Source organism: Dryobates pubescens, chromosome 15, assembly GCF_014839835.1.
Source record: "Dryobates pubescens isolate bDryPub1 chromosome 15, bDryPub1.pri, whole genome shotgun sequence".
Classification (NCBI taxonomy): Eukaryota; Metazoa; Chordata; class Aves; order Piciformes; family Picidae; genus Dryobates; species Dryobates pubescens.
In genome coordinates this window covers 7,885,272-8,150,324 of record NC_071626.1, presented here as the reverse complement: position 1 = coordinate 8,150,324, position 265,053 = coordinate 7,885,272, and the positions used below count along the sequence as shown (strand labels likewise).

At 47.4% G+C, this 265,053-nt stretch overlaps 3 protein-coding genes across 3 annotated transcripts; 2 read left to right on the top strand and 1 right to left on the bottom strand.

The window, feature by feature from the left end:
* The first annotated feature begins 12,512 nt into the window (after positions 1 to 12,512).
* ATF4 (activating transcription factor 4) lies at positions 12,513 to 15,584 on the top strand. Its single transcript, XM_054168096.1, has 3 exons — positions 12,513 to 12,716; positions 13,870 to 14,184; positions 14,659 to 15,584. Exons 2-3 carry the CDS (start codon positions 13,968 to 13,970, stop codon positions 15,501 to 15,503), a joined length of 1,062 nt encoding a protein of 353 aa, XP_054024071.1. The 5' UTR covers positions 12,513 to 12,716; positions 13,870 to 13,967; the 3' UTR covers positions 15,504 to 15,584.
* An 8,015-nt stretch (positions 15,585 to 23,599) lies between these two features.
* Positions 23,600 to 26,103, bottom strand: RPS19BP1 (ribosomal protein S19 binding protein 1). Its single transcript, XM_054168052.1, has 5 exons — positions 26,015 to 26,103; positions 25,856 to 25,959; positions 25,559 to 25,765; positions 25,188 to 25,285; positions 23,600 to 24,230 (listed from the first exon to the last, which is right to left on the bottom strand). Exons 1-5 carry the CDS (start codon positions 26,101 to 26,103, stop codon positions 24,096 to 24,098), a joined length of 633 nt encoding a protein of 210 aa, XP_054024027.1. The 3' UTR covers positions 23,600 to 24,095.
* Positions 26,104 to 60,611: 34,508 nt separating this feature from the next.
* On the top strand, positions 60,612 to 247,821 carry CACNA1I (calcium voltage-gated channel subunit alpha1 I). Its single transcript, XM_009902560.2, has 37 exons — positions 60,612 to 60,683; positions 73,839 to 74,140; positions 155,170 to 155,281; positions 157,745 to 157,878; positions 176,604 to 176,701; positions 191,518 to 191,677; positions 193,749 to 194,064; positions 194,722 to 194,814; positions 200,275 to 200,581; positions 201,849 to 202,255; positions 211,312 to 211,463; positions 212,350 to 212,535; positions 213,192 to 213,309; positions 213,805 to 213,960; positions 214,378 to 214,468; positions 217,026 to 217,228; positions 218,323 to 218,739; positions 219,700 to 219,800; positions 220,844 to 220,967; positions 221,766 to 221,834; positions 222,772 to 222,956; positions 223,263 to 223,389; positions 224,536 to 224,661; positions 225,125 to 225,214; positions 225,866 to 226,058; positions 227,210 to 227,361; positions 229,454 to 229,563; positions 230,165 to 230,298; positions 231,021 to 231,091; positions 234,645 to 234,723; positions 235,240 to 235,361; positions 236,091 to 236,420; positions 237,058 to 237,204; positions 242,448 to 242,561; positions 243,613 to 243,781; positions 244,284 to 244,480; positions 246,242 to 247,821. The coding sequence occupies exons 2-37, from the start codon at positions 73,860 to 73,862 to the stop codon at positions 246,941 to 246,943; spliced, it is 6,573 nt and encodes a 2,190-aa protein (XP_009900862.2). The 5' UTR covers positions 60,612 to 60,683; positions 73,839 to 73,859; the 3' UTR covers positions 246,944 to 247,821.
* The last annotated feature ends 17,232 nt before the right edge of the window (positions 247,822 to 265,053 follow it).

Sequence of the window (265,053 nt, the reverse complement as noted above, 5' to 3'; positions counted from 1 at the left end):
CTGGTAATGCAATTCTGCCCAGTCCTGTTTATGGCTGCATTCAGGCTGTTCTCCCTTGACTGCTCTCCCATCTGCTGCTGGACTGCAGAATGGGTTTTGTAGGGCAGCTGCTGCACTGTGTGTCTCCTAAAGCAGCCACACAGGCTCTGTGTACTCTGCATTAAGCCTTCTGGTCTCCTGTCTTCAAAAGGGAGGAGGGAGAGCATCTCTCTCAAGAGACCAGCACAGCTACTGTCACAGAAACATACTCACCTTTGCCCAGCTTCTGCACCATTTTCCCCCTTGCCTTCCAGCCTCCCTAGCCAATGGAGGGGGAACTACAGCAGCAGAGTTCGTAGGGAGCAAGAATCCTTTTTTTCTTCCCATTCTCTCCTCAGGACTTCCTCTGCCTTTGACAGGGAAGTTTCAAGGTGAATTTCTGGAGTGGAAGCACGGAGGGGAGTTTTTAGCCCTTGTTTTCTTTGTCGAAGCAGTGCTGGTGAGACGAGGGAGGGAGCATCTTTCTCAGACAATCCGTCCGTGTCAGGCAGTGTCTCAGACAGGATTCTGTGTACAGGAATAAGGCAACATTGCATTTTAAATTATTTAATCCTTAGGGTACTGGTATTTTCTAGACTGCCAGATGCATACTTTGAAGTTTGTGTGTGTATATAAAGTCTGTAGTCTCTCAGAGGTTAACAGGAACTCCATTTATATGATTTTGTGTTTTGTAAGTTTTGCAGCAGTGTTGGTCAGCTGTTGATTGCTCTTTGTTCTGCTTCCCAGATTTTTAAACACACACCCCCCACCCCCTTCCTTTCCCTGCTTTCCACTGCCTTTCTGATGTCAGCCTTCCAACCCTAATACCAGACAGGGGAGACTTGGAGCCTATAGGCTATTGGGGGAATTTCCCCTTTCTTTTAATTACTTGAAGGTCAACAAAAATATTAAAGTATCTGGGTTGTCAGGAGTTCCCCCATAAGTTCATTTCTTCAGTGTGATGTCACACCTTACTTGCTGCTGCTGACTCCAGTGGCATGGTCTTGACACAGAATTGAGCAGCAGCGTGGTCTGGAATGATCAACACTACAGGTACAAAAAAGGTGAGACATAAACAGGAGGAAGCCACTGCCTGAGCTGGCTTGAGAACAGTTGCCACGTACATATCTGTATATAGAATTTTTATGTGAATGCTTTTACTTCTTCCTGGCAACCTAACTCATTAATATTTTATGGCCATTTCTTGCTGCTATTGAGCTCATCAAATGGAGACTGAAGCTGCCTTTTTGTCTTTTCTGTAGACTTTGCTCCACTTCACTTGAATCACTTCCATCATTTTTCTCCCTTCAGATTTGCCCTCCTCTGAGCTAGCCACAAACCTGATCTCAGGAGGCAAATGTTCACTTTCTACAGGCAGCCACCACAGTGGGCAACAGCTGCCCTGGCAGTGGCAGCCTTGGCAAAGGCCAAAGATGTAATGGGTCACAGAGACATTGCAGCTAGGGAGTATTTCAAGAGCAGGGTCGGGGGCAACAGAGGCAGGGAAGAAGGAGCAGGGCAGGTATGCAGGAAACTTACACTATTGCTGTACCCAACCTGTGGGTCAAACAGACTTGCAGAGTGGCAAACAAACTGGCACTTTTCAGTATTAGATGCAGTACACATGTTGATGTACAGCTTAGAGGGCTGTCCTGCCTACAGGCAGGCTCCTTCCTAGTCCAAGCTGTAGCACAGAGCAGGAGGACCTAAAGCTGAATGTAAAAGGGCAGCTCCTGGCTACCTTCCTGGCAGAGCAGCTCAGAGACAAATTGATTGTAAGAGGCCCAGAGCGTGGGTTTGGTTGGTTGCTGCCTGGGCTCCAAGAATGCCTCAGTGTGTTCTGCTACAGCTTAGCTCTTGTGAGCTTCCCAGGAGATTGTTTTCTTGCTGCCTGTAACCACAGGGCGAGGACCAGCTTGCTCAGCTGTGGGGTTTCACTGCTGCTGAGCTCCACCGCTAATCCTTCAAGTCAGATGGTTCTGTTATCCTGTGTTTAAAAGTAAGTATGGAAACAAGAGGCTGTATTCTGCCTCCTGGTGAGCTGCCATCAGGCCCCTCACTCTTAGCACGTGGGTACTCACAGTGAGAAGTGAAGAGATGATGATGCCCCATCTCTCCCAGGCCTGGAGGCTGTGGATTTGCAAAGGGGAAAGTCTTATGTGCATGGTCTGTGACAGAGTGTATGAAATTATGAAATAAAAGGACTTTCCACAGTAACTTGGTTGATTCTGGTGTGTTTATAAACAAAAAGAGAGTCTCTCTGCTTTTGTCTTAGCATCACTTCTATGCTGGCATAATTCTGTGCCACACCAGTGCTTGGGGACTGACGTGCTCCTTGCTGCTTCATTTGCTTTCCCATGGCGGCTCTGGGCATTCAGTGCTCTGCAGCTCGTCTTGAGAGAGCAATCAGCTGGGGACTGCAGCCTGCTGTCTCCTGGCAGCCTTTGCACCAGTCACAAGATGATGTGTAACTGGTGCTGAGCCTCCCATCCTTTCTCTGGAGCCTGCATGCCCGGGCAGGCTCCTGCTTTTCATGCAGCTCCCCAGTCTGCACAGGCTTCCATGTCTCTTGAAATCAAACTTTCCTGTGCAGACACCCCTGCCCTTGCTCAGTCACATGTTGGTTTCTATGTGCCAATCCTCTCCCCTGCCAAATGCACTCCTCTCTTATCTAGGCATCAGCCTTGAGGCAGCAAGGAAGCCTTGGTGCCAGGGGCCTGTGTCTGGTGTACTGAATTTCTTTGCAGTAGGACCCAGTTCTGTGTGCCTGCTTGGGAAGAAGTGTTGGGTGTCGAGTAAAGCATGAAGTGGTGCCACTTTTGATCAGTCCCAGGCTGCTTCATCTGGGAAGACATGCTATGGTGACAACATTGTCCTGTGAGACTTGTTTTCATGAGGACTCAGCAATTAACATGTGACTGTTTCGGAGGACATATGATACTAAGGGAGCCTACATTCAATTTTTTTCCTGTGTTGTTTTCTTCTGTTTGTTTTGGTTTTTCCTTTAATCTCTTCTGTGGTAGAAACAGATCAGATGAGATCAAGTATGCTTCATGTCACACAGGGTCTTATGGGAACAGCTAAAAGGAGCTGCTTCAGAGAATCTGTGCCAGGTAGTGCCTTCTCAAGTTAATGCCCTTGGAAAGCCTGGAGCTTGCAGTAGATGTTTAATGTATCCAGTGGGTTGGACCTTTGCATGAAAGCTGTCTGGGCATGAATAAAGAGGAAAGATCAAATGATAGGGGTTGATTTAATGTAAAGCAGAAATAATTGAGGGGAGTCACAATAATCAGCTCAAGTGTGGAAAAGGCTGCTACAAAGGAGAGCATAAATGGTTCTCCAGGCTGCAAGGACTCAGCATTTTCTTTTGTCCTTAGCCTAAGGAACAATCAGCTTAGGAGGAAAGGGAATTTTTGGAAAGCAAAACCTTTTGTGTGCTTCGTTACATAACCACAGCACTGTCCTGGAAATGAACGGAGCCAAACTCACTTTGCAGCCAAGCTTTTACTTAATTATTTTTGCATCTTTTCATTTTCATACAATAAATTCCAGCCTGGTTAATCTTGGGCTGGTGGAGAGAGGGGGAATGCACTGCAAATGTGAGATTATCATGCTGACAGTGCTCAACTGTATGATGAATGGTTGCTTCTTTGGGGTTTTATTTTACCCTTAATCACCTCTGGGGTTTTTTTTAAGGAGCATTTTAATAATTCTAAACTGCAGGAGAGCCTGAAACAGCTGCTGCTTTTTAAATGCAGTCTTATGGGGGGAAAAAAAAGGGGGAAGGGGGGAAGGGGGAAGAGGAGCCTGTTCCAAGGGAGGAGTTTCTCTTCCAGGTGAGTTAAAACATCCTGCACTGGGTGTGATTTGGTGGCTGCAGCACGGCTCACTGAATCTGGGAGTGAATCTTGAAATGTTTGGCTTTACTCACAGTTCAGCAAGCAGAAAGTGGGAAATTCTCTGTCCTGACAGTGAAACCCAGTAGTGAAATCCAATGCTAGGACAACTGCCACAGTTTAGACAGTTGGGGAACCATCTGAGGTACACGGATTTTTATCTTCTTTATTCTTGTGAAGCAAATCTTGTTACGATCTGAGGGATGAAAGCAACGTTCTCTCCCTCCCTTTTTTCTCTCCCCCCCATCCCCCCCTTCTTTTTTTGCTTGTTAAGATTCAACACCTTAAAACAGCTCTCCTGCAACAGGTGTGTCCCCTGCACAGTGTAGAAGTTTGACTGGCATGCTGGCACGAGAAGGACAGCGTTATTCAAAAGTCAGAGTCAGAAACGTGGTGGTGAGCAGACTAACAACATCTTTATAGCGTGTGATCTTGTGGAATGATCTTGCAAATGGTGAGGCAAAAGAGGGTGGTGAGACCAGTGGGTAAGGCAGGGAACACCTAAAATCATTCTGTAGATAGAAAGTGTTCCTGTCATCTCACAAACAGCAGGAGAGTGGGAGACAGTTTGGCTCATGGAACACAAACTTTTGATGATTGTAAACTTTCCTAAGTACTCATGCAGAAGTCAGTTCTGAACAAAATCACTTCAAACATACTAAAAAACAAACTGGTTTTTGTTTTGCTGCCCTGGCTCAATTTCCCTGGCTCAATTTCCCTGACTCCAGTGGCTAAGTTGCTCTTTGATCTGTCTATTACCACTCAGTGCTAAGCTTCTCAGGGGATATATACATATCACTTCTAACCACAGTCTTCATGAAAGACTCCATACAAGTAATGGGCTAAAATTGCTTGAGTTTTTGCTCTTCTTCTGGATTGTCCTTTTTTAGGCAACAGGCCCCTCAGTTCAGGGCACACCCACCCCTTCCCCAGCCTCTCACTGTGGTAGAATGGTCACTGTTCCACAGAAACACAGGGCTCCTACAGCATCCCATCAGACATCTCACCACAATGACTCCAGTTCTGCAAGACTCTCTTGGCTCATTCTGCTCAGCATTGCAAAGGACAAGGACCTAGTAGGCAACAGACACAAGGGCATAGATGCCAGGTGATGGACTGTGTTGGGCTCTTTATCTGTCCCGTGACAGATGTTGCTTCAAAAGTCATCATGCCCTGGCAGGCTCCTTGCCTGCTTTGAAAGGCAAGAAGGGATCCTTCTGGGAAAAAGTATGGCAAAGAGACCTTTGTTGCCTTCAAATTCTGGCATTTATTTAGCACAGAGGATAGTTATGGCTTTGGACATAATAACTACAGTCACTTATCTAGATAATACCTGAATTATGTTCAACTCCTGGTTGTTTACAGCAGTGGTGAGCTGTGAGAAGGCCTGAGAAGTGCTGAAGCAAAGGTAGTATAAGATGCAGTAATCCCACAGGCCACAGAGCTGCAGCTCCCATGTTGCTTGTTAGAGAGCATGCTGGCAAAGGTCCCAGCTTCCTGCCATTCAAGGAGAGGTTGGGTTTTGCTGAGGCAAGCGTGTGACCGAGGCACAAACCTTCTCTTTTCCAAAATCACTGCCTGTGGCTGAGAGAGAGGCAGTAGAAAGCATCTAGCCCTGTGCCTTCTCTTGAACAATGGGGTAGTGATTTGGATAAGGAAACTTTCTCCTTTTTTCTTCCTTATGTGAGAAGGGAAAGTTGTTAAGGACAAGGTCTCAACAAAGTCTCACCCTCTGGGTGCTGAGAGAGCAGGCCAGCAGTACTTCCCCAACAGAGTAGGCTGGTCCTCAGACCTGGCTTTAGTCTCAAACCAGCTCTCTCAGCAGTGAAGCACAAACAACTCCTCCTGTTAAGAGAACTGCAAACCTCCCACACCAAGCACCACAGTAAGAGGGGCAGCAGATTGAGAAGCCACAGCACCTACTCAACTCAATACTTTGATGACAAATTCTTCTTTAAGAACTGTAATCCAGCTTGCCTGTGCCCAGTCGCCCTGTAACACATCTGAGGAAGCTCTGCTGAGGCCACCCAGAAGCCCATGCAAGAGAAAAGGGAGGAGAGCAGCCTCAAAGTCTTCTGAAAAAAGTCTCTCTGACATTGTTGGCCAAATGCCCTAGGAGGGAAAATGCCAGTCATGCAGGAAAAGGCTGTAAACTCAGTATCGCAACCACGTCACCGTCCGGCACGAATTCCTCTCCCCTCTGTAAGTAAGTATTTATTAAAGCAGAGCAAAGTCTGCTGGTAAACTCCAGCCACAAAGCAGCTGCTGCCTGCAAGGAGTGGAGAAATACTACTGAATAATGTCTGCAGCATTCCTCCTCAGGGAGCTGGGGAGCTACAGCACATCAGCAGTTGATTTATCCTCAAATGAGTTTCAGAGCTTCATCTGGACTCCCTGGTTTGTCAGTGTGCCTGCTGAAGCTGCCTGCCAGCATTAGGGATCTCTCTCACACATATGATGTCCCCAGGATTGTTTCATTAAGAGAGTATACCCTGTTACAGCCTCTCTTGCTGGCCTTGTCCAGACACTCTGAAGTTAATCATAGAATCAGAGAATGGTTTGGGTTGGAAGAGGCCTTTAAAGGTCATCTAGTCCAACTCCATGCAGTAAGCAAGGACATCCATCTTTAACTAGATGAGGTTGCTCAGAGCTCCACACAACCTACAGGGATGGGGAGCCTACCACCACTCTGGGCAGCCTGTGCCAGTGTTTCACCAGCCTCATTGTAAAAAAAACTTTCCTCATATCTAGTCTAAATCTCCCCTCTTTTGGTTTAAAACCATCACCCCTTGTACTATTGCCCTGCTAATAAGTTTGTCCCCATCTTTCTTATAGGCCCCCTTTCAAGTACTGAAAGGCTGCAATAAGGTCTCCCCAGAGCCTTCTCTTTTCCAGGATGAACAACCCCAACTCAGCCTTTCTTCACAGGAGAGGTGCTCCAGCCCTCTGATCATCTTTGTGGCCCTCATCTGCATCAGCTCTAACAGGTTTATGTCCTTCTTATATTGAGGACTCCAGAGCTGGACACAGTACTTCAGGTGAGGTCTCACCAGAGCAGAGTGGCAGAATCACCTCTCTCAATCTGCTGCCATGATTCTTTTGATGCAGCCTAGGACACAACTGGCCTGGGCTGTGAGTGCACACTGAAGGCTCATGTTGATCCTTTCATACACAGGACATAGTCTGGCATTATCAGCCTTACATTGTGCATCCCCCCTCACCGAATAACTCAATTGCCCTTTCTGCAATAACTCAATCTCAAAAGAGCTTTTCCACTTTCTTCTGACAAAGCTGCTAGTTCAGCTGCCATTTCAGGAGAGCACTGTAATTGCTGCTGGACTGGTAGAGCAAGGAGTTCTCACTCTGACAAGTTTAAATGGCATTGAGACAGTCAAAAAGAAATACACTGAAGTGGTGGCCAGATGTTACCTCACCCCCAGTGTCTGTGGCTGAGATCCTGCAGTCTCATAATCTGTACCTGTACCAGGCCACAGCTCTTGCTAGCTTTACACTGCTGGCAAAAGAAGGAATGCACATTGCCATTCCCATCTTCATCTTTTTGCACAGGAAGGCACGAGTGTGACTCCAGCAGATGCTGATAGTGCACAGATAGGAACAGAACACAGCCTGCAGTGGGATCCACCTTAACTACAGCTCCATGAGGACCAACAGTTGCCACAAGATCTGTATCTGTTCCTCTGTTGCTTGGACAGCTGGAAGGCTCTGTGTGCTAAACTGCTCCCACGTGTGCTAATACTCAAGTCTTTTTATCACCATAGAATCAGAGAGTCATTCTGGTTGGAAAAGACCTTTAGGATCATCATGTCCAACCAATCATAAAACAGGGCTGGATGATGAGAAAACAAATAAAAATCCCCTGGTGGCCTGAACAAAAGTCTGCACCACCACCGCCACCTCCCTTCACACATACTTTTTGCTAAACATAATTTTCAGCCAGTTGTAGCTTTGCTCAGAACATTCATGCTTGGGCAGGTTACAAGTTAAACCTCACCTCCCTCTTCCCAGATCTGCACAATGTTTTCAGCTGTGGCAGCTGGCCACAGCCTGCCTGATTCTGAGTAACTAAGCCCCCGGAGAGCCCTACGTTGTGAGCTGTCGGCGTGTGCTTGGCATGCCCGTGTTTGTTCGGTAAGAAAAACGTAGGTGGATGGCCAGGGTTGTTTCCTTATCTGTCTAAAACTGTAAGTTGCAAATGGAAATTTCAGATGTCATCTTTTGTTATTATTAATTTATTTTTTTAATAACTCTCATTTCAAATATCAGAGGTGTTTAGCTAACAGAATGGGAACAGAAAACAGTAAGAGGAGGGGTAAGCAGTGAATGATTTATTAGAGAAGCCATTTGGTGTAGTAGTCCAAAACAAATGAGGCAGAGCATATGGCTAACATTTTCTGTTTGTATGCAATAAAAGAGGGACACCAATACCTCCCAGCCTGATCTTTAATCACATCTATTTGCCTTTCAATCTAGTTTTAAGATTGAATGTCTGTAAAGGAATCCCTGAAGAGCTTATGATGAGAATCAGGCAGAGAAGATCTTTTGGATATCTGTTTGGGCCACGTGAGGAGAGAAGCAACTGAGAACTGTGAATTAGCCTGTGCCATAAAAGCTGTAGGTAATTCTCCCCCTAAATTGCTCACACTGTCTAGCTGCTTTGCCTCCTTCCTTTGTTGTGTTTCCCCTAGCCACTCTTGTCTGCAGGAAGAACACTTGCTGGTCTCTGGAAATGCTTTACTCATTGAAGTGCAGGGTAAGGCTTCCTGTCCTTTCTGATGGAAGGTTCAAAGGACAGAAATTAACACAAAAAAACCCTTGGGGTCTTGTCCTCACTCCTTTTGCAGAGCAGGCAATGCCTCTGCCACCCTAGGCTCCAGGGCTAGCCAAAAGTCCCTCTGCCTCTTCTCTGTGGTACTGAGGCTCAGCTGTGGCCCAAAGCCTGGTGCCCAGTGTCCTCCCAATGCACTGTCTGCCCACCCTTCTGCCTGGCTGCAGCTTTCCCAACACCCCAGGAAAGAATCTCCATCTCTGTTACTCTTCCTAGTCCCTTTCCTGGCCCCAGCAATCCATACTTCCCTACTCCTCCCTCCCCTACTCCTCAGTCCCCTGCTACAGAGGCCCACAGAGGGGTGTGTGCCCCCCTGCCATTGACAGTCGCTGAGAGCATCCTATACAGACAGTCTAGACTGTGGGAGGAGATGTTACTATGGAAACATTTGCATCCTCCCTGTCTTTTGTGTACTTAATAGCACAGCATTCAGTATGTTTATCTCCTTCAACCCGATGGTGGAAGAAGAAAACCTCTTTTCCTTTGCAATGTTAGCTTAAAAAAAACCCCAACCCCCAAAACAACAGCAAAAGAGAAATAAAGCTCATATACTGATCTTCCATCTTAATGACAGAGGAAGGTGAATGAAGCATTAGTTTTCCATCTCCCTGTGCTGCTGTTTGGCTGGAGGTGGCTTTCTGCAGTGCTGTATTTATCAGGGCAGCTCATCCCAGCGAGGTCACTTTGGCCTCTGTCCTGCAGCAAGCTCTGCAGGAGGTGCTCCTTTTGCCTGCAGCTGGTCCTTCACTTATGGATCAGGATGGATCTTGTCACAGGAGCTCTCTTTGCCTTGGTACGGTACCCAGGGCAGGCAAATAACATCCACGGCGCTGAAGCTGTTAATGTGTCAGCAGCAGTTCATTGTCCATGCACACCATTTAATCCTTGGAAGCCACATTTTGTGTGTGTGTGTGTGTGTGTGTGTGTGCTGCTTTCTTCAGAGCTGCCAGGCTTCTCTCAATCTCTGAGCCACAAATATATACAAAGGACTTATTTTTAGACCCTTTTGAGTCAGTAATTAGCTCTCTGCTTAGAAAATTCTAGTAAATTTTTGGTACAAAAAACCCCCAAGGAATTGTTCCTTCCTCAGTCAGGAACTCTAGCCACAAAAGAGAGACTTCTGACATAATCTGGACAAATTTAGACAGATGATTTACAAAGGGATTGAGGATGTAGCTCATGAAATTCTCTACCACCAGTGTTTCTGCAGTCCTTCAGGAAAAGGGAAAATATGCTGCTCACTAAATGGTTGCTTCCTGGTTTCCTGATTTCATTTTGTGGGCTGGGGCTTTTACAAAACATCTGTCTTGTGAGAGCCAAATTTCCACCTAAGATTACACACAAAATGGAAACCAGGCAGCTAGGAAGCAGGCAGATCGGGGTTAAGTTCCTCCTTGCATATTTCAGTTTTGCCTCCCCGATTCCTGCTCACACATACCCCGAGTCCTTTCAAAGAAATCTATAATTATCTCTTCAAGATGAAGGATTGGGTGTGTATAGCATTTCTGTTTATTTAGCTAGGATTAGGGCTGTACAATCACCCTTTTTGCTTAAAAGGAGGGGCAAGCAGGCACAGCAGGGGATGAGAGCGCTCTCCCTTAGCCAGTGAGCACATGGAGATGCTGTCCACCCAGCCAATCACCCACTTGGTGTCTTTAAATGCTGCTGCAACCTTCCAAATTTTGCTTTGAAGGAAGACCTGCCTGCTTTATGGTCTATGTATCAGAACAGCCATCTTAGATCTCCTGGTTGCTACTGCAGTGTTTTCAGGCGTTGGAGGACATTCTTCTCTGCCTCCTCCATTTTCAAATGAGTCACTCCAAAACCTGTGCTTGCTTCTAGAAGGAAAAACAACCAACCAACAAACAAAAAACCCCAAACAAGCCAACAAGCAAACACCCCCAAAAAAGCCCAACCCCCAAAACAAAACAACAACAAACTTAACTTGGCGTAAAAAAATGCCCTTTTCATTCAGCAGCTAATGTTCAGCCAACAGATGTGGAGTGACATACACTGCTTTGTAGTGACGATGGTAACATCAGACTGTTAAAAGCAGAAACTGGGTCATGCCTCTCCTTGCAAATGATCAGTCGTTTAGTGAATTTCAGGCAGTTACACCTGAGCAAACTCAGTGAAGGCTCTGGAGGCTTTACACAAACACTAACTGGAAAATGGTAGAGCCTCTAACAGAAGTAACCAAGAGCAATTTGACCTGCAGGATGCTGATGTTTGAACAAGCAAGGACTGACTGCAGCTCAGAGTTGATGGCATACTGTGACATTAGCTATATGGAAAACTGTTTGAAGCTGGATAACTCTGACACAGTGAGGAAGCACACAGGTACCGATCCTCCCAGCTCACCAGAGCTGGATGACACTTGTCTGACCTGAGCAGAATGATGAAGGGACTGAAAGCAGCAGCAAACTGTTGACCTCCTTGAATTTCCTGCTGGATTAGCTGACTGAGACGGACAGAGAGCTCACAGACCAACTGGTGGAACTGTAGAGCCAGGATCAGGATGGGGGAAGAAGGCTACTTTGTTTCCTAGCAGCAAGTTGATTTAGATCAAGCAAAATCCAACGTGAAACTGTAAATTTCCAAGGTGACACCGTCCTTTACAGCTGTGAGGCTATGTGTAGGTGATCTATTAATACTCACATCAATCTGAGTAATGCCTGCACAGCAAAGCAACTGTATTAGCATGAAACGTCATGGCTGAAGAGCCTGAGCTGGAGAAAAATCAACTTCGTGTTCAACTCCTGCATATGTTGAAGGCAGTAGTTAAGACTCGTGCTCTCGCAGGGTGAAGCTCTGCAAGAACCACTCCATGTCGATACTGCACCATGGCTGCTGCAAGGCAAACAGGCTCCAGCCAGTGACGCAGGCACCCTCGTGCATACGCACACAACCCATGCCCCATAGCAGCCATAATCTGAAGTCTCCACGTGTAGGGCAGTTAGAGGGGGGAAGGTGCCGCTGCCCTGGGCCGACACATTATCTGCGGGAGCAGGTGGCCACTGCAGCCAGCCGCCTCAGCGCTCCAGGGCAGGCGAGCCAGCGCCTCGCTCCCACCAGCAGCTGCGGGCTGTGCTTGACCTCAGCAGGGCTTTGCGCGGAGAACAAAAGGGGACGCTGAAAACCAAAGGGAAAGGCACACATACTGCTTCGAGATGTACAGGTGGGCGGCAGGAGCCGACTCCTGCCGTACCCCAACTCCATTTCCCCTCCCCGCTCTTCTCCTCGCCCCCTCCCCTGCCCTCCCCCGCCTCAGCATCGGTCCCCTCCGGGCCCTGGCCAATGGCAGCTCACAGGGCACGTGAACAGCAAGCCCCAAGCCAATGAGCGCCCCCCTCCCACGTGGCGAGCTGCGTGATGCTTCCTGTGCGCGCGCCTCGTCTTGAACACCCTTCCAACAGCGCGCGCCAGCACTCCCCACGGGAGGGGAGGGGGCAGCGTCCTCAGCTGCTCCGGTCACGTGATGCGGCCTCGCCGGACGGGGAGGCGGCCGCGGATGTAGACTATATAGTCCCCGCGGCTCCCGTCTTCCTGAAGCCGTATTTTTTGTCGACGGTTCCTGTGTTTACTCTGTAGCAGAATGGTAGGAGAGAAGCACAGAAAGAAGGCTACAATCCAGGGGCCACTGATGAGAGACAGGTGACGCTTAGCGGAAGGACACATCACAACCGGATCTTGTTTTGCTTGAGGCGGCTCGCATATAAAGGCGGCGCGGGGGTGGTGCCACCTCATTGTGTGTCCTTTCCCTAGACTCGTGTTAGTGTATGTGTGTGTGTGCGCGCGCAGCACTTTCCCGCGCAGCGCGGACCGGAGCAGCCTCCTCTCCCCTAGCCGCCATGGCTCTTTGAGGGCGGCAGGGCCAGCGGCGGCATCGGCCAGTGCAGCAGGCGCAGCAGCAGCGGCGGCGGCCTCAGCACACCCCCGGCATCTGCAACCATGGCGTGAGTATCGTGTGCGAAGGACGGGCATTGTCTCGCCTGTGTTTTGGTTCTGCCCTTTAAAGTGGGCTTTGGGGGCAAATTTATCATCTGGATGGCAATGGATAGTATTTCCTGGGGAAAAAAAAAGACTAGGTAATAAGATTGGGGGAGGGGGAACGGGGGGGGGGGGGTGGAAACCCGGGCGGGGGGGGCGGGAAAAGGGCATCCTCGCGGGGTTAAGCCTCCCTGGGGCGGCAGGTCCCCGCAGTAGCAGGAAATGCCATTTGTCAAGGAACTATGAGAAGTTTCTGGCTTTCATCGTGTAAACCCCCTGGATTCTCAAAAGTCTTTTAAGATTTGCTGGGATTTTGGTGCCAGTAGGAGCAGTACGCTTCTGGAGAGGGTTGGTTTGCAACGGGCGGGGGAGTGCGGTTGAGGCCGGGCTGCAGTGGGACGTTGAGGACGCCTGGGTTGGGAGAGCGTTCAGCACCATGCGGTGTATCGCCCGGAGCAGAAGCAGGGGGCTCGTTCATGAGCTGCCGCCAGGACCGTAGTCCTTCACTACCCTAGCGTTAAGCTTGCCCTGATACCGGTGGGGGTTTCGTAACTCGGGGAGCTCCAGGGAGAGGTGGTGTGTGTGACTCTAGGTTCAGTTCTTTATCGAACGCCTTGTTTTAAAGGCAGCACGAGGTCGGAGGGGCTTGTTGCCTTTCTCCACCTCGTCTTTTACCGCCGCACCGTGACGGCTTATCGCGGCTCGGCTCCCACGCCTGGGAGGCAGCCCGAGGCGCCCGGTGCTGGAGCCCCGGTGGAAACGTGGCAAGACACAAAATGGCGTCCGCCGGCGGGGTGGGGAGAGGGAGGCGGCAGGATCACGAAATGGCCGCGGCTGCTGGCGTGGGCGTGAGTCACGGCGGCGGGGAGGGGTGGGGCTGGCGGCAGCCGGGCCGCCCATACTTGGGCATGAGGAAGCCCTCGATGGGAGATGAGCACCTGGAGCCCGCACCCGGCTTTAGCAAGGAATGAAAGCAATGGTCGCAGGCGAGCAGCAGTCTGGAAAATGGAGAGGTCCTACGAATTCAAGAGTAACACTGTGCTTGCTGAAACGACGTTGCTTTTAGAAAGCTACTGTGCTGGTCGGACAAGTACTGATGAATTGCGGCTTTATTTGCAGGTTTTTCAAGGCACCGCACAGCAGCATTGCTGTAGTCGACAAAAAGACCCTCTACCTGCCTACATCCTTTGACATCAAAGCATTAAAAACCAACGACGATGAGCCTCTTGAACAACGAGATGCTGTTGGGGGATTCCTTATCCCCCTTCAGCCAGCCGTGTTCGGTGGCTGAGGAGAGTCTGGGACTCCTAGATGACTACCTGGAGGTGGCCGAGCCCCTCGGTTCGCATGGGTTCTCCAGCGACAAGGCTAAGGCAGTCTCCTCCAATTGGCTTGCTGTGGACAGTTTAGGCAACACCATAGATAGCAGCCAGGGTAAGGAATTAATTTAGTTCTATAGAGTACATCAATTATAGTGGCACCATCATATGTGCAGTAACATACCAGTTTGAAAACTAAGTTTGCTATATTTACATAAATATAATGGTAACTTCATACTTCTGCTTGGAACCACTCTGCTTACCCAAACCAGAATTGCTGGCTATGGTGAAGTGACACCTTGGTTGTCCTTTAATAACATGCCAGCAGTTACCATACTACTCCCTGGCAGAGGTCACAAGAAACAAGCATGGCTATATGTTTTAAATGGCCCTGAATTCTTCGGTCTTGGAGTAAGAGGGGTGGAATGTCAGAACAGCTGACTGCTGGGGAGATTTTTTTCTGATGATACTCTTCATTACCACTGTAAGAGGGGAGATGTTAAGAGATGAGTTTACAGATCATTTTCAGAAGCTTGAGTTGCACTGGTTGCTGGTTTACTGAAATAGTAGTTTTTTGTGTTTTGTGCAGAGGATGCCTTCTCTGGCATGGAGTGGATGGTGGAGAAGATGGATCTGAAGGAATTTGATTTTGATGCCCTGTTAGGTAATCTGGAAGCCACCGTCTCACCAGACGAGCTGATGGCCACGTTGGAAGACACGTGTGATCTCCTGTTTAACCCTACCATCCAGGAATTCCACAACAAAGACCCTCCACTAATAACCGACCTAATGACCCATCTCCCCGAATCTCCAATTGCAGCAGATCCAATGGCCCCATTGAATTCCCTCTGGTCTTTCCCCCTCTCCCCAGGGTCTCTGACTTGCACTCCAGACCATTCATTTAGTTTAGAGCTAGGTAGTGAAGTGGATGTTCTGGAAGGAGAAAGGAAACAGGAGGGCCCCACCTTTGTGGTAGTGATTACCAAGTCCGAGAAGGAGGAAGAAAACCATTCTGATGATAGTGGAATATGCATGAGCCCAGACTCCTATCTGGGAACACCCCAACACAGTCCTACCAATTCAGTTGGCTCCCACAATGACAACCAGTTCCCTACAGATGCCGGCTGTGGCTCTGTGCGGTCCAAACCTTATGATCATCCTGCAGAGAAGGTGGTGTCAGCAAAGTTGAAAGGAGAAAAGAAAATAGATAAGAAGCTGAAAAAGATGGAGCAGAACAAGACAGCTGCCACGCGTTACCGGCAGAAGAAGAGGGCAGAACAGGAGGCACTGTCTGGGGAGTGCAGAGAGTTGGAGCAGAAGAATCAGGCCCTGAAGGAGAAAGCAGACTCCCTTAGTAAGGAAATTCAGTACTTAAAAGATCTGATTGAAGAGGTCCGCAAGGCCAAGGGCAAAAGAGATAGAGTCCCCGAGTAGGGTAGTCAGCAGTGTTTAGTTATGTGCATGTATATAAGCTTGCTGCTAAAGCTGTGTATTGCTGTCTAATAAATTATTTTATAGTAACCCTGCAGTTTGCTGTGAGATCACTGGGCCCCTGTAAAACAGGTGTAGCTTGCACTCCACCTAGGTGTACACACAAACACGGTCATCTCTGGGAGGAAGGGGGTAATAAACACTAGGAGTGCCTCAGCCTGGTCTCACTGAGGTATTCAGTGAAAGCATAGTTCCCCATATGAAGAAAGCAAGTCTGAAGAGCGGTGGAGGACTGGTGGGAGGGTCTGGTTTGTTGGACTCATCCCTGAAGAAAGTGAACGGCTATGGGTACACAACATGGAAAAAATGGGTTGTGGGCATGGATTTAGTAAATTGGCACCTGGCTAGGAGACCAGGGCAAGTAATAGCATTGAAGTGCCAGAGTTTATTCTGACCCAAAGATGTCCAAAATGTGTGCTGGAGGTGTCTGTCCTGGCCTAAGCTGGTGGGGTTGTGCACCTGCCTTCATGCTTTGAGGACGTGAGCTGGGCCACATGGGTGGGCTTAGTCTTTACGGTCTTAAAGGTCACAGACATTGGTAGAAAGTGAAAGACCTGGAGGCTTCAGGAGGCGACTGGAGAATCAAGGTTTAAACGCAAACTTTGACTTTCTTCTAGCAAGGGAGTGGGAGTGGATGGGTTGGTTGGTCGACAAAGCTAGCTGGGCTTGACTCCCGAGTCAGCCGCGCAGCTGGTGCAGAGAAGGTGCTGTTGTGCTAGGGATATGGGTGGGGACTGTTGACAGCTGCGGCCTGGCCCCTGAGGTTTGTATTGCTCAGTGGTGCCGCGGTAGAGTCAACGCTCTGGTGCTGGAGCATGGCAACAAAGAAGATGCAACCGGGGGCGGGGGTGGAGGGGGGAAAACAGCCCTGCAGTGGTGGTGTCAATTACATGCTGCACAGAACTTGACAGACATGAGCCTGTGTAGCAGGGTGGGTTTTGCCTGTAGGTGATAATTAGTGCCCCTCTCTTAATGTGTGAGTTTAGACACTCAATGCAAGGAATTTTTTTTTGTGTGGTTGGTTCCTAGCTCCTAGGATCCTAGGTTCCTAGGTTCTGAATGCCAGCATGGCTGTACTCTGCTAATGGAAGCCTCAGGATTTGGGGCGTGCCAGTTTTCATGGGGTGGTGTGTTGGGTTGGTGTTTGTGGGTTTTTTTCCCCTTCTTTGTTTTGTTTGTTTGGTTTTTTCCTCACTGATAAACAAATTTAGCAACACCTAATCCCTGCTCAGCCTTCTGGAGCCAGCTTTGGTGTGTGGACATGCACATCCTTCCCTGAAGAGTTAAGATTCCTTCTTACTTGCACTGACATGACCCAGTAAGCTGCCCAGCTCATACCACATCCCAGCCTGGGTCTCAGTGCAATGGCTTCAGGACTGGCCTTAGCCAGTGCTGGGCTTCAGCCAGTGCTGGAGCAGGGAGGGAAAAGCTCCATTAGGGAATAGTATTAGAAAAATTGTCCAGTTGTAGCCTCGTGGTGTTACTGGCTTCTGCCACCCACCCTTTGCTGCTTGTGGAGTAGCTCTGGGACCTGCTTTTTGAAGGCTTCTCCAGCAGGCAGATCAAATAGGTAACTGCTGGCAACAGGCAGCTGCATGTAGGCAGGGAGGACTGAGCAGGCCAGGCCCTCAGTGGTGAATTGACCGGTCTAGGCTTACAAGCTGGTGCCTGAGTGACATGGATGCTACTTAAATTACAGCAAAAAGTCTCCCTGCCAGGAGTTAGGGCTATGCTGCTCTGCAAGTGGTGTGGGTAACTAAGATTCTCGCCTTTGGGTTCGTGAGACAGCAGGTTCCCTTTTGTTTGAGTAGTTTCAGACTGTCCTCCCCACCTTTGTGGGAGTATCTGCCCCATCTCTGTCATCCTGGGCAAACACTCTGACTTCTGTGCACTCTCCTAATAGGACACACTGCAAACCGGCAGGCACATCGAGGTCCTGCTTTAGGTGCTGCTTTGTTCTTCAGAACTTGCTGGTGACTGTATGCAGAGACAAGGAACTATTCTGTTCTGAGAGGCAGAGCAACCTAATAGGTTTCCTCTAGATCAGCTGGACCTACCAGGCTGGGGATGGGGATAATTAGAGGCAGCAAAGTCCAGTAAGCACGACTGGCTCTTGATGTGTCAAATCTGCACCTGTGGTGACAATATGCTTGGTCTCAGCTGAGCCACAGAAAACATGGTAACTGGTACGTGTGTATCAGCAAGTGACTTCTCTGTGCAGAGCAAAACACTCCTTTCCAAAACTATCCTCCTTTCCATCTATACTCCCATTAGAGTCACTGCAACTGAAGCTTAAATCTGTCAGAGGCTGGGCCGTGGGGTGTCCTTGTTGTTGTTGTTTTTGTTTACCAACCCCTCCCCACAGTGAGTGGTGTTTTGCAGCCCTTACTCAGATATCCCAAAGTCTGGAAAACTGTCAGCACGTTTGTCTCCCACTTCATGGCACAGCTGTCGGTGAGCTACCCCTGACTGCACTGCAGGCAGACGAAGCAGTGCCTGTGCTGGATTCTGGTTTCTACAGCCCTCCCGAGAGCGTGCAGCTCCACTTACTGAATCACACTCACTCCAGGGAAAGGAGATCAGAGCTGGAGTAGGAGAGGAGTAATGTGTGGTACACCCATGCTGCTTTGCTCTCTGCCCTGTATCCATGTGTGCATTTTATAGGACTCTGCAGGAGAACCAGAAACCTGCCCCTGCAGAGTGCTTGGTGTCGTCACTGTTGCTGAGGCTCTGAGCCTGCAGCTTTGCAGAGGCAGCCAATATGGCAAACCTTATGCAACGCTTGCTGAAATGACGCCGTGTTTCCATTCTTAGCAACTTAGTTAAGATTTTAGACAGGCTAGAGATTAGGGCCGACTCTTCCTGTGTGCTTTTCATTTAGAGTTTTTTTTTCCCCCCAGGCTTGTGTAAAGCACAACCAGCATGACATCAATTGGTTCTGCAGCCCAGCAGCTTGTCCAGCCCGCCAAAGGAACACAGAGGACACCATCATGTTACAATCCCTAGCCCATGGGAGAAAGAATCTGATAGCCTCCTGCCTGGTGACTGATTTTACATCTTGCAGACTGCAGGAGCTGCTTTTTGTCACAGCCTCTCAGGACCAATGTGTTTCAATTAAATCCTTGTGACTTGCATACAAGGCTGATATCGTATCCAGGTTTTGGTGCATGAAATGCAGGCTTTACCTACCCCTGCAGGAGCCCACTTCATCTACACACTTGGAAACAGCAGAATTCCTCCAATCCCTGCGACATAAAAGCTATTTGCAGTTGGCATGGCTGGTGGGATTTCTGCCTTGGTTATTTTTCCTCTGAATTAAGGGCAGTAAGATGGACTTCACAGGCACAGTGTGCATGACCCTCAGGCTGCTGATCCCTCAGCTGATCCTGTGCTCCATGGTAAACAGGAGTCCAATATTTGCATACATAACCCCTGGTGATTCACCGCTCACAGACCTGCTCTGACAGCATATGGCCCTTTCTCACAAGCTTGTTTCTGCTGTTATCACAGTATTTTTAACTACCTTCCTCTTCCCCCTGCTTTTAGAGAGGCTCTTTGCAAATGGCAAGAGGAAACCACCACTGCTGACAACTTCTTCGCACGCCTGTGTGAAGAGCCAGATGCACCTTTGCGGCACGCTCAATAAAAATAACTCCCCAGCTGCAGCTTTGGAGAGAGAAGAAAGGATGACGGTAAAAATTCTTCCAAATAGCTTTTGCCCTGGCAGAAAGCCCAGAAATAGCTGCAAGGACAGACTGTCCTTTGGGTGACGAATGCTCCCCCAGTGCTGCTGAGCTGGACTGGTAGAAAGAAAATGTGGGTTGTTCTGATCGAAAGCATTTCACACAGTGGTGGTCCAGTCACAGCTCCCTCTTTCCCAGCCCCAAAGCCATCTTTTCCCCAGAAAAAAGTCACTTGCCACTTGAAAATAAATTACATTCCTTGCCTTACTTGCCTTTCTCATTAGGTATCATCTCTCCTGTTATTTTAGGTATATTTCAGCTTCTTCTCTTGGAATATCCATGTCCTTTCTCTGTTGTGACATGTCCTTTGCTTTCTCAACCCTCACTGTTGTGTAGCCACCCCTTCTTGTCCACTTAGTAAATGTGTTTCCAATTCAGAAAGCCCTTATTTTGGGGTGGGAGAGATACACATTTTTTAGGGCAGAATAACAGCAGTTTCCTTTCTTTTTTTCTATAGGCCTGGGCCTTCAGAAACATCAGGATCTATAATTTCCTTTCAATGTACATAATTTCCATCTTATGCACACTCACTTTCAATTGATATGGCTCAAGTAGCTTCTGGAGGCAGCCTACCTTCTTCAGCCCTGCTGTGCAGTCCAGCACATATACTCCTGTTACACTTAATTTCCAATGCAAAGGCGGTCTTGGGGCTTTACCAGAAGTGTCCCTTGCTGGGACAAAAAACCCCAACTTGTCTTTGCTGGCTTTCCCATTGAAATGCTTCAGGCCCACAAGTTGGGACTTGTGAATTAACAGGCAAATTTGGTTCCCTGACCTAGGCAATACTCTTTTTTTTGGCTGCAGAGGTATCCTAGGAATGCTGTCTTTGCATTATTTCCAGTGCACTCATGCAGTGTCACAAGCCACTGAACAAAGCTAGCTCTACCCACAAGCTCCCATTTCCTTATTACCTAGGTGCCTGTTCTCCAAGCAATGGCTCACTGAGTCTCATTTCTCCTTCAGCTGCTCTTTTCCTCTTTTACACATGCACAACCTTCAAAGAAATTGGCAGGGAGCGAGTTCCAAGTGCAGCAAATGTGTCAGCTTGATTTACACAGGGCAAAGATTTTCCTAGTTCTTAGAGTCCTCTGCATCTCTGTTGCAGCACATGGACAGTTGGTGAGAGAGACTTAGTCTTTGCCTCCCATTAAAGGAGATAAATGATCTTGCTGGCACTCAAACAGTGCAGCTCAGGACAGACCATCTTGGCTACAATACTGATTGGCCCTGCCAACAGCTAATTCGTTCAGAAAAAGGTGCATGGAACTCTGTAGGCAGCTGCAGAGCAACCTTGAAGCTTTTTCTCTCCCTTGCAACCCCCACTTAGTGATTGGCACTGTTAATCCCATTTTATGTAACTATGGATAGCCATGAAAAACCTTTAATCCATCTCAAACCTACTAACCCTTCAGCCTGCCTTGGCTGGAGTTCCACATTTTGAGCTGGAAGCAGGCATGAGGCAGCCTGCCTTATTTTAGACTCCTCATTTTTAGTTGCATTGAAGGGTCTTTTTGTCTGAAAAGGAGAAACTTCCTTTTGCCCTAACAGAGTTCTCTGATTTATTCAGGGTCCCTCACGCAAGGTGCTCAGGAGCCCATCAGTGTGTTGTCAACAAGGCTGAAATGGAAGTCAGTCATGACAAAGAAACAAGAGGCCGAGATTCCCAAAGTATTTTGGGAGCCTTCTCTGCTGGCTTCCTCTCACAGCTTTTTCAGCATTTCAAGTCTTGCTTGGCTGAGCAACATTTGCAAAGTTGTACAGTCTGTCTTTGCTCCTTGTCAGCCAGACTTGATACTGCTTTGTTATTTCAGAGACAAGAAGTTGGTTAGTGTCCTGAGCAATCACAATTTCTTGGTTTACATTTGCAAGTGTCTCCCCCCTGCCCCCCCAAATGGACATATCAGGCTGTTGTTGCTTTCTATACCAAGGAAGTAAAAACTTGCTGAGACAGCAGAGGCTGCATCAGTTTTCATTAGGTTGTACCCATCCCAATAAATTTTCCTATGTGCTTTCCATTCACATAACAGAGGGAGCAATAGGTCATTAACAGGCTTGATGAATCTTGCTCACAACAAGCTAGCTCAACACTCAGCATCTGGGAAGTATTTTGCCTCCTCTGAACTGCTTCTCTGGAAAGGTTCTACCACATTACTAACACCCCAGAGCTTTTATTTGCATTTATATTAAAGCTGCTGCTGCCACTGCCTCCCATTCCAACTCCCAAGCTGCATGTGGGTGGGAATGCACTGTAAGATGGCACCCTCCTCCTTCTTCTCTACTAGCTCAGCTACCTCTGTCTTCTGCTGCAGGATGCTCAGCTGGTGTCGCAGAGCTGGGAAGAGAGCCAGCAGCCCGATGAGCTCAGCCAGCATGCAGCCCTTGCACCGCAGCAGCAGGATGCCTCCCTGTGCTGTTGCTCGTAGCTGTGCAGGAGAGAAATGCTGTCCAGCAGGTCTCAGGGTTGCAGGCTGCAATGTGTTAGCTTCCAGCATGGGAAGCAGAGGCTGGAGGCCAAGGAGGAATAGCAGATATGGCAGCTGCTCCTTCACTGACCCCCTGTTCTCTCTTACGTGGGGTAGAAAAGCTTAGCTGCAAGGAACAGAGATAGCAGAGGTTGCTCTGAGGTAGCCACCAGCTGGAGTCCCAGCATGGCTGAGGAGCTGACATGCTCTAGGAATGACTAGACCATAACATAGACAGTTGGGATTATGAGAAGGTGCTTAGCTTTAGCTTACCATCAGGCACATGCAACAGGCTGGTACCTATTCTCACCACTGTCTTGAAGACATTCCCCTCACAGGCTACCTCCTGGTCTTATCTACCCAGCATGCAGGTGGCACTGCAGTTCTCCTTACATAAGAGCTGCTGCTCTGCTATAGAGGGGGAAAATCAAGGCTAGAACAAGTCAGATCTTTGTCTTTGCAGAAGATGGTACATCTAGAGGCACATGTTTACTTCTGTTTGCTTTGTCTTCCTTCCACAACATCAAGTTTAATTCAAGGATACTGTTGGCTGTACAACCGAGTTTGACTTCAGATGGCAAAATCCAGCCTGTCAGGTAGCCACAAGAAGTATGCTGATTACCTGTGTTTGTCTTAATAATCTTTCCAGCCAGTAAAGAGAGATGAAAACTCCACAGATCTGTGTGCCATTGTGCTATTATCCTTGGGGAAAACTGCTCTGGGCCTCCCATTAAAGTTCCTCATTAACTCTGAAAGAGCAGCTTTCCTGTTTGCTTACGTTTGCAAGCAAACAAGCTGGGGTTTGTACAAAGAGAGTGAACCACATTACCCTAGTGCTCCAGATGCAGGCTGCAGATAGTTGAACTTGAGCCTATTACCAGCAATCTCCCCCCACCATGCTATTACACCATTTCCAGTACACACACTCCAGTAATGTTCACTACTTCCCCTGCCTTGTACATTTGGGTGACCTTCCCTCCTGTGCAGACAAGGGGGAAAGAACACAACAGACAAGGCAAACTTATGAGGCTGGCACCAGGAATTACAGAGTGCAGGGAAATTCCCACCAGTGCTGTCATCTAAGCAGCTGCTGCTCAGGTCAGCCAAGCCCCTTGTAACCAACTCCTGAGTCTAACAAAAGCTTGGCATTTGTGCTTCTCCTTACTGCTTTTTTCCAAAGGGAATATACACTCCGCACCTTCTTAGGTGCTGGGCAGGAAACGGCAATGTCAGGAGCTCCCCAGGACAGTTAGAGTGGTTTAGTGAGGAAGTGTCTGCAACTACATTCCCAGTCAGGAGCTCCCCAGGACATCTAGAATGGTTTAGCCAGGAAGTGTCTGGAACTACACTCCCACCTGCTGGGCCTTCCATTCGTTGCAGCCGGCAATTCAGCTGCCGCTATATTGTCCAATAGGAAAAAAAATCTTCCCTTCAACCCAGCCTCACAGCCTCTGGCTCAGAAGCTTTTAACTTCACGATGAGGCTAACATCTGGGTTACAAGCCCTCCTGGCTACAGGAGCAGAACCTCATCCTGGGAGGCTCAGGTGTATCCACCCAAAAGACTTTCTCCACCTAAGAGCTCTTCCTTGGAGAGGGGAGACTGTGATTAAGCAAAACAGAGGAGTCATCTCCAGTCCAGCCTGCACTTTTCACAGGCTTGAGAATGTCAGAGAGAAGATTAAGTACAACATGAATCAGAGAGGCCATTCACACAGCTGAGTCATTCTAAAGAGAAGGGTGCTTGGATTAGAACAGTGGCAGAGTTTGTTTTCATCAGTGGTAGCCTGGCATAATAATCACAATTACAAAGGCAAAGAGAGGCAGAGTCTGCAACAATTATTTAATCAAACAATATATAAAAACATTTTTGCAATTACTGACAAACCTGACAGAGGCTGTAATAAGAACCTGTAGGGCTACTCAGGTTTAACAATCTTTGAGGCATGCTTCCCTTCCAGTAATTCATTACTGCTAGTCCAAAACATTCCTCCATTCAGACGCAGTACTTTAAATGCTCCCAGCCAAGTAACACCAGCAGCAGAAGCCTTACAACCCGAGAATGGAGAACAAGGTCTATATGTGGTTTGGTTCACCCTTACACAGTAAGGATGCAAGATGTTGGCTGGAGGGAGGTACTCATAACACATCTCAGAGCCAAGAGAACCTCCATGGCTCTAGCCGGCCAGTAGCAAGTTCTGCACAGACATCGAGCTGCTCGCAAGTGGGATGTCAAAGCACCTGCTGACAGAGGCACATCTCCAAGGACACTAGGGAAATGGCCAGTCCAGCTGCACAAAGACTGGAGCTACAAGAATCCCTGTCACCTTGTTTATGGCCTCCCAAAGTATTCTCTCTCAAATTTACGGAAATCTTCCTCAGTAAAGACGGTGCCCTCAGGCTTCTTCTTTGCTGCCTTCTTTGGAGGCTGATCTTTGGACTTCCTGCCTCTGTTCTGGGCAAGAACCTTCAGATAATAAAAAGAGGAAAATAGAAAAAGTCATTGTTACTCAGGTCAAACCACAAAATGGTGATTTGCAGGCCCATCTGCAGCATCCCTGGTACTCTACTAGTACCCTGGTATATCCTGGAATGCCTCCAAAGAAATGTGAGTGACAATCACCCATGTTAACCACAGCAGGTCACTGGGACAACAGCAATAACCAACTTAGCATCTGGAGTCAAATATGAAAACTGCTCTGGTAACTGTCAGAGAGACAGAAACACTGGTTTCAAATCAGAGCTTTCTGAAATTATGACCTTCTTTTATTTAGTCTTTCCATGAGACAACCTGAAAACCCATCATAGTGGTGGAATTCCATTCTCTAATACACTGCCACCCCCCTTCACCATCTCCACCCTGAGAAACCCTGGTCTAAACCACTTGATTTGTTTGACTTAGCAGTCTAGATCTCATAAAAATAGCCCAAGATTCTAGCAGTGGCAGCCATTCTTCTCTTCAAATCTTGGCATGGGACTACCTTTTGGGGAAGACCAGTGGTTAAATTCCCAAGTTATGAGAAACAGCATTTAAGATGCTATGAAATTTCTACTACATAAGCACACCTGGTTCCTTACTCAACAGCCCCCAGGTACAGAGAAGGCCACCTTGCTCAACACTAAAGAGAAGGTCTGAATCAGGGTTCCATAGCTAAAACTATGAAATACCTTTGGTAATTAAGAAAAGCCATAAGGTGTCAGTATATTTTAACAAGCATCAGAGAACATCATAAGGGATGACAACAGGAGTTAGGCCTTAGTTATTTTGCCAGTCCACACAGAAATTTCTCAAGGGCACTTGCACAAAGAATTTTAACATGACTGTTTGACACAGGCTCTTTACTTCAGGATCTGGGGATGATTCCCATTCATCTGTGTTCTTCAGCAGAAGCTGACCCTCAGAGAAAAAAAATGACAGTCTTACTTGTTCTGTGATGGCTCTCTTTGCAACAATTCGTCCTTTTAACATGTACTTCAGGTTTTCTCTCATGTGATCCACAGCCTTCTTCTTATGATACTCCTCTAAGCCAAAGCAGAGGGAGACACATGTCAGCTGCTCATCAAGTCAGCACACAAAGAGACTCAGGAAGATCAGCAAGGCTGAGGGCCTGGGGTGCATACACATATCGGGCTGTATTTAAGCAAGACACACCAGAAGGGAATCCAGGAGAATGGGAAAGAATGGATACATACGACCGGGAGGGTGGTTGCGGATCACCACACGGGGACTGAATGAGAGGGCTATGGACAGCAGCAAAGTTACTTCTCTCCCTCTGGAGAAGGGCCAAGACTTACCTATCGCCGACTTCACGACTCTGCCCTTGATCGTGGCCTTGTTCCTCATGAGTTCCCGTCCCCTCTTCTTGCGCCTCGCAGTGCCCACCGCCCCGGGACCGTCCCGGTCCCGCTGGACTCCCGGCGCGGCCTCTCTCCGTCCTGAAGCGGGAAGATAGGCGGAGTTACTCAACACGTACACCGTATATAAACCTTTCCCCGCGCCCCCTGCCCCGGCTCCCTGCCATCTCACCTGGCGCCTCTAGCAGCTCCAGCCCCCGCCGCAACAGGGAGGCCGACATGGCCCCGACGCCCAACCACCGCTGCCGGCAGCCAACTTCCGGCTCCTCGCCACACTTCCTCCCGTGAGTGACGCGACTTCCGGCTCCGCGCGCGAGCGCGGCGGGGGGAGGCGGCGGACGCTGTGAGAGGGAAGCTGTGCAGCCATCATGTGCCGCCATCTTGTGCGGGCGTTACCTCGGACCCGTGTAGAGCTTGCGTGCCCCGCAGCGGGTGCCCTGGCTTGTGACCCTTCCTAATCGTGCCTCTGTTGCGCAGTCCGGCATCCGGCCCGCGTTTCGCTCTTGTGACCCGCTCTTGAGAGCCGAGGCTCTTTTGAGAGGCCCCCAGTATGACAATCATAAAAGGTCAGGGAGAAAGGAGCCTGCAGCAGGGTTGTCATGGCGAACCCCCAAATCCGGCTTTAATTCTGCCGGGCTCCTCAGGCACAAAGTTTTACTTGCCACGAATTTCATCTATTATTTAGCGTTACTTTATTTAAAACTGTCGCCCCCCGTTTTCACCTCTTTATCGAGACTTGACGCTAATCTCTGCTAAATTAAGTTATCATCTGAATAAAGCTTCCTCGATTATAGGCAGTGCTGGCAGTAGCAAGCTGACACTAGAGAAAAAAGAGGGAGGTTTATTCTCCCTCAGACACGTCCTGCAGGGAGAAAGATACAAGCGCCTCTCATTGTTTCTCACAGTAATGATCTCTAGCAAGGACTGATAACAGTTAAGCCTCGGCTCATTAAAAGGCATTTATTCTCGGGAAATTGTTTCCAGCCTCTGCAGATGTCACCTCGGTGCATGTCTTTTCTATTGCTCATTGTCTCCCGAACCCCTCCCTGGGTAGAGGCTGGCAGCCCGTGTCGGTGGCTGCTGCTCTGATGGTGCCACTGCGCCTTTCGGGACAGGGCTTGCGTGGTGCTCGTCCCTGGCTTCAGGGCTGGGGAGCGTTAACCGTTTGCTGCTTGTTCGGTGTGTCGCTTCTCACTCTTAATTTTCCTTTTACAGTAATCTGAACCTTTTTTTTTTTTTTTGGATTGATTTGGAGGGACAGTCGATGGGTGTGCAACCCAGAGCGCTTCTCCATTTGCTTGTGTTCTGTGGTAGCTAGTCGAAGACGGAGCTCGCCCAGCTCTTAGTTCCCTGCCGTGCTTATTCCACCAGTCATGTGAAAGCTAACGAAGTTACGAGGAGATTATCGTAGTTTTTAAAGGCTAAGCTGAAGAAGCAATGGGTTAATAACCTCCTGCTGAAATTGAAGGGAGCACTAGAGAGCATTCTAGTCGGTAGAAGGTTTCTTACTGCATGCTCCCAGGGATCTTACACAGGGAAAGTGCGTCCAAAAAAACCTCATCAGTCAAATGCTCTCTTTTAGCTCCTAAAATGCAAGTCTTTGTAAGCTATTTATGGTTACATATTGCATACTGTATCCAGGGTAGCTTATTCCACTACTTTTGCATAATTTAGCTTTATTAGGAACACCTAATATCTTGTTACAGACACTTAGTGTCAGGCTGCTGTAACCTTATAAATGCCTTATGAGGGCCGCTGATGCAAAAGAAAATCTTCATTACCAACACCATTAAACATATTGAACAAATTAGTGTGGTAGAAGCAGTACTGGTGTCTTACCCTGTTGATGGAAAATATGTGCCCTTTTCTACCTCAAAAGCAAACCATTACCCATACTCTTATTTCTGTTGTGCCAATTAACAAAGCTTTCAATTATGTTGGTCTCTCAGAAAAATCTGACTCCCTTCTTGTTAAACACCTTCAGTAGCAAGAAACCATAATGCAGGCAACGCCTCCTTTGACCAGCAAGGTTGAGTGCAGACTTGCTGTGATTTTAGTCAGCAATTACCTGCAGAATAAAACTTAATGAGCGCCCAGGGTCACTTTGCTGAAGAGGGAAGGCAAAGCACTTTCTTTAACGGCATTTGCAATCTCCTGCCTCAGAGTCTGGTCAGGCTCTTGGAGCTAGTTAGTGCACTAAGAAGTTAAATAGATGCCCTGCTTCGTGGTGTAATCCATTCCCCAGATTTGGATCTGTCACCAAAGATCAGGGTCCAACACGGGCCGTGGATTTTTAACACTTTATGAAATCATGTACCTATTAGTAATACATTATACTTTTTCAACGCCTTGTAACAGGACCTGGCAGCTTTTCTCAGGCCATGATTATTAATGTTTCTTCTAACTGCGTTCTGGCTTTAGCTGTGCTTGGTCTTGCCAGACGTGGTGATAATAGCGTCTGTCATATCTCTGGCTGGGTGACTTTGCTACAACTAATACCTGTCACGCTCCTGCAGACACAAGTGCAGAGTCTTCCCTTGCTCTTTGACTTTAATAGAGAATTATGCTTGCATCTTTTCCCTGCAGTGCTAAACAAGGTCAGTTTATTAACTTGCATTAGGAACCGGATGTTGCCTCTTGTATTATGTTACTTTAAGTCAGTATATATGTAGAATTGAGGCTTTTGGATCACATAATCTCTTCTCTGACGGGCCATAAACTGTAAAATATGCTCTGCTGACTTTAGATTAAGTCAACTAACCTGTCTGATAAATCTGCTTTATGCTGAGCACAGTATATAAAATGCTGTATTTCTCTTTGCAGGAGCTTGGCATGGCTCTATCACTCTTGCAGCCTCATTTCATCACGGTGTATACATTTAACTAGCACTTTCTTTTACCTGAGTCAGTGTTGGAAGCAGCTGAACAGATCCTATAAATGTTTTTTTCCAGACTAGTGTGTACTCTAAAAAAATTTAATACTGGGAGACTTTGTGTCTGTCAGTAAAAAAGAAAAGAAAGAATAATTTAAAAAAAAAAACCTGCCAGTATTTCATTGTACTCTTTTAAGACCTCTGCTCATATTAAACATTCAGCCAAGGAAACTTCATCACTTTGTAATCTCTCAAAAATCAGTGCAGCTAGCTCTTTGAAGCGCTCTGGGGACAGAATGAATGTCAAATGGTGTTCATTTAAATGTATAGCATCCAAATAAATTGCTGTCTTGGAGCATTAATAATCTGAGTTTGGATGGCAAAAAAACCACAGGCACTGCATTGCAGATTGAGAATGTCTTTGTTTCAGAGAGTTAAGCTGTCTTGGAAAGCTTTTTGAGGCTAATGTTCATGTTTTATAGCTTCTTTAAATCTCATGCCTCGCTGGGTGCCCATGAGCTAGCTGGCTTTTCAGTTACAAATACCCCAGCATACAGATCAGTTTCAGGTTTAAGTAACTTCCATATGTGAATATTATCAGCCTGCTTTCTGCTTGCTTTCTTATGGCATTGAAAAATGGCAATTTTCCCTCTTCCTCTCAGAGTGACTGCTCTGCTCCCTATTATTCTGGGCTTTGAAAGATGTCTAAGGTTATTGCACATTTGGCCTGTCCCACCTTATTATTCTGTACTACAGGCTAACAAAGATGTTATTGGTATTCATGGTTAATCACATTGCTGTCTGTCACAGTTCATAATAGCTGTTTGTTTGCTCTTACTTTATGTTCCAGCTTATGGATCCTGGGAGTTATGTAGGAGGTCTGAAGGAATATTGTGAAGAATGTTAGAAAACAGAAGCTGAGGACAGCCTTAGAAGTAAAATACAACAATCACAAGCATTGATTTAGGTTAAGGGCTTTTAAAAACAATCTTAAGGTTTGGGGAAATGGCATCCCGGTGTCTGAGCACTTGGTATTGTCCACGCTGTGTTTTCTCTGCCAGAATGAACCAGAGCAGTTTGCAAGGTCATTTATAACAGATTTCCTCTTTTGCATTTTCCTTGGTGTGTGGATTATGGAACGTGCTTTGCTTCAGACAGCTGTCTGCTTTCACCACATCCCACATTCTGTATTTTCCCTCAAACAGCAGCATTCAAAGCTGCTGCTGTTAATATTTAGCTGTGTTTGCCAACTTGAAGCAGTTTTTGTTGTGGTCACTGTTCCTAGAAAAAAAAACCATGGATCACTGCCTGCCCTGTACCTCAAGTACACAGGAACCTTTGTCCTTTAACTGTGTGACAGGCATTTGAAAAGCCATTTGACTTTCTGGCCTTCTGAATTTGAGCATGGGCTGGACAATGCTTTGATTCATACACTTGCATGCATAAGTGTCTAGCCTGACAGACCCTTTTTTTCTGATTTTGTTAATTGTGTGGGGGTTTTTTTTGTTTGTTTTTGTTTTTCTTCAGTCCAACGTGGATGCCTATTTCTACCATGTACTTCTCAGCCTCTTCCAGGTCACTGGGAAGCTGGCTCTTCTTCACATAACTTCTACAGATAATGTTGGTGCAAATTAAGATTAAATCTGTTCCCCAGGTGCAGTAAGAAATGAACTCTGCCTCTGAATGAGACAAGAGTTACTATCCTCCTATGCAGGTGAGATATGGGAGCACAAAGGTTAAGCAACCCTCAAAGTAGCTGGGGCAGGATGAATGCCTAAACTAGATCTTCTGAATGACAAAGTGGAGGCTCAGCCCAAAACATATCCTTGCCCTCCACGTGCTGTTTTTTGGCTCCAGATGGGAAGACAGCAAGCATCAGTAGCTTGCCTCAAGCTGTAAGAACCCACTTGGTAGAGAGAAGCTGTTACCTGCTGACTTTTTTTCCCCCCATTCCCTCTGGATTTCAGCCTATCTTTTCTTTCTCCTTTCCTGCTTCTAGAATTGGTCTTGCCCTTTATCAACTGCGTGCTGCCCTCCCTGGCATGACACTTGACCTTCTTTTCTTTCACCTTTGGCTTTCAACTTACTTTATTCCTCCTTTTCATTATTTGATTTGCTCTTTGTAGCTTTGTTTTGTGTTTGAGTCAGTAGTGCAGATACTCCTTTCCAGAACAAAAATATTCCCCCACTGAACAAACAGAAAGAAGACAGAAACTGAAACAAAGCTTTTGAGACGAGGTTCTGAAGAGAACATTCTTTAACTAGAGGCGTTTGTCAAAAGGCAGTGGTGGTTCTCAGTTCTGGAAATATTGTGGCCTTTGATGAAATAAAGTCTCATTTCTTCCAGTAAAGCTGTATTTTGTCCTGATGATGGTGGAAATAATGATTGCTCACATAAAGAGCATGGAGATACTCTGAGAAGAGGCTGCATTGGAGCCGAGAGCTTAAGTATCCTCATGCTGTGCACGTGATAAATTGGGGAATGTCAGTTGTTGACTGTGGTTGCTCTCAAAGGTTTGACAAAGAGATGGAAGGCTCTGTTTTGTTCTCAGCCTCTCTGCTCCAGGGCCTTTAAATGTTTACAAGCCCCAGAGCTGGCTCAGGATGCAGCAAAGTTTAGCTAGTTATGCTTGTCACCAGCCATTAAGGGCTTGGAGACAGACAGGAGAGGGGCTGGGGCTGTCACAGGCTTTTGCTGCCTTAGGCAGGCCTTGTTAGTGAATGCCTTTGCTGCTTGGTACTGAGCACAGCTGGTGGAGTTGGGGCCAGCGTTGCCTGCTGTTGCAGTTCCTGCCTACTCCATCTTTTGCTGGCACCAGTTAGGTCTTCAGGTAGCCACAGCACACACTTTGTGGTTTTCTAATTTGTTGGATTCCCCCCCCCCCCGATTGCTCAGTCACACAGAGTAGCATGTGAGGTTTGCCTGGATCAAGGAGATGCTCTATTCTGTGGCTGACACCCTGCATTTGTCAGTGTGGTGTCAGACCTCTCCCTGCACTCTTTTTGTAGTGTTTGCCCTCCCCTGTGTGTGTGGTTTTTTACTTTCCTTGCTTTGCTCTCTCTCTAATCACTGTATTTTGTCTGTCTTATTCCCTGTTTCCTTGGCTTCTCTCTTTGTAGCCCTTGGGTTTCCAACCAGGATCTGCAATTTCTGAGGCTGTGGGAGTGTGACAGTTCAACCTGACCTTTTACCATTTGTTTGTGACTCCGAGCAGCTGAATCCTTCTGAATTATGAATCTCACTCTCTCCTCTCTTCATTGCCTTTCTCTCCCTTTCCACCCAGCTCTCCTTAGCACAGTGAAGAAGCTGTTCTTTTAGAAAACACTGAAAATCCACCAACACGTGCTTGGGGGATCCCTACTCTCTTGGGGTGCAAGGGCAGCCCTGGAGGTGCTGTCTACCAGATACCCATATGCTCCTTGTGTGAGTGCCCCACAAGCCAGGCTGCCTTCTCTCCCAGGGCTGCATCTCCTGTCCTGTCTGGTTTTTTCTGAAGTCTGGGAAACAAGTGGGAGAGGAGGCCAGGCTGCCATTTCCAGTGCTGGTGTATAGCGCCACAAGGGCTCTCCTCACTAGATGTCACTGTGAGGCTGGGTTTTACCTGCCATGAGCACACCAGCCAGAAGACATGGGTGCTGGGATGAGTGCTGGGCTGTAGGAAGGCTCTGCCAGGAGTAGTGGGAGGGTGTGGAATTGTCCTGCCCGACAAGCATGGAGCTGTTGTAGGTTTTACCTAGCCCTGGCAAGTTTTGGACACAGAACCAGCAATGCACAGGAGGGTTTTCAGGTGCGACTCCATGCCACCACCTTTGATCACCTCAGCCTGTATCTGGTAGTCATCAGGGCCTTGACCACCATAAGTTGTCTGAGTGGTGCTCATCTCCTGCTAGTCCTGATACCAGTTTGGCACCATGTCCCTTGCTAGTGCTCAGCCCTGGATCACTCTTCACTGTCCCCATCTGCCATCACCCATCTGTAGCCCTGGCTGCAGCACACCTCCTTACGGTACGTGGGCATATTGCTGCTTCCCTGTCAGGGCTGTGGCAGAGAGGAGGCACCATGGTAGCCTCCAAAGCCGAGGTGGGAGCTGGGGAGCTGTGATGGGTGCTGTAGGGAAGGTTTGCCAAAGGCTGGCCTTTTCTCCCACCAAGGAAGTCAAGTGCAAGCCAGCCACATGGTTCCTGTTACTGAAGACGTGGGAGATGACTGCAGGGCGGGAGCCAGCAGACCCAAGTGCTTGGGAGGAGTCTGGCTCACATGAAGCTTCCCTGTGCAGTGAGCAAGGAGACCTTCTGTCCCACAGTGGGCATGCATGTTTCTCAACATGGTGGCAGATGCTTTTATAATTTCTTGCTTTGTTTTTTTTTTTCCTTTCCTTTTTTCATTTTTTCCCCTTTCCTTTCTTCACTCACTCTCTCTTTTGATAGCTGTCTGTTCACTTGTGTTTCCTATTTCCCTCTCTCCTTGCCCTCCTTCATCTCTTGACCTTGCTTCTCCAACCAGGCTCAGCAGTTTCTGGGAGGATAACAATTCACTCTGACCTTTCATCTCCTGATCCTGACTCCCAGTATTCCCATCCTTCTGAATCATAAGGTCAGATCTTTTCTTCTTTTTTCCTCTCTTACTCCACTTTTTGTTCCTGAAACTTTGTGTTGTGAACTGGACCCTTGTAGTCATCATGTCTCCATCCTTTGAGAAAGTCCCTGCTGTGCAAAACCTGTAAGCTGTATCCTAAGGGCAAGGAGCTGGCTACTAACTGCCCCATGAACCACCTTGTCTCTGGCATAGATAGTGTTTAGGAGAATTATGTAGTTAATCAGCTGCAAGCCAGCAACCAGGGAACAGGGGCTATGTGGAAAGCTGTCATTTCCAGGCAAGTGGTTTGGTTTGGTTGTGTGTGGATGTGCAGCCACCTCTCTTACTGGGTACACCATGATTTACATTGGTATAAGAACAGACCCTGCATACATGCCAGCATCTCTCTGAGCTTCTGCCTGGGTGCATGTAACACTAATGGAGGAAATGCTGTGGGGTGCACAGTATGCAACTGCCTGAAAGGTCATTGTAGAGAGGCTGGTGCTGGTCTCTTCTCACAGGTAATTAGTGAGAGAACAAGAGGGAATGGCTTCAAGTAGGGTAGGATTAGACTGGGCATTAGGGAAAAAAAATTTCCCAGCAAGAGTGCTCAGGCATTGGAGTGTGCTGCCCAGGGAGGTGGTTGAGTCACCAAGCCTGCATGTGTCTAACGGTGGTTTGGATGTAGTGCTTGGGGATATGGTTTAGGGGGTGAACTTTGTAGAGCAGGGTTACTGGTTGGACTTGGTGATCCTGAGGGTCTTTTTTTCAACCTGAATGTTTCTGTGGTTCTGTATGTGGGTTCCTTAGCTGCATCTGTGCTGATTCTGTAGAGCTGATTCACTGCGTGGGGTTTGGATGTCTCTAGGTAAACGTGTGTGTGTGCACACCCTGGATATGTGCATTGACACCTGCATATGCCTTAGTGCTAAAGAGAATGCGAAAGAGATTGGTTGCTGAACCCCTGGACGTGCAGCTTTTGGGGCTGGCCAAAGCACTGGTGAGTCCCAGAGACCTGTGCTGGCCTCACCTTGCTGTGCTCTTCCAGCTGCATGTGTGCTGGAGGCTGCCTGCAGCTCCACTCGCTCATGTGCTGAGGCACATTAACATTCGCTCCATCACATGGCAGCCCGATTAATATTTGATTCTGGCAAATGAAGGAGGGCAGGGAGATTAAGTGGGGTTGCCAGCTGGGGTGGTGGGAGTGGCAAAGGGGAGGCATGCTCTTTTCTTGTGCAGCCCAGAGGAGTAAGGCAAAGAGTTTCCCAGAGGATGAATCAAGATTTCTCCTCTGCAAGAAGTAGCTCTGAGCTGTGTGCCCTGCTGCTTGTTGGACATGAAACTCTGCTGAGACCAGACAGCTTTAGGGTTTCATCCCTGGGTTTCTGCTGACCTCTGGGCCTACTGCTGGATGTGATCATAGGGGAGGAGGAAGAGGTTGCCTCAAGCCTCTGATGCCTAATCACACAAGTCTAATGAGGTGGGCATGACTTGTTAGTCAGTGCTCACAGGAAGATGCAGCACTTGAAGGAGACCCCTTGGAAAGCTTTCTGCAGGAATAAAAGTGCAAATCCAGGCTGTGGAGGTCCTGAGGAGTAACGTCTAGATGTTGTTTACTCAGTGCATTGGCAGATAGCAGATTGGTTGGTGGATTCCTTGTCACTGCTGCTCAGCAGGACTCGTGGCTTTGCTTCCACATGCCAGACAGGTGGGCTGAGGCAGATGGGCTGAGGTGGATCCAGTGTCCTGCCCTTTGCAGAGCTGCTTGCAGTTCCCTGGAAGCTGGGAGACCCAGTGTGGTTCGGTGGGACTCTGGGAATCTGCTTTAAGCCTCTCCCAGATGTGATTGCCCCTTGCCCAAGTAGGCATCATATCACTTCCCAATTGAAAAGCCAAATGAGATTTCCAAGAGGTTTGCAGCTTTTATGATTAACTTGTTTGCTTTTCTCCCCTTCTCTTCCTTTTTTATTTTTAATACTTTTCCCCTCTCTCTCTTCTGTCTCTCTTCACTCCTGCCAGCTGCCTGCTTTGTGTTTAGTTTGTATCAAGGGCAGGAGAAATTAATTTTCTGCTTTCCCATTTGGTCAGAATGGGTTCTCCCCCCTCCATTTCTTTTGCCTGCCTGTTGCCAAAATAAAGGGAGATGTCTTGGAAACATTTTCTTTTCACAATCTCCTTCTGCCCTCTCATAACTACTTGGCCTCTCTGCTGACAGTGTGGGACAGGTGCTAACACAGTACTCCTCTCTTGATCCAAGAGCTGGAGAATAAACTTGTGGGCATATTGCAGATAAGTGAGCAAGAGCACATCTCACTACAAAGCTAGCCACAAAATAAAAGGGAAATAAATATTAGGACAGTTGGAGAGTGACAGGTTTTTCATCTCCAATGGGAAATCATCCCTGCTGCTGAGCCCCTGGGAGCTGCCAGCATACAGAGCAGGACCTAGGAGGGGAAGCATGGCATGACAGGATAGCAGCCAGGAGGTGATATGGTCAGTTTGCAGCAGATAAAAATGCATTGTTTTCATCTGGAAGTTGTGGTTTTGTGCTGTGGATGGAAAAACTCCCAATTGGGCATGGAGGAACTAGGAGCAACTTCCCAGCTGCCCCAGCCCAGTGCTGTGCAGGCTGTGTGTGTGCAGTGCTTGCTGGTGGGAGCGTATTTGTGAGCTGTGGCGTTGATGTTACCTTTTAGGGAGCAAGAATCGTTTATCTCAGCGTTCTAATTATGTTCCATTAAAATGCAAATGTGAGTTTGTGCATTGAAATTGTCAGTACCATTGCCATGGCAACTGGGGCTTGAGGGTGGGGAATTGGAATAGGTGGGACTATGCATCTCTCTCTGAATCCCTTTCAGATACCTCCAGGTGATTGAAATCACCATGCTCTTACCCAGGAATCGTGGCACTTCCCCACCAGTGAATTTTAGGCATCACTGAAGTTTTCCTTGGAGTTGTTCTAAGAGGGCAAGGCTACCGTGGTGTGTAGGTCATGGGGTAACTCCTTACAAACTGGTTAGGTTGGACATGCAGAAGCATTTTTTTCCCCTGAAAGGGTAGGCAGGCAGGATGCCCAGGGAGGTGTTGGAGTCACCATCCCCAGATGTGTTTAAAAGCCTTGTGGACGTGGTGCTTGGGGATATGGCTTAGTGGTGGACTTGGCAGAGTAGGCCAGTGGTTGGATCTTGAAGGTCTTTTTTCAAATGAAATGATTCTGTGAGTCTGTGCTTCTTTTGAGGTGTCTGGCTGGGAAAGATGAAGAGCAGAATCCCTAATTACTTCAGAAAGTCCCGCCTGGAAGCCCTTAGATGCTGCCACACTTACACTAAGTTCTGTCTGTGCCTCCAGTTAAACACCCAGGCAAGCTGTTTGCACTGGCAGTGCCCTGCAGCACTGAGTTCCTCTGGCCAGTCAGCCTTGGCACAGAATGAGCAGAGTCTTTCCCATACCACCTTCCATGGGCCCTGCTCCTTTCTCTGTTTGTTTTGCATGGCAAGATGGCATGACTTCTCCCTTTACCGAGCAGAGCTGTGACTCCTGGAGCTTATCTCCCTTCCGCTTAAGAATCAAGAGAAAGAATTTGAGGGCGCTGGGTGGAAGTGAATGCTGAGATGGATTTGGATATGGCTGAGTACATTTTGCCAGGGGAAAAATATGCCTCTCTGTTTTGGCTGTAGACTGATAAATAAAGCATGATGAGTTAATTCCCAAACCACACTGACAGCTGGGCAGGGAAGACAGGACTAAGTCTGTTTTCTGGTTGCCCACCCCCGTTAAGAGGTTCACAAAATTATCTGGTTCCTCATCCTGGTGTTGCCAGGGGATTGTTTTTTTTTCCTCTGCACTGGGAATATGATTTGCTGGTGGTAAAATTTTGATGCAATCTTATGGACCTAATCACCCAAACTGCAGTTTCCATTGAGTATAATTGACTTGGATAGCCTGAAGGCTTTTAACCATCCATTTATCAGGGAAATAAAGAAAAGAGGAAACATTCAAAGCAGGTTTTAATTCAGCCTTGGGATGTTCCAAGCAAGGAGAGGTAGAGCTAGGCAATGCCCCCTGCCACAGTACAAGACAGGGAGTGGCAAACTGTACTGAGTTTAGTGGAGGGCCATGAAGATGATCAGGGAACAGGAGCATGTAACATGAGGAGATGCTGAGGGCACTGGATTTGATTAGCCTGGAGGAGAGCAGTTTAAGTTGAGCCTGGAGAAGAGGAGGCTCGGGGGAGACCTTATTGCTCTCTACAACTACCTGAAGGGAGGTTGTAGCCAGGAGGGAGTTGGTCTCTTCTCCCAGGCAACCAGCACTGGAACAAGAGGACAGAGTCTCAAGCTGTGCCAAGGGAAGTTTAGGCTTGAGGTGAGGAGAAAGTTCTTCACAGAAAGAGTTGTTAGCATTTGGAATGTCCTGCCCAGGGAGGTGGTGGAGTCCCTGGAGGTGTTCAAAAAGGGATTGGATGTGGCACTTGGTGCCATGGTTTAGTAGTCATGAGGCTTAGTTAGTCATGAGGTGACAGGTTGGACTTGATGACCTCTGAGGTCTTTTCCAACCTTATTGATTCCATGATTTTATGATAAATCTGACTGGTAGGGTAATGTATGTGTGTGTGTGTGTGTGGAGTGTAGAGAAAAACTGAGCTACACTCTTCCCAGAGGTGTGCACCGAGGACAATAGCAGAGCCAAGCTGCAGTGAGGCAATTTCCAATTCCATTTGAAGAAAAAAATATAATCATGAGGGTGGATCAGATGGGAGATGGTAGCCCAGAGGTATTGTGGAGTCTGCATCCTTTGAGATACTCAGAACTTGAGCAGATGAGGCAATGAGCAACCTGCTCTGGCTTTGAAGTTGGCACTGCTTTGAGCAGGGGTTTGGACTGGGGCCCCCCCAGAGATACCTTTCAGCTCTGGTTATTCTGTGGGCTCCCACTGCGGGCAGGTTCTGTGACGCATGGCAAGATGGGGAGCCCACACTCTTCTCTCCACTAGGATGAATCACAGCACAAGTGATCTGTGGGCTTCTTTTGCTGGAAAATGCAGGACCATGAAATGGACCCTCAGCTTTTGCCTTGGGGGAGTTGCATCTGTGCTGAGAACAGGGGCTGGGCAGAGATCTAGATCCTATGAAGGATCGCTTGCTATGTCCACACTGGGCAAGCCACTAACTTGAGAAGATTGGGTCCCCCAGGACTGACATCTGACTGGGAATGAGGAATGGGACTAAAATAAACTATTTTACATCACAGGCTTTCTGAAGGAGCAGATTACAAATACATGATGGAGAATGTCCTTCCCTTGCAACTGGAGAAGGTGGTGGGGGATAAAAAAAGGTGGTATTTGACTTTGTGTTTGGTATGACAAGGAAAGCTGTGGAAGTGGCTGGTGCCTGAAAGCGTAGCAATGAAGAACTGGCTTGGGTGGAAAAGAAGCCATCTCACCATGTTCAATATTATCATCATTAAGATGATCAGCTTCACCAGCAAGGAAGATCCTGAGAATGAAGGAGCAAATGTTGTAAGGGGAGCAGAGGAACACACTTTCAAAATAGCTGTTCTGGAGAAAACTTGCCAGTAAGTGCTTACAGAGGGAGAGACAGAAGGCAAGACAGAGACCTGAAGATAAAGTGGAGAAGAGAAAATGACAGGGTGGAGGAGAGTGGGAGAAAGGAAAATTTCTATCATTTCCATAAATCTCTCCATCCTGCTCCCTTGCTGTTCCCTTGCACCTACAAATACCCTCCCTTCCCTCAGCTGCATGATGAGACATCAATTCCCCCTGCACCATCCTGGTGGCACTCTGTTTCTTCTGGGGATGAGCTGAGGGGGCTTCAGCCACATCCCTGCCTGCAGTTCCCAGTCCCCCCCTCCCCAGCCAAGCTCTGAAGCAGAGAACTCGTGCTACGTTTCCTTCTGTATGGCACACCTGGATGAGACAGAAGCTGAGGCTTTAAGAGATGAAACCCTGTGTCTGCTCACATGAAAGGGCTTTCTAGCTGAGCCACAGTCCCTTTTCACCCCAGGATTCTGTAGGGATCCCTGTGGTGCTGTGTGAAAACAGGCAGTGAGCCTTGTCCTTACCCAACAAGCTGACACTGCAAAATCTTGTGTGGGAGCCTGCCTTAACCAAGCAAGGTCCTCTGGTGGCAGCCAAAGCAGAGACACCAAAACCTCTAGCAGAGGTGTCAGAGCCAGGTGATGCTTTCCCCCCAGCATGGCATTTGCTCCATCCCTTCCCCTGCAAACGCAGGCTGCACCCATTCACACAGGTGGGGATGGCAACGTACTCGCCCTCCTCCCACAGCCATTCCCTCATCCTCCCTTCCCTCAGCCTGGCAGAAACAGATCCCCACAGGCTGCTTTTCTCTCACACCCTTGGCTGTTCTAACATACCCTCAGGGAAGGTGTAAGACTGGCTGGGGCGCTGAGATTGTGATCTTTTGCTTTCCTTTTTATTTATTTATTTATTTTTTAATTGACAGTGGAGTTTCCCTTGCCATTTTCAGCAGACCTAAAAAAAAACCACCCTCAAAACCTTCACTGAATATTCAGCATCCTCCTGGAGCGTGGTGGTAGCCAGCGGGGGCCGTGGGTATGTGCTTGCAGAGGGGATGACTCACGAGTCCTCTCTTCTTGGGCATTCAGGACTCCTCTGCTTCTCTCCTTGTGCTGGCAGCTTGTGCTGATGGGCTTGTGGCAGCCAATTCTGACAAAGCTCTGGTCTCAGCAGCAGCAGAGAGGAAGAGTGCAGGAGAGAGGTACCCTGCTCTTTGCAGGCTGCAGGGATGGGATGAGAAGGAAGGCTTTCACTGGAGTGTGCGGCTGATTGAAGGAGGCTTGCCTGGAGCTTTACAGGCAGTGCTGGAGATGGGCTGGGGGAGAAATCTGATTGGAAGTTCTGGTGATTTGAGATCCCCTGATTTGAAACCTCCTGTATGGATCCCCCTCAGCTGCCCCAGGCATCCTCTGGTCCTCTGGTCTCCTTGCACAGCTTTCGCTTCAAGCTCTTTCCTGCAGGAACCTGAGCCAGCGCTGCACTGGTTCAGTTTTGCACACCCTCCCCTGCTGCTTGGTCATTGACTAAATAGAATTTCACTTACTTTCTTCTTATTAAAAACATAGTGAAAACAGTGTTTTTTAATTAGCAGCAGTTACTTGGCCTGTTGCAGTGGGGATGGGTGTGTGCTTTGGTGAAGGGGAGGAGGTAGGGGAGTGCTGTGAGTCATGGATGGCACCTTTCCGTGGCTGAGAGTGAGGGCACAGAAGCAAGTTCTTGCCTGGGTGCCTCACCAGGAGGTATGGGGTGACCTGCTCTGCTCCTTCCCAAGAAGGAAGGCTAAAAATACCAACTGGTGGCCATTTGGGTTTTTACATCAGCTGTCAGTCCTGGGGAAGAGGGTTGTGCTGAAGTGTGGAAGTCTGAGGCACTTAGTGCCATGGTCTAGTTGATTAGTTAGGGTCGGGTGATTGGTTGGACTTGATGATCCTGCAGTTCTCTTCCAACCTGGTTGATTCTGTGATTCTTGTTCTGGAATCCACTATGGATCCCTTGTGGTTGGGCATGACTTGGTGTTGATACCCTTGTTCTGATGGGCTGCTGAGGGAATAGCTCACTTATTAGGAGACCTGGCACAGCTTGACTTCACCTCTCAGGGAAGTATGTCCTGCATTGCTCCTCAGTAAGTTGCCAGCTGAGGACAGACAGTGAATGTCTTCACTGGTGTATCTCCTGGTGGAGAAGTGTGTCTGCCTGAAGACACACACTTGTTTGGCTGCTCCTCTGGCCCTCATATGAGCAGGACAAGAGCTGTGCAGATAGTAAAGGTGTACTGCATCCCTTGGAAAACACCAGGAGTCCTGGCAAGAGTGTTGCTTCAGGCTTCTGGTTTCCACTGTTGCTCAGTTTTTCTTCCCCTACCCTCTGCTCCTCACAGCTCATCTCTGGGAAAGGCTGAGGTCAGCCATGCAGGCCAGGAGCACCTGGGGCCCCTTTTCTGCAGTGACATCTCCTGAGTGCATGCTGACAGGTAGTCAGGACTCGTTGTCTCTCAAAGAAGCCAGGAAAATAAGCTTGCATTTGAATCCCAGGTGCAGGGAGGATCTGCCTGTCACAGCCAATTCAGCTGCTGCTCTGCCTGGCTGTGTTATTCTCTGTTCACCTTACTCTCTTTTCCTTTTGCTTGCTTTCCTGTTCTCTCGCTCCCTTTCCCCCTCCTCCTTAAGCTGCCTCCTGGCAGGCCACAAGGTGTGCACAGGCATTGGGAACAAATGACAATGTCTGGGCGCTTGCCTCTGTTGCAGCAGTAGGGCAGCACAGAGCTCCATGAGCTGTGTTGTGCCCCAGGGGGTGTGTGTGTGCCCACAGAGTATGGGAACAATCCCTGTAGGAGGAACTTCTTCACTGTGAGGGTCACAGAGCACTGGAACAGGCTCCCCTGAGAGGCTATGGAGTCTCCTTCTCTGGAGACTTTCAAGACCCATCTGTGTGATCTGTGCTAGATTCTATGATCCTGCTCTGGCAGGGGGGTTGGACTCAATGATCTTTGGAGGTCCCTTCCAACCCCTAACATCCTGTGATCTGTGAAGTGTGATTGCCCTCAACTCTGTCATGAGCTGCCCCTTGTACCTTGCAAGCCAAGGTGTGAGTCTGTACTGCCTGAGCTGCCAACAGAGGGATGTGAGTTTCTTACTTGGTCCATGGGACCAACAGCCACCCTGTGTCAATGCGAGTTCTGTACAGACTGGTGGGAATAAAGATGCCTGGCTCCCACATGCAGTTGTTCAAGAGCCAGACTGAATCCATTCCCAGCATAAACACTCTGTGAGCAGCTCTGCTTTCCCCCTACCTGTGGCCAAAGTGTAAGTGCAGTTGCACTTCTGTCCTCTGGAATTAGAGGAGCAGTGGTTGGAAGGGCTGTAGGAGTGCTATGGCTGTGTCTGTCACAGCAATGAGGGCATGGAGGAGAGAAGGTTTAAAAGCACTGGAATTTGGGCAGCTTAGAGCAGCCCCTTTTGAAGAGAGAGAAGGATGAGAGTGAGGTCTTGGTGCAGCCTTCCCTCAAGAAGATTGTTTTACTTTCATGATGGCATTTTCTCAGGTGTCTGGATTGTGAAGGGTGTGTGCTGTCATCCTGTGCAGCAGGGCAATATGAGAGGAACAGAAGTCTGCACACTGGGCAAACGTGGGCATCATCCAGGAGAAAAAGGATTGGGGGTGGGGAAATCAGGTTATCAGAGGAACAGACTCAGATTTTATGCATTAAATTTTATCTGGAGGAAATTAAATGTCTTCCCTAAATAAGCACTAATGACTTGGTCATGGTTGTGTTTAGAGACTGTGTTGAGGTGGCCATGGCTGAGTTGGTTTCTCAGCATAGTGGTTTAGGGTGCTTGATAGTGGGAGAGCTGGGGAAAATGACATGACTGGCACTCAGGAATCCATACTGGTGGCAGGCAGAGCACTCATGGACCTGTGCAGGGGGCAGGATTAGCCAAGGAGGGATCATTCTTCATGCACTGAAGGATCAGCATCTGCTTGGTGTCTGTCTTTGTGATGGTTTCCCTCACAGACTGGTTCTTCCTCATCATGACTTGTTTGGCTTCCAGGGATTTGCCCAGGAGCGAGTTAAACTTCCTTATTAATAGCAGACAGGTAAAAAAAAAATCACTGGAAAAGATAAATGAAATGCTCCTCTGACACATCTGATGCAGTGGAGGAGGCAAATCCTCCAGACTGGAAAGCCATTGTCTCCCAGGGGTTTTCAGATATCACATCCTTGATGGAAGTGAATAGGACATGCCCAACTCCACGAGAACATCTGGTAATGTAGCATGGAGGGAAGGCACAGGGACAGATGGAGACCAATGCAGCTTTCTGATTTTATTTTGGGAGGGAATTTAGTGAGAGGTAAGCTCTGTATTAATCCCCAGACTGAAGAATGAAGTGCAGGGGGCAGAGACAAGACCCACCAGCTGCATGGCTTCTGTCAGGGAGACTCCTGCTGGTGATGACCAGTGCAAGGGAAAAGTGAATCAGCCCTGCAGGGAAGAGTGGTAGACCCAGGCTTTGGAGAGATCAGCAGTGCCCAGTGCCTGGATGTTCAGACTCGCCCTTTTATCATGGGCAGCACCTCCAGAGCCATATTGCACCATGACATAGCCTGCAGTATTAAAATGAAAATAACCCCCAATTTGTTGGGGAAGCATTTCAGATACCTCTTGCTGTTGTCAAGGCAGCCAGTGAGGACAGGGCAGCAAAGGCTGACTGGCTGCTGCCAGGCAGAACATCCCATCAGGAGATCACACAGAAGGGAGCAATGGGCCAGGGTTTGGAGCAGGGCCCCCTGCTACAGGCTCCTGAACGCTCACCTTTGCCAGTGGCAACTGGGCTGTCTACAGCAGCTCCCTTCCTTTTTTCCTATGCTTCTACTCTGAAACTGTTTGGAAATAAAATAAGAAGATGTTGAGGGAGGAAGGATGTGGAAAAACTGCCTTGGAAAGATAACTCTGCTTGCCTATTTGAAAAACTGTATCTTGTTTGGTTGGAACAGATGCAGTTTAGAAGAAGGAGCATTAAGGAACACTTTGGGGAAATCTTTAATCCAGTAGCAGCATCCAAGAGAAATAGTGTAGGAGAAAAAGACCTGAGGGAGATGAAGATGCAGAGATGAATTAGCAGAGAAATGGCATGTAGCAGGCTCTGGGCACTTCCCCATAACTGTGCCCTGGGAGGATCAGCTCAGCCTTCCTTTCAGCAACTGCAGTTCTCCAGTAGAGGAGGAGAGGGATGCTTGGCTCGTCTCCGCCTGTCCTCGGCTCAGCAGAAGCTTTCCCATGAGCTGGCATCTAATACCCAGAGCTTGTTCCTTTAAGCATTTACACCTCCAATCAGGCTGCCAGAACCACTGCCATGTGGAGCCATAAACAGGGATAAACAGTAATTAGTATGGTAAATAGCTTGGCCTTGTGTTTTCTGGTTACAGTATCATGGTAATTATTTCCGGCTCCCTGCCGGTGTGCTCCTGCTGCCTGATTTTGTGCTCTGTACATCCTTGCCAGCCTGATTATCACTGGATGCATTAAAACTGGCAATTGCTCTCTCCTGTCTCCAGTCCACCCCTTGGGGGAGAACTGACCTAGGCCCATTAGGCTGAGATGAGTTGGGATGATTGAGGGGTGATGCATAACATCAGACAGCTCTCCGTCTTCTCAGGGCTGTACCTTAATGGGCAGGGTGCAGGTTCTGTGCTGAGATAACACAGGGCAGCATTTTCAGGGAACCTGCTGCTGGTCACAAGGCCTTTGTAAAACATGGCAAGGGAAATGGCCAGATGAAACAGCTGGGCAGCTCCTACTTGTGCATCCCACTGCTGAGGCTTTTTTCTCCTCTTCCTTTTGGCTGCCTGGCTGCAGCAAACAGCTTTGTCTCTGACAAAGGTTCTGATTTCAGTCTGGATTTTGGCCCAGCAGGGATGGATGTGCACAGGCATACAGCATACATGTGGGGGCTCAAGGTCCTGCTCACTGGGGACAGACAGATAAAACAAGACTCATCTTGGTCTCTTGGCCAGCATCCCAAGCTCAGCCTTTCTCAAATGCAGTGTGGTTGCTTTGGCATCTGTACACACAGTCTGCAGCCAGTTGAGAGCCTGTGTGTTTGAGGGCCTCAGACCTTCCTACCAGCTGTGGAACCTGCTGCAACTTGTAAGCCAGGACTCTTTTCTTCCTAAACTCCCTCCAGTTAAAAGAATCTCTGTTTGGCAATGTGCTGTGCTTTTGTCTTGTCTCTGCTCTTCCCCAGAGCTCCTGACTCATTTTTCCCTTCTGAATATCCCTCTCCTCAGCCACCCATGTGCAGATGACAGCAGGTAAGCGTCTTGCTTTATTTGGATCCATCTCTTTCTGATATATATGTATGCATGTTGGAGGCACTGGAGGCAGCTTCTGGAGCTGGGGTGGTTGTGCATTCACTCCCTCTCTCCCAGCGGCCGGGGCATTAGCCTGAGCGATTTGTTAGAACCCTCTCTCAGGTCCTGTTTTATTCATGGTTTCACCTATGAAATACCACCAAAATGCTTGTGTTATCCTAGTTATACCTGAGCTTTCCCCTCCTCTCCCCATGGAGATACCACTGCCTTGTAACCCTGTGTGCCTGGTGGGTTGAATTTTGCAGCACTTTAGGGTTCATTGGCAGAACCTGCTCCTGATGTACCCAGGCGTGTGACTTAGCTGACCCAGTTTTTCCTTCTGCTGGAGATGTATGGGTGTTATTATTCACAAAGTGTTGCAAACACATGCTGGGCTCTGTGAGACTCTCAGGAAGACAAAATAAATGGGCATTGCTGGGGAAGGAATGGCCAGGGGAGAAACAGCTGCTGTTTCTCCCTGAAAAAAAACCCCACCACCAACACCAAACCATCACAATAGCAACGTTTGATTGCCACAGGCATTTGGGCTTAGGCACCCACAGAAGACAGGCTTGGAAAAGTCCTCAGGGTGTCACAGACTTCATATCCACCTCAGGGTGTCACTGAGTTCATATGCCTTTCAGGATGATCAGTGACTTTATATCCATCAGTGCATGCACTGTTCCAAACAGGTTCTGGCTGGCTTGGTGTTGAAGGCCTGAAGCTCAGGACATTCCCCTGCATCCTCAAGCAGTCTGTGCATTGTACACCTTGCTCTCCTTGGCACTAAATGTCTTGTGCTGCAGTATAAGCCTGTTGGAGCTGCTTCTGTCCTCTGTGGACACTAAAACCAGAGAACTCTTTTTCTTTTGTATCAAACTCGTGTGCATTTGAGAAGACTGTTGTTGTCTTCTCAATCTTCTGTCATCTAAATAGCTTCATTCTGCTCAGTACCTTCCTGGTAGGTCATGCTTGCTGCACCTCTGATTTTCCTAAGTATTTGGAGGGGTGCTGTGTTCTTTTCTCCCATCACACTTAAACTGATGGAAGAAAACCTTTCCATCACCCTGGAACTGTAAGTCACAGAATCAACCAGGTTGGAAGAGACCTCCAAGATCATCAAGTCCAACCTATCACCCAACCCTATTTGATCAACTAGACCATGGCACTAAGTGCCTCATCCAGGCTTTTCTTAAACACCTCCAGGGATGGTGACCCCACCCCCTCCCTGGGCAGCCCATTCCAATGGGCAATCTCTCTTGCTGGGAAGAGCTTCTTTCTAAGATGAAGCCTAAACTTCCCCCTGCACAGCTTGAGACTGTGTCCTCTTGTTCTGGTCCTAGTTGCCTGGGAGAAGAGACCAACCCCCACCTGGCTCCAATCAGCCCTCAGATATGACTTGAACTGCATGTCATTTTTGTAGACAGCTGAAGTCATTCATCAAATTTTCTTCACAAGACTTGGACTGGAGTGCATTGCTGTTCATCAAGGCAATCAATTCTAGCTGCATCTTGGCTTAGATGTGAGCCAAAAAGGTGTCTAAAGGCAAGCTGAGTATGTGTATGTGTCTCCTTTAGAAAGTGTTGCATTTAGAGAAGGGTAAATTTGGTAGGAGATGAACCCTCTCTGTTCTAGCTGCTCCTCAGAGATCAGAGGGGCTAGGGGGGGCTGGACAGATCCCTTAATAGATCTCATGGATACAAAAGGCCCAGCACCAAGTACCCAAACAGCTTGCCTGCTGTAGGTCTGGCCACGTTCCAAAGCAGCACTTGGGTGCAGGAATAGTGCAGTTTATTTACATGCAGCACACAGATTCTTTAAGGTTGCCAGCAATAAACACACCCTGTAGCTCTGAGCTACGGCTGCAGTCACACACTCGCTCTCCTGGGGAAGCATTCAGTGTAGCTGAGGTCACAAATCTTAACCAAAAGGTGTCTCCTGGGGAGGGGGTGAGGGGGACAAACTCATTGATCTGGCCCATCCCCCTGGTGTCCCAGCTCTTGATCCCCCTCCAAACAAGATAGGAAATTGGGGCAATATTTATACAGATTCTCAGTTGCATCAGGCTGGAAGGGACCCTCAAAGGGTCATCTTGTCCAACCCCTTTGCAGTGGGTAGGGACCCCCCCCCCCCCCCCCCCCCCCCCCCCCCCCAGATAGATTGGGTGACATCAAGTGTGATCTGGAAGGTCTCCAGGGGCAGGGCATCAACCACATCCCTGGGCAACCTCTTCCAGTATTTTACTACTCTCATAGTGAAGAATTCCCTCCTTGTGTCCAGCCTCAATCTGCCCTGCTTCACATTAAAACCATTGCTCCTTGTCCTGTTGCTACAAACCCTCCTGAACAGTCCTTCCCCAGCCTTCCTGTGGGCCCCCCCTCAGATACATAATGTAACTATAGGGTCTCCTTGGAATCTGCTCTTCTCCAGGCTGAATAGACCAAACTTTCTCCATAGGATTGGTGCTCCAGCCCTCTTTTGGACCTACTCCAGCAGGTCCATGTGTCTCTTGTGTCAGGGGCCTCAGAGGTGGACACAGTACTCCAGGTGAGGTCTCAGCAGAGCAGAGGGGCAGAATCACCTCTCTCAACCCACTGGCCATGCTTCTTTTGATGGCAGCCTAGGATGCAATCAGCCTTCTGGACTGCAGGTGCCCATTGCTGGCTCATGTCCAGCTTCTCATCCACCAGTACCCTCAAGTCCTTTCCTGCAGGGCTGCTCCCAATTTCACCAGCCCCTAGCCTGTGTTGCTACTGAGGATTGCTCTGGTTATCTACAATTGTGCAGACTGTGCACAGTTGATGGTGGCCTAGCAGTTGTTTCTTTATCAGTTGCACAAGAAATTTCATGGTCTTTTTTTGCTGTGACTCCTCTGGTCAGCAGTGTTGCAGGTGATAGGTGTAAGAATGGAACACTGGGCCTCTACCTTGCCCCTTCCATTCCCCCCAGTGCCATGGCAACACAGACCACTGGTTCTCCACAGTTCCTGTGCCTGCTCTGGTCACCAGGTGTTTATGAGCCATGCTGGACTTGGTATTTTCCATTATTTTATGCTTCAAACAGCAAGTCTTTGTAGTGTTGATCTAACAGGCAGGCAGGAGAACCTTACACTTCATTCCATGCAGTACCCATGCTGCTTGGAAAACCATCTCAGCAGTGGAAACCATCTCTGCTGCTTGGAGAGTTTTGCAGTCGTCAGGCAGGTGAGCTTCCTCTGGACCTTTAAAACCAACTTCTAGGGCCCCTCAGGGTTTTGATTTTGTTTCCTCCATCCCTGGGTGCAAAGCAGCACATGAAAATGATTTACTGAGATTCTGCCAGTCTCATCCTTCCCCAGTTTTTACCCTCTGCAGCTAGAAAATTGGAAAGTGTGTCTGCCATATGGGCTAGCAGAAGCTCCTCTGATTTCTTATTTGCTTCCATCATCTGTGACCTGGCCTTCACCTTTAACCTTTGGATCCCCTTTCTGCCCACTTACAGAATCATAGGATGGCTTGGGTTGGAAGGGACCTTAAAGAGCATCCAGTTCCAACCCCCTTTCCAGGTTACTCAAAGCCCCATCCAACCTGGCTTTGAACACTTCCAGGGATGGGGCATCCACAGCTTCTCTGGGCAGCCTGTTCCAGTGTCTCACCACCTCACAGTAAATAATTCCTTCCTTATATCTAATCTAAATCTACCTTCTTTCAGTGGGAAAATGCTACCCCTTGTCCTATCAATACACTCCCTGATAAAGAGTCCCTCCATCTTCCATGTGGGCACCCTGTAAGTACTGGAAGGCTGCTATAAGGGTCTCCTATAAGGTGTCCTGGAGCCTTCTCTTTTCCAGGCTGAAGAACCCCAGCACTCTGAGCCTGTCCTCATAGGACAGGTATTCTATTCCTTTGATCATCTTCATGGCCCTCCTCTGCACAAGCAGGTCCTCACCTTTCTTATGCTGAAGGCCCCAAAGCTGAGCACAGTACTGCAGCACGTCTGGCTGCAGGCTCTGCTGGTCTGCCTTATGCAACAGCTGAGAAGTTTCCTTAATGTATCTCTGCCTCAGCTCTGCTCTGGTCTCCTTAGCCTTTGTCTCCTTTCATCCTGGCTGTTGTAGCTCTCAATTCACCTTCTCTGCTTTAAAACTGTTTCCTTCCCTGCTGGCTTTTCCTTCTGCTGCTTTGCTTCCTTGCTATCTCACCACGCTGGCTTCAAGAGCCTTTGCTGGCACCCACGTTTTGGGAGCCATCTGCCTGCACCTCTTCACCTCTCCTGCTGAGCACAGCCTAAATGTCACCTGTCCTCTCCCCCTAGCCCCACATGCCCTCCTGTCCTCGTTTCCCTCTTCGCTGAAAGTTCAGCTCGTATGCGATGACGCATGCAGAAACCGAGCCTGTGCTTAAGACATATAATAAGCACTCGGCTCCTGCAGGCTGCTCTTCAGCCTTGGGCTCTAGCACACTTCAGCAAAAAGATGGAGATGTTGCCCTCTCTGTGTGGAGGGGGAAGATGACTCACACAGGGCTGCCCAGCCTGTCCGTGCCTGAACTGGGAGGAAAATACAGGCAGATGAATCACAGAGTCAGCCAGGTTGGAAGAGACCTCCAAGTCCAACCTATCACCCACCACCATCTAATCAGCTAGACCATGGCACTAAGTGCCTCATCCAGTCTTCTCTTAAACACCTCCAGGGATGGTGACCCCACCCCTTCCCTGGGCAGCCCATTCCAATGGGCAATCTCTCTTGCTGTGAAGAAGTTCCACACATCCACATGGAAGAGGCTGGATGGGGCACTTGGTGCCATGGCTTAGTTGATTAGATGGTGTTGGGTGATAGGTTGGACCCCATGATCTCAGAGGTCTTTTACAACCTGTTTTTTTCTATTCTAACTTCTTTCTAAGATTGAGCTTAAACCTCCCCTGGCACAGCTTGGGACTGTGTCCTCTTGTTCTGGTGCTGGTTGCCTGGGAGAAGAGACCAATTCCCGTCTGTCTAAAACCTCCCTTCAGGTAGCTGTAGAGAGCAATGATGTCTCCCCTGAGCCTCCTCTTCTCCAGGCTAAGCAACCCCAGCTCCCTCAGCCTCTCCTCACAGGGCTGTGCTCCAGACCCCTCCCCAGCTTTGTTGCCCTTCTCTGGACACCTTCCAGCAACTCAACATCTTTCTTGCATTGAGGGGCCCAGAACTGGACACAGGACTCAAGATGTGGCTTAACCAATGCTGAGTACAGGGGCAGAATGACCTCCCTGCTCCTGCTGGCCACACCATTCCTGATCCAGGCCAGGATGTCATTGGCCACCTGGGCACACTGCAGGCTCACATTCAGCCTGCTGTCAAACAGTACCCCCAGGTCCTGCCTGATGCTTCTGCTTGAGCAGACAGCCCTGCCTGTCTCTGGATGTGTTTGCCTGAGAAACATCCTGCCACTGAAGATGTAGGTGCATGTGAAGATGTGGATGTGTGGGCACAGACTGTCCTTGTTTTGGGTGTCAAGGTGTGTGTACAGGTATAGACAGATGTGTGAGCACTGGAGGGCATTCTGAGGCACAGACAGGACTCCTGGCCCTGGAGGCTTTCTGCCTGGATGCTTTTCACATTGCCAGGGAAAGTGCCTCCCTAGGCATTGCCTAGGGAGGGAGATGCAGAGGGTCACCACAGGTTGGGGCCAGCAAGAAGGCTAGGAGAGATTGGGAGGGAGAGGCTGTGCCTGCAGTGCTGCAGCAGTTCTCCAGCTAACAATGGCTCTGTCCCAGCTGAGTACTGGGCTCCTAGCAGCTCTGTGTTGGGCTTGGAGTGGCCCAGTTGGCTCAGATGGGGGCAAGGCTGAGAATCCCTCCCTGGCTCCCCCCTTCTCTTTCCCAATAGAGAGGCCAAAAAAAAAAAAAAAAAGGGAAGGAGCAAATCCACCAAGAAATAATTTGGAGTCAGCTTGGAAGTAGAGAAGTAAAGAATTTTCTAAGAGGTAGGGTTCACAAGGGGAAGGAACAAGGATGGATGGGAGAAAAAAATAAGACTACAAAACCAGCCTCTTTGAAGAGGTGTGGAGGCAGCAGGGAGAAGGATCAGGCCTGACCACATGGCAGAGAAGCAGGGAGCCACCAGCAGTCCTCACCTAAGCAAAGGCAGGGGCCAAGAGTGCTAATGGCTGCAGTATCCTCCTTTATATAGCCTTGCTGGGAAGGGAGGGGGAGTGGAACAGACCCTCCAGGGAGGGCGAAAGCTCTCACAAGCCCTCCCCCCCCTGCTTCCAGGATGGGTGTAGCCCACCACAGCCTGGGAAGCTGGTGCACCCCTGCTGATGGCCAGGTTGGTGGTATGATGCTGTGGGAAGAGGCAGGCACCTTGTGCTGCATTCCTGGCCTGACATGAAGTGACAGAGCAGAAAGAGTTGAGTGACAGGGAGGGGAGAAGGCAGGCTGGGAGTGATGGAGGAGCTGGGGGAGGGGAGTGGGAGACTAGTCTGTAGCCTGAAAGCAGAGCAGCAAACTGGCTTATTATTAACCATAACCCCTGTCCCTTCCTAACATTGCATCTGATAAACTCTTCTCTGATTTTTTTATTTGTGTGTGTGAGTGTTTTTTCTTTAATTCTCCCTCAGGCACTGCTGTAGCTCAAATTTAGTTTCCAATATTTACATCTTTCTGTCTCTTCTATTTTCTTTCTTGTTAGGAAAATATCCCCAAGAGGACTGTGGGACTTGGGAAGAGTTAGAAGCACAGGGGATGCCACATTGGATCAGTTAATCTAATCCAAGATCTTCCTTTCTGCTCCTACTCTGCAGAAAATTAAACTGCCCATCTGGGTGGAAAATGCAGCTGTGTGATGGGAGCTACTGTGAGGAATGCTTCCCTCACACCCCCTCCATGGCAGTGCACACCTTCTGTATTAGCTTTGGGTTCTGTCTGATGAAACTTGGTACCCAGGGCAACTCCCATCTGGGTGCTGGTACAGGATGACCCTCTGTGTGTGGATGTTGAGCTGGGGCTGGCTAAAGCTGGCTTTGCACCCGCTCTGGGAGGCTCTCTTGGGTGGATCATCTGCTTTGTCTGCGCCTCAGTTTCCTTGTGTCTAAGATGAGAGCTAATTAGATTTGTTCCCTTCTTCAAGAGCTTATATAACATCTCTACAGCTGAAAAATGCTGGAGGAGTTGCTTTGTTTTGTACCTCAACAAAAGGGAAAGTGCATCAGCTGCCTCTAGACCTAGAAAATTCCTCCCTGGTAGCATCAAGTACATGGAAGGGCATAGTCCCCACTACGAGGGGGGAAATCAGTGTGCACCACCCTTGAAAGAGTGCTGCAAGGAGATAATGTTGGGGAGATAATCACCCAATAGAAAAAGTTCCTCTCAGCTTCTATCCAGGGGATCTGACCTTGTTTCATCTTGCTGTGGAGCCCCCACTAAAGATCATTGGCTGAAAGCAATTCTGAGTTGTTGTAGAGGGTGGGTAAAGCTCGCCCCTTTCATGGTGTGCCAGTCTGTGCTTTTAATGGAGGGAAAGGCCTGGTCTCAGCCACCTCTGCTGCAATAAAAAGCACACTCTCCTTTTCATTCCTAGGTTGTCTGGTGCCTTTAGTCCATAGGCTTTTCCAGAAGAGGGCACAGTGTGATGGGAAAGGGCTGGATCCATCAGTATTTTAGGAGACCTCCATCATTCACACTCAGAACTTCCCTCCTGCTGCTCTCAGCAAAAGCAGTGTCAAAGTCCTGTCTTTTCCTGAGCTGTAGCACATGTGAATAGGTCTCACCTTTTTGTAGGTCCTACTTCATACTCCTGTCTCAGTCCATTTCCACTTCTGTTCTTGCTCCCTGCAAGTCAGCCAGCCTTGGCCCCAGGACTTTTTGGCCCAGACTGTGTTGTGCAAAGCCATCATGAGTTGGCACCACAAGTTTGCTTTTATAGTTACCTGGTTTTGTAAACCTTTCTCCATTTTTCTTACTAGTCCCAGCCATCCTCTTGCTTTTGGGCCCATTTCTGCTCTCTGCCTCTCAGCTGACTGCAGATTCTTGTCTGGTTTTCCTTGGAGTCCTGGGTCCAAAGCCAGGTGAGACCATGGGTCAGGGCCAGCTAGCATGAAACAACTGTGCAGAGCACGGCACAGAGACTCAAAGAATTAAGGCCAAAGTGATGCATGGGTGATGAGAAGAACCAGCTGTTGTTTGAGATGCAGGTTTGGCCTCTGTTTTAAGGATCAGTAACCATACCTGGGAGGAGAACCCAGTCCAGCCTGGGGTGCCTGTTGGCTCTTGCTGCAGACTTCTCTGCTCCCTGGAGTGGCTGCTGATAGCACGATGCATCTTGCTTGCTCAGCCTCTGCTCTGGCCTCCCTCTGGCTGTGTGAGGACAGACAAGGGGATGCCAGACAGAGCCAGGGACCACAGCTGTGCTGAGAGGGTAATGGATCTCTTGGGGGTTGTTGACCTCAGCCTAAGAAGAAGCTGTCCTTCTGTGACAGGCATCTTGCAAATGCTTACACACTCGAGGCTAGCTTGCTTGTGCTTTCTGCAAATGAAGTCCTTGTTGCACAGAGGATGATCAGGCTGCTGTATGCAGACTTTGTGTTGTCCTTTGGATGACCAGTGGAGGGAAGCAGGTCGGGATGGCTTAGCTTTGGTGCTTAACCCCAAGCTGGGGAAAAAAGCTCTCTAATGCTTTGAGTAGAGACAAGAAGGTTTTGGGCAAGCTGACAAATAGGTGCTGTGTGAGACAGTCCCTTAGAGACTACACCTCAGTCTGGATCTGAACCTAAGGGACATCTTGGGTAAGCTCAGGATCCCACAAACCTACATCTAGGGAAGATTCATCCAGGACTTTGGAAGACAATTCTCCTCTTCCCAGCAGCTGCTTAACGAACTGCAGTGGTGATCCTCCTTTCCTAGACTGAGCTGTTAGGTTAAATTGAATTACATCCCTTGGAGGCTTTTCCCCTCAAATGCACATCCCCTTATTATGCTTTTCCTCTCTGCTGTTGTTTTTCATAACAAACCACCTTTTCTTAAATGGTCTTTGTCTCCTGTCTAGAAACCTATCTGCCACCAAAGCTCTGAGCTGACCTTTGGGGGCAGGGATCCCTTTTTCTATTGCACAACCTTTGTTTCTCTCCTCAGCTGGAGGGGTTAGTTATTATTTTTCCTCTCACTTCTTTCTGAGCTATTCTCTTTTTCCATCTCCTTCTCCACTTGTCTCAGCCTGTTCCAGATGAGGAGGGATGAAGTGAAAGGGTATCACAGGTTGCAGATGTTACCAATCCATGGTAGCATTCAGTCTAGCAAGAAATGATCCTTGTGTGCTTGATCAGCTGTTCCAGCTCTGCTACACCCCTCTGGCACCATAAAAGAGAAGCCCAGGCAGGTTTGTGCATGTGGGCCTCTCTTCCCTGCAGCATTGTGTGCTGCTGCACTCATCTCAGCCCTTCTCCAACCTTAAACTTCATGAGGGGCTTCTTTTCCAGTGTGTAAAGTGATGCTGTGTTGATCAGGTGATGGTGAGGGATGGCAGCACTCAGGAGAGAGGAGGAGGGCAAGTGAGGGACCCGCCTCTCTGGGCCCTCAGACTCCTTGTGCAGCTGATGGGCAGGTTGCAGTCCACATCTGGAACATGACAGTTATCAAAGGGCAGAGTGACTATGGCACCCTCATGCCTTATTGAATCATAGAATCAATAAGGTTGGAGAAGACCTCAAAGATCATCAAGTCCAACCTGTCACCCAAGACCTCATGACTACTAAACCATGGCACCAACTGCCACATCCAATCCCCTCTTGAACACCTCCAGGGATGGTGACTCCACCGCCTCCCTGGGCAGCACATTCCAATGGCTATCAACTCCCTGTGAAGAACTTTCTCCTCACCTCCAGCCTAAACTTCCCCTGGTGCAGCTTGAGACTGTGTCCTCTTGTTCTGGTGCTGGTTGCCTGGGAGAAGAGACCAACCCCCTCCTGGCTACAAGAAGACAAAAAGAATTGTGGAGGTCTCATCCAAACACCTTTTGATGATGACAAAGTCCTTTTTTTTGACCACAGAAGTGGAGAACAGCTGGAGATGCCTGTCAGACCTTCCTCAGGAGGCCCCCAGTGCCCAGGTGGCACAGCTGGGGCCAGAGGCACGTTGGCAGAGTGGCATCATGGGTGTCGGGCTGAGGGAGGCAGGGACACTCACTGCAAACCTGGGCTATGCAGGTGGGCACTGGAGCAGAGCTGGGCACTAGAGCAGTGGGACAAGGGAGGGAGCCGATGTCCCCTCTGAGAGCAGTGTGATCACCAGCATCAGGAGGCAGCACAGGATCTGCCTGCCAGCGCTGTGGCTGGGAGCACTGGGCCAGGCCTGGGATGCATTGGCAGATCTGTGAGGAGCTGTGCTTAAGAGCCACAACACTGAATCATTTCCCAGAAATCCCTCCTCAGTCTCACCATAAACAGTGGGGAGAGTGGAAGGTGGGGAGATGTGTTCTGCAATTTCCTACAACAAAGCAAGCGTAAAGGGGATTAGGAATGCAATGCTGGGGGAAAAGAGAGAGAGATTTAGAAGGGAAGGGAACATTAAGATTGAGAGGGATAAAATGCAGATTGAAGTTGTTGGGCTCGAACAGGAGAACTTCTCAGTCTATATATTTAGCTCAGTGAGGTATATAAACAGAAACCTAGAGCCAGCTCAGCCACTTCTCCCCCAGTGGAGTGAGTCATCAGCTCTTGGATCTAAAGTTAGGTTCACGTCAGAGCTTTCTCTCTCTCTCTTTCTCTCTTTCCCTCTCTCTCTCTCTCATTTTATTTTTCTCTTTCTGTTTTGAAGGGTGTGGGAAAAGCTGAGCACTGTCTCCTGGAAGCAGCAACCATAAACTCACAACAGCAACAGATGCTGGACCTGAAGCCCTACCTGGGAGCATGGTGAAAAAAGCTTCTTTTGTGTCTGGCTGCTACTCTTCCCTGCTGTGTGCCTGGGGATGAGCTCAGCTGAAGCGTGCCTGTGGCTAATCTGGGCATCCTGTGGCCCCAGCTCTGAGGGGTCTGTGTGCTCTGCAGATGAGCCAGAGGCTGGACTGGGCTGCACAGTGGTTCCTGGGGGCAGGAGCAGCAGAAATTGCAGCAATGGTCAGTGTTTGGTTTCTGTGGGCTCCATGGGAGAGTGGGATCTGCCATCAGGGCTGGCAGGAGGTCTCAGGGCTGGGTCAGCCTGGCAGGATGAAGCTCATGAGGCTTAGCTAGAGGATTCCCTTAAATCCAGTGCAGGCTACTGCCTAGTGGGTTCAGCCCACAGCTACTGCAAACCTGCAGAGGACAGGACTGCATCTGCCAGAGCTGTTCCTACAGCCTCTCTACTTTGATATAGCTCTTGGTTTCCCACTTGCTCCCTATTGTCCAGTGCCCTCTCTGAAGCAGTGACTCCCATACTTTTCCCCACTAACCTGCCCCAGCCAGTGCTGCTGACTCAAGTGGTGATAGGGATGACATGGACCTCCCTGTTCCTCTCAAATCACAGAGAGGACAGGGAGGGACCCTTGGAAACGCCTGTGACATGTACCAGCAAGCCCACAGAAATCATCCACATCATGTGTGGTCTGGGAAAGGGTGTAGGAATGAGAGGTCTCTCTTCTGGAGCATGAGCTACCCTGGGCTTGCTCTTTCACAGGCTCCTCCTGTGAAGGGATGGCTCTCTTTCCCCATGCAGCCCCTTTCCTTCTCTCCTTCTAAGCCTGTTGCATGTTTTTATCATTTTGGAGGGCTTGTCTGAGTGAGAGTTCCAGATGTCTTTTTCCCCATGCTGTGAGTACACTGGAAAGCAAGCAGGCATGGTCCTGGGATGTGGACATCAGTGATGACCCATGGATTATCCTGGCTGTGTATTTGTGTATCTGTCCTCCTATGCCCCTCTCTGTTTACACTTCATCTTCCATTATCATTTCATTTCTTTTGCCTCTCCTTGCTGCCTTGTTTCTCCCTCCTGTCTCACCCTCTCCTTCTCTCTCCTGCCCTCCTCCTCATTCTCTTTTTCTCATTTGATATTCATGCATGAATAAATTCAATTGCATTTTTTTCCCTGTTCCCCCTGAAGGGGCTTGTTGGTGAATTGCAGGCATCTGAAATCATATAATGCTCAGATTCATCATCTAGGGGACAGAATTGAAGCCCTTCTTCTCAGGAAGGAATAACCTGCTTTCTATGGGGAGAAGGTGTGGTGGGTGTCTTGTGGCTGGTGAGGAGGAAGCTGAGGGCATTAACCTCGGCAGCCCAGGGTGGCCTGGCTAGTGTGAAGGGACTAAAAGGTCAGGCAGCCCCTCCAGTGAATGGTGGAATGGGGAAGGTGTAGGCAGGTGAGTATGTGCAGGAGGGAGAGAGCCTGTGGTTACCTGCATATTTGCTATGTGTGGTGCTCCTCTGTGCCTAGGGAAGAGTAACAGCTCTTAGGGGGCTGCCAAGAAAGGACTGAGGCAGGAGCTGTCTCAGTGGGTTGCCAGCAGCCTGGCACACCAGGATTCAGAGTGATTGTCTAGAGAATCATTTGCACATCCACCTCAGCTGACTGTTGGGGTGGTGATCACAGGATGTTAGGGGTTGGAAGGGACCTCTGGAGATCATTGAGTCCATCCCCAAACCAGAGCAGGATCATAGAATCTAGCACAGGTTGCACAGGAGTGCATCAAAGTCTCCAGAGAAGGAGACTCCACAACCTCTCTGGGCAGCCTGTTCCAGTGTGCTGTGACCCTCGCAGTAAAGAAGTTCCTCCTGATGTTGAGGTGAAACCTCCTTTCCTATAGTTTATATCCATTGCCCCTTGTCCTATCACAGGGTGCAACTGAGAAGGGGCTGTCCCCTAAATTCTTGACACCCAGCCCTCAGATATTTATAGACATTTATTAAATCCCCCTCTCAGTCTTCTTTTCTTCAGGCTAAACAGCCCCAGATCTCTCAGCCTCTCCTCACAGGGCAGTGCTCCAGTCCCTTCATCATCCCTGTAGCTGGTATTACTCTGAACTCTGCTGTGGGTCTGGGAATATGCCCAGCACCACATCCCCATTGCACTAAGAAGCTGAGGTCAGTGTGTCATGGAATTGTGTCCATCCTCATTTTGAGGGGCTTCCTGATATGGGTGGGCACTTGCTCTCTCTCTGCTCCTACATGGAAGCCCTCCAGCTCTCACAGCACAGTGGGCTTTGGGCAACCAGAACCATCTTTGGTACCAAAGGTGGCCAGAGGTGGTGGCCAGAGGTAGCTTTGGTACAAATAGGCACTGACCACTGATGTGGAGAGGTCTTACCACCCCAACTATTTGTTACCCTGGAATAAAATCTCTTTCTGCCTTGTGGAAGGTGCATGGCTTCACCATGCTGCCCTGGTCAGAAGCTGTGAGAAAAGCAAGGCTGGGCTAGCCTGGGGAAGGGCTGTTTTTCACAAGGGTTATTAATCACATAGCTTTTGATGCTCACAACATTGCTGTTGTTTATAACTCTGCTTCTTCTCCTTTTTTTTTTCCTTCCTAGCACTCCTGCTGCACCCTGAGGATCCTCTGAGGGCTGAGTTTGCCTTTCAGGAGAGGAAACAAGATTAGACACTTTATAAGACACGGAAGCGTCACGCTAAAAGTGGACGGTGGCTGTCATCTTTGCTTCAGAGACTTTTAAGGGCCTCATGAGAGAGAGTGGCAGAGCCAACTGCCTTGCTCAGGCTCCAGTGAGCTTGGTTTATGTGATGGAAATGGCCATGGGCTCCTTGGCTTCTGCCTGAGCCCTGCCACAGCAAAGTCAAGCCATGCAGAGGTGGATGGCAGAGGAAAGGTTATGTGCTGGGTGGTTTTCGTGTGAGCTACCTGGAGGTAAAACCAGAGGTGCTCTGGCCTTACCAGAAGGTGGGCTTACTCCCCACAGAGAGTTAATGTCCAAGAGTTAATGCCCAAGGACTTCACAATAGGATTAAAATGCTTGGTTTCCTTAGCCCTTTTTAGGTCAGATGTGTTAATTACCCTGACCCAGCTCTTCTAGCCACGCATGCAAAGTCTGCACTAGCTGGTGCAGATGTTGTCCTGGTGGGGAAGGGCTGGAGAAGGCTTTGTGTAATCCTGTGAGGAAGAGGAGAAGCTTCTGGGCTAGAGCACACTTTGTACCATGCCATAACTGAGTGCTGGGCATTTTCTGTCTGCTTCTTTACAATACATGCCTGTGGCAGAGCAAGAATATCTTTGTCTCTCATAACATCTGGGGGTTTATGAAGAGCCTTGAGGACTGTGATGGCTGCATGAGTGTCTCTTTCCCAGGGCTGGCTCGGGGATCCTCCACAGGAAAACTGAAGATTGATGCTGCAAGGATGAAGGCCCTGCACTGACGTTGGGCCAGGCTGCTCAGCCACAGGATGGAACCTGCTGGGGAGACAGCTGGGCTGGCCTCCCATGGGAGGGGGCTCAGCGTAGCTGTACTGTGTTCCAGCCCTGGGATGGTGGGATCCCTGGGTGTGATCCATCACTCTCATTTTCCCCCCAGCTTAATTAAACACAGTAGGAAACTAATTTGCAGCGAGTTGTTCCCACGCCCTGAGCTCCCATAACAGATTTGGGAGTAGGATGAAGGGAGAGGAGGGACTGGCTTTTGAGGGAGGTACTTTAGGGAGGGGTTGTTAGGTCGTGGGTTGTTTTTAACTCTTCCCAAGAGGTAATTCTCTAACCTGCTTAGTCTGTGACCTGTGGAGGGACACCAGCTCCTAAGTTCAGGGCAAAGCAAGGATGCTGAAGCCAATGGCCATGAGTCCTGGGAAGATGAGCAGGGTTGAAGGCAGGGGAACGCTGGCTGTGCGGAGCCCCTGCCGTGGATGTGTTTGTGCGACGATGTGCAAGGAGATTGCTTCCTTTCCTTTGGTGTTGCTAGAATTCCTGCTTCATGTGCCTCTAATTGTAGGTTTCCCCTAAAGACATTTGGTGTCACTGTAAGGACGGCGTTTCGCTCTCCTCTCTGCCTGTGCAGTTATTCTCTCTCTCTCTCTCTCTCTCACTGTGCAGTTTGCTCCATAAGCCGTTTGTGAACGTATACCATAAGACAGAGAGAGAGGGAGAGACAGACAGAAAGCACACACCAGCCTTTCCTCCTCACTTTTCCACCATGGAATAGCTAAACTTGCCCCCTCCCACACCTCCATCACCTCCCAGCACCCCATGATTATTTTGACCCTCCGGTCTTTTTGGAAGGAAGCTTCTGTCACTTCTTAACACAAACTGCCTGGAAAAACACACACACACACAGACAGACAAAGCCCCCCAAACCCTCTCACAAAGGGAGAGGTCCTTCTCCCACCTCCCCACCCCCCCACCCCCCATCTTTTCTTTGACTCCAGAGCTTCCTTCAGACTCCAGCTTGAGCAGCCACAATTTCTTACCATGTATCCTCCTTTTAAACCATCTCCTTCCTGCACACGCTCAGTCCTTGCAGCCACGGATCTAACACAACTCCCTGCTTCTTGCCTGCAGGTTCTTTGCTCCCCGTCACTCAGCTGATCCAGATCTGGTTTTTTTTTCCTCCTATTTTCCACCCCCCCCTCCCTGGGCACTGAGGTGTGTGTGTCTGTGTGTGAGTGTGCCTGTGTGCAAGGGGGGGAAGGTGAGGTTTGGGTTTTTTTTGTTTGTTGGGTGTTTTTTTTTATCTTCCTTCCTTGGTGGGGGGAATTTATTTTTTTCCCCCAAAGCATCTTCATTATTATTTTATTTTGCTTCTCTGACTTGGACACTTCTCCCTTGGAGATTTCTTTTCCATGCAAAGGTAGGTGAGACGCATGCACACCTGGCTAACCTTGTGTCTTGTCTTGTTTTGCTTGTTTTTGCTGTCTTTGTGATGGAAAACTTGTGCCCACCTGCCTCCTTCCTATTTTGTTTCATACCTGTTTCCTCCCTGGCAGAAGTAAAAGCTGAAGGTAGACATGTCTGTGGTGTTAATGATTCTGTCTTTCCAGAGAGGAAAGTTATTTCTCTCTGCATGTCCAGCCCTACCTGCATGCCCGTGTGTGGTGCCCATGCATGTGAGGCTGCCTCTGTTTACCCAACAAGTAGCAATAATTGATTTTGGTTCTGTGTTTTGGGCAGGGGAGGTGGGGGAAAGGGGACGACTGTGTGTCCAGCAGTTCATGCCCATGGGCGATTGCAGCAGGGAATGTTTCTCTCACAGACATTCAGCAGCTCTTCGTAGATGACTCTAAACGATACAAGGAAGGTGAATAACCTCAGGAATTTCAAATTTAGCCCTGCTTAGTTGGTACTGTTGTGTGTGTGGGGGGGGAAGGATGGTGGGAAAGAGGAAGGGTTACAAAATCTCCTGCCTGGAGAGGTAACTGTTTGAGACTTGTGTGTGTATATCTGTATCTACGTATGTATATGTAACTTTACTTAAAACCATCTCACTGTTTAGAGGTTTCTTAGGGTTTGGAGTATTGGTGTTTGGGTTTGTTGTATTTTTTTTTTTTTTTTGGTTGTTTTATTTTTTTTCCTCTGAAAAGCAAGAATTGGATCTTGGCTTTAGTTTCCATGAACTGTCTTGTTTTGTTTGTGATTATTATTGCATTTCGATTGCGTGTGCAACGTCTATAAAGTGTCTGAACAGGGGGCAGGGAATAGGATGTACTTTAATATAGCAAATGCATCATCTTCTGTGCCTCTGTGGAAGCTGTTGGCTGGAGTCAGGGTGGGGGGGGGGGGGGGGTGGAGAGAGAAAACAGAAGAATTAAAAAAGAAAAGGACTAGAAATAATGTCAGGCATTGCTGACTGGCAATTATCTGTCGTATTTTCTCCCAGTCCTGCTTTTCGTAACACTCTTGCTGGATACGGTTTTGGCTTCTTGGTAACAGCAGCTGTGAGAAAAGTACCAGGGGCTTTCAAAAAAAAAAAAAACACCCAACAACAAACCAACAAAAAAAGGCAGACACAGATAGGGAAAAATAAAAAGCAAGCCCAACATGCATCATTTCCCTGATAATTATTACAAAGAGAAAGGGCAGACATCAAAAAGCAGAACTTGCTCTGCATTTTCTCCCCGCTAATAGGAAGCGTTTCTCTCATTGATCTGGGGGTTGCTAGTGGTTCCCTATCTCTGTCGCTTAGAGGACCTCTGTGCTAATTGTCAGTTGTCTCTGTGTGCTGTTGCAGAGCTCGTGGTCTTAAATTTGGGCTGGTGATTAAGGATTTGTTATCTCAGTAGAAGGAAGGGAGCTGCTGACCCCCCTCATCCCTCGATGTTTTCACTCCAACATGTAAACTTCTCTGGTGGTGGAAGGAAATCCGCAAGCTCATTAGCGTCTCAACACCCTACCTGCAAAGAAACTTTTAATTCTAGGCACTGGGAAGGGAGTCAGAGATCCCTGTTAATGACCCTCTTCCCCTTTACATTTTAAGCACACCTTCTGAGCATCTGTCCCCCAGCCAGTCCTGCCCCATCCTTTGGGTCTGGGCAGGAGCCCAGCTGCCCACTGCCTGCAAAGGGCTCATGCTACCAGACTCGGAGCATTCATTGCTCTCTCCCTTAAATAACATAATCGTTTTGTGGCACCAGCTTTGGATGTGAGCTTCCTCAGAACACCAGCAGTGCATGTCTGTCAGTGGAGGTCTAGTGCCACAGACTTCTTCCAAGGGGAGCCAGGAGGCAGGCAGGGGTTGAATCTGGACACCTCACTGGATTGCCTACCCACTACCAGGGTGCTTGCACTAGGCTGGCTGGCAGAGGGTGCCATAGCTGTCTGGGAAGGCCTTGGCCCTGACTGTAAGGTGGCAGTAAGATGGGGAAAGGCAGTTTTCCTGCAGATACCACTGGGAAGCATGTGGCCAAGGACTGGCTACCTCAGTGCACCAGCAGGTGCACACGTGTCTTGCTAGGAGATCTGGTGGGCAACATCTCAGAGGAGTGTCAGAAGGACAATGAGAGAGGTTTGGTCTGCCACAGTGAAGGAGTTTGCCTTGTGAAGCATGGATCAGTCTGACAGTGCCTATCATAAAGGGAGGGGCTATGCCAACCTGCCTCATGTTTTCTCTCACAAAATCTCCCCTTGTTGCTGCCTCAGGAGTGGTTTTAGGCAGTAGTGGTTTTAGGAGCAGGGCCAGCATGACCACAGCTGTTAAAGGAGTGAGGGGAAGTGTCACAGGAGAAGAATGCTGATTTGTGAGGAGCTCACTGCTTGCTTGTGGGTGTTTCTGGGTATGCATGGTGGCCTTGGCGGAGATATGAGGAGACTGGTTGGACTGCTAAGGGTCAATCAGAGCACACCTTTGATATTGGGTGGCTTTCCTTTGTCCCCACCAAGAGCAGCACTTCTTGCTGGTCCAGCCCTGGGTATCCTCAAAGTGCCATTAGTGTGGCAGCTCTGCCCCAGGCTGCAGCTCTGGTTTCTCCTCTAGTCCTGGACTTGCTTGCTTGCTGCAGTACTACTGCCTGATCTGGTTTTGGAGAACCCATGTATCCGTGCCCAGTGCAATGCACTCCCAACCCACAGCCCTGCTTAGTATTACAGCCTTGTCCTGACCCATCCACAGCAAGGTACACCAGGAGGATATCCCAAACCAGGGTGGCTTAGGCTGAGTCCTGGCCACCTTGGATTTTGGGAAAAGCCTGCAATTCCAGGCTGTGCTGCAAAGAAGCCATATGCTTGGTCAGCATTTTTTTTTTCCTGGGCGGGGGGGGGAAGTGTTGAAAGCAATTCTTACTCATTTTGCTCAAAGAGAACAAGTATCTGCAGCTGGATACTCATGAAATGCACACACAGTGTTAGAAATCCTTAAAGGAGCTGGACACTGATTTAAAAATAAATGTGATCTTTTATTAAGTCAAAGTCCTAATCTTGCAAATTCAAGTCAGCAATTCAAACACTTCCACAGAACCTTGCTAAAACTGCTGGGTCCATGGGTGGGCTCAGAAGTCAAGTGGCACAGGTGGATCTGCAAGACAAGGAAGTACAATTTCTTAACCACTTCTTTCTTTAACTCTGGGAGGGCTGATTTCAGGAGTGTTCTAGATCTCCAAAGTCCAACCTGTGGTTGGAAGGTAAAGGTTTCTTCCCAGTTATGCAGAGGTGCATGGTTGTTTCTAATGACCCAATATAGCCAGCTTGCTTAGTTTCTTCAGCTGTGTCTGAATTGCATACCTTGAAGCTCTTCAGAATTCCATATTGGCTTGAAAAATGTCTTATACTGATACAAAATTCATTTAAGGCCTCTAATAATAACTCAGAGTGCATAAATCAACCTACTAACTTGGTAATAAACTCCTTGCTTTCCTGGTACTCATCAGGCCACTGTGTTTGAAGCACTGCGGTGTGCCCTGAAAAGCAATCAGTCCAGCACATCAGGGCCTAATTGCAATGAGGAGCTCTCAGAAAATGCCCTTTTCTTGCCTTGGACTGAAGGTGTGTGCTGCTGTGGTGGTGCAGGTGGGAAGTAGTCTCTTGGCTCAGTCTTCAGGGGCTTTGAAGGTCAGTGCCAGTACTTGCAGTCAGTGAGCAAGGATGTGCCATGGGCTCCTGGTATGAAATGCTGCTGGTTGGTGTTTTCTGCAGCAGCTTGTGTTCCTCGCACCCATAGGGTGCAGTACAGCAGCCTCATCTCTGGGTGACCAAGGCAGGATCAGAGGGATGGCTCTGAAACAAAATGCTGTCCATGCTTATCAAATGTCTATAACCCCCCACAAAGCAGGCAGCTGCTCTCTGCTTTTGACACAACCCAAGTCTGCAGTGCAGGCTCCGCATCCTGCTCCATTGCAAGTTGATGTAAAGCTTGACATGGGCGTCCCAGGAAGTGTTAGAGAGAGGCATTTTCATTGACAACCACTGGAGCTTGGAGTTATGGCCATGTGGTTGAATGGTGTGGAGAGGAGCTGCTGACCTGAGCTGTTGGTAGCTGAAGCAGCAAGTGCTGGGGATTCTGCTGCTGTGATGTGGATGCTCAAAGTATTTGTGGTGTGGTCATTGGCAGGGTGGATAGGAAGGTTTTGATTTCCTTACTCTGAAGTGTCAGGGGTTGGCCATGGGCAGAAGAGGAGCACTGTGTATAGAGTGCAGGTGGTGTTAGTGGCATTAAAGATTGAGTTAATGTCTCTTGCTGACAGGGTTGTTAAGGTTGCTTTCCAAGACAGAGGTTAGGAATGGATTTTCCTGCAGGTCAGACTGGCAGGGATGGGTGGGATCCTGTTTCTGCTGCTGCAGTGTACGCATGTGTGCAGTGTTTGCTTATGTGCAGTGTGCCTAGCATCATCTTGCCTATCCTCCCAGAGCAGGGACTTTTGGCAGTGGTGATGTCCTCCATTGCTTATCTTCCTTGAGCATTTTTCCCCTGTTTTGTGTTTGAGCTACTCTAAGTCTGCCAGTAGGGGTGGCAGGGGATAGGGCAACTATTTATGGACTCTTTTGGACTGATTGTCTGCTCAGGAGGGATTGGATCTGAACTACAGGAGCCCATTCTCATGTCTATGGTCAGATATGCTTGCATTGGTGTCTGTACTGCTTTTCAGTGATTTCTATTCAAGCAACTGCCCAAGCTTTGATTTGGTTTTTTTCCTGATGGAGGTTGTAGCAAGGTGGGGTTCAGTCTCTTCTCCCCGCTATGAAGTGATAGGACAAGAAGAAATAGCCTGAATTTGTGCTAGGTGAGGTTTGCATTGGACATCAGGAAAAATTTCTTCACTGAAAGAGTGGCCAAGCATTGGAAGAGGCTGCCCAGGGGAGTGGTCGAGTCATCATCCCTGGTGGTATTTAAAAGACTAGTAGAGGTGGTGCTTAGGGACATGGTTCAGTGGTAGACTTGGCAGTGTTAGGTAAGCTAAGTTGGACTTGGTGATCTTAGAGGCCTTTCCCAACCTAAATAGTTCTATGTTTCTGTGAGTCTATGAGAGAAAGGACTTTTCAGGCTTATGTAAACAAGTAGCAGTGTCAGCAGTCAAATTGTGTGGGATGCAAGGAGCCATTGCAGCATCCTGGTCTGTCTACTGACCTGAGATTGAACAGCCCATAGGCCTTTGCAGAACTACCAGCACCATCTCCTCTCTGCTTCTAGATGATTCCCATCTTCATTTCTCTCCCACATCCCCTCTCCTTTCTAGAGGCAGAGCCTGGGGCATCCTTGCACTCCAGATAGCTTCAACTCCTTTCCTGTTTTTCTTTTTGCCAGAGTTGGTTTGCTCCAAATGTGCATGTCTATTTATGCAGATAACTCCTTTGGAGGCAGGGGATTGGGAGGGAGGGTGGGGGTGGCAGTAATTTGTAGGGAGGGGAGAGGTGTCAGATACAACTCTTTATGCTGCCCATATCTCTTAGCTCTGTGTTCCCTTTAGATGTGCTCCTTCCTCTCTTGCTTCTCCCCACCTTCTTTTCTCCTCCTCCTCTCCAGATGTGAGTGATGATGTGGGCTGGGACAAAGGCTGGATGTGGGGTAAGGATGCAGGGAGGTGGAGAGGTGGGAGGTTGAATCAGGTGCTGTGCTGTCATAGAGAACAGAGGATCTTCTGGGGTCTCCCTGCTCCTCATATGCTGCTGTTTTCCTGCACCTGCTCACTGCAACAGGTCATAGAGGGACACTGGAGCAGGCACTGGGACAGGAACAAAAGGGGCAGAGGTTGATCCAGGAAGAATAGTGTGAAAGGGCAGAGATTTTGGCTGCTGGCTTAACCTGAATAGGAGTGACCAGCCTGGGCAAAGCCTCAGGCTGCCGTTTTCCACTCACTCCCAGTGCAGGTCCAACAGTGGCAGCTGCAGCAGCACTGGGCACCTTCTGTCCTCATGGTGGGCAGGAGCTGCAGCTGCATTCCCCCAACACGGGCTTCTTCAGGAGGCACAATCGAGGTATTTACATGTTTTGCCTCTCTTGCAAGCACTTTGTATTCTGGCTTAAGGGCTGAGGATGTGAGAACAGACCCAAAGATGTCGTTGCTGGAAGCCTGCAAGACCACTGTCTTCATCTTCATCATCCTCCTCAGACCCATCTTGGTAGACATCTTCAATGCTGATCTGGAGGAGGGAGTAAACAGCGTGTTAATGAGTTTCCTGGATGATAATAAAGCAGACTTTGCCTGCCAGTGGGGACACAGAAAAATAACACAGCGGTAACTAGCAAGGTCAGAAAGACAGGCACAAGGCAACGTACTGAGGTTTGTCTTAGGTGAAACGCCAAGGCAGGGGCAATCTGCTCTGAAACATGTGGGCTGAGAACGCAGCGAGGGTCAGGGAGGGGACAGCACACGCCACCAGATTGAGGTGTGACAGTAGATGGCATATCAGACGTGGGCTCGCAGCCTGGCCGGGCCAGCAACAGAGACATCAGGATGGCAGCCCCCCTCTGCGGCCGGCCAAGGCGCCAGCCCTGCGGGAAGGCGGCGCTTGGCACTTCATTATCGGCAGAGCCTCGGTAGGCGAGAAGCCGCTTTCAGCCTCGATCCGCACGGAGCCTCCACCGGGCTAGGAAGATTAATTTATGAGCGAGGATTAAGTGCTAAAGATGTGTAGCTTGACTAAGCATTGGTTTAAGAGAGAGGACATGACAGGAATCCGCTCATGTGAAAGGTGCCCGCCTGCCCGGGGAGGAGGCACCGCTGTGCGCAGCGCCGACCGGAGCGGGTCACGGGAGGCAGGCTGGCGAGGCAAAGCGCTGGCTCTGGGGCGGGGGGGAACCTCCTCACAGATGGGTCTGTTCGAACGGGGAGTCATCTGCACAAGAGCTTTGTGTGGCCTGTTTATTTGGGACATGAAAAATGTTTTGTTGAAAGCAAGTGTGCATGTTCTCTGGGGAGCGATGGGATGAGGCGGAGGCCTTCAGCAGCACTAACCTCTGGGTCTCCAACACCCCACACAGTTAAGGCCAGGTGATTATTTTCTACCAGGAAAATTCCCTGTACCTCCTCTGTGTTGCTCCTGTGCCTTTTTTTAATGTCATTGTTTATATTTCCCCCATCCTGCAGCAACACCTTTTCTGGTCTCCACATCTCCTTCAAGCTTGGCCAAAAGCTATTAGTGGTATAAGCAGATCTCTACTTTGCTGTGCAAGGCATGGGGACCAGAATCATGGCTGGCACAGGGCTATCCCAGGAGAAGTGATGTAGTGAACACCAGCTGTGAGAATGAGAAAGTCCAGGAGATCTGGGCTCACTCTTCCTACAGCTGCAGGGTGCCACCTGTGGTATGGCTTGAAGGCAGGGGATTGCCAAGGCTTCAGGACAGGTAGTTCACTTACCTTTATTTCACCTTGTACTGACCACACTGCTTCTTCCCCTGTTCAGTGGGATGGGGAAATTTCTTCTGCTCCATGTCCCAAGCAGGAGGAGGCATCCAAAATCATCAGGATGAGAGGTGGGGGGTGCTGTCAAGCTCCTGAGCAGATCTGACAGAAGGTAATATAACATGTAGAGATAAGACACAGCAATCACACAGCATGTAGTTGGAAGGCAGCAGGTCCTAGCATTTGGCCAGGCAGGGCAGTTGGGAGACCTCGGTTCTGGCAGGCCACAGCTGACAGACACATTGGCACCAGCGTGATGGATTTGGGTGCCATTTGAAACACATTCTGCTGGGTTCTGCCGCATCCATTGCATCAGAAGGCACTGAGATGATGGAGATGTAAAAGTTCCTCTTTCATATTGTCTGCTAGTGAAAGTGAGCCTGTTCCTTCCCAATATTCATCTCCCTCCATGCACACACAGGTGGATGAGAACAGGTGCTGCCTGCCACGAACAGGCAGAGAAACACACCAGTGCCAGATGCACACAAAGACAGAGGGAGCCACGTACCACTGATGACCTTGTACCACTGCAAAGGCTTGATCAAAATGTGAAACCTGGATGACTAACACATCCCCACAGCCAGACACATGCATCAAAGTTAACACAGAGCCGGCGCTGGCCGTTTCTAGCAGTGCACATGGCGGGCTCGCTGCCGCCTACGACAGACCACGCCAGGAGGCACAGGCACACACATGGCTACCCAGAGGGGTCACCCACACTCATCCAGAAATATGCTACCAGTCAGAGACAGCCCTGAATAAGTTCAGGCTTCTGTGATGCTGGCTGTAACTGTTTCCCTCAAGAGAGGCATCGACTTCTGGGTGGACATTTGGAGATGATAGATAAAGAAATTAGTGTGCTGCAGGTGCTGCTGTGATTGATGGGGCCAGCTTGCCCCCCACCTTGTGATGCCAGCTGAAGGTTGCCATTTTTTGCCCTTTTCTGTAAGGGTGTTGTGGGGTGTTAGTGGGACAGAACAGCTGCTGCACGTCCTGCTGCTTCCAAGTAACAGGTCAGCGATGGTGATGGATGGTCTGTAAAGGACTTGTGTTTCCTCAGGGTGGGAGGTGCTGTGTGCATTTCCTCTCAAAAGAAATATATTCTGCACTTCCACTTTGGCCATAGGCCCTGGTCTTGCCCATGCAAGCAGTGTGCAGGGAGGAGGGGGTGGTCCTGGGCTTGGTGAGTGATATAGGGTTGGCAATGGAGAAGGTGAACCCTGCAGATGCTCCCACTCACCAGCTGGGTGGGTTGCCTCCAGCACTGGGGGACTTCTCTCTGGTATTTCCAGGCTCTTCCTTGACAAGAAGCAACAGTCTCTTCTCTACACTGAACAAGTTTTCAGGAAAGGAATACATGAACATTGCAAGGGTCCCATCGGCCCTTCCTCATCTACAGTCCCTGACTACCCAAACACTTGCTGAGGAAGGGTGACAAGGAGCCAGGAGATTGCTTCAGCTGGGATATGATGCCTGAAGGACACCCCGAGCTGTCCTGCTCATGGCATTCTGGTCAGCTGTGGTGTGCCTGCCAGGTTGTGGCATTAAGAGCCCTGTATGCCAGTTGCAGATCTGGAGGGGAGTGTGTCTCAGCAGAGATGTCTCTGAGCAGCACATGCCAGGAGCTAACATCTGCCTTTCGGGACAGACCCCTCCAACCTGATCCATTTCCCCTGAATTGTGCTATCTCATTCTTTTTTTCACCCAAGCAATCTCCCCCACTCATTAAGTCCTCCACTTCCCTTGCTGTTTCCGCTTTTCTCCAGCAGAGTCCGGCAGGACCAAGTGCTTTCTCTGAAGTGGGGAAGGGCTGAGCCAGAGGCTGGCAGCTTCCTCCCATTCCTGCCAAATCAATGAGCTCGCTGCCAACACACGTGTTTGGGGCAGGTGTGCGAGCCGGATGAAGGACCAGCAGGGACTCGGCTCAGGATGATGATGCTTTTAAATGGCCCTTGGGAATGGACAGTGGGAGGAGGAGTGCAGCCTCGAGATCTGGCTTCAGGGAAGGCTATAGAGGGAGAGAAGCAGGAGGAGCTGCCAGCCCACAAATACTTTCCTTTCCCCTGGGAGCGGATGTAGCATTGCTCCTGCAGCGGTATGTGACTTCTGCAGGGAAATGCTTTTGTGCATTTAGGGAGCATTTGGACAGAAAATGAAAGTCAGGCACGGGCAGGATTTGATTTTCACTAATGGGTCTGGCCTGCCATTGCCAGCTGGGGATAGGCTTGCCTGAGCAAAAGGTTGAGTAGGAAGAACATTCATCTGGCCACCCCGTAACCATCCAATTGTCCTTTTGTGTTGCCCTTGTTGTAGTAAGGAGCACTTATACAAAAGGGAGTTTGGAGGCATCCCAAAGGCAAGTTCTGGAGCCTTATAATCCTGTCTGATGGTATTACAACTGTCTTTTTTCATCTCTCTGTTGATGCATGTTTTCCTGTGTATGCAGATGTGTGCCTGTGCCAAGCTCATTCCTCTTGGTCATTTTGAATTAAATCGGGCCCCTCCTGGGGTGAAATATTGTAGCAGGCTCACTCCCACTACGTTATGCAGCAATGCTACAGCAAGGGAAGGCCAGTAATTGCAACACCAGAGGAAAGAGCAGCATTGCATGGGTTACAGCTTAGCCAAAATAGTGGAAATAACTGATTCCAACCTCCATCTCTGAGCTGGTAATGGTGAGGACAATGGAACTGTTGCTGGCAGGAAAACCACTGCCTCTCTGAAGCTGAGACAGGAGGACTGATGCTGTGTGAAAAGCTCAGAAGCACACCACTGCTTGGATTTCCCCTCTTTTTCTTTTGGCACAGCGTATTAATCCTGCTTAATGTGGGAAATACACTGTGATCACAGCTTTGGGGCCGGTTTGGGTGGCAGAACAGGATTTAGCCTCAGGAAGAAAAGGGGCATTGCTTACACTTCCAGTGGGGCAGCTGTCCTTCAAGGACTGTATTTAGCTTCAGGACTTCTAAAGGGATTCAGCTGGCTCAGTGTCCATATGAGCTCTGATGAGTCACTCTGGGCTGTACAAATTGGAGCAGTAAAGTGCCTGTGATGCAGCTACTGCCCGGTTGTGCATGTGTGTTTTGACATGGGCAGAGCTGTAACTCAAAATCCCAGCTGCATCTGGCACTGGTGTGATGGAGAAGAGGCCCTGAATGTTTGCTTGGAGGGAAAGCAGGGAAATGCTGATGAGGTTGTTTCTCCCATTCCTTTGCTCAGTTGTATTGCTAATTACAAAGCTTTCTACATCGAAGTTTGGAATTGTCATGCCCTGAGCTCTGAGCACTGTAAATTCTTCCTGGCTGGCCCTGCTAACCTTTCTCCTCCCTGTTGTTCATGGGAAAGAAGCTGGGCTCAGCCACTGCATGTTAATAGCCTGGGACACCGTTGCCTGCTTAGAGCAGGCAATGGCAAGCTGGTGGGAATAGAATCATAGAATTGTTAGGCTTGGAAAAGACCTCAAGGATCATCTAGTTCCAACCCCCCTGCCATGGGCAGGGACCCCTTCGCACTAGATCAGGTTGCTCAGAACCACATGCAGCCTGGCCTTAAAAACCTCCAGGGATGAGGCTTCTACCACCTCCCTGTACAACCTGTTCCAGTGTCTCACCACCCTCATGGAGAAGAACTTCTTCCTAACATCCAATCTGAATCTACCATTTCTATTTTTGCTCCATTTCCCCTAGTCCTATCATTACCTGACACCCTAAAAAGTCCCTCGCCAGCTTTCTTGTAGGCCCCCTTAAGGTACTGGAAGGCCACAATAAGGTCACCTCGGAGCCTTCTCTTCTCCAGACTGAATAGCCCCAACTCCCTCAGTCTGTCCTCATAGGTGAGGTGCTCCAGCCCTCTGATCATCCTCGTGGCCCTTCTCTGGACACGCTCCAGCATGTGGAAGAGCTGGTACAAAGATCTGCTTGGATGCCCAGAGTTAAAAACCTGGTGAAAGTGAAAGCAGAGGTTCTGGTTGGTGGGAAGGATGTGCTGCCACTTTTGTCATAGGGGTTGAAAAAAATCGGGAACAGCATCCCAAAGCCAGTCAGGAGACACAATACCTGTTTCTTTCCAAATGCTGCAGGCCTTTGGGGTAATGAATTCCAAAGTCTCAGTGCTATCCCCTGAGGGACACTGTGTCTGCTTTCTAAACCTCTGCGTTTGCTGCTCTTTGTTCTGACAAATACCAAGCCTCGAAGAACAAGCAAAGCTTCGGATCAAAGTGCATGTTGGAAGCAGGGGGTTGAAAGAACAAAGAGGACAGGCAGAGCTTGCAGGGTCTTAACTGAGTGATAATGGGGACTGCAGCACAAGGTGCAAAGGTTGGCAGGACCTGACAGATGAATACTGAGGAAAGCACCGGAGATCATGGATGCAACAGCGTGGGCGCTAGAGGGGTGCTGGGCTGAAACATCAAGGGTGCAGGATGCCAAGGTAGAGCAGTGTCTGCTCTACGGGCTGTGTGCTCCTAAAGCAAAAGGGACAGAGTAAAGTGCCTGGGAGGGTAACCTACAGCCAGGATGTGAGGAGACAAGGTTTGTGCCCTGGATCTTGGTTACAGATACATCCTTTCCTGCTGCTGATTGGCCTTTCTTTTTTAATATTATAGTGGTGCTTCCAAGGGCTCTCATGTTGCTTTTAAGCCTATACTTGTATCACAGGCACTCCAAATGCTTGATCATGCCAATAGAGTGAAGGGAAGAAAGTGTCCGTCAGGCCACCATCAGACAGTCCTTAGGCAACCTCTCTTTCCTAAGGGTCTCACTATAACACTCCTACAAAGTCAGGCCTCGGAGTTTGTTTTGTTCCACTCACTTTGCCAGCCACTTTCAGTGTGCTGTTTAATGGCCAACATTTGGCTTTTTGTTTCCCCAGAACAAGGCCACTGTTAAGTGCACCCAGCCAGCAAAGTGATGTTCTTTAGCAAAAGCATGGTTCTCTGTAGCACTCAGGTGCCACCAAGCCTACAACCTATTCATCTCTTTCTGTGTGCACCTACACTTTGAGTATTCTGCTTAACTGAATAACTTTTGCAACCTGTCTTCACTGCCCTGACAAAAGGAGAGCTCCATAAGCTCCAGTATAGGGATGTTAAATATTTAATCCAGTCTAGTTTGCATCACAGCTCCCTGCTTAAATGAGTGACTGTGCTGTGTGGGTTTGAGGTGCATTTACCCATATCAGTCTGAAGGAGCCTGCTCCACAAGTGGCATGGCACAAGGTCAGCCCAGCACATCCCTGGAGGGGCAGCAAAGCTGAACTTGGGGTGGCAGGACAGCATAAGGGACTGTGAGGGAAGGGTGACTGTTGTGTCAGGACGGGCTCGTGCCATTCCAAAGCACAGTGCTCTGTAAAGGTGTTCAGGCTGTCTCCAGAAGCATTGGTACCACCATCTGAGGTGGTGCAGCACCGTGCCAGGGCGTCTCAGGAGCTGCAGGGGGGATTTAAATAGTGATGGAAACAACTAGTGAGAGGAGTCTTGGTGGAGAGAGGGACTGGCAGAAGAGTTTTGCTTACATTGATTGCTTCAGCACAAAGCATGACCGTGGTTTATCATTTGTCAGAGCCATCAGTCCTACAGTTCTCCTGTGCTCCAGACTTGCTGGGAGAGCATGGGTGTGCTGCACTCTTGCTGCTGATTCCTCATGTGGCTTTAATTTCTCCTTCTCCACTCCTTTCCAGGGGTTCTCGCTTCTGGCTGGCATGGCAGAATACATCCCCCAGCCTCCCTCCACTTGGCCCACAGGCCCACAGCCCCCTCACGCCTCTGCTGTCTGCCCACTGGAGCCCGTGGATCTGGGGGTCTCAGAGCAGCAAACACCACCGGAGCAGCCACCCTCCTCCCCAGAGCTGGGAGAAGATGAGGAAGTCACCTCTCCACCAGACCCTGATGTCCCTTATCCTGACTTGGCCCCTGTCGTCTTCTTCTGCTTAAAGCAGACCACCAGTCCACGGAACTGGTGCATCAAAATGGTGTGCAACCCATATCCTTTCTGAGCTGCCCCTTCTCCTTCCCTGCCTCTTGCTCCCTCCTGCCTCGTCTTTTCCTCTCCCTGTCCTCCTGGGCCTGCTGGCAGGTAAGCAATGACATATTTAATGACCTGCTTTGTTCCTTGCTTGCATTTAAACAGAACCTCAGCTGTTCTAGTGTGTGATCAAAAGAAGCTGATTATGAAAGAGAGGACTTCAGAGAGAGCTGCTGACAGGCTCAGCCACAGGAGGCTGGGGGAGGGGAGAGATGAGGGCAGGTATTTTAGAAAGTTGTGTACTCCTGCTTCCTAGCTCTCTTTTTGCCTCTGCTGTGGGATAGAGTGGGAACTGCTAGCCCAGGAGCTTGTTGGCAGGCTTGAATGGCAGAGGTGTCTCCTCTCTCTGTACAGGCTTTAGTGAGAGCTTGTCCTGCCCTTGGTGAAAGAGCCACCACTTCTGCTGCAAGAACACCTAGGTGACCCCTTGCCTTCCCACCAAGCACATATCACTGTCCTGTCTTGCTGAGCTGCCTAGGCGAGGATAAATGAGGATATCTGTTCAGAGCTTGATGCTGAGCCCCTGGGGAAGACCTCCAGGATGTGAGTACATCCTTCCTTCTCACGAGAAGTCAGAAAGGACACATGTGTGTCACTGATCACACTTAATGCCTTGATAACAGAGGCCCCTGCAGCCCATCAGTGCAAATGCTGACCACCTGCACAAATTACTAGCACTGAGGCTGCTAGGAAGCAATGGCTTCTGTGGCTCTCCAGCCTGATGCAATACAAAAACCAGGCAGAGGGCACTTGCTGCTTTTTGGACCGTGAGACACTTTAGATGGGGAGGAAGATTAATGACTAAGCAGAGAGGTGAGTGTAAAGTTTTACTTGAACCTTTTTCTGGACAGAAATCTTGAGTGATGGTGTTTTCTCCCTGGAAGTTTCTTAGTTCCTGGTTTAGTGGGTATTATCTATCAGGATGCTTGCTGTGGTTTTGATGCATTGGTTTCTAGATGAAATCTGAGTGTCTGAGCACACAGCACAAACTCACAAACTGTTTCTAAGAGTCTTTTGAGCTTCAGGAGCCAAACCATTGGTGAAGTCTTGAGGGTCTGTCAGCAGTCACAGGTGACCTTAGAGGACTGATGAAACTGGAGGCTTCTTTTAATTTCAAATGGAGTAAAAGTTTTGGGTTTCAGGTCTGAGCTCTTGTCCTAAGGTTCAGAAGGTCTTCAAAAGGTGTTGTAGTCTCGAGTGCTGGTTATGAGTGAGAACTTGTTAGAGGCTTAGGTTTCCTGCTTTCCTTTCAGCAGCTGCTCCTTAAAATTTTAAAACTTTGTATTAAATTATGGATTGCTTTTCAGTCACTGTGCATCTGCACTAGTTTTTATGTCCTGGGAATCTTGTCCCAGCATATGGTGAGCTCAGAGTAAAGCAGACAAGATTGATGTCTTGCTGGAAATCCAGGAAGGATGTTGACTTGCTGGAACATGTCCACAGAAGGGCAACAAAGTTGGTGAGGGGTTTGGAACACAAGCCTTAGGAGGAGAGGCTGAGGGAGCTGGGGTTGCTTAGCCTGGAGAAGAGGAGACTCAGAGGTGACCTTATTGCTGTCTACAACTACCTGAAGGGAGGTTGTAGACAGGCAGATGTTGTTCTCTTCTCCCAGGCAGCCAGCACCAGAACAAGAGGACACAGTCTCAGGCTGCACCAGGGGAGGTTTTGGCTGGATGTTAGGAAGAAGTTCTATACAGAGAGAGTGATTGCCCATTGGAATGGGCTGCCCAGGGAGGTGGTGGAGTCACCATCACTGGAGGTGTTCAGGAGGAGACTTGATGGGGTGCTTGGTGCCATGGGTTAGTTGTTTAGGTGGGTTGGATTGGTTGATGGGTTGGACATGATGATCTTGAAGGTCTCTTCCAACCTGGTTTATTCTATTCTAAATGCTGGATTCAGAAAATGAACTGCCTGGGGTTGGGATGAGGACTTGCTGTTGGACAGGGTAAGGAAGTTGTGGAGGAAGAAGTTCCTATAACACTTTCTTTTTTGTCTAAAAAGTTGGTCAAAACAGTCCTTCCAGTTTGGTACAGAGCAAGGAGCTTGTCCTAAAGCGTTGGAGCTGCGTTATTCAAGGAACTTGGCACCATGTGCCCGTTTCAATGTTTATTACTTTTGCTTTAACCCTCAGACATTCCTGGTGTTTGGCTCTGAAGAGAATTTTTCTTTTCATAATAGAAGCTATAGAAGGAAGTTAAACCTCCTGCAATCACCTGTGGAAGATAGTACGATGTGGGGTGAATGGCAGGGGTGGGGCTGCTGAGAACCTTTTGAAAGGGTTGTTTCAGAGCTGTGACTTCAGCTCAGCTGTGTGAAGTCAGGAGCTCATTTGAAAAGCAGGAACTGAAATGGAGAGGGTACAGCTTCTCTTTTCCTTCTCTCCCCACTTCTGTGGTCCTCATTTGGAATGAGTCAGTCAGTCAGTAACTATTTCATATACCTTTTTTTCCCCTTTTTTTTTCAAATAAGGGCTTGTTTCTGCACCCTGAAGGTTTATTGCAGGTTTTTGGCATCCTGCCCCCACCCCCCCTCCCTTCTTTTTGATAGCACCTTAGAAATGGTGCAATTCTGTGACCCGGGAAGCAGATAGCTCACCATGGCCTCATCCTTGGTTGGGATTGAGCCCCTTTGTCAAGGAATGCTTCTGTGAAAGTCAGATTGTGTCTTCTAAGAATTGATGTGCTTGCCTGCTTTTTTCCTTGTCTGCAGCTTTTAATCTCTGGATACATTTGGATGTTGGGTCTCCAGCGAGCTTGTGCCAAGCATTGGCAGGCTGAGTCACTGTCACAGGGCAGCACCTGTGTTTTCCTGAAGGTTCAGCAAAAAAGATGGGACATTAAGTGAGAGCCAGTGAATCTTCTAGGCCAGAGCTTGCTAATCACTGTTATGGAAGTACTGTCAAAGAGACTTAAAATGGAAGCTCTGATCGTTAAGGATTGTGGAGCAATTTTTGTAAGCACAAGGTCATTAACCACCAACTTTCAATTTAGGTAATTGCATTCAGCTTGCTTAAATCCCCCCTCCCCTGAAGATTATTTTTCCTTCCAGGAGCAGTCCTGCAGTTTTGTTATGTGCTATTAAACAACTGCCACATTCCTTTGCTGCAGTGCAGTAAGAGGAGAAAGAATCTCTTGTATCTGTACTTCAGCATTACTTCCAGTTGCTGTTATTGCAAAAACTGTAGATTCTAACTCCCTTTTAAGATGAAAACTATGTTCCATGTGAAACTTGTGGTGTTTGTCTCCCAAAGGAGGTATTTACTGTGCTTTTTGCTATTGTGCTTGTGGTGAAAAGGAGCTTCATGTTGTTTAGAAGTTAGGTGATCACACATTCCTGAGGTGGCTTTCCATACAGTGTGAATGAATACTCAAGCAGCCTTTAACATTATTCCTATTACTATTATTTTAAATCCCAATTAGCCTTCTCAGATACAGGCAGAGGCTGTGTCATCAGCTGGGCACACACTTGGAGCCTGGCAGAAGGGAGTCTGGAATCATGCAGCACATGAGCAACCCAATAAGCAGTCTGTTTACATTGATCTGAAGCTGGACATGAGCAGGCAGCGTGTGCTTGCAGCCCAGAAGGCCAATTGTATCCTGGGCTGCATCAAAAGAAGCGTGGCCACAGTCTCAGGCTCAGGCTGCGCCAGGGGAGGTTCAGGCTGGATGTTAGAAAAAAGTTCTATACAGAAAGAGTGATTGCCCATTGGAATGGGCTGCCTGGGGTGGTGGTGGAGTCGCCATCACTGGAGGTTTTTAGGAGAAGACTTGACGGGGTGCTTGGTGCCGTGGGTTAGTTGTTTAGGTGGTGTTGGATTGGTTGATGGGTTGGACGCGATGATCTTGAAGGTCTCTTCCAACCTGGTTTATTCTATGTATTCTATGTGGCCAGCAGATCCAGAGAGGTGATTCTGCCACTTTACTCTGCTCTGGTAAGATCTCACCTGGCATACTGTGGCCAGATCTGGAGCTCTCTGTACAGGAAGGACATGGACCTGATAGAGCAGGTCCAGAGGAGGTCCACAAAAATGATCAGGGGGCCGGAATACCTCTCCTACAACGACAGGCTGAGGGAGCTGGGGGTGTTCAGCCTGGAGAAAAGAAGGCTCCAGGGAGACCTAATTGTGACCTTCCAATACCTGAAGGGGGTCTACAAGATGGAGAGAGACTGTTCACAAAGACCTGCAGTGATGGGATGAGAGGCAATGGCATCAAACTAGAGAAGATGAGATTTAGGTTGGGTGTTAGGAACATGATCTTTCCCATGAGGGTAGTGGAACACTGGAACAGGTTGGTATCCCATCTCTGGAGGCATTCAAGGTGAGGCTCGACAGGGCTCTGGGCAACCTGAGCTAGTTGAGGATGCCTCTGCTTACTGCAGAGGGGGTTGGACTAGATGACCTTTGGAGATCCCTTCCAAACCAAACCATTCTATGATTCTAAGTTTTCTCTTTTGATGGACAGACAGAAGTTGGCTGCTCAGAGATGCAGGCCATGGGACTGGTGAAACTACCATGTTCATATAGTTAATATCTAAAGTATGGCTATGAGAGACACTTAAAGTTGCTGGGCTTGTTTTTTCCTTTTATAAAACTCCATGGCAGATAGGATTGCAAGTCAAGCTTGAAGGGGAAGTAGGGTGAAAAGTGGGGAAGCACCTTCCCAAACCAACTGTGTAGCATTCATCTTATGAATTTACACCGTGTTTGGGACTAAAGAAAGGGCAGGCCACATGGCACCTGACAAACAGGTGCTCATGCACTTTGCAAATCATGGAAAGATTCACAGAGATGCCTGGATATCTGTGTCACTGTTTGACTCCAGAAGGACTTTGCATTTCATCCATCCCTAGGGTCAAAAGCAATAGATTTGGGTTGTCCTCTGAGCCCTTTGTTAAAAGAAACTCTTTCCAGGAGGTGCAGACTTCCCTTTACTGTCATATCTATAATATTGATGTGACAGAGGAAGAGTGAAATGTGCCATTAAAAAAAAATCAATGCTAAAACTGTAGCAGGAATGAAACAGGCTCTGCAGTTCAGCACTGTCAGTTGCTTGCTTTTTGTCATACACCAGCCCCTTTTCCCTCATTTGTGAAGAGTGTTGACCATTTGGGCTTCTCTTTTGCACTCAGGCAGTAAAATCTTGCATTTCCAGTTGATTTTAGTGATTGCAGGAGCAGCAGGTTAGGTCCCAGTTGTGTTTATATATGCTCATAGTACCAGGAGCTGAGTTTTATAGGGTATAGAGCAGGGTGGTTTCTCAAAGCTATGTGTACTGAGGAGCTGCCTTGTAGGTCTTTAGCTTTAAGCCTCCTCCAAGCAGAACTTTGCCTTTGTACCTGTCCCTGAAAGTCCTATCATGCTTCAGGGGTTACCATTTCTGTAACTTGTACTGGCATCTGTATTGGCTTGGGCTGTGTGCTTGGTGCACAAGGAAACAGGACTGGTCATGGGCATGTTCAATCTGTTCAATGCCACAGACTTGGAGAAGAGTGGCTGGAAAGCTGCCTGGTGAAAAGGACCTGGAAATGTTGGTCAATAGGTGGCTAAATATGAGCCAGGAGCATGCCCAGGTGGCCCAGAAGGCTAACAGAATCCTGGTTTATATCAGAAATAGTGTGGCCAGCAGGACTAGGGCAGTAGCTCTGTACTCAGCACTGGTGAGGGCACATCTTGAATGCTGTGTTTAGTTTTGGACCCCTCACTACAAGAAGGACGTTGAGGGCCCGGAGTGTGTCCAAGAAGGACAATGAAGATGGTGAAGGATCAAGAGCACAAGTTTTATGGAGGGGTGGATGAAAGAAGTGAACTTGTTTAGCCTAGAGAAAAGGAGGCTGAAGGGAGACCTTACCACTTTTTACAACTACCTGAAAGGAGGTTGTAGCAAGGTGGGTATCAGACTCTTCTGAGTGACAAGCAATAGGACAAGAGGAAACGGTGTCAAGTTGTGCCAAGGGAGGGTTTGGTGGGATATTAAGGAAAAAAATATTGATGGAAAGGGTTGTAAAGGAGTGGAACAGAATGCCCAGGGATGTGGTGGAGTCACCATCCTAGGAAGTACTTAAAAAACGTGGGGATGTAGTGCTTAGAGACATGGTTTATGTGGTGACCTAGAAGTGCTGGGTTAATGGTTGGACTTGATGATCTTAAAGGCCTCTTTCAACCCAAAACTATTCTATTGCTCTATGTTGATGAGGACCTGAGAAAACTTACAGATTTATTCACCACCCTTTCCATGCCTGGTGCCACAGATGTCATTTATCTGTGAGTATAGGGTAGCTGTTGATGGCAGCAATGGTGTTTCATGCTGGCATTACCCTATGGGAGCAGAATGGAGAATCAGATACTGGAGGAGCAAAGACAATGGGGGTGTGTGTGTGTATTGGTAATTGATGCTGCTCCTGGTAAGACTGAGCAGGTGATGCCATGGGGCATGGGGACTCTGTGCTGCCAAACCCACATGGCCAAGGGGCCAACAAATCTTTTTCTCATTCTATTTGGAGCTAATAGGTGCCTTATGTATTGCACCCTGCTCCAATACCAGTTTGGGCAATTTGGGTTTGTGTGAGTGAAATTTCATGTGCAGATCTTGTAGTATATTGTAGTTGTCCCTGTTGTAAGCTGTTGCCTCATGTACTGTTAAACCCTGGATGCAGTTTTCATAGCAACTGGATGTAGTTAATTAATAAGCAAACACCAGCTGCAAATTTATTGCAAGTCTTGCAACAGTTGATGCCTGTCTTAAGGCCTGAGCTCCTGGAATCCCCTGGTGAGGTTTACTTTCCTTTTTACATGTATACATTTATTTCTATGTGTGTATAAATAATATTCACAAGAATGTTCCTACCTCTCTGGTAGGTAGAGGAAAGCTTGGAAATGTCACCAGAAGGTATAATAACACATAAAAAATTGAGTGACTTATGAATTTAAAGCAGCATTCATTGTTCTGGGGGATCTAGGGATCATGGTTTTCCACTCTTGGGGTCAGCAGTATCAGCTTCTGTGTGGGTATTTGGAAAACACTAAAATGCAGATGATGTTTGTGCTGCTCTGTTCTAAAGATGGATCTCTCCTGTCTCTCTCTGCTAATCTAGCTCAGAAGATGTGGAAGTGTCTGGCACTTATTTGAGGGCTTGTGATAGCTTTGTATCATTCTAGGTAATCAAGCTGCTGCTGTGCCCTTAGGAATGGATTGATTTCTGATGATTACACAGCGCTGTAGCCCTCCTTCCAGCCAACACAGCTCTGTACACCCAGGATCCAGCAAGTGCAAAATGATTTTTGTTCCTATATGTAAGAGATTATCTCACCTCTCTGGACTGCACAAAATGCTAAATCAACTTTACAGTCCCTCCTGTAGTGTGAGGAAACCGAGCTGATCTTGAGGATGTGTGGTGTCAGTGGTGTCAGTGTTCCCTTAGGCATATGCTGAGCTGAATGCTTTTCAAGCTTGAAAAGGGGGCAAGGCTGCTTTAGATCCTGCTGGGTTTTCTGTCAGTCTGCCAAGCTTCCTGCTGGTGTAACAGTTTGCTAGTAACAAATAAGAGTGACTTTTAATAAGCAAATTGTCCATAAACTTGATTTGTGTTTGAAGGCAAAGCATGAACCAGGCCAACATGACCATCTCCTCAGGACCAAACTCTTTTTTTCAACTACTTCTGTGTTAAAAATGTGCTTGAGAGCAGGCATTTCCTCCACTTGTGAACTGACCCTTAATTTCCCTGTTAATTCTGAGAATAAATCTGGCTGGGGTTCCTTCACCTCATCTAACTTTACCTGAAGCCCAAGTGTCCAGGCTCTCTTCATAGATATTTTACAGACTAAGATCAATAGGAGAAAATTCAGCACCCTTAACTTAACTTCTCTCTTCAGAGGGCAAAACTGTTCTCTAGAGGTGCCTATTTTCTTCTCTTTAGTAAAGAGATTGTTTCTGAATTGTTGGCTCGCATCCTGGGCTGCCTAGCTGAGCTGTTTTGCTCCCCAGGTGCTGCTGAAGGAAGCAAGGAGAAGGGCAGTGAGCAAGTTTAGTTTTGGAAATGGTGCATTCTGATCATTGCAGTAGTTCCATAATGAAATACTGAGCATTCTTGGTTCTGTGGGAGGAGGGGAAGGCCCACCTTTGCACTCTGGATTGGGGGAAAATTAGCTCTGTAAACTCCAGCTTCTTTCCTCAGCTAGAAGCCCTGTTCCCCACTTGTGCTTAGTAGGCAGAGGCAGATGGCAGGGACAGCAGGATAGTGCTCTGGACCTGCACGAGTAGCAGGGAGGAAGCTGACTCTGCAAAACCAGTGTGACAAAGGAGTGTCTCTAGTGTGGATTCACCTGATGTGCAAGTTTATGATGGAAGTTGAGAGGCATCATCTGTGTGGTCAAACGTGGTGAAAATGCAATTTAAACTTGTGCATTGGCTTCAGTGGCACACTCAGCATGGGTAGTTTGAAAGGGATTTGCATGCTTGTGTTCTGGGAGAGCTTGTCTGGAATTGTGTGATGTGAGATGCACACAGTTCCAGGCAAGTGGGCAGATCTAAAGGGATGAGGTCTAAATTTGGCTGCCTTGCAAACTGGCCCTCTGTATCTGAGCACAAATATTGAGATAGGATATCTGCCTCTCCCATCTCTTTAGCTGATTTTTTCTGGAGTTTTTCATACTGAGACATCAAAGACCATGGTTTAGAAACCAAGCCAGGTCAGCAGCACAAACCAAAAGAGAGTTCTGACTGTCTGAAGCTTGGATGTCCATAGGATCTATCAAAATGGGAAATAAAGGTGAAACTCCCCCCAATATCTTAGTGCATATCTATTGTCTTCATGCAAAGCTCTGACAATTTTATGTGTAAGGATAGATCCTAATATTGGAGGAAGGGATGACTGCAAAATACTGAGGGAAGACTTGTTTAGGAGAGGGGCATTGTTTTTGGCTGTGTGTATGTGATACTGCCCAGTTTCCCCAATATCTGCAATAAAAGACCTTTTAATGCTCCATGCTCCAGGAAAATGGGGCTAGGATTCTCACTGCAACAGCTTTGTATGAGGTTCTCAATAGGATTCCTGGATTTCTGGTCACTTAGTGTGGAAGGTGTGGGGAAGAAGGTAGGAGAAAGTAGAGGATATAAATCATGTTGTTATTCTGCTGTGCCCAGTGAAAACAGACCTATTTGCACCAGCTGATGCTCTCCTCAGGCTGTGTGGGGAATATTGGTCTAGTCTTGTCATTTAGTACAGTGCTATCCAGTGCAAAGTATGGTTCATGCCATCCTAGAGGGTACATGGTGCTGCCAGGCCAGGGGAGAGAGATGATGTGCTCAGCTGAAAGAGGGGATGGTAGCAGTGCCTTCTTTCTGGGAGCAGCCAATCCCTCTGCAAAGTGCATCGCTGAACAGAAGCAAATGCTGAAAAACCTTTCTGGAGCATATTGTGTTTATTCACTGGAATATATTTTGCCTGGGAGATAAGAAGCATTTACTCTCTGAAAAATGGTCAGTTTGCCTTTTTCAGCCTTGGTGAGCACTGGAGCAGGGCGTGTGAGGGAGCTGGAGGGGGCTCTTGGAGAAATAGAAAGGGCAATAAAAATACTCATTTTGAGTTTAAGACCTATGCAATACTCTGACCAGACCTCTAATTGCATGTTCTGTCATAACAATGTGAATTAAATAATGCAATCAACCACTAACAAATTGACCAGCTGCCTGTTTGAGGACTTCACTCTTCCCACCCCAGACTGTGGGGAAGAGCCTGAAGCCATCCGAGTTTGCTGTGTTGTAGTACTTGACAGGAGCTCTTTCAGGTGAGGAGAGGTTAACAGAGTTGCTGCAGGTCCCAGGAGGAAAGATTGTGAGAAAAACTTGCCCTCTTTCAGACCTATGCAAAGAACAGGAGCAAAGAATCTGCCAAGCTGTCAGTCTCTCAGATGGGAAGATCGTTATAGTCCTAGAAAGACAATAGCTTTGGAAGATGAAGGTGTGGGAAGGCTGCAGTGTGGTACAAGATAGAGCAGGCTTAAGATCACGTCTGCCTCTGTCCTGTGCTCTTTGTCCACTGGTCCTGGTTGGCCCAGGACACCCTGGCCAGCCACTTCTCCAAGTCCCTTGAACATCTCCCCACCACTGCCTCTCCTGTGCTCCACTGACTGCCATGGGGCAGGGTCAAAGGAAGTTGTTTGAAGTGTGCTTCTCTGAAATGGGGTTTGTAGCCTCTTGCTGGTAGGGGCAGTGGGAGGAGGGCTGAGCAGTGGTGGGGAGCACCACAAGGCTGTTAAAATGGATGGATGTGGTTGATGAACTGGGCTTGCTGTGCTCTTGGTTGTGCTGCTCCTTGAGCCGTGGGTTTGTACTGTGCTGCCTCATGTCAGTCATGCACCTCCATTGTGGAAGGGATGCTGCTGGCTCTGCTGCCCTACCTGTTTGCCTTCTCTGGAGGAAGCTATGAGCTCTACTTCTGAAATAAGCAGGGTTATCATTTCAGGGAAAGCTTTGGGGGTGGGGGACAGGCTAGCCCAGGAGGATGGTTTTTATTTGGTTGGAGAGGACAGCAGAGTTGTGACCAGCAGCTAGGCAAGGAGGCTGAGACAGTGGGGCTGAGGTATGCAAGGAAGTCAGCTGATAGTGCAGCTGAACTTGTAAAAGAAGAGATGAAGTGTGATTATGAAGACATAAGACAGAAACTGAGGGAGAGTGATAAGTGGAGGTTATCAGGGTTGGGAACATCTACTCTGGCACCACACTGCAAATTCCTGCTGAGCTTTGCAGGCATCTCAACAAATCTGTGTAATCAATGGTATCAAAGGAGGCCGATAGATCTTAGAGACTCAGCAGGAGTGCTTGATCTTTATTGACTGCCATCAAGGGCTGCTGGAGCGAGTAAGGAGGTGGTGTGACAGCAGCATAGCCTTCCTGCTAGAATACCTACATGGGTGGTTGGATGAGTTGGCTGGTCTGAGGTGCTGTGATTGGAACAACTATCACCAGCCCAGCCCTGACTGCAAGGTCAGCTCGTGGGGATTGAGATGGAGTGCTTAGCCTGCTTGCCTGCAGGATGCCCATCCCTGCCTTCCCTGTCTCCAGCTTTCTCCCTGCATGTTGCATCAGTGAAGATCAGAGGAGGGGAGCAATTCCCTCGGGCAGGACAGGGGATGCGAAGAGCTGTGATGGAGGTGACCATCTGTCCCCTGAGACAGTGGTGCCATTTACACTTAGGTAGCAGCTCATCCAGGAGAAAGAAGAAATCTGTCCTTGCTAATGATACACAGCCACACTCTGCTTATCCTTTCTTTCTTTAGTTTTGTCTCCCCTCATCATCGCCTACCGTGCTCAAGTCTATAAAAGCTGCTGTTGCTCCCCTAACTCAAGTGTGATTTGGAGCTGCCAAGTCCCCACAACTCCTCCAGCAGCCCCTCCTGTGACTAGCCACCCTGTCTCTCCCCTCTCCTTTCTCCATCTGTGGCAGTCTGTCATTTTTCCCTCTCCTTTTTTTTTTCTGTCTTCCCTTGCTGTCACTCCTGAGTTTCACTGCTAGCAGCCTCTCTGTGTTGATTGCTGCTGCCCTTGAATTGGCTCTTTCTGTAAAGTGCCCTTCTTAGCCAGTGTCATGAGCAACAGGCTTCCTGGGAGGAATGGTCAGGAGTTAAAGGGAAGGTCTGAAGGTAGGACTTAAACAGGGGACATAACTCATTGGCTAAGTTAGGAGACAAAAGGCCAAGGCTCTGCAGAGGTGCAAGAGCTTACCTGTGCAAACAGCAGATTTCCTCTGTGGAGGGGATTGCTACATGATGGGGATGGAATTGCTGCTAATTATTATCCACATCTAGAGAACTTTGTTCTCAGGTCAGCAGCTATCTTTCTGTGGCCTCCAAAATGCAGACATCCTGGTTGGAGTCTGTTATAGACCACCCAACCAGGAGGATGATGTCGATGAAGCATTCTATAGACAGCTTAAGGCTGTCTCAAGATCTCCTGACCTTGTCCTTATGGGCGACTTCAACCTGCCTGACATCTGCTGGGATCTCAACACAGCAGAGAGGAGGCAGTCTAGGAGGTTCTTAGACTGCATGGAGGACAGCTTCTTATCCCAGGTGCTGCATGAGCCTAAAAGGGGCAAGGCTTTGCTTGACCTCCTCTTCACCAACAGGGAAGGGCTGGTGGGTGATGTGGTGGTCGGAGGCTGTTTAGGGGCCAGTGACCATGAAATAATAGAATTTTCAGTATTCAGTCAAGCTAAGAGGGCCAGCAAGAAGACCTCCACTCTGGACTTCCGGAGGGCGGACTTCAGGTTGCTCAAGGAAACAATTCAGAGGGTTCCTTGGGAGAAAGCCCTTAAAAATAAAGGGGTCCAGGAGGGCTGGACCTGCTTCAAGAAAGAGCTGATGAAGGCTCAGGAGCAGGCTGTGCCAATGTGCTGGAAGAGGAGCCGCCGGGGCAGACGGCCAGCCTGGCTGGGTAATGAACTTTTAATTGAACTAAGGGAAAAAAAGAGGGTGTATCATCTTTGGAAGAAAGGTGAGGCAACCCATGGAATGTTTAAAGAGGTTGCTAGGGCATGTAGGAGGAAAATTAGGGAGGCAAAAGCATATTTGGAACTTAAACTGGCCTCTGATGTGAAGGACAACAAAAAGTCCTTCTATAAATATATTAATAGCAAGAGGAAGGGCAGGGACAACCTCCACTCCTTGGTTGACATAGAAGGAAATGTTGTAACACAGGATGAGGAAAAGGCAGAGGTACTTAACACCTTCTTTACCTCAGTTTTTACTACCTGGAAAGAACGTCTACCAGACAGCTGGCCTGCAGAACTGGCAGAGGGAGCCAGGGAGCTGCATGGTTTCCCTTTGTTCCATGAGCAAGTGATAGGAGCTCTCCTCAGCAGCTTGGACCCCCACAAGTCCATGGGACCAGATGGGATCCATCCTAGGGTGCTGAGAGAGCTGGCAGATGAGCTGGCCAAACCACTCTCCATTATTTTTCATCAGTCCTGGCTCACTGGAGAGATCCCAGCTGACTGGAAGCTGGCCAACGTGGTACCCATCCACAAGAAGGGCCGGTTGGATGAGCCAGGGAATTACAGGCCTGTCAGCCTGACCTCAGTGCCAGGAAAGATTATGGAGCAGGTCATCCTGAGTGCAATCACACAACACTTAGAGGATGGCCAAGGGATCAGGCCCAGCCAGCATGGGTTTAGGAAGGGCAGGTCCTGCCTGACCAACCTGATCTCCTTCTATGATCAGGTGACCCGCCTGGTGGATGTGGGGAGGCCTGTGGATGTAGTCTACCTGGACCTCAGCAAGGCCTTTGACACCGTTCCCCATAGCAAGCTCCTGGCCAAGCTGTCAGCCCATGGCTTGGATGGGACCACACTGCGATGGGTTAGGAACTGGCTGGAGGGCCGAGCCCAGAGAGTGGTAGTGAATGGTGCCACATCCAGCTGGCAGCCAGTCACCAGTGGTGTGCCCCAGGGATCAGTGCTGGGCCCCATGCTCTTTAACATCTTTATTGATGATCTGGACGAGGGCATCGAGTCCATCATCAGTAAATTTGCTGACGACACCAAGCTGGGCGCAGGAGTTGATCTGCTGGAGGGTAGAGAGGCTCTGCAGAGGGACCTCGACAGGCTGGGCAGTTGGGCAGAGTCCAACGGCATGAGATTTAACACATCCAAGTGCCGGGTTCTGCACATTGGCCACAGCAACCCCATGCAGAGCTACAGGCTGGGGTCAGAGTGGCTGGAGAGCAGTCAGGCTGAGAGGGACCTGGGGGTGCTGGTCGACGGTAGACTGAACATGAGCCTGCAGTGTGCCCAGGCAGCTAAGAGGGCCAATGGCATCCTGGCCTGCATCAGGAACAGTGTGGCCAGCAGGAGCAGGGAGGTCATTCTGCCCCTGTACACTGCACTGGTTAGGCCACACCTCGAGTACTGTGTCCAGTTCTGGGCCCCTCAGTTTAGGAAGGATGTTGACTTGCTGGAACGAGTCCAGAGAAGAGCAACAAAGTTGGTGAGGGGTTTGGAACATAAGCCCTACGAGGAGAGGCTGAGGGAGCTGGGGTTGCTTAGCCTGGAGAAGAGGAGACTCAGGGGTGACCTTATTACTCTCTACAACTACCTGAAGGGAGGTTGTAGACAGACGGATGTTGGTCTCTTCTCCCAGGCAAGCAGTACCAGAACAAGAGGACACAGTCTCAGGCTGCGCCAGGGGAGGTTCAGGCTGGATGTTAGAAAAAAGTTCTATACAGAAAGAGTGATTGCACATTGGAATGGGCTGCCTGGGGAGGTGGTGGAGTCGCCATCACTGGAGGTTTTTAGGAGAAGACTTGACAGGGTGCTTGGTGCTGTGGGTTAGTTGCTTGGGCGGTGTTGGATTGGTGATGGGTTGGACGCGATGATCTTGAAGGTCTCTTCCAACCTGGTTTATTCTATGTATGTATTCTATGTATGTATGTAAGTGGCACCCCTGACATCCCCATACCAAGCTGTCATATGCAGGAGCGTTGTGCTGATCACAGGACATCAGGGTCCAAGGGATGTCCGCCCTGGGTGCAGAAACAGGGTGCTAAGTAAACACTCCCTGGACCAGCTTGGGTGAGACAGGCTGCTGGAGGGGCTGCCCCTGGTCCTCCCTGAGATGTAGCTGTGTCTTTATAAATCCCTGCTTACCAGGGCTGGCTCTTGTGGACAGATGCAGACAGATGTGAGCTCAGCATGCTGGCTGTGAGCTGTGTGGCTGCGGTCTGCTGGCCTTGTGCCCCAGCTTGGATGCTGGGCAAGGTATTCAAGGATTTGCTTACCAAAGTTGAAACAACACTGCTGTCTCAGCCTTGTTCTTGCACCCTAAACCTTTGTGAGAGATGTTTCATCTTTAATAACTCGGTTTTGTTTGCTGCTGCCTCCCCAGAGTAGCATAAACGCTGAAGTACCACAAGGGCTTTTAGATTGCATGTAGCTTGGAGTAACTGGGTGTCTTGAGAGGCAGAGTGAATCAAATGTGCCTCTTGTGGGATTTCAGTTCTTATAGTCATGGTTGAAAAGGGCTAACATCAGTACAAATTCTTCCAGGAGAAAGCTGCTGAATCCAGTCCTTGTAATGCTAGCTATGAGATTTGCCTCAACAGGCAAGAAGGGGGGAAAGAGTGGAAAGAAAACACACGGTAAAATATCAACCTCTCTATTGAAATAGGCAGTTTGTAACAAACAGCAGCTGTTCTCTTTTGTGGCATGGAAGAGGCAGGAGCTCAATATTTGGAAGTGGAGAGATATTTTCTTCCATGCAGAGGTCGATAATCCCTCAAGCTGGAGATCCAAAATCTCCATTTGCCTTCCAAGCCCCGCTTCTTGTTTGGGAGGGCACTAAAACACCACGAGGAGGCTGTGCATGGCAAATCTGCCTTGCCCCATCCTTCACACACTCAAAAGGGTGCTTCCTGCCTACCTGAAGGGAGGTTGTAGCCAGGTGGGGGCTGGTCTGTTCTCCTAGGCAACCAGCACCAGAACAAGAGGACACAGTCTCAAGCTGTGCCAGGGGAGGTTTAGGCTGGATGTTAGGAAGAAATTCTTCACAGAAAGAGTGATTGGCCATTGGAATGTGCTGCCCAGGGAGGTGGTGGAGTCCCCATCACTGGAAGTGTTTAGGAAGAGACTGGATGGGGTGCTTGGTGCCATGGTTTAGTTGATTAGATGGTGTTGGGTGATAGGTTGGACTTGATGATCTCAAAGGTCTTTTCCAACCTGGTCTGCTCTGGTTGGGTCTATTCTATTCTATTCTATCCTGCATCTTGCTTCTCAGCCAAGAACTCTGCACTCTAGTGCAGCAATGAGTCTGCCCAAGAATGCAATGTCCTTGTTTTCTAGAGAATGTACTAGAGGCCATTTGCCAGCTAGCAGGTGTTGGTAAGAAGCATTGCTATCAACAGTTAAGCTAGAGTGTGCTTTGTGATGCATTACAATATTTATCTCTTTGGGTTTGTTCTCCTGTTTACCAACTCGTGATGTAGGTTGTGCTTTATTTATGGGTAGATCTGGCAGGCTCTGCCTTGTCCATGTGTGAAATTCAGGCCAGGCCTTGAAAGTGTTTGTGTCATAAGTGAGTTATATTAAAAAAGACACACTCATAGAAGTGCAACAGCAATAATATATTGCCTTTGGTACTGCCTGATGCTCAGTGCTGCTGGCCAGCAGAGATATTTCTTAGTGAAGGATGTTATTTTTTTCCCCTCAAGGCATTTATTTTTCTTGCCTTTTTTTTTTTTCTCCTTTCCATGTGGCTCCTCTCTGATGAGTTTCCTTGATGGAGTAGAATCCTTTCCTGCTTTGCAGTTTGCTCCTCTCTTCTCCATACTTGTTGACCCCATCTTTAAGAGTCTTTGTGCTGGCATCTGCTCTGGTTTTCCTAACTGGAGCCTTCTTTGGAAATGGAATTTTAGTGACTGGGGGAGGCTCTAGATATTAGGCCACTCCAAAGGCTTTGAGGGCAGCAGTCTTCTCATTGGTTTCCCTGTAAGCATTTTATTTGTCCCATGCTACAAGCCTCCTAGTTTCTATAGCTTAAAGGTTGACTCTGTTGTCTTTCCCTGCATGGGCAACCTCCTGATAATACATGTTTCCCTCCTTGTTGGATGCTGAGTAACATTTTTCCTTCATCCCTTGCCCAGCAGGATCTCTGAAGTCACATGGTTCATACAAGGGCCACACACACAGAAGCAAAGCTGCCCAGCACTTCCCATTGTATCACTCTCATTATCCCTTAATGGAAACTTAATTTGAGGGTGTGGAAGCAGGGACCAGGCAAAAAGCCTAGGAAAGATACTGGAATGGGAGTCTGAGAAGCCAAGAAGGAAAATAAATCCAGAGGCAGCCAGCAGGAAGCTAAAGTAGAAAGCTTACCCATCAGATGTTTGCCCACTGGTGAATGATAGCATGAGCAACCTGGAGTGGGAACTGGGTGGGCTGGGCAAGGTTGATGGGAGCAGGTAACCTGAGTGGGGAAGGTTAGGATCTGGATGGGAAGAAGCTGGGTAAGGAGGCAAAGTCTGGGACAGTGAGCTGAAGTGGAGGCAGGCTGGCAGGTCTGAAGCAAGAAGCTTTCCATGTGTGGATGGTGGGGTGAATCTATGTCCCTGCCCTGGAGCCTGCACGCTTTGTGTTGCTGCTTATTTCTGTTTCCCTGCTGCCAGCAAACCTCTGCAAGACCCATTGGCTAAATGGGCATCACATCCCTTCACTGAATGCCATCCTTCCCTGTGGGTGCAGGGGGGTGCCTGGGGGGAAAAAAACCCACATGAATGTGCAGTGAAAGATTGCATTGTAAAAGGCAGTGTGAAGAGGGAGAAACCAAGGTCCCATACTCATCCTTAATCCTGTCTTAATTTCTGTCTTAAGTCATATCAAAACACTCTCTCCTGATCATATTCAAAGCACAATTTATCTTCTTTGTTTGTTTGTTTTTTTCCCCCCATGGCAGATGCTAACTTATCTCTATTTGGATAGGTTGTTACCAAATGAGCACAAGAGGTCTCAGGCTACCTTGGTGCCCGTGTGAAAGCACCATTTCAGGGCATCCAGCAACAAGTGCTAGCCAAAAACATTCTCTAATGCTTCTGGACAGACAAAACATTTTCAGCTGTTGACATTCAGCTGAGTTTCAGTTTAAACAAACAAACAAACAAAAGGTAATTCCTGCTGTGGAAGTTTTAGCTTAAGCTGTCAGGTCAGGTGAAGCTCTAAGTAAATGAAACTGAGCGTTGTGAGGGAGAAGAGTTTGGGTGGGATTCATTAAAATCAGTATTATCAGTGTAGCTGCACACAGCCTTCTACCATGTAGTTCAGCTCTTGCTGAAGCCTCATTTTCCCTTGCAACACAACAATTAACTATTTAAAATAGATACTTAAGAAAAAACCCCTACACCAAACATCCTCCATAGCCTGATATATATATATATATCTTAGAATAGAATAAATCAGGTTGGAAGAGACCTTCAAGATCATCCTGTCCAACCCATCATCCAACACCATCTAACTAATGGAGGTGGTGGAGTCACCATCACTGGAGGTGTTTAGGAAGAGACTGGATGGGGTGCTTGGCGCCATGGTTTAGTTGATTAGATGGTGCTGGATGATAGGTTGGACTCCATGATCTCAGAGGTCTTTTCCAACCTGTTCTGTTCTGTTTTGTTCTACTAAACCATGGCACCAAGCACCCTATCAAGTCTCCTCCTAAACACCTCCAATGACGGTGACTCCACCACCTCCCTGGGCAGCACATGGGCAATCTCCCTGTGTAGAATTTCTTTCTAGCATAAATATATGTTAGTTTTTTTTTTCTCCAAAGCACAGAATTAATTGCATTCCTCCACATTCTCTTTGGAGTGTTGTTTTTCCTTGGGAATGCATTCCCAGCATATTGTGATATGTCACACATCCTTTAAATATCCAATAGCTTTTTAACTTAAAAAAAAAAGCATCTATTTTTTCACTCAGTGGCATGCCTGTGATGCAGGTTTTTTTTCTGGATTGTGTGGCAGATGTCTGGGGAAACTGTGTTTTCTCCCATATGGGGGTTATTTTACTGAAAAAATGAAAGGGGATTGGCACTTCATTTGATTTCCCTCAGCTGTCACATCAGGGATTCTCTGGCTGGCTATGAGGTGTGACTCCAGATCATGCGTAGATTGCAAAATGCAGAATGTGCTCCAATCCCTGGGTCAAGGGCAACTTCCCATGGAAGAATAGCCTCTGAAGGCTGCAAGGAGGCAGAACAGGCTGGGGAGGTCTGTTTGCTAGAACACCTGCATGGGTGGTTGGATGAGTTGGCTGGTCTGAGGTGCTGAAGTTCCCGTGCAGTGCTTGTGCTTGGAACAACTCTCACCAGCCCTGACTGCAAGGTCAGCTTGTGGGGATTGAGGTGGAGTCTGTTTAGGATATCCTGTTCCATGAGCATGTGATTCTTCCCCTTTACTCTGCTTTTTTGAGACCCCACCTTGAATACTGTGTCCAGATCTGGTGTCCCAATCATAAGACAGACACAGCTGCTGGAGCTCTGGATTGTTCCAGCCCGGGTGCAGAACCTTGTGCTTGCTCTTGTTGCAGCCAGGTGGGGGTTGGTCTCTTCTCCCAGGCAACTAGCAGCAGAACAAGAGGACACAGTCTCAAGCTGTGCAGGGGAAAGTATAGGCTTGACCTTAGAAAGAAGTTCTTCACTGAAAGAGAGATTGTCCATTAGAATGGGCTGCCCTGGGAGGTGGTGGGGTTGATGCCCCTGGAGGTGTCTAAGAAAAGACTGGATGAGGCACTTAGTTGATTAGATAGGGTTAGGTGATCAGCTGGACTTAATGATCTTGGAGGTCTCTTCACACAATCACAGAATGTCAGGGGCTGGAAGGGACCTCGTGAGATCATCTAGTCCAACCCCCCTGCCAAAGCAGGATCACCTATACCAGCTCACACAGGAACTCATCCAGGTGGGTCTTGAATATCTCCAGAGGTATCTCCAACCTGGTTGATTCTGTAATTCTGTGAACCTCATGAGGTTCACCTGGGCCCACCTCTCCAGCTTGTCCAGGTCCCTCTGGATGTATCCTGTCCCTCTGGTGTATCAACAGCACCACTCAGCTTGGTATCATCTGCAAACTTGCTGCTGGTGCCCTCGATCCCACTGTCTGTATCAATCACTTAGAACAGCCAAGTGACCCTCATTGCAACCAGTCAGCCCCCTTGGCCTTGTGCTATGATGAATTGTGTCCCTGTATTTTCTTTTTCCTGTTCCCCACAGACGGGGAGAGAGACTGAGCACTGTGCTGGGGACAACTCCCTTCTGTCCTCTCCTCTGCAATATCCGAGGGAGGGGCAGGGGAAGGAGGTAAAGCAGAGGAACTGCTGCAAGCTAGTGCCTGTGCCAACATCTCCCCTTTGCTGAGACAAACATAGTGGAGATAAATACCAGGTGTCTCTGGAAGAGTATTTAAATGCACTGACAGTCCCCTTTTTGTCGAGATTAGCTGAGTCTTTCTTCCAGTTTTACATTTCAAAAGCTTGCCTGTGGCATTTGGCCCACCCCTCTTCTCCTGCTCAACCTGGGAGGTATGTTCTGAATTTCTGGGCAATAAAAATGCCCAAGGCTCATTTGGCTGCGGTAGCAACCAGCATGTCCTCACTGCTGGTGTGTGCAGGCACAGGTGTACTGCTGTCGAGGCATTTCTGGGCAGAGTTTCCAAGAGATGGAAGAGCACAGTCCTGTGGGAAGATGTCAGCGAGGCCGTTGCAGCTTGGAATGCAGGAATGTGCTGGGTATCACTTGACAGAGATCTGAGCTGCTGTGAGGAGGTGGCTGAAAAACCTGGGGCACTGCTCTCAGGACAACAGGATGTCTGTGGTCCTATCAGTGGAAGCCAAGGTATCAGGATAGTCAGCTCTAGCAAGAGAGCACAAAGATGATTATTTCCTTCCCCGGCCACTTGACTTCTCTGGGTGCTTCTTGAGTGCAATTAAGCAGATTAGTGTCATGCACTTGAGACTTTGTCTTGTACCTATGGCATCTCCCATTCTTGTTTGCATGCATGAAGGATTTCCTCATCCATCGCTGTGACAACGCTTCCCGCCGGACGCAGGATTATTCTTTCCCGATGATTAACATTTTCATGGGTCTCAGGCAGCTTTTCAGGAACACAAAGAGAAATTCCCAGTAAAGAATCTGATGCAAAGCCTTTGCTCTGTGCATTTAATAATAGTTACACCTGGGATTATTTCATCCCACTGAATGACCTCTTCTGAGACCCTGCCACTTCCCCCAAAGAGCAGCGCTGCTTTTTATTTATAGCCTTATCTCTGCACCCTTTACCCCACCAACTGTGATGCTTCTGCTTGGTGCCCTCAGGCACTTAGCTACATGCTTGTGTTTGGAAATGGCAGGGAGGCCTCAAATGAACTGTCATGAGATTGTTACATCTTGATCTTCCTCCCCCTCCCCTGCTTGAATGCGCAGGCTCTCGTGGAGCCAGCGTGGCTCTCTGTTGAAACATGTGCAAGCAGCAGCCAGACCACTAAAATGCACTGAGAACTGGACAGAAGAGAGTGTAGGAACTGTCATTCAATTACTTTTTTTTTACTATTAACTCTTTGTGGATGGTACACAATAAATTTGACTAACAGTCATGCCATTACTGCATAATAGATAATCTGAAGTAGTTCTTTATTACTCTAATTTATATGCATCTTTATAAATCAGAGGTGTACTCACCATTCTCTTGCCACCCCTGAAAAATACAAGAGGATTAGAAGGCATTTGCATTGATGAGGCTTAGGTAAATATTTGACCTACTGATGAGCTCCTCTGCAATTATCCTTGGGAGAGACGTACTGTACCTTCCTCTCTGCATCTGGCTGGGTGATGCCAGAGGGGCACAGGGAGAAGGGAGCCTTTTCCACTGAGGTTTAAAGTCCTGAGGGGACCCAAAAGCTTTTGACCAGCAGGTGAGGATTTACATTTGATCATAGAACTGTTGAGGCTGGAAGAGACCTTTAAGATGGACCTCACAGTCCCACTACTACTGCTAAGCTAATGCCGCTAAACCATGTCCCTCAGCACCACATCCACGTCTTCTAAATACCACCAGGGATGGTGACTCCACCACTTCCCTGGGCAGCCTCTTCCAATGCCTAGTCATCCTTTCTGTGAAGAATTTCTGTTTCTAATATCCAACCTGAACCTCCCCTGGCACAACTTGAGGCTGTTTCCTCTCATCCTGTCACTTCTTGCATGTGAGAAGAGACCGACCCCCACCTTGCTCCAGCCTCTGTTGTGGTAATCATAGAGGGCAATGAAGTCTCCCCTCAGCCTCCTCATCTGAAGACTAAACAACCAGAGTTGCCTCAGCTGTTCCTCATAAGACTTGTGTTCAAAGGCCCTTCACCAGCTTGGCTGCTCTTCTTTGGACAGGCTGCAGCACCTCAATGGCATTCTTGTAGTCAGGTGCCCAAAACTGAATTGTGGCCCCACCAGTGCCAAGTGATATTGCTGTTCAAGGTGTAGGGGTAAGACTCTGGAGCTATGATGAGAGAATAGGTCACAGTGGAAGAAATCTAGTGGGCTGCTGGATTTTGAGTCAGCTGGAGGCTGCTGATGGGGAAGGTAGTGACTGAAATGCATTGGATGGCTAAAATTGGCGGGCTTCCAAATGTGGCTCAGGTGTGTTGGGATCCCAGTGCAAACTACAAGTGCAGGGAACTGTGGGAGGCCCTCCCAGTCCTTTGTGGGCACCGCTCTGTGGGCTGACATATCCAGGCAACCAGTGAGGGATGCAAGAGTTGTGATTTGGCTGGGAAAGGAGATGTGCTGCAGGGACTGGAGTTTATATGCAGGGAATGATCTGTGGGGTGGGCTGCAGAGGGGAACACCCTGTTGTGGCAGAGGTGAGCAGTAGTCTGCTGGCTACCCACAATGTGGACTGAGCCTCCAAAGGTGCTGGGCTGAGTGCAAGTACGTGCTGAAGCATCTGAGCCATATCTGCTGTGGCTAATAAATTGGCACCACTCCATTAACTTCCAGAGAGCTCTGCTTGTTAACCCCTCTTGGGTTTCTCAAACTGGAGTGTAAATCTTAGAAGAGGGAACAAGCTCTTTCTTGCAAGACTTTTGCCACCTTTCTTGTTAAGTTCAGGCTGAATATACTGTGAAGGGCAGCCTCTGTGTCTGTGCTGTTTTCATTCTTCAGTTTCGACCAGGTACTTGATGAAACAATGTGAAATCTGAGCTGGCAAGTTGAGTTTGAATTTCAGCTTCACTTGGTTTGTGCTTTGTTCAGATTGTTTCTCCTTCCCCCCAAATGCTTGTACCTCCCACCCTGTCCCTAAGACAGGGAGGCAGCTGTTGAGTTGTCATTTCTTTGCTTTCACAAAAACCCAGGGGGAAGAGGAGACGAAGCAGAACATCTTCTTCATTCTCCTCTGACTGTAAGGAAGGAGCTGAGCTCCCAGAGGACCCAGTGCTTAGCTGCTGTCTGTGAATTGTTGGGATGTCACTCTGGGGATGCTTGTGTGGCACGTGTTGCTGGAGGGAGAGAAAGGTCCAAGAGAAGAGATGATATCAAGTCCAAGCATTGTGGAGACTTCCAGTTTCAGTACTTCACTGGTCCTCTGTGTATCTGTTCAGCTGAAGGAGAGCTACCAGGAAAGTCTCCTGGGGTGACTGAACAGGTTGGAGCATGGAGGAGGCCTCAGAAATATGACCTGGGGAATAAGATGAGGCAGTGTTTCTCTGAGCTGGTATGTCTTTAAAGCTGGTCACAGAATGGTAGGGGTTGCAAGTAACCCCTGGAGGTCATCTAGTCCAACCTCCCTGCCAGACCAGGTCCACCTACAGAAGGTTGCACAGGATGGCATCCAGGCAGGCTTTGAGTGACTCCAGAGATGGAGACTCCTCCACCTTTCTGGGCAGGCTGGCAGGCTCCACCACCCCCAAAGCAAAGACATTCCTCCTTGTGTTTAGATGTAACTTCCTATGTTCAAGTTTGTGTCCATTACCTCTTGTTCTCTCACAGAGCACCACTGAAAAAAGATTGGCCCCATCCTTCTGACACCCACCCTTTAAGAGAAGATCTTACCAATGTTTATAAACACTTAGTCTTCTTCAGGCTAAAACATCCCAAGTCCCTCAGCCTTTCTTCATAAGACAGCTGTTCTAGTCCCCTAATTATCTTTGTAGCCCTTTGCTGCACCCTGTCAAGCAGTTCCCTGTCCTCCTTGAACTGGGGAGTCTTAGAGGTAGCAATGGTTAAGTGGTGTGGGATAGACTAAGGTGGAGGGGGAGGCTTTTCTGTCTAAGCACTCAGTTCCACCAGGATCCAGCAGCTCTTGCAAATTTTGCCAGAATCCAGTCATGCCCTTATAGAAAGCCATCAGGTCAGACAGATGTGACTTCCCTTTGGTGAATCCATGTTGGCTACTTCTGATTCCATTCTTTTCCTCCACATGTTTCAAGATGGCACCCAGAACAAGCTGCTCCATCATCCTTCCAGGGATGGAGGTGAGGCTGACTGGTCTGTAGTTTCCCAGGTCTTCCTTCTTGCCCTTTTAGAAGACTGGAGTTGACACTGTTTTTTCTCCAGTCCTCAGGTACCTTGCCTGCTCTCCAGGAGCTTTCAAAGATGTTGTGTTGCCATGGAGTGTAACTGGCAGTGAAGCTCCCTTGTTGGTTCTCTAATCCCATTTGTGCTAAGAAGAATGGCAAAGAGGTTAGAGACAATGCAGAGAGAATGCACTCTGTCCCCTCCTGCAGTGGGCTCTCTTTGGCCTCCACACCCTCCACCACCTGGGCATTTCTACAACTTGCTTCCCAACATAGGTTGGGTAAAACAGCTTCCCTGCTACACTAGGCAAACATGTTGCTTTCCCATGTTGTGGGAGTCTAGGAGACCATCAATCTCAGCTTCTGCATGAAAAACAAAGGAGGGAGGGAGAAGAGACTTTTCTGGGAAGTCAGGAGTGTGGGTGAAGGACTAGAGGCAGAACTAGTGACAATACTCTCACTAAGGTAAATGGGAGCAGAGCTGGGATAGTGAAGGTGGTGTATAATGTCTGTGACTGAAGAGAAAGCCAGTGGTCCTGCAATGGAAATTTCAAAAGATCCTTGCCCACAGGACATAAAGGTAGTATGACCTATAGAGATTAGTAGCAAGGAAAAGGACTTGAGATGAGACCTCAACCCCACTCATCTTGCTTAGTTTTGTGGCTCTTCTATAAACTGTTCTCACCACCATCCACCTCATTGCCTTGTGACTCATCCATCTCTGGACTGCCCACCTGCTGGTGCCTGTGCTGGCCCTGACTCAGCCCCTCAGCTGGGTAAGCCCTGCTCTCCCACATTTCAGAGTGCTGAGCACCAGCCTCAGCAGATTTCACAGACTTTCTCACCTTGTCCCTCAACTTCTTGCTCACCCTGGTCCTGGGGTATGTGTGGCCCATTGTATCTCCCTACTTCATTTTGTCTCTAACACCTGCAGTGATAGGGGAGTCCCGGTGCACTCAGGATGACCTTTACTCTGTGCCTCAAATAACCCCTTACTTCTATCTGCAAAATCACTTCCTTTCCTCACTCTTCTTGTTTGATGAGAAGACAGTTGAGCCATTATTCCCTCAGCACCTGATAAGGAGGAATAATCTCTAAGGAGGGAGTGAAGGGGACAATAGAGATAGAGGAAAAAGGAAGCTGCTGCTGCATGGGGTGGTGACCACCCTACGGTTCATGAGCAGTTCAGGTGAGGTCCTTTCAGCAGGATGGAGTAGATACAGAGGGTCCTGGGTAACCAAAGCCCTGCTCTAGAAGAGAGAAAATCCAAAGCAGTGAAGAAACAACCCTGTTGCTCAGAGTGGTTCAGCTTTTTCTCTCCTTGCTTTAACAAGCTGTTGCTTCTCCCTGAAGAAGTTCCTTGTTCCATCCTTTCCACAAGTCAGAAATGTTCCTGGTTTAGCTAGGGGCACTTTCAGTGAAAAGAAACCTTACAGTTTTGTGCTTGCAGGGCTCAAGGGAAACATCCTGCATTTGGGAAAACCAGGACTCCAGACTTGCTACAGGTGACTCGTCACAGTGGAGCCCTGCCACTTCTTGCTCCAGGCTGCCTTCCTCTTTGGTCACCTCTCCAGCTCTGCCAGGTCCCTGGGCCCCTGTGCAGTTTTGCCAAGGGGTCTGTCTCCTGTACAGCAGACTGCCAGCCTCTTTGTGCCTGTTCTTGATTACTGATGGATTAATGTGTGTCTGAACCCTGATTTCAGACAATGTCTCATGAAGAATGAAAATAAACCAGAAAATTAACAGAAGGGGAAATGAGGCTAAAGAAGAAGGAATCATGAGGAAGATGTGTGGAAACAAAGAAGGAATCCAGTCTGGGTCTTGCTTTATTTGGAGACAGTGGAGAAAAGGAAAATTTGGAGGTTTAATAGGGCAAGAGAAGACAGGTGAATTGTGAGGAGGGAGGGTCAAAGGTGCCCTTGCTTAGGATATTTGCCAAGGGTTATGGGCCTGCTGAGATTTTGGCAGGGCCAGGCTGAAGGACACAAGGATAGGTTTCTTTATCCTCTGAGGCTTCAGCTTGCTTTTGCTTTGCTTTTCCACTTTTCCTGATTCTCCAAACTGACAGCATCCATCAGACAGTAACCATTTTCAGCTGAGATGGGTTGCTCCCCTCTCCCTACTGCTGGGGAAGGATATAGGCTTGTCCCTTTTGGCGCAGATATGCCTCTCCCTCATCTTCCCTTTGCTGCAGCTGGGGACACCAGGTCGCTTCCTCAAGCCCTTTCCTTCTCCCCACCTGGTGCCTGTTCTCTTTGACTGCCTGCTTTTGGGAATGAGGTGACCTCAACTGTGCCCAGCAGAGTGAAGTATTGAGCTCTCTTTAGGTGATGCAGGGGCAGAATCTGGCTGTAGAAGTATCCATAAGGATTTTTCTGGCTTTATCCCACTTTGGCTGCCAGAGGCAAAGCTCTTGAAGTAATGGGTGTCACCTGATGCCTGGAGATCCAGGTGATGGCAAAGTCCAGGAGAAACCAGAAAGCTCAATTTTCTGTGCTCATGAGGTTTTGGACTAATGTCTACTGCACTCTGCCTAGACACAGACAGTGCACTTGTGTGATACCATCACCCTTTGCTAGACACAGACAGTGCACTTGTGTGATACCATCACCCTTTGCTTCTCCTCCTTCCCTTCCTTCTAGGCAAGCAGCAGGTAGATGTTACCTTCAGACTGGATGTACCTAAAAGCCATGACCTAATTTGAGAGCTCCATTTGGAAGAGGGGGAAAACTGTGTCATTAAGTTAACAAGCATGATAAATGTCTATGCTCATTCCCATCCCCCCTCCCTCCCCCCCCCCCCCCCAACCCAGCATTAAAGTCATTCAGCAATTCAAACAAGGCTTAGGTTGGGTTACAAATACAAATCATCTCAGCACCCATAGCAGTCTCTGGTTTTCAGTGTTGAAAACAATTCAGGCTTAATACTGAATCTTTCAGTTCTGGAGACCTCATTTAGGAGTAATAGGTATTATCTGGATATTGTGGTCTCCCTGTGCATGGTGTGTCCTGCCCATTATTTGCTGCTGCCCCCTCCCCATGAATCCTGCTTGATCTTTTCTAGGAGGGTGGAATTGTCTGTTCTTGTTGCCATAACTGATGTCAGCAAGTGGAGGCTGGGGCTGTTTTATGGTTGTTTTTGTTTGTTTGGAGGTGGAGTGGAAAGAGAGGATACAAAGTACATTTGATATGGTTCATATAACAAGTGAGCCTGGGTCATTGGTCTTCAGCTTTTCTTCAGCTGTTCACTGTGTGCTTGGCATCAGAAACCTCGGGAGACACAGCAGACAAATATTGCTGTATTTAAGGCAAAATGTGCTACAGGACTATACCAGCACGAGGTAATAAAAGCAAAGGAGTGAACAAAAAGTAAATGTTATCTCAGATGACAAAATAACAGGCTTTCATAATGAACTAGCATCCTGCTCGAGGATTGATAGCTTCCAATAAGCTCAGGTTGGGTGGTTTGGTACCCTTTGGAAATCACAGCCAGAAAAATGTTCAGAAAAATCTTCCCCCCCCCCCATTTTTTATAATAGGATCCCAGGCACTGAAATGCCTGGTTGAGACTATTGATAAAGCATCCACAGTACAAGACAGCAGCATATCACCCAATTTCTTCCAGGGATACGAGATGTGAATCTGCATTTGCGAGAGCGGTGTGGCAGTTCACATCTCAGCAGATGATGTATGGGAAGCCTCCGTGTTGATGCTGTCTCTCCATTATCCTCTATCAAGATTGATGCCAAGTATTGCTTTAGCTTTCCCCAAGTGGTGTTATTCTCTTTGGCTGCTCCCATTCCTCCCTCATTAGGAGGAATCCACCAAAAAGGGGGTGAAAAATATAGAAACCTGATTTGGCTCAAGAAACTCTGGAGCTGAGAGTGGTTGGCAGCTGGAAGAGTGCCTAAGGGAGGCTATTGTCTGTTCATGCCATTTCTACACACCTCCCTGGGCAGCTGTGTTGCAGGCCAGTCTGGACAGATGTTTAGTCTAACCTGAGCTGCTTATTTATTTATTTATGTTCCTATGATTGCTCCCTGACTTGTACAGGCTTTCTGAAAGTCTGTAAACAGTTCAGCTCACTTGCTTTGTTAACAGCTTTCCTGCCTAATTCTTGTTACTGTTTTTCCTCTTTGAGGTTTCTTGCCCTTTTGATGGATGTTCCCAGTCTGGGGGGCACTGAACCTCCAGCTCTGGAGGGAACAGCAGCTGCTCTAGTCTGCTCAACAGCTCTTGGTGGGGATTTCTTGCTCCTGATCAATGTCTGTGTGGTTGGGGGTGGAGAACCTTGTGGTGCCTATGCCCTATTTACGTGCTGACTAAAGCACAGGACAGTCCCTGCCCAGGCTCTGTGATGTCCTATCCTCCAGCTCTTCTGTTGAAAACACACCAGGGGAGAGGTGAATATGAGGTCTGACTCAACTCTGCTAGATGCAGCATGGAGATGAGCTGCTTGCTTGAAGAGAATGGGACCCTGCCAAGGGGGTGATTACCCCTCCCTTGGTTGTGGTGTCAGAGGATAGAGTTCAAAACTTTCAGGCTGAATAAGCTTATAATGAACTGGTCTGAAACCATCAGAGCAAAAATGGAAGGGTCTGAAGAAGAGAGGACAGGATGACCTCCAAGATTAAAATAATCGGAAACAAGGCATGATAATTAAGAGTATCCAAAGACAGTAAAATTCTGTCAACTTTTGTAAATAATGCCTTGCCATGACCTCTTTACATAAAGCAGAGACAAATCTGGACAGAGATCAACACACTGAGGTGCCACCTATGTGACCTGTGGTGATTCCAATACTAAACTCCACACCTCTAGGAGGAGACTTGGGATGTGAATGTAGGACCACCTTAGTCTAATGAATTAACTGATGAAGCATGTGTATAAAGATTCATGTGAAACAATACAACCAATCATGACTCTCTAGTTTTTGTTATTTGTATCAGGTGCTGCTGTTTGAGCTAACAGTGTGCTGGATTTGTGATTTATTTCCTAGTACCCAATTCTGCAGAGCCAAACCAAAGCAAATATCTGGACTGTGTGTTGACTGGCTTTGTGCACTGGGTAGAGGATGTCTTGTTTGGGATTATAGCTGGGCAGCTCAGCCAGGCTCTGATTAATCTAGACAAACTGGATTCTACTTCATGGTTTGATTCATGTTCATCTTCTCTCTCTCCTTGACTGTATATGAACCTTTCATCTAAACAATTTAATTACAGTGACCTTTTCCTTCTAGGCTGTGATATAGTCCCTGACTACAAAGAAAGATCTTGACCAACTTCCTAACTAATTGAAGGCTCAGCCATGTCTTGAAGTTCATTTGAGGAAAACCCTGTAGTACAGCGGTCATGTGCACAGGCAGTTCAGCAGCCTGAGGCTGCTGTAGGAAAGCACTAGCTGGGCAGAAGTTTTCTTTCCTTTGCACAAGCCTCCAGACCTGTTGCATTATGCTTGCATGTCCTCTTTGGAGCTTTGCACCAGATCTGCAGTGGTTTTTGTTCTCTGACAACAGCTGAGGAATTCTGATTTAGTCATGACAGCAGTATTTGTCAGCAAAAGATGTGGGTGATGCAAGGGCAACTGGTTTTGTTTCTGCTGTTTAATGGGCTTCACTTCTTATTTCTGACTTCGTTTTGGTCAAATTGTCTCAAATTTAGTGAAGTGTTATGTTCTACAAACTGCTCCTCCTGCCCTTCTAACCCAATGTTTCTCTTTTAGGTTTGGGTGATGTTCCCATGCCCTCTTCTTTAGACTCAGCACAGTATGTGGTTTTAAGGTCTACTAATCAGTTTTTAATTCCCAGGACTCCACCTAATAAAGTACTGCAAGAACTGAAGTAGTTTTGAGGGTTGGTGACCTGGAAGGTAGGAGTGAATGAACACAGACTTCGATGGGCATCCAAGAAACAACCTTGTAAAGGACTGGGGGTCATACAAGAGTGCTTGTTTCTTAATGAAAGGGGTCAGAAAACGCTGCTCACTGTTTGCTTGTGTATTGGCTGCTCTTAACCCCTGGGAGCTGCTGCATGTTCACAGGTGTTACAATGACAGTGACACATTCTAATGCTAATTGACACAAGGGAGACCAAGGCTTTGGAGGAGTGGATCATCAGTGAACCCACTCCACCTTCTTAACAAAAAACAGCCTATGCACCTAACTAGGTAGAAAGGGAAAATGGGGGAAAAAAAAGAAAAATAAATATATATATATAGAGATAGATACAGCTGATGTTAGCAGTTTTGGAGGGAATTTAGGGCAGGAGCAGGACAGATGTGAAAGGGAGGTATCAAATGGGATAAAGTGTATAATTTGACTAAAAGGTTGATTAAAAAAAATTGGCAGCTTGTGAAAACGATTCTCTCTAGTGCTGGGCTAAATTTCAGAGGGTGACAATGACTGCTCAGTAGGGCACAGGATGCTGTGAAGCCACAGGGAGTTTGAGAGAAGGTTCACTTGCTGGTTGGTGGTACAGCCTGATGGGCAGCAGGTTAGGGACACTGTGGATTAGTTCATTATCTTTATTTAGCAGCTGTCTGATCTCTCCCTTGTGGGTTATCCCTGTTTGAGGACAAGGCAAGATGAGCCAGTGTGATAGAGTGCTGGTCAGAAGAGGAGGAAGGATGAATATCATGTTCCTCAGAGGGAAGCTTGTAGGCAGAGCACTCAGGTGTGTATGCAGCACTGCCTTGAAGCCTCTCTTTTGTAGTATATAAACATATTTGCCCTCTCCCCAAAACACTCTTTTAATCTGTTTTATGTTGCAGGCACCTTGGTCCTTATCTAAAGTTTTATCACTTTGATGGCTCTTGCCTTATTAAGTATGTCTGCTTCTATCTCCCTAATCTCTTCACATCACCTCCCCGGGGTGCTCTCTCCTTTGTCTTGCTGTTCTCAGTGACTCCTTTGCCTGTTTGGTTTTTTCCACCTCTTACTGATGCATTGCAACCTCAGTTGACATTTCTGCTTTCCCTCGGAGCAGCAGTGAGGCAACACCATGTGGTGGATATGGGAAAGGGAAGCAGTGTATACAGACTGCCGCTGCGGAGCCCTGGGGAGATGGACATCTGGGGTACCCTGGGTTGGGAACTGACCCCTTCAAGCTTCCTGTATAACTTCAGTCAGCTCTGACCTTTGACATCAAACAAACCTGCCATGAAAGCCTCCAGTCTATGTTCATGCAGTGGAGGAATTTATGGAGGTCAGCAGCTGCCCACAGTGTAGGGAGTCCATTGCTCCTGCGCTGGCTTTCCCCAGGCATCCTGTCTCCTCCAGGTCCTGATGCACAAGGACAGCTTGAATGACAGCCAAGGGACAGGGAAACAGTGTGTGACATGAAGAGAAGGCTTGATGGCAAGATCAGAAGTTAAGTCAGCCTGGAATAAGCAGGAATTAAAGCTGTCAAGAGTCTGGGTACAGATCCATATTTCCAAAGTGGAGTGACAGGGCCAAAAGAGCGTGGAGCTGGCAGGAAGGCAGTGGCTATTGCTGCTCTGTAGGATGGTTCTTCATCTGCTTTCAACAATATTGGCCAGTCTGAGCAGCCAGCCTCACCAGAAAGGCAGAGAGCAGTCAGAGAGCCCCAGAAGCCTACAGCCTGTACAGAGCTGCAGGGTTCCCTCTGCACAGGTAACACCAAGAGAACAGCTAACAAGAGCTGCTTGTATAGAAAAGAGGTGGAGCACCTGCAGACTCAACAGCGTGGGTGTCCTCAGCACCTTGAGCTCAGGTGAATGCTATGCTGATAGACCCAAGTCACTTCAAGGAAAGTCTGTTCCCTTGGGAGTGGGTTTACTTGGCTGCAAGTAGATGTCTCAAATTCAGACAGGTCTGTCATGGAGGGGTGAGATGTGGAGGCGAGCTGTCTAAAAGACAAGTCTCTTCTCTAAGTGAGCTGTCTCACTGCTGATGTCCAAAGCAGGTGGGTTGGATGACCTGTGGAGGTAGGTGCCTGTCCCCCATCAATGACTAGAAGGGGAGTCTGATTTAGTAGCTTAAACTGCATCCCCACCATCCCAATGGGCTCCCTGCCTGATGGCTGAAGTGATGTGAGGGGAATGTGAATCAGGGTAGGCACGTGGGTGGTATCTGCCATTAGCTGTGCTGAACGTGTAGTGTTTGGTTGTCCTTCTCCTGCTTCACAGCAGGCAGCTCTGCTCTTGTGGACTGCTAATAGCCGTTCTGCACCAGCTCTCTGTGCACATTAGTAATGGCACCCTGTTCTCCTATGGTGCTCTCATCAGGGATGAGACTGGCATTCTGAGCCCTGGCAGTCAGGTGCTTTGTTCCCTGCTGCTGGGTGCCAGTAGGTGACAGGGCTGTCAGTGGAGCGCGGGGGGTGCGTGTGAACACGCAGCTGCTCCTCAGGCATAGGGACGCGGGGAGCTCTCTCTGACTTCTGAGCTCTTCCTGCCGCTGCCTTTTCTCTGCCTTCGCTCCCCAGATCCTCTCTATTCTTTGCCTTGGCAGGAAGAGGTGTCCCAGTGTGCTGGAGGCTTGGAAAAAACCGCAAGCAAAATTGGAAAGGTTTCAGCTTTTCTGTACGTGTTTCAATTTTTCCTTGCAGTTTACAGTGCGAGACGCACTGGATCTTATTACATAAAGATGTTGTTTCTTGTCATTAATCCAAGGCATGGTGGCTGTTCTTGGCACTTTCCTTCTAATTTGCTGCTCTCCTTGGTGAGTAGCTATCTCGTAGCACACACAGACTCCCTTTGCTTCAGCCCCATTGAGAGCATTTGGTCCTTAACCGTAGTGCCAAGTGAAGCATTCTCTCCTGGTTTTATTTCATTATCTTTTTCCCCCTTCTTAATTTGATTCTTGGTATAAAATACAACTCTGGATGAAGCAAGAGCCTGACTCCTTTTTCTGGGGAGTAAGGAAACTGTTCCAGACTTTACCCATTCATCTCGGGCAAACATTGCAGTGGTAAATTCTGGGGCCACTGGAATTGGGCATTGGACTTGTGGAGTCTTCATTTGTTTTGAAATGACACTTAATGTCCTGTGGGGATGGTTTTCCACAGCAAGAAAGCAACTACCAGTGCTGAGCTGTTCATTCTGTTATGAGGACACAGTCTCAAACTGCACCAGGGGAAGTTTAGGCTCGAGGTAAGGAGAGAGTTCTTCCCAGAGAGAGTTGTTAGCTGTTGGAATGGGCTGCCCAGGGAGGTGGTGGAGTCACCGTCCCTGGAGCTGTTCAAGAGGGGATTGGACGTGGCACTTGGTGCCATGGTTCACTAGTCATGAGGTCTGTGGTGACAGGTGGGACTTGATGATCTTTGAGCTCTTTTCCAACCTTATTGATTCTATGAATATTAATAGAATGTGGTAGTATCAATGTTTCAAATTCCTCCCTTTTTGCCTAAATCAGGATGCAGAAAGCATCATTGTTACATTTTGGTTTTTTCTATCCATGAGCTTGACCTTTCAGTCAGGGACCTGGCTAGTGGATGAGTTGTTCTGCAGCAAAAGTCAAAGGCTGAAGTCATCCAAATTCTCCCCTTATTTCCCTCTGAGGTCTCTTAAGTCTGTTGCTGGACTCCTCTTTACTTCTTGCTCATCTGAAAATGAGGATATCTGAAGGGGACCTACAAGAAGGCTGGGGAGGGACTTCTCAGGATATCAGGTAGTGATAGGACTAGGGGGAATGGAATGAAGCTGGAGGTGGGGAGATTCAGGCTGGATGTGAGGAGGAAGTTTTTCACCATGAGAGTGGTGAAGCCCTGGAATGGGTTGTCCAGGGAGGTGGTTGGGGCGCCGTCCCTGGAGGTGTTTAAGACGAGGCTGGATGAGGCTCTGGCCAGCCTGATCTAGTGTGGGGTGTCCCTGCCCATGGCAGGGGGGTTGGACCTAGATGATCCTTGTGGTCCCTTCCAACCCTGACTGATACTATGTTACTGTGATATTATGATACTATGACATTGTGACGGCTAATTAAGGCATCTGAGTAATTGAAGAAGCTGGGACAAAAGAGAGGATGGAAGCACAGGGAAGTGTTGCAAACCCGCGTGTTCCACCCTTCCACAGCGCAGAAATGAGCTGGTTGGTTGCATTTCTCCTTTTGTGTTGCAGACCTGATTTTTCCCCATCGCTCTCCTACCTCTGTCAGGTGCCTGAAGGACAGTGCTCACTTAATGAGCAGCTAGATTACACTTTGTTTTCCTGTGTGTGTTCAATACGTGGCTCTAGGCCTTATTGACAGCACACTGTTCAAGTCCTGCTCTGAAGATGGGGTTATTGATTTTTATTTTTTTTCCCTCTCATAGTCTTTTTTTTATCACAGTAGTATCTGAGTGCCCATCATTGTAGAACCCAAGTGCTTCACAAACACTAATTTGTCTTTACAACACCCCTAGGAGGAAAGGGCTGCTCTCGGCTCCCTGCTTAAACGGAGGGGATGGAAGTGGGCACAGGCTGAAATCAGAAGCACCCAGCAATTTTGAAATCCTCATTAAAGATGCCTGGGACTAGTATTTTTCAGACCCTGCAGTGTGTAGCACTTCCTGTGTTCAAAGTGTGAAGCCTTCAGATGCAGAAGGTAGGTCTCGGTTGTGCTGCAAGCTGGATCAGGGGCTTCAACCACCTCTGCTACGAGGACAGGCTGAGCGAGCTGGGGTTGTTCAGCCTGAAGAAGAGGAGGCTGTGGGGGGACCTGGGAGCAGCCTTCCAGTACCTGAGGGGGGCCAACAGAAAGTCTGTCCCCATCCTGTTTATAAGGGCCTGGGGTGACAGGACAAGGGGTGATGGTTTCACACTAGAGAAGGACAGATTTAGATTGGATAGCAGGAAGAATTTCTTCACTATGAGGATGGTGGAACACTGGAACAGGTTGCCCAAGGAGGTGGTTGAGGCCCCATCCCTGGAGATATTCAGGTTGAGGCTTGACAGAGCTGTGGCCAGAGTGGTCTAGTTGGGGATGCTCCTGCTGGCTGTGGGGAGGTTGGACTGGATGACCTTTGGAGGTCCCTTCTGGCTGGGACTATTCTATGATTCTAAGATTTGGGATTCGTCGTCTATAGTGTGTAAAGAAAATAACAGAACTTGTTACCACCTGTTTCAAGTGACTTATGTTGCTCAGAGATCAGAGCCTTGGGACAGATACTTTCTGTGCTCAGCCTTTTTCTGACTTCATGGTGACAGGAACAATCCCTGCAAGAAAGTCCCTGTGGGCCCCCACTGCAACGTCTGACCAGATGGTACAATCGCTCGGTGCTCTCACAGGAGATGATATGATGTGCTGGGTGACTAGTCCATGTGTGCTGGCACAGGGAGAGTGACCCTATGGGAAACTTCCTAATTGGATTTATTTGTCCATCAAAAATATAGAGAAGAGTAGAAAACTCCAAATATCTATGGTTCAGGCTTCTGGCAGAGGTGGCTTTTCCCTACAGCCCAAGCTGGAAGGCATTTCCAAGATTCTCTTCTCCTGGTAGAAAAATCTATCCCCAGGGGAGCAAGAACCAAGGAGTGTGTGAGGTTTGGATGCAGGTCCTGGTGCTTCACAGCACACTGGGGTCATGCTGATGCTTTTCTCTAGGTCACACCACAGGGGCTTTTCCCTTGGCTTGTGGTGGCATGACACCTGTGGCTGCATAGCTCTGGCTGAATTTCAGTGGGGCTGGCATCTTGCCTTGGCACCTGGTGGGAGCATCCATCACTTGTTTGTTTTGGAGCCTAACACTGATGAAACAGGGGAAAGCAGGGAACCCCTTTTTGGCCTATCAAAACAGAAGCTTTGAACTCCTGTCTTCGTGTTGAGTATTTCAGGTAATTATTAGTTATTTACTCTTCTGTACCTTTCTATTTTGGTATCTTTCAGAGAGCTTCTCGTCACAATTGTCTTTCAATAGAAGACTGTGGGGTTATTTTTCAATTTCATGGAGGCTTTGCCATGGAAAATGCCTCCTTTTCACACACAAGGATTATTTGGGGCAACAAGTGTAACGCTGCAGGCTCTGCGATGCTTGCTCTAAGCCCTGAGTAGCCAGGTTCTGCAATATGTTCTGGCTCATTATGAGGGAGCAGGTCAGCTGCAGGGTCTGACATCAGCCAGACACCTTTTCTCATGATGCATTCTGGCTGCCTGACTGTTGGCATTGCTCCTGATTGCCAAAATAACTGCCCTCCTTCACAAAAAAGTGTACAAACAGGGAGCCCGATGCAGAGAGAACGTTTTGGATGCTGAGCGAGTGGCTGGGAGCCCCATGGAGCTGTAATCTGGAATCAAAACAGTTCATCTTTTTTGTTTTTTAACTGTAATAAATATTTTGATTCAATGCCAAAAAGTACATTTATTTTTATTTTTTTTTTCCCCTCTAGGGAGGTGCTGTACATAATTGCAGGGCTAGCAGCTTTACTTTTTGACTTCCAGCTGCCATTGTTTGAGCTCAGCCACGCTGATTGATTGTCTCTGTGATGGGTTTATATGTCACAGTGAAAGTTTGGTTTATTTTGCCCCTCTTCCAGCTGTATTTGCAGCTCTGCTTGCATTTGGATAACTGATGTCTTGTGGGGAATAAAGCCCTTGTTTGTCTACTTGTTGGCATCAGTGATAGGAAGCCTAATCCTTCCACTGGTGTGTTTCTAGGATCCAGCAGAGAGAGATGTAGCTCTACACGGTCAATTTTAGCTTCTTTTTACACACACACATATTTGCTGTCCAATGGGACGCCTGGCTCTCTGTGTGTATCTTGATGAGGAGGTAAAAGGATGAAATTAGTGTGTTTTAGTGAAATCCTAAAATTTCCCAGCTGAGACTTGGACTCCTGCGTTTCTATTTGCAGCAAATGATCCAGTCTGCTGTCGAAGGCTTTTTTCCCTTGCAAAATGAAATCACTTTATTACCTGCCTCTTTCCAAGACGAGTGACTGCTATGCGTTTCAGCGAGTGCCTTTTCTTTCTAGGTGTTGCTAGAGCAATCTGTCTTGCTCCATTTAACAGAACATTCCCTACACTGGTTTCTTCCCTCTGTGGCCAATGCCATCCCAATCTGTTTCTGCTGCAAGCCATCTTTCTGGAACTGCTAATTGCAGCTTGTGCAAAATCAGGCGTCTTTGTCATTCAACTTGAAATGCTGTGCATTTGGATGTGGAGAGACAGCTGCTGTGCTTGGTTGGGGCAATCCTTGATACCAGCACAGGGTTGGGGGATGATGAGATTGAGAGCAGCCCTGCAGAAAAGGACTTGGGGGTACTGGTGGATGAGAAGCTGGACATGAGCCAGCGGTGTGCAATTGCAGCCCAGAAGGCTGATCGCATCCCAGGCTGCATTGAAAGAAGTGTGGCCAGCAGGTCAAAAGAGGTGATTCTGACACTCTGCTCTGGTGAGACCTCACTTGGTGTACTGTGTCCAGTTCTGAAGCCTTCAGCACAGGAAGGTCATGGGCCTGCTGGAGCAGATCTATGGGAGCACCACAAAGATGATCAGAGGGCTGGAACACCTCTTCTGTGAGGACAGGCTGAGAGAGTTGGAGCTGTTCAGCTTGGGGAAGGCTCTGGGGAGACCTTTCAGCAGCATTGTAATATCTGAAGGGCATCTAGAAGAAAGCTGGTGAGGGACTGTGCAGAAGAGCATGTAGAGATAGGATGAGGGGCAACAGTTTAAAAGTAGTGCAGGGTAGATATAGGTTGGACACCAGGAGGAAGCTCTTTACAATGAGGATAGTGAAATACTGGAACAGATTGCCTAAGGATGTGGTGGAGCCGCCCCCCCCCCCAATCCTTCAAGATCAGTTTTAATGAATGGGGCCCTGAGCAACCTGATCTAGTGGAGATGTCCTGCTCACTGTGTGTGGGGAAGTTGGACAAGATGACCTTCCAAGGGCCTCTTCCAACCCAATGCATTCTATGATTCTTAGGCTAGACCTGTGTCATTGTTCAGACTTAGGCATCGATTCTGTGTGCCTGCACTCTGAACTCACCCAGTTTGAGCGAAGTCAGAGCTGTGCAGTTGCTCATGCCACTGAAATAAAGCAATAAATCATGTTGAGGACACAGTGTTTTGCTGGGCTGATGTGATTGCAGCTTCCCACTGATTCTGAGCACAAGTGTGGCACGTACATTGCTTGCCAGACACTGCATGGACATCGCTTTTGCATGAAACTTCTCAGAGCTCAGCAAGAAGGTGGCCAGGACAGGTTTGTTGTCCTCCCAAAGCTGTGAAAATACACTTACACAAGTGCTGCCCACTGCAGGCAAAGCATCACGTGCTCATGTTGCTCCACACAGGGAACACTGCCTTAAAAACCCACCCTATGCTTGGGAGAGTGCAGTGCAATTCTTGTTCTTTGCTGCAAGGGTGCTGGCTTCCAGGACTTCTAACTGAAATTGCATGGAGGAGAAACTTGCTTTTAGGTAATAAGTTTTTCAATGAAAGTTGAGATGAAATGAGGTCTGTGGTGACAGGTTGGACTTGATGATCTTTGAGTTCTCTTTCCAGCCTTGGTGATTGTGTGTGTGAAAAGTGGAAGTCCAAGAACCACTGAGGAAAGCGGGAAGAGGCTGCCCAGAGTAACCTCTGTATTCTTCCTCTGCCTGTGAGAGGAGTTGGTCCTGTGTGACCTGCGCGTTCAGAGGGGCTGCTCTGAGCCGGTGCTGAGGTGGCTATAGGTGTGCTCGCTCCTTTCCTCCATTTGTATTCCACCTGCAAATAAAGGGCAATTTTTGCTTCCCCCGCCTCCTTGCACCACCACATAGTAATTTTTAGAAGTGCAAAGTGGATTTATTGAACTGCAGATGAAAAAAGCTCCATTATCTTTCCAGCTTCAGCGTCATATATTGTGGGCTAGGTGCTGCTCTGAAGCGCACTTTTAAGAGGAGCCTGCAGCCATCTGTTTGATATTTATGAGATTGTAATTTTATATCAGGGAATTTATTATTCTGTATTAAAAGAGAGGCGTAAAATAAACCCAGCCAAAGGGCATACAACCTCTCCAAAGTTTTTCAGACAGCTCCATCTTTTTCTCTCTCCTATGTAAGGCGGTGTTTGGAAGCAAGATAACATTGGATGTGGTTTCTGGTAGCTCTATGTAGAGATTGCAATCCAAGTGCAACTGGTTGCTGCTTTTGAGGGGGGAAAATGCCTTCTGTGTTCCTTTTTTGGGGGGGGGGGAAGCAACAGGAAACCCCTGAGATTGCAAGTGACTTATTTAAATCGCATGATAAAGTTGGCCTGGTGATTGATTGGCGTGTTTAATTGTTCCAGTACCTTTCTACACCCCCAAATCAGCTACTGGAGACAAGCCATGTTCCAGCACTTTCCTGAAGAGCTTTTCCTGCTCAACAGTAGATTTGCAATGCGTTTGGTCCAAGCTTTATCACATTTGCAAATCCTCTCAGATCCACTTCGGTGCTGGTATGGCTATTTTCTCCATAGCTTTCTTTGTTTGTTGTTCTTTTCCCTCCCCCCCCCCCCCCCCCCTTTTTCTTAAGCCACCTTCTTTCACTGCAATTCAAATTTCCCTTAAAAAAGGAGACAACCCAGAGCTCAGCTGTTGCTTGGCTCCTAGGTGGACACGGGTGAGGAATCCTCTGTGGTATCTGCCTGGATTTAATCAGGAGCTTCTGTGCAAGGTTGTCCTTAGCTGGGCTCCTGAAATGAAGATTAATTGTGATCTCTTTGCAGAGCTGAACTGTTTGCCCCACAGAGGAGAACACTAACAAAAGTTCATATCATTTTTTGAACCAAGGCACTGCTGGATCTTTACTCTTGGTGGATATGAAATGTATGCTGTAAAGCTTTGCATGTAAATATGTCCATTTGTATCAATTTCCTGTGCACTCAGTACCGAGAAATATGATTGAATAGAATTAACCAGATTGGAAAAGACCTTTGAGATCTTCAAGTCCAACCTATCATCCAACAGTATCTAATCAACTAAACCATGGCACCAAGCACCCCATCTTCCTAAACACCTCCAGTGATGGTGACTCCACCACCTCCCTGAGCAGCCCATTCCAATGGCTAATTACTCTTTCTTTGAAGTACTTCTTCCTAAGATCCAGCCTAAACCTCCCCTGGTGCAGCTTGAGACTGTGTCCTCTTGTTCTGGTGCTGGTTGCCTGGGAGAAGAGACCAACCTCCACCTGGCTACAACCTCCCTTCAGGTAGTTGTAGAAAGCAATAAGGTCTCCCCTGAGCCTCCTCTTCTCTAGGCTAAGCAACCCCAGCTCCCTCAGCCTCTCCTCATAGGGCTTGTGCTCCAAGCCCCTCACCAGCTTTGCTGTCCTTCTCTGGATACATTCCAGCAAGTCAACATCTTTCCTAAACTTAGGGGCCCAGATTGTTTCCATGCATATGCAATATACAATATATCATGTGGAAGGTGCATTTCTTCACCTTGTTTTTTTGTGTGGCTGAACACAGTTGTGACCAGCCCATAGCTTAAGGATTTTATATGTGAGTCACCTGAGCTGTACATAGTGCAAGATTTCAGTGCCTATTGCAGTACAGAAGTGTGGACATACAAGCATGTTGAGGCTCTTTGGATTTAACAAGATATGTGAATGTTGATTCTGTCTTTCCCCCAAATCCTTCCCACTGCTCCTTGCCCTGGCAAGTGAAGGTTCAACACTTCTTGGGACCAGTGAATTTCACCGCCTTGTAGTCTGAAGATAAATGGATAAGTGAGGTATGATAAGCCAAAGCCAGAGAGATTTCATGCTGTGGCAGAGCACTTTAAAGTCTGTGACCCTTATCTCAAAAGGTGGGGTTGAGTGATCTTAGAAATCAGCAGGAAACTTGTCTTGGGAGACCTGTGTTGTGTGCTGTTGAGTGGCTTGCTGAAAGCTGCTTCATCTCAGGAATCTCAGCTGTGGAGCACAGATGCTTTTCTCTGTTACAATTGTGCTTTTAATGCATTTACTGGCTTATGCAAGTATATTTGCAGCAAAGCTTCTCTGTAGGGTGCTCTTCCCCATTTGCCGTGTCACCTTACTCAACAGCAGAACCTCGCAAAAGTGGAATAACACAGGGGAGAGCTAGGCCCTGTTCTCTAATTGGTCCTTTAATGGATTACCCTAATTAGAAATGCATTATTTAATAATTAAAATGTGCTGTTTTGTAATTCTGTAATGATCTAAGTGGTTAGGCTTTGTGAGGTTTAAAACCAGGTAGAGAGCTTTTAGATGATGTCTGAACAACACGCACGCCATCGCTAATTTAAGTTTAACCCTTGCTTTTTGCTTGCATATCCATACATGATGTGATCTCCTGTGTCCTTTGCAAGCTTGGCTTTCCCTGCAGCACTGGGTTTTTTTCAGGCAACATTCCCATTTTATGGCTTTATGTGAATCCAATGGATCACTTGACAGCTCTGTACTTAACATGGCCTTTCAGTAACAGCCACAGACTCTGGTTTTGTTGGAAGCTTTGCTTTTTCTCCAGACTTTCTAGATTGTTACCATTCTTGCCTATTAGGAGAAGCTTAGGTTTTAGCTCTTGGACTGTAGGTGTCTGCACCATCCATCACTTGATCCCCTTGGTCCTCCTGCTTAAGGAGAAGAGGGCTTAAAGCACAAGCTGTTGCAAAAAGGCCATCTAGACTTAAGAGACCATACAAAGGCCTCTGCAGCAGAAGTATTGCTGTGTGCTCCCATCCTTTACCAGGGACTCCTCGTGGCTGTTCAGCCTTGGGACACTTGCATGGAAGGGAGACGATGCTCCCTGAAGAGCCCCTGCCTGTGTCTTGGGAGCCTGCCACTTTTCTGCACTAGTGTTTAGTCCTGCCAGTCCAGGGAAATCCTCACCTCCTTGGCAGCCTGTGCAGCTTGGAAGACGAATGTTTGACCACAATGGAGATGAGGGGTAAAAAAACGAGTTAGAGAATGCAGGAAACAAAGTTTTTATCTCCTGAAATGCGTCTGATAGCTGACCTCCAGTCTCAAGGTTCTTTCCACCTTCTCTTCCTCCTGCTTGGAGGTTATTTTTCTGTCCCATCTGAATGACTCAGCACTGATTACCCTCCATCTTAATGCAGCTCACGATGGGAGGGCGACTCTATAATAGAGGAGCCCTGTGTTTCTCTGCAGGGCCTTGGAGACAGCCATGCTGTACCAGAAGACACTTGCAGTTGATCTGCTCCTGTCTGGCAGGGAAGAGAGGCAGACTTACAGCTACAACACCTTTCTCTGCACAGACTGTATGGAAAGTTGTCACTAAGTGCTGCTGGAGTTTTTGTCTTTCTGAGCAGGATGGAAATATTTATTTGCCCTTGTATTTCAAGTCCTGAATAAGCAGCATGCCTTGCCTCTGATTTCTGTGCATTTTCCTTAGCTGTGCTATTTATTTTTAAGGATTAACACTGCCTGGAGTGCTGGGTGCCTGGCATGAAAAGATAGAGCTGTCTCTATTCAGCTGTAGCTGCAAACCTAAAGCAGTTTGTTCTATGGTCACCGAGTTACCAAAAGACATGGCTCATTGCCCCAGTGCTGCCTAAGCATGTGAGAGGCTTTGGCTATAGCTGTGATACAGCTTTGAAAAAGCATTTCTTGTGTGTAAGCACTGATGACATAATTGACCAAATGTGAAGTGTTTTCTGGCTTGTTTTCCTGTTTATGTAAGGCTTGGTACAGCTGCAGCGGAGCCCCTGGAAGATCTTTCATGGCCGTGATGGGGCATGGGGTCTGCCCATTGTCTTCTGGTCTGAAGCTCTGTGATTGCTGCTTTAGTTCTCTGCATCTCTCAGCTCTAGGGATTTCTTTGTGGGTGGTGGTGGTGGTTTTTGTTTTGGTTGGGTTTGGTGTGGTTTTATGGTTTTGTTGGGTTTTTTTTTGACTGCTGTTACCTGGAATAACTGCTTCTGCTCTCTCAAGCCTAAATTTGCATTTCACAGAACTTGAAAAATCTTTCTGGCTTGAGTTAAGGTTAAGTCAGCATCCCACACGAGTCTCTGACTTTCTTAGTCCTTTTGTATTGTGTGTCTGAGCCTAATTGTTTCACTAAAGAACCATATTTTCTCAGACTGACACATCTGAGCTTTAAGGCTGTCATATGCATCTACTGATTCTTCTTCTTATTGATGAAAAATAAAGGAGGAAGGTCCCATACTGGTAACTCTGCATGGAAGAGGCTTGTTGACTCAGCCTCCATTTGTGCCCTGTGCCTTGTTTACTGCCATCCTCCCCTTCATCTAAAAGCTCTGTGTGACTGTGACTCCGGGAAGCTGCTGCAAGGAGAAAATGCATTGCCTGCTTTTAGAGCCTGCAAAGGAAGAGCCACCTCTGTCCATTCTGATTTCATGTTGCTGTCTCAAATGCCATGGCTGCTGTGGTTCCCTTGGTGGTCTGTGGTGGAAGGAAGAAATGATCTTGTCTTTTTGCTTTGTCTGTGCAGCACCTGGCATATGGGTCCTGACCAGAGCAGGCTGTCTAAGCATTGCAGTTGTGCAAACAATTAGTATCACTAATTGCATGTGCTCAGGCAGCAGAGACGCGCTTCAGAGCTGGATGCTTGTGCAGAGGAAAGCCTTGCTTTGTGACGTGTCTAGAAACAGCCAGTCTGCCCTGGGTACTATTAGCACAGCTTTTTGTGGTGTTGGCAGCTTCCTATCAACCTTGTATGGGCTCCTGGCACTCGTCACCTGTGGCCTGGAGGGAGCTGGTTTGTTTTGGCCTGCCCACAGTCTTCCAGAACTGGTGCTCTCCTTTCCTTGCATCAGGATGTCCCCAAGTAGGGTCTGTACCTGTTGCTCCCTTAAGAGCAAGAAGGCAGCCCAGAGCTGCAGGGAGGTTGTTGGTCTCCATATTGAACAGGGTCTCCTCCAGCCCCACATCACTTCTGCCCAGATCTTGCCACAGGTCTTTTAGTGGCTGCAGATATCTCCATGCTGTCGCCTCCCATTGTAGCAGCTAAGGATATTCACGAGACCTGGAACACCTCGTGTGCAACTACCTCATCTTACCAGGTGGGATGCAAATGATATTTAAGGGGAAGCTGCCCAAATGAGGCAGAGCACAGGAAATAGTTCTCTGTATCTTAGTGAGGCATTTTGCTTTCCTACAGAAAACATGGACATGTCCTCTTCCCCCTCCTTTCTTTCTGCCACCTTTATTTTACTTCACATTTGTTGGAATTTTGTCCCGTTCAGGCTATCTCCTTCTTTGGAAAGGGGGTAAAAAAAAGGCCCTGTAAAACCTTTGCTCATAATTGACAGCTGCCTTGGCATCAGGGTACAGAGAATTAGCCTGATTGAAGGGAGTTAAAAAACAAATGGTGTTCCTGTTCATCTGGAAAACAAGAGAGTGATTTTCTCTTTTCCTTCATCTTTAATAATCTGTGTGTGAAATGGAAAGGGGAAAAGGCAAACCAGAAGAGTTTAAATTCTACACCAGGGAAGATCATGGTGTGTTCTAGTCCCTGCGCACGGTGTATAATTAAACCCAAAATAGAGCAGTGAACTGAGGGAGGGAGGTGGGCTACAGGACCAAGCAGGAGGGGGCAGGGTTACTCACTTCAGAAGCACTATCCAAAAATAAGTCCCTATTTCTTTCTTCTGCTTTGTTTGACAAATGGGCTTGGTCTCATTTAATCCCTTTTCTGGTTTTCTCTCTTCCTCTCTCCATCTGCCCCCGCTCTCTCTGCAGTCTTACCGTAACTATTTGTTGGAAGTGTATTGGGCCAGGATGTCTTCAGCTGAGGCTGAATCTGCTGTGCCAAACTTGCACCTGCAGTGAAGGAGACTGGTGGCTCTGGCCAGGGGGCAGTGGGCTGGAGGAATTCAGTCTGTGTTGACTGCTGCTTTATCTCTTCTAATTAGCTCTGTGGTTTGGATTTTTGTTGTTGTTTTTCTTTCTTTGTTTGGTTTTTTTCCCTGGACTGAATCTTTCTCTCTCAATCTGAATATATCCCCAATGTAATTTTTCTTCCCCCATACCTTTCACCAGCCTTACCTACCCCTTGAGCTTCTGTGTTTTACTTAGCTTTCATTTCTTCATTTTCTGTTCTTCTCTTTCTTTTGTTCTGTTTGCACACCATCCTGCTTCTTCTGTCTCGTTTTCTTCCCATTAATGCTCTCTGTTACTGTATTTATCTCTTACTGCATTGCTCTTCTCTCTGGGATTGCAGTGTCTGCTCTGGCAGGTGGCTACCGGCCCAAAGCTTTGGGCCCAAGTGTCTGGCTTCACAGGCATCTGCAGAACAGGAATTGCTCTCCTGACGTGTGAGAAGGTGAACTACTTATCCCATGGCTGAATTTACAGGCAGGCAGAGGGAAGGCATGAAACAAAAGGTTGTTTTAGCAAAATTCTATTAGGTAAGAAAATAATACCCCTGATAATTTCCTGCTTCCTTGTCTTTGTCTTATGCTGTTGTCTTGTACTGCTTTTTTCTTCCATAGCCCTGCTTTCCTCTCCTATTCAATTTTTCTAGGGCATCATACTTATAATATAGCCACAAGGTAAAGGCCAACGGGCTTGTGAAGGAAACTGCTTTGCAAGAAAGTGAGAAATTCAGGTTAATTGGATGCAATCAGGTCAAAATTTAGTTAATCTTTGAGTGGGTGGGTGTGTTAGCACAAGGCTGTGTATGCGTGCCTGGGCTGGGGGCTGATGGAGGCAGATTCAGTTCCAACTTTGTGTGAATATGCACATTCCCTTGGAGACTGGGAGAGTGATGTACATCTGGGGAAAATGACAGGAATACAAAAGTGACATCTCTTCATGCCACAGCAGAGAAAATTCCTCCCTCTCTGGAAAGAGGACAAGGCTGCCAAATCCTAGCATAAGGGTAGTGGTAAAACTGTCGCCTAATAAATGAGAGTGAAAGAGCAAATGGAGTATCAGTCCTTAGGAAAGGATGTTCTGTGTGGAGGGCAGAGGGATGTTGCCTGTGTGAAGGATGAAGGAAGGGAAGGTTACTTCAGATACCTGTATTGATTCTTTTTTTCCTTGTAATTAAGGAACAAGTTTGGTTTTTTTTAAAGCCACCTCCTTCAGTTACTGAGGTGTCCGCTGCACTTCAGTGCTTAGGTTGGGACTGGAAGTTGAGGAAATGGGTGCTAAGGTTTAAGGGGTGTGGGGGAAAAGTAATAAAATCTGAATATTGGACTGGAAGGGACCTCAGGAGGTCCTTCAGGAGTCCAGTCTCCTGTTCAAAGCCAAGTCAGCACTGAACTTGGGTGAGGCTGCTCAGGGCTTTGTTTAGGGGAAACCTCAAAGACTGGAGTCTGCACCGTCTTTCTGGGAAATGTCTGCTGCAGCTTCACTATCGACATAGGGAAAATGCTTTTGCTCCCCTGTCTTGTTTAATGAATATTGTTTCTTGTTTTCCTGCCATGTACTGCAGGAAAGAGCCTATCTCTGTCTCCTTTTATGTAGCAGATGGATTAGATACCTCAAATCCTTTCTCCAGGCTGAACAAGTCCCAGTCTCTCAGCCTCTACTTGAAGGGCAAGTTCCTAAGCACCCTGATCATCTTGGTGGCCAGTCACTGAATGTGATCTGGTTTATCAACTTCTCTCTTCTACTGGCAGATCCAAAGCTGAGCCAAGCATCCATATATGGTCTAGAAAGTACTGTATGAAGGGAAAGAATCATTTTCCTTTACCTACTGGCTACAGTCCTGTGAAGATAGCCACATATGCTGTTAACTGCCTGTGCTGCTGGGGCAGAGCATGGACTCCTGAACTTTTGATTTGCACTGTCTGATCTGGCTGGTTGTGGCACCTGAACCCCAATCACCTTGGCTGACCATTTTGGTCCTGAATGGACATGGCTCAGCAACTCTGCTGTGAATTTAGCATGTGGAAAAGGCATCCTCCTGGGGGGTGGTAAGGGAGGGTGGAGCTGTTGATATGATCATCAGCAAAAGAGGAGGATTTCATCGTGAGTGGAAGCTATTGTAAAGGGATCTGCTGCTTGTATAAGGGCAAGTTTGCCTCTTTTAGGGAAAAAGCCAAAAAATCCCCAAACAAAAAACCCAAACCCCTTCTTGTCATAATTCAGTTGGAAAGAGTGAAGGTTTGGCACCTATCATTTAGTGGCATTAAAGCAAACCTGTTGAAAACAAAGTACTTTGAGTTTCTATGGGTAGATATTCATATGGCTGAATGTGTGCTGCCAGGTACCACTAAAACACTGCAATCACATTTAGGTCTGCAAGGTAACTGTCACGTTGTCTGTCAATAGCTATCTAATTATGATATGTAATAGTTAGTTGAATAAGATTAGCATAATTTACAGATATTAAATTATAATTTAAAATCATTTCAGTCCTCTGTAAGTCTTGGGGCCTCTCTGAATAGGGCTAAAGGCAGCACACATGCCTGCAACCATGCTGCTGAAGCAATCTACTTGGACTCTCAATTCTAAATCCCACTGTGGTGAGACACCATTCACACAATGGAAGCTTGTCTTCACACAAGCAGATATTCTCTCCTGCATAACCACTGAGCTATGGGTTCATGGAAATACTACCTATAGTACACCTTCAGAAGTGGTTTTACTTTCAATGCTGATCTTACATGACTGTGTGCTTGTGGACCAGAATTATTCACTTGTACATCTTTAACTGTAAGTAGCTGAAGTATGATGATAATGAGCTACAGGGCATTTCCTAAGCAGTGTGAATATGCAGAAATGCAGTAGAAAGTCAGCAGAAGGAGTAAGAGCCAATTCCTAGCAATAAGCCATTCAGACTTGCAAGCTGAGTCCCTTTTCTTTTGAATCTGGTTATAAATCATTCATGATTAGGGTCTGTAGGAGGATAGTAGAAAATGGAGATGTAGGAAATTTCTAGGAAGCTGAGAGGTGTGCACTATGCTGATGTAACCTAAAATTAATGAAAACAGAATACAGAATTAACCAGGTTGGAAAAGACCTTCGACATCATCGAGTCCAACCTATCATCCAACACCATCTAATCAACTAAACCATGGTACTAAGTGCCTCATCCAGTCTCTTTTTAAACACTTCCAGTGATGGTGACTCTACCACCTCTCTGGGCAGCCCATTCCAAAGGCCAGTCTCTTTCTGTGAAGAATTTCTTCCCCACATCCAGCCTAAACCTCCCCTGGTGCAGCCTGAGACTGTGTCCTCTTGTTCTGTCACAGGTTGCCTGGGAGAAGAGACCAACCCCCACCTGGCTACAACCTCCCTTCAGGTAGTTGTAGGGTGGTTGCTTCAAACCTCAGAATTAGGACCTTGCTTCAAACCTCAGAGACAGGACTAGCTGAAGCTGTGCTCTGTCCACATTTGGGGGAATCTCTTACAAAATGAAGTCCTTAGCTCTGCTGGAGATTAAAAGAGAAGGCCCCACGAAAGAATTATCTAGGCCAACTGGTGACACATGAGCTGCATGAGTGTTAGCATTCTTCAAGAGATTTCCCATTTTGATTTTGTGTCACAGAGCAGGATTGAGTTGATGGGAGAGCTGCTGGATGAGTTTGGGCTTCAGGCTGGGTTAGGAGATAGATTGGAGTGAATTGGCCACTAACCTTCAGCAGCATGAAGCGTGTCGTGGCTCGTGGCTGTCTGATGTGGTTGGTTGGCTTAGGAGCTTGGAGTTTGTCCATCCCTGTCCTGCAAAGCAGTAACCCACCAGATACTTCAGGACTGTGATGGACTTTTCTTTAGAGTCTTCTACAGCTGGCTAAGCAGGTGATGGATTTCTGATTATTTGGAACTGTTTTGGTAGCACCTCCCAGATCAGAAGCCCCCAGTGGATGTCTGGAGAGGAAGATGTTGGAGGCAAGCAGAGAGTAATCAGCTGCAGCAGAAGGTAGAGGGAGAGGATGAGTGCTGAGGGTCTCCTGCTCCTTGGCCTATTGGAGGGACTCCCTTGATCCAGGAGTGAGATGAATGTGTCAAGGTGGGAGTGGAGCCCTAGTATTGTGATACTGATAATGCTCTGTCCTGGTTTCAGCTGGAATAAAGTTGATTTTTCTTTCTAGTAGCTGGTACAGTGCTGTGTTTTGGATTTAGGACAAGAATGATGTTGATAACCCACTGATGGTTTAGTTGTTGCTAAGCAGTCTTTGTATTAAGTCAAGAACTTTTCAGCTTCTCATACTGCTGTGCCAGCAGAGGCTGGGAGTGCACAAGGACCTGGGAAAGGACACAGCAAGGACAGCTGACCCAAGGGATATTCCATACCATATGATGTCATACCCAGTACACAAACTGGGGGAGAGCTGATGGGGGAATTCTGTGACGTGGGGACTGGCTGGGCATCAGTCAGTGGGTGGTGAGCAATGGTACTGTGCATCACTTGTTTTGTCTAGTCTGTTGTCACTGTTATTATTCTTTTCCCTTCCTTTTCTGTCCTTATTAAACATTCTTTATTGCAAAACACAATTTTTTCTCTCTCTCTCCCATCCCACTGAGGTGGGTGGAGGGGAAGTGAGCAAGTGGCTGAGTGGTGATTAGCTGCTGGCTGGGGTTAAACCATGACAGGCTCTCAAGCCCTCGAGGAGGGCGACCGAGCGTACAGCCAAACAGGTTGATGTGGTGCTGCCTCAGCAAGAGACTCTGTGTACCCTTTTCCCTGTAGCTATGTAAAGGCAGCTACAGGCCCCTGGCAGAAACGTTTCCAAACATCTTTATCCATGGCAGCCTAAATGCTCATGATTAGTTTTAATTCCAGCTATTTTCAGTGATTTAAAGCACCGCTTTCCTTGCATGGCCTCGTGCCTTTAATTAGCCAAAGCAAACCGATGTGCCTTCCTTCATCCAAACGGAGGAGACTTTGATCACTTCTGCTACAGCTTCTCTTTCTGAAACACAAAGCAGCATCCAGTAGCTGGCAACCCCCAGAGCTGCCAGGAGCCTGTGCTGCTGCAGGCTGTTTCCCTGGCATACAAAGAGAGGGACAGAGGACCCCTCTGCATGTGTCTGCTCTGCTTCTTGGCCAGTTTCACCTGGGACGATGGGGCCAGAGGATCTGCGATACACATTTGCTATCTCCCCTGGGCTGCTTGTTGTTGAGTGGCACATGCAGTGTCAAGAGGTAGTGCCAATCTCATTGCTTTTGTCCAGGTACATTTAAGGGCCCCCTACCTGCTTTCTGCAGGCATCCTCTCTCCTCCTTTCTCCTCCGCTGTAAGCACAGATTCTTCAGATAAGCGATACAATATCATCTTATTTGGTGTGCTGTCTGCCATGCTGGCTGTATTCTCCAAACACAATAGCACAAATTACTTTACATAACAGAAGTAGGCAATTCAATAACAGCAACAGCAGAGGGAAGGAGGAAATCAACCACTGGGAAAAAAAAAAAAGAGAGATGTTTCCAACTACGAGCTTTAATATTCGTGGGAGTTAAATCCAGTGCAAGAATGATTCTTCCAGGCCAGTCCTGAAAAAGCCTGAAACATCTTGTAGGGAGTGATATGTGGGGAAATCCAGTGGTGGCTGTTTTGCCTGAAATGCTGTGGACAAGGTATGGAGATGGGGAATGGCCTTAGGCCAGCTCGGTACTCCATCTAAATGAGCTGTCAGTCTATCTCTTCCTAAACTGTACAACGAGAACATGGTCATGGCTCTGTTTCATCCACCCTCCCCACTTCTATTTTTTTTCCCCCCCCTTCTTTGAGATGGTGACCATCACTGCACATAATAATATGGGCATGATCCCACCCCTGAATTATAGAGGGCTCAGCACAGTCTTTGTACTGCTTCATCCTATTTCTCCTGCGTTCTGATGCTGTGGTTGAGTTCTGTTGCCACAGCTGCACAGTAAGCTGAGCTCAGCATTCAGCTTTTCCTATTGCCATCCCGATTCTTGTCTTTGCTAAGACACTTATTATATTATTCACAGATCTTTCAAATGTATGAATGCTTCCCCCCCCCCTCCTTCCCCCCCCCCTTAGAGGTATTATTTGCATTTGCCAACACTGGATGTAACTTATTATCACACTGTCTATTTGCTTAGGTCTTACTCAGGTTCTTCTCTGTTTCTTTTGGTCCCCAGCTACCTCAAATAACTTCATGTTGTCTACAGTTTTGTCATTTATTGAGTGTTCTTGTTTCCAGATAACAGCTGTTTTTAAATAATGTGTGCCACAGCCTAGAGATGAATCTCTATCCATCACCAAAACAATTAATTCACTGCCATAGTAAAGATTTCAATCCTGCTGGAGCATCAGTGTTGACTAATTCAATTCACAGATGGATCCTATCAGGACCCAAGGACTAGTGCGTGGGCAAGCCCAGAGAGGGTGATGAGAGTAGTTTTGAGAGCAGCAGAACTATTATGCCTCATGTTTGTGTTTCACCCCCTGCAACCCTTTCTCTCTGAAGGGGGAAGGGGCATCCCCAGGAGCACTGGGGCAGAGACCTGTTCCCTGAGAAGAGGACTTTTGGTGGGCAAAGACACAAATCATAAGAGCTTCATAAATTGTGCAGTTCAGAGCACCTTGATCTTCATGTTATGTAGGAGGGTCAGAAACTGCTTGTGGTAAACCCTGTATAAATATAAGAAGAGAAGATGGACCCTGCTTTGAAGAGTTTGTTGTTTAGGTGCACAGCCAGACATCATACTGCAGACCTGGCATGTAGTACTCCTTTGGTCCTGTGGGACTGAGGTCATTACACATTGAGTACTCTTGAGATCTGGGAGGAGTGAAACAAGAAAAGTGAATGAGAGAACAAGGGAAATGCTGAAGGATGTGGAAGGATCAAGGGTTGTTTTTCAGTAGGAAAGATTAAAGTGCCATTATGGGTTGCTTGACTTAGCAAAAAGTCAAGGGGGAGTCTGGAAGGAATTTATCACACTAGGAAAAGTTTCTGTCCCAGGGATGGAGAGGATTCACTTTCAGATTGTAGAAATGCTGTATGGTTATGGAGGAAGAGAGGCACAAAACATTTTGAATATTCTAAACAGCTTTGTGCCTGTGAAGTTGTTAAGCTGATGAATGCCCCATGGCTTGTGACACTTGCAACTTGGCTCAAACACACTAGAAACCGTGTTGCTAGGGTCCTTTTAGTCAGAGCCTGGAGAAAAGGCCTGGCTGCTGCACGTGTCTCTGTCACTGCTGACTCCTATATTTCTAGGCAGAGAAGCTTCAGCTCCAGCAGGAAATGAAGAAGGAATACTATGACAGTTGCCAGTCAGCCAGACTGGAAGCTCTATCGTGGTGTCTTTGGCTATAGCCCCACATGCTCTAAGAGTGTCTTGGAGTTTACTGGATACGATAATCAGGAAAGGTAAAGGCTGGGAGCACCCCCATCCATCATGGCAGCAGTTCTGGGGTATTGCTGCAGTCCAGGAGGGACCACTTATGGTTTCCTTTTTAAAAGGGGATCAGAAGGCCATATCAGGCAAGAACATGTGTTGAGATAGCACAAGAGAAAAGGAGTTACCTACCAAAGGAGGGAGAGCAGCTGTATCACAAATGAAGAGAAGCCAGGAAGGAGCAAGAGTTGTCAAAGCTGAATTCCAGGAGGATGCAGCAGCTCAGCATTTAAGGTCAAAGAGAATGAGCCAAGAGAAAAGCTCATAGTTTGCAGAAGATGAGATCATTAGCTATCCCAGGCAGCTCCAGTGCTCTGGCTCTGCCAAAGCCTCGTCTAAAAACAGGCTGAGTTTATGCTGTCTATAAAAATGAGAGGTGGCATTTCCCCCCTGCCTGCTTCCCTGAGAAGGAGGGCTGAAAAGTGACAATATGTGAGGGCAAAGGTGGGAACGTACAGCGGTTGTAAGTAGTGCCATCTAGCTAAGTGGCAGGAGGGTAATGGAGGAGAAGAAATTTGGAATCATGACAGTGGGGCAGGGGAGCTGGGAGGGGGGGTTGGAAGAAGTGGAAGTCACTGCAACAGGAGAAAGATGTGAGGAATACCCTGAGGGATGTGAAAAGGAATAAACAATATTCTGGGTGCAGGGAAAAGCAGCAGCAGACAGGGAGTGACGTTCTTGAGCTTTAGACCAATCTTACACCGAAAGGAAGCAACATGTGCTCTAGCCACTCAACATGCATGCACGTGAGCTGCAATCCTGCATGCATGTGCTTTTTCAGTGATAAGGAAATGAGCAGCAAATTAATTAGGAGTTGGTAGCAGCGTTCAGCATGGCTGGCAATCCATAAAGAAAAGATGGTCAAGTGCCATGACCCATCTGGATGTGTTCCTGTGTGACCTGTGCTGGATTCTATAGCCCTGCTCTGGCAGGGGGATTGGACTTGATGATCTTCAAAGGTCCCTTCCAACCCCTAACATCCTATGATCCCATAACTGCAAAGTCTGAAAAGGAGCTTGGAGCTCAGAGAAGGCTTGGGCATTTGGCACTCGGGCTAAGTGAGCTAGATAAAACACTGCAAAAGATTTGGCTGGCAAAGCAAATCTATTTATCCTGGAATTGGCTTCTGTCACTGCAGCATGCCTAGTGTAAGACAGTCTTGTAGCTGTGTTTCCCTTGGACTCTGAGCTAAACAGGCAGAGGAATGCTTGCTTCGCTTACAGAAGAAACAGATGTGAAGAGGATAAGGATGTTGGACACTTCTAGTGCCAGGCTAAGTAGGAAATGTTGATGTGGCCTCTCTCTGACAGTGACTGGTGTGGAAAGTGACGGCTGTCTGAAAGGGGTCTCTACCTTCTGGGGTGATAACTAGCATGAATCGTAGCAACTTTTATTAATGCAAATGATTATTTTTATGAACTGAACATGAAGTGTCAAGCAGAATTTGCTTGGCTTGATCTGTGAAGATTTGACTCAAAATGATGAGAGTGAACTGATTGTGGAAGGGGTAAAAAAAACAACAAACAACCTGAAATGAGTGTTGCAACAGTTAATGCTGATACCCACCCCATCAGCTGTGACTCACAGCTGCCCTCCGTGCTGCCTTGCTCCGTGCTCCAGCTCAGAGACCTGTTGCTTGTCTGCCTACGATCCCTGTATGCTTAGACACTTAAAAAAACCAAGCAGTAAATGTGATTGCCTTGATTATAAATGTCATCCAGCTCAGAAGGAAGAAGAATGGCTGAGCTGGGGCTGGTCCAGTACATAGCTGCTGGTGATTAACCACAGCAGGGAGCACCTCTCAAGAAAGTGTCTAGATCTCATTGCTGGCAGATGCAGATTAATCACATGTGTACGGGTTAGAGACTGGTATAAGTGCTGGGGGGCTTTGAGGCTCTCTGCTGTTGACAACTCTGGGTATGGTTTTATTATCTTATGGATTGCTTGGTCCTGTGTTAACTGATGTTTGGATCCTGGTCTTGCCACCTTTCTGTGGCAGTGATTTTTGCTGTTTGATCGTACATTGAAGTGGAGGGGGAAAGCATTTCTCATCTGCAAGGTTTGGATTTGCCCTCTTCTAATGCCACTGCATATCCTCCTTGCCCTATGCTGAGAGCACAGAAGTCCTCCAGTTGCTGTTGTGGTTATTTTGTTATTTTATATACTTCTATCATTTTTCCTGTTCAGAGGAGCTTAGTACCAAATGAGTCCTGGAGTTGCCTTCCTTAGCACCCTGCAGTCATGAGCCATTGCACTGTTCAGTCCAGAATGAACTACTGAAAATGTCCCCTCATACATCAGAGGTAATGAAATAATTCTGTGTGCTCTGCAGTAGATGTAGAACCTATGCAACAGCAGATTGAAAATCTCAGACAACAGTACTGTGGTGACAGTCTTGGGAGGAAGCAAGGGTATTGCTAACCTAGCTGCTGCTTGTAGTGGGGAAGAGGAATTCCTTGGTAAAAGAGACTAGAAACTGGCCTGAATTTCCCCTCTCCTTGCAGAGGATGGTGTTCCTAGTGTGTCCATCAATTTCATCACAGCCTGAGGTGACCATTCCTGCTGCCTAGTACAGTATCTCTGGCTTTCATCCTCCCAGTCCTTTTGCAGCTGGACACCTTGCCTGGTGGTGGTGTGCTTGGGGGAAAAGCACTGAGCTGGGTATGGGGACCCCAGCTCCCTTGCACAGGTTGTTGGTGCTCAAAGTCCTGCAAGGTGATTTGGTGCAGCTTTAATGCAGGCTTTGTAAGATCATCACTTTGGTTCTATTGACACAGTGACACTCAGCATTGCATCGACCATCTGCCTTCCTTGGCTAAGTCTCACTTCAATACTCAAGAGTGCTCTCTGGTCTTGAGAGGCTGTTTTGACCTACCCAAAATAACATGCAGACTCTGTGATCCCACCAAGGCATCCCTTCCCACATAATTTATGCATGTTTCAGGCCAGCTCTGCAGCACTCACCTCCTTTATTCTGAACTAATGTCGTTCTGAATGACTCTCGTTGTGCTCTGAACACTTCCCTAAATCTAGTGTCACTCCTTTATCTCTTCATTCACTGCCTCCTCCTAGGACATTGTACATAATTACATTGTGAACCCTATCACTTCAGGGCTCAGATATTGTCACTTCTCAAATTAGTTCCTGCACGTTACTGAAAATGAAGTCAGGAATAGCTGCTTTTGCTTGAATTAACTGTTCCAAGCAGCAATTGTTTGAAGTGCTGAGGAGCTGTTGTGTCTTTTGTGCCAGCTTACACGTGAATCCCCCTGACTTCATTTGCTTTGAATTGTGCCACTGCTTCTTTCAAAACTGCACATCCAGTTTGGAATATATCTGTAACCCTGATGATAAATGTGCAACATGGGATTAGGAAGGTGTTGCTGCTCCTGGGGTTGTGAATGTGTGCAGAGTTTGCAGAATCATACAATGAGAGGAGTTGGAACGGACCTCGGAAGGTCATCCAGTCCAAATCCTCTGTCAGAACAGGACCACCTAGAGTAAGTCCCACAGGAATGCATCCTGGTGGGTTTTGAATGTCTTCAGGAAGGAAGATTCCACAAACTCTCTGGGCAGCCTGTTCCCCTGATCTGCCACCCTCACTGTGAAAAACGTTCTTGTGGAACCTCCTCTGTTCCCACTTGCACCCATTGCCCCTTGTCCTATCACCAGACATCACTGAGCAAAGCCTGGCTCTGTTCTCCTAACACTTGCCCTTCAGATCTTTACAAACATGAATGAGGTCACCCCTCAGTCTCCTCTTCTCCAAGCTAAGGAGCCCCAGCTCCCTCAGCCTTTCCTCACAAGGGAGATATTCCACTCCCTTATTCATCTTTGTGTCTCTGCACTGGACTCTTTCAAGCAGTGCCTTGTCTGTCTTGGACTGAGTGGCCCAGAACTAGACACAATACTCCAGATGTGGCCTCATCAGGGCAGAGTAGAGGGGGAGGAGTTGATGGTACTATTTCCTGAACTTCAGAATTTTAGGGTTTGAGTTAGCTCCACAGAGGTATTTAAAAGACTGCATTATTCCTCCAAGCATTTGGCTTGAACCCACTTTTCTCTCTAACTTGCAGCCAGCTATTGTAACATCCCATTTGCTTTATAGCATTCCACCAAGTTTCTGTCATTCATAGAGTATTAGTCATCATCCACTGCCAGGATTTCTAGTTTACCTTAAAATCAGCCCATTTTGAGACATTGAAAGCTAGACTTGAAGGGGAGGAGGGGAGCTTAAAAAAAATGCAGTAGTAGAAATGCTAATGTTGAATCTTCCTCCCTTATTTAAAAGTCTGTCTTTCTTGCTGCTGTCTCCTCTGAAACTCCATGAGTTGCTGAGGGAATGTGATTTCTAGGCTTGGATTTGCCAAATATAACTGTGCTATGTTTTTATCTGCTGCAACGAAAGCAAGCAAGTTTGAGTCAGATGAGGAAGGACCTTCAGCTGATCACCTTACTCCACCCTGCTGTGTAAACCTGATGGGTTTAAGGTGCTGATGGCTGTGGGGCTTTGCTCTAGGTCTCTGTTAGCATGCTATGTTGTGCTGGGAGCAGGGCTACCAACTCCAGGACATGGAAAAAGGAGGTGCAGTCTCCTACCCCAACCCACCATAGCTCCTCATGTCCTTTGGGCTGGACCAACCCTGAAGGAGGTGTTTGGCACTGCAAAGGGGCCAAGACAAGGGAGGGAAACAGGATTAGACATCTTGAGGAACTGGGATAGCGTTCTTCTGGAGGGGAGCCACACACCATAGGCTGTGAGATTATGCTGGTCCTTTACTGCAGAGCTCTGCAGGGAAGGGGCTGATGGGATCTCCCACAGGTTAATCTGGTTAAACCATTCTTCACAGAGCAGGTAATCTCCCTGTCAGCATCCCTGAGTTCAGACCCACTGACGAAAGCTCCTCTGCAGCCAGCTGGGAGCTGGATAAAATAGGGTAGATACTGCCTAACATAATGGCTTTCAGCACTCTGTGCAAACCTCCACAATCCAATAATAAAGCAGCACAGTGGAGAAACAGGGACCAAAGCTGGGTGTTCAAATCTATCCATAAGTGCATAGTGTCTTGGGTGCACACCAGGGACAGCACTGAGCTCCCAATGATGCTTCTGGAGAGCTCTGCCCTGGAACTGATTTCAGCTGGAAATTGCTGATTCAGTCAAATCAGCATCAATTTATTGTCATTCCTCCACCTCCTGGAAATAATGTGCATGTTTTGATCAGCTCAGAATGTTTCCTTTTGGCTTCCTGTGATAATGTAAAAGTCAACACAATAACAGGTGATAGTCAAGACCCTTAGGTCAAAACAATGTGCTTCAAACAAGTCAAAGCAAAATGTATTTTTGAATATATTGTTTGGGGCCACTGCAAATTAAGATGACACAGGCTTATGGCACACAGCATGACATTTAACTTCTGACAGCCTGTTAGGAATCCATGGCCTTAATGTCCAAACAAACACTTGATAAGGTTCAGCATATTTTCTCCTTTTTTTCTTTCAGTTGAGTTTTGATAAGGGCCGTGGGGCTGACAGCTCTGAAGAATGAGCCTTAATGCATTTCTGCAACTCACATCCTCACATCTTTAAAGCTTGATGTGTCCTGGCAACTCCTCCTCCATTTCTGAAGCTATCTTTTATTCTTTCTCCCCTCCTTTCAAAGCCTGTAATGTTTCATAGGTAGACATGAACTGCATCCATCAAAGTCCAAGTTTAGCTGCAAGGTGGATAGTGGGGTTTGCAATGCAGTCTGTGAGGTTTGCAATGCAGTCCATGGGGTTTCTCTCATGTTGTTGGCTCCAAGCCTACCCCTAGTTCAGGCTCAGAGGGTTTATACTGTTCTTGGGCTGCTTCTGACAGTTCATCCAGACTGCACAAATGAGGAGAGGCAGTGCATGACTGGGAATGCAGAGCCAGGGCTGACAGAGGAGCTTGTGGCCATTGATGCTTGCAGGAAGTGTAAGGATGAAGCCCAGGAGAGAGAGCAGCTTCTAGACCTGTGTTAACTCACCTGTCGAAGACATTTGCTATGCTTTGAGTTGATTTTTGGATGGGAGCCTGCTTGTTAGCTGTTGTGATTTACCCCAGCCAGCAACTAAGCACCACATGGCTGCTGTCCCACTCCCTTCCCCTGCCTTCCCTAGCTGGGATGGGGAGAGGAATCAAAACCAAATAAAACTCATCAGTTGAGGTAAGAGCATAACAACTGAAATAAAACCAACATATAATAACAATAGTAAAGAGAAGGAGGATAACAAAAAGAGAGAATAATAAAAGGGCAATTGATGTCCAATGCAATTGCTCACCACTTGCTGAGTGATACCTGAGGAGTGACCTGACCCTCTTGGCTAACTCCTCCCTATTTATATACTGGGCATGATGTCATATGGTATGGAATATTCCTTTGGCCAATTTGGGTCAGCTGTTCTGGTTGTATCCCATTCCATCTTCCAGTACCCCTCCAGCCTTCTTGCATGAGAAGGTAGGAAAAGCTGAAACATCCTTGATTGCCTGATAGTAACACTGCTTACCAACAATTAAACCATCAGTGTGTTATCAACATTATTCTCATACTAAATCCAAAAGAGCACTGCACCAGATACTAGGAAGAAAATTAACTCTATCCCAGTTGAAACCAGGACACAAGCTCACGTTGTCAGAATGGGGACAACTCTGTAGCAAACAAGGCAGGAATGAGTCCCCAGGAGAGGGCTTCCTGCTTGTCCTTCTGCCAGCCCTGCAAGAATGGAGAAGGCAGGCTCCTGAGTCACCTGCCAGGGACAAGCCTGAGCATATCCAAGTCCTTCTCACTCTTCTGTAGGCTGCTGTTTCTCAGAGAACAAGTGAACAAGGGCCTGTGTTTAGGAATCACACAGAACACAGGCTGCTGCCTTCCTCCTCCATCACAGCATGGAGGAAGGGATGAGAAATAGGACTATTCATGTCAAGGGTCCTCGTTGGGCATAAGCAAACACACATCTCACTGGAGATCTCATCAGCATGAGCTTATTCCTACAGAGCAATGCCCACACCATCCCTACTTCCACACCCTCCCCAGTGCCAGTGCCGTGTGCCAGGGCAAGTGGAGAGAAGCAGAGCACGAGCTCCTTTCCAGGGCTGGAGCACTGCAGGGAGAGGTACAAGTAATGGAAATTGAAATGCAAATTCTTCTTCTGAGTGGAGAAAAGGCCCCCATAAATCAGGAGTGACAGGAACACAAAGACACCATCAGGATGCATTTGCACAATCAAGGGATGTTTCATATATCAGAGAGAACCAAGGCACAACCTCCACTCCTGAAATAAACCAAATCCTTTTTTTTTCCACTTCTTGTCAGTGAAGCAGCCTCTGAAATTCTGTTTGAAGAGAAGCAGAAAACAGAAGGGAGGTATGAGTGAAATTTTACCCAGATGTGGCATCTTTTCTAATCTAGACTGAAAAACATTTGTTTTAAACAGCCAGTGAAACCCAAACCGCTCCTCCTGCCCTGCACACCCAGCAGCATGATAAGGCTCTGGGAGTTTGGTGTGTGGGTGGTTTTATTCTTTCATTATTATTTGAAATTATTTAGATATTACCTTTTTCAAATAAATGATACTGCTGCTGAGATCCTTCATAAGTGACCCTTCACAATAGGTGTCGTCTAGGAAGAGAGCAACCTCACGGCAAAGCAAGAGAGCAGAAGTGCTTGAACAGAGATCCAGCAAAAGGAGCCTGACAGCACAGAGAGCTTTTTCCTGGGCTTGAACCTACAGCCACAACTAAATGCTTCACTGTAGGGCTGGGCAAGCTGGAGGTGCTGCTCTAGTAAGAGGTGGAAGTTTTAGCCTGAAATGAGAAGTGACAGAGCTGAGTGATTTAATTTGGTCTTGCAAGCCCTGCCCTGGATTTTTTTGTTTCTCCCTTCATCGCGCTGTCACAAGCACCAAATCCATCCAGCTTTTCCTGTGGCAACTGATCAAACCCCTGTGTCTCACTGTCTTTCATGTTAGAGTTGAGAAAGGTCTTTCAGGCTTACCAACTAGCTTCCATACTAGGCAGTATGTGCTGGATGTTTCTCTACTTCCATTTAAATATTCCTAAGCAGCTCAGCTCCTGTGGGTGCAAAATCTTTATCCCAGACCTACTATGAGGTAGTTTTCTGCGCAGTTCTCTGTGTGTGTCTTAAAACCAGGTCAAGGATGTCCAACACTCTCTTAGCATTGCAAAAAACATGATTATGTATATGCAAGTGGTGTAAGAAATCAACCATAAAACATCTGAGCTCTGCTTTTGACTGCAGCTTTGTGGTCTCATCCCCCAGTAGCGTTAAGTTACAGTGGAAAGACTGAAGCAGTTGCCATCTTCTGTTCTTCACCCTATCCTCCTGCTGGAGATTCCCTCCCCAGCAAGAAGGGCTCAGCAGGATGTGGGTCTGCCCCTCTGCTGCAGCAGTTTGTATGACAGTGCATTGCAATGCTTACATTTGTGAAGAGTTCTACTGATGGATGGACTTCTGGGCTCCTTCTGCCCAGGTGCAAATGGAGGACCCTTCTGGAAAGCCATTGCCTGGTAAGCACTGAAGCTGTCCCAGTTTGTTTCCTCAAGCTGAGCCACCATCCTCTGCTGCATCAGCTGCAGAATGGGGATCAGGCAGACAGGTTTTATTGACATGATTTGGAGTGGATTAAACCTCACAATAGAGTTATGCAGGTTCTGCATTAATAAAACCTTTCCATCAACCACCACATGCTCTCAAGCACATTAGAAAGTGGCTGCACTATGAAGGGCTTGGGGAATTCACTTTTGTTCTCCTGCAGCTCTTTGTCTGTCCCTGCCATGGTCAGGTGTACAATGTACCATCAACCTTGCTCTGCTGGATGAAGATCCATCTCCCTTTCTAAAAGGTGATCCATGAGTGCTTCTCCAATGCTAAACTGCCTCTTTTTTTTCCACTATTTTGGAGCCATTTCACAACTAGAAGGGAAGGAGGAGCATTGCTAGAATTTGGGAGACTGCTTCCCATGGAAGGGTGATTTCCCCAGCTGTGTTTCTCTGACAACATTATGAGTTTTGTGGGTTCCTGCTCTCCTCTGCTCTGATTACTTTATCCCAGTTTTGTGCTGTCTCTTCAGCCTGCCAGTCAAACTGTTGGTGGGCAACAGTGCTCTGTGAGGAGAGATGAGAAGCAAACACCTGACCCAGAGTGGTCACAGTGACTGGTTGAAAAGGGAGTGCTATAGTGCCACTCATCCCCCTAAACAAGCAGACAGATATACACATGCATGCCCATACTGCTCCTTTCTTTATGTGTTATGGAACAACTTAAACACAGATCCCCAAATTTATGTGCTATTGAGATTGGAGGTTGTGGTGGCTAAGATTTGATGGAGTCTGGAAAGCAGAGCGGGAAACGGTTGGATCAGATGATCCTTGAGGTCCTTCCCAACCTGACATTCTGTGGTTGTCTAGCCCCACCTCAAATTGTCAAGGTCTCTGTGTTTGGACAAGTTCAGTCTCTGTGCTGTGAGCTGAAAGGAACCTTAGCCTGTGCAGTGTGTGGAGTTGGCTGGCTTCAGTGCCTTTGGTTTTGACCTTGATGGTGGCAGTTACAGGGGAAGGTGCTAAGTGATCACAAGAGTTTGTTCTGCAGAACACAGGGCTTTGGTGCAACGAGGACAGGGAATAATGATGTCTTTTATTGCTCTGTTTCTGTTAAATTAAGGTTAATTGGAAAAAGTAGGGGGATTTTCAAACATGGGAAGAAAAGGCCTCTGTGGCAGTTTTAGGCTGTGCTTAAGAAAATTTCCCACTGATTGAACAGGAAAAGTGGTAGAATGTAAATAAATTACTATTCAATGTAAAGGGAAAACAATAATAAGGTCTCAATCATTGCATTGGTCTGATTGCTAACATAAAGTTAGTTGTGTAAACTGACTTTCTCTTTTTGGTTTCTTTGCTCTAGCAGATACCATCTGGTGCTTTTGCTTGGCTGTTGTTGACCTTGTGTACATTTTTGTTGTGGCTGAGTAACAACAAGCTACTTTCTGCTCTTCTCTCTCTTTTACCTCGTGGGGGAAGGGAGCAGGTAGGGAAAACTGTTGGTAGCTCCCTGGTTTTGTCCAGGGGGGGTTCTTGTGCTGTTTATAAGTTGCAAATACCCCTCAGTTTAGGAAAGATGTTGACTTGCTGGAACATGTCCAGAGAAGGGCAACAAAGCTGGGGAGGGGTTTGAAGCACAAGCCCTATGAGGAGAGGCTGAGGGAGCTGAGGTTGCTTAGCCTGGAGAAGAGGAGGCTCAGAGGAGACCTTATTGGTGTCTACAACTACCTGAAGGGAGGTTGTAGCCAGGAGAGGGCTGGTCTCTTCTCCCAGGCAACCAGCACCAGAACAAGAGGACACAGTCTCAAGCTGCACCAGGGGAGGTTTAGGCTGGATCTTAGGAAGAAGTTCTTCACAGAAAGAGAGATTGGCCATTGGAATGTGCTGCCCAGGGAGGTGGTGGAGTCACCATCACTGGAGGTGTTTAGGAAGAGACTGATGGGGTGCTTGGTGCCATGGTTTAGTTGATTAGATGGTGTTGGATGATAGGTTGGAGTCGATGATCTCAAAGGTCTTTTCCAACCAGGTTAATTCTATTCCATTCTAATATTGTATATTTTGTACGTATTCACTGCACTCCATCTTTATGGAGTGCATGGATTGTAGTTTTGCGTGTAAATACAGCTTCATTGACTTCCTCTGAGCTAGTCTGGCAATGTATTTTGGGGGCTGGTTTCAACCTACCACAGCCTTCCTAAGAGAAAGTTCAAATTTCCAAACAGGTACGACTGGCTTAAAATAGAGGCCTCTGACCACTTGAAAACAACATGTGCATCAGATGTGCCACCAGGAAGGCTGGCTATGTTAGGTGAAGGAAGAAAATGCTAGACAAAACATCAAAACACGTGAATGTGTGCACCAGCTGGCTGTGCTCTGTCTGTGCCCTATATCCTGGTACGTGTTACACATGCCCAGGCACACTTCCCTTGAAAAGCTGCCGTGCAGCAGTAGCCTGTAACAGGGCCAATGCAAGTCTATCATTGCTTTCTTATACACCTTCGAATAAAAGCCTGCAAGGCAGCTGAAAGGAGTGAGAGAGACAAGTGTGACTGATAATGGAGGAGGAAAGGATCTGGGAGGCGGGGAGGCGAGGGTGTGCACGTGGGGAGCCTTCACAGCAATGGTTTTAAGGTATGGAGAATTAGGCAGGATCAGTGAAGAGCTTTGCACATGACAGTGCAGCCCGGTGTGACAATTGTCACTTAGACATTTTTGTCTTCTCTGTGAGGCTGGAAAGTATGTTTGAAGGGTTGCTAGAACTAATTACCCTGGAGAAATGAAGCTGGACTTGGACAAAAGCTTAAACAAAGATAATTATAATAAGGGTCACCGCTCACAAAATACTGGTGCACATTGATGATTATTTTTTTCTCTGTACCTTTCTCTCCAGCCTTGGTGGCAGATGGGTGGGAAGGTTGAAAAGAGAGAGAGAAAGGGAGAAAGCCTTATCAGCCTGGTGCAGTGTTCAGGGGTTCAAGTGTATGGCTGGCTCCAGACCTGACACACTGCAGATGCCCTGGCCCTTGGCTGCTACCTGGCAAGGGTCCCTTGCCCCGTGGGGCTGCAGGACCTCGGCCACCTGGCTGCTGGTTGGTGATTTGTCATTCTCCCTGATGGCAGAGGGGCTGGGAGTAGAGCTGGCTTTAGGGACAGACTGTTCTTTCTGGGAAAGTAATGGGAACTCTTTTGTGTTCTCTCTTTGAGATTTACTGCAGGTGTTCATTGGCTGGCTCCTCCAGGCATGCCAAGTCTGTCTTTACTATCCTGACCTATGCTCTGTTTTCTCTTTTCCTTCCCCTTGCTGTCATAAATAATGTGAAACCTCTTTACATGCAGCAAAGCTAAGTGAGTGCTCAAAGCATGCCTGAGAGGAGGCTGTGTTTTATATGCCATGGAGGTGCAGATGCCTCCTGCTTCAGTCACAGGAACACGTAGAGTAACTTCTTTCTCAGAAAACTAATGATGGAGAGGGGTTTTCCTGTCTTCTGAAGAGGTGTAATGACAGGAATGTCTCTTCTCTTCCTTGCTGATAAGTGGTGACTGCAGCTACCTGAGGGAAAATGTTTTGGTTTCTAACCTGACTTGGACCAAAATAGACATCTTTGCTGCACAGTGCCATATCCCATAGGAATGGCCATAAGAAACAATGCACATTCCGGCAGCAAACAGCATGGATGCTTGAGGCACAGGTCACAGCAATGGCTTCTTATCCCTCAGGCTTCTCCATGCCTCTTGATTCTTCAGGTAAATTATTCTTTTCTGCTGTTTTCTCATGTTCCTTGCCATCTCCTCCATCACTGAGTTGCTACGGGTAAGCCAAAGTGGGACAGGCCAAGGCCTGTGATCTATTTCTGCTTGGAGAAGCATGTGTATGTGTTCATCAGAGTATTAGACACATAATAAAGGAGGACTCTTTCTCTCTAACTCCTAAACTTCATCTCCAGAGCTCCTATCAATCTCTATAGCACCTTGCTGATGGTGCTGATGAAGCTGCATTTGGTGCTGTCAGTTTGCATCTATGTTGCTTTCCTGGTCAAGTGGCATTCTGGGTTAGAGAGAACAGGAGCATGGACAGCTTCTGCTTTGGGTTTGAGAGTAGCTACTTTGGCTGCATAAGCTGAGTGGATGGGGTGGAATTTGCAAACAGCTTGTGGGGAGAGGAGATAATTATCTTGTCTGCCATGCAGACAGGTGAATGTCTGACAGCCATGAGACCTGTAAGATGATTTGCCTACTGGATACAAATCCCACAAGATATGTGAGTATATTTGAGATAGCTGTGAAGGAACCTGTGGTCATGGTCCATTCTAGTATCAGGGAGGTGGTGGAGTCACCATCCCTGGAGGTGTTTAGGAAGAGACTGGATGGGGTGCTTGGTGCTATGGTTTAGTTGATTAGATAGTGTTGGGTGATAGGTTGGACTCGATGATCTCAAAGGTCTTTTCCAATCTGGTTTATTCTATTTCTATTCTATTGTAAAATGTCCAGCACACATCTAGGCATGTATGCAATATGATGTGTGAACAATTGGCTGGAGGGCTGGTCTCAAAGAGTTGCAGTAAACAGGATAACATTTGGTTTGTGGCCAGTCACTGGTGGTGTTCTCCACGGATCAACTTTATCTTCAATGTTTTTGTCAATGACCTGGACCCAGGAGTGGAATGTACAGCCAGCAAGTTTGTCAATTATACTAAACTAGAAAGACTTTTTGGCTCCTTCATAGTTAGAGGGGCCCTACAGAGAAACCTCAACAGATTAGAAGCACTGAGACAGGTTGGACTTGATGATCTCTGAGGTCTTTTCCAACCTTATTGATTCTATGATATGGGAATCTGTAGGAAAGAAGTCTTGAAATACAAGGGTAGATTATCAGCAAGAAGGCCTAAAGCTAAAGTAGTTGTTCCTAGTGCTCTGCTGGCTCCATGTCTGATTGTATCTGGACAGGAGGAATCCCTCTCAGATGAAAGAAAAGATTGTGTAGAGAAGATGTGGGCTTTGCTCAGTCATTGCTAAATCTGTTTGGAAAGGGATACACTTGAGTGTAAAGGGTAGGAGAATATATTTGCAGAAAGAGATGGATCTGCTAGCTGCAGGCATCCTGAGATAGTGGTAGGTGGTATGATTTCTTGGAATACAGCATATGAAGCTATTGCTCCTGATGAGACCTTGGTAGGACTGCACTGGGCATGAAGCAGCCATCCTCATCCACAAGAAATGAAGTTATCACATATATCTGGCCACCAGTTCTTACTATTGCCAATGTCTTGTCTTGCTGAGCTGGCCAGGTTACCAATAACTTGGTGCCTGTCTTTGACTTGGTGATTCAGATGGTTTCAGAGGTGAAATGTCTGTGTCATGATCCAGCCATCCTTGAGATGGATCTTTGCAGACTACCACGACCTCATCTGAGCCCTGTCCCCTGTGGTGGGAAGACGCTCTGCTCACCAATATTTTGTACTAGCTATCTCCCAGCTAAATGATCTTTATTCCATCCTTATGGTAAAGTCACTTTATTGCTATAAGCAAAAGGGAAATAGGCTGCTGGAAATGAGGTAGTTAAGTGGGCAGTATTTAAATACTGTGTGTCATGTGGAGAGAGAGGAGGAATCTGAGGGTAGCTGACTAGTGGAGAAGGCAATGAAACCTGCATAGGACAATGGAAATGCAAATGATCCTTTAGTGCTCAGTAATTAACATGATGGAAGATGGATGACTGTGAGACAGTGAAGAGTAATCCAATAAAAGACCAGCTCCTGCAGAGTCACACAGAACTGGGGATAGTTGTTAGAAATTGTAACAAATCAAAACCATCAAGCTCACAAGAAAGACTCTGAAAAGAGAAAGGGAAACACTTGGCATGGCCGGAAAGAACGGGGCAAGGAGCTAGGCTGCAACTGGTATGTCCAAAAATGAAATGAGATTAATGCTCATCCATAGTTTTCTGTATGGAAACTGTACAGGAGAGAAATAAGTTAGGCTGTAAGTAAGAGGAAGAGGCATGTATTTCCAGAGGCTGTCAGAAGCTCCAGAATTAATAGAGTGTGAAGTTGAATCTGTATGAAAGCAAATAGGTCACAGGAATACGAATGTGGTAATAGCAATGTCCTCCTAGTCCTAAATCTGAAGAGGGGTGATGAATACAACAGGCAGAAAGACATCAAAGAAGTAGCAGAGCTGTGCCATACTGCTGATGGAGGCTTTAGCTAGCCTGTGCTATTAGTAATTTGCCATTTTTTTTTGAGCTGGTTGTTCTGCAGTCGAACGTGTCAGTAATTTGCGCTTGCATGGTATGCTCTGGAGCACCTTTGGAAGGCAGCAAATTCTGTGGCAGATTGGAAAAAAGAAAGATGTGTGAATATTGGAGTGGACTTAGTGTTGTGCTGTCATAACTAGGGGCTGAATTTTATCCTGAGATGCCAGGCATCACAGAATCACCAAGGTTGGAAGAGACCTCAAAGATCATCAAGTCCAACCTGTCACCACAGACCTCATGACTAAACCATGGCACTAAGTGCCACATCCAGTCCCCTCTTGGACACCTCCAGGGATGGTTACTCCACCACCTCCCCGGGCAGCACATTCCAATGGTGAACGACTCTCTCAGTGAAGAACTTTCTCCTCACCTCGAGCCTAAACCTCCCCTGGCACAACTTGAGACTGTGTCCTCTTGTTCTGCTGCTGGTTGCCTGGGAGAAGAGACCAACATCCTCCTGGCTACAACCACCCTTCAGGTAGTTGTAGAGAGCAATAAGGTCTCCCCTGAGCCTCCTCTTCTCCAGGCTAAACGACCTCAGCCTCTCCTCATAGGGCTTGTGTTTGAGGCCTCTCCCCAGCCTTGTTGCCCTTCTCTGGACATGTTCAAGTGTCTCAATGTCCTCCTTAAACTGAGGGGCCCAGAACTGGACACAAGAGGTAGATCTTTTGGCTCCTGCCTATCTATCCACTGCACACCTAAACAGCTAGAGACCTCTCTGAATGGGTGCAGGTGGCCCTAGATATATGGTGATAATAATAAACCAGGTTGGAAGAAACCTTCAAGATCATCACGTCCAACCCCTCAACCAATCCAACCCACCTAAACAACTAAGCCATGGCACCAAGTACCCCATCAAGTCTCCTCCTGAACACCTCCAATGATGGTGACTCCACCTACATGCAGTACAAGATTTGCCTCTATAAAGTGGAACTTGGATGCTTTTCCCATTGTTCTGAGTAAAGATTTATTGGAGAACCGTTCTCCCTGTGGGCTGTCCTCATCAAATGCAGCTGCAGCTGAGACCGAGAATGATCTTAGGTCAGAGAGGCTGGAGAACAAATTGGGAGACTCTCGCTCAGTTCCCAGCTGTGCCCTTTGTCTCCTCTCTGCCTTTGGGTAAGTCCACTTGTGTCTGTGTGCTCTGGCTCCTCGTGTGCAAAGCAGAGATGGGAATGCCTGGTTAGCCTGTCCTGTTCAGTTAGATGCAAACCTCTCTGGAGCAGGCGGCGTGTGCTCCACCGCGTGTTTATGTAACGCTTTGCATAATTGGAGTTCGATCCCGGCGGCTGTCATCCAGGACACGTGGAGACACCTCATAAATAATACTAATAATATTTTAATATTGATAGTGCTTAGCACATTCACAGCTTTTAACACCAACACCCCCCAAACCCAGCACTCAATACTGCCAGGATCGTAGTGATTGAGGATGAGTCACGTTGGCTGCTCTCCCTGGCATGGTGCAGCTTGTCAGCTAGCCAGAGAGCTGAAGGGTTTGGTGAACATGTCCTGAGTGTCAGAAACACCTGAATTTTAATGCAGGCTCAGGCAGTGGCTTGCTGTGTGATCTCTGGATGATGTATTTTTTTTCTGGAGAGGACTCTGGTCTTTGGCCATCTGACTTTGAGGCAGTGGGAGCTAGAAGCTTGGAGCTCCACAGTTCTTGCTGGCTGTGTTTGAAATCACACACACCTGAAAACAAGGCTCTAAGAAGCTCATGCATCGGAGAACTCAGATCAGGGGCCACCTTGGAAAAATCTGCTCCTCTTCTGCTTGCTTTCTTATCAGTAATGAAAGGGAAGTATTTTATGTACTTTAAAAGTTAGTTGTGGAAATTAGTAGAAGTTTATGTAGTGTTTTGAAGGGAAGCACTGGATGGTTTAATCTCATTTTCACTGAGTGCTCTCAGCAGGATGCAAGGAGATGGAAGAAAGAGAAAGAGGACAGATGTACCACCACAGTACTGGCACATCTGCTCATCCACCACACAGTCCCTTCCTCTTCTTGAATGAGAAGCTTAACTAATGACCACCTCTCCTCACAGGAGGCCCTCACAGGTACCTCTGTCACACGTACGTGTCAGGAGCTTCCTTTTCAGGAGGCCATCTAGAGCCCACTTGTGTGCTCAAGTAGGTTCCGGCAGCTGCTGTGAGCCTGCAAGCTGGCTGGAGCTCCTGGCCTCCAGTCATCTTCTGAGACAGATTGCCTCAGTCATTTGCAATCATCCCTTCCTCCAGGCATGCGTCCTACAGGGCATTTGTGCCAGTTCATCCAGCACACCCTCTGGGAACCAGGAGACAGAGGCCAGCTACAAGCCTTCCAAAATCCAAAAACAGTGAAGGGAAAAATGTGCATTCAAAGTAGGGGGTGGGGGCATCCTGGGCCCCTGAAAATGGTGAGGTTTTGTTTAATTACAGCCAATAATGGAATGAGCAATGAGCTCATACCCAGCTCTTTTTGTTCTTGCCCTGCATTTTGCTTAGACTGTGTGCAATTTCTTCTGAGTGACCTTCCTGAGCACTCTCTATACTTCTGAATTAGTCTTTATTTACTTTGCTGCAAAGCTTCGTCACCACGTGACTTTCTTCGCTGTACTGAAGTGCTCGTCAGAAAAGCCTGCTAAGCTAAGAACCAAGCATGTGATTTACTGATGCTGTATCCACTGCAAGAACTGCCTAGATGGGAAAAGAGGAGAAATGCAAAGTGACTTTATCCTTTTTGCCTAATGCAGGCCTACTTTTGGAGTCAGAGTACCCTCTAAGACCAGTTAGCCTTGGGAATTGGTTGTCTGGTGGAACAAGGTGCTCACTCATCCTTCACTGAGTGATATGCACTAAGGGATACTGCCCTGGCACCAGCAGAAAGTAGAGCCCCTGTGCAGAGGAAAACATACACCTTTTAAAATGTGAGAAGGTCCAGAATATGTCCTCTGTGCTTTCATTGTTGTCTTCACATTTAGAATAGAACAGAATTAACCAGGTTGGAAAAGACCTTTGAGATCATCAAGTCCAACCTATAACCCAACACCATCTAATCAACTAAACCATGGCACCGAGTGCCTCATCCAGTCCCCTCTTATACACCTTCAGTGATGGTGATTCCACCACCTCCCTGGGCAGCACATTCTATTAATTCCAATGGCCAATCTCTTTTTCTGGGAAGAACTTCTTCCTAACATCCATCCTAAACCTCCCCTGGTGCAGCTTGAGACTGTGTCCTCTTGTTCTGGTGCTGGTTGCCTGGGAGAAAAGACCAACCCCCGCCTGGCTACAGTGAGATGGCCTTTGATCACAGGTGCCCTTCCCTCCCTTCAAATGTATTTGAGTTGTGTTCCTGTGAGCTCAGCTTGGACTCCTGTGACCTTTGCCAGAGATAGGTGGGAAGCTGCAGAGTGGCAGTCTGTAACATCTGAAAGCCAGGTAGGACTAGAAAGGCACTGGTGTTGAACAGAGAGACCAGTGCAAGAAAGAGAAGCAGTAACAGGAAGACAGTGAGTGTTTGGGCTTTAGACCTTCAGTGCTTGTGAGGTTTCTTGTACCTGTTTTTCTCTCCAGGGAAATAGCTTCTTGTTCAAAGACAAGTGTTTCCACCATGTTTTTGTATTTGCCATAATGTAGTAGGGGAGAAAAAAAAACCACCCTCAAAAGCAACACTCACATCTGTCTGTCCTCAACATGTTGAGACCTTCATTGAAATATTCTCCTCATACTCCACAGACTCTTTCCCATGGCACACTGAACCTAAAGCCTACAACAAGACGACAACCCCCAAACCTATGAAGCACCAGAAAGTAAGATAGGAAGACATCCCTTTAGTAGGAAGATGAAAGTTGTGCTGGAAATGGAAAGAGTCATCTGTGCTTCAGACTCTGCTTGGCACTTCACAGCCAACTTTCTGTGCTTTTTATGTGCCCTCCTGTCACCTGTTTGTCTTTGTGAGCTACCAGAGAGCTCATCTGGTAGGTTCAAGAGGAACAATGTGGTCTGCTCAAAAATCAAGAGGAGGCAGGGATCTGTATGCTTTAAAAGGTTCTGCAAAGTGTTCTTGTGCATCGTTAAGGGACATGTGTCTTCCAAAGCTGAGCCATTTGTTCCTGGTTCTTGAAGAAATATTTATTCTCCTCCTCATGCTGTTTTATTCGAAACATTTACGCTTTTCTTTCCACTAGAGTAAGGGAAGAAGAGCTCTGGAAAGCACAAGAGGAAGAGATCCATGCAGAAGAAAAAAGCCTAGATAAAACCAGAAAATATCAGAAGCAGCAGGGAAGGAGGAAAGCAAAACCTTCCACATTTTTTAACTCTCTTGTTTCCCCTGCCCTCCCAAATCCATCACCACTGGCTCTTTCCTTCTCCCAATCTTGGAGCAGAGTCACAAAGACACTGCTATTACAGTGCTATATTTGTGTTGTGTATTTGCCTAGTGGACTCACCTAAGATAAGGACTTAATTTAAAGTTGTCATGATATGGAGGGCAAAGAAGGGATTGCAGTACTGCCAAACATGGCAGAACTAGTACATCAGTTTGACAGGTGCTGGGGAAGACTTAAACAACTTTGGGTGGTATTTGTGAGAGGAAAGAGAGGGAACTACAGAAGCAAAGGGGAAGGATTTGGAGAAATTTTGGTTTCTCTTGTGAAGCACTTCATGATTTTATAAGGAGATTTCCACCAATGAAGCTTGATCATATCCAGATCACGTTGGATAAAAAGCCAATGAAAAAGATGCCCCTGCAGCTCAAACCCTGGTCATGGAGTGGTGATTCCACCATTCCATTCTCTGACTGTTCTTTTCACTTCCTGGGGTCATGTATGATGGAGGCCCTGTATCAAAGCACTCAGTTGCCCCATTCAAATTCAGATTTTGTTCCTCTAAAGCACACTGTTAATTTAAATCACTCTGGGCAAATGCCTTCCTGCCTTGGTCTGCCAAGTTCAGATCTTCTCTAGAGCGCAAATGCCAAGACTAACTCTTCTACGCTCCTTACTTTGCTGCTGATGTCAGTAGGGAATTGCCTCCACAAAGCTAGATACTTGCAAGCTATAAAAGCTATGCAGTTTGGATTCCAGTGCTGTGGTTCAGGAGGTTTCCTTTGGTGGTCCTTCCCTGGTGTCTGTTACCCCTGCAGCTCCATCTGCAGTAGGAAGCAGCTGCTGAACCTGCCACTTTGGAGATTTTCAGAGCAAAATTCCTTCAGCTGTCAGATAGCTTCATGGTGTTCCAAGCTTTACTCCTATTGCCTCATGCTGTGACCTTGTTGAAGCTCCTAATTGGAAGCCAGGTCAGGTTTTGGATGGTCATCTCCGAGGCAGAGCCAGAATGCTGTAGGGGGCACCATTTGGGAGTCAGCAGGAGGTGCAATTCCTCAAGTCAGCCCTAAACTGATCCCACAGCATGGTGGAGTGTTGCTTTGCTGGCAGGCAAACCATAGAGCCACAGTACCAGCCATTTAAGGACATTAAAAAGCTCTTTCTCCAGGAACAGTCATTATCTCTAATACCCTGGCCAAGTTCAAATAGGGGCAATTAGTTTCTTCTGACCCACAAAAAAGATTCTCATGTGGTTTTTTTAGATTTGGTTGGTTGGTTGGTTGTTTTTTTTCCCCCTAGATATGGTACTTTTTCCATGCTTCTTATAGTAAAGAGCTTTGTAGGAATGTTAGACACTGTTAGACAGATGCTGTATTGCACCCTGAAAGCTGGATGCCATTTGGAGGTGTGTCATTGTCAGTGGAGAAGCTCTAGGGCTCAGCAGCTACAGCCAAGAGGGCTGTGTAGGGCTGTGTAGCAGCGTGGATGAAGATGCATGGTATTTGTGAAGTATTTGAATCATTAGTGGTGGCATCTGCACCTCCTCCTCTGAAGAAAACACTGAGTTTCTTTACAAGACCAATACCTATCCCCCCAGGTGGTGTGAGAGCCAGCCAGAATTGTTGGCATAACTTCCACTGGCCTTAGGACCAGTGGGCTCCCCTTGTTGCTGTGGTGATGAGCGCTGTGTGAAGACCGTTGTAAAGAAGCTTTGCTTTCTCTCTTCAGCATCCTGTTTGATTAGGGCTCCTCTGTGGTCTGTCGTGGTCCTGCACTAGCCCAAAGCTCTCTTGTTGGCTTCCTACATCTGGAACATCTGAAGAGTTGTCCCATTGTGTTAATACCTCTGTCTATTTGCTCTTCAGATTCCTCGTTACACACTTAATCTCCATGGTACATTTTTCCTGCCAGAGGTTAAATTTCTTTCTATTAGGTTTGGTTTTGCTGGACTTAAGAGTTTAACAGATGCAGTAAATAATGGTGGAAAGAGTTTTAAGAAGTGAGAGATCTGTTTTGTTGTCTTTCTGTAATGGGGAAAAACAGCCAGCAGCAAAACCAACTTTCCAAAAACCGTCTTCAATGTTTGCCCAAGTCCATAGGGAAATATGATGTGGAATTTGAGATGAAACTGGCTTAGTTCTCCACAGCCTCTAAGTGAAATCTAAACTTCAGCTGTGCAGCCAAAAGCTTGTGTGGCCTGGCACGGGACAGGCTTCCTGAGCAGTCCTGGCAAGTTAGACTGATCAAGAGAGGCTGACCTGTGGCACTTGGTTTTGTTGGTGTTTGTCTGATTTAATATGGATGTGACTGAGTCTTTTCCTTCTCTAACAAATCTCCTCTGGGTGTAAAGTCTCTTCCAGAGAGAAACATGCAGAACAGGTCAGAACCATGCAACTGTTGCCAAGCATTTATAATCTCTCTGCTACCTCCCTCTTCTACAGTTTTTTTTATCCTGCCTTCCAGTAAGACCATCACAAATTTTGTAAGTCTTCCCTAGTGCCTCTCAAATCATTGTAACAGCCTTGCTGTGTTTGACAGTACTGCAGTCCTTTCCTTGGCACCAGTATTGGCAAAAGACTCGAAGACCGTGGTGATGCCTGTGTCCAAAGTTCAGGTGCTCCTTTGTCACGAGAAGAGTCTATAAATGAGGATATGATGAAAGCAAAATGTGTACAAGAGATTATATGAGCACCGAGAGCATGTTGACTTTGAGGGCTTGCAAAAAGAGCTCCCTAAATTGCATTGTATGGCTTGGCCACCATGACATCCCAGTGCTGCAGCGCTGCTTATTGTAATTTAATTTCCAATTGACTCAGAACTCAAAAGAAGAGAGCTCCAAGTCAGGTCAAAACCCCCCACAACCTTTTCCTCTGTAACGCTGAAACGTTTGGGGTTTTTTTTTTCCCCGCGTGCTCAAAAAGACAAAGAATAATTGTTTCAGCCTTTACAAAACAGGGGTTTCAAAGCTTTTTGTTCTGAGAAATGTTTTGATTGTTTTGATCTATTTGAACACAAACACATTTTGAGATGTGTTCTCCTTTGAGTGAACACCAGGTGTTACGTACAGGTTTCTTTTTTTTCCTAGTGAGTTAGCTTAATGGATTGCGGCAGAAGACAAAGAACCCTGCTGCTTCTGTTGGCTCACTTTGTAGGAAAAGACCATGGATCTCCTAGGCATCAGCATAGAAGGGGGGGAAAAAAAATGTGCTTGGGACAAAAATGAGATTCACTTGTGGGGCACCTACAAAATCCAACAGCAATGAAGGGGGTGTGGGGGAAAAATAAGCACTTCTTTTCCCAGTGTCACTTGTTTCTCTGACCTTCATAACGCTATGTGGCGGTTTGAGCCTTAACTGGGATTTAAGATGGGGGGGCAAGGCTGAGAATCTCTCCCCTGCTTCCCCCTCCTTTTTCCCAATAGAGAGAAAAAGAAAGGGAAGGAGCCAATCTACCAAGAAATAGTTTGGAGTGGGTTTGGAAGTAGAGAGGTAAAGTTTTCTTTAAACATAGATATATATGTTTAAAACAACAACAACAGGAAGGGTTCACGAGGGTAAGGAACAAGGATGGATGGGGAAATATATATATATATATATATGCAAAACCAATCCTTTGAAAAGGCATGGATGTAGCAGGGAGGAGGACCAGGCCTGACCACGTGGCAGAGAAGTAGGAAGCCAGCAGCAGTCCTCTTGTCCAGGCAAGGCAGGAGCCCAAAAGACCACATGGCTGCAGTGTCTTCCTTTTTGTAGGCTTGCTGGACAAGGAGGGGGAGTGGAACAGACTAACTCAGTTTCCCAGGGGGAAAGGTAGTGATAGGACTAGGGGGAATGGAATGAAGCTGGAGGTGGGGAGATTCAGGCTGGATGTGAGGAGGAAGTTCTTCACCATGAGAGTGGTGGCTGAGGCCCCATCCCTGGAGGTGTTTAAGACCAGGCTGGATGAGGCTCTGACCAGCCTGATCTAGTGTGGGGTGTCCCTGCCCATGGCAGGGTGGTTGGAACTAGATGACCCTTGTGGTCCCTTCCAACCCTGACTGATACTGTGAAAACCCCCTCCAGGGAGGGCAAAGCTCTCACAAGCCCTCCCCACCCTCTGCTTTCAGGATGGGCATAACCCATCACACACTAATCACTCCTTCCACTATAAATGAAATATTAACTGTCCTGCTCCAGTTACAGTATCCTACCAACTTCTTTCAGAAGGATCACAAAGGAGAGGGGGAAAGGAGGGAAGGAGCACAGCACTGTCCTTAGCTTATTTTAAAAGTAGGGAAATAAAACACATTGCAAACTGGAATCACAGAGTGAAGTATGGTGGGATGTGAGGTAGGTGGAGAGGAGCTTAAAGGAGAAGCAGAGAGGTGTGATCATGCAAATGTGATGTTTCACCTGCAGGGTGTCCACAGCTGTGCCTGCCTGGCACTGGCTGAGAGGTGGGAGGCCATAAGGAGCTGGTGTTTGGGATGCACTGCACGGGGCTTTGTGTTTCCAATTCAGTCACTGACCTGCAGCAGGCTCTTCTTTCTCTTTTGGGGCAGGAACAGCTGCTACACCACAGGGCTGGCTGCTTCCCCTTACTGTAAGGGCTTTGAAGCCAAGGCATTTCTACTGCAGCTCAAACAGGTCTGAGATGTGCAAGACCTGAATTGGCACAAAGTGTATCCTAAGAGTGATTTGAAGATGCAAGAGGAAAGCCTCAGGCATTCTCATGCTTATAAAACATACACATTTTCTGTGCTGTTAGGACCACCAGCCACTGGGGAGCTCTTTGTGCCTGCTGCACTCTTACTCTTCATCTGCTGATGATGAAGGAAAGGGAGAGGGGACCTGAAAGAATTAATTTCTTTTGCTTTGTTGTATTTAATGGCAGTGATACAAAGCAGAGATTGAGGCTGATCCCAAGAACATGAAGTGGTACTTAGTTTTCCAGGTGTGAGCTATTTACATCTCCAATACAGCACACCTTGCTTCAGCTATTTGTCATTCAGGAATTGTGCCCAAAAGCTTTGCCTGAATCCCATCACTCATTTCTAACATCATCTTAGAGTGTTTGATAACACGACTATTTGGAATATCTCAACGTGACCAGCTCCCAAATACACCTGTAGGTCTCCTTAGCTGTCTTGCAACTTGTGGCTTTTGGCAGGGATGGCATCCTAGATGGTTTGGAGTGGATGATGGTTTGTTCTTCATGTGTGCTGGTGATAAACATGCCCCTTGAGTCTCTCCCCATCCCAAACTTGCCCCGGCCATTGGAGGACATTCCTACCTTTGGGGGTCAATGGATAGATATATGGTGGCTGCTCGGACCAGCAGCAAGCCTGACCTTGCTCAGGGTGTGCACTGCCCCATGCAGGCACCAGCCACAGAACCAGTACAAGAAAACATGTTTTAGGCAAAATTTAATTAACCTAGATAAGGATCTTGATGCCACAAGACAGTGCTGAAGCTAAGAGCTTAGCAGGACTTTTACGAGGAGGAGGCAGTTATGTGGATAATGGTGTGGAGAATGAAAATAGTCCATGGTTGAATGAGTCCAGGAAAGCTTGCTTTCTTGCTCTTTTTCCTTTCATAAAAGCCAGAATCATGGAGTATATATGGTTGGAAGAGACTTTAAAAGTCATCTAATCCAAACTTCAACCAGAACTACAAGGTCAACACTAAACCATGGTCAACCAGGTCCACAAGCCATTGAAACACCTCTAGGGATGGTGTCTCCACCACTGCCCTGGACTGACTGTTCCACTATTTGATAACCCTTTCAGTGAAGAAATATTTCCTAATATCCAGCCTAAACCTCCCCTGATGCAGCTTGTATCCATTTCCTCTAGTCCTGTCACTTGCCACCAGGGAGAAGAGGTTAGCCCCCTCCTTGCTCCAACCACAAATGAATACCAAATGGCCCCTTTATCCCAGAGGGTTTGAATCAACTATGACCTGTCACTATTGGAGGGGGAATCTCCTTTTTAAAGGCAAATTATGACACAGTGGATGGCTGTGGGGCTGCTGGTACCTTCCTCTGAAGCGTCTTGTGGTGGCCAAGGAAGAAGTTGGCCATGGGCAGAAATCCCTGGGTCTCCTTTTAGTTACCAAAAACTGTCTCAGGCACTAGACCTTGCTGGGAAAGGCATCAGGAGTGGGGCTGTGGGAAGGCAGAGTGGTGGTGAGGAAGGGCTGGGGCAGAGGAGGATAGAGTGTGCATGGATTTGCTTGTAATTAGGAGACTTGAACTTTGAAAGAAGTTAATTAGTAATGAAACTTCTGACTGAATGATGCAGATTGTGAAGACCAGTTTTGTCAGCAGCTGAAATTAATTACAGGCTCAGGCACAGGGAAAAGGAGGGGGTGAGGGTTGTGGGGAGGGGGAGGCATCACTGAAAGAAAGATGATAAACCTGGCTGCAGGCTGTTGCCGTGGTGACAGGAGACAGTCGCTGTGGTTGACAGTGGTGATACGTTGGAGGCAGCAGGTACTTCTAATTACCCCCTCCACCGACCCAAGCAGGCAGCAGCTCCTCCTGACTCAGGGCAGGAGATGCTCTGATTTCCTCCTTGCACTTTCTTCTCCTCTGCTGCAGATTGGATGTGCCTTTTCACAGCCCTTGCCTGCTCTGAAAGGGGAAGTAGGGGGCAGCAGCTTTTCCTAATGTTGCTTTAATAGCATGGCAACAGTCAGCACCTCAGCAGTGTCCTCAGGAGACCTGGATGACACTGACAAACTCTGAGAGATGGAATCCAAAAAGCAGGGGGAAGAGAAATTGAGTGCAGTTGGCATGGGCTTTTTAAGCAAGAAGATGAAGGGCTTGAGCATCTGGCCCAAACTCCAACATTTTTGGAAGCACCTGCCAGGGCTGAACAGGGCTTGTGGTTTGGGGTCTTGCCAGCTGCCCAGAGACCTGCCATGGTCTATGGTGGGCACTGCAAGGGGAGCTAAAGTAGCTCAGGAATATCCTGACTACCCACATGTTGCTGCTGCCAAAGCGTGTACATGGAAGTGTTGATCTCTGTGAAATAAACCCCTGCCCCCTTGCCTGGATTTCCTGAGTTAGTCTGCTGTCAGAGAGTAACACTCCCTGCCCCCAGGTCTTTTGTGCCATGTTTTCTGGATGTTTGCTGAAGACAGGAACCTGTTTGGATTGGGTTGTGGTGTGGGTGGTTGGTGGTGGTTGGTGGTGGCTTTGTGTGTGTGTTTTGTTTGGGTTTTTAAAAATTCTTTCTGTATTTTCTTACATATTAATTTCATATAGGGCTTTTCTAAGCACTGATTTTGTCCACCCCTCTCCTGACTGCCTTATGCCCAGGGAAAGGGACATACATAGCCATTGGCTCAGCCCACGCAAACTCTCTTGGCCATGCAAAGTCATTCAGCACTGATCCTAGTAGCTGTCAAAGCCCCTACTGCAAAACATAGGCTGAGAGAGCTGGGACTGCTGTGAGAAGGCTCAGGGGGATCTTATTCATGCATGTAAATGCCTAATGGGAGGAATAAAGGAGGCAGAGTGATACCAGTGATACCCAGTGACAGAGCAAGAGGCAATGTGCTCAGCCTGAAACCCATTTAAACATAAGCCCCCACTTTTTCACTGTGCAGATTGTCAAACACTGGGGCAGGTTGCCAAGAGAGATTCTGGTGCCTCCATCCTTGGAGGTATTCAAACCCCACCTGCATGCAAGCCTGAGCAATGAGCTGTAATTGATGCTACTGTTATCAGCGGGTTTGGACAAAACCACCTCTAGAGGCCTCTTCCAACCTCAGCCATTCTGTGGTTCTGTAATTCTGTGACAGGTGTTGTCAAAAAGATTCTGAAAAGCCTGGAAGACAATTGCAGTCTTAACCCAAGAACCTTATGTGAGGTAATGGAAACCTTCCAAATTGCTTTCCTGGGCTTTAGATCAGACCATTAAAGAAACATGGAAGAGAGAAAGGTGAAAAGATGATGTGTTGTGTAGACCGCTGAGTGCAAACACTTTATTCATGCCCTTTTGGTGTATTCCTCTCAGAAAAGGTCTCTGGTATTGAAGCCTAGATAGAGGGTGGGCTCCATGGGCACTACTTTGTACAGCACTTGGGATTAACTGAGTGAGGAGCAGTGATAACATGTTCTTGAAATCACCTCACATTGGCACAGTAGAGCTGATGCCCTCTTCCTGCTTGATTTTTCAGCTGAAGGTAGCTCACTGAAAACCAAGTGGGGGAGAAGAGAGAGAATTAATAATCTTTTAGATCAGATTGTGCCAGTTAGTCATGAATCACTGTCAGAGATGTGCACAGAAGACTTGCACAGCACAAACCATAGATGTTCAATGTCTTTCAGAAGTGACCAGGGATACTGGGTTTGGATTCATTTCTGCAAGGACTGAAACTGGGTGCGCTCAGCAGGTTATGCTTTAAATGGATGATTTCTTGGCTCTGCTATTTTTAATAACAATAATAATAATTAAAGAAATTGTCCAAAAATGGAAGCTGAACAGATACCTTTTGGTGAGATGTGCTAAAATACCCAAGAACAATGGTTCTGCCTGAGGTTGGAGGTCTGTTCTCATTAGATCTACATCACTGCTTTGCAGTGTGGATGCTGGAAAGAAATGTGCCCATTTTTAGGGCTGAAATACTGTAAATTATTTCCTGGACAAGTGCATATCAGGTCTTAAGGCTCTCTCAGAAGGAGAGCAATGGTGAAAAGGAGGCAGGTAGAGAGTGTGGAGAGCACAGAGGTGGTCACACAAATGCCTCCTCTTCTGTAATATATGAATGAAGTGGTACTTGATGAAATTAAAAGGCAACAAATTAAAATAAATAAGAGGAAACAATTTTTAATGTAAAGTATAATTAGCCACTGTAGCTCACAGCTGCCAACTGTTATTGAAGCAGATATCTTAGTAAGATTATCAACAAAGGATTCAAATGAATAAGCAAAGCATCTGCAGGGACACCAGTGTAGCTGAGAAAACAATTATAAGGGCTATCAATCCTCATGCTTTAGGGCATAAACAGATCACCAGCTGGGGTCAGGAGCACGATTTCCCCCCATGGTTAACAAATAACTTAATTAGGCACATTGTGGAGTTTTCTCCAGCGTGGGTCACTGCTGGAAGTACAATAATAGATTAGATGGACCACTGACCTGTTCCAATATGGAAACTATATCCAAATTTTTCTCAGAAGGGAAGAGGGAAGCTTCTGGCTGTGTGTTGTACCCTCTTCCCAGAAGGGCAGTAAGCGCTGGACTCACACAGAGATGCAGCTCTTCATTTTGATTTAGACCCATAAGTGATGGAGAGCTCTGTGACATTTAAATATAGGACACTATGGAACGTCTCTTCCATTTATTTGGAAGATCCAGTACACCAAAAGGAGAGCAAGTGAGCATGTGTTTATCTATGGCAATGATTTGACTTGTATAAATAGTTTAGCCCTTTGTGCTACCTCTGCTTTGGTGTTTTCAAGAGAGTTTTGGCTTAATCAAGGAGTGGAGCAGTGAGGAACTGAGGGGGGAGAAAATGCAAGACTGTAATAAATCAGCCTACCAACAGCTGTTGTTTTGTTATTTCCCTTAATCTTCCTATTTTGTCATTCCAAGCCTAGAATAAGTTTCTCTCAGCCATAATGCTTTTGAAGAAGTTTTTCCTTGACTCTTTTCCACCTGGTTTGAGTGTGTCAGCATGATGGTGATTTTGTTAAACTGCGTTACCCTGGGGATGTACCAGCCCTGTGAGGACATGGACTGCCTTTCTGACAGGTGTAAAATCTTGCAGGTAAGCAAACTTCCTCCTTCTTGTGTTGGTGCCTCAGTCCAAGTCACAAACTTTCATGCATGCTTTTCTTCAGCATGTGAGCAACACCTTCCCAGGCAGGTTGGCAAGAAGGTTCCCGGTACTAAGCTGTCCTGTTGTAAAAATGGCAAGAGATGGAGAATGAGGTGAGAGATAATGAATGTTGTCTGCTTGTGACCATGCAATAAAGACAAGTTACTAGCCCTCCTGATCCTGTGCATAAGCAGGGGCTTTCTGACACAGACAGCTACAACACACATAGCTCAGAGGTAAGCCAGAGAGAAATAACTAAGGTTACAGCATCCAGACAAAAGAGAATAGCAGCCCCTAATGCATCTGCTGCTTTGTTGAAGAGCAAGGGTACTGCTGAGCCCACAGGTAATGAGGCATTCAGGATGTCCAAAGGGAGAAGCATCAGAAGGTATGCTAAGAAAGGCTATGGATACATCCAGCCTGTGAAAGCATTAGCTATGCTTACTGCTTCCCCAAGGAGAAGGTGACAGTAAAGGTTGTCATCCAGTGTTGCTGAGGCTGCAGGCTGTAATGTTCAGCTATCTGAAGCCTCCATCTGTGATGGGTATGTGCTGTCCCAGCTGTGCCTGAAGATGCACTGTGTCCTCAGCTGAGCCATTTGCAGCAGCACTATGAGGAATCCTTCCTGTGTGAAACCTTGGAAGTACAATTTTTCCCTGGCCAGGTTTGAATCTGTTGGTGCTGAGCCAACATCTTTGAGATTGGCAAATGTGATGTGCATCTACAAGAAGGGCCAGAAGAAGGATCCAGGGAATTACAGACCTGTCACTCTGACCTCAGTTCCAGGAAAGGTCATGGAGAAGACCACCTTGAGTGCCACGACACAGCACATACAGGGAAACCAGGTGATCACTCCCAGTCAGCATGGGTTCATGAAGGGCAGGTCTGGGTTGACACACCTGATCTCCCACTATGACAAGGTGACCTGCCTGGTGGTTAAGGAAAAGCTGTGGATGTTTACCTGGACTTGGGTAAAGCATTGGACACTGTCTCCAGCATCCTCCTGGAGAAACTGGCTGCTTAAGGCTTGGATAAGTAAAGAACTGGCTGGATGGCTGTGCCCGAAGAGTGGTACTGAATGGAGTTCAACCCAGCTGGCAGCCAGTCACTGGTGGTGTTCCCCAGGGCTCAGTATTGGGGCCAGTTCTCTTTAATATCTTTCAGTCACCTGGACAAAGGAATTGAGTTACACCCTCAGTAAGTTTGCAGATGACACTAAATTGGGTTGGAGTGTTGATATGATTGAAGGTAGGGAGGCTTTACAGAGTGACCTGGACAGGCTGGATTGATGGGCTGAGGCCAGTTGTATGAGATTACACAAGGCCAAGTGCTGGGTCTTGTGCATGGGACACAACCTCATGCAGTGCCACAGGACTGGGGAAGAGTGGCTGGAAAGCTGCTCTGCAGAAAAGGACCTGAGGATACTGGTTGACAGCTGGCTGAACATGAGTCAGCAGTGTGTCCAGGTGGCCAAGAAGGCCAACAGCATCCTGGTGTGTGTCAGGAATAGTGTAGCCAGCAGGAGTGGGGATGTGGTTGTGCCCTTTTACTCAGCACTGGTACAGCCACACCTTGATTATTGTGTTTGGGTTTGAGCCCCTCATTACAAGAAAAACATTGAGGTGCTGGTGTAGATTGAGAGAAGGGCAAGGAAGCTGGTGAAGAGTCTGGAGAACAGAACAGGTCTTCTGTGGAGCAGCTGAGGGAACTGGGATTATTTAGAAAAGGAGGCTAAAAGGAGACCTTATTGCTCTCTATAACTGCCTGAAAGGAGGTTGTAGTGAGGAAGGCATCAGTCTCTTCTCTCCAGTAGCTAATAGGACAAGAGTAAATGGCCTCAAGTTGCACCAAGAGAGGTTTATATTGGGTATTAGATGAAACTTCTTCACTGAAAGGGTTATCAAACACTAGAATAGGCTCCCCAGGGGGGATGGTTGAATCACCATCCCTGGAGGTGTTAAAAGGATGGCATAGCTGTGGTGCTAAGGGACATGGTTTAGCATCACATTTTGTAGAGTTAGATAATGATTGGACTTGCCTTGAAGGTCTTTTCCAACCAAAACAATTCTGTGATTCCATGAGGTCCATGTAAGGAGCCTCTGAATGTACCTCAATTACTTCACCCATGGGGGAAAAACCACCAAAAAATCCCAAACAAACAAACAAAACCCAGAAAAAAACCCCCAACCCCCCCCCCCCCCCAAAAAAAACCCATCCCAACCAACTATAAAAGCCCCTTGCTTGAGCAGCAGGAAACTGTGATGCCAGGGCTGCATGGAAGAAGGTTTTCCAGACCTGCCTCTACACTTGATTTCAGAAGGACTGAAACCTGTTGTCTACCTCATGTCCTGTATCTCAAAGTCCAAGGCCGAGAATGCTTACCAAATGTGCTCTTGGATTTCTCTTTGGCAGGTATTTGATGATTTCATCTTCATCTTCTTTGCCATGGAAATGGTCTTAAAGATGGTAGCCCTGGGGATCTTTGGCAAGAAGTGTTACCTTGGGGATACCTGGAACCGCCTGGATTTTTTCATTGTTATGGCTGGGTAGGTTACCAATTTCTGAGTTTATTTGTTCTCTGTTTGTTGGAACAAAAAAAAATGATGCAACTGAGGTGAAAGCTTCCACTCGGGTACAGTGCATCTGCCAAGCTGGAATGGTATGTGCTAAGTTTAGTAGTCTATGGAAGAAACAGTACACGAAGTAGCTTAGCTCCCCAGCTGCTGTGCAGCCATCTCTCTCACACAGTTTCAGTGGAGGGTGTCATTTGTTGCAGCTGAAGAGGTAGCCCAGAAACCTAGTTAGTTAGTTATTAAATGTCTGAGTGAAAGAAATGACACCTTTACCAGAACCAAGATAGTTTCTCTGTTTCCAGAAGCAGTGTTTCAAAGGCAGAAATGTCATCTTTTTTTTTTCCACTCTGGGCTTCTTTTTTATATGCTTGTATTTCACTGCCTTTACCCATGGTACTATCAGGACAAGCTGACATGTAAGTGTTTTTTTACAACAAAGTTGCTATGGTGAAGCTTTGATCTGCTCTCCGCATGTATGAAGTGGAAAGCCTACCAGGACTTGCCTATTGAATCACAGCAAAAACGCCCTTCTTTGCTACCAATGGCCAGTGGACATGGAGGGGTTTGTTTGTCTGTTTGGCTTTAATTTTTTCCATTTTCAATTAGATTGCATTCTGGTATAGTTAAAAAAACAACACCCAAACAACACTCCCCCACCCAACCAAAAAAACCCCAAACCACCCAACAAAAACACCGACCCAAACCACCACCAAACAAAAACACTTCCAAACCCAAACTGATCAGACAAACAAACCCCCCCCCCCCACCACAAAAATCAAGACAAATAACCCCAAAACAAACCATCATGAAAAGAACCTCAAGCAAAAGTGGTGGTGGTGGTGTTCTTGCAGCAAACAAGTGAAGGTGTTTTTAGAGACAACCCCCCACTTCCCTCTTCCTCCCAGTAAGGGTTTATCCCCAGTAGCTCTCATGTGGAAGCAGTTGTATTACTGACTGAGCCTGCAGGGAGTTCAAGCTCACTTGGCAGTTTTTCCCTGCAGTGTGGAGCAGCTCTGTCTTTGTATCTGCTTTTTGACACAGTTCTTCCACAGCAATCCTTGAAAGTCATTCCCTCTGGAGGGGTGTATAATTGTTTGCTTCTAGGGGAGCAGAGGTTTTCAAACTCAGCTCAGTTGTAAAAGTTTGAAGGCTGGTTCTTGGCCAGCTTGTGCACAAAAGGAGGAGAGCAGATGAAAGCTGTAGCTTTGTCTGAATTAATGTGACATGTGTGAGATGGGAAGACCTTTCTTGTGGCTGAGCCTGCTGTGATTAGCATCTCATTTAAAATGGCCCAGCATGGGGACTGTGAGTTCATCAAGAAAGGCTAAGTTAAAGCACCTGACACATGGTGGTTAGAGAAGCCAGATCATTGTGTGTTCCAGCCTGAGCTCCTGGTGGCAAAATTACTGGTGTCTAGATGCTGGCAAAGCAAGACTCTACCTCAGCAGCCTTTGAGGAGGAAAGGGACAAACAGGTGTGCTTGAGACAAGCAGTTGTGTGCGTGATCTCAGAGGCCATGGTGCTCCTCTGTGTGCTGTGGTATGCTGGGTGGAAGGCTGTGCACATGTTTGCTGGTATGGAGTAAAGAGCCTGGGAAGTGGGGATCTTGCTCTATCTGGGGTTCCTGCAAGCATGGTGTGTAAGTGGTGCTGTCTGGAGAGATGATGAAATCAGTGGGGCAATGCTAAATTGAAGAGGGTGAGCTCAAGTGCTTACTCCGTGCAGGAAACCAGGGAGACCTGTGTTGTTTAAACAGTAAGGGAGTAAACCCCATTTACACATTTTCCTCTGTCACCATTGCTGGCAGAAATGTGGAGAAAGAGAGTCAGTCTTTTGTGCATCAGGAGAAAAAAGCTCATATCTGAACTCCTTTCTGTGCCAAGGAGACATAGAATCAACTCCTTAGATATAAAGTAATCAGTGTGGAAGATTTTTCATTTCAGGTCCAAAAAGAGAAAGAAATTTGTTTCCTGATTTCTATACACTTGTCCTCATGAGGTGTCAGGCTGAAATGATAGTAATCTCATTAGAATATCTGATCTCAAAAGACTTCTGCTAAAGAAAGATTTTTCCATTTAGTTACATAGAGCTAATGACTGTATAATGTATTTGGAGTTATAAAAGCTTGTGGTTATTAATTCATTATTCTTTGAAATTCATTAAAATTGTCTGCACTCTTTAGATCAAATCCAGGGCTCAAACTTACCCTTACATACAGACACTAGGCTTTTATTTAACCTCCAACTTAAGCCCCAAGTTTATCCTGGTTTATCCTCCACCTGGATCATGGGTTCAACTTGCTGTGGGTCCAGATGCTGTCTTAGCCTTCTGAGAAAGAGAGGACATCCTGCATTCAGTCTTGCATGCTTTCTCCATGGCAGTGAGTTAGATCCTGATCAGAGGCTAAGCAGTTTTCTCTAAGGTCCTTCTTTTCATGGTTCTGGACTCTTACTGCCTGCAATGGAGTTAATAAATTAAGCTCTCAAAGCTTGATGTTGGGAAGGCTGCACTGCCTAGATGTGGAGCTTCTCTCAGTTTCAAAAGTAAGGCTTGCACTTCCCAGGCCCTTCTCTTCCCTTCTCCTTTTGCAAATAAGCACCAGCGAGGCAGCAGAGGTTGAAGACTAAACTGTAGCATGGAATAGTGAAGTGCAGGCAAGGGACTGTTCTGTCAGGCATTCCTGGGTAGCTGAGATGCCTCCATCTGCAGCACGTTTCATCAAAGAGCATGACAAGTGTTTGCTGCTAGTGCCCCAGACAGTGTTTTGGTTACATAAAGCATGCCATTCAAGCATTCATTTGTAGTTTTCTCCTCACTTCCTTGGAAAGCCAGAAGCTATAGTTTTAGTTAGCTGAATTCCCTCATGTGCCCCTGCCCTGCTTGTCCCTGCTCCCCACGCAACCCAGCAGCTCAAGGAGGAAGACTCCATTGTCACTAAAAATGTTCAGTTTCCATGGTGATAGGAGCTGACATCACCAGAACTGTCTCCCCTCTTGCACACTCCCTCACCCAACCATCTTCAACATGTTTTGGTTGTTGTTCCCCCCACAAAAAAGGATCAGAACCCCCCCAACAATCCTAAATCAATTCTCTCTTTCACTGCTCCCCATGAGTTCCTAAAACTGAGTGAGGTGATTTGGGTTGAAGAATGGTAATACCTTTGTGTGTAGAGGTAACCAGGGCTGCAGATTCAGCTTGCCAGTGCTCTGGTTCCCAACTGTGTGCTGGCAACTGGAAATTGCATGCTTCCAGATGTTTCAAGCAGGCTGTGCTCATCACCATCTGTCCTGGTGGGAGTCCCTCTTCATTTGTGATTAGGGCTTGTCTGTCATCATTTTTTTTTCCCAGGGATGGGTGCATTTGGAGAGCTTGATCTAAGGCAGATTCAGAGGACAGCTGCCTAAGGTTGAGTGCCTTCCAGACTTTGAAAGTTGAGATAATGTGAACACTAATCATAATGGAAATGTCAGCCAATGTCTATATGTGCATGAATTTAGGGGAAGAGCCACCTATTTCTGGGCTAGCACTACAACTGTTTAAGCCAGGAGGCTCTCCAGCAGAAAAGGGAGCAGCAATTTCTCCTGGTCACACTACTCTGCGAGGCACTTGTGTTTGTGTGAGGTTGGAGATGATACTGTCTCTCTGGGAAGGGAAATACAGAATTCAGAATTAACCAGGCTGGGAAAGGCCTTTGAGATCATCAAGTCCAACCTGTCACCCAACACCTCTAATCAACTAAATCATGGCACCAAGTGTCTCATTCGGTCTCTTTTTAAATACCTCCAGTGATGGTGACTCTACCACCTCCCTGGGCAGTGCATTCCAACGGCCAAATGTCCCTTTCCATGGTTCTGTCCTGAGGGTCCCTGAGCTGGGAGTGAATTCATGCAACCTGCCTGACCCTGAGGATGTTAATTCCACTGAGGGAGTTTTTGTGCCTCTCTTGAGCTAAGTATTGCAATTAACAGTCTGAGGTGGGGATTAGATTTGTCTCTGCCCTGCAACATCTCCATGACAGATTCTGGTATGTGATGCACTTGTGTAAATAGGCAGGTAGGTTAAGGGGAAGGGGGCTTCACTACATGGCTGTGGGGGTTGCTTGTGATCACAAGTGTGTGCTCAAAACACATCCAAAGTATTTCTTTAACTAGCTGCTACTAATGAGTCCAATGGCTGAGAAAAGGCTGGTCTGTGTTTCAGGGAATGCCCCGTCTTTGCCTCTCTCCATTATCGCACTGGAGCTTGCCACACAGACCTCATAAGATGCGGTCAAATTGCATGCTGACCTCAATGACTTTGGGAGGAATGGGCCTGACTTGTGTAGTTTGGCATTTTGAGATAAACTTGCAGTGGTTTTTTAACAGCTTTTAAAAGTGGTGGACATCAGAACAAGACATAGAACTCTGTGTAAGCTGTTTCGGTGCCTTCAGCCTGAAACTTCCTAGGTCCTGCAGCCATGCAACTGCAGTAGCTGCAATCTACAAGCATCTAATCAATCACAGCATCTCCTTACCAGCTGCTTGTTTTGTTTTGGTTGGTTGGTCTCTTGTGGTTTTGGTTTGGTTGTTTTTGTGTGGGGTTTGGTTTGGTTTGGTTTGGTTTTTCTTTCTCAGTCTCCTCTTCAGAAGAGAGAAAATCCCTTCCTCTTAGTAAGAAGGGCAAACTTTCTTCCCAGATTCATGCTGTTCCATTTGTTCACACTGGAATACATACTATTTGCATTTCCAAGGCGGTTCATACTGCTCTATACTGCTGACTTGTCCTCTTTATTTCTTTTCTGTTCTCCTGGAAAAAAAAAAACAAAACTGCTTCAACTGCAAAATCCATCAGTGGTTTTTCTTTTATTTCTATATTTTCTTTTCTGCCAGGTTGTGATAAATAAATAAAGAAGAGAGCAGCAAGAACTGTGCATTACAGCAGTACATCTGCTCATGAATGAGTCCCCATTTACTGTGGCATGTGCAGTTTATTGCTTAGCCAGTGTTTCTCCAGCCAACGTGTGTCATGATAATTTCGTATCGTCCCAGCCACATCAACATAATTACTTGTGTGAACCAGACTTGTAATCTCATAAGGAATGCTAGCACTTTAGTTTGATGATGTCTATTTTTCCTTGAACCTGTGCTGATTGTGGTTAATTTTATTATCCACCTTTAATCTGTTAACGCCTCAAAGCTGCATGCTGGCGATTTCATTGCTGTGCTGTGATCAGCATCGGACCAGTCAAGCTGTTGAGATCACTGCTTCTCTAAAGTACTGGCACGACACCAGCATATCTTTGACCCTTGGATGCTTCCCCAGTTTTCTGAGACTAATCAAAAATCATCAGCATTGGTCTAGATCTTTTCTGGCCATCTTTTTTAAACCTTGTGGATATAAATCCTCCATGCCTGCTTATCTTAGAATATCCCTGGGTTTACAGGCACAGCTTAAAATACTTAATCACAGCTGGAGCTGAAACTACCTCATTATCATCTATGCCACACACACATCAGCTGACCTTCCCCACAGAACTTTTCTCCTTTTTTTTTAATTGAAGTTTTCTGCCTTTTCCACCCTGTTGGTGACAATCCTGTTTTCTTGTTCCAGTGATTAACTTACACCACTTTGTGAGCTTGTTCAATTCTCTTCCAAGTTTCCTACAATTTCCATCTCCTAGTTTATATTCATTGGTATTAACCTCTCCTCCCTCGCTGTTACAGCACTGGTTTTGCTCTCACTTATGTTGCACTGCCTTTCTAGCCTGCTCATCTTTCCTGTCTCTGTGGAAGCTTCTTGGTTACCTGAGAAATATTCCTAAACACCGCTTCCTTGTCATCCACAGTTCATTGATCAAAGTCTTTGCCCTAATTGGTTTGATGCTTGGCTGTTTCTGTGTTTCCAATTGCATGAATATGGCCTCTCTCATCCACCAATTATTGATAACCTGACTTGATTTGCACACAACACATTAAATGGAGTAGGGCTATATTTAAGTTCCGTGCTTAAAAGAAAAAGGTAACACCAATAAATAGGCAATCTCTGTATCTTCCATCCTTACCTGCAGTTTTCCTTTGAGTTCTAAGGTACATCAGTACAAATGCTGGGAAACTGCAAGGAGGTTTATGTGTCCCCAACACTTTGCCCAAATTTGGCTCTTGCAGATGGATTGTACCTAATCACATTCCTAGGATCATAGATAATTCAGATTGGAATTATGAGATCTCCAGACCAATTTTCTTGTTCAAAGGAGAGTCAACAACACTCAAATTAGGTTTCTCAGAGCTGTCCAGTCAAGTCTTGAAATCAACCATAGACAGAGAGTGCACCACATCTCCACACACCAGCCCCACTGCTGATATATCTCTGTAACTAGTCTGAACCTTCCTTCCCTGCTTGGATTTATGACCATCTTGTCTTGTTCTCCTGCTGTGCACCACTGTAAAAAGCCTGGCTTCATCTCCTTAGTGACCTTCTCATAGATACCAAGGAGATGCTGTTATGTCCCTCCAAAATCACCTCCTCTGCAGGTTAAAAAAGCCCCCATTTGTTAGCCTGTCCTTGCTGGCCAAGTGCTCTAGCTGGCAAGGAGTATCTTAGTGACCCTCCATTGGACTCCAGTTTATCAACATGCTTCTTGTATTTGGTGCCCCAAACCCAAATATGCTATTTTAGTTATCGTCTACTAAGTGGAAAGTAAAGGGGAAAATCCCTTTCCTCACTACTTTCTGCACCCCTGTTGGTGTAGCTTGGTATGCCATTAAGCCTTCTTTGCATGAAGCTGCACCTGGGGGGGTTTAGGCTGGATGCTAGGAAGAAGTTCTTCACAGAAAGAGAGATTAGCTATTGGAATGGGTGGCCCAGGGAGGTGGTGGAGTCACCATCACTGGAGGTGTTTAGGAAGGGACTGGATGGGGTGCTTGGTGCCATGGTTTAGTTGATTAGATGGTGTTGGATGATAGGTTGGACTCCATGATCTCAAAGGTCTTTTCCAGCCTGGTTTATGCTATTCCTGTGCTATCCTATCCTGTCCTATCCTATCCTATCCTATCCTATCCTATCCTATCCTATCCTAGTTTAAACTATGTTTTGCCTGCTGTTCCTCAGGATCCACAGCCCCTTTTTGGCAGAGCCACTGCCCATCAGTCCTTCAGCAGCAGGTTAGTCCAGAAAAGGTGCAGGATCTTGCATCTGTTTATTGAATTTCATGAGGCCCTTGTGTCAGCTCAGTTCTCTAGTTAGGAGGAATTCTCTAATTTATAAGGCAGAAAATTAATTTGCAAGTATTAATTTCCAAATTGTTCACTGATTCCATACTAGAAAACGCTGTTTTTGACAGTGTGCTACTCCCCTCCCCGCTCCCTTTCTGTCCACTTGAGCCTCCCTAGCTAGGCTGAAATGCTTGATTTTAATATTCCTTTCATGTAGATCTTCCCACCAGGCTTCCTCACTGCCGTTTAGGCTGTTTATGCTCATAAAAATGAACAATTCCTATTCTCCTTATTAGCCAGCCCCCTGGCACTGGTCTATAAATGACACTGGTTTTCTCCTATTTATATCTTTTTGTGACTTGATTAGTTTAGTTCTTGGCATTGGGGGTTCTGTAAGAATTAACTTTCCCCCCCCCTAATTTCATCACTTTGTCCTTTTGCTCCTTCATTTAACAGCCTCCTGACTGATCTATCTGTCAGCTCCCTAAAACTTAATTCTTCTGTGAATGAAATGCATTTGTGCTTCTCCAGAGGTATCCAGGGCTCTGTAATTCTCCTGCCCTATGTGGCTGGACAAACCAGCAGTTCATTACCAGATTCCTCCATCATCTGCTTTGCCTGTTGGCCATGATGGAACAGCAAAGAGCTCAGCTGAATGTCTCTTGTCCATCTTCTTCAGATGTGGCCCACAGACTGTAGCACATTGTGATAAGATAAGCAATTAATTTCAAAAGGCATCATAATGGGTAATTATTTTCCTGGCAGTTTGGAAATCTTCCTAATTTTGCCCTTTTTTAATGATAAAAAATCATAAATAAATCTTGTTTCACTTCTAGTATGGCAGCACAGCTGTCCCAATATCTTACTTTATTTAACAAAGCATCCTTTTCATTTCTGAGCAGTTATGCAGCCTTTGGAGAGGGCTGCTGTCTTTGTATAGCTGGGGATCCATTCTCAGGCATGCCTGATAGCCCCTTAGATCAAGCAGAACGTTTCTTCTCACTCCCTGTGCCTTTTGGCTGGTTTCTTTTCCAGGAGTGCTTTATGCAGCTTCCACAGTGGGAGCCTGGAAAGTATTGCTCTCCATTAAATGAGATAATTGTTATCATTATTTGTACCTTTTCTCTATGATCTACTGCCCTCGATTTCTGGTTCACATAATTCCTTAGACGTTGTATCTTTTCCTCCATTAAACTTTCAGTGATGCTGCTTCCCAAATGCTCACAGATACTAAGGAGATGCTATTATGTCCCTCCAAAATCACCTCCTCTGCAGGTTAAACAAGCCCCCATTTGTTAGCCTGTCCTTGCTGGCCAAGTGCTGTAGCTGGCAAGGAGTATCTTAGTGACCCTCCACTGGACTCCAGTTTATCAACATGCTTCTTGTATTTGGTGCCCCAAACCCAAATATGCTATTTTAGTTGTGGTCTACCAAGTGGAAAGTAAAGGGGAAAATCCCTTTCCTCACTACTTTCTGCACCCCTGTTGGTGTAGCTTGGTATGCTACTGGGTGCCCCAAACCTAAATATGCTCTTTTCTAACCCCTGCAGCATCAGTGCAGTTCCTCTGAACAATGACTCTCTCCTTACTGGGAAGCCACTTGTTTACTCTTATAGCCCCAAGTCTGCCTTTGAGCCAAGGAAAGGAGGGTGGCAGCTCTCTGAAGGATGAGAGGTAACCAGCCCCTCAGCCTCAACTGCCCAGCCATTCCCAGGAAACTGGGACAGTGCAATGCCCTTCCCCACTGAGAAGATGCTGCTTAGCCTGAAACACCCTGGTTGGACTTAATCTCATAAACCAGAGAAGTGTGTTGCCAATCTTCTGCTTTCTCTTTGCTTTTAATTAACCGTGGTCCTTCAGGGACCTGGCCAGAATTTGCATAGTTATGACTTTAAAATCACAGACCATTAAATGCTGCTTTGCAGCAGTGCAAACAGCACAGAGCGCTCAGCAAATCCGAGTCAGCTAATCTTTGACGCCAAATGAAAGTTTCTAGAAAACCATGGCAAGTTAAAGAAAAACTGTAATAAATATAGCAATTAGGTGGTTCAAGTGGTGATCAGATGGAGATGGAAACCAGCAAGCAGCAGCTAAACAGCATCTTAACCAAAAGCAGAAAAATCAGAAGCACAGTCCCCCCCCCCACCGCCCCCCCCCCTTTTTTCCTACTTAATGATACTAATTATTTCATTTGCTTTCTCCTAGTAAAAATCTCCATAGATGTGCAACATATTGAAATGAAAGCAGTCATCAAAATGAAATGAATCACACCAGAAAAGAATCAAAACAGGGAGGCAGTGGTACCCTGCCTGTGCTATGTGTAGCTCTCAATTATTGCCTCTGAGGTTTTTCACCTCCCTAAAAGCTAATTCCCTACGATGTGAATCTTTAGCTTTATTTATGGGGGGAAAAAGGCAACACCAGCAGGACCAAAATGCAGACACCTTTTTTGTCTGTCTCTCTCTCTTCCTGTCTGTCTGTCTCTCTCTCTTCCTGTCTGTCTGTCTCTCTCTCTTCCTGTCTGTCTGTCTCTCTCTCTTCCTGTCTGTCTGTCTCTCTCTCTTCCTGTCTGTCTGTCTCTCTCTCTTCCTGTCTGTCTGTCTCTCTCTCTTCCTGTCTGTCTGTCTGTCTCTCTCTCTCTCTTCCTGTCTGTCTGTCTCTCTCTCTCTCTCTCTTCCTGTCTGTCTGTCTCTCTCTCTCTCTCTCTCTTCCTGTCTGTCTGTCTCTCTCTCTCTCTCTCTCTCTTCCTGTCTGTCTGTCTCTCTCTCTCTCTCTCTCTCTTCCTGTCTGTCTGTCTCTCTCTCTCTCTCTCTTCCTGTCTGTCTGTCTGTCTCTCTCTCTCTCTTCCTGTCTGTCTGTCTCTCTCTCTCTCTCTTCCTGTCTGTCTGTCTCTCTCTCTCTCTTCCTGTCTGTCTCTCTCTCTCTCTCCCTGTCTGTCTGTCTCTCTCTCTTCCTGTCTGTCTGCCTTTCCTCCCTAAGCAGTGAAATACAGAGCTCAGAGCCTCTGTTCAGACTCCAGGTTTTCAAAAGTGAGGCTCTGTCGGTCATCTCCAGTCATCTGAGCCTGGCAAGTCCTTTTGGCTTTCTTATCACAGTGTGGAAACCTGCTTATGTCTTTTCAGATCATGTCTCCAAAACTATTAAGAAACTCTGACGTTTTCTCTCGGTACACAGTTCGGAGAGAAATCAGAGTGTTCAGGGGTGTGAAATAATCACATCCCAGACAGCAAGGGACCAGTCTCACAGGCTCTGGAAGCTTTCAGCAGCTTTTACTTGCAGAGCAATAACCAAAAACTGGAAGGGGACCAGTTGTAAGTTATTTTTTTTTTTTAAGAACACTAAGCATCATAGTTCTGGAGCTGACTGTGTAATTAGTAATGGATCACAGGTTGGAAGGGTCATCAAGTCCACCCTCCCTGCCAGAGCAGGACCACAGAATCTATTGCAGTTTGCACAGGAATGCATCCAGATGGGTCTTGAAAGCCTCCAGAGAAGGAGACTCCACAACCTCTCTGGGCAGCCTGTTCCAGCCCTCTGTGACCCTCACAGTGAGGAAGTTCCTCTTGATGTTGAGGTGGAGCCTCCTGTGCTGTAGTTTCTATCCATTGCCCCTTGTCCTATCCCAAGGTGCAGCTGAGCAGAGCCTGTCCCCTCCCTCCTGACCCCCAGCCCTCAGATACTTATGAACATTTATTAAATCCCCTCTCAGTCTTCTCTTCTCCAGACTAAAAAGCCTCAGGTCTCTCAGCCTCTCCTCACAGGGCAGTGCTCCAGTCCCCCTCTATAACTCCTTGAAGAAATGTCTTACTTTTTACTGACAGAATTATAGCCTCTTTAGTTAGTATTCTTTTATATATATATATATATATATATTTATAAAGGGGGGAGGAAAGGATTACACTTTTGCAGTCCTTGTTTTACTAGCAACAGATTTAGCTATTTTTTCCCCCCACTACTTCTGTCTTTCAGCTTTTATGTCAGCAGAGAGTTGTCTTTAAAATAGATAAGCAAGACTACTTAGCTGAGGATGCTGTAGTTTGCAGAGCAATTTAGAGGTCTACTGTGTAATGTCTGGCCACATCCCATAAGATGTTATTCCATCCTTTCTACAGGAGGTGTTGAAAGGAGTTTGGCTCATCTATTTAGGGCACATTCTGAAGCCTGGCCCCAAAGGCACCAAACTGCAAAATGTGTACAAATGACTGCATGGCTGGCTCTTTAAATACCTTTCAAGCAAGCAGGTTCAGTGCTGGGGACTGCCTGGCAGCCCTGTGCCTCCTGCACCACGGAGCAACTTGTGTCCACGTAGCAAAAGATCAGGTCCAAATAATCTGGTGCTTGGGAGATAGAGCAACTGTGAAGACAACATTTTTAAGTCTGTGGGTGACTCCAGGGCCCTGTGGCTTGTGACTACATGTGCCTAGGGGACTGCATGTGCTTCACCCACCCCATGTGGGCTGGTGCCCTGTGCTGTCTGAAGCCCCTGCCCATTCCCACTTGCCTGGTAAAGGCTGTGCTTTTCTGCAGCTGTGAACAGGTGAAGGAAATGGGCCACAGCACAAGTCTCTGAGCAGGGAAAAGTCTTTCATTTCTTTCATAGCTCCTTCCTTTTGAGGGCAAGTAAGCACATGGCTCCAGCTGCAGAGCAAAAGAGCTGTCATGGTGCAGAAGTTTTGAAAGATAGGTCCTGTGAAGGAGCCCTGCAGCCCTGGGGCTGGCAAGTAGCCTGTTTGCATGCTCTGGGTAGCTCTTCTCTCTACTGCTACATACATGTCTCGTAGCTGCAGGCTTGAGGTGGAAGCAGTAGCCCTCTTCTCTTGCCCAGCATCTGGCCAGGCCTTGTCAAAATCTCCTGGTTCTGCTTCTGATGTCTCCAGACAGCTTTATAAGACTTTGGATTAATCTGTTATCAGTGCCTGCCTGCTTACAGCTCTCTTTGTGTACAGGCTTGGGCACATCCAGTCTTGCCAAGGGCTTACAGGAGGTGTCTTGAATGCCATGTGTGCTCCAGACTGACTATTCAAATGTATGCTCCTCTTCCTGCCTCTTTGTTGTTGCTCCAACACTGATGATCTCCTCTATCCAGGCAGTTGTGGGCACCAGTAAGTGGATTTTGCTGCCTGCCCTCCCTCTTTTGCACACCACAGACTCAACTAATGGAGCCTCTGGTGGAGCCTAGACAGTCCTGTTCTCAACATCCCATGCCCACTGCTACATCTCTGGCTACAGAGGGCCAGAACTAGATGGACTGAGTGATTCATTTCATCAGAATGACTCATTAATATAGGAAGGGAGATATGTATATATAACTGAAATATATTGTTCTGTAGGAGGGCCAGTTTTGCTCCTTTTTGTCCTTGTAGCCACAGCCTTTGAAGCCAGAGCAGAGGTAGGTAGTGAGACCTTCTCCTCACCTTGGTGTGTACTGCAGAGGTGGGAAGATATAAGGGTAAAATCAGTCTACACCACCACCCCACAAACTGCAGATGGGAGACTTAAGCTGTGGAGTGGCTCACACATGGCTCAAATATCCAGGGGGTGGACACCTTGGTAAACAAAGAGGTGCCATCTCCAACTTTTGATGCCAGTAGCTGAATAAAAACCTCAGACAGGGAAACCTGGCAGACTTAGTATTTTCCCTGTGGCTCCTATGTTCTGGATCTTTGAAGTAGTGGACATTCCAGCTTGTGGAGTTTGGCCAAACAAGGGACCAAAGACAGAAAGGCATAATCTTATACACAGAAGATACTGGTTAAATCACATTTAGTCATGGGGTAGCTTCATATCAGGCTTAGGCTCATGATTATAGCTGAGAAGGTAAAGGATTTTGGAATAGAAAGCAATGAAACAATCTTCTGTCTTGCTTGCTCCAGATGCTCATAGATGCAAAGGCCAAATGAAAGTCTACAGGCAGGAAAAGCTTCACTTTCCACAGAGACTCATAAGCAAGCCTGGAATTACAGCTAGGAAGTCACAGCCATAAAGTTTCTGGCTTCAGTGCCAACTCCAAATTTATTTGACAAAGAAATATGAATTGATTAGAATGCAGTTAATTAGATTTCAATTGAAAAACCCCTATCAGAGAAGGGGAATTAGGCAGCTTTTGAATTTGACAAAAACATACTGGCTTTGTCTCATAAGAAAAATATTGCCTCAGTATTTTTCATGAATGCTTCCAGAATCCATTTTTTCACATTATTTCTTGGCTGCCAGTTCTCAGCGAACAGAACTTCAGGAGCTAAGATTAGGAAAGCTAGCAAGTACTTAATAAAAGTATAAGGAGGTGGAAATGTGAAGAGGTAAGCAATCAGGTTTGAACTGTTTTGATCATGGATTTCATCAAGTGTAACCGTGAGGAAGCTGCTAACCAAGCCCTGCAGAAGTCCATTAGCTTGGGTTACATGGACATCAGACAGGGTCTGGACTCCTTACATCATTCTCATATTCTCAATATGTCTGTTTTGAACAGGCTTAATTTTTCTGCCTCCATCCCACTGGTTAGTCTGCTTTCTCATGTCTGGCACAGAGCCATGCTGGCCATGGATTTCTGCTGTTGGGCAGTGATTACTGCTCTTCTCCCCTGAGTTTCATTACTCTTGAAGAAGTGGAGAGTGCCAAGACAGATCCAAGCCCGCTCTCAAGCTCATAGGTGCACAGTAGCAAAAGGAGTGCCAAGCTGTAGCTGATGAAGTTATTCTGCTGTTGGTGAGACCTTGTGAGGAGTGAGGGTTTGTGAGGCTGGTGGTTTGCATGCCTTCTTGTCCCCTTGTGCTCTTTGTCTGCTCCAGTGGTTTGGCATGAGACAAATGGCCAGGGTCAATGTGCTAACAAATTGCTCTCTTGCTCCTCACACTAACCTGGTCTCATCTCTGTTAAACTCAAGGTCTCTTGTGTGTTCAGCTGAGCAGACTTACCTGGGCCATAGGCTAATGTTTAGCAGCAAAGCAGAGACTAAGGAAGCAGGAAAGGTGTTCCCTGCTAGGCAAACCCCCTGCTTCTGCAGGATGAAACCCCTATAGGCAGCTGGTGCCCCTATCCCATTTCCTACCCTGTCAGTATTCCCACCATGCATTAAGCTGGATCTGTATGGCTCGGGGACAGTGCATACATCAACCCACTCTCATTCCAGAAGAGTTTCATGTGCTAAGTTTTGAAGAAGAAAATCTCTAGCAGGGAAGAAGAATTACTGTACAAATTCAATTATCCTGACAGCTCAGTGCTCAAATTCCATCACAGATCAGGAGTTTCTTTCTGATTTAGCACAGTTCCACCTTCCTAACCTGCCCCTGCGCTCACTCACCCACGCCAGAGGCCACAAAATACTTTAGTGCTGCCAGAAATGAGTTACCATTTCCCTTGGGATGGATGCATTCTCCCCTGCCCCATCATGATAAGGGGAAAGGACAGCTTTGCAACCACTACAGGGGCTTTCCCTGCCCCCCCAATCCCAATCTTTGACTGCCACTGAACCTTAAAGAATCTAAGGCAAACAAGACATGAACAAACAAGACATGCTTAAAACAGACAGTAAACATGGGGGAACTAGATGAAGAACAGGTTGTGAGGGTTCCACTTGCTACCACAAAGCAAGGAAAAGGAGCATGAAGACCTCATGAAGTTTAATAAGGAAACAGTTTTGTATTAGCTTTAATGTTTCCTGGGTTTTGAACACCCAGTAAACACATGGTTCCCCAGGTTGCTGGTGTGATAAGGAACTAAGCACAGAAGGTCAGATGCCTGCATGAAAGTCCAAATAAGCACCGTGTGCCTAATCCACCACCCCAAGATCATGAGGAAAGAGGAAAACATGAATCTCCTGGCATAAATCTGCTCCCATTACTACTATCTGCTATGAGCCCTTTTGACCCTCTCAACCTGTCACCACCTCCACATGTGGCAAGGGATCAGGTACAGCCCAAACCTAAAGGTGGTTAACTGTACAGGGTTTCCAGGCAGTGGGGAGCAGGGCTGGCTGGAGAAAGATAAGAGCAAAAACCAGCTGAGCTGGCATTCCCTGAAATGCTTCAGATAGCCAGAGACTCCAGCAGAGCTGCTTAGAGATCCTATTTTGTTAGAGAAAGGAGGCAACCATTTGGACTCATTGGTTTTACCTACACAGAAAATGTTTGGGGTTTTTTCATGAGTGTGAACATAAACTGATGTTAAAGCCATCACTAGGGCAAGAACAAGCTGCCCTAATGCAAAATTGCCCCAGAATTGTGTTTGGAGTCACTCTGGGTATGATTTACGTGACTACAGTAGACTAAACGCATCCATGGGGATTTAAACATCCTGGATGTTATTAGAGACAAGACAAGGAGGCCTCAGGAAGAACTGTAGGCAGAAGGGGTCTGCTAAGTAAGCTGAAGCCCTGGGGCCTGCTAGAGCTGAGCTTATTTTTGTTAGGAGTTGCTCCCTGAAAAATTTAGCAGTTGCCCTTCTCTGACCCATCTCTGGGAACAGCCTGCTGTGTTTCGTTGGTGCAGTGATTGAGTAGTGGTTTTTTTCCCCAGCTAAACTGGAATGTAATTGCAGCAAATCTGCAGCCACCAAGGGCTGCAGGAGGCTGACTTGCTGGCTGTTTGAACTGCAGAGCCCCAGCTAGGGTAGCATTCATCCTGCACCCACACTCACTACTTTGATAATTATTGATTTTTCTAGTGACACACAGACTGGCAAGCTTGTTCCAGCTAGGAAAGGGCAGGGATGCAACCAGTAACCTGGTTAAGGTTGCTCCTATTATAATGGCCTGCAGTGTGGCCCCTAGAGGACAAAACTCAAATGGTTTGTAAACAGAGGTTTTTGTTTTTAAATTAATTATAGAGTAGAATAGAATTAACCAGGTTGGAAGAGACCTTTGAAATCATCAAGTCCAACCTATCGCCCAACACCATCTAATCAACTAAACCATGGCACCAAGCACCCCATCCAGTCTCTTCCTAAACACCTCCAGTGATGGGGACTCCACCACCTCCCTGGGCAGCACATTCCAATGGCCAATCACTCTTTCTATGAAGAACTTCTCCCTAACAGCCAGCCTAAACCTCCCCTGGCACAGCTTGAGACTGTGTCCTCTTGTTCTGGTGCTGGTCTAAGAAATGGTGTTGCCTTTGCCCACTGATTGATTCTCAGCCCCAGCCCTGCACAGTTTCCCTGTGCTCAGTTTCTGTGAGGGCCGTGGTGTTCTTCAGGACTTCTCATTTGTCCAGCTGTGGCTCAGAAAAGACCACTTTTTCAAAACAGAAACCTTCCTTGTCAGATGCCAAATTAAGCAAACAGCCAGAGTGTCTTTCAAGTTTGTTTTATCTCTGCTCACAACTATGTTTTGTTTGCCTTCAGAGATCTGATCTCAACCCAGTGCTCTAGGACACGTGGGGTTGTTTCTTTTTCAGGGGAGGAAAGGAAGTTCCTTGGACCAAGCTTCTCCAAGCTTTATGCTTCCATGCTTCTGTATCAAGTTTCTGAGCTGTGAAAAGATGTGAGCCCATGTCTTGGGAGAAATACAGCTGTGTCCATATGGTGCTTTGCCCATAACCATAGTTCCAAAGTTTCAGCAGGTCTGCCTAGTTCTAGAGCACAATGTCTTGAGTTATGCTTTCAGAGCAAGGCTGATCAGAGCTATTTCAAGGCCCTTTGCACCATGAATGTTCTTTGTGTGTTACTCTGTAGTCATGTCTATGCATTTGTATGCATGTGTGATCTTCCTTCTTCCACACCCACTTCCCAATTTCATCTGATTGCAACCCAAGCCTCTATCATTAATGCCCTCTGTAGGCTAAGTGTTGCTGCTTGGTTTGGGAAGGGCTTTTTGGGGGTTGTATTTTTTCTGGGGGTGTGAATATTTTGATTACTTGCATGAAATCCCTTCTCTTTTATTCTGCACTCAGTGCATCTGGAACTGACAGCTCCAGGGAGGTAAATGAATGCCACTGCATTTCAGAGGAAGAATTATTTCGTGCAATTACCCTAAAAGTGCATGTGAGAACAGTGAAAGGAACGAGGGAGAGAAAGAGAGAGAGCATGAGAAGGAATAATCACAACACTTCGACAGGTTTACCTCTTTGTGTTTGAAAATCTATCACTCTGACAAGTCCTCCTTGTGAAAGGTGTAGACAGATAACTAGACATTTGCTCTTTGAGGTCCTTTTGAGTGAAGGGGGTGATCAATAGGAGGATCAATCCTTTCACTCAAGTCCTTTCTCTGAGATTTCTCACAGACTAGCTGTACCCTATTTCCCTCTCAGTGCCTCACTCAGGCTCTCTGTTTCACTCCTTGGTTGTTCCTGGACAGAGGGGTTTGGGTGGACTTTATGTTACAGGCTTGTGGGCTTGTGGGTCTTTCTATACAAATTATAATGGGTTTGGCTTGAGAAGGGATGCTGTAACAAAAGCTTCTGTTCCCTGATCCCTCCCTGCCTCTTGAGCATGTTGAAAGGCCAAAGAAAAGGGAGCTCTACAGAAGAGTCATCATTCATACCTGAGAAAAGATTCAAGAGAAGTAGTTCCCATCCTGACTCTGCTGCTGTTTCACCTGCAATATTTATTACTCTCTTGATCACTCTGTGGTCCTCTCTGCACATCAGGGTCACCCTGGGGCAGCTGCTGACAACAACTCACTATCTTCATTAAAACATGCAAAATGCTGAGGTGGAAAGTGCTGGCCAGGGTAAATGATTAGGATCATCCAAGAGGCAGGCAAGTTACTGGACACTTGCCATGCTGGATGAGGAGGGGAGCAGTGGGCTTGAGGGGTCTGGGCCAAGTCACTTTTTTCACCTGTGCCTGCTGCTCTTGCAGGAAAGTCAATGGACTAGTCATGGCTGTTTGTGCTTTGAGGTAATTTAGGGAGCATGCTGTTGGGCTAGGAAAGCTAAGGTCTAGCATACGTCCTAAAATTAGGATTTTCCCCTCTTGGTTGGTGTCAGAAAGGGTTATTCACAGCTATGGGAGAAGTATTCTCATCTAACTGAAGCAGTTACATGGAACCAACTCTGTACTTAAAGCAGTGAGGTGAAACAGGTAAGCTGAAGCCACCTTCACAGACTTCATCCTGTACTGTGAGATGAGTGAAACATGGGGAGCACCTTGCTATGCTGCAGGCATCACTCAACAAAGCTGGCTGTGCAGCCCCCTCCTCCTGGCCTCATGGGAAAGGTGCTCCCCACTTGTGTGCCCTTGCCAGGAGTGCGTGCTTCTTGTTGGGCATCTTCACGAAGCTCCTTCAGCTGCAACAGGTGAATGTTGTTGCAGCTCCTGTCCTGCATCCCCGTGGCACATTCTCACCGCTCACTACCTTGCTGTGGACAAACTGTTTTCTGCCACAGGACCTTTGGGATCCAATCCTGCTTCTGGAGGCTTCAGCTTTGCTCCCAGAGACTCGGGCTTTGTTCCCATGACTTCCAGAAGCCCTGCAATGAAGAAATGATGGCTCTGTGGCTCAGATCAAAAGTTTGTGGTTGTTTTTTCTTTTTTAAACTTCCTTATATTCTTTTTTTCTCCTCTTCTGCAGGATGGTGGAGTACTCCCTGGATCTGCAAAACATTAACTTGTCTGCAATCCGTACTGTCCGTGTCCTGAGGCCTCTGAAAGCTATCAACCGTGTGCCTAGTAAGTCCTGTGTCCCCCTCACACCTGCTCAGCTGGGGCTGTGGGGAGTACTTGATCAGTAATGCTGTGTGTGGTGCTGTTCTCCAAGTGAGGTTCAGGTGCAAACTGAGTGGAGACTACTGCACAATGTGTGCAGGCTTTTGCCCACCATGGGGCCAAGTAGTGTCACTGGATGGGTGATAAAACCACAGTCTCCTGGAATATCAGCCCTGGTCATCCTTTGTGCAGGGCCATGCTGATGGTTCAGAAGCTGAAGCTGAACAACATGCAAATAAAGGAAAGGGGGTTTTCTCACTCATACTGAAGGACATTGTGGGTTTGGTAATGTCTGCAGCCTCAAAAGGAGACGTGTGTGAGGTCTGGAGAGGGGAGAACTGAGGGAAGCAGGATGAATTGGTTTGCTCAGGTTTTCACACACTCTTCCAAGCTCTCTCATCTGAAAAATTTTCATGCCATTACAGCTTAGAGGTGTGTAGCACCAGTTATTTTTTCTCTCCACCTCACCCTGTGCTTTGTACTCCCTCTTTTGTGCCAACTCTCCCTACTGTGAGCTGGCATGTGTGTATGAGCCAGGCTGAGCATCACTGGGCACAGAACTGCCGGGGCTGTGCGGGAGCTGGGATGTGTCAGCAGCCAAAACACTGTTCACCAATACCATCCAGGTCTGAAAGGCAGCCCTCAGCTCAGATCTGCATGCAAGCCAGTGAGATCCTGCAGCCCTGGCATGTAATCCACAGCCCTGCAGCATGTGCCATGAGCATGCTGCTCCCACAGCGGAGGTGGCCTCTCCGTAACCCTCATTTCCTTCCTGCTCAGAAGGTGGGAACAAGACAACCTCTTCACTGTGCTTTGCAGGTTTTGTTGGAGCTGAACTGTTTCTTACCTCTTCTCTCTGCAACCCTGAAGCAAGTAAGCAGGTGGTGTTGTTATTTAACTGCAGGAAGTACTGATGAAGGTGGGTTAGGCTTCACAGTGGTTTTATCCAGGTGGATGGAAGTGAAATGGCAGGCAGGTTGCGTGCCGTTTGGGTCAGGTGGTTGCAACAGCACTGAACTCAGGCCTCTATCTCACTCTGATGTTTCTGGCTATTCTCTGTGCAAAGGCAGCAGCTGCCATGTGCAGCCCTGTGAGGTTTTAGGCATTCCTTTTGCAGGTTTTTCTGTCTTGCAGAATGGCAGGAGGTCTCTTTGCTCTTCCCCATAATCTCCCTATCAGGCTGTCTGCAGTGGTGAAGACCTTGCCAGAGCTCTCCTAATCCTCTCAAACTCAGATGCTCCTTTTTCTTTTCCAGATCTGACAAAGTTTGCACAGCCAACCCCCCAGTCTTCCTCCTATGGTTTCCCTTGTGCCAAAGTCACTTTCACAATGTCACCTATTTCCTGAACATGCTCCAAAGACAGATTTTAGTATCTCAGATTCCATTCAAAGCCTTTCTAGAATGTGTTTTTAGATCTTGTCCCTCTTCCTTGGGTGTATTTTTATCTCTGAGCAATAGCCAGGAATATAGGGTGCCAAAAAGGTGTGATGAAGGAACTGTGGCACAATCTGATGTGCCCAAAGTGGCAGGAGGGCACCAGGCAGAGAAGCTGGTTTGGGCACTGAGCGTAAACTCAGGTGTATACCAAGTCCATCATGGGGTGATAAAGATGGGAACCATGGCCTGTCTCTGGACATGTAAACGATACTTAACTGACTTTTTCATATGTCTGCTGTGGGGATTGATGTTAATTGCTGGACAGCAGCGTAAAGTCAAGAGTAAAGCTTGACTGACAAAGCCAAGGTCTTGTTTAATTCCTAGCTATCTCCTGGAACAGCTGGAGTCGCTCTCTGCCAGCAGGAGCTGCCCCAAGAGGAGCAGTGTGAGCGGCATCAGAACTGGCTCATCAGGGATCTGCTTCATCCGTGCGGAGGCACCAGGGAAGCTTTCAGTCATTTTGGCCTGACCTTTGCAGAACACAGGCCACTGAATTCCCCCTGACTGTCCCAGCCGTGATGCTGTCTGGCTGCTCAATTTATCAGCGTAAAATTCTACCTGTGTGAAATTGATGAGGGTTTGATTTCCACTCTGGGGTTAAATCTTTATGTATCTTCCTTGCTTCATAAATTTGTAGTTATATGCAGAGAGCGTTTTGGGAGAAAGACAGTCTGTCATTAATTTACAGGGGGGGAAAAAAACCCCCAGAAATCAGATTCCCTGGGAGAGGAAGCAGTGGCTTGAGGGATGAAAACTGGTGAGGAGGATGTAAACAAAGGCACTGTGATAAATGGGAAGGATCTGCGTTGGAAGAAGGTGCCCAGTGGGGTATAGCAAACATAATTAATGGGACCTTTGGCCACAAATCTTTTTTTAATGTCTTTTTAAAGTTCTTCATTACTGATCTGAAGCAAGAGAAAAGTCTATTAGTGAGATGTAGTGATGGTACTAAGCTGGAGGTGTTGCAGGTGCTAGTAAAACAAGTGGGAAGTAAAACAACAGGAGGCAGAGGGAGAATGAGGTCTTGGTGGGAGTGGGAGTGTGAGATATTTGAGGAGAGGCAGGAAGGTTAATCCCAAAGGCAGATATTTAGAATAGAAGATAATAGAATAGAATAAGCCAGGTTGGAAGAGACCTCCAAGATCTTCCAACCCATCAACCAATCCAACCCCCCTAAACAACTAAACCATTTGACCGTGTTCAGAAGGCTGTGATGGGACAATGTGGTCCAGCATTCACTGGTGGCCATTTCAAAGGCTTTTATATGGGCACCCAGGTAGGAACTGCTTTTGGGGGAGGAGTCTGGCCATGTGGATTGAATGATGACAGTTTATTATCAGGAGGAAGGACAAAATGGAACACGAGTGATTACTGCATGAGTGGCAGAGTGCTAAAGCGGTCTGTCTGGGTTGATTATTTAGTCCCAGAGAACAGCAGCATTGGAATGCTCAGCGAGCATTTGAAGAGTCTGCATACCAAGGTGAAAAATGTCTGGAGAAATTTGAGAGAAATCTCATACTATGTGAAGGAAAGAAAAAAGGAAAAAAAAAAATCAATGCCAGAAAATGAGGAGGGAGGAAATTCAGAATGACTCTAAGGAAACAACAGAGACATTGAGAGAATAAAAAGTATCACCTATTAAATAAGTTAAACTTATTTTTAGACTTGGCAGGTAAGCAAGGCTGAAGTTCAAGTGGCCAGATTGGGTATCTCTAAATTCTGTTTACCTGTGCTCATTCTTAGCATGTTACTGAAAGCCCTTCCTCACAGGCAGACTTCTGAGGCTTTGAAACAATATCCCAGAAGGAGCTGACAAATGCTGTTTGTGTGCCATACTCTGTGTGCAGTCCAAAGGATGCATAGATTCTCCTACCTGAATCGTGACAAGAAGAAGAAAAGCACATCCAATTCAACCAAAAGGTGGAAAACTCCTGTCAAGGAACAAGTTCTCCACCCAGTTTGTTATTAGGCTGTAAAACTTGCTGCTGTGGCAAATCCTTCCAGACCCAAATCAAGTAAGAGGCACTGTGTAAGTAAAGTAAGAAAAACGGGATCATCCAAGGGAGGAGAGCTCACATGGAGACATTTCTAGATATCAAACCTCCTTGTTTCAGAGTTAAAACTGATCCTTAGCTGCTGGTTTTCAGCAGCTGATTGCACTTCCTCGCAAGATGTGCTACTGACTGTTCTGGATTTCACTCCTGGGAGAAGTTTGTGGCCCTGCCCTGCTTGATCACTCCTCCACTCGCTTGTCATCTTTGAAATATACCAGAGAAAACACGAGGCATCACCCTCATAATATGTACTCCTGCTTCTCTCTTGTGTTCCTGGCTACAGCCCTGGGAAAGCTGCCTTTTGAGGTTTTGTTTGAAAAGGCATGAAATAAATTAAAAAATCAAAAAGAAAACAAGAAGAGATTGTTCTGGTCCTGTTACCAGGGTGGGGAGCTGGTGTGACCAGTCCTGCAAGTCACTGAGGAAGTGTAAAAGAGGAAAAAAGTTCTCTCCAGGTCTTTGTCAGAGGTAGTTGCTTTCTGATTTGGGTACATCCGTGTCCCGGTGTTGGGGTGAAATTCTGCATCCATTTGTTGTCATTCTCCTTTTGCAGTTATGTGGCAGGTTGCTAGGTGAAACATTGCTGCCTCTGCTAGCTCTTTCATCCCTCCTTCTCGTGGCAAGGCACAAGGCTTGAGGGGGGAGGCTGGTTTTGTTCTATTTCTGCCTGCTTTTGAGGAGGTAGTCTGTAGTCATTTCTGATCATTTGAATTTCTTTCGCTTCTGTTATTTTGGGGTTTTGACATCAGAGCAGAGGATGTTTCTTTGGTTTACCCTTTCTTGTCTCATGCAAAGAAGAATCCTTGCAACGTGTTTGATGTCTTCCAGTTTCCACTTAGAATTTAGTTACTGATTCATCATTTGCAAGCAGATTACTTCAGCTGAGCACACTGTAAGGAGTCTGTTGCAGAGTGTTGCATAGCAACTTTATTAACTCGAAAGTGCACACATGTTCTAATACTTGGTGTGGAAGTGCAGTGATACTGATGTGGAGGTACATGCATAGGATATATAATGTTGCATTCTTATTCCTAGCTGTGCAAGAAATGGAATTTCAGATTTTTGGGAAGTTCTGCTCTTCCTAAATATGGGTTGGGTTTGGTTTGGTTTGTTCTTTTTTTCCCTCAGTCAGGGTAAGAATAGAATAGAATAGACCAGGTTGGAAGAGACCTTTGAGATCATCGCGTCCAAGCTATCATCCAACACCATCTAATCAACTAAACCATGGCACCAAGCACCCTATCAAGACTCCTCCTAAACACCTCCAATGATGGTGACTCCCACCACCTCCCTGGGCAGCACATTCCAATGGACAATCACTCTCTCTGTGTAGAATTTCTTCCTCACCTCCAGCCTAAACCTCCCCTGGTGCAGCTTGAGACTGTGTCCTCTTGTTCTGGTGCTGGTTGCCTGGGAGAAGAGACCAACCTCCGCCTGGCTACAACCACCCTTCAGGTAGTTGTAGAGAGCAATAAGGTCACCCCTGAGTCTCCTCTTCTCCAGGCTAAGCAACCCCAGCTCCCTCAGTGTCTCCTCATAGGGCTTGTGCTCCAAACCCCTCACCAACTTTGTTGCCCTGTTTCAGGTTTTTGGGAAGTTCTGCTCTTGGTACATATGGTTTTGGTTTGGTTTGTTGTTTTTTTTCCTCAGTCAGGGTAAGAATAAGAATAAACATTTCCTGCCCCTTTTAATCCCTGTTTATTCTGCCTCATTTTAGGTAGTTTATTTGGCTTTTTGATTTTTTTTTTTTTTTATCCCTATACTTGGTCATGCCAAAGAGGTTTAAAAGTCAAAAAACCCTCAGCTATGCTATTCCAGTATAAAATTGCTTTCCTCTCTTCTTGTCCTCCTTTTTGCTGAATGATGTTTCAATAACAATCACACCACTGAAGTGTTTCCATTTCAGTGAAATAGCCTTTTTTTTTTTTTTTTAAATTTATTTTTTTCCCCCCTTGCTGGTGAAAGTGCTGTGTTTGAAAATCTTGATTTAGCTCCATTTGTCTTTATTAATTACTGTTACTAAGTTGCTCCTTGGGTTCCAAACAGGCTGGCGCTTTCTACTTCTCCTCTACAGCTCTCAAAGATAAAAGCCAGGGCTTGTTGGTTTAATCTTTCTTATGTTTCAGACCAGGTGAGTGAAACTTAATGTCACCAGCAGACTCAGGAGTACAGCTGACATCTCCTAACTCATTGCCCTGCGTTCAGCTCACCAGACCAAAGCACCATTATAAAACAGTCTGAAGCAGCTGAACCCTGGAATGGGAGAAGCGGGTGGCTTTTATTTATATGCCTACCTTAAATCTGTATTCAACACTGAGCTACCTGAGTTGGGTGCTGCAGCGGTGCCTAAGAGTGGTGTGGCTAGCAACCCCACACTTGGCACAGGGGGGAAAAAAAAAGGATGACATTTATTTCTCTAAATGTGTTTTTGAAGAACTAATTTCACTGATGAGCATGTGTGAAATTAGCTTTTGAGCTGAGATATATTAGCCTGTAAAACACACTCATTTACAGCTAGATCAGACAAAAAGCAAGTTCATTTGACAAGCACAGTCCTGCCCTAGCAGTTGGAAATGCAAAAGGATGATGAGATTCCTCTTCTAAGAGCCCCACTCTACAGGGTCTTTGCTTCAGATGCCTCAGTCATCCTGGAAGAGGACTGACACTTGCTTGTTCTCTTTCCAATGCTAATTTCCTTTCAAAAAGAAACTCTTCCATTTGACTCTTTTGGAAGTAAATCTTTTCCCTCACAGCTTTATTTGTAAAATGATAACCGAGACTCAGCTGTTGTTGTGTTTTCCAATTACTTAAACTCATCCCATCCACAGTTCTTTGTATAAGCTGTCCTGTAAACATTTGTTATCACATCTCAGTGACACACAAACCACCTGCAAGTGTCTATGCACACAGCCACAGTCCTCAGTAGGTCAGTACAGGGACAAAAGTAATGTTCTCTCACAGCATTCATACATAAAAGTTAGGATGTCAAAAGCCCTTTTTATTCCCTGCTCAGGCTATGTGTGGCTCAAAGGCATTCAAAGAAGCTGACAGCTTTCTGTAGGCTCTGTCCCAGGTAGGTGGGCAGTGAAAGGATGGAGAAAAACTGACAGGGGATGAACTTCACCGACAGGGTCATATTCAGTTTATATCCTCCCTTCCCAACCCAATCTCCTAGCCAAGTGCAGTGATGCACTGAAGAGAGCAATGTGATTTATTTCTGACCATTAAAGGATGCCTTTACTTGGAGAGGGGGCAGATGGGAGATGGAATTGTAACTTAGAGCTGTATTTTCCTGTATGTGAAGCTCTTTATCAAGTCAGTTGAGCCCTACATCAGGCGGGCGTGTTCAGGATACAGAGCAATGGTGTGAGGGGAAGGAGAGCAGCATGAGGATCAACAGAGAGCAGAGCAGGGCTTGAAGGAGAAATGCACAGAAGGCCAATATAAGCTTTGCTAGGCACAGCTTGCAAAGGCATGATGCACTTCTGTGTGTAGGGTAATGCAGCAAAAGTGAGGGTGGCAGGAGAGAAGGGGAGGAAATCAAATCTGAAACAAGGACAAAGACTAGCATAGGAAAGCTTGTTGACTCTCAGGTAAATGCTCTGGGTGGGTTTGCAGATCAGTTCTTCTCTGGGGCTGTAACTGACCCCACATCTTGTAGTGCTGAAGGAATTCTTCAGTCACCGAAGACAGGATACAATTTCATTTACTTATTGTCTGAGGTCAGTGCCGTTCTTCATGTGCAGTCTATTGCCATGTGTTTAAATGAGTAAACAAAGTAAATTTGGGAGGGAAAACCCCCAAAACAGAAAGGGAATTACATCTCTGTGTTAGTGTAGTTATCATGGCAGGCAGATGAGGAACAGTGAAGCGGAGGAAATGTAGACCTGGTAATGCCTGCTTTTGTACCATACAGTGCTCAGTCCTTTTTGGGTTTTGCAGTCACAGATCGTGGGAGAAAGTCATCTTTCCCTCTCCAAAGCAGGCTGCTCCATTTCATTGTTATTATAAGCAAACATTCAGAAGACACAAATTATGTGCTTGTAGGTTGTCAAATGGGCTTAAAATGATGAGATTTGAAAAAGAGGGAAAACCCAAACCCCAAAGCCACAGGTTATTTTTACTTTTGCGATGGCTTTCAGACAGTCAGACCTGTAGTCCTCTTTTTCTCTTTTTTTTCCCCTTCCTCACCATAGTAGTGAGGAATAGAAACTTTTCCTCTTATTTTTTTTTTTTTCTCCTGTGATCCAAGACTGTCAAATCCTAGCAAGATTTCACGCCTGAAGGTTTATGCCACGCATCCCCAGACTCCCGATAAAAATCGCAAGATTTAGCAACAGCACTTTGGAGTTGGTGTATTGGAAGTAAAGCAAGGATGGAAGACAAAAAAACCTCCACACCACCACCACCCCAACCCCTCCCAACAACCAAAAACCAGTCCTAAAAAGACCTTCACTGGAATCTTCATTTCTCCTTTCCCCTCCTAGGGGAACCTGCACAGCCAGGATTTAAGAAATGCTCAGCACTTCGCAGCTCCTATTGTGACAATTGAGACTCTTGAACGTGTCCAGAGAAGGGCAATGAGGCTGGGGAGAGGCCTCGAGCACAGCCCTATGAGGAGAGGCTGAGGGAGCTGGGATTGTTTAGCCTGGAGAAGAGGAGGCTCAGGGGAGACCTTATTGCTCTCTACAACTACCTGAAGGGTGGTTGTAGCCAGGAGGGGGTTGGTCTCTTCTCCCAGGCAACCAGCACCAGAACAAGAGGACACAGTCTCAAGCTGCACCAGGGGAGGTTTAGGCTCGAGGTGAGGAGAAAGTTCTTCCCAGAGAGAGTTGTTGCCCATTGGAATGGGCTGCCCGGGGAGGTGGTGGAGTCACCATCCCTGGAGGTGTTCAAGAGGGGATTGGACGTGGCACTTGGTGCCATGGTTTAGTAGTCATGAGATGTTGGGTGACAGGTTGGACTTGATGATCTTTGAGGTCTTTTCCAACCTTATTGATTCTATGGATTCTGCTGCCTGTTCAAACACGCTCAGCCTCCAGTGTACACCGCGCTCTCGAAAGCCCAGTCATGTATTTTGCTGCCTAAATGGGAGCTGGGCTGTTTTGCAGAAATCTGTCCCCTGGGACCTATCAAGCAGCAGATACCATGGAAATGTGAGCAGTAATGACAACGTATTATAGGGTGAAAGATAATGTCAGATTACACTAATGCAAATTACACTCCGTGCGTGTGTGTGGGCAGGGCAATTTACAAGCGTAACCTGGAATTTCTCAGCCTCCATGTGTTTAGGGCCCGATCCTCCCTTTCACACACACCTCACCCAACGTCATGTCGCTGCCTGCAGTTCAAAAGAGACGCATGCTTCGGGCTGGGGACAGCAAGAGGAAAGCAGCTCCCTGGAATCTTAACCACAAGTTGCATTAACACTGCTTTGCATAATATTTTGCATTATTCTGTCCTACTTACACGGCACTAGAGATGTGTAAAGAACTTAAGGGTATTTATAGAATGGAGGCAAGTGGCTGGCAGCCACGGCCCTGGAGTTACCTTTTGTCCCCAGTGCTGGGTGACCCCTGCCATTCTGAAAGCAAAGCTGGCGCCGTATGCTCTTGGTAGAGTGTTCGCTGCGAGGGAGCTCAGTCATCGTTGCAGTGATAAATGGGGGGGGGAAATGAGATGATTGGTGAATGAACAACAGTAGCAGGTGGTAGTAGGTGTTGCTTATTAGATGTTCAGTATTAGAAAAAAGAACAGAATGACAGCAATCCTCCGGAGAGACACCTCTGTGAGGAATTATCTGGCACCTGGCATTGCTCTCCACAAAAAGGTTACTGAACAGCCCAAAGCTTGCAGGGAGTTAATGGGCCGAGAGAGCAATGAGAGGGACTCCTGGCCGAGTCCTTTGCTTGTGCTTGTTTCTGTTTGTGTCACACATGATGTGGCTACCGACCAGGCTTACAGTGGCACGCACTGAAGGAGAGTGCTTGTGGTGGATGAGCTTCCTGTTGTTGTCAATGGATCTCAGCTAGGCTGGCAGCCTCCATGATAGGGCACAGCCTGCTGCAGAGTTGAGATGTCTCCTGTCTGGGTCACGACAAAACTTGTACCGAGCACCTGGTGGTGAGATCTGTGCTAGCTCCTGGCTCCAGAGGCTTGAGAGAGCTCTTTCTCTTGTGTCAGTATGCTACCTACTCTGAAGAGCTCTGCTGTCCCAGCAGGGTGAAGCTCTGACCAGCACTGTTTTCCTGGAGTTTTAGCCTTTCTTTTAGTTCCCCTAAGCTTAAGCTGGGAAATACTTTGAAGGAAGGGACTGAGAACACTTAATGCTTGAAGCTGATTCAGTATCCTAAGGGAAGATGCTGCACTCAGGTGAGACTTGATGTGGCTGTGCTACTGAGAAAATTAACAGCAGCTCTTTGCACTGGCTGAAGCTTTGTAAGTACTGGAAATGTCAGGCTTTGATATTTTCTGTGGTCAAGCTGAGAAGTGACAAAAATTTGGATAATTGAAGGTTAGGTCATCAACAGGCTGAGCAGGATGAGGTGTCTGAGGCAGTCAGAGAGGCTTGAAAGCTTTGATTGTTGGCAAGGCAAGAGTAGAGCTTTGGTGAGGAACTTAGTGGTGCTCCTGAACTATGGATCAAACTGACAACCTGCAACTACAAAATCCTCAACCCTAAATGCATCCTACAAATGCTCTGGGAACCTGACAAGAGATCAGTGGAAGGATTTTACTTGCCTCTTCTCAAGGCCAGTGTTTCACATTTGTGTCTGGGGCAGCTTTTCCTTAATAGGAGAATGGGCTTGACAGCACAAGGTAGTGTGAGATGTTAAGTGGACCTGGTTTTCCATAGGGTCAGGCCAGCCATGGCAACATGCTCACTCTTGCATTGGTGCAAAGCAGGGGTGATAGTATTCAGTCTGAGGCTGGCTTTGCAGCTTGAGGAGAAGACATCTGGAGCAGCACATCAGCTCTTTCAACTGAGCTCCTCTGCCTTACCCATTTGCAGGAGAAGCCTCGGTTAGGAGGAACGCAGAAGAGGGAAAAAGATCTGAGTGTCAGGGAAGCTGCTGATGAACTTGGCAGTGCCTCTGCTGTTGCACAGATACCTGATTGGTTTCTCTTTGCTGTAGTTTGGCTTCATGTTTTAGCTGATGTGAAGAATGCAATGTGTGAAATGATAGCTAAACCTTGGATCAGCAAGAGATCAGTGAGGAGGGCCACAAGTTAGAGCACCAGCCTGTACTGTGCACACCAAGATTATTTTATCTATGGGGTCAACTGCAAAACAACAACAAAAACAAACAAAAAAACCCCCCAACCCAACCTAAAACCCAACCCAAACAAACCCAACCAATCAAAACAAAAAGAAAAGAAAACAAGAACAGTTGCACCTCTCTGTGTGTTTTCTGTGTTAATGCAACTTTTCTGCTGGAATGGTTCCTCAGTTCAGAAAATTCCCACAAAGGAGCACGCACAGGAAAATTCTGCCAACCCCATGCTAGCTGGCTGGCCTGCCATGTGTCCTGGGGCAGGGAAGGAAGGAAAGAAGGCACAGTTGGACAAGCAGCCTGGCTGAGGAACAGAGTAACACTGCACTCTGCAAGGTGTCCTGCCAGCTACACTCACACGTGCTGATAGGGAAGAGATTTACTTTTGCTCCAGTTAAAATGACAATTGGTGGCTTGGCCCATGATGCAGATAAGACAGGTGCTGAGAATTATGTTCTCTTCCATCTGGTTTACTCTAAGCCAGGGAGCAAATGCCTCAACCTGCTGCCTCTTTTTGACTCCACACACGTTAGCTTTGTTCCTCACTGCAAAGCTGGGGCGAACTAGACAGCCTCAAAGGTGGCTGAGACAGAAGAAACCAAAAAGAGCAGCAGAGTTTCTTACTCTCTTCTGAGCTAGTCTTCCATTCAGATCACAGGGTGGTTACTGCTAGGGAATGAATTGGCTCAGCTGTTGGTTCTCACTCCAGGAAAGAGGCAGGTGGAAAGAAAGCTAAGAGACAGTGCTGCTGGGCACTGCACGGCTGGCTCTGCCTGCCTGGAGTCTGACTCCTCCTCAGCCCTGCCCTGGCTGCTCACCACTGCTTTCCCCAGGGCTGGGACAGGCCAGGCCAGTCTGCTTGGCTGTGATGGGCAGGCTAATCAGGCTTGATCTCAAGTGTCTGGAGGGAGCTATGGTCACTGTAGCATCTGCTGAGTTTGTCAGGAAGGGCCTCTGTGTGCTGCTAGAGTGAAGCAGAGGATTTGCTTTGCTTGAACCCTGGAGGGAGTTCAGGGACTTTGCTTTGTCTTTTGGTTTTGCTCAGCCTTAGCTTCCCTTTGACAGCTCACTGCCTGGCACTCCTCACCCTCCCACTGCTGCTCATCCCTGTGACATACTCTCTCCACAATGTCCACTGCTGTACTGGAGCAGTGAATGCATCTCTGTGGTGCTTGTGGCTTTCCTCCTGCATGGTGGAGCACCCTTTCCTACCCCTTGCCCAAAGGCATGAGTGAGCAGCAGGGAAGCATTATTTGAGCATTGTTTCATGAGAATCCTTCCTTGGATGCCCACAGCCAATGCTGTTTTGTTTCCTCCTTTCACCTGGTCTCCTTGTGAGGGTGAATGGGAAAAAGAAAAGGTCTTTCAGAGCCCACACCTGGCACTCATGAATATTTCATCTTTCTAGCTCTTCTTCTTCTTGAAGTGCAAAACCTTTTCATATCTGATGCCCTGGGAGCCTGTTTGGTTGGTGAATGTTGCTTCATCAATGCTTTCCCTCCCTGCTTTTCCTCCAGACTGCCCAGCCCCTCTTCTTTTCTCTTCTCAGGGAACATCTCCTTTTTTCAAAGGCTGCTTCAGAAAAGGTCATTGTCCTTTTCATATTCCTTCCTTGCTGTGAGCCAGCATGGCTTCTACTCTGCCAGTGGTAAAGGACAAATGAGGGTGTGGGGAAAGGCAGCAGTGGGGAGGGAGATGTGTGCATGTACACTGCAGAGCAGTGCAGAGGCAGAGAAATGATGTAGGTACAGCAAGAGAAAAGCAGAGGAGCAGGCAGAGGTGGCTTAAGGTAGGAAGGAGCAGCAGCAGCAGGATTTGCCAAGGAACTGGCTTTCCAGCACCTTCCAGAAGTTGTCATGCAAGATGCACTGGTATTATTGTGGATGAAGGCTTACACAATCCTGGAGCAGCAGCAGCACCACCCCCTCTGAGAGGCAGGATGGAGAATGTAAGATGGGTAAGGTAAGATGTTTCCTAGGAAAAGGCAGGCAAGTTTTGCAAGTCACTTGTCTTCTCTTGGGACGTGGGCAAAATCAGTTTTTGCAAATTCTGACCCAAGCAGCCTATTTTTCATGAAATTCTGGTGGGGATGTCAATTCTACCTGCTCTGTGTTTCAGCTAAAGGCAGTCTTATTCTTCCCATTACCTGTGCTCTGAGATGGAGCTAGTATCAGTTGATCTGAAAAACATCACCTCTCCTTGCAGTGCTGCTGGCAGAGCTTCCTGGGTCACTTGGCCCTCACTAATGTACCGATCAGGACAGCTCATGGCATCTGCTGAGCTGGTGCTGTGAAGCAGTGTTGATGCTGGCAATGTGCTGCACCTTAGTGAGGGTGTGTGGCCTTAAAACCCCAAGTGTTGTGCAGAGCATTGCTCCAGAGCCTGTGAGGTCACAACAACAGACAGCAGAGCACTGTGGCTATGCTGTTGGGCTTTGTGTCAGGTCAGAAAGCCATCAGTGATTCATGACATGCCCGTGATTCCTTGAGTGGCTGGAGCTGTGCCCCTGTACTGCTGAGTTACTGAGGTGCTGTCTAGAAACTGCCTTAACTAGTGACACAGCTGAGCAGTCAGGGCTTAGCTGCTGCTCTGAGCCTGGCCTTAGGGTTACTGGCATCATTCCTTGTCCTTCATCATTCCATGTAGCCATCACTAAGCATCTTCTCCTTTTTATGTGAAACCTACTAGTAAATATCAATCTTATCTCTTCCCACCCCTACCTGTCCCCAGAGCATTTCCTCCTGAGATAAGCCAGCTCAATGTCTCACAGCAGGCACCCTTCTCTCTCTCTCCATTCAGTGTCTGTTTGCCCTACACCTGCATGCCCCTGCAGGTACCACTTCCCTTGCCTCTCCGACTGCGAGCAGCCTGGGGAATAAAGACAGAGCATCACATACAGCATCTTGTGGCTAATTACTTGATTCTGGGCACACAAGGGGGATTATCTCGTGCCTCAAAGGGCTGTCAGAGAATCTTAATCTTTCCTTCCTCTATCCCCTTCCACTACCATCTGTTGTAATGAGTTGGTTATAAGTACCTAATTAGCTAATTATTTGCTAGCCTACACCTAACATCTTCAGTGAAGGAACTGACTGGGCCCCTGGAGGCGAGGAGGGACAACTGCATGGGGTGTGCGTGTGGGTAAAAGCAGTATGGTGATGCTCAGAAGGTTTTCTAGACTCTCCCTGGAGAGCAGAGGTAAAGTCTTTAGCTTGATGAAGAAACAAGCCTTTCCTTACCCTTACTTGTAGTTTTGTGAGCTGAAGAGTAGAAGGAGAAAAAAAAAAACCCATGGAAACGATTTGTTAGGTAATTTAATATTTATTTTTTTGAGATGTCTTTCTTTTAAAACATTTGTACAGAGGTGCTGTGCCTGCTGCTTGTGTGCTCCAGCCCTTCTGGGGATGGAGGACTAGTCAAGAGAGGAAAGCGTGGTCTCCATGACTGTCTGCTGATGATCTGTCACTGAGCAAACCAATCGGTGCTGCTTTATGTCTGCTGGAGAGGTTAATCTCTCCAGGCAGGCTGCCCTGGGCCCATCCATGCAACTCTCACAGGTTGCAGCACACAGTTGTTGAAGTGGGTTGTCTTTCACCCTGAGAAATCTTAGGATGGGGCTGTTGAGCTGCTGTGCACCTTTGGGACAGCTGTCACTCCATTGCCCTACTGGCAGGAAGGGGAAGGGAGCGATATCAGTCAGCCAGCTGATGGTACCAAAAGTCTCAATTGCTTTTCTTCTCGCTACTGCAGATGGAGGCCTAGGGTTAGGAGGTCACAGCATTGCAGCAGCTCTGCTGGCTGTCAGTAGAGGTTAGGACAAGAAAGGGCAGCAATCATAAATCTAGCCTGGTCTGAGCACTAATTAATGTCTGACACTCTGCTTTTATCTTTGTGTGGCCTTTTTTTCCTTTTAATGTGTATTTCCTGAATTCTCCTTTCCTTCTCCTCCTCTTCTCCCTTCCTCTGTCCCTCCATCCCACACTTGCTCCTTGTGGTTCTCTTCTCCCCCTGCAGGCATGCGAATCCTTGTGAACTTGCTGCTGGACACCTTGCCCATGCTGGGGAATGTTCTCCTTCTCTGCTTTTTTGTCTTCTTCATCTTCGGCATCATTGGGGTGCAGCTGTGGGCTGGACTGCTCCGCAACCGCTGCTTCATGGAGGAGAACTTCACCATGTGAGTGCCTAGGGGACCATGTCTCTTTCCTTTCCTCCAGAGACGTTTCTCTTTCTCCTTCTCTGCTATCTTGTCTTCTGACTCCTTGTGTATTGCTTACTCCAAATGGCTCTAGGGTGATAGAGTAGAAAGAGTTGAAGAGCTCTGAAACACCAGTCATGCTGTCTTTCTCCTAAACTTGCTCCTTCTTCAAAAATCAAGAACCAGAGGAGTGTTCCAGAAATCCATAGTGCTACCTAATGCTTCTGCAGGGACATGTCTGGCACCTCGAAGATGGAGCTGAGGTCACTGTTTGGACAGTAGTGTGTTACCTCCAGATGCTTTAGAGAGACGTGAGGAAATAGTTGGCAAATGTCAAGAGTAGAATCTGCCGTGGAAATAGGATGGAGAGCTTTTTGGGGAGTTTTTTGGAGTGGTGTCCCACATCTGGGCTAGTAGAAGTGCAAGTGAAGTATGATTGCTTGAATGGAATTAAAACAACCCATGGGGAAACATGGTACAGTTGTGGCAAAGGGAGCCTGGAGCCACAGAGTGGGTCAGTTACAGATGTTTGAGGTTTATTCTGGGGAGTCAAAGAGGAGCCTGCAGAGCATGACTCTCCTCCTTCCTGGAGGCAGTGGGGTGGAAAAATCTCCTGCCTGCTAGGAATTTTCCAGTTACCCCCATTCCCAGGGCTCACCTCCTCCTGCTGACTTTCTAGCTTTAGCACATCTCAGGCTTTAAAATGTCATCTTCATAGTCTGTATTAATCCCAGGCATCCTATCAGTTTAGGCTGCTTAAAACCAGCTACGGTTGTAGATCAGTTTAGACTGATTAAACAGTTATGAAGCTTTAGATCATCTCAAATTGGAAAAAAAGAGCTAAAGGTGTGAAAATACAATCTGCAAAGCAGCAGAGAGCAGAAGCTACATACAGCAGCCCTTTGCTGTATTTTGGCTTTCCCCAAGGAATATATAACGTTTAGGATGATTGTCCTTTATGTAAAGCACAGGCAGAAGTACTTTAGTGGCTCTAATTACATCTGTGCAGAGTTGATGTGACTGAGAAGTGAATTGGGGCCACAGCCTGCAAAGTGACAGATACTGGAAAACTCTTTTGCTGACCGTTACTGGAGAGATGAATTCTGCAGGCAACCCAGCTCGCCAGTGATGTGGATGTATTACGACAGATCTTTGTGGTTCAGCCCTGCTTAGTTTATCTTCAGAGACTTCCTTTTCTCTTTTATCAACACCTATGCTCTTCCAGTGGCACTTCCCGAAGGAGTCTGCCCTCACGCAACGTGAAAGCGACGGACTGCAGCGCTGCGAGGAGTGCGGCAGATAAAGTTCAATGGAAAATTTTCAATCTCCACCTTTTGCTTCCCCGATCATTAGCTCATCTCCAGCTAGGCAAGCGTAGATGATCTTAATTATTCATGCATTTGGAAGGTGCTTGCATCATGTGGGATATTAAAAAAAAAAGAAAGAAAAAGGCAGGTGAACTTGTCATGAAACATTGCACCCTTGTTGTCAACTGTCAAGGAGGAGTCAAAGTTAAGGTTAAGCCAGGTTTAACTTTGCAGTGCCTGATGTTTCAGGCTCAGCCATGCAGCCTCAATTATGCATGAAGTGGAATTTTAATTATTTTTTTTTTTTTTTAGAAGTACAGAGTGTTCACTGCCAAATGTTATAAAACATGTCCATCAAGGCTTAACAGACAGGAGCACATCACAGGGAAGCCTGAAGAGCTTCTTTAATATCACTGCGTCTGATTTAGCTTTGACGCTAATGGGGAGAGTGATCCAAATGCACGTTCCGGGTTGTCTTCAGCTCCACGTGAGCAGGTTGTGTCGGTTGGCTTGGGGTGATCTGACGGCAGGCAAAGCTCTGCAAACTGGGGACTCGCCCTGGAAATGCCCTGGTTTGCAGGAACTCTGTCTTCCCTTCTCTTTGCCAGAGGCAATAAACCTGGAAATCCCTTACCCAGTGCAGCTCCTATGTCAGGATGGGAGCCCCCCAGCTCCACCAGTGTTGCTGGTAGGAAACTGACTTTTAAAGGAGCTTGCTGACGATGGTTTTTTGATCCTTGCAGACAAGGTGACATCGTCCTGCCCCCTTATTACCAACCTGAGGAAGATGATGAGATGCCCTTCATCTGCTCACTGTCGGGAGACAATGGAATTATGGGCTGCCATGAGATACCCCCACTGAAGGAGCGGGGCCATGAGTGTTGTTTGGACAAGGATGATTACTACTACTACAACTCTGTCCGGCAAGAGTTCAACATCAGCGGCATGTGTGTGAACTGGAACCAGTACTACAACGTGTGCCGCACGGGCAATGCCAACCCACACAAGGGTGCCATCAACTTTGACAACATTGGCTATGCCTGGATTGTGATATTTCAGGTGAGACCAAGCCAGCCTTCTAAGAAGGCTCAAGCTTTTTTCCCCTTTGTTCTAACTCAGTGTTTCTGTGCTCCCAGGATGGTTTCTGCAGGCTGTGATACAGCTGCAGGGAGAAAAGGGCTTTGCAACTGCTCTGGCAAGACAGACAGTGTGAAGTCCATGCACAGTGCTCCTGATGATAGGAAGGGACACAGAGCTGTTCAGGCCCATGCTGAACTAAGCTACACCCTTCAGGCTGACTTGTACCGGTTTTCCTTTCAATCCAGACCACTATAGCAAAGGACTCTGTTTTATTTTTGTTTGATTCCCAGCATTTGTTGCAGAAGGCAGCTAAATTCCCTTCCTTTTCCGCCGGCTGTAAGTGGTGTCCAGTCCAAGGGGCACAGAAACCTGCTGCAGGTTTTCCCCTGCTGTGATCCAGGGAAATGAACTATTTTAATGAAATATTCCTGCTGTGGGCTAGCATGATCTCACAGGCTTTGACAATATGCCAGAGTCACCAAGCAATACCACGCTGATTTCCTGGAATGGAAATTTGGCCTCCTTGAAATTAATTGTTTTGTGCTTTGCTTGGGTTACAATGGCCCTGCCAGTAACTCAGGAGTAAACTCTGGAAGCCCACTTCCCCCCTGTTTCTCTTGTTGTTTGTCTTTGCAGGTGATCACACTGGAAGGGTGGGTGGAGATCATGTACTACGTGATGGATGCCCATTCCTTCTACAATTTTATCTACTTTATCTTGCTGATAATTGTAAGTATTAGACTTGATGACTGTCAGCATTGCAAGCTAAGACCCTACATAAAACAAGTGTTAGGTTACCTGGATTTCTTCTAGGAATCTCAGGACCTACCTAGTGGATTTTCACCAAGGCTTGCAGGCAAGATGGTAGAGTTGTCAACCAGGCCATTATCTCTCACTCAAAAAACATGCTCAAAATTGACTCCTAGAGATGTGCATATCTGCTGTATCACAACATTCTCGCCTACAGATCTCATCTCAGAGTAAAATGCCCAAACCAGTAGTCTCAAAAGCACAGAAAACCATTTCTACATCTGCCCTCCTACCTGGTCTCTTTATGTGTTTTAAGTTCTTGAGTCATTCTTAAGCCATGCTTTATGGCTTTTGGCAGCACCTGCATCTCTTGGATTCAGGGTCTGAGATTCAGATTTCATCAGATTCAGAGGCTGTCACACTGAATTACTTCCACACCATGAATAAAAAGGATCCGCTGCTCTGAAAGTGTCAGCAATCCAACATAAAGTGGCTGTGTGAGATCACTTGCAGTTGGCAGGGACAGCAAGAGAGAAGTGTGTCCGTGATGAGAACTTAATGAGCAGTTTTGAAGCTCTGTGGATTTATTTATACAAGTGAAGTTTGCTTCTCTGCAAGGACGTTTGTTGTCAGTGGTTGGAAAGAGGTGAGAAACGTGGTGCCATTGCCTTTTCCATCCCTCAAGCTTCCCACACAGAAATGCATTTTCTTGGAGAGGATATCCTGCTTCTAGGAAGGATTTGGGGTTTATGAAGGCCCATGGGGACAAAAGCAGAGAGCAGGAGGGAAAGACATATGACAAATTATGGGAAGTATTAAATATTTACATGGTAGGTGTAGTTTAGCTCCAGGTCACTTAGCCAGGAAGGACCTCAGTGTGCATTTCTAAGGCATACATGCATTTGGATGGGCTACTGAACAGACCTGGCTAAGACTTTGCTCTTCAACTGCTACATGTCCTGTGTGGCTATACTCTCCTGCAAATAGGATCTCAGGAAGCAATGACCTAGTGACGTTAACAGACTCACCTGGGACAGGATCTAGTTTAAATTCAAATTGACATGCAGTGACTTGAGAGCAAACAAACCCTAATGCAATTTCTAAGAGAAATCCTGTGACCTGTATATATGGGGAGTGGCACACACAAAAAATAATCTACTGGTCCATTTAGGTCAGAGAACTTATGAAAAAGATAAGTCCCTACCATCACAAGGGAAAGATGACCTTTTACCTGTGGGCTGAAGCATGAGCCAGGACAGCAGAGGTGAAATACACCCTAAGGAGCACAGCTTTTATTTTGAGGCTGGAGATTACCAAAGAGAAACAATGTGTATAAACACACACAGAGAATGGTAGAGGTTGAAAGGGACCTCTGAAGATCATCTAGTCCAAATACCGTCCTAGAGCAGGATCACCTAGAGCAAACCACTTGGGAAGATGTCCAGGCTCTGGCACTCTCATAGTGAAGACTATTTTCCTTCTGTTTCTGTGGAACTTCATGTGGTCTAGTTTCTGTCCATTGCAGAGGTATGATTGCACAGGATGAGGGGAGAGTCCCCCCCACCTCTGTTCCCAAAAGCAAACTGAACATCCACTACTTTTTGTGAGTTCAGAAAACAATAATGTTTATTTATATTATACCCACCATGCAGTAGATGCTAAGTCCCTGCTTGCATTTCCATTTGGAGCAGCATGGTCAGGATACCCATACTTGTACAGCTATCACTGAATTTACTCCTTGTCTCAGAGCCAGGAAGGATTGTGGAGTCAGTGTTTAACCGTTGGGGTGGGCATGCCTGTCACCCGTGGGCCAGTTCCAAAACCTGCCCCTCACCCTTTGCTCCAAGCTACATAAACTCTGTCATCACATTTCTGATTCCCAAGTGGGAATCTGTTCTTCTGGTGCTCGCTCACCTCATGTGGATTCCCAGCCGTTCCAACTTTGTCTCTGAATTTGCATGTGCTGAAAACCCTCAATTAAACACTTCACCTGAGATTTTACTGCAGAGTGTCATTGACATTTCCAGACACTCCCTCCTCATTTGCAGAAGCCATGTAGGTTTATTTCCATCAAATACAGAAGAACATGAACCTCAATTTATGCTGGTGACTGCTCAGAACAAAAGAGCAGGAATATCCTACATGGGATATTTCCTTTGCCTTTGATGGAGTTACACCAAGAAAGTATTTAGCCTTTCTGTTACCTTCTTTGCATGTGCAATGCATCTTTTGCAGCACATTGCAACCTCACAATGTGAACTTGCTATCACTTGGTTCCATTTTCCTTCTGAGTCATCTTACAGAAATCTTAATCCCTCTTCAAGTCTCATGAAGCAAAGTCCTTCCAGCCTTTCTCCTTCCCTCCTTCTCCACAGTTGAAAGGTCTGGCTTTCTAAGCAGAATTGCTGACAGCCATACTTCAAGCCCTGACTCTTTACTTTTCCACATGTATCCTAGCTTTGGCTCAGACTTACTCTTCTGTGGCTAGATCAATACAGCCTCTTCTTTAGAGCTATGCTTTCATCCATGTCTTCTCTCACAGAGAAATATTCAAGGGCATTATCTGCTACTGCTCACCTGACAGGATCAGGGTCCATCACCTGGGCATATTCCAGCATGGTTAGGACACCTGCATAGATGTGCTTCCCTGAGGGGAAGAGTGCTGGTTGACACTGATACTCCAAGTGGCCTTGCAGAACAATCTGGTATCCAGCAAATAGTAAATAGATTCCCCCTTTGCCAGGGCCCAGGCAGTTGATATGTAGGAAGGACTGCTTTCACCTCTTGGATCACTGTTTCCTTTGGGTCTTCCTGCTTGAAGTCCACTCTCCCTTTGCCACCTCTCCAACTACTTGGCCACTGGTGTGGCTCCTGGACTAGAGTAAGCTCTTCTGAACAAGCATCTATACAGTGGATGATACTGGCACCCACATAGCAGCACTCAGTTTCCTTGAAATCAACTGTGCTTACATTTGTGGACTTCAGAAAGGCTGAATATCTAAGAAAAACACTAAAATAATGGGCAAGTAAGCCAAACTCTCCAGTACCAGTCAGACTTTATTAGCTATTGTAGAGACAGGGATTCAACCTTGGGCTCAATAAGGCCAGGGTCTGCTTGTGTAGGTAAAACAAACTGGAGTGCTTGCTGAAAAAATCTTCACTTTTTCTGTGTGGGGCTTGGAGCCCAGTTATCATCATCTTTGCTTGCTCTCTCCCCTTTGCTAGAAGGGTTACACAGGGGAGGGCACATAAGAGGAGTAGGACTGGATCTAGCTATGTGTCAGAGCTGTTTGCTTGGAAGGGAGACAAGGAGAGGAGACTGGATCCTGTGTGGGCTCATACATGAGGAATGTGGTATGAGGATGTCCCTTAATAGGGATGCTCTCTGGTCCAGGAGAAGTAGTGACCTGGTGCTTCCTCTCCCCCCCTGGGGGCTGCACTGCACAGTCCATCTCAGAGCAGAGCAGACTTTTGGTCCTTGATCACAGATCAGACTCTGTATTTTATCAGTGCTGTATCACCACTTTGCAGCTCTGTGGGAAGTAGGCAGCAATCAAGGCATCACAGCCTCTGAGAATGATTTTGAATGTGATTATCAGCCCCTGTTATGTATTAAATTCTCATCATATTGAAGCCCAGGTTTTATTCCAAGTGTAAAGAACAGATCTCCTAGTGGATATTAATCTGTAATTTCATAATATGTAGCACTGAGTCAGATTTTTACCTCCGGATTTCTCACCACCAAGACAAAAATTGCTTCATTTTACAGGTAGGAAAACTCAGGTAAAGGAAGCTTAAAGGAAACATGTGAAGGTGTAAAATAAGCCTGATAGGCTTTTTGGCTTCTGTAGGGAGATGCGGAACACTTGGGCATTTTGTTTTGTTTATAAGAAATTGGGGGGAATGGGTTATGTTTGGGTTTGTGTTTGAAATGGAAAGCCTAGCTGGGCTGGAGGACAGTAAGAGCTAATACAGTGTGTCTAGTATCAGAAGAAGAGAAAATGAGTTAAGGAAGAACTGCTTTGACAGACTGTTTGGTGTCCTCCACAAAGTCAGTAGTTTCTGTAAACTCCTCGTTGGTTTCAAGAGCTCGTTCGTTGCAGCAAAGTGCCATCACACTCTGTGGTGAATTAAGGTGTAAATGATGTAAATAAATAAAATAGTCCAGAAATCCTGGTGTGTCCTCCAAGAGCTGAGGACCATAAATGACAGCAAATCATTTTTCCAGTAGTAAAAGAGCAACTAGAGGAGAAGGAAACTGAATGACCAAATGAGTTCTCTGTCTCCCACTTTCTGTTTAACACAAAGGAGGGGGAAACAAAAAGTCCAGTTTTCATCAAAGCCTTTGCAGATGTCGAAGTGGCATGCTGAAGGCCCCAAAGCCTGCCAAAAGCAGTGCTTGTGTTTCCTGAATTTCTGTTCAGAGCTCTAAATTCTGCACAGAAATCAAATTGAATGAGTTCTCAAAAACAAGCTTAGTCAGCCATGGCTTACTCTGAAATTTCCTTGGCACTGAGTGCCTCATCCAGTCTCTTCTTAGACACCTCTAGGGGCACCTCTTAGACACCTCCCTGGGCAGCCCATTCCAACGGGCAATCTCTCTTGCTGTGAAGAACTTCTTTCTAAGATCAAGCCTAAACTTCCCCCTGCACAGCTTGAGACTCTGTCCTCTTGTTCCTCTGCTAGTTGCCTGGGAGAAGAGACCAACCTCCACCTGGCTACAGCCTCCCTTCAGATAGTTGTAGCTGGCAGTAAGGTCTCCCCTGAGCCTCTTCATCCCCAGCTCCCTCAGCCTCTCCTTACAGGGCTTGTGCTCCAGACCTCTCCCCAGCGTCGTTGCCCTTCTCTGGACACATTCCAGCAACTCAACATCTTCTTTGAATTGAGGGGCCCAGAACTGGACACAGTACTCAAGGTGTGGTCTAACCAGTGCTGAGTGCAGGGGAGAATGACTTCCCTACTCCTGCTGGCCACAATATTCCTGATACAGGCCAGGATGCTGTTTGCCTTCTTGGCCCCCTGGCCACACTGCTGGTTGATTCTGTGATTATTCATCTTCATATGCAGACTGGTTCCTGTTCCTCTGTCTACCTCCAGTCACTTTCCTCTCCTCTTTATTCTTTTCCCCTCCTGCATGTCCTTCCTCTGGCTGACACTGTCTGTCCCTCCCTCTCCTTTGTGTCTTAGGACAGAGTCTTGAGCTGTGCCAGGGGAGGTTTAGGCTGGATGTTAGGAAGAAATTCTTCACGGAAAGAGTGAATGGAATGGGCTGCCCAGGGAGGTGGTGGGGTCACCATCACCGGAAGTGTTTGAAAAGAGACTGCATGAGGGACTTAGTGCCATGGTTTAGTTGATTAGATGGTATTGGGTGATAGGTTGGACTGGATGATCTCGAAGGTCTTTTCCAACCTGGTTAATTCTGTATTCTGTATCATTTAGGTTGGCTCCTTCTTCATGATTAACCTGTGCCTGGTGGTCATCGCCACCCAGTTCTCAGAGACCAAGCAGCGAGAGCACCAGCTGATGCAGGAGCAGCGGGCCCGGTACCTCTCCTCCAGCACTGTGGCCAGCTACATGGAGCCAGGAGACTGCTACGAGGAGATCTTCCAATACATCTGCCACATCATACGCAAAGCCAAGCGCCGCACCCTTGGGCTCTACAACAGCATCCAGAGCCGGCGCCAGGGCCACGTGCAGCCCAGCACTGCCAAGCTAGGCAAGAGCAGGAAAAGCCAGAGGCACTACAGTAAGGATTGCATGGGTAAAGCTGGAAGTGCCAACAGTGGAAACGTGAGAGTAACTGGGAGCATCCTTGCCAAAGGACCTGTGCCTACAAAGCACAGAACTAGAGTTGACATGGGCCATAGAGCATGGTGTTCAAGAGGGGATTGGATGTGGCACTTGGTGCCATGGTTTAGTCATGAGGTCTGTGGTGACGGGTTGGACTTGATGATCTTTGAGGTTTCTTCCAGGCTTGGTGATTCTGTGATTCTATGGGGCCGTGGCCAGTGTGGCAGACCAGGGAGGTGGGGACAACCAGCAAGAATTGGGACAAACCAGGGATGACTGTAGCAGTACCTGAGGGGGACCTACAAGAAGGATGGGGAGAGACAAGGGCCTGCAGGGACAGGCTGAGGGGCAATGGCTTCAAACTAGAAAAAGGTAGATTTAGATTGGATATCAGGAAGAAGTTCTTCACTATGAGGGTGGTGGAACACTGGAACAGGTTGCCCAGGGAGGTGGTTGAGGCCCTTTCCCTGGAGATATTCAAGGTGAGGCTCAACAGAGCTCTGGGCAGCCTGGTCTAGTTGGGGATGTCTCTGCTGATTGCAAGGAGGTTGGACTGGATGACCTTTGAAGGTCCCTTCCAGCCTGGACCATTCTATGATTCTATGCATGGACCATAATGGGATAACCATAACAGAGACCATAATGGGATAACACTGACTTCAGCTTGTGAAGGGCTCTGGGTCTGGTATAGCATGGGAATGGCAGGAGTGTAAGAGAGATAAGTGTTAGGGGGAAGCGTGTCCCAGGAGGAACTGTTCTTGTGCTACTTTTTCTAGCTTCTTGAGATGCTTTGCTAATGTACTTTCCCTAATTCAGAGAGTTCAGCTCGGTATGTGGGTTCTCAGACCCCACTCATAGCTGTTCAGGCCGAAAGCAGCCCTTGTGATGTTGGGGTTTTTTTTAACAGTTCCCACTTAACACAAGCTACTGAGTCTCAAGCTGCAATTCCTACATCATACAAACCAGTTCTTCCTCTGATGGATGTAAACCCTCATTGAGCCTAGCCACTGGCAGCTGAACAGTACTGTGCCTTTCGGTGACACAGACAGTCAGTGTAAAGCCCCCAGTGGCAATGGCTTTTATTGCTGGCCTTGAGATGATGCACCACTCCTGAGTCATCCTTACAGCCAAAAAGCCCTCTGTCTGAATACCCAAAAGCCAAGCTCAGTTTGGAGACCTTTTCCAAAACGTTCACTATTAAGTGTGATCTTTTCTCTCCACAGGGCTTTGCCAGCAGCACAACTCTCTTGACTGCCCTCCTCAGGGCATGGTCCAGCCCATTGCTGTAACAGCAACCTCCGATCCCACCAACTGCCCCCGATGTCAGAGTGGGGAGCACAAAGCATCCCGAAGGTTCTCTGTCCTGGACAGCACTGGCTCAGGCCAGGAGGATGAAGGAGCCAGTGAAGAGGAAGGAGTGGGCAGCAGAGAGGACCATGGTGCCTCAGCACTAGAGAAAGAGGAGGAGGAGGAGGTAGAAGAAGGCGGACGGCTGAAGCTTTGCAGTGACATGTGGCAAGAAGTGAGGGTCAAGCTGCGAGGGATTGTGGACAGTAAATATTTCAACCGTGGGATCATGATAGCAATCCTAGTGAACACAATCAGCATGGGCATCGAGCACCATGAGCAGGTAAGGCACCTGAAGGCACAGCAAGAGCAGCAGGGACTGGTGAGTCCTGCTTGAGGTTACAACCTTACTAAGCAGTTGATGCAACTCAGTGGAGGCAGAGATTGAGCAATTTGGACCCCAGGCCACAGCACAGATGGTCCCAGCATGGCTTTGGAGAAAGCCTTAGGATCTTGCAGGGTTTTTTCTCCCTTATTCCTGCACTTAATCACTTTCACTCTGTCATGTATTTTCCTCTCACCTCTTTCCAATCACTCTCTTTTAACTCTTCCCTGCTCACTTTTATCCTTCTGTTTTTGATTCTGTCTTCTTTTCCCCTCTGCTTCTCTCTCTTCCACCCTGTCTCTTCTGTCTTCCTCATCTCTCTCTCTCTCTCTCTCTCTCTCACTCATTTCTCTCTTCATTAGCTTACTGAATCCTTAGTCTATTTGGTTAATTTAACGTGCCCTCTGGGGATGCCACAGTCACTTCACCAGCATCTCAATTCAAATCCATCAGCTTGCTAGCCTTTCCAGATTAATTAAGAGATGTCTCTGCACAGTCTGGCTGTACAAGGCGGCTAGGAAAGGCACCACCTCCCATCTTCAGTCATCTGGGGGGCTTGAATGGCTTGAGTCTTTCCTTTGCCATGACAGCAAGAAGTGATATGTAGGTCAGACATAGACAGCAGGTGTGGGCACAGGTTTGACTTTCACACCAATAGTCTGCAGGCAGCTCTGAGTAAGCAGTGCTCTTTATCCTAATGACAGACTTGTGACATTGAGAAAGATTGTGTGCCCTCATTTTATAGCTGGGAAACAGAGGCTGTGCCTACTCTGTGATGTGCAGAGCCGGCTCCGGATGACCTTGCATCTGCACTGCTGGCTGGGAGCTCTGCTGCACTTCACGTAGGAGTCCATGCTGTACATCCGCATCTCAGATCTACGCCATCAGTCTGAATGTCACCACAATTCACTCCATGTGGTTGTCCAGAACACAAAAAATAGGAGATTGCTCCACTACTGAGATGCTGACTGCACTGAAGGTTTGGAATCAACTTGAGGTCTAGTCCTGAACATAGTCTCAGGCAGCAAAGAGACAGTGAGCTTGATTCAAACAAGGCACTCAGAATTGCTTTATCAGGATAGAGATATCTCGAGACCCAGAGTATCTTAAATTCCCTGTTTGAGGCAACACAGTGTCTGAGCCAGTATTTGAAGCCCCAGATGTCTGGATCCCACCCACATATCAAGCATTAAAGCGTTTTTCAAAGCCTAGCTAGCTTCTGACACAAGCATGGGAAACCTTAATTTGATCCCAGAATGCGAAACTGCGCAGGATGCTACAGTACCAGAAAAATACTGGCAGGAGCTGAGGGGAGAGGAGAATGAAGAAGAGGCTGCAGGGATTGACTCATGAAAATAGATTAAAAAGAGCCATGAATTTATCACATAGCAGAGAGATGACTAAGGGTTGAAGCCCAGGACAAGCCGAACACTGCCCACTGATAGTTTAAAGATGTGAGCACCAAGCAGGGAGAGCCATTGTTCATTTTGGTTTGTTGGAGACAGCATGAATTAAGAGTTTAGCAGATGACTATTTGAGCTGGAGGTAGAGAATTCACTCTCATGTTCTGGCTATTGTGTGTGCAGATTGAAGCCCTTCTAGGCCGCCTCTGCTGTGTTTGTACAGCCCACAGCAGAGTGGGAGCTGCCTGCAGCCTTGGGGTTTCTAGTAGCAGGTTATTAATGACACATCCTTCACATTATGTTATCCCTTTTTATCTGTAAGTAGCTAGAAAAAGCTTATGACCCTGCATGCTGTTTCTACTAGAAAGAGATGTCAGACAAACTGATCATGAGTGGTGCAGCCTGTTTATTTAACATGGCTACACTGAATCCTGTTTCCCTGGCACAATATTTCAACAAGTAATATTCAGACCATACCATAACCTCCAGGTCTTTTCCAGCCAGCATTTAACTCAAAAGCACACAGGCATTTGCTTTTTCCTTTGCTCTCTTTCAGTTTTCCTCAAGCCATGGTATATCTCAGACTGGTGCTTCATTCCCTCATTTGCCCTCCTTCCTTTCTCTTTTCCCTGTTGTTTTTCCTCTCAGAAACACAGACTGTCATAGAATGATAACCAGCCAAACCCCTCTGCCCACAGAGATCTGGGATTTGCAGGGTGCTGCCGTCTTAGGACAGAGGTCGCTTCTGTTGCCTCAGCTACTTCATCACATGAATCTCTCCTGGCCTGGAGCTAATGCTTATAGAGACCTCTCAAGCTTTTATTCTGGTGCATGGGAGATCTCAACTCCAGCCACTCTCTGAGGACACATCTGGCTGGGCATGTGTGAAGGTGCCATGGGTTTGAGCAGTCCTGGGCATGTCTGTCAGCTCCTTTCTGCTCCACTTGTTCACAGACCATAGGCAATTTAGCTGTCTGCCGACCACAGCACCCATCAGCCATCAGGGTGAGGAGTGAGACTGCAGGAGCCAGGCTTAATGTTCAGGCTCAGAGACACAGGAACCTGGTGGGACAGTGTTTATGTATGTTTCACCCTTTGATTTCCATGCCTTGACCAACAGGAACAAAACCAAACAAAACACAAAACCAAACCAACCAACCAACAACCAGCCACAACAAAACAACAGCAACAAAAGCAAACGGACTAAACCAAAACCACAACATGAATTACAAATACCTGTTGGTTGCAATTCAGGGGTTTAATATTCAGAGTGGTTTTCTGCCAGGAGGCTTGACCTCAGCAACTCAAACCACTTTACTCAGGTCCAGATCACCTTGGAATTTGGCTTTAACTTCATAGTATCATAGTATCAGTCAGGGTTGGAAGGGACCACAAGGATCATCTAGATCCAACCCCCCTGCCATGGGTAGGGACACCCCACACTAGATCAGGCTGGCCAGAGCCTCATCCAGCCTGGTCTTAAACTTATCCACCCAGCCCCTCATCCTGTCCTGTTTGTGAGATTAGGTCAGCTTCCCATCTCCTCATACATTTCTTGTGAGGGCAATAAACTCATTTTGGGGCAAACTGCACCGCTATGAGTAATTCTTTAATCCTTAGATCCATCACAAGTTATCACTTGTAAATAGATAAGTTTATCCAAATCCATCAGTGTGCATTATACCATGTAATATCCTCAGTATCAGGCCTTTAGATACTGCTGGGACACTGCCCAAGCCCAAATCCATCATTTCAAGCTTTGTCCTGCTTGAAATAGTTTTTGCAGTTCTTCCTATCTGCTTCTACTTGGAAGTGCCTATTTTTAAATCCAGTGTAGAAAATCAAGATATTAGATGTTTGTGGCTGTCCAGAAAGATCCTTTTAAGAGGCTTACTTTTTTTTGCCCCTCTTTTTTTTTTTAAACACTCTCAGAGGATTTGGTGCTGCTTGCTTTTCTCCCTTATTCAGCATGAGGATGAAAAGGCTGGTCCCAGCTGAATGTTCCAGGCTGCCTTTCTCATATATTTCTTTAAGGGCCCATTGGACTTGAGCTTCTTTGCCATTAGTAGCCAATGAGCCAATTTCTGAGTAACTTGGTTTATCTTCTCCAGTATCTACTTACAATGTTCCTTCACAGATCAGACAATACTTTATGAAGTCTGTCTGGTGTGGATCAGGAGATGATCCCTTGTTTCCTAACTAGACCAGCCCTGTGGATCAGTACCTTCATATCCTTTAGCCTGCATGATTTCCCTTTATACCAGCATTTATTGCATCCACAAGTTCATATTTTACAGTTATTGCTTCTCTCTTTGCTATTTGCTGCTTGTCAGAAACATTCAACAAATGTCCAAGCCAGCTCATCACACACTGACATTTAGTAAATGATGGAACGGTCTCCCTGGGGTAGCAGATGAAACAACATTCCTTCAGTCTTGTAAAACTAGGGTATAACAAAACATCAGGACATCCTGTACTGGTTGTGAGGTGGTGATTAGAGCAAGGAAAACCAGTTGGTATGCTCCGTGGCTGAGATGACTCTTCCGATTATTGTCAAATTGCTTGGAAATGGTGAGTAAAAATGGGCAGGCTGGAGAGACCTCTCTCTTTTGTTTTGATTGTTTGGGTATGTTTTTAATCTCTCATGCTCTTAGAGGCAGTGATGTGCAGCTATGGTTTGGTAGGGATGGTCTTCACAGATGACATCGATTACTCTTCCGTTTCTAGACTGTTGCCAACTTATTCCTGGTTAGGAGAAACTCCTCTCGCTGGGGCTTAATGGTGCTCTGTGTATTCGTAACCTATAGTGCAGGAGTTTCTGGCTGTTGTCAAAGAAGGGATTCACTGTGTTTTCAGTTTCATTCAAATAATGGCTTCATTATGTTTTCATTTTCATCCGATTTAAGAATTCCAATGTTAGTTAGTAAGAAACTGGAAAGGAGAAAAGAAGCTGAGCAGCTGCCCTGTGTCCCAAGTCTAGTTTCTGATGTCTGATCAGGAGCACTGAAGACCTGAATCCTACACTTCACTATCAGTACTTGATTTACACTGGTAGGGAGGAAGGACTTAGTGCCATGAAGAGGTGAATTAGGTAGTTTCATGGATTTGGAAGGAGATCCATATTCAGAGTAGGTGAACCAGTCTTGTTAAAGCAGGGTATCAGGGCATGCTCTGCCCCCCTGAATCTTTCTCCCCTTCCAGCTACCTTTCTCATCCTGGTACTCACCTCCTACAGTTTTTGTTCAAGTTTCTCTCCTTGTGTGATGAATAAATGAGTCTACCCTGACTAGGCAATATAAACAGACTTTTCTTATGGAGAGATTCCTGGTATCCCTTGCTTTTACTTGAACTAAAATATCCTTGAGTTCAGCTTTCCCTTGTGGATACTTCCATTTACAGTTTCTAGGTAAACCTGCATGGCCTGGGAGGAGGAAGCCTGGCTAAAGGTTTTGATGGTAAATGCCTGAGGGCTGTCTGTGGAAGTCTCTGGACCTCTCACAGATGTGAGGGGATACATCCATCGTGCTGGGAATCCTGTGTGTTGTTAGGAAAAAAAGGAGAGAAGCCCTTTTCCCCTGTTTGCTTGCCCCCTTCATGAAGTTCACTGTTCCATGGCCAGAGAGTCTCACATGTCAGCCTTGTCCACTGTCACTCATGACACACTGCCCCAGGTGTGAGGGCATCCCCACACAGGACACAGCCCTTGGTGGCCCCTGCAGCCCCAGCTGATGGCTCTTTGCACTCTGACAAATTACCTGTATCTCCAGAAACGGCCTCAAAGCAGGATCTGCTTTTAGCCAATGAGTATCTCTGCAGCTGGCTCCTTTCTTTTTCTCTTCTTTCTCTCCTGATTTAATTCCCTGTGTTGCTCGTCCTTCCCCAGCATTTACAACTTTTCTACTCCATTTAAAAAAATCCTCTGGTCCTCTGCTTCCTGTAGGTGCCAATGAGTTTATTTTGCTAATTTGTCTTCAGCTTTGTTTTCTGATTCCTCTCCCCGGCTTTCCCTGCCCAATCCTCCTGCCCCTCTCTCTAGGAAGGATGCTTTGCTGGGCCTGATTGATGGCCCATTAGAAAAAGATTAACAGGTGGAAGCTTGACTAGAAAAACAGATGTCAGGGAGGGAAGTAGAGACAAGGGAACAGGTGACCTTTTCCACGAGTGAGATGGAAGCATGGCTTTTCAAGCATCAATTGCTCCTAAGACAGCACAAGAAAGACTGTGTGGACAGCAGAGAGGATAATCCACCACCATAGCTTGTTGCTTTTTTGCATTGCTCATTCTCAGTGACATAATCATTTGATTCAGGCTGAAGCTGGCATCTCTGTGTAGCATACAAACCATATGTCCCTGGTGATTGTCATTACTGCCTGGCTCTCCATGAAGTGATATTCATCTTGCCCTTCCTATGTGCACTTGTTTGTTTTTTCTCTCTCTTTGCTTTTCTCTCCCTTCCTCTCCCTCTCATTTTCAGGATGGTTTTGTTATTCAAATGTAATTATGGGTGGAAATTGAGCCATCTCCCCTTTCTATATTTTAAAGAAATAGACTATTTCAGTAAAAATCTGTAATGAGGAGTGCAACAAATTAGCAAAGGGCACGGGAAGCCACAGATGAGAGGAGCAGTTTCCAGTCCATTTGCTCGCCATGGAGGAGGTGGTCCTCTGGGGGTCCCAGAGCAGGGGTTAAAGCAGCCTCCAGCTTCAGGGGGAGGGTCAGACCCAGAACTGCATTCCTGTCTCACTTCCCCTTCCCCAAACTGCATATGTAATAGGCACAGCCAACAGAAAAAGCTGCCCTTCAGAAAAACATCCGTTCCACAGTCCTCAGACACCACAACTCCTTTCCCTGTTGGGCACTGAGTTAATGATAAAAATATTGGCTCTGACCTGCAGGGACTCACTTCTTTGTTTCAGCAGTACCAGGAGCATCTGTCTTCTCTTGTCCTGAACAATGGGCTTTTGCAGTTTTCTTGTTCCCATCCATTTTATGCGATGCTTAATAGAGTGCTCTGGTGGCCAGGCATGGCTCAGGCCAGTGTGCAGGAACTGGGGAGTCTTCAGCTACTTTTTCAGCAAGGTTATCCCAACAGTGAGAGTACTACTGCCTGCTACTACAGAGCCTGGATCAGAATGACCTTGAAGGCTTGGAGCTGGGGTTTAGTGCTACATCAAGTTAAACACCAAAAAAGTAACCTTGTCTGAGGTGTCACATGCCTGCCCCGAGGTAAACATGGGAATCTGGGCCAGAGGAGCCCTGAAGCAGTGTGTTCTTTGTCCCTTCTCTCAGGAAGGTGGCACACCTTCATCTGGAGCAGGACCCCGCCAGCTCTTGCTTGGAAAGGTAATGGTGAGCAGCCAGGTGAATTACAGAATCACAGAATGATAGGGGTTGGAAGGCACCTCTGGAGATCTAGGCCAACCACCCCCTACAGGAGATTGCACAGGACAGACAGCATCCAAGAGGGTTTTGAATGACTCCAGAGATTGTACAATGATCCTCTCTGAGCAGCCTATTCCAGTGCTGCTGTTCCAGTGTTCCACCCTCAATGCAAAGAAGCTCCTTCTCATGTTTAGATGGAACTTCCCATGTTCCAAATTTGTGCTTGTTACCTCTTGTCCTGTCACTGGGTACCACTGAATAGATACTGGCCCCACACTCCTGATACCCACCCTTCAAATTTGTATAAGCACTGATAAGATCCTCCCTCAGTCTTGTCTTCTCCAGCTGGAGAAGCCCAAAGTCCCTCAGCCATTCTTCATAGGACAGATGCTCTAGTCCCCTGATCATCTCTTCAGTCCTTTGCTGTACCCTCTCTGTCCTTCTTGAACTGGGGAGCCCAAAACTGGACACAGTACTCCGAATGGGGCTTCATCAGGGCAAAGCAGGGGGGCAGTAGATGCTCCCTCAACCTGCTTGCCACTCTTTTTGGTGCACCCCAGGATTCCATTTGCCTTCTTGGCCACAAGGGCACATTGGTGACTCATGGTTACTCTGTTGTCCACCAGGACTTCAAAGTCTTTTCCCACAGAGCTGTGTTCCAGCAGGTCAGTCTCTAACCTGTACTGATAAGTGGGGCTGGTCCTCACTAGATGCAGTACCCTACACTTGCTCTTGTTAAATTTCTTAAGGCTATTGACCTAGAAGCCTCATGTGGTCTGAAGGCCATCCATGGGTGTCCAGCCTGGCTCCCATTATACTGTGAGGAAGTTCTTCTGTGACTATGGGAACATTTTGTACCTTTCCCTTGCTGTAGCAGTCTCCCTGGGCTCTGTGTGTGTGTGTCTATGCAGACATGGTCAGGCTTGTGTATTTGTTGCCTGTCACACATCTGACCTCATTTCAGACTTCAGGCCTTGATGTTTGGCCTGGTGGAGTCCTAGTCCCCTTGGTAACAGCTGATTTGAGCAGATGAGCCCACCTCAAATTTAGTGCAGGGAATGTCTCTGTTTCATAGGGGATGGCAAGATCCTGGTATTCCTTATTGGTGACATCAGTGCAGCCTTTGTCTCCCTCTGAAGCAATTGTTTCACCATTCCTGAGGAAATGGTCTAGACCCTTTCCTGACCTTGTCAGTGTGTGCAGCCTTGGAAACTTCTCTGAAGTAAAAAGAAGTTGTTTACTCAGAAAACAAAAGGAGGAGTAATTTAATTTGCTGAGTCTTGTTCCACTGATGGAGCCATTAAAAGGCTTCCTCCCGTATGCAGGAGCACACCAGTCTCTGCTGGAGAAGGCTGTATCACAGGGGCTCAAAGATGTGTCAGACTGTTTGGGTTATTTTTTCCTTTCTTTCTCTTTGTTTTTTTCTTTCAACACAATCAGCTTGTGTCATGTGTGGAGATTTTCACCTTGTACATCCTTCTTTCTCCTCTTGCTATCTATTGTTCTCTTTTCCTCACCCTGTCCTACTCTTTCAGTCTCTTGCAGGTAGTTGTTAGCAGTGGCTCCTCCTTGCAGTCGTCTTATTCATTCAGATATTCACTTGGGTCATTATTTAGACCACTCTGAGGACAGAGGGGAGAGAAAAGACTGCTGGAGCAAAACCAGAAGACTAATGCATATCAAAGATTTGGTGGGGAGAGGGGGAGTGAACAACAGGGAAGGGATAAAACAAAGGGGACAAGGGCAGATAAGTGCAGTGATATTTAGAGGAAGATGGGGAACCATCTTCCTACCACTCAGTTGTCAGCAAAAATATGTACCAGCCACCTGTGAAAACCTCAGAGGAAGAAATTCTTGAAGAAAGTGGTTGAGCACAGATTAACCACTTCTGCCCTGCTCCAGAAAATACTTGGATTCTTTGCACAAAGTAAAGCAAAGTAGCCTTTAGCTGGGGGACCAGGCTATGGAATGGAATCTGGGAGATGCTTGGGCAGCCTTTGCTATATGAATGGCTGTGACTGCACCTCCTGACTGCACCTAGGAAAAGAATGATAGGAACAAAATCTGTGCTGGATGTAGTAAATGTGCAAAGGAATTGGAGCAGGGATGGCTCTGTCCTGCTCCACTCTAATCTCACTTATGGGACCTCCTCTGGGAATGGTGGCAAATTATTTCCCATGATTTCAGGGCTCTTTCAGTCCTGACTTTCTGAATGTGCTTTCTTTCCAGCCAGAGGAATTGACCAACATCTTGGAGATCAGCAATGTTGTCTTTACAAGCATGTTTTCCCTGGAGATGATTCTGAAACTTGCTGCTTTTGGTCTCTTTGATTATCTCCGCAACCCCTACAACATCTTTGACAGCATCATCGTCATCATCAGGTGACAGGGGCCTTGGGGAGGGACTGAAGTATCAAAAAGAGCACCACAGAGCTTGCACATTTTCATATGCCTTTTCAAAGAAAAAAAAGAAGATTTAGCAGCTATGCTGGGAGGACCTGAGCTGATTTACAAGGCAAACACTTGGTGACCCTAGGCAAGCTGCATAGCATTTCTTCCCCTCAGCTCTCTCTGTAGAATGGAGGCAACTGCAATTGCTTTGCAACTCCACAACAAATATTAGCTGAGAAATATTGGTAAATGCAAAAGTTAAGGATGTCACAAAGGTTTAATGAGTGATAGGGGAACTTGTCTTGCAGGAATTTAATGCTGCAGTCCTTTCCTCACTCTTGACAACGTGCAGCTCATGTTTTTAACAGAGAAATACAGCGTTCTGCACTTAAGTATAAGCCTATAGTATATGCTTCTAATTATAAATATCTGAGGGCTGGGTGTCAAGAGGGAAGGGACAAGCTCTTCTCAGTTGCACCCTGTGATAGGATAAGGGGTAATGGATCTAAGCTACAACACAAGAGGCTCCTACTCAACATGAGGAGGAACTTGTTCACTGTGAGGGTCACAGAGCATTGGAACAGGCTCCCCAGAGAGGCTGTGGAGTCTCCTTCTCTGGAGACTTTCAGGACCCATGTGTTGCTGTGCGACCTGTGCTAGATTCTGTGGTCCTGCTCTGGCAGGGGGGGTGGACTTGATGATCTCTGGAGGTCCCTTCCAACTCCTAACACCCTGTGATCCTGTGATATCTTGTTGAAACAGATTTTTCTCAGAGGTGAAAACTTGGCTTGGCATTCTTACTGCTCTCTCTCTCTTCAGTTTGTTCACTTGTCTTTCATTTTGTTCCTTGTACTCCCTGTGCCTCTCTGGGCCACAGCATCTGGGAGATTGTTGGCCAGGCAGATGGGGGCCTCTCTGTGCTGAGGACATTCCGCCTCCTGAGGGTGCTGAAGCTGGTGCGCTTCATGCCTGCGCTGCGCCGCCAGCTTGTGGTGCTGATGAAGACTATGGACAATGTAGCCACCTTCTGCATGCTCCTCATGCTCTTCATCTTTATATTCAGGTGAGCTGGCAGATAGTTGCCTCTCAGTGTTTCAGAAGAAGCACTGCATGGCTCATGGGGACAGCAGCTTCAGTGCACGCTTGCATGACTGGGTCTTGCCCGTTGCTCTAGCCTCAGGCAAGCACTGACAACCATTTATTTGTTGGTATGGGCTGAGGTTGTTGCTGCCCTGAATTGGGTTCAGCAGCTGAAGGTTTGGCCTGGGAGGGGTGGAGAAACACTGCCACCAAATGCACACCTTGACCATAATGTCCCTGGCAGGACAGGGGAAGTGTCTTGGTAATCAGGACTGGCTGTAGGAACAGTTCAGTCTGGAGGCTGGCTGGCAGAGGAGCAGCAAGAAGCAACAGACATTTTGTCAGTGCATCCTATGGATGCAGTGATAGGGGGATGAAGAAAAATGAAAGAAAACGATGGAAAGAGCAGATGTGAAGGACAGGTCAAAGGGACTACATGAGCTCTGAGGCAGTACAGATGAAAACCAAGGTGTTTGGGGAGTGCAGTGCACAGCTCCTTCTTCACAAACAGGTCTCAGTGGTCAGGCTGTGGTGTTCTACCTCTCACTCCTGTGGTGTGTATTAGATTGTCAGGAGGAAAAGAGAAAATATCTGAGATCATTGTGGTGGCAGAGGTATTTATTCTTCTTATCCCAAAAGCATCCTGGGAATGCACATCTTTGGTTGCAAGTTCAGCCTCAGGACAGACACAGGAGATACAGTTCCTGACCGGAAGAATTTTGACTCTCTGCTGTGGGCCATTGTCACTGTCTTCCAGGTGAGCTCACTCTGCTTTCTACAGGTGGGCCAGGGGAAAGAGAAAAGGATCAGAGGGTGCTTTTCCTCATTGCAGAACATTGCACTCACTCCTGACAGCAGGCTCCAGCATGTGATGTTTGGAGGAAGAGCAACTGTGTGCTGTAATCAAATGACTGTAATATCTCTCAAACAGAAACACTCCTTCCTTCCTAGGAGAAAGTTTGCCAAGGTCCCTCCTGTTGTGGAAATTCCATGTTTAATATGGAAGGTGATGATGTGATAATATGGGCATGACTGTTATGTCAATCCATGACTACCCTCATGGTTGCTCTTGTTTATTCTTGCTCAGCTAATGTTATTGGGGCAGCACCACAGCTGGACAGTAACAGTGGGCAGTGAGTGGGTGGTTATAGTGAAATTAAGAGGCCTAATGTGTATCCTTTCATTGTTCTTTTCTGAGAACCCTCTTTGTGTTCTTCCTTCATGCTTATGTGGTCTCTACTCCTGGTTGCAGATTCTAACCCAGGAGGACTGGAACGTTGTGCTCTATAATGGCATGGCCTCCACCTCACCGTGGGCATCCCTCTACTTTGTGGCTCTCATGACGTTTGGCAATTATGTGCTCTTCAATCTGCTGGTGGCCATTCTTGTGGAGGGATTCCAGGCTGAGGTGAGTTACCACTAAGGCCTCATCAGGAAGAGGAGTACAGGTGTGAAAAATGGGACCTTCAAGACACTTTGAGGGTACTGGGGTAGAGGACTCTCAGAGTATTACACTGTTGAGATTTCCCTTGTTAGATTCAGGATGGGCACCATTAAACAAAAAAACCCTGATGCTGTTAAACCTTGTAAGGGAGTCATAATTCCTATCCTGTGAAACAGACCCTACCCTACTAGAGTGAGTTCTTTGCCCTTCCAAAAGCAAGCAACCAGTATGTCAGCCATCCCACATCACATGAGACTCCTTCCAGTGATCTCATGATGCCTGGCTGCCAAGGAGGGTTTACAGTTGTTCCAGCAATGAAAGACAAGAACAAATGAGCTTTTCCCTGTGTGAATTCTCAGCTCCTAAACTCATGTGTTCCAGGGTGATGCTAACCGGTCATACTCAGATGAAGACCAGAGTTCATCAAACATGGAGGACTTAGATCAGTTCCAAGAGGTTCAGGAAGGCTCAGGTACAGTAGCTCAAGCAGCCTCATTTTCTTATCTCCCATTGCTGTTCAGTGAGAAAAACAAAAGGAAAATCTGCAGAAAAGTCACTCTCATCTCCAAGAATTTATCAGTTTTCATTTTGAACTTTATGCTGCCTTGGGGTGTTATCTGTGGTGTTATCAGTTTTCTGGGCCCCTCAGTTTAAGAAGGACATTGAGACACTTGAACGTGTCCAGAGAAGGGCAACGAGGCTGGGGAGAGGCCTCAAACACAAGCCCTATGAGGAGAGGCTGAGGGAGCTGGGATTGTTTAGCCTGGAGAAGAGGAGGCTCAGAGGAGACCTTATTGCTGTCTACAACTACCTGAAGGGTGGTTGTAGCCAGGAGGGGGTTGGTCTCTTCTCCCAGGCAACCAGCAGCAGAACAAGATGACACAGTCTCAAGCTGCACCAGGGGAAGTTTAGGCTGGAGGTGAGGAGAAAGTTCTTCACTGAGAGAGTCGTTCACCATTGGAATGTGCTGCCCAGGCAGGTGGTGGAGTCACCATCCCTGGAGATGTTCAAGAGGGGATTGGATGTGGTACTTGAAGACATGGTTTAGTCATGAGGTCTGTGGTGACAGGTTGGACTTGATGATCTTTGAGGTCTCTTCCAACCTTGGTGATTCTGTGATTCTCTGAAAGCTGAGACCTGTTGACATCCTGAGGAATATGATAGCTAAGGGGAGCAGCTCTTGAATGACCTACAGAATGGCATCTAGGAGTAAGAAGTGAGGCTGTCTCTGCTTAGCTTTGGAGTCACTAGTTTAGGAATGCTGTGTCCAAATCTGGGACCCACATTTGGATAGAGGATACCAACACATAACAAAGGGACTTGGACAAATCTGGAAGTCTTGCCCCATAGTGAGTGGCTAATGAGGCTTAGAGAGACCAGAGAAGTGACTGGATCACACACTCCCTAAGTGCTGACCATAAGCAGAGATTTCTGATGCTAGATGGATCTTTAATTGAGCAGAAAAAAAGACATAATGAGATTGTAAAGGCTGGAAGCTGAAACTAGACAAATACAGAATAAAAAAAAAAATAATTAAAAGCACCACATTTTTTTTAAGGAAAGATAATTTAATTGTTGGAACAGTCTGACTACAAGATGCTGGGAAAGGTCTCCACCCCTCAAAGTCTTCCCTTAAAGACTGCAAGTCTTTCTACAAGATGTATATATACAGGAAGAAATTCTCCCCGATGAGGATGGTGAGACACTGGCACAGGTTGCCCAGGGAGGTGGTGGAAGCCTCATCCCTGGAGGTTTTTAAGGCCAGGCTGGATGTGGCTCTGAGCAACCTGATCTAGTGTGAGGTGTCCCTGCCCATGGTAGAGAGGGTGGAACTGGATGATATTTGAGGTCACTTCCAACCCTAACAATTCTATGATTCTACTTCAGACAGGACTTGGTGGCAGGGAGCAGCAAGAGTAGCTTGCTCTACAATGGATGGTGGGCCAGGAGTAGGGGAACTTCACCTACAAAGTGTGAGCAGAGCACGGCTGCTGACACTAGCCAGAATCAGCCAATGGTTCAGTGGTTGCAGGTGAGGCAGTCAGTGGTGAGGCAGATCTGAGGTTGAGGCAAGAAGTCCAGTCAGCAAGATGAGGATTAACAAGATGCAAGGACAGGCACAAGCATGCTTGCAGTATAACCCAGACAAGGACTACAGGCACAAGTCTGAGCACAAATGCAGCTCCCTCAGCAAAGAGCAGTGGCTGCAGTATTGGCTTGTCACAGCTCTTTTAGGCAACTTGGCTGTTTTCACAACAGTCTGATCCTGGGTTATCTGTCTGCACCATATCAGAGCTCAGCTTCAATGTAGGCAGCCAAACCCCTAGGAAGGCAGATGGGAAGAGCTTAGAGAGCTTGTTGGTGCACTGATGCTGCACGCAGACATCATGCAACAGTCAGACAGAAAGGATTGTTCCAGTCCTTTTAGGCATTGAAATCTAGTCCTCTCCATCCATCTCAACAAATGTTGATGGCTGTCCACAGCACATCACATACCCCTCAAAGGCTAGACTTGGAAGAAGAGTAACATTGCCAGCATATAAAGCTGACCCCAACATGCAGATGGCTGTGGGTTTCCCCACATCTTGAGCTCTTCCTCAGTGCCTCAGCCTCTCTGCTTCAAATAAGCAAGCTGGCAGTCAGTGGCACTGGTTCAGACCTGAAGTTGTAGGTGTCTGTTCTCGGCATGCAGCAGCACACTCTCCCCACCGTGCTGCCAGGGTTCAGCTGCTTGCTCTGCCTGCTAACTTGAGTCTACCTGACCAGCACTCTGCTCCTCTGTCTGGCCCCATGGAGATCTGCATTTGGTTTTGGGAACTGAGGAGAATAATTCAAAGGCTCCCCATCTTGTATGGCTTTTGCCACAAAACCCTAAATCAGGAGGAACTGATACTGATTGCTGCTAAACAGTGAATGTTCTGTTAACTGCTGCTAACCCTCTAAATAGCTGAGACATTGAAACAGTCACTGTATAGTGAGGAACACACCTTCTTTTCTCCTTCTTCTTCTTTCTGCATCTTTCCACACAGATCCCAAGCTGTGTGCAATTCCTGTGACACCTAATGGACACTTGGACCCATCCTTGCCCTCTTCCAACCCACCAGTGGCTGCTGGGGGAGTCACAAACTCTTCACACAACTCCCTGCAGCCTGACCAGATCCGTGTTGCCGTTGGGTCCCGGAAGAGCAGTGTGATGTCCCTGGGGAGAATGACCTACGACCAGCGGTCCTTGGTGAGTCATAAGCTTCTTTTGCTTTCCAAGCACTCTGTTGTGTTTCTGCAATCATCTGGGGATTGCTGTGGAGCATTGCACTGCTGCTGTAGGCTTCTATCACAAGCAGGAAGTCAGGTCAGTTCACATTATTTACCTAAATATCCAGACTATTGAAGTCTGCTTCCAGGATATTGATCTCTGTTCCACTGAATGTGCGATTCAGCGCTTTTGTATTCTGCTAGTCAAGTGGGGAAAACACCAAGGAGACAGAACATCTCTCTTAGAGTGAAATACCTTTTGTCCCCTTGCTCTTTCCTTCCCACGGGACACACAATGATGCCCTGAGTATGTTAAGGAGATAGGAGTATCTGGGTGACACCAGAACTTCCAAGTCCCACAAGAGATGGGTTTTCTGGAAGCTTTTATAACAATGAAAAGAGAAATCTGGACTTGGATCTCCCCATAGCAGGCCCTGCTGCCCTTTAGCACTTTCCCAAGCACTAGTGACTGTCTAGCCAAAGCACGTAACATCATTTAACACATGTAACACAGCTTTGGGGGGTGCGTTGGTGCTCAAAGGGTTCATGCTCCTGCTGTTTCTAAATAGGGAGAGCTGTCAGCCATGTGCTACCTGGTAAATTGTCGATGTGGTTGGACTAGACTGTAATCAGTAAGCCTGTTTCTCTCATTTCTTCCTTTCACTAAGACTATACTCAAGGATGGCATGTCAGATTATCCATCACCTTGTACCTTGTGTTATCCTTTACCCCAGGGCAGTCTGAAAAGCTGCAAATTGATTTTTATTATTTTTTTTAGATCTTTATTCTTGCTCTGTGCTGGTGTAAGTAACATCAGGCAGCTGGCCTTTGGCTTTAATTTTTACCTTCCCCATAAGTGCTTTGCACAGAGATGGTGCTATAAAGTAATCACAGCCAACACCATTGCTAACTCACTATCAATTTATTGTCAGATGTGCAGAGATTGCTGCTAAATTCCACCATGCAACTTCCTCGGTGGATGAAAACTGGCAAGCTCCCCTGTGATGTGAAAGAGGATCTCATGGTCCCTCCTTGTGCCCAGAGTTGCTAAGCTCTCCTCTCACTCTCTTACAGTCCAGCTCCCGCAGTTCCCACTACGGTGCCTGGGGCCGCAGTGGAGCCTGGGGGAGCCGTCGCTCCAGCTGGAATAGCCTGGCCCGGGGGCACAGCCTGAAGCATAAACCTCCCTCTGCTGAGCACGAGTCCCTTCTGTCTGGGGAAGGGCACAGGGCAGCGGATGGGGAGCCAGATGGGACGGGAAGGGTGTTCCATCACCGCCGGACGCTCTCCCTGGACAACAAAGGCTCCTCTGACCTGTTAGAGCTGGCCTCGGTCCCATCCAGCCACAGAGGGACTTGTAAGCTGGGAACAGTACCTGGGACCAGTGAACATCAAGACTGCAATGGCAAAATGCCCAGCATTTCCAAGGAGATCTTCCCAAAGATGAACAACCGCAAGGAACGGGGAGAGGATGATGAAGAAATAGATTATGTGAGCACTTGGTGGAGGGAACCTAAGGTTACACTGCAGTGCTGTGGGAAACCCCAAATCATGGAATGGTAGGGGTTGGAAGGGACCTGCAGAGATCATCAAGTCCAACACCCCTGCCAAAGCAGGGGCACCTAGGGCAGTCCCAAAGTTTGTTTCCCTGCTGTGTGGATGTGAAAGCTTGCTGAAATGTTTTAAATATAACTGGGGGACCACACTAAATGCAGGTGAGACTTTTTTAGGAAGACTGCCTGCAAGGCTGTTGTGCAGGTGGATGGTAGGAGAAAAGATGTGGGGCATCAGTGTGGTCATTCAGGGGATGTCATTTCAGAGCAGTGCAGGCAGTGGTTTCTAAAGGTTATGAAAGGTCAGGCTGTGTGAGCAGCAAGAGCTTTGCATGGGAAAGATCAGCAGATCAGAGCAGGAAACACAGGCGCAAGGAACAAGGTGAGGTCTGCAGTGCCAGCCTGGGAGACTGCAATGCCCAATCTGTGTGCACATGAAAGGGTGGGAAAATTGGAGGAAGGATGAGCATAAATCTGAACAGACATGTATGCTATGTGAAATTAAGTCACTCCCAAGCCTAAGTGTCAATTGAAGGCCTTCTTGTCTTGGCTTCTCATTTAGCTGAGGTAGTGAGAAAACACTGTCTCAAGTAACCACTCTGAGAAAGCATCATGGACAACATTCTGCTCCAGAAAGGACATGAGCAGTTTAAGTTGTAATGATCTGAGAGGGAAAACAGATGCCAAGCAGTGAAAAGGCCCAGGCAAAACAGCATCTATCTATTTTTCACAGCTTTTTTGCTCTTTGAGTCTACTTCCCCATTCAGGGGCTTAAAGAAAGGCAAGCAGGCCAACCTGCAGGTAGTGTTGTTTTGGGGTCAGATGTGAAAGGAAGAGTCCTTCTCTCAGGCAAGTGGGAAGGTAACCAGTGGCATTTGCTTCTGCTGCATCCCTCCAGAGCTTGTGCTTTCGCATCCGGAAGATGATGGAAGTCTATAAGCCAGACTGGTGTGAAATACGGGAGGACTGGTCCATCTATCTCTTCTCTCCACAAAACAGGTTTGTGCAGCTTTGCCATGAGAGGGTTGGGAAGCTGGGGCAGATTCTGGTGCTATGATGGCCACACCCCTGAGCTGTGTGTTGGGTTACAAATTTAAACTCACTAGCTGGGAATGTGGATTTTCCTCTCTATGTTCTCTCTACAGCCACACAACTCTTCCTTGATTCTGGAGATGGAAGGAAGGATAAGAATCCTAAATCACTATTGTGATTTTTTCCCTCCCTTTGGAGCATCCCATTTCTTTTTTGTATAATCATAAATATTTATAGCAAAGCAAGGCAGGGAATACTAACATTAACCCAGAAGGAGGAATGTATTATTAACAGCTCCATAATACTGATATTTCCTCCCCTGATACTAGAACATTTTCATTTTCAGTCCCAGTACCAACTTATCAGCAGTCTTATCACACCTTTTAGGGTAAAGTCAGAATTCTTCTTGCCTAGAAGAATGAAAGAAAGAAAGAGGAAAAAAAAAAAAGCTAAGCTCTTCCTGCTGGAGGGGGCCTTTCCACTAGGAGAAAATGTCCATATGCCCCATGGTATTCTCACCCCTGTGCATCACCCCTTGAAAAGGGTTTCATTATAATTCATGAGGGCGAGCTTTTTTCTCTGTGTGACAGCTCTGCTCACAGGCAGTATCTTTCAGAGCAGATGTAAGTGTGGTCACCTTGCCTGCCAACTTACCTGCCTCTCCTCAGGCATGTGGCCTCTTTGCCCTGAGCCGACACAGTGTGAGTTTGGGATGAAAACTGAAATTCAGTCTCTTCTCTACAGAGCCACAGAGCCACAGTGGTTAGGATGCCACTCTGGCACTGGCGGTGGATGAAGGTTCAGCTACTTGCTCTGCCCTTGGTCTGCTCCATGCTCCCTGTGTGACTGTAGGCCACTCTGGGGTGTTGCCATGGCAAGGAACAATACTATGAGTGATAGGAATGCTGCTGCATCAGAGCTCAGTTTTGGCCAGACCTTTCCACTCTGTCCTCATAGCTCCTAACCTTGCTCTGCCTAAGCCACAGGTGTCTACTGGAACTCTCTTGCAGGTTTCGCCTCCTCTGCCAAACCATCATAGCTCACAAACTCTTTGACCATGTTGTGCTGGCCTTCATCTTCCTCAACTGCATCACCATTGCCCTGGAGAGACCACAGATTGAACACAGAAGCACGGTGAGCACCATTTCCTCCCACTTACTTTTTATCACAACCTCTGCCAGAGGTTTGTAAGTGTTCCTAGCACTGCTTGGACCTCTAGAAAAACTTCAGCATTAAACATCAGCTCCCACTCATCTATTTTAATGCCCAAGTATTAGTAATTAACACAGTTTGTTCTTCTCCTGCAGGGTCTTAAAATGGGGTAACCCACTTTATAATACAGTAATCTTAGTTCCTTCCCTCTTGGGGAACAAGAGAGTCCCCCAGGCACCTGCAGTCAAGAGATGACTGGCAAAAGGGACAGGGACTATAAACTAAGAGACAGAATTAACTTCCATTCTGTAGGAAGGGCATGTCATCATCCATGTATGCTGCTTTTGAGCTATCTTGGATATGGTTCAAGCTGACAAGTGAAATGGCTTTGTCTGCATATCTGCCTTACCCATAGCTGATCCCTGGACTCTACTGCACTTACACACAATCCAGCAGTCAGTGCCCAGCAGCCCTTCAGGAAGAAGTTCCAGGTCAGTGCAGCAAGGCAGGACTGAGCAGTACTGGCAGAACAGGGCAGAAAGCATCTTGAAACGGAATTTGTGCTCTTGCAGAGTCGTGTGGGAGCTATGGCACAGGACTGAGACAGTGTATGAGCTAAAAGTTGCTTGGCACTGACCTTTTCCAAAGGCACCTCTCTTATTTCCCCAACTTTCAGGCCCTTCACAGGAAAGGAAAAGATATCAAGTTCACCAGAGGAATTTGGCAGAGTAACAAGAAATCAAGATGTATTTAAGGCCTTTCTTTATTTTTATTTTTCAGGAGAGAATCTTTCTCACTGTGTCCAACTACATATTCACAGCAATTTTTGTAGCTGAGATGACACTGAAGGTGAGTTACTGGAGATTAACAGCTCAGAGCCTTTTCCCAGTGTCAGAAACACAACATGGTTCATGCTTGCCCAGAAATCTTCTAAAGTCTCCAGCTTTTCAGTGTGCCCATCCTTCCCTCTGCCTTGATAAAGGCAGATAGAACCATAGAACCCTGCCTGGGTATGAGTCCCCTGTTAGGCATTGAGGGGTTGTTTATCCTAGGCTTTAAATCCAAAGAAGTCTTAGTATCCAGGAGGTATGGATTTTGTGATGATGTCAAATGTCCCTTCCCTTTCTCCTGAAACAAGGATAGGAGAAATGACACCACTTTGAATAACACATTTCTTGGCTGAGATAATTAATCAATATGTGCCTAAGTACTTTGCAACAATAGGGAAATCTTGGTTTTCCCCTCTTGTGACTGGAAAAGAGTCCTAAAACTGGATGCCTGAAGTTAAACACCTAAATTTCACACCTGAATTATGGCCTTGATTTGCAGGGGGTTCAGCTTTCCTCAAGCCCAGTTATTTCTCTAGCACCTGCTAGTGTTGAGAACTGCTGAAAATCGAAGCACCCCCTTAAGCCCCAAAATACAGGGTTCAGTGCCCAATTTTATCTCCCAGCTGATCTCTGGCTCGAGTGATTTGCCCCAGGTCTGTGATGTGGCAGGAAGTGATTTCCTGCATGTTCTCCACAGAGGCCTATTGATCAGGGAATCAAAGGAAAGGTGAGGAGACACCATGGCCCTGTTATTTCTGGAGTTGTGTCACACCAATTTCCCCACAGACATTTTCTTTCATAGCTTTCCAGGTGAAAGGAAAAGATGATGAGATAACACTTCAGTGTCAAGTGGAGTTGATAACTTTTCCCCAGCCTCCCTTTTTCTCCATAGCTGCCTGTAGCAGGCAACATGTAGAGGAGCCATTTAACCCCTTCTCATCTCCCCTCTCTTGCAGGTGGTCTCTCTAGGCCTGTATTTTGGGGACCAGGCTTATCTCCGCAGCAGCTGGAACGTCTTGGATGGCTTCCTGGTCTTTGTATCTCTCATCGACATTGTGGTCTCGGTGGCCTCTGCTGGTGGTGCCAAAATCCTCGGGGTGCTGCGAGTCCTCCGGCTGCTGCGCACTTTACGTCCCCTCCGGTTAGAGCCCCGCTGAGCCCTGCTTGGCCCCCTCTTCCCACCAGCCCCTCCAGGAAGAGTCCCAGAGTCAGATCCTGCTGTGCCAAAGCCAGGCCATGAGCCACAGGGAGGTTCCCCCTAGCCATATGTCTCTGGCCCTGGAGGTACCTCATCAGGCAACCAGCCCATGGGACAGAAGAGCCTTTTTGATCTCCACTGATGAGTCACTGCACAGGCAGAGCAGGGGACTGCTGTAACTGAAAATGGCTAGCTTAAGCCAAATATGTCCTGTCCCTTTTGTTACCCTTCCCCTTCCTTCCTTTCCAGGGTCATCAGCCGAGCCCCTGGCCTGAAGCTGGTGGTGGAGACACTCATTTCTTCCCTCAAGCCCATAGGAAACATTGTGCTCATCTGCTGTGCTTTCTTCATCATCTTTGGCATCCTAGGTGTGCAGGTAGGTTGTTACTGCCCATAAAGCAGCCTCTGTGCTGCCACCCTGCCATGGACACCTATGCCCCCAGATGCTACAACAGGCAGAGGTAACCAAGCTAAGCAGGATGAACAGGCAAGCCAGGAATATCTCTGAACTTGCCCTCCTTCATGAGCTATATCCCACCATAATATTCCTGCAGCCTTTGGCAGGGCCAGCCAGGTGCTCAGTGAATTGCTGAGCTGGGTATGTGAGGTAGGAGGTAATGCTCACACCTGGCAGGAGCTGGATCACAGTTTGGGAGAGCTATGTTGTAGGGAGAGCTCAGGGCTGGTGTGGCACAGGGCTCACTGGGCATGTCCACATCACACCACAAGGGCAAGCAGGTGAACCCTGCCTCGAGTCAGCTCTGTTTCTCCACCACACTGTGAGCCCTAAATCCACCCACAACCTTTCTTTTTTTTTTTCCCTTTCTTTTTTTCTTTCTTTTTAAAATTTATTTAATCCTCTTTATTTTTGGCTGTTGCATTGCAGAGGAGCAAGGGCGTGGGCGTTACTTCCATCTCAGGCAATGTGCTATACTTAGTCTGCTCTGATGCATCTGTACAAATGCACAATCCAGTACCTTCCATATGGGGAAAGGAGCCCTGGGCAGAAGAGCCCCAGCAGTGCAGTGCAGCTTTGTGGAGAGGGAAAAAAACCCAAACAACAAAACAACAAAGTATCTGAGAATCAGGGGATGTTTTTTTCTGGTTCTTTACCCTCAGATGAGATCTTCTTTTCCCATCAGTCCTTTCGGTAACTGGGAAGCAAGGAAAGGAGACTACTTTTGAGGGCTAAAGAGAGGATGTTTTTCCTTTTGGGCCAGTGACTCTAATTCTACTCAGAAAGGTTGCCCTAAAGGCTGTCAGAGAGTAAGGACTTGGAGTCACTGCTTGCCTGGGGCAATGGAGGAGGCTGAAAGGCCAGGTGTGGGTTTATGTGGGTGGCTCTGGCTCTTCATCAGTGTTTGAGCCTGTGCTCTGTTGCATCGGTGTTCCCTACCCGTCACGCTCCACCTGACTTGCAGCCCTGCAGCCCACCCACCATCTCAAGAGCTTCTTCACTAGCCCAGGGAACGTGGAGACCCCAGTGGGGAACAGGGCTGATGGGATCACTTCCTTTCTGCAGCTCTTCAAGGGCAAGTTCTACCACTGTCTGGGGGTCGACATCAGGAACATCACCAACCGGTCTGACTGTGTGGCTGCCAACTACAAGTGGGTGCACCACAAGTACAACTTTGACAACCTGGGACAGGTGAGTCTGCCTACAGCCCCTGTCTCTGATGGGAACCCAGCACAGGGTTTGTCTTCTCCTATACATGCACAGATGCAGTGCCTGGTCCCTGGTCCAGGAAGGGCACTTATCTGGCAGAAGCTGTGTCACTAGTGGATTGGTATCAGAATGATGCTTAGAGGTTGTGGGGGAAAGAAAAGTGGTGGCAGCAGAGAGCTTGATTTCCATTTTTCCTCCTGCTGCAAAGCAGATGTTCTTCACAACCTCTCTCCTCTGGTGTGTCTGGCTGCACATAGCTTCCTGTGCCCCCTCCCTCTCCTCCACGGGGGAAGGAGCAGGTTTTGATGTGTGTAGAAACACAGGCAGGAAGAGGATTTCAGTGCTGTGTTTGTTAGAGCATAAACCCACTTTTTTTTTCATTTTCTTTTTCTCTCAGCCTGCCAGATGCACCTGCTCCACATCTGCTTTGCTTTGTGTATTGCAGGCTCTGATGTCCCTCTTTGTTCTGGCTTCCAAGGATGGCTGGGTCAATATTATGTATAATGGACTAGATGCTGTGGCTGTTGACCAGCAGGTACAAAACACTTCCTTGTGAAAGGACCTTTTCCACTTTCTTCAGGCTAGAAAGACAGAAGCATGCTTTAGTGTCCTGCTTCAGATATGCCACTCATACCAAAAGTCCCTTGCAAGGCCCTTCTGAATCCTTTGCTCACCTATTTGCAAGAGGTCAGGGTCATGCCTGGTCCATGCAGGGATGTGCATCTGTGCCACTGGTGGCTTTGTAGGTGTTTGTCAGAAGATGCAGTCAGGGCTTCCTTTCTCTCCTGAATGACAGGTTTACTCCCATCTCGGTGTCGTTTTGGAGCTGTGTGGATATGGTCCCTACTTGCCCTCAAGCCAAAGCTGGTCCTGGTGCCCAGGCCATCCATTTTACCACATACTGGTGTTGTACTTGACCTGCAGCTGGAGTTGTGCCTGAACTGCAGGTGACTCTTTGCAAGCAGGCCCTTGCACTTGATTCCCACCCACTCTGACAATTGCTGGCTGATGCTGAAAGCCAACTGACCACCAGCTGCCTTGCCTGTAGCACCAGCTCTTCCCAGCCCACTCCTGATTTCCATAATGCTTTCTCACCTTCCCAGCAGCCAGTCCCCATGGCAGGCCCCACCCTGGTAATTTCCATGCCGCCTCACATCCAGCCGTCTTTGTTCTCCCTCTCTTCCAGCCGGTAACCAACAACAACCCCTGGATGCTCCTTTACTTCATCTCCTTCCTTCTCATCGTCAGCTTCTTTGTGCTCAACATGTTTGTGGGGGTCGTGGTGGAGAACTTCCACAAGTGCCGTCAGCACCAGGAGGCTGAGGAGGCACGCCGGCGGGAGGAGAAGCGCCTACGCCGCCTGGAGAAGAAGAGAAGGAGTAAGGCACAGCCTAAGTGTTTGGTTGGTTCATAGGCTAAGGTTTTCTGGAATTAAAAACAAAACAAAACAAAAAGCCCCAAGAACCCAAAACTTCTCCCCTTCTTTTTCTTTCCTGATGGACCAGCCTCTGAAATGCATCACTTGTGGCTGCGCTCTCAGCCTTCCTCCCTGTGCCACTGCCATGTTGCTGTGCACCTCACTGAGGCAGTCTGGGGAAGAGGGGTGGCTGATGAGCTCTGCTGTGGCTCAGGGAGCCACTGGGATTTTGGCACCCTGCCCCTTGGGAGAAAATATGTACCAAAGATACCCCTGTACATGTTCTAGTTGTGGCAGGACAAGCACGTGCTGGTACACCTCTTGGGCTTGGGTCAGTCCTACTTGGGCTTCCTGTTACCAGCTGGTGTTTGTGGGAAGACCTGGACAGACCATCCTTTGTGTTTAAATCCAAATTTAAAGAAGAAGGTGGGGGGGTGTGGGAGGGTGTGTGTGAGGGGTGTTTGGGCGGATGGAGAAAGACCTCTGTGTTTTGTTCCTGGCTTTCAGCGTCACTCCTTGGGTGAGTGAGCTCTCTTCCTCGTGTTTCCATCCTGTTCTCTATTACCTTTAGACAAAAACTCCAAAAGCATACTTGCCCCTGGTTACCATCCCATCATCCCTACTACCCCAGACTGATGGTTTTCTTCCATTCACAGCCTGTGGGCACGTTTTCCTTTCCTCTGCTCCAGTTTTTATCCCTCTCTCCTGTGACACCCCAGGGCCTCTCCTAGAACCATCTGCTCCCTTATTATAATTTGTGATCTTAATTTGTTGAGGCATGAAATGCTGATTTAGCACCATTCCCACAAACATAGACTAACAGATTTTCTTCCTAGCATTTCTTCCCTTGTCTTTTTTTTCTATATTTCCACCCTCCCCACACACATTCTACTTTCTTCTTGTTTGTCATCTTCTTTTGGTTGTGGTTTTTTTTAACCTTCCCTATTCTCCCTACGTTTTACTTATCCTTTCTATTTTTTCTCCCATCTTCATTCCTTTATCTTTCAACACTTATCACCACTCTTGTGCCTGCTCCTTCCTCAGCGTTTCTTACCCATTTCTCTCTTTCTTCCAATCTCTTCCTAACTGCCCATCTCCCTCTTTCCACTGAAGAGGCGCAGCGGTTGCCGTACTATGCTACCTACTGCCCCATTCGCCTCCTTATTCATTCGGTCTGCACCAGCCACTATCTGGACATCTTCATCACTTTCATCATCTGCCTCAACGTGGTCACTATGTCCTTGGAGCACTACAACCAACCTGTGGTGAGTGAGATCATGGAGATAAGCCCTGCTTCTAGTCGTTATGTTACTTCGCTCCAGCTTTCTGATGTCTGCTGCCCACCAGCATAGGTAGGACACTGGAGTGGCTCTAAAAAATACCATGAAAGTGTTGCAAGATTTAATGTAATAGGCAAAGTTATGGAAAGTGCTTTACATATCCAGAAGGGTAGTCTCTAAAAAAATATCATGAAAGTGTTGCAAGATTTAATGTAATAGGCAAAGTTATGGAAAGAGTTTTATATATATCCAGAAAGGTGAGGTGGAGTGGAGTGGAATGGAATGGAATGGAGTGGAATGGAATGGAATGGAATGGAATGGAATGGAATGGAATGGAATGGAATGGAATGAACCAGGTTGGAAGAGACCTTTGAGATCATCAAGTCCCACATAACATCCAACACTACACAATCAACGAAACCACAGCACCAAGTACCCCATCCAGTCTCTTCCTAAACACCTCCAGTGATGGTGACTCCACCACCTCCCTGGGCAGCCCATTCCAATGGCCAGTCACTCTTTCTATGAAGAACTTCTTCCTAACGTCTAGCCTAAATCCCCCCAGCGCAGCTTGAGGCTGTCCTCTTGTTCTGCCCTGCTCAGACACTGGTTATCCTTTAAAATCAACAGAGAGAATGCAACTAAGCAAGAGTCAGGCCCCTAGAGAGCGTTGTGTAATTAAATGTCTATGCTTTACATTATTAAGTGTATATCTGGGTCACCCAAATTTTGCTGCCTGTATCTACAGATACTAACAGTAGGAGTGGTGGGAGCAGCAGCGTCCTGGGAGCTTCAGGCTTTGTATCAGATTTCTAAATGCCAGCCCAATTCCCCTGACATATGGCCTGAGCTGAAAGGACTGGAGTGGCTGGTTCTGTGTCACTGGGTGTAGTGTTTTTACTGAGCCACCTTTTTTCCATAAGATAAGCTGCAGGACCAAAATGCTGAGCAGAGCCTCTCTCAGCTGCAGAGGGCAAAGGGCTTCACAGGCCATATTAGTTTTATACATTGATTGGGGAAAACCATGTAGCTCTCAGTGTTCCTGGCAAAGCTCTAGATGCCTTTGATGGAAAAATGCATGCTGCACATATCAAATTGTCTTTCTGCCTTCATATGTAGCATTCATCGTGACATCTGCTTGGTGGCATTTAAGTCTTCTCTTCAGGAGACCTTTGGTTTAGGTGATAGCTCTGATGCCTAAGCAGATGCTGTCCAAGGTAGCTCAGGCTTTGATCAGGAGCTGAATCTGTCTGTCCTCATTCAAATCCACAGCCAGGCTCCTCTGTTTCTTGCCCCATCTTGCCCCACTGCCCATCTCTGATCTTGCCCTTGATGGTGCCCAGTTTTACTCTGCACAGATTCTTGACCTTTATCTGTCATCTTCCTCGTGTAAGGCCTTTGTTCCTAAACAAGTCACTCTTTTTTCTTGCTCCTCAGCTCCTTTCCCTGGAACGCAGGTCCAACTGTGCCAGCCTGATGTCAGGCTCTGCTAAAGAATCTTTTAAAAGCACTTTGAACTCTTCCAGCATAAAGTACCCCTAAATCCTACTCACTGCCCACACTGGTCCTTGGTGGTAGGGAAGGGGCAGCACATAAAAGAACCAGAAGCCCAACAGCTAATTGCTATGATACATGCCTGCTCCTCACCAAGGCACAGAGGGGTTTCCTCCTGTCGGGTGAGACATACATCCACAACTGGAGTAATCTTTGTACCTCACTCCTGCTGGATAGCTAGGCCAGTGCCATTAACATGGTAGCACTAAGGTGGTATGGGCTACTGGCTGAAGAGGAGGCTGGTGGTACTTGGTGGATTCTTCTTGCAATAACCTCCTCCTCCCCATAACGCTGAGTAGTACAGAAGAAAAAGCAGTAACTGATCCTGAGAACCGCATGGGGCAGAGGGGTCAGCTGGTGCTTCCCCTTAGTAGGCAGCCTCCACATTCAAGTAGGTAGGAGCATGGGGCAGCTTCCCTCACCTTCATGTGAATTCCTGGCACTCAAGAGAGTCTCCTAACAGGTTATGTGCTTTTTGATGTTGCTTCTGCCTCAATTCTGTAACCTCTCTTTCTGCTGGCAGTCCCTGGAGACCGCCCTCAAGTACTGCAACTACCTGTTCACCACTGTCTTTGTGTTGGAGGCAGTCCTCAAGCTAGTGGCGTTTGGCCTGCGGCGATTCTTCAAAGACAGGTGAGCAGAGGGTTATTATCAACAGTAGCTGTGGGACAACTGGGGTTGGGCTGGAGGTTTTGAGCATAGAATCCTATCTTGAGTGTGAGGTGGTAGCAGAGTGCCAGGACTGCCTCCCAGTTCTGCACAGCATGGACCTAGCCTCAGCCTGCATAAACTGCAATACCTAAGCAATAGTTGTCCAAAAATTAGCCCTTGGTTGGCATTTGCTGGTTAGGTTAGAAAGCAAATGAGGTGGGGTTAGAGAAAGCTGTTGTTTCCCTGCCCTTGAGGCAAATGGGGAGCATGCTGAAGCAGAACTTTTATAAGGAAGCTGACTTGAAGTAGTAAGGCTGTAAAAAGCTGAGCCCATTAGTCAAAGCATAGCACCATAGTAACACAGCTCCATGCTTTCAGATCAGCCTGGCTTGCCTCTGGCTGCTCAGGGTGTGTGCAGTGAATCCCTGTTTGTCTGCAAATGTCCATATAGACTGACTCAGACTGGGGCCTTGAACTCATACATAGAGAAATACTTAGGTTGAAGTGGAGGCAATTGACTTTCTTTTACAGAGAAATGGAAAAACTCCTTCATCTTTTATTCTCTTCAATTTATCTTCTTAAGGTGGAACCAGCTAGATCTGGCCATTGTGCTCCTCTCTGTCATGGGCATCACGCTGGAAGAGATTGAAATCAATGCTGCTCTCCCAATTAACCCCACCATCATCCGGATCATGAGGGTGCTGCGTATTGCCCGGGGTGAGAGAGACGTTGGCTGGAGGCAGGGGGTGTTAGGTGGACATGGAGTGGGACTCATTGATCTGTGGCTGTACAGTCACCAGCTCTGCTTGTACCTAGCCCTGGGAGAGTAGCAGGGGATGTGATGAAGGAAAGCCTAGAGTCTAAGGCTTTCTGGCTTCCTTTAGCCAAGCAGTGAGATGCAGTGGTTTTAATGGGAGATGAAGGGCCAGGACAATCTGCTAATCAAGTGAGACCTGAGCTTTCCCTATTACTCTCTTATGGGGAAAGTCTGATAGTGGTGTTCAGAGAAGGGGCCACCACGCAGATCGATGTTTGTACAGGGAGGGGATTAAATCTTCCTAGTGGTGACCAGATGTACTAAGCTGCCTTACCATGGAGGTTGGAGGAATAGAAAGTGATGGAATGAAAAATCAGAGCAGAGGGAGAATTGTGATGCACATTGCTAGGAGAAGGAGAGTTCTTGGCCAGACTGTTGAAGTGAAGCAGAAGAAGGGGGTGGAAACAGAGTATTTAGGAGATGGTCTGGAGGAGTAAGAACCACTGAGGTTGTACAATCAAAAGGGAAAAGGGAGGACAGGTCTGAGAGGAACAATCCAGTTTTTCTAGGTCAAGGGGAGACAGGACATCTAATATTGTATCTCTGCCAGTCATAACTGACAGAATGGATGGACCTTCTGAGCTTAGTGTGAGTGACACTTCTCTTGTGCTTGTTGTGGCAGTCCTGAAGCTACTGAAGATGGCCACAGGAATGCGAGCACTGCTGGATACAGTTGTTCAAGCCCTGCCACAGGTAAAACAGACAAGCTTCTCCTTTTCTGCACCCCTTTTCCAAAGGGCTGATTCTCATGGAGTCTCAGAGGTGGTGTCTACTGTGTTGTGCAGGCAACTGCCTGAAGGTGATGTCCATGTTCTCATGTCATTCATGGGGCTATAGCTGTTCTCAGACAAGTCTTGTCCAGGTTAGCATGTCAATCACAAGGGTTCTTCAGTGGATGACTTAAATAAAGCCTGATTCCTGGATAAGGGCATATTTTCCCCATCATGTCTATCTAGTGTCTAACTGCTTGTGGCTAGTGCTCAGCTCCTCTCTCCCCACTCCATAGAAAGGAAGAGTGATGACTGGCAACCGTTTCATGAAGAAAGGAGATCTTAGCATCTCTGCCCCTCTTACCCTTCCCTGCATGTGCCCTCTTTCCCCTCATCTCCTTTTCTCAAACTCATATCATATCACATCACTCCTTATCTTAGCCACTGCCTCCCCCTTCCTACTTTCTCTTCTTTTCTCCTCCTGGATCATTTTGTGTCTCGGAGCCTCTCCTGCAGGAGAAGCAGCAACGCTCTCTGTTGTGGCTCACGCAGCCGGCAGTTAAGTGTCTACTGCAAGACAGCCAGACAGAAGGATTTCATGAGCTGTGAGCGGCAGCTGTTCCCAAGTGAGATGCTGACACAGTGCTTTACACAGGCTTCGAGCCCACTGTGAGGAGCCTCTGTGATGGATGAGCAGTCATGGAGACTTGTCCCCTTCCTTTTAGATCTTTGAGAGAGAATTGTTAAGCACGGAGTAATGGCACCAAGTGACTCTACTGATCATACATCAGATCATTCTGCTGGCAGGCCCTGAGCAGGCAGCTCTGGTGCATGATATCAAAATGCATGGGCATTTATCAGTTGATTTATCAGCTAACAGTCTTGGTGACTGATGCAGAGCTGAGAATCAATCTGAAAATGGCATGAGTAGTTACCCAAGGAGCTTACTTCTGATATTGGTGACAATAAATGTCAATCTGCATTAGAGGAACATTAGGACACAAAAGCAAGGGGGGAACACTGTGAATTTTTATGAGTCCTGAGCTCTGTATGATCATCCATGCTGCTTATTAAACAATAATAATTTCTGGTTTCATCTAATAATTATTATTACATCATTAAAATGTAGGATATAAAATAATATCATCATCCAAGATAGCTGGGGCCTGAGATACACTGAACTAGAGATGGACCTGAGATTAAGGGTATTCTTATAGCAGGCAGCCTTGGGCCAGTAACATTTATTAGTTTTGGCTCTGCTGACCAAGGTTAGCTCAGTGCAGCTTTTTTCCACCTTGCTCTTTTCCATTCCAGGAGCCACAACTGCAGGCAAGAATCTGTAGTGGAGCAGATCTTCAGATGCAGCATCTGCATGTGTGTGGCATATTTATTCTGAAATCCTGATAAATGCATTCAGATATTAAGAGGTGGCTGAAGTAGTATCTAAAAGCCTTTGCTCAGAGGACTCTGCAGTATATTTGGACTTATATGGTGAGACTCAGCTTTTACCCCCAAAATACAGAGAATAAATAAGAGAAAAGGAAGTGTTGGTATCCTTGGCATGCCAAAGGAGAAACAGTCATCAGGCAGTGGTGTTTTGCTCAGGATGGCAAAAAGCACAGGTGGGACCTCAGTTCAAGCCTCTGCTGTGGTTCCTAGCCACAAACCACAAGTATTTTCTTCCATACTTCATAAATTCTGCCTTTTCTGTCTCCCACTCACCTACAGCTCCTTTGTTAACAAAGATGGTAGGTCAGGTCTTTTTGGATGTTCATTAATACCTGCCACAAACCCCTCACAGGCAGATGTCTAAAGGTCTAGTCTCTACGTATTCCCTGGAGGTTAATAAAAAGCAGTGCTTAAATCTTCCAGCATCAAAGCCTGTGATCAATCCATTTCCCATTGACTTCATTCTGTAACAGGTTGGCTTAGTTTAATAAAGTCACATAACAGAAAATTAAAAAATTACTCTGTGGTTAAAGTTGTGCACTTAAAGCAGGGCCAAAGTCCCCCAGCTTCACTGTTAGAAGATTGAATTTAGTCTCCATATTTCACACATTGAGTCTTCAGGGGACAGTTGAATTATCTGAAATATTGGTCTTAAAGATTTATTGGCTTTGCTGAAAGAAGCAGTTTAAAATAAGCTCTCCTTTCCCTTGCACTTTCTCTTTATGTGCCCAGAGTACAATCATCAGGGATTTTGGCTTGCTAATGGCATAGAAGGCATCTCCAGTTGTCCTGTTTCAATTTCTCTTTCTGTATTTGTTATACTGCAACAATTCTTAATAGTGGATAGATATTTAATTTTGAGGAGCCCTTTGGAAATGTAGCCCTTAGCTAAGTTTTCTTAACTTCTTAATGGCCTGTAGACAGACCCTAAAGTGCATGTTCACAGCATTTACTAGGGTGTCCAATTTAGTCATCAGAAATTATTTTTTCCCCTGAGTGTGCAGGGAGCTAGGATCTGGCAGCCATGGGGAGTGGGTGGGCCGAATCATTTATTTCTCTCCTGAATTTGGATTACACAGCAGTTGCCATGACTAAATTAGACTCCTGAAGTGGATGGTACTAACAAAGGCCCAGTGACAACACGCATTCAGATCAGACACTGCTCAGTTTTCCAAAAGCACCCATATACCAGCGAGGTCCTGCATTTTCCCTGCCTTTTATTGCTCCACCAACAATGTGCTAACCATTACTGGCATTCTCTGTTACTGTTCAGCCTGCTCCTGCTCCTCACATACAACCTGGCAGGAGATTCCGAGGCAAGCATTGATTTGAGAGCGCTGGTGGCACTGCTGCCTTTGTGCACTACGAAGCAGCAGTGCTTGTATTGGGGGGTTTCCAAACAGCAGCTACTGAAGGCCCAGAAATCAGGTTTTTTGCCTATTATTCAGGAGATGCAAAGAAAATGATGCTTTCTCTCTTGACTTGTTCATAGCCTTCTCTTCTCTTCTCTCCTCTTCATCTCCCCACATTTCACAAGTACCTCTTTACCCTTCCTACTTGCCACCTGCCTACTCCTTCCACAAAGCCTGCAGTAACCTTCACATGTAGCTGGTGCTTTGCCTCACCATGCTCTGCCTGGGTCAGGACAGAAGCTTGTGTGCTGGTGTCCCAGTCTCTATGGAGCACTGCTGCTGTGCTCTTCACATGGGCATAACTTTGAGCAACTTAGGCAGTTTTGTGGGGCTTGCAGCAGCGCAGGGCATGTCTGTGTCTGTAACCCATAGCTTATCCTTCACTCAGCCAAACCGCCTTCAACTTCTGTGCCCCTGCTCCAATGTGCTTGTCTTCATCTGGCCCAGAAACTGTACACTTTAGCCAGCCCTGGCCAGAGCTTGTGTTGGAGTGGAGGTATCTGGGGAAAAAAGCATCCTTCAAGTCCAGTTACAACAGGGGGTTTCTCAATTGTTTGGTTGCATTTGTACATTGGGTATTCTCTGCTGTTCTCTTCAGGCTTTGAAAGACAGAAAGACTTGCCTGTAGAGATGAAACAGGCTTTGGGGTAGGCTGACCACACCATTTGCTTTCAGGTGGGAAACCTTGGACTCCTTTTCATGCTCCTGTTTTTCATCTATGCTGCTCTTGGAGTGGAGCTCTTTGGAAAATTGGGTAAGTCTCAAACCAACCATGCTGCTGCTGGGAAGGTGAGGTTTCTCAGAATCAGTAATCACTCAATAAAGGGACTGAATTACTTGGTGGTGTTTATTCTCCTATATTCCTCCTTTAAGAGGAATTTCCCTTGAAACAGTTATTACCCTAAAAGCAGTGTCTGCTTTCTCTGTCACTCTTAAACTTTTGCTTTTTCTGGACTGCTTATATTGATACTGCCTTCAAGATTACAAGAAAAACTCAGGGAATGATAATTCATATCCCTTGCCATGGAATATCGACAAAGCACAATGGCATGTTGGGAGGATATTGTGAGCTGCCCAATATCCTGGGAGTGGGCCACCAGGGACTTTTCAGTGTTGCCAGGCAACAACCAACTCTTGGGCAGGGCGCTGATGCCATTACCTGAGGTGTCCAGACTGTAAGAAGCCTGAAGGCCCCCTCTCCAGTTCCTCCTGTTGATCTGACTGTCTGCAGTACATCCTCCACTGATAGCCACAATCCCCTTCCTTTCAGTTTGCAATGATGAGAATCCCTGTGAGGGCATGAGCCGCCATGCCACCTTTGAGAACTTCGGGATGGCCTTCCTCACACTATTCCAGGTGTCCACAGGTGACAACTGGAATGGAATCATGAAGGTAACTGAGCCTCAGTGTTGTGGATGTCCTTATTTGGGGGAAGAATAAATTCTGATATGTGCTCTGCTCAGCAGTGCTTTGACTAGAAAAGGGAATGAGTGCAGGAGTGGGGATGCTAGATAAGGTCCTTGATTGAGCCAGACCTTCCCCCCCACCATGGTGACTCAGACCTTGGGCTTATCTACAGACATCTGGCTGAGAAAAGTGCAAATTGCCCTTGGGAGAATCAATAAGACTATCCAGACTAAGAGGAAATATCTATTGTTGCAAGGCCTGTTACTAAAGCTGAATGCAGGTGCATTGGATGGGGCACCCATTTGCATGGCTCCCAGGGCAATCTGAAATAACCCTTCCTTAAAGCATATGGAGAGGGGGAATTTCTTTGAACACGTGGTGCTTCTGAGCCTGGATGGCACAGGGCAGTACCGGACTGCCTTTTTTTTGCTCTTGCTCACATGTGCAGTGGCAGCAATGTGATGATCTGGAAGTCAGTTTATATAAATATATATATGTGCCTTTGGGCATATTTATACTGAAGTATGATGGGACACTGTCCCATATTCCTTGGGGATGTCATGATCCCAGAAGGGGTGGGGACAACAGAAATGTTTGCCTTGCTCTTTCCATTGGCATCAGTGGGTTTTGACAGAAAGAGCAGCCAAGCTTGTATTCTTACTTTAGTCCTTCCTTCCTTCCATCGTTTCCTCTCAAACCCAACTTCCCCTCAAGGATACCTTGCGTGACTGCAGCCACGATGACCGGAGCTGCCTCAGCAACCTGCAGTTCATCTCCCCACTGTACTTTGTTAGCTTTGTGCTCACAGCCCAGTTTGTCCTCATCAATGTGGTGGTAGCTGTGCTCATGAAACACCTCGACGACAGCAACAAGGAGGCCCAGGAGGATGCAGAGATGGATGCTGAGATTGAGCTGGAAATTGCACATGGGTTCTGCTCCCGCAAGTCGCGCAAGGAGCAGGGAAAAGGAACGGGAACAGGAGGTGGTGGTGGGAGAACAGATCCTGAAGGACGGCTGTGCATGAGATGTTACTCTCCAGCACAGGTGAGTGTGCTTTTGAGCTTACCAACCAGAGTGCAGTAAGTAGCTGCGGGGAGAAGATGGGCAGCCTAGATGACAGAAGGCTTAGCAGTAACAGATAGACTTTTCCATCTCAGAGCATGAGGTTTGCTTCCAGCAGTAGACTTTTGAGTTGGTGGAATCATGTGGGGACAAGGCTGTGATAGCAGTGGGACCTATTCATTGTCATCGTGGTGAACATGAGGGCCAGCAGAGAAGGGGTGGAACAGATCAAATAAAGGTGTGACAGGAGGACATTTCAGAGGAGAGTTCAGGAGAAGAGAGTGGGAACTGACAGATCAGGAGCGAGGCACTCCAGCTGAGCTGGAAGGAAGGTGTGAGCAGTGCCGTGGTGCACTGACAATAAGTGAAGACAGTCCCTCCTTTTTGTTTGTTTCCTTTGTTTCTTTTTTTTCCCTTCCCATTGAAATCTGGCACCGTTACACACCCCAAGGAGCAGATGCTCCCAGAGCAATCCTGTGCAAGTACCTGCAGGACAAGATGCTGCTCCAGATGAGTCAGGGTGGAGAACCCAGCCCCAAATTCACGTGAAACCTTGAAGCAAAAAGCTCGGCATTCTTAAAATGATCTCTCCCATCCTCCCCCCTTTCTTGTCCCCTAGGAGAACTTATGGCTGGACAGTGTCTCTTTAATTATTAAGGACTCCTTCGACGGGGAGTTAATGATCATCGATAACCTATCGGGCTCCGTCTTCCATCATTACTCCTCGCCGGCCATGTGCGAGAAGTGTAACCATGACAAGCAAGAGGTAACCTGCGTACGAGGATGTGTGAGAGGACTCTCCCCCCAAGACCTGCACCCCCACACTCACGTGCCCGCAGGTCATCCGATGCGTGCTCCTGGCTGGAGATTGTGTAGACAGAGAGCTTGTTGACCTGTCGTTGCCATGAATTGCTGATGCTGCCTCTAGTACAGGCCTGCCCTCGTTAGCCACGGAGAGATATTTGAGGTGGTGGAAATGGTGAGAGGCGCAAGGACACAGGTCAGGAGGTACTGAATGAGCTGTAGAGAAATGACTACAAAGGCATCCTGGCAGCTCTTGTGTTCAATTCTGCAAGAAAAGCAGAGATTTGAGCTCATGTTGTACAGAGGACTCGAAGAATCTTATCCCGGTGTCAGCACTCAGGGGCAAATTGGCTAGAGATTTAAGCATAGGTTTTGTCTTAATATCAAACATGCTTGCTTAATCCCTGTTGAGGTTGATGAATTAAGCACACACTTAAATGCCTTGTTGAACAGAGTCCCTGTCTGTGAGCAAGGATTCTTTTGTGGTGAAAACCAGTTAATTAGTTTGAGCAAAAACTAAGTGGGCCCACTGAGAAAGCCTGAGAGTCTCTTTTCTGTTGGAGAACCTGTTAGCTGACAAATGGGTTGCTGCTAAAAGCAGGGCATCAATGGCTTAGTCTTGTGCTTCTAAAGTTGGAAGATGCTCTAGAGAACTACTTCCTAAGTAATTAGTCCTTTCAGGTTGTGAGATTTCAGGAGCAAAGTAGTCTGGGAGAAGTTAGGTGAGTAGCAGAACTGATTTTGTTTCTGAACTCGGTGTAGTGTATTTAAACGCTGTGATTGCGGTCAGACTTGTAACAGTAGTGTGGCTCATCTGACAGTAAATCAGTGCATCAGTGGCAATCTTCACCATCTTCTTCCCCTAACTGACTTGCTATGTTGCTATTGCTTATAAAGAAACCAGGAACCTTGGGAAGAGGGCTCTCATTGGCACGTTACTGGAGGAAAACAGCCTTTTGTTTGGCTTCAGATGGCTAGCTCTGATGCTGCAGGTTTTTCTCAGCTGAATCCTTGTCCCCACAGCTTCCCTTTTGAAAGTAGCAGAATGCTAACATTGCTGCAGTTTATCAGTATTGCAACACTTCACAAGTGGGTGCTGCATTAATGCAGCCCAATTGCTAGTTTTCAATGAGCTACAATTTCTACTGCCTGTCTCGGTTTAAAGAGCAAGACAGAATCTTATTTTACACACACATACACACACCATAGGGAGCAAAATAAAATGCTCTCACAGAACTGGAGAGAAATACAGACTTGTATTCAAAAATATAGAGAGAATACAGAATACATCAACCCAGAATATATTAATCCATACTATCTACTACATATCCAGACAAACCTCCCCCCTATCCATGCCTTAATACTCAGGCTTTAGTGCTCTTTCCCCACACCCCCCACTCATATGCCTCCTACATAAGGCCCAAATAGGCCAAAATTATGTATGAAAAATTACCCAGGCCTCCTAAGGCAGCAGTGAGACCCAAAATCCTTCCCCATGCTTGATACAAACTCATGCCTTCCCAGAAGGAGAGAGAAAAGAGAGAACTGACAGTACAGCCTGCTTATAAAGAAACAGCAGAATCATGGGATAGAAAGAACAATTTACACTTTCAAGTCCATCTCGGGACCATTCTAGACCTCCTGGAGGTCTTCCACTCTGTGGTTCTTAAAGTCATCTAGCCTCAAACCCTAACACTGCTTTATGTAAGTCTTTATATTTATCAGTTGGTGCTCAAGCCTTCTCAGAAAATCAGGTTTTCTAAGGCATTTCAACATGATTACCCTAAAATTAAGTCATTTACAGCTAGTTTGCTACATTTGAAAACAGTCCAGATAGTCTTCAGTATCCTGTCTAGGAATAAAGACAACAGATTTTCTTACCTTCTCAGCAAGGAAACTATGCAGCAAAACCTTCAAGTGCAACCCCCAGACACAGCAAAGAGTTTAACAGAATAATCACAGCCAAAGAACTATTCTTGGGTCGTATTTTCCAATGGCTGTTGGAGAGCCATACATCATTTTTCAAAATGGGTATTTCGATGCATCTAAAATGTGAAGATGAAAAGAAATCACCTGTGACTGCAGGAATAGCTTCAACTTTTATTTCTGATCATAGGAATCAGCTCAGAATTTTAAATCCTGGTTGATCATGAGCTTCTCTTCACCTTTCACTGTATAAGACTGAGGAAGTTCCAACAGGAAACCACTACGTGGAGTCACAGCCAGGCTTTGTCCAGCAGTGCACATAGTCATTAAATTAGTGTACTCTGGCAGATCAACATATCTGGAAGTACAGTTCTCTCTGTGCATACAGTGCACAGCCTCAGAAGGAACTGACAGCAAGTTACACAGGCCAAACAGTTTTTAACTAGTCCTATTCAGCAGGTGTATGTTCAAGCGAAAACAGTACACTGGCTGCCTCCAGAAATCACGTATCGGCCAAAAACGTTCATTTGTCACAGTATCACAGTATCACAGTGTAACTAAGGTTGGAAGAGACCCCAAGGATCATCAAGTCCAACCTGTCCCAACAGACCTCACAACTACACCATGGCACCAAGTGCCACGTCCAATCTCCCCTTGAACACCTCCAGGGACAGCGACTCCACCACCTCCCTGGGCAGCACATTCCAATGACGAACGACTCGCTCAGTGAAGAACTTTCTCCTCACTTCGAGTCTAAACCTCCCCTGGCACAGCTTGAGACTGCGTCCCCTTGTTCTGGTGCTGGTTGCCTGGGAGAAGAGACCAACCCCTTCCTGTCTACAACCACCTTTCAGGTAGTTGTAGAGGGCAATGAGGTCACCCCTGATCCTTCTCTTCTCCAGGCTAAACAATCCCAGCTCCCTCAGCCTCTCCTCATAGGGCTGTGCTCAAGGCCTCTCCCCAGCCTTGTTGCCCTTCTCTGGACACGTTCAAGTGTCTCAATGTCCTTCTTAAACTGAGGGGCCCAGAACTGGACACAGTACTCAAGATGTGGCCTAACCAATGCAGAGTACAGGGGCACAATGATCTCCCTGCTCCTGCTGGCCACACTTTAATCCATCAAGATGCTGAGCACAGTGGATGGACACAACACCTAAATATGTGCTCAGAGTTATTAATACGCGCTAAGCTCCGTGCTTCATTGAGTAGAAGTGCTCAGTGCCTTCCCCAGCTATGCAGCTGGTATCTTATTTTCAAACCAATTGCTCATCCAATTAATGATTTTTGCAAAGGTTCATTCTGTTTTTCAAAGTGTTCTACCTGCAACCAGTTACTTTTGGAGGGATTTGTGTGCATGGTTCAGTGTCTCAGATTGATGTTCTTGGCAGTTTTCATGGGTTGTGCTCCTGGTGAACAGCCCCTTCTCCCGCTACTGCAATTTTCAGATAGTTTTTTTTTGGTCCTCATCTTTAGTCAGAAGATAAATTATTCTGTGGTAATGGAAGCTATGGGAACAAAACTTCCCTTTCTTTTTGTTTTTTTTTGGTACTGTTTACCTCTTGTCACCTCCCTCCTATCACTCTAGGGTTTGGCTGACAGTTCGACATCTGTGGATTGGTGGCTGACTGTGCATTTAGCCAGTGGCAGGAGTTTGCCAGTGAGCAGCTGTGGATGATGTCTCCACACGCCCAGTTTATCTGCTCATCACTTTGTAGATCCCAGGGTGGTCAAAATTTGTAAGCAAGTGGTTCAGTGAAAAGCAGACTACTCTGGCTTTTGTTGAAACCCTCTTTTGGGAATGGAGAAGGTAGGCACAGATGTGACTGCATTTCATGCTGGCGTCTCTACAAGCATAGCTGTAAGGCTGTTCTGGTGTAAGAAGCACTTAGGCGAGCAATGGCTGAGCACGCACGTGAAGTGGGACCAAATGGAGACTGTTTTTCTTTACACAAAGAGTTGCTGACTGGTGGCTGTGTAGCGTGCTTGACATCACTTTGTTGTGGGCTCTCTGGTGTGTCACTGCTCTGAGTAGCTGTTGTTGGTTTGGGGCTCTGTACGTGCTTGAACGGCACCAACGGGCCAGTGTCAGAGTAATACCCCGAGTAAGGAGTCCATTTGTACCTTTCGGTTAGATCCAACTTTCGTTTCCCATTCTGTCTATTCAAAGTACATTATCCCTTGGATGAAGACCTCTTCCAGTTCAGTGCTGGCACAAGCCACTCAACTCCCAGCTCGAAGGAGTCATCTCTCACAGTGCTCTACCTGCTCTTATAGGACAAAAACTGTACCCACCTCTTGCAAACACAAATGCAAGGGAGGACAAGATAAATGGCCAGGAAACTATCTGCCCTGACTGAGACAAGGCAGAATATAGCTCTAAAGAGTCAGGTGCCTGTAGTGGGGATGGGTGAGACTCTAGAGACCAAGGATGGAAAGCCAAGCACAGGAGACTGCTTAGGCTGCTAGAAAAGGAAGATGCTTTTCAGGCATTGTGGGAGAGAGATAAGAGGCAGAAGGGAATTGAAATCTTAGCAGAAAGGGAATGGGAGAGGCACAGATGTGGTACAAAACAGGCTAAAAGATAAAGCAAGGTCAGGTGTGGGACTGGAGCAGAGCTGAGGCTCAAGCATGAGAGAGATGGAATGGCCAGACTTGGTTTCAGAAAGCAAGAGAGCACATGTATGAGTGGGCAGGAGCGGTGAGTTTAGGGGTGGAGAGCAGGATGGGAGACCATGTTAGCTGAGGTCTTGGGTAGCTTAGAGGTGAGGGGAAGCTGGAGGGAGACAGAATTTCAGTGATGAAGGTAAGAGTATATGAAAAGCATGATACTGGCATGGACTGCAAGAGGCATGACTACCCCTGGAATGAAAGCACTTTCACATTTAGCAGGGCTGTCCGTGGTGCCTTCAGAGAGAGGGATCCATCCCTCAGCAGAGCAGACTGCCTTGTCACCGGCCTGGGGGAGCCCTCTCCCCACCCGGCTTTACTTACAGGGCCTTGTGCTAGCCGTATCGCTGGGACAGATTCAGGACTCCTTCCTCCAGTTCTGACACTAGAGGAGCGTGGACTGGCATGGGCTGCTTGCAGATGTGTTCAGCCTTCCTTAAAAAAAGTGGATTCTCCTGCCCAGCCCAGGTCTGGGCTCAAGAAAAATCCAAGGAATATAACCTAAAATTGATCTCGGGTCTACAGGCTCTCACTTATCCACCATAGACGGTGTGACTGCTTGAAATATGGATGTCAGGCATGACCTCTGACAGCTCCTTTCCCTTCCTGCAGGTCCAGCTGGCTGAAATGGAAGCATTATCCCTCAACTCAGACAAGTCCTCTTCCATCCTTCTAGATGAGTCAGACAATCGCAACACTTCTCAGCTGAGTCCTAAGGAGATCAAGGTTAGCCCCAGGTGGTCAGGGACGTGTTGCACCATGTGCTGTATTTATGCCCCTTCTTTTTCAAAGTGCTCTGTACTCATCCCTGATGAGGAATATAAATCCAGATCACTTCTCAAGACCTTCTCCACAGAGACGTAGTGGGGAGAAGGATCTGAAGAGAAAAAAAGGGATGTATGTTTTTGAAAGTTCTCTTCACCATTGTCAGTAACTTCCTCTGAGCCTGTATTTAGGAATTTGGGATGGAAAAGTGAACATCTTTTAGACAGCTGGAAGTTACCTTTAGAATCAGCTCTTACAATCATAGAATAGAATCATAGAATCAATAAGGTTGGAAGAGACCTCAAAGATCATCAAGTCCAACCTGTCACCCAACACCTCATGACTACTAAACCATGGCACCAAGTGCCACATCCAATCCCCTCTTGAACACCTCCAGGGATGGTGACTCCACCACCTCCCTGGGCAGCCCATTCCAATGGCTAATAACTCTCTCAGTGAGGAACTTTCTCCTCACCTCCAGCCTAAACTTCCCCTGGTGCAGCTTAAGACTGTGTCCTCTTGTTCTGGTGTTGATTGCCTGGGAGAAAAGACCAACCCCCTCCTGGCTACAACTTCCCTTCAAGTAGTTGTAGACAGCAATAAGGTCTCCCCTGAGCCTCCTCTTCTCTAGGCTAAACAATCCCAGCTCCCTCAGCCTCTCCTTGTAGGGCTTGTGCTTGAGGCCTCTCCCCAGCCTTGTTGCCCTTCTCTGAACACATTCAAGAGTCTCAATATCCTTCTTGAATTGAGGCACCCAGAACTGGACACAGCTGGAGGTTTCAGAAAGGTGACAGTGGGTGTGAAACACTGTAACATTCCCATTAATTTGAAATGTCTCCTCTCTGGCCAGAAAGAAGTGCCCAGATTTTTAAGTCAATATTAATTTTACACTTGGCACCACAGGAGAATGTGAACTGCTGAGTTCACAAAGCTCCTCTTGAGGCTTTGACAAGTCTGCTCTCTTATTTGCCTTTAAATTTCACAAGCCTTTGTCCTCACTTACTTTTTCCAGCAGGATGGGCAGGAGAGTCCTGATTCCAATGGGGCAGGTGAGCTGGGGGAATGCCTGCTCCCAGTATCCAGTGAGGATGGCTCTACAAACCCAGATAGCTACCTGTGTGAAATGGAGAAAACTCCTTTCAACTCAGTCCAGTCTTGGCTGACACATGAAACTACCAAAGGTGAGCATGGCTCTCATCGTTCTCCAGGTGTGTGGGTTGGCTCAGCTCATCTACCTTTCTCCTGCCTTCCCCCTGCCTGGTGTGGAATTAATGTGATGTAGGATTACACTAACCAAGAATTAGCTTTCAGTTTGACAGCTGACAGGGTGAGGAGCAGGCAGTGATTTGTAGTTGCATCAAAGCCTTACAGCTCAGCAATTCTCTGAGAGCAGCAGCTGGAAAGGCAAGCTGGGCTGTTGCTTTATGACTCTAAGCTGTGTTAGATCTTCCAGGTCTGATGCAGGTTTTGGTCTCTGTGTAGAAAGTATGACTCATAGTATGAACACTAGTCTAAAGCATTTGGGCCATGAGTGTATATTACTAAATGTCCCCCCTGCCACCCCCGGACTTGTAGGACAGCAGAACACAGCAGCAAAGGCACCAAATACAATCAGAGGACTTTTCAGTCTTATTTGTTTGTTTGTTTGTGTTCTCCTCCCCCTTTCTTCTGTTGCTTTGTCAGTCCCTCCCATCCCTTTTTCTCCAGGTGTGTCTTGCCCTCTGTTACCTGTACCTGCAGAATTTTTCCACCCAGCCATCTCTGCCACCCAGACAGGGCCTGAGAAAGTCTCAAGTCCACACAACCTTCCCAAGATCTCTCTGCAAGGCTCATGGGCATCACTGAGATCTCCGAGTGTGAACTGTTCACTTCTTCATCAGGTGAGGACCCCTGATTCCCACTGATAGCAAAGCTTGATCTTCACATCACACCCAAATACAGGGGGCTGAATGCAGAGGAGGGCAGAGGAAAGAGAGAGGCAGCTGTGGCCATGGGCTGGATAACCTCAGTCTGATCTGTTGGAGGTGCACAGTGGACTGTAGAATGCAAGAAAATTAGAGAGAAGATTGTACAGAAAGGGGGTGCTGTATTGCTCTTACCCCTTGAAATCCTATCTTCTGCTTTGAATCAAAAAATAGCTTGTCAGCTACAGCTAGTCCCACATGAAGACAAAAATCACATCACCTTTTAGCTCACTCCTGGATCCCATGCACCAAGCATGTTGCAGACACCTCCACAGTGTGAGACAGGGATAAATGACAGCTACTCATCCTCCTTGGCTTCTCTTAGTGCTGTGACTCCAGATCATGCCCCTTGTAGGCTGGAACAGGCTTCTCCCTATTTACCTCCTCCACAGCCCTTCATGCCACATCCACACACCATGTTCTTGAGCATGCTGTTTTCCCCTGCCTCTGCTCTTACATCCCAGAGGGGTGCTATCTCTTTCTGAAAAGGCAGCTATTTCTCACTAATGAAAGAGAAGAATAAAAGTGTTGAGGGAACATCAGGTGTCTCTGAAGAGCAGAAGAGGCAGAGATGAAAGTCCAGTAGAGATCCCTGTTATTGTTGTTGGAAGGTACTCCCTGAACAATTTGTTTGAGCAGTACAGGGACACTCTATTCCAGACAATCTGAAAAATAAAAATAAAATCAGATGTTATCTAGCTCTGTGTGACAGACACTGTTGGTACAATACCAATGTGCATAAACTCACCAAGGATAAATTTAGCCTCAAGCTGAGACCACGGAGTTGTTGAGGTGTTGAAAGTTCTGGTATAAGCTTAGACATGAGGAGGAAGATCTCTGAAGCTGGCACACCACTGGGACAAAAGTATTGAACTGTTGGAAAGGATAAACTGGCAAAGTTCTGAGGATGTGATGGAGACTGTATTAAATAGCTACAGATCAGGAGACTACTTCCAGTCCTATATGGATCATTCCCAGGGCTGTGTCCCTGCACTATGATCTTATGGCACAGACCAATTTCCTAGGAACAAGAGAAATGCAGCTTTACTAACTGAGCTCTGATACAAGGAAATTAAAGCTATTTTGCCTTCCTGCTGGAAGGGTACCTATCCTTTCTGCCCTAAATACCATCACCACCACCAGTGCTGGCCAGATGAATCATGAGGCCTCTTTTTCCTCCCTAGCACTGCTGAATTTTTAATGAGAGGAGGTTTAGGTAGAGAGCCTGAGGTCTGTGTATGGAAGTCCCCTGATTTCTGTCCAGCTGATGGGTTTGATGTGCCTGCAGCCTGTGTGACAGGTTCACAGGGAGCCTCAGCTCCACTGCCTCCTGGAGCACAAGTGGTCAAGGTCAGCCCAGCAGAGCACCCCTTCCCTCTGGCGAAGTATTTCACACAGGAGGGGAAGATTCATCCTGGAGTGAAATGACACCAGAGCTCAAAATATTAAAACCTTTCTTCCTTCCCCTAGAAGTAAAAACCTGTCGTGCAGTTTGCCCAAGGGGCTTTGTAGCATTGCTCAGGTGGTTTATAGCTGCCCTCCCCAAGAGAGGAGAGGGAAAGAAGAATTGGAGATTTGCAGCTTTTCCTGTATTTGTGGCTCATTTTCGCATTATAAAGAAGGGCACATTCTCTCGCCTGTTGCTGAGAGCTGTGTTTTCACACTCCTGCTCCCCAGGCCCCCGAGAGCGATACGTCGCTGGACAGCAGGAGCAGCAGCTCGGCGGGCAGCCTACAGACCACTATGGAGGACAGCCTCAACCTCAGCGACTCTCCTCAATGCACCCTCGACCTCCCGGTGGCTCTGTGCCCCATGCCACCTGCCGACAGCCAAAGACCCCTGGCGGTCCCCCTCTCCCCCACCTCCCGCCGCCGGAGCCTGCGGGGCCGGGGGCTCTTCAGCCTCCGAAGCATTCGTTGTCACCAGCGCAGCCACAGCAGCGGCGGGAGCACCAGCCCCGGCTGCACCCACCACGACTCCATGGACCCTTCGGACGAGGAGGGGGCGGGCAGCAGCCTGCGGGGGGGTGGCAACAACAGCGAGCCCTCGGAGACCCTCAGCAGCCTCTCGCTTACCTCCCTTTTCTCGCCTCCACCGCCGGGGCTGACGCTGGTGAAGAAGTGCAGCAGCACCAGCAGCCTCCATGCCAGCCCCTCGCCTCGCCGCCCCGCCGCCCACCACACCAAGCCCTTCTACACCGTCGACCCCCGAGGCTTCCTCTCAATGCCCTCCTGGGTGACGGACTTGTGCAAGGACACCTCCTCGCCTGGGGAAGGAAAGAAGCCGGACGTCCCCGGCAGACTGGGGACAGGGGACCGCGGCTCCCCGCTCCCGTCCAAGCTGGATCTGGGTGACGGAGTCAGCAAGAGGAACAGATGAGGGTCCCTGGGGTGCAGGGAGGGAGCGTTCAGCCGCCGGCACGGGGAGCGTGTTTCACTAACTTCTCCCCAGCAGCAGCAGCAATTCCAAAGGATTTGCAAGACAAAGAACCAGGCAAACAAATTTATAAATATATATATATACATAAATATATATATATAGAATAAATACTCTGGTACCGTACCTCAGAGGCGTGGGAGAGTGCAAGCAATACGGGAACAGTCCTGCCCGAGGGCAAGACCTGGACCATCACTGCAGAGACTATAGTGACAAGAAAAGGCCATGGGGCTGGGAGGGATGAGCCCCTCCAGCCAGGTGACTGTCATGGCAGCTGTTTAGTTATATACATATATAGAGAGATCGATTTATTTATTTTTTTTACTGAGAGATTATGAATTTCAGAAAGTGCTAAGGAGGAACAAGCAAACAGGGGCTGAAGGAGATGCTCCACCAAGGAGGAGGGTGGGGGCAAGGGGAAGAGTTTAGCAGGGTGAGCGGCAAAGGAAGAGCATCTGGGGTTTGCCTTGCCTGTTTCTGGGAACTTCCCTATTGTCCATGCTTCCATTTCAAACATTAAAACTTGTGGGCTAGATCTTCAGGTCGAGCTTAAATTGGCAGAACTCGGTTGTGTGTTTCTGTGGGTGTAAAGCAGCAGAGCTCTGGCTCGAGGTGGGTTCACGCTGATGTACAGCAGGTGAAAATCTGGCCCCGGCAGCAGGGAAAAGCAAACAGCCGCGCAGCACGGGAAACGTTTTGAGGCGAAAAAACCTCGCTTTGAGCGGAATGTGTGAACGCAGCGGGCATGCTCATGGGAGGAGAAGATGGGGGCTACATGGCATGTTTTTGTTGCTTTGTTGGCTTTGTCTTTTTTGTTTTCCAAAGACAGGAAATTGCTATGGTAAAAAAAAAAAAAAATAGACAAGACACATGGAGAAATTTGAATTGAGAGAGGCAGGGGAGGAGAAGAAGGGTACATAAAAAGGGGGGGATGAAATTGAACTTCCCTCCCCAGCCCCCCTTTCATTTGCAGTAATTGTGATGTTTTGTTTTAGGAGCCCAAAGGTGCAAAAATCATCTCTAGAGAAACCTATCTGTTATTTTTGTATCTGTAGCTATATATTAAAAGAAGACAACACCTAGAACTCAAAAGAAAACAAGGACAAATAAAAGCAAAGGGGATTTCAACAACACAAAATGTAGTCAGTCCCCTGGCTGAGAGCTAACCTTGTTCCAAGTCCCAATGGGAAGAGCCTACAAGAATATCTTTGGCTCCGTGGTGGCTCTGCCTCCTCTCCTGCATCACCTCCATCCTCTGATGTTTTCCTGACTTGCTTCAGTGTAGCTGAGAGGAGCCCTGCTCAGTGCCAGCTGTGGACACGGAGAGCAGGGAATGTTGGTGCATGTGTGAATGTGTCTGTGTGTGTGTGCACAAGTGTAAGGATGCTTCTGTGTGCTGTGCCCAGGCTCACTGGCTCTCACCAGCGGGAGAAATGGGGGAGAGTGAGAAAGAGAACTTTGCCTCTCCTTATCTCTGCCTTGAAAGGGGAGTGTGAGTGTGGAGGGCTGTGGTGTGGAAGGCAAGGGCAGACTGACTCCTCAAACCATGGCCTGCCTTGGGATCCAAGATTCAATTGGGCAGACATGATCCCCTTCTGGTGTGGTTACATCAAGACCTCAGGAGACCATATCTCTCCTCTCCAGCAGTATGACTGCATGTGCCTCCTTTCTGGCCAAGGCCAGCCTGGATCTCACCCTGCAGCAACTCCAAGATTTTGTACCCTTCCTAAGTTTGCAGGTGGGTAGGCAACCCAGTCACCCAGGGGTCATGAAGGATCTTGGATGTCACCTACCACACCCAGGGAAGCTTCACTAAGGTATGTAGAAGACAGAATGAAAAGGGCCGCAGGGAAAGGACAGCAACCCAATGGAGACAGGGAGGTTTGGAGGCTGATGCAGTGCTCAGAGTACCCTTGAGGATTCCTGTCCCTTTTTTTGCATCAGATCGTGAGGCTCCCTGCAGCCCTCCCAGAGCTCTCTGGCTGGCATATGAAGCACTGTGAAGTGGGCAGCACAAAACAGATGTTGTGGTTTTATTGTGACCTGTCTGATTTTTAAGCTGCTGCTGCATCTTACAAACTGGGTTTGTAAACAGAGAGTGTGTCAAATGGGAACACAGCCAGGAAAAGGATAATTGTGGACTTGATTTATTCACTGGAAGGGAGTGTTTGTTGTGTTGCAGGTGTGCACACCGACTGCAGGGAAGTCAAGCCTGTGGGCCGTGGACAGGAGAGCCTGGGTCCTTGTCCTTGCAGAAAGGATGCTGATTCAGATTTATTAAAGCAATAATAAGGGTCTCTAAATGCTCTTTTTGCACTGGTGGTTCTTTGGGTGAATTTCCCCTGCCTGCTCACCTGTGGGCACAGAGGAGAGAGGGGTTTCAGTCCTCTAAGGGCTGAACAATGAACTTGGGCTGCACAAAGTTCAGGCTCAAACCCAAAGTTTTCAGTAGGGCTTACCAAAAATACCTGAATGGTTAAAACCCATCCAAATCCCAGACAACTTCATGCACTTCATGCAGGGGTTACATTAAGAGGACTTGAAGTGGGGACTCTGACCTGGCCTGGCAGCTGTGATCTGTGCAACGTTTTGACTCAGCAATGGAAGATAGGTCAGAGACCAGTGCAGTGGTAAAAGTTACTCTGATGTTTGGCCATGCCAGAAGTATGGCCTGCACTTGGGGTAGCTGGGAGGGAAGAAGGGTCAAAAGACAGTGGGAAAGATGATGGTGGTGACTGACAGCCCCTAGGATAAATGGTCTTTCAGCTTATTCTCAGCTGTCCCTAGAAGTGACTTGCAAGGAAAAAAGTCTTCATTTCTCTTGTGGTTCGGGATCTACGATGGTCCTTTTGCTGTGCACAATGTCTCCCCTTTGCCTCCCAACAGGGTCATGTCACCACTCCTGCCTTCCCCCAGAAAGGGCTTTCACCCTCTGTCACATGATGCAAGAAAACGGCTTCTGGCTTAGGAAGGAGGTTGCCATAGAAACAGAAGACTAGGTTATCTTTAGAGAATATTTTGTCTCTCTCTTTTAATTATTTACTGTTTGAAGAAGGAAATATCCAGCCTTCCCAAAGAGGAAGCATAATAGTAAAACTCAGCAACCACCTAGTGTTTTTGCTGGGGATTTCTGTGGTAGGGCAGGTTGTGCAGTTTCTCCTGGCAAGAGTTGCCTTTCCCAGCTCTGTCTGGTGGCTGGCACCAGGAAAAACCTCTGTCATCACCCACCCACCTCCCAGACAACACCTGAGGGCAGCCCAGGATTTGCCTAGGCATCTTTTCAGCCTCCCGTACTCCCCACTTCCCACAAGGGACCATACTGCCAGCATCTCCTGCCAGGAGGCTCTCTGCCATTCTCAACCCAAGATGGCTCTACTTTGTCCCACTACCACACAAGCCTCATGCCCAGCTCACCCCCATGTCTGCCACTGAAAGCAGTCCCTCCCCCTCTTCAATGGCAAGCTCCTCCACACATACACACACTGCTGCTATGCCTTGCTCCAACAAGCTAGGCATGGCCTACTCTTTGTGTCTTGGCTGGCCAGCTTGGTCCTCCAACCAACAGAGCACAGCCCACCTCTTGTGCTTCTCACTTTCTTTGCCATACAAAATCCTCAACCACTCCAACCTGCCTGTGGAAAACTCACCCACATTTAATATTTCTTAGAATCATAGAAGCAATAAGGTTGGAAAAGACCTCAGAGATCATCAAGTCCAACCTGTCACCCAACACCTCCTGACTAACTAAACCATGGCACCAAGTGAACACCTCCAGGGACGGTGACTCCACCTCCGCCTTGGGCAGCCCATTCCAATGGCAAACAAATCTCTCTGTGATGAACTTTCTCCTCACCTCGAGCCTAAACTTACCCTGGTGCAGCTTGAGACTGTGTCCTCTTGTTCTGGTGCTGGTTGCCTGGGAGAAGAGACCAACCCCCTCCTGGCTACAACCTCCCTTCAGGTAGTTGTAGACAGCAATAAGGTCTCCCCTGAGCCTCCTCTTCTCTAGGCTAAACAATCCCAGCTCCCTTAGCCTCTCCTCATAGGGCTTGTGCTTGAGATCTCTGTCAAAGCATTACCAAATGAATTAAGTGTACTGCTTGGTATACTTCTTCTTGTGGCTTCTCCATCTTCATCTGTCTTCTGTACTACTACCAGAAGTTTCCTTGTGACATTAGACACTTGGGCAATGATTGCCAGTATGAGCACTGCTTTCTTTCATAGGGAGTTGGCAGTGTGGCACATCTGGGTTGGTTCAGTTGGTTGGTTTTGCTTTCTGGGGGGAGGAGTTTGTGAGGCCAGGCCCTGTAGAGGACTGAGCACCACCAGCTTTCTGTGAAATTAATATGAGTTGAGCAGGCCTTGGGGTAGGGGATGGAGGGGGGCTGAAGCTGTCGTTGAACAGGAAATAATTTTTCTGACAAAAAGAAATGCAAAACAGAAAACTGAGATGACTCCAAGACACCTTCTAATTTCCTTTTCTCTCATAATGAAATTCTTCCTGCCAAAATGGCTTTGGTGTGCAAAACACTCCCCCAGTGTGTGACAGAAGTATTGTGTCCTGCGTGGCCTCTAGTGCCTGTTCCCTCAAGACACCAAACAACTCATCCACCCCTCAGGGCACTGAAGATGGGTCCTCAGGCACTGAGGTGCCTGCAAGGTGCTGCAGGAGATGTGCCCTGTGCACTCGCTTTAACAAGAGCAAAAGTTATTGCAGCAGCATCTCAGGAGCAGAGATTTGATTTTTAGCCAAAGTAACTACAATCTTAACGTTTGTTATGCAAGACATGGAGGTAAGCAGCTTTGCTTTGCTTGTTCTCATCACAGGAATTTCACAGAGAAGAGGAAAAAATAAACCATGCCGGTTTTCTGACTACCTACAGTCCAAACCACACAAGCACTCCTTGTAGGAGGCACTTGGTGCTTTGCAAAGTCAGGCCCCTGGTTGTGTGCCATCCAGTTCAATCTGCTGTGATCTGACTGTCCAAATATGCCTTTCTGTGGTCTTCATGAATACTTTATTTTAGGACATCTGCCTTATTTTCCAATTTTTCTCCATGTTATTTTTGCTCTTTGCAAGGGACTGGCTTCCAGCAGGAAATCAGTATCTCTGTATCTTTGAATTATTTCTTCAAACTCATTCAGACCTGAATGTTTCTTCTGTGGCACGTTTTCCTTCTGCATATTTCCAAGCCCCCTGTTTATTTCTTCTAAGATCCTGTCACACCTTGAGCAGAGGCTGGGAATATGATATTCAATATTTATGCTTCTGGGCCACTTGCAGAGCAGATGTGCTCAGTTTAGAAGCTCTACCCCTCCACCCACCACCCCACCCCCTCAGCATTCCAGCCTCCAGCTTGCAGCGTGCCTCTGCTTTCGCTCCAGCAGCGGTCTGCCCTTTCCCTTATGGCAGCAATGGGATTCCACAGCTGAACTTTACAGCTAGGCACATCCTCGGTGTCGCTTTGCACGGCAGCAAACCTGCTGAGCATTGTTCATGCTCATGACATTAGTAGGAGCAGGAAGGACTCGGCACCCTATGCAGTTGCTCCTGTTAGCAGTTGGGCTGTTGCCATGTAAACCACAGCAGGCTTCAGCTCCTGCTCCCGTTTTGCTGTGCAGCATTGTGGGCACAGAGGAATACAAATCTTTTTCTTCAGTGGTTTTGTCTGTAGTCTCCAAAGTCAGCAGACACATCTCTCTCTTTGTCTCATGGTCCACAGAGCAGAATAATAGAGTGAGTGAGACATTGTTTTTCCAAGGACACTTTCCTGGAGACTGGAGCCCTTTACCCCTCTGGCCAACACCATTTGTGCCCAGGTGGCCAAGAAGGCCAATGGCATCCTGACCTGTATCAGGAACAGTGTGGCCAGCAAGAGCAGGGAGGTCATCCTCCCCCTGTACTCAGCACTGGTTAGGCCACAACTTGAATACTGTGTCCAATTCTGGGCCCCTCAGTTTAGGAAAGATGTTGACTTGCTGGAAGGTGTCCAGAGAAGGGCAACAAAGCTGATGAGGGGTTTGGAGCACAAGCCCTGTGAGGAGAGGCTGAGGGGGCTGGGGTTGCTTAGCCTGGAGAAGAGAAGGCTCAGGACAGACCTTACTGCTCTCTACAACTACCTGAAGGGAGGTTGTAGCCAGGTGGGGGCTGGTGTCTTCTCCCAGGCAACCAGCACGAGAACAAGAGGACACAGTCTTAAGCTGCACCAGGGGAGGTTTAGGCTGGATGTTAGGAAGAAGTTCTTCACAGAAAGAGTGATTGCCCATTGGAATGGGCTGCCCAGGGAGGTGATGGAGTCACCGTCACTGGAGGTGTTTAGGAAGAGACTGGATGGGGTGCTTGGTGCTATGGTTTAGTTGATTGTATAGTGTTGGATGTTATGTTGGATTTGATGATCTCAAAGGTCTCTTCCAACCTGGTTAATTCTCTTCTACTCTAATTTAGTCATCTATATTATCTCTGAAATCTTTGAAAGATACTGTGGCTCTGGTTTGGTTTGTGTTTGTTGTTGGGTTTGTGTGTGTGTGTTTTGTTTGTTTAGAGGGTTTTTTTGTGTGTGTGCTTTTTTGTTGTTGCTGGGGAAGGGTTGGTGCCTGCAGCGCACTGTGCAAAGTTTCAGCAGCTCTTCCTCTCCTTTTCCTCCAGCTTATTTAACCTGGATGAAATTCACAGAATGGTCTGGGTTGGAAGGAACCTCCAAAGGTCATCTAGTCCAACCCCATCTGCAGTAAGCAGGAGCATCCTCAGCTAGATCAGGCTGCCCAAAGCTCTCTAAGTTACCTATTTGTGGTGACCATGCCTGTTACTGCCCTGCTACCACAACTTTCCTCCTCTTACCTTTCTTATGCCTTCTGTTAAGACAACAGCACTGTTGCTTTACAGAGCTTGGCAGAGCAGCTCCAAAAAGGGGGTTGGCAACCTCTGAGCATAAGCAGGCAGGACAGCCACCCCTCTTTCAGTCAGAAACATTTATATGGGCTAAGATGCTTCAAAACAAATCACTGGCAATACCATAGACCATGTGGATGGCTGAAACATCTTTAATCCAAGCTTTTGCTTTTGCAAAGTGCCCTCTTAGAGATGCTCACTCACACATGAGGAAGAGAAGCACCATGTAATAACCCAAACTATGTCGCTGACAGGTAGGCAATTTTATTACCCTGCAAGTTCTTGGTGTAAGCCTTGTTTTCAAATTATCACAGCTTTGGATATGAAGTACAGGTGGTCTTTCCTTTAAAATTACCACTGTCAACTTTAGCTGCATCTGATGATCATTGGGATGGTAACAATGACCTGGGTGACTCCATTTCCCCTTTCAATTACAACTTCACACAGGCAGTTAATTTATATTTCCATTTATGCACTTCTCCCAGCTCCTTATCTGAGCCCTATGAAGGGTTTGTTTCAAGATCTGATCTACACTCAGAAATAATACACACACTCTAGATAATAGATAGTTCTAAGAAAGAATCAAATGCAATATAAATGGGGTGGCACAGGTAAAAAATTTACCTTGTGTATTTGTTCCCTCCTCATTCACACAGCCTGGCTCCATGCACTTACATTGCTTGCCACAGACTTAAATAAAATTACCTTCCATTGAGTGTAGAGACAGGTGAGAGACTTAATCATCATTGGCTACTGATTAGTTTCTGCTGCCACAGTAAGCTCAGGCACAGGAAATAAATCAGGAAGGGGGGAGGGAAGGAAGGTGGAGGAAAGAAACCAACAAACAACAAAATGGCATTGAATAAAATAAGGCAGGCAAACTATTCTAAAAATCCCTTGGTGTTTGCTCAGTATTCATTCTTCTGCTTCCATAGCCACTGTTGCTTCGTGTGTGGGTGTCTATGTGGGTGCAGGCAGGTACCTGTTTCAGGGTGGCTGTGGTTTGCAACCACATCTTCCACTGGTCTATTTTTTTTCCAGCGTATATATCCTAAAGCAGTAAGCAGCCCAAGCTGCTGACACAGAGGGCACTGCTCACCAGTAGTCCCCACAGCACTTACACAGGCAGTGGCTGGGCAGCATTTCCATCCCTGTCTGCAATGAGTTGCAGTGGTCTCTGCCCACCCTGGGGCGAGCTGGAGCAATGGGTAACTTCAAAGTGTTGCATCCTGAGGAGCCAGGTGCAGTTCATTTGCCATCCACACTAGCCTTGCCCACAGCTACTGCACAGGGCAGTGTCTGTAGGGAGGAGAAAGAGGGATGACAGGGCTGGTGAGGAGCTGCAGCAGATGGCATGGTCAGACTTGCAGGGACCTGAGGCTGCTGGAGCCACCATGGGTGTATACGGAGTGTGCGTGTGTGCATAGGGAACACGCACTGGAGGGGAACACCAGAGCCCTCCTCACATCATGTAAGCCACTTGTCCATCTGTAATTCAAGACTTGAGCTGTGGCACTTCATAACCAATGATTCCATCGGGGCAAGGATATGCTGGCACCTACATAAGGCCATGGACGTGGCAGCTCTCTGTGGTAGAAACCACTGATGTGCAGAGCCCTAGCTGGGGTGGGGAAGTGTGGTGGGCACCACTGTGCTGCCCACAGATCCAGAAGGTTAGTTATTATCTACCTGAAATGGAAACAGTGCTAACAGCCAGAAGGAACCAGGAACCAGGAACTCCTATCCCCAGCCCCAACATCTAGAGCCTGTTTGAAATCTGACTCATAACTTGGGATTTTGCTTTCAGTCCCAGGAATCGTTGATGTGGACATGGCTGAACAGCCCAAAATCTCACAACAAAGCAGAAGTTCCTGTGCAGCTGCTGGTTCTGTGAGTGGAGTCAAACCCAGGGCTCTGGATCCTGCTCCAGAGTGATCCCTTCAGGCTGCATCCATACTCCTGCTCTGTGACCACCACAAAGGCAGAGCCATCACCTCCAGCCCGGCTAATTCCAATGTCCTGATCTGGTGGGACCCACTGGCCATTAGTGTGACCCCAGGCCCTGGGACTGGGTGTGCTGGCTCCATAGCAGCCTGGCTGGTAAACAGCCTTTCCTTTTGTGCTTGGATGGACACAGCATTTTAAGATTTATTCTTGTCCAACCAGGCAAAAATACAGCCTAGGTAATAAAGAGGTGAAAAGGCCTGGGGGGAATTTACACTAACGATGGGGAAAGGTAGTTAAGGGTCTGGAGGAGGTGAAGATCTGACTCTTGGCTTGAGACAAGGATGATTCACCCTGAGGGACACCTCGAGGGTGTGGGTTTTTTCCCTTCAGCCTCATGCTTCCAACCACTGCATTTTTCTGCTCTGCAAATATTGCAGGAATCAGTGCAGCAGCTAATGTGGCACTTTTGACATTTGAAGGAGGATTACCTCAGAAACGAGTGCATGAATCTGATTCATCATCAGAAGTCCAGAGGCAGAAAACAGATGCTGACTCCCTGCTTCCTGCCTGCCCTGGGTCTCCTGGTGGCAGCCTCAGAAGGGCAGGTCCCATGGGGTTGTTGCAGCGCCTGACAGGTCCGAGCACGAAGGTAGGGAGGGAAAGAGACAGCAGAGGTTGTTGTGTTGTTTGCTTGGCACTGGTGATGATGCAGTGCTATCATTTTCATGCTAAATGCTAATTTTCTGCTTTGTTGGCCTCAGAATCGCCTACATTCGTATCCTTCATTGCAGCAATTAAAGGGCTGGGTGCTCAAGCTGAGGCACTTGTGATGAGCATGATTTTAATCGGCGTGCACAGGAGAGAAGAAGGAATGTGAATGCCTCTCTGTTGCTGTGGGAACATGTGAGAGCAAAGCTGGGCCCATAGTGGGTAGGAGAGCCACTACCCCAGTGTGTACATGCATTGGCTGCAGCCCAGCACTGCACTGAGCAGTACAGGCTCCCCATGTCTTCTAATTCTCTATCTGGTCAGGAGCTGCTGTACAACTTCAGCAAAACATTGAAACAAGTCACCTGCTTCCCTTCCCTCCTGTTCCTACACCATGATACCACCCTCCAAGGTACCTTGCAGAGGTCCCTAGTACTTTGCAGGCCAGGCTAAGCACCATTGGTCTGTCCCTTTCTATAGGGAGCCAGGGCAGAGAAAGAGGGTCACACTGCACATACAGGATTCCTAAGTGTGCCTGTGGGCTGAAGGAGGCAGGTACACAAGTCCCTGCTGTGAGATCACAGCTGAGGTGGCTCTGCCCATGTGGGCTACAAAACACATACACACAACTCTTTGATTTGCTACCCATCCAGGGTTCAGCCTGAAGGACAAGGTGGAGGAGAAAGCGGTTGGAGGAGAGGTGAGTTCTTCCCTCCATTTTGCTCATAGCTCCTGACCAGCAAGACTTTGTCAGACTCTGTCTGACCTCTGTAAAAAGTATCTTCTCTTCCTGGGGTAGCACTTGAGAAAGAAGGACAGCCACAGCAAGCACAAAAGAGTGAGATGTCTATGCTCATTATTTCAATACAAACAAATCAGTTAATCTGTTTGTCACCAGCAGCACCTGAAGCAAGATGAGGTTTCTCTTTTCATCATGAAGAGTTGGACTTCCAGGTCCTGGGCAGGAGATGTTTGCAGAGTGGAGTGAAGGGGCCACACTTAGACTCACTGCAGTTCCTGAAGGTCCATATCAGCCAGGGCTCCCTGCTTGCAGAGGGGAGGATGAGCAAGACCCTGGCCACAGTGGACACATGCTTGGGCACAGAGGCACTGAAGTCCTCTCTTTCTTTCAGCAACATGGGTGAGAAGGGAGCTTTCTTTTCCACATAAGCTGTGCTTTGTTCTCAGCTTCTTTTCCTCTTGCTGTGTGCTAGTGACAGTGAGGAGCTGGAGACTGACAGCCATGAGGAATTTCTGTTACTATTTAGGACAGACATCTCTCTGTGTCTTCTTCTGTCTTTCCATTTGCTTTTCCACATCTTTTTCCTTCCTCCACCCATTTTTCAGCCCCAAACCCTTTCCTCAAGCTCAGCCCTCTTCTCCTTTTTGTCCTACTCCTCCTTGCCTTTTCTGTAAGTGCAGAATTACAGAAGCTTCTGCAGAGACAAACTCAGGTAGTGCCATCTCCCTTTACTCCCTGGCTAGGATATTGATATGACTAAAGAAGAGGCATCTCCTAAGGATACCACTTTTGTTTTAACACCAAGCCCAGCATGCAGCAGGTCAGGGTTTGGTGATCATCCTTAGAGCTGCAATGAAACAGCTCACTCTGGGGGGGTCTCAAATCTTCTATCCACCCAGCTCCCTGCTGCCTGAAGTGCCACTAATCACCCTCCAGGCACTGCCCCACAGGTAGAACTGGTGAAGATGAGGTCTGATCAGCACCAAGGGCTCCCCATCATTTAGATGAGTTCCAGCTGGAAACTTCACAATAAAGAGGGGCGGAAGGTACCAGCCTCAGGGTGGTTGCAATTACTGGGTAATGGAAGAACCTGAAGGCAGCAGGGACAAATAAAGAGCAGGAGAGAGAAGAAGTTCTTCTTTCCAAGGCTTCCTTAGCTGAGGCTCTCCCTTGGGTGCTGTCTCTCATGCCTGTGCCATCAGAGTAAATAAACCTCCTCTTGCAAACACTGACCTCAAGCTGTAGTAAAGTCTAGTGCCAGCTAAACTCGTGCTCAGTGACCCACGGTGGTATGTCACTTCTCAGTATGATGCTCCTGTACTGCTTTCACTGCAAGCAGCAAGGGGAAAGGCCAGCAGATGCTTTCCTTTGGGTCTCAAGTGCAGGTATGCTCCAGTATCTGGCCTCCTTTTTTCCTTTTTGTAACCTCACTCCTCATATTGTGGAAGTAGTAAAGTTCTCAGTATGCTTCATGACAAGTTTCTACTTGAGACCTGACTTAATCTTTGCATTTTCCTGTCTCTTAGTCTCAGGATTAAAACAACAACAAAAAAAGGCTGTGCAAGTAAGACTTGAGCTTTTAGAAGTATTTTCTCCCTTTTTTAAAGAAAAAAAGAAGAGAAAAAGGCATCAAAAATTAAACTGCTTTGAGCAATGCTTTTTATTTAGAACTGAATCCATTAATTTTAAGTGAAGATGGCCATGGTGGGCATTAATGTATGTATAATTATGCAAAACCACTGTTATGTCCTTAATGAAAATTAGGTTCTAAGCGCTGAGGCTGTGTTTGGTGACAGTGTGTATCTTCATTTGTACCCCATTTATTTATTTATTTCCTCCCCCCCCAGCTGCATGACCTAGGATTACAGTTGCTATGGCAATAAGACAGCTTGTGAAGGAAGGAGTGAAAGGTAAGTTTGTGTGTCTGCCTGTGTGGTGGAGGTGTTTGGGGGGGGGGCTGGTAGTCTCCTTCCTGCTGCTACACCTGCCTCTTGCTGGGACTGCAAAGCAGTACTGCTCAGGCTATGGCATTTTCTGAGTTGTTTGGGGATGGGTGCCATCAGCAGTAGCAAGGGTGGGATTTTTCCCCTCCATCTATATGTCTGTGTGATGTGGGCTGTGGGTTTGCTGTGCTGTGATTGTTTTTCAGTAGGGTGAAAGTGGGCCTATATCTTGCGTACATCTTTGTGCTTATGGCCATAGAGGGGTTTGGAAGTAGAGATGTCTGGGCTAGTGGTGCCCAAAGGCAAACTTTATAACTACTCTTAAGCATTTGATGGCTTGAGTTTCTGATCCTGTGTGCCCTGGGCTTGGAGATGGAGACGCTGAGCACATGTGGCAGTTCTATATGCACTGTACCTTGAGTTGTGTTACCAGGACTTCTGCTAGGGTTTGCTTCATGGTGCTTGCTTCAGGAGAGGCAGACTCTCCCAGATTCCTTCCAGCAACCAGTGCTACTTTCAGACCTCAGTGACTTAGCTCAGGAGTGCAGGGTTTTCTGTGACAAGTAATTGAAATTAGAGCAAAGTCTGTCCTTGGTCCAGCTTTGTTTAATGACAAGGAGTGTATGCAAAGCCATGTTTTCCTGAACACAGCTGCCCTAATGGTCTTAGCTTGCTTTGTGTTGTGCAAGACACTTCCTGCAGGACACATTCCCCTGGCTTCCTCCCTATCTTCTGCATCTGTCTTTCTCTGTACTCCATCAAAACTGCCCTTGCCATTTGCTTTAAGCTCCTGCTGAAAACACCATGGAAACTCAGGCTGACCAGCCTGGGTGATTGCAGGACTGATGCAGGCAGATACTTTTTTCCCTTTTTCTTGGCAATTCCCTATTCCAAAGGAGGTGAATGGCTTCATTCTACCACTGAAAGAGCAGTGGCTGCTACCACCAGAAGCTTAAAAGATTTTTCCCAACAGCCATGCTTTTGTAAACCTGTGGAGCTCTGGGTCATGTTTTTCTCTCAGGTACATTGTCAACTAACATATTGAGGGCTGGTGAGCAAGTCTCAGGCTTTCACCAACCGGTCTGGGCAAGCCAGAATATCTCCTTGGACTTGTTAAACTTTTTATTAGGTATAGATTTTTCATCAAAGGTCTTCTTACTGTGATTATCAAAAGTGAAGAAATGTTTTAAAAGAGCCTCTCCTATGCTGCCATGCTTTGTGATTTTCCCCAAGTGAACTCTTTGCCTGCTTGCAGCTTATCAACAGTGCAATGGCTTCAATGCAAGCAGACAGCACTCTCCCACTCACTTGGACAGGGGTAAGGCAAACAATCTGGCTGACAGGGACAATCCTGTGCTTGTACTGCTCTCTCCCCTTGAGGAAAACTCTTCCAAGCCACTGAGCCTCAGAGAAAGGGTCCTTTTTCATGCTTAGTCACCCTCCCACCCACAGCCATCAGCATCCATCAGTGGCTGCACAAAATGCCTGTGCTTACAGAGGACTCTATCACAGATGGGGAAGAAGGTGGAAAAACCTGATGGGCAATGCCCAGCAGTGACTACAGAGCAGGTGGAGTTGCTTGTCAGCCTTAAGGTACACATGAGAACTTGTAGGAGCTGTGTTTTAGTGTGTTGGAGAGTTGTTGCCACCCTCTTAAGGGAGACTAGATGTCCTTGGGGCTAAGGCTTTCCCAGCTCAGAAGGTGGGGAATACTGAAACAACAGAGCAGCTGCTTCACCTGCTCCTCCAGCAGGAGTTTGCCTTCAGTCCAAACCCCAAGTATGGCAAGTGCTGAGGGCAGAAAAAAACCCTGCAGCCTGCTCCCCACTGCCCACATGGGACTGCTCAATAAAGTAAATTCACCTGTGTTTTGTCCAAACCACAGGGCTCAGCAGAGGAGGCTGGCCAGCCTTATCCTTGAGGGCTGTTTAAAGGTGTTGGCAAATGTAGCCTGGAAATCAAGAACGTGCTGCTGTGTGCCAAACCTGAAACAGCAAGAAAGAATAAAGAGCTGTAAAAGGTGATGTGCAGCATAGACAGAAGAGATGGAGTGGAACAGACTCTCTCACATTTTTGTCTCACCTTCCTGAGGTGGGGGAAGCAGCAAGGTGGGAAAAGAAATGGCTCTTTCTCATGAGAATCCCTTCTGCTGAGTCCTGCTTTGGCTGTGCTGCAGTCTCAAGGTGCCCTTGTATAATAGGTGTGTAAGTGGAACTAAACAATAGTTCATCTACGTGGAGGTACTGCCAAGGTAAAATCTGTCTATGCCCTGTGTCAAAACTACATCTGTGAAGAAAGAAAGATGGGACATTGTCACAGGAGACTCCTTGCTGGGAGAAACAGAAAGCCTAATACGCAGACTGGACCTGCTTCTTAGGGGAGCCTGCTGCCTCCATGGGGCATGGGTTAAAGATGTGAAAAGAAAGCTTCCTACTCTGTTATCACCCCCAGAATGTTATCCATTATTGATTTTTCAGGTGTAGGCAGTGATGAAGTTGCAACAAGGGTTCTGAGGGACTCAAGAGAGACTCCAGGGCTTTGGGGTGGCTTATTAAGGGATCAGGAGCACGAGTAGTGTTCTTCTCTATCCTTTCAGTTGGAAGGAATGATGAGGAGAGAAACAGGAAGAGCTGGGAAATCAATACATGACTCCAAGCTTGGTGTTACCAGCAGAATTTTGTAGGTTTTTTTATTGTGGGCTGGTTTACATGGTACCAGGCCTGATGCCAACAGATAGTCTCCTTCTCTGAAGTTAATGGAGTTAATGGTTGGGCCTGATGATCTTATACATCTTTCCTACCTAAAAGAGTCTAGGATCTTGTCTATGAGCTAAGGCTTGCCAAGCTGAATGCTCTCTTGCAGGTGATGTCTGGAGTGAAGTGAATGTAAAATAAAGGCAGACTTGTTTCATGACCCCTGGGGAGTCTGGCTAATGCAACAGCTGGCCTGTTAGTAGTGAAGTGTCAGAGGGTAGCAGTCCTTGGAAGAGAGGCATCAAGCCTCTCAGGTTTAGTTACACTGTAGGGCCAGCACAGGTCTGCAGCATACCAAGGTCACAAGCACCAAGCTGAGATTTGGGAGTGGTCTAACAGCACTGCTCTTTACTCTGGATCTGTCAGTGCCAGGTCAGAAAAATCAGTACAATGTTGAGCAGTGCCTTCACCAGCCTTCACCTTCCCTGATTTTACTCCCAGCCTTCTGCAGGTCAGTCCTGAGGTGAGTGAGATGTGTATCTGTCCATACAACCTCACAGTGCCTCTGTCAACTGGGTATAAACACGGGCTAGAGGCAGCCTGAGTGGCTGTCAGACTGGCCTCTTCTCTGGAGGAAAACATGCTGCAGAAAAAAACCCCAACAGATAATTTTGTGATTCCTCCCCTCCCCTCTGGCAAATATTCATCACAAGCAGTTAAAAGGGAGCAGCTGCTGACGATGAATCCTGGCTTGTCATTGTCCTTCATCAGGAGGACAACCCAGGCAGCACACAAATGTCCTTCCCCTCTTGCTGGCCCCCTGTCACCTCTGTGTGCTGCCTCCCCATGCTGCCAAGGGTTTGTAGAGAGCATACAGACAGAGATGCAGCAAACATATGCTGTGCCCTGTGCCTGCAAGCTCAAATGAGCTAGCCGGGTGCTTAAGGACAGAAGCTGCTGCCAGGGTAGGAGCAATTGGACAGATGCAAGATGGTCGTTTGGAGGGGTTGCCATCACAGGTTTGATCTTTCAGAGGGAGGAGTGGGAAACAGGGTCAGAAGAGGTCACAGCCTGACTTCTGTGTCTTCAGATGTTGATGTAGCAGCATGACTCCATCGCAGCCTTTGTATCCTGTCCAGGAAACTACCATCAAATACAGGCATGTCATCTCGAGGGTCAACAGGTAGCCAAGAGCTCTGTGGATAGAGCAGTGAGGGTCCTGTGTGCTTGGCAGGGAAATGAGAGAGGTGGCAAATTCTCCTCATTGCAAGACAGAAGGGAATGATGGTGTGTGGGAGGGATGCAGCTGGCTGATAAATTGCCCACCTGCTTTGGGATCCAATGTAATTGCAGTGCTTGCAGGCAGGTTATCAGCCACAGAACACAGCAGATAGACTGTGGAAAGGTGGAGGTGTTTTGGCTTTTTTTTCTTTCTTTCTCAAGAGCTATGAGATGATGTGATGTCCCTTTACATCAGCTGCCTATGCTCCCAGGTTGAACCAGATTACCAGGTTTCCTCCTAGACTCAGCTGAGGGACAGCAGGGATGTGTTGTGTTCTTCCCCTTGTGCAGTGGCAGGAGGATGAGCTTTGGCTGAGACCTGTCTGGATTCTCAGAGCAGACAGACAATGCTGTGTTGTTTCACAGTGTCAGAGCATGGATATTCTCTCCTGGTGTCCCACGCTGGCTGCAGTAGGAGTGGTCCCCACCGCAGGGGGAGGGATGGAGGGTGGGTAGGTTGATATGGGGATATGGCTCTCCAAAGGGAGCAGAAGCAGCGTTCAGTTCCCATGCCCTGGTCAGCGGTTGCCTTGCCTTCTGCAGTTTGTCTGTTTGCAGCTGAAATCAACTCCCAAATGGCCTGGCAGTTTTAACACCTGGAGCATAATTTGCCTGCTTTAATCTTTGCCTTTATCTAAGAAGTCATGATTGTGCTGAGCTTTCTGCCGGGGGTGCTGGATGAGCCTGCTCTGATCACTGCAGGCAAGGTCTGTTTGCCCCCACACCTGGTGGGCTCTCCAGGCTCCCTCTTTCAAATCTGCAGCAAACACACGTGCACCTATTTTCCAAAGCTCTGCTTTTCCCACTCTTTTCTTTTACAATAGGTGATGAAGGCTGTATGCTTTCTGCTTGCTTCTCTTCTCTTGTTGAGGGCACAGTTCTTCGGCTGGAGGTCTGATGTCCAGGATTTCATTTGCTGGGGCTGGGCTTCTGCTGAGGTTGAGTACTGGTGACCTCTATTGGACAGCTCTGAAAGGCCTCACTGAGGGAAAGAAGTCTTTCAAGCTCGGGGGTTTACTGTTACAGCCAGTTTTATGCATAGCTGATGCAGATAAGGCATTAGAATCATCTCACACATCTTTAAGGCAATCCTATTGCTTATGCTCTGTGCACTTGCTCTTGTATTTCAATTCCTTTTTAACAGGCAGGAAAGAAACAGCTGAAATAATCCAACCTGTCAATCTTTACAGTGCATCCATTTTCCTTGGCATCTGCAGGGTGGGGGAGATGAAAAGGATGCAGGAAGGCCAGATGAAAAATGAGGATTGTAGCCAGCTTCTTAGTCCTCTTTAAATAGCACTTTACCACCAGGGGTGACCACCATGGCTGGGCTGTGTTTCATGAATCTCTGTGTGATTTGAAGCACTTAGATCTCTTCAAGTGCTGCTTTGTTTTCAAAAATTGGAGTAAAGCTAAATCCACATGGAAGATGAGAAGCCTTTCTTATCTCCTGAATCAAGGGAGAGAGCTCACAACTGCTTGGCAGCCTACCCAGTAATATCCCTTGCAGTCCTGGTACTCATTGCTAGTAAAAGCATTTGACATCCTAAAACATCTGCTGAAAGCGGTACCTGAAGGAGGCCTCCAAGAAGGATGGAGAGAGACTGTTCACGAAGGCCTGCAGTGATAGGATGAGAGGCAATGGTTACAAATGAGAGAAGAGCAGATTTAGATTGGAAGTTAGGAACAAGTTCTTTACCATGAGGGTGGTGGAATGCTGGAACAGGTTGCCCAGGGAGGTGTTTGAGGCCCCATCCCTGGAGACGTTCAAGGTGAGGCTGAACAAGGCTCTGGGCAACCTGATCTAGTTGAGGATGGCCCTGCTGACTGCAGACGGGGGTTGGACTAGG

Excerpts from the sequence above, each read along its gene's own strand:
- ATF4 (XM_054168096.1), top strand. The coding sequence starts at position 13,968 with ATGAGCCTCTTGAACAACGAGATGCTGTTGGGGGATTCCTTATCCCCC. Across the intron at positions 14,185-14,658 it reads CACCATAGATAGCAGCCAGG|AGGATGCCTTCTCTGGCATG; the intron begins GTAAGGAATTAA and ends TGTTTTGTGCAG.
- RPS19BP1 (XM_054168052.1), bottom strand. The coding sequence starts at position 26,103 with ATGCCGGACTGCGCAACAGAGGCACGATTAGGAAGGGTCACAAGCCAG. Across the intron at positions 25,960-26,014 it reads AAGCTCTACACGGGTCCGAG|CGTCCGCCGCCTCCCCCCGC; the intron begins GTAACGCCCGCA and ends TCCCTCTCACAG. Across the intron at positions 25,766-25,855 it reads GTTGGCTGCCGGCAGCGGTG|GGGGCGCGGGGAAAGGTTTA; the intron begins GTTGGGCGTCGG and ends GAGCCGGGGCAG.
- CACNA1I (XM_009902560.2), top strand. The coding sequence starts at position 73,860 with ATGGCAGAATACATCCCCCAGCCTCCCTCCACTTGGCCCACAGGCCCA. Across the intron at positions 212,536-213,191 it reads CTCTTCATCTTTATATTCAG|CATCCTGGGAATGCACATCT; the intron begins GTGAGCTGGCAG and ends TTATCCCAAAAG. Across the intron at positions 213,310-213,804 it reads CCATTGTCACTGTCTTCCAG|ATTCTAACCCAGGAGGACTG; the intron begins GTGAGCTCACTC and ends TCCTGGTTGCAG.